The 243793-nt window shown below is 39.7% G+C and overlaps 11 protein-coding genes across 19 annotated transcripts; 3 read left to right on the top strand and 8 right to left on the bottom strand.

The window, feature by feature from the left end:
- Positions 1-18905: 18905 nt before the first annotated feature.
- On the bottom strand, positions 18906-74987 carry apaf1 (apoptotic peptidase activating factor 1). Of its 3 annotated transcripts, XM_051952762.1 has the most exons (27): positions 74817-74984; positions 73784-73965; positions 72437-72626; positions 71950-72147; positions 71459-71648; positions 69126-69238; positions 68898-69029; positions 67428-67666; positions 67114-67281; positions 66770-66901; positions 66241-66354; positions 65299-65483; positions 64488-64614; positions 63879-64004; positions 63155-63295; positions 62908-63033; positions 62333-62479; positions 60755-60883; positions 60454-60579; positions 58663-58782; positions 58367-58492; positions 53915-54040; positions 51678-51809; positions 51467-51592; positions 49547-49672; positions 47761-47907; positions 18906-20665 (listed from the first exon to the last, which is right to left on the bottom strand). In XM_051952762.1, the coding sequence occupies exons 2-27, from the start codon at positions 73925-73927 to the stop codon at positions 20519-20521; spliced, it is 3777 nt and encodes a 1258-aa protein (XP_051808722.1). In that variant the 5' UTR covers positions 73928-73965; positions 74817-74984; the 3' UTR covers positions 18906-20518. The 3 variants fall into 3 exon arrangements, with proteins under 3 accessions (XP_051808722.1, XP_051808733.1, XP_051808737.1); XM_051952773.1 differs by lacking the exon at positions 74817-74984 and having other exon boundaries at positions 72437-72702; positions 73784-73876; XM_051952777.1 differs by lacking the exons at positions 18906-20665; positions 47761-47907; positions 49547-49672; ... (8 more) ...; positions 62908-63033; positions 63155-63295 and having other exon boundaries at positions 63880-64004; positions 64488-64639; positions 74817-74987.
- Positions 74988-76042: 1055 nt separating this feature from the next.
- On the bottom strand, positions 76043-87846 carry tcp11l2 (t-complex 11, testis-specific-like 2). Its single transcript, XM_022190130.2, has 10 exons — positions 87599-87846; positions 84628-84808; positions 84312-84444; positions 81042-81162; positions 80569-80792; positions 80297-80433; positions 79746-79933; positions 77993-78174; positions 77699-77871; positions 76043-77528 (listed from the first exon to the last, which is right to left on the bottom strand). The coding sequence occupies exons 2-10, from the start codon at positions 84794-84796 to the stop codon at positions 77266-77268; spliced, it is 1590 nt and encodes a 529-aa protein (XP_022045822.1). The 5' UTR covers positions 84797-84808; positions 87599-87846; the 3' UTR covers positions 76043-77265.
- Positions 87847-89695: 1849 nt separating this feature from the next.
- On the top strand, positions 89696-96915 carry depdc4 (DEP domain containing 4). The gene is made up of 9 exons (XM_022190131.2): positions 89696-89791; positions 91751-92174; positions 92437-92588; positions 92704-92899; positions 93080-93330; positions 94096-94238; positions 94478-94603; positions 94891-94969; positions 95365-96915. Exons 1-9 carry the CDS (start codon positions 89713-89715, stop codon positions 95562-95564), a joined length of 1650 nt encoding a protein of 549 aa, XP_022045823.1. The 5' UTR covers positions 89696-89712; the 3' UTR covers positions 95565-96915.
- Positions 96916-98982: 2067 nt separating this feature from the next.
- scyl2 (SCY1 like pseudokinase 2) lies at positions 98983-110947 on the top strand. Of its 3 annotated transcripts, none has more exons than XM_022190133.2 (19): positions 98984-99137; positions 100773-100966; positions 101132-101289; positions 101686-101830; positions 102985-103134; positions 103263-103484; positions 103945-104061; positions 104192-104317; positions 104527-104703; positions 105028-105039; positions 105248-105370; positions 105766-105879; positions 106110-106242; positions 106333-106451; positions 106620-106720; positions 106978-107047; positions 107198-107275; positions 107366-107488; positions 108151-110947. In XM_022190133.2, the coding sequence occupies exons 2-19, from the start codon at positions 100790-100792 to the stop codon at positions 108781-108783; spliced, it is 2778 nt and encodes a 925-aa protein (XP_022045825.1). In that variant the 5' UTR covers positions 98984-99137; positions 100773-100789; the 3' UTR covers positions 108784-110947. The 3 variants fall into 3 exon arrangements, with proteins under 3 accessions (XP_022045826.1, XP_022045825.1, XP_022045824.1); XM_022190132.2 differs by having other exon boundaries at positions 100770-100966; XM_022190134.2 differs by lacking the exon at positions 105028-105039 and having other exon boundaries at positions 98983-99137; positions 100770-100966.
- Positions 110948-110958: 11 nt separating this feature from the next.
- Positions 110959-118245, bottom strand: si:ch211-244b2.3 (uncharacterized protein LOC557230 homolog). The gene is made up of 12 exons (XM_022190137.2): positions 118116-118245; positions 117979-118018; positions 117714-117843; positions 115986-116130; positions 115582-115702; positions 115404-115482; positions 115103-115214; positions 112724-112829; positions 112519-112600; positions 112116-112179; positions 111716-111830; positions 110959-111601 (listed from the first exon to the last, which is right to left on the bottom strand). Exons 1-12 carry the CDS (start codon positions 118119-118121, stop codon positions 111540-111542), a joined length of 1062 nt encoding a protein of 353 aa, XP_022045829.1. The 5' UTR covers positions 118122-118245; the 3' UTR covers positions 110959-111539.
- Positions 118246-118463: 218 nt separating this feature from the next.
- si:ch211-244b2.4 (uncharacterized protein LOC541512 homolog) lies at positions 118464-127933 on the bottom strand. Of its 2 annotated transcripts, none has more exons than XM_022190138.2 (10): positions 127818-127933; positions 126320-126411; positions 125961-126162; positions 123829-123973; positions 122967-123099; positions 122750-122870; positions 122551-122647; positions 120600-120702; positions 120387-120501; positions 118464-119629 (listed from the first exon to the last, which is right to left on the bottom strand). In XM_022190138.2, the coding sequence occupies exons 1-10, from the start codon at positions 127831-127833 to the stop codon at positions 119568-119570; spliced, it is 1086 nt and encodes a 361-aa protein (XP_022045830.2). In that variant the 5' UTR covers positions 127834-127933; the 3' UTR covers positions 118464-119567. The 2 variants fall into 2 exon arrangements, with proteins under 2 accessions (XP_022045830.2, XP_022045831.2); XM_022190139.2 differs by having other exon boundaries at positions 122750-122861.
- A 933-nt stretch (positions 127934-128866) lies between these two features.
- On the top strand, positions 128867-130999 carry si:dkeyp-38g8.5 (uncharacterized protein LOC568385 homolog). Of its 2 annotated transcripts, XM_022190140.2 has the most exons (4): positions 128879-129143; positions 129476-129569; positions 129815-129902; positions 129982-130999. In XM_022190140.2, the coding sequence occupies exons 1-4, from the start codon at positions 129062-129064 to the stop codon at positions 130726-130728; spliced, it is 1011 nt and encodes a 336-aa protein (XP_022045832.2). In that variant the 5' UTR covers positions 128879-129061; the 3' UTR covers positions 130729-130999. The 2 variants fall into 2 exon arrangements, with proteins under 2 accessions (XP_022045833.2, XP_022045832.2); XM_022190141.2 differs by lacking the exon at positions 129815-129902 and having other exon boundaries at positions 128867-129143.
- An 819-nt stretch (positions 131000-131818) lies between these two features.
- epyc (epiphycan) lies at positions 131819-148418 on the bottom strand. Of its 2 annotated transcripts, XM_051956060.1 has the most exons (8): positions 148178-148418; positions 145253-145445; positions 138857-139028; positions 134736-134867; positions 134353-134511; positions 134040-134242; positions 133293-133388; positions 131819-132126 (listed from the first exon to the last, which is right to left on the bottom strand). In XM_051956060.1, the coding sequence occupies exons 2-8, from the start codon at positions 145436-145438 to the stop codon at positions 131956-131958; spliced, it is 1119 nt and encodes a 372-aa protein (XP_051812020.1). In that variant the 5' UTR covers positions 145439-145445; positions 148178-148418; the 3' UTR covers positions 131819-131955. The 2 variants fall into 2 exon arrangements, with proteins under 2 accessions (XP_051812020.1, XP_051812024.1); XM_051956064.1 differs by lacking the exon at positions 134736-134867.
- A 3187-nt stretch (positions 148419-151605) lies between these two features.
- kera (keratocan) lies at positions 151606-153571 on the bottom strand. Its single transcript, XM_022190117.2, is given in 8 exon segments — positions 151606-152473; positions 152476-152595; positions 152695-152749; positions 152751-152791; positions 152794-152905; positions 152907-153392; positions 153394-153498; positions 153500-153571. Coding segments are annotated over 8 exon segments (1026 nt in total). The 5' UTR covers positions 153560-153571; the 3' UTR covers positions 151606-152426.
- A 12050-nt stretch (positions 153572-165621) lies between these two features.
- lum (lumican) lies at positions 165622-181552 on the bottom strand. 2 transcript variants are annotated; one of them, XM_051956442.1, is made up of 4 exons: positions 181503-181552; positions 170026-170104; positions 168076-168954; positions 165622-167142 (listed from the first exon to the last, which is right to left on the bottom strand). In XM_051956442.1, exons 3-4 carry the CDS (start codon positions 168947-168949, stop codon positions 166988-166990), a joined length of 1029 nt encoding a protein of 342 aa, XP_051812402.1. In that variant the 5' UTR covers positions 168950-168954; positions 170026-170104; positions 181503-181552; the 3' UTR covers positions 165622-166987. The 2 variants fall into 2 exon arrangements, with proteins under 2 accessions (XP_051812402.1, XP_022045811.1); XM_022190119.2 differs by lacking the exon at positions 181503-181552 and having other exon boundaries at positions 170026-170145.
- A 1144-nt stretch (positions 181553-182696) lies between these two features.
- dcn (decorin) lies at positions 182697-203782 on the bottom strand. Its single transcript, XM_022190142.2, has 8 exons — positions 203212-203782; positions 195136-195368; positions 190791-190903; positions 189493-189706; positions 188125-188238; positions 187617-187710; positions 186182-186320; positions 182697-184130 (listed from the first exon to the last, which is right to left on the bottom strand). The coding sequence occupies exons 2-8, from the start codon at positions 195347-195349 to the stop codon at positions 183930-183932; spliced, it is 1089 nt and encodes a 362-aa protein (XP_022045834.1). The 5' UTR covers positions 195350-195368; positions 203212-203782; the 3' UTR covers positions 182697-183929.
- Positions 203783-243793: the final 40011 nt, after the last annotated feature.

Genomic DNA, 243793 nt, shown 5'->3' with positions numbered 1-243793 from the left:
GGTTTTTAAGAGACTAATCGACAATTAAAATAACTTTCTCCACTAAAACTAATAAACATGAGGTCAAATAGAAGGAACAGTTTTAAATACTGCAGTCCCATGACTACGAGAATAAAATTTCTCAACAAAAACTAAATCTGCTGGTGGATTCCATTAAAGTCCTAATAAATGATCATAAAGTGTGATACTAAAGGTTTATGGGACTAAAAATCTCAAAGTAAAGATATCAAGTTGAACATCTAGATGGAAGCTGATAAAAGTTGATCTTCCTTCATTTCTCTGGAGGCAACTCCATGGAATTTAGGGATGCTGGTTAAAGGCCTGCTCTTCTAGTCGTCTTCCTTCTCGTCGCTGTAAAAAGTCACTCCAGCCTCACCGACTTCAACACCTCTGCATGACAAGTTCTTCTGCCTCCGACCTGGTAGAAACTCGGGAAACTCGGGAAACCCGTCGAGACTCGGATTTTCGAAAAACTCGTTGGGCGGGGGAAGGTGTGGTGGGCGGTGGGGGGAGGTGGGGGGGGGTAGAGGGGGGGAGGCCACCACCCACCTCCCTGCCTACTCTCCGCCCTGACTCCACCCTGACTCCGCCTTGGCTCCACCCATGTGGTCACTTGGAAAGTACGATGACAAAGGGACGACAAAATTATGTTTTTTTATCTGATCTGTAGCTCAGTGAGTTAAGGGTTTGCCTATGGAGCTGCAGGTTGCTGGTTCAAAACTAGACCCTTCTTAAAATTTTTGAAAAACTTAGACAAAGAGAAAGAAAGAAAAATGCCACTGGTGGGTCTTGAACCTAGCACCTTCCACTTGGTAGTCTCTCTTCTTACTCCCTGAGCTACTCACTCAGATACTAGGTCTTCTTTTTTGCACATTTATCATCTATTTTTTGCCATTTTCAAGTTTTTTTTTAAACTCAAGTCTCAACTCGACCGTTTTTCTCAGGAGGTTGGACTTCAGCCTTTGTGCTGGAGGGTTGAACCCTCAGTTCCAAGACTTTCCAAAGCCTCGAGATCTCAGGACCTTAGCTTTCACACAGTCTGAGGGCTGAAATTTTCTCAGTCCCACAGTAGATCTCTGTTAGATTTAACTTTCAGACAGTCCAAGGACTGATATCTTTGAAGTTCCTGAGTAAATGTCTGTTAGTTTGAACCTTTAGACAGTCTGAGGGCTGAAGTTTTAAAAGCTTCTCAGTACTCTGTTAGTTTGAACTTTCTGGTTAACAGAAGCCTTAAAACTTGTGACCATGAGTCTTGATTTCACATTTAGACCATCGATCTGAGTTCTTCTCAGACCTTCACCCGTGGGTTCTTTAGAAATCCTGAACAAACTTTGATTCTCTTCACTAAACAGTAAAGTTTGTGAAGATCAGAATGTAACAGTTTGATCGATGCCTTCAACTACTGGTAGACTTTATCTGGAAAGCAGTTTTCTGAAATGAGTTCTTAGTAAATCTGTCCACAATGATACCAAGAATATAGAAAGAGGAAATGTTTGAAGAAACAGCTTGATGTTTTCATTTCAGACTAGAAAACATGTTAAGACTTTTATCTGTTTTTGCTCTTTTTGAGTGCTTTATGACTCTCCTGTTTAATTTGATCTTCTAAAGTCTAACTGGTGTCTTTTCAAATGGTCTGTCTTTAGTTTGTTTCTTCTTAAATGTTTAGTTTTGCTCTTTTCTCACCTTTTATTCTTTTCTGATGTCTGATTTGATTTTGAAATGTTTTGTCTTTTTAATGTTTAATTGTTTTTTCAAATATTTTATCAGCTTGTTTAAAAAATTTCCTTTTCCTTTTTAATCTTCTTTTTAAATGCTTCATTGTATTTTCTGTTTAATTCCTATTTAAAGTTTAATTGTCTTTAAAATTTAATTTTCAAATTAAACATTTCATTTTTTATTAAATGTTTGTCTTTTTAAAGGTTTAATAATCTAATTGTTTTGTATTTTTTAAATGTTTAATATTCTTCTTGTTTAATTGTATTTTAAATGTTTATCAAAAAATTTCATCTTTAATGTTTAATATTTTTGTCTAGAAATGTTTAATTTCATAATTGTCTTGTATCTTCTGTTTAATTACCTAATTAAGTATTTTGCCTGTTTAATATAATTTAGTTGTATTTAATGTTTAATTTTCTTTTTAAAAGTTCTATAGTATTAAATGTTTTATGTCCTTTGATTTAATTGCTTTTTAATGTAGTTTATTTCTTTAATGTTTTTTTCTGTCAAGATTTTAACCCCAACCTTAAAAAAAAACAAACCCTTAACTCACGATGAAAATACTCCTGTTGTCACAATGAGTTAGTTATTCAGTTTATCAATTCAGCTTTATTTGTTTAGCTCCTTTCCCACAGATGACAAAACTAAACAAGCAAAGAGAAAACAAAGCTAAAACTATGATGAAAGCTCAACATATTTATTAAAAAAAAAAAAAAAAAAAAAAAAACAGGATTTAACATGGTAATAAAATATGTTGTGTCCAGGGGATAGAGGGAGTTTATTCAAGTCTTCTTGGACTCACACGGTAAGTCATTTAAAATATAAACTTGATATTCAGTCTCAGGAAATTGGAAACTGCAGAGTGACAGAAGAACCAATAATATCTTCCGTTTTCTCCTTTAATGAGTCAACTCTTCTGGTGCTTTCAGACCAAAGAACTACAGACTCTTCACAACCTGCTTAAACTCTTGGTACAGGACCTCACCACACGAAGGTTTCCTTCTCATTTCTACTCTGAAGCTCACCTTCTCCTGCTCAAACTGCAGACAAATGTTTCTGCTGCTCCAAAGTCTGGTCTCCAGAACTTCCTAAAAACTCTCAAAGTCTCTTCTGCTGCAGGTTGCTTTGTAGAACTGTTACAGAAAAACTCACTAAGCCACATGGAGGGCCTCAAGATAGTCGTCCAAATGAAACCGTACAAAAACCAAACTAGCACAACCCAAACGCTAAAGTCTCCTGCAGCCTACCAGAGAAGCTCTTTAAACAGAATCAGGACAGGAACTCTTACCCTCTGGACAACCAACGCTGGTTCACAAACAAGAACACAGAATGTGTCTGACCAAAAACCTCTAAAGACTCACTACAGCCAAGATAAAGACAACTCAGCTGCACCAAATCCACTAATCACTGCACACATTAGCACCATGTGCTAACTGTGGCTAAAGAACCACATTTACCAAGACAACTATCCAGTACAAAGCCCTAAAACACACCAAGAAACACATTAAAGAGGATTTTACTGCTGGAAGCTGCAAGCCAACACCTAAAAGAACAAACTAAAGCAACAGATCAAACCCAGTTTAGTGGCGAAGAGAAGCAGAGGAAATGTTTGACTGCAGCCATAAAGCAGGAAGACACTGACCTGCTCAGGTGTTCCTGATAACACCAAGCAGCCACCTGGACAGCCAATAGGAACACAGCTTACTGGAAGTCCACAGGGCTGGCTTAATGAAGTGAATTTAGTTTAAGGTTGAAGCAGAAAGTTAATGAAAGTTGAAAACTACCTTCTGATTCCTGAAATCTCTGAGTTTTCACACATAGAATGCCTGAACATGTCAAACTGGTTTCATAGTAGAACCATCATTGTAAAAACGTCAGAGTATGGTATATTGCTCAAAAAACATTACAGCCCGGCTGTTTAGGGTCGCCGAGGAGCGACACAAAAACAGAAAAAAAGCTGGTTTCCAGGAGGTTAGGAGGCTATTTATTTGAAAGAGTAAGTTTACAACAACACAACATGTGAGCAGAAGAATCACAAAGTCTGTCTTTAGCTCAGCTGAAAATATTAATTTTTGTCTTTTTTATTGACCAGACTTTTCAGGAAGTAGATGAAGAATAATTAAAGCTCTCATGAAGAAGTCCAACTTATTTTGGATCCTTGTGGAGAGTTTAATCTTAGAGTTTGTAAAGCTGTTGAGTTTTTAGAGTCACATGGATTGTTTTGACATTTAATAACTGAGTCCTGAAATAAAATTCCAGTTGTGGATGAAAGTTGGTGAAGATGGCTTTAAGCAGTACGATGTCATTACTGCTCTGGACGCCATGATGAATCAGATCTATGCGTGGCTGGAGAACCCGGTGAAGTTTGAGAAGTCTTATGGCTTTAATAACACCCTGGACACAGAGATCATCCCAAAGTCCGACCACAAAGAGGAGGAGGAGACTCACATCCTCATTGTGGAGGGCTTCCTGCTTTACACCTACAGGCCTTTGATGGACGTGCTAAACCAGCGTTACTTTACTTCCATCCTATATGAAGAATTAAAAAGAGGAGGTGCTCTAGGAAGTAGACGGTGCCATACCCCCCCAGCCTGTTCAATGTTTTATGAAACTTCAAAACTCTATCCACTAAATAAAAAGGTACTCAAATTTCACAGTAGTGAAACTCTTTTCCAGCAGGAAACATTACACAGAGGTGCCAGGCGGATAAATAAATTAGTGTTCATCGAGTAGTGAAACTACATAGCTCCCTCTAAAACCAAATGTGCTTTTAAATTTCTATCTAAATATGGATTAAACAAATCAGATACAAGGGTCTGATATCGGAGAGAGAGTTCATCATATTGAACTATTTCTCTAACACAAGATACAAAAGCAAAGAAAATCCCTACAATCTCCATTTGCTTTCAGCTTCTACTGTTTTGCTTGATTGCAGGTTCAGTCGAGGTGATCACTGAACCACTGATTACATAAACCAGTACAATCTATCTAGTTCCACAGCAGTCCAGAGTTATGCTGGCAAACCACAGTGAGCTGCTCCCAGCAGTCCCTTCTGTATATTAAGAGTCACTGACACATAAAGAGGTTCTATTAAAAGAGCATCTTTCTTGTACAAGCTTGCTGGAGTAGACAGCGAGGAGCTCCTCGGAACAGAGCAATTAAGTAAAATTAAGCCATCTGTTGTCATAAATGCTTAAATTTCATGTCAGGGATGTTAACGGGGTGAAAAACCATCAATGACTTTCATCCCGTCTCACTCCTCAAAGCAAAAGTCAGTATGAAGTCTGGCTATGTGTGTCTGTTTTTAGGGGTGCTACAAATGAGTGAACAAGAGTTTTTTTTATCGAAACACATGAAAGATAAGCAGATAAAGTGCACAGACGCAGCAGCTTCCTGAGGCGAGACAGACTGCAAGCCCACACAGCTCATCAGCCTGCTGCAGTCACTCTGCTCCAGATCTGTCTGCCTTCATTTGAGCTCATCAGCAGCAGCACTAATTGCTCGGGACAACCAATGTTTAATGCTAAATGGTGCGAGAGAGCTGGCTCAAGTAAATATGATAATGGATTCCTTACAAAACCATGTTTAACATGACTCAGTTTGTTTCTTGGTTAAACTCAACGGTAGCTGAGACATCCCTGATGACCAGGAGCCTGTACTTTTTGGTAAAGATTATATAAATATATATATATATATATATATATATATATATATATATATATATATATATATATATAAACAAAGTGACATATTGGGAGTTTTGGACAAACCGCATGTGTTCTAATGGTTTTTATTGACTGTTAGTTGAATTATCAGCTGAATGATGGTTTTATTTTCTTGTTTTAATTCAGAATTTTTATGCTGCTATGCAAGTAAGACTGATCAAAATGTGTCAAGTAAGAATTTAAATCAAAATTTGTACTTTTTGTCACTATATACTTACATAAAGACCTTATACAATTAAATTACTGTAGTTGGAATTATCACTATTTCTTTCTCATTGACCCTGTGTTAATGCTAGGGCTCTAAAATGAAGTGAACACTAGTCACCATTTAAACAATTGATTAAAATGGTGATCAACTGCTATTGACATTTAAAAAATTCGCTCATAGAAAGGTGTGCTCAAAGAAAGCTTAACTAAAAGAAAACAATGGATGGATGGATGGATGGATGGATGGATGGATGGATGGATGGATGGATACTTTATTAATATCAAGGGAAATTCATGGTTTCAACTCCTGAAAATCTACTGCAGCCAACATGTGAGGCATTTAGGGAACATCGGTAAATTGTAGTGTCTACCAGTGAGCAGAACTTCAGCATGAGACAAAATAAATATATTTTTAGATTAAAATCTTTTACAGATATCAAGTCTTGTTTCACTGAAAACCAATGCAACATATCGAGGTTGTATAAAAACAATTATTCATCAGCATGCATGGTGGACTAATAGATATGGCAATGCTGTACCAAAATAAAAGGTTGGAGTAAGGGGCAACCAAATCATCTGCTGGTGCCTCCAACCAAGAATGTTGGTAGCACCAGTGCTACCAGTGGAAAACTTATTCTGGAGCCCTAAATTAGGTACTAAAAACATTGTTTTGTCATCTGTACTTGGACTTGGGTACTGTATAAGCAGAAGTATTGGAAAACTCCAAAGACATGATATTGTTAAGAGTGATTTTAGACAAAATATGCTCCTGTTTAGTGATCTGGGCGCATATGTACTACAAATATATAATGTAAAAAGATCAGTCAATAAATATACTTGACAACACACGGGCATAAAAGTAGCCTCAACACTCCATATCATAAAAACATGTCTGTATATAGTGTTGTAAAGTGCAGAGAGACTCTACAGACCACAATATATGACACAAAATGAGGGTGAGGAAGAAAATGTGCATCACAACTAAACAACCCCAGACAGCAGCTCTCTCAAAGCTGTAACCCAGATAAACAAGACTCTGGTCTACAACACCACCAAGAGACAAAGCAGCTCCACTGAAAGTTTGCTGTGATAGAGTCAGTGTTTTGTATTCCAAAAGTCAAGTAAATACTAAACTTTCAGTGTGGTCTAAACTACAGCTCGCTGCTACAGCTATAAGAAATCCTCCTGAAGGTTGCCAGTGTGCCCACAGTCAGTGGAGTCACTCCAATAAGAGTCTCTTATGGCACCATGAACAGAAGCTTGGCTCGACTGATTTGTGCTTTCTAGATAATTAGAATTAAACGTCCCGTGACAGTAAGTGCACCATATGAGGTTTCACTCCAAAACAAAAACTCTACAATTTGTATAAACTTACTCTTTGTTAAATGATGGACTGCACTAAATGAGTCCTTTCTCCAAAGGCTAGAAACTTTTCTGTGAGTGCTACACAAGCAAGTGTAACTCTATCCCAGAGCATATGGGAGAACTAAACATATCTTTATTTATTCAGAGCTCGTTTAGGCCTCTTAACCCCAAGCAGTTTCTGGGTATTTTTTGTTCTTGTCACAGTTTGTTTACCGTGGGCTCATTTTTCACTGCAATATAAAGTCCTGCACCTCTATGGAAACAGCACAACCATGACTAGAAGTAAGACACAGTTATAATGTCATAAATCATCAAAGAAGGAAAAACAAAAGAGAGAAAAAAATAGAATCAACATGTGCAACATTTTTCACAGGAGTTCCCAATACAAATGGCTGCTCTACATACTATAGATATTTTACTATATCTAGTTATATTTACTTCTTATGTTTTTTTTACTATGCTTTCATACTTGTCCCTGATTTTTAGTCAAGCGGCTGTTAATCATAGCTGAGTCACTGATGGCTTCACAGTTTTGGAGCAAAGCATCATTAATGTTTGTTTTTTTTAATTGAATCTGGTTAAAGCAAACTGTTTATTTCTGTGACCTTTTAAATGAGACAAGCAAAGTGTTTTTGATTAAATATATCAGGATTTTAGATGACTAGTTTAGAGACCCTCAGGAAAGTGAAAATCTTAGAATTTGCTGTTTTTACAGTTTCTAGCTCTGATAAATTCTGTAGTTATGGTGATTTTTTAAAAAGATAACATACCTTTCAAACCTGTAGGTTTTGGGGTTCAGAGGGTTAAAGGACTGGTTAGTTGTCAATGTCACTTGTCATTAAACTTTTCTGTCAGCATCTTAATGTGTTTGTTTTGTATTTGTATACCCACATCCATGTATTTTACGAAAGAGGAGCATTTCTGTGCCAGTGATGTATGATTTTTACATATATTTTGTTTTTATGAATGTTTCTATTCGTTCTTTATGATGAAGAACTTGGTTTTCTTGTTGGTACCATCCACATTATCAATATTTATTCCCTTTCAATTTTCTTTCCATCCTGTCCAGGTTATTTGGTACCTGACAATATAGCGAAATTTAATTACTTACATAACATCTCTATTAACTTTCTCTTTTCATTATTTCAGTGCATGCTTATCAACTATGTCAATCACTGTTTCAATTTTTCTTAATTCTAAAACATTTGTTTGGGGAAATGAAAAACATTCTTTTGGCAAACTGGTACTTTCAGATCAACGTTCATTTATGTGCACTGTTCACTTAAATAATTAAACAAATACATGAAACAGATTAGAACTGTGGTGTTTTGTATTGCACAAATAGCATTCTGAAGCAAAAATGTTTGTCCTTGATTCGAGAATCTGCTTTTAAATGTAATGTGTTTTCACCAATCCAACAAAAGCTCTTTATGTAACTATGATGAAGAACTTAAGGAGCTCAGATTTTATATTGCATCTCCATTTTAAGTGCAGTTTAGTCCAGCTCTCACTCAGACACGCAGGGAGTAAAACACTAGGAAATGCATCTTGGGACCTTATAATCTGATCAGTGCACCATACGTATATCCCAAGTATAATGCTGGTAAGATAAAACAGACGGTCCCTCCACTCCGCCTTAAGAGGCTTTTAAAACTGCTGCTGAACTTTAGTCAGCTGCACTTTCCCTGTTGCTATAAGTCTTGTTCCAGGGCACGAAACCAGATTAAAAAATAAAGCCTGGTTTGGAGTAGTTTGTGTTTGCCTGTTTGTGTCTGTGTGTGCATATTTAGGGTTTATCTGCAGGGAGCAGCACCTTACTTTATCCAGAAAAACTGCTTCTGTGAACGTCTGAACGATCTCAGCATCGTAATTCTCGAATACATTTGAGCTGAACTACATGTGGTGACAGAGACTGATTGAGGAGGCAGCAGAGACAATAGGAGACGAATGAATTGTCAAGCAAGACAGTTTGATTGTCTGCTTCAAAAACATGTTTTATAATGTGTGATTGTAGGGTGGACAAGTGGCTAAGGAACATGTTGTGCAAGCAGACGCTTTCCATGAAAACAGACGGTTTGCGTACGAGGCGGGCCTATTAGTTACTGAAGCTCTATTCAATTGTATTTATTCCAATTTTATTTAACTCATCATATTCATGTGGACCAAAACTTTCAGGGATTGTTTGTGCCTGCTATTATTCAATGCATACCACATGATATGTCTTCCATAAGCCCAGTTTTGTAATTCAGTAGCCACACCTTGTAAACACATCATCGTTGCATGTTTCTTCGGGTAAGTGGAAGCTAAATGTCTGCACACATTCAACACTCACACGGCAAACTACTGGTTTTACTGGGAGTGAAAGCATCATTATTCAATTTGAAGCAAACATTTAATTTAGCTGAGCATGGTAGTCTCATTAGGGAGCCATGGCGATTGATATGAATGGAGAAAAAGTTTATGAGGCTGCATCAACAGCCAATTTCGAATATTAATTTTCCTACTATGAATTTGTCTCATGCCAGAAGCATTAGCCGGACACGGAGAAAGGAAAGCGACCTTTTTTGAGAGTCAGTAAGTACCACACTGCCAGTCAGACAGATCACCTCCAGAAAACAGTTAAACAGCCCCAAATGTTTCTGTTTAATCGCAGATGACATTGCATTTACACCCGTCTAATATTTTGCTATTTGCTAATACATTCATACTTAATTACACCAAACTGTAAATCCAAAAAGACAGTAAGTTCACTATCAATTTAAACAAGTAAAAACAAGACAATTCTCCTCGTCTCGAAGCTGCAACTAGTGTTGCATTTGCTTGGAAATTTAGTTTTCACAATTAATCAGTTATCAAAATATTTGCAGATTATAGTTTTCTCAATCAGCTACTATATTCATCAACTAATAGATTCAACTCTACAGTTAAATGGACCTGCAGAGGAGCACTGTGCTCTTCTAACAAGCTAAACGTGAAGTGTTAATATGAGTGTCAGAGTCATACTATTCTTGTACTGGCACCCAACATTGTAATTGGTGATATGAAAAAACAGATTTGCACATTATCAAAGACTAAACAACACAAACAAAATGTACGTCTTCTCCTCAGTATAATTCTTCGTGAAAAATACTGACATACACACGTGGACAAAATTGTTGGTACCCCTCAGTTAAAGAAGGAAAAACCCACAATTCTCACTGAAATCACTTGAAACTCACAAAAGTAACAATAAATAAAAATTTATTGAAAATTAAATAATCAAAATCAGCCATCACTTTTGAATTGTTGATTAACATAATTATTTAAAAAAACAAACTAATGAAATAGGGCTGGACAAAAATGATGGTACCCATAACTTAATATTTTGTTGCACAACCTTTTGAGGCAATCACTGCAATTAAACGATTTCTGTATTTGTCAATGAGCGTTCTGCAGCTGTCAACAGGTATTTTGGCCCACTCCTCATGAGCAAACAGCTCCAGTTGTCTCAGGTTTGATGGGTGTCTTCTCCAAATGGCATGTTTCAGCTCCTTCCACATGTGTTCAATGGGATTCAGATCTGGGCTCATAGAAGGCCACTTTAGAATAGTCCAACGCTTTTCTCTCAGCCATTCTTGGGTGTTTTTGGCTGTGTGTTTTGGATCGTTGTCCTGTTGGAAGACCCATGACCTGCGACTGAGACCAAGCTTTCTGACACTAGGCAGCACATTTCTCTCCAGAATGCCTTGATAGTCTTCAGATTTCATCGTACCTTGCACACTTTCAAGACACCCTGTGCCAGATGCAGCAAAGCAGCCCCAAAACATTACTGAGCCTCCTCCATGTTTCACCGTAGGGACAGTGTTCTTTTCTTCGTATGCTTGGTTTTTGAGTCTATGAACACAGAGTTGATGTGCCTTACCAAAAAACACCAGTTTGGTCTCATCTGTCCAAAGGACATTCTCCCAGAAGCTTTGTGGCTTGTCAACATGCATTTTTGCAAATTCCAGTCTGGCTTTTTTATGAGTTTTTTTCAGCAGTGGTGTCCTCCTTGGTCGTCTCCCATGAAGTCCACTTTGGCTCAAACAACGACGAATGGTGCGATCTGACACTGATGTACCTTGGCCTTGGAGTTCACCTTTAATTTCTTTGGAGGTTGCTCTGGGCTCTTTGGATACAATTCCAACGATCCGTCTCTTCAATTTGTCATCAATTTTCCTCTTGCGGCCACGTCCAGGGAGGTTGGCTACTGTCCCGTGGGTCTTGAACTTCTGAATAATATGAGCCACTGTTGTCACAGGAACTTCAAGCTGTTTAGAGATGGTCTTATAGCCTTTACCTTTAAGATGTTTGTCTATCATTTTTTTTCGGATGTCCTGGGACAGTTCTCTCCTTCGCTTTCTGTTGTCCATGTTCAGTGTGGTACACACCTTTTCACCAAACAGCTGGGTGACTACTTGTCTCCCTTTAAATAGGCAGACTGACTGATTATGAGTTTGGAAACACCTGTGATGTCAATTAAATGACACACCTGAGTTAATCATGTCACTCTGGTCAAATAGTTTTCAATCTTTTATAGAGGTACCATCATTTTTGTCCAGGCCTGTTTCATTAGTTTGTTTTTTTAAATAATTATGTTAATCAACAATTCAAAAGTAATGTCTGTTTTTGATTATTTAATTTTCACTAAATTTTTATTTATTGTTACTTTTGTGAGTTTCAAGTGATTTCAGTGAGAATTGTGGGTTTTTCCTTCTTTAACTGAGGGGTACCAACAATTTTGTCCACGTGTGTATGAGTAAAAATGCAACAAATTTTACAATTAGTCCACTCCTGAAAAGCATTTTAGGGACAAGCTCTGAATGCAACAGTAAATATTAATTTAATGCTACGATAGACATGATCTCGTGTATTCATTGATGTCTTCCTGCTGGCCGGTTGATGAAGAAGCAGACCATCTCCCTCTCCTCCTCCCTCTGCCCCTGTGGAGTGTCAGTGTGGGTGCTGCTGGTTTGGCTGGTGAGCAACAGGACGAGGTGAGGCACAGGTGACCACAGCATCTGCTCTTTCTGGGCTTTGTTCCATCTCAATCTCCACCACCCTCCTCAATCTCCAACTAGTTTCAACAGCAATAACTAAGGTCTGCATTTTGGCCGTTTCTCAGTCCACTTGGTGTGACGTAGCCACGAATGTGTTTCCCGAATTAGCCCAAACCATCTGGGCAGATGGGTGAGGGAAGGTGAAGCCGTTAAGGAGAAATGGGAAGTGGCCCAACGTGGAACGAGTTCTGGCCCGAAGCCCTTTGGCTCGATGAGAGAAGGCAATAAAGGTGGCGCGCAGCTGAGCCAACAGCTGACAGGAACAGGAACCAACGGCTGGCCAAGGTCAGCGAAAACAGAGCACACACACATACACACTCACATCCACATGGGGTGAGAGTGTAACGGCACACCACGGTCAAAAAACACAGGTGAGTGATACTGTGGTGACCCAGCACTCGACGTGTGTCGGAGATCTAATGGCCAGAGAGCAGAAGAACAACACTTGTGTGTCTGTGTATTGAGTCGTGTGTAAGAGCTGGCATCCGAGACAGTCTTGTAATCACTGTAGCTGCTATTGTTGGCAGCCATCACAAGGCCTGACACTAGTAAGGGTCTAAATACACACATAAACACACACAGACACAATAAATAAAGCCATAGTCAGAGTCCTTGGTTTGTTCAATGCTCCCTCTTCTGCCAAACTAAGCAACTCCTCTTTTAATATGACCCTGCTTTTTGCATGGTTTAAAATTAATTTAAAAAAGACAGATCTACAAAGACAGATATACTGGCTGATGCAACTTGTTCCAACAGCATTCATAAATGTTTCCTCCTTTTAATTTCTCACTGAATAGATGCAACTCAGTCAACATTCTTTAATTATCTTTTTGTGAGGGGGAAATTTTACTGTACTTTTAACATACTTTTTTATACACTGTGCATATACACCTTTGGACATCTGTATAAACATTGTACATATAAATAGACCTTTTTTGTAAGAATGACTTTTTGCATATGACTAGCATGACATTAACTCAGGTTCTTCTTTTTACGTACTGCCGTATTCTAATCTTCAAAAGCCTCAAGTAGCCACAACATCACTTTTACTGGGCTCCAACTTGAGATAAAGTGTTCCACACTGGGGCCAAACCAGCCAACAGGACCAATAAGGGGTTAAGAATAAAAACAATAATAGTGCTGCTTAAAATATGGCCTAAGAAAAGCTACTTTTACTAATTTTAAGTGCCAGATCATTCTTTTGAAAAAAGAATGGGTTAAATGTGCAAAAAAAACAGAAAAAGAAAAAAGTCAGCATCTTTATTCCTGTTTTCAGCCATTTACATTACATACTAGCATTTTAAGTTTAATATTTGGTGCCAACAGGTGCGGTGAAAAATTTTGTATGTACCTACATTATGTGTTGTTGCATTAAAAGTTAGACCCAAGAGTACGACCAATGTAAAAATGTACTGTTTTTGAGACCCGTTTGAAAGGCTCATATATATTAATTCTGAATTCTATTCAAAGATGGCCTGACACATTGTGTGACTGTGTGTTTCCATGGAAGCTGTTGACAAGGACAAATATGAAGAGAAAAGGCAGCTTAATACATTTATTTTAAAAAATTGAAATTTGTAGCCACATTATACCTAAATATTCATTTAAATTTCTATCACACACACACAGTCACAGATACACTCACACCCTGCGAACACAAGCTGACACTCAGACACGCTCACACCTCCCTCTCCTGAGTACATACATGTGTGACCGTATTTAGGCTCAACACGCCTCACTGTTTCAAAGTGAGTGTTGTGTGTTTGGCAGGCTACCCGAAAACCTGCATGCACAATTGCACGTTGCCACAAGCTTGAGAAATAACAAACAGTAAAAAATTAATGAGAGGAAAGGGGTAGAGCAAAGAGAACAGAAAGAGAATGAAAACAAAATGAAAGTCTTAGACAGCAGACGGAAAGCCGGGGGGGGAGCTTAGTTCTTTTGAAATAGAACCTTTTCAAATCTCTTGGGAGTCCACGTGTGAGTGCAGACCTCTCACTGGGAAAGCAGAAAGGTTTAAATATCAGCCTCGCATTAGCGTACACCCCTAAACAGATAATGCTGCTGAAGGAGATTAATTAGCTTTGTAGGCCTCTGAACTTTACATTTCAAATTACTTTTTAAAGGGGATGCCGCTCTCCGGAGCACAATTTACAATGTAAATATCCAAAATAAATTCCTGATTTTACCTCTTGGTATAACTCCCTTCATGCTTTTTTTCCTATCAATGCAATTCAACTCATCTGCAATCAACAAGGGTGCAGCATCTTCACTTCAAAATTAGTAAAACCAAAAAAACCTGAAACCAAAATAGGACACAGTGAGACACTTTTGGGAGATTGTGAATGTCATTCATGAGTGCAGCAGCAGAATATTTCTTAGCTCCTAAGACACTCAAGTCAGACGATATTCAAGAGCAGAAGTAAAAAACCTCACCTCTCATTCTACGCCTGGCCATGCCACAGTGAGTTAGCGCTTGCAGTGTGACAGACATCAGAGACTGCGCAAAGGAAAACCCTGGCCCTGCTGCAACTGTGAGGGGAAGGTGGTGTCAGTGGTGTGTAGACACTCAGACAGCCAGATAGCTGTAATTACTTCGGCAGCAGACAAAGATTAATTAAAGGCAGGAGAGAGTAGAATTAATGAGGTTAGCGCTCACCTCAACCAGACTCTAAAAACTTCACACCATTCCTGTGGAGACTGCAGGGCGTGTAAATGCACGTGGTAACAAAGACGCATGCAAAAGAAGATGAAACGAGCCACAGAATTTAATATTTCCACGTATGCAATGTCAGAGGCACTCAGAGGAACAGTAAGATTGTTTTAAATCACACAAAGCCTGACAAAAGCAGGTAGCTGAATCTAATCCCACCTTCAAGGGCTGAGAGTATCAGATACGTTTAATTTCAACTTGAAGGTGAAGGGATCACACCTGATTATCTGAAGTTGGGAAAGCAGTCCATACAGGTGTACCTTCAAACAAGATCAGATCAGGAACAATTTGAGATGCTCATTCTTTGCTCAGATTGGCTCATAGCTATGAGCATGCTTAAATCAGATAGCTAAGGTCTAAGAAAAATGTGTGTGGCTTTAACATGATTAAAGCTTCCTCTGACAGTATTTTCCTCAAGCTGCAAACATCTCGTCCAAAACCTATGACAGACACCACCTTATATTTGGGATTTCTTTTTTATCTTGTGCTGAAGGCAGCTTGAAATCCTGGAAATATCCATCTCACACCTCACTGAGCTTATACAACCTGATAAATGGGCCCGTGCAGCAGAAAACCTGGGAGAGTTTACATCATCCACTAAATAACAATATATAAATAGAAAGCACTGACAGACATCTGGCACCGTTGCAGTAGCATGTCATACGGCTGCTCCAAGTGTTGCACCATAACTGATTCAGGTCTCAAATCTGACAGGCAGCAGCACCCAGAATAACTGCAGACCCCGAGACAAATGCTTTCAAGTTTAATGTCAAAGTATAAGTAGGTGGTGTCGTCCTGTTTCGGCCAGATAACAAGGATTGTTGTTGTGCGTGTTGGAGCTCATTGTTGCTTTGAATTTATAGACAAGGACAGATTTACCACAAGTATTCAAAGCAGGTCCTCAGGAGGAAAAACAAGTGGTGATGTCATGACAGCAGTATTTTACCCAGGAAGAGATTATGGTAAAGGACAGCGGGGGTGCGTTTCAGACCCTAACTCATTTCTCGCAACTGTTGTATTTGACTGGCCTCTGATGTCAGCTTCAGCTTATCAGTCGGCGAGATGATTAGCTCCCACTTCCACCCACTTTTTCTTATTTCTTATAAGAAGGCACTCATTTGATGGAGGACCGTGAAAGTGTGCGTTATAACTGGGAAAGTCAAACCTTTAAATCACTCCACAAAATCTTAAATGTGGCCAAAAGTCAAATTTCTGAAACTATGTACAGGGGGTCTTTGACTTACATTGGAGTCCTGTTCCTACAGATTGATGCAAGTTTTTCCAACTTTATTACTGCCCAGAGGGAAATTTTGTTTTTCGCGTATCCCAGTTGGAGCAGGAAGGGTTAAGGGCCTTGCTCCAGGGTCTGACAGTGGCCACATGGGGGTTTGAACCTTCAGATCAGTAGTCCAGAACTTAACCATTGCGCCACCACTGCACAGTTTTTCGCTGTAAGTCGGAACGCCAAAGATAATGTAAATAAAGCCGTTACGTGCATCATGATATTGTTCAGTTCTTCATAAAAGACGTGAGTACCAATGACTTTAATTCATGTATGAGTCATTTTACAAGAAGATAAAAGAATATGCTGCACTGTTTTTCCAATTTGATCTAATAATGTCGACGTTCGACGGTGTTTCGACCTGTTCTGAGCGTGTTATTAAATCTAATTTCACTTCCGTGGTGTGCTGCCAATAAGGCAGAATTATCGATGTACTTTTACTTTGAAAAAGCCTTTATTTTGAAGTTGTCTGTTGACAGTTGTCACTTTCTGTCCATTATTTTGATGTTTAGCTTTATACACATGCATGCTTTTCTGGATGCACGGACTCTACTTTGCACACAGAGGCAATGTCATAAGTAATTAACTTCATCTTTGGATTTGCTGGTTAAGTTTATTTATTTACATGTATTTATGTTGGTATATTCTGTTTTTGTTGCAGTTTTCACTCTGTAATGTGTATCAAGAGCCACAGTAAAGAAGTCAAGTTTGCTACTACTCACAATTCGTTTTGCAAGTACGAGTGTAACCAGTTGGATAGGTGAAGCTTTTGCCATCACCATTTTCTTTGTCATCAGAAGAGTCTGGCTTACGCTTAGCAGCCATAATGAAGGGCAAAAAGTTAGCGAATGTAGCCCAATCCAATGTGGTGTTCAACTGGAGAATGTAAACAAAGTCATCTTATAGTGTTATTTGTGACTACTTGATATAAAATAATTTTCTAATATGCTTGAGTAAGTGTAACGACAATTAACTAAACAGCCTCTTTAATTTATTAATACAAATAGTACAACCTACAAAAAAAAAATCGACTAAGTGAGTCTAATTAGTGCCAATTTAAAGAGTTACCTAACAATTTGTATGGGTCCTGAACCCTCGAAAACACTCAAACTGTGACAACAAACCATTCAGTATAAGGTGGTAATTACAATCGGTCACGGTCACATCTCATGTTAGCCCTGTACACATCACAGAAATCTAATTAATTAGGCACTGATGAAGCACACTACAGCTCCATCATGACAGCTATAACACATAAATAAAATGAAGTTAACCTAAAGTCAACTGGTGGATGTGATGACAGGGAGGTGTTAGGATCATAAATCAGGTACATTGTCGCAGTAAATGTGAACATCTCATGTCATCATGCACCACAGACCAGACTGACCTCCAGTCTTAGTGTAAATGAGTGAGGTGATGTCGGTATACAGGCTATATATAAATACATATATGTGGATCATGAGCTACACCTGTTGTGTCTAATTTTAAGTGGGAAGTTTTATATTCTGCCACTATCACCAGCGCAGCAGCCAGGATATTTTCAATGCAGCAGGAACAGAAGAGGTTAGAAATTAATACTATATGCATTATATACTTCATAAGCACTGAACAGATGGGATAATTATTCATATCAACGTTGTTTAAAATATGCATATTGGAATTTTTCCCACACATCGATGCCCGCACAGATATAGACTAACACTACTACATTTATAGCCTTTATCAGGGACGTTGTGGCATAACAACAAGGAGCAGAAAACATCCACTTATGAAGCAATGTAGGCCTGAACAATTATTTTAAATAGCATCAAAAGCACGGTATACATAAATGCAACACCGAACTCAAAGGAGCTGCAATTTGTCACAACATAATGGTCGAAAAGAAATGCGTGAATGATCATTCCAACAACAATGCTTTTTGGCAGTGATATTTTTTGCATATCGTTGAGTTCTACAGTAACGTACGTAGTACAAAGTCTGGGTTTGTGAACCAACAAGCAGCTACTTTTAGCAAAAGTCATCCAGTATGCCAATAAACACCACATTTATCGGATCTGATTTTTGAAACAACTCACGCGATGAAATCAAAGTCAACAGATGAGTGGATGTAATAAAGAAAGACATATTAGCTACATTTCATACTGTTCTCCATCCTGTGTGTAAATCAGTATTATTCCAGCAGGGACGCTTAATATCACTTGTACTGTATGACAAATATATTCGGTATTATTAAACTAGATGTCAGCTGTCAATAACGACTGACTGATCCAGATTTTTAAAAACTGATGACAAGTCCACAGATAGTCAGATTTAGACAACAAAACAATACAAAACAGGGCAATGTGTTTATTATCTCACCAAAAGGAAGCAGCTATTTTTGTCAGCTGCTGCAAATAGCTCAGCATCTCAAACAAAACGACAAGGATGAAAGCAGAGTTTTACCTCGTAAGCACCTGTTTGTGATTTAGCGCTTCCTGCACTGCTGCTGTACGGATGAAACTCTCACAACTGTCACATTCTTCAACTAAAGTGCAAACAGATGATGAAAGCCTGATTTTGAAATCCTATTAAACAAGTTACTAAAGCATATGCTCATGCAAATAATTTGTCCTGACATGTATGGTTCCTCACGCATCATTCTGGGTGCGAAAATCTATTTTCAGGATGAGTGACACATCGACCCAGTCACTGTGGAGGAGGAGGGAGGACGTCTGACTGACAGATATAGAAACAGACGGCATCCTCATCGTCAAAAAGGGAATTAACACGTGAAATTGAAATTTGACAAATAACAATATAAGGACAGACACACAACAGCGTCACAGCGGATGTAGTTTAATCTATAAATTAGACACATTGCACCACACCATATAAAAGTATTAATACATCCTGAGCAGATATCAGCGTATCAACAGATAAAGTTTTCTAGAGGGAAAAAATCTGCTGATTGAATTTAGCTTTAAAGCACCAATCAGGAAGAACACAATGTGAAAATGACACCATTAGTATTATTTAGAAACAATGAAATGCACCCTTATTTTTATTTATTTATTGTATTCTTGTGCTTTGAACTCCTCCTGGACCTGGAATCTAAATTATCCTGACATGAATATGGCTGATAGTCACGTATTTAGGGATAAGTACTAAAAGGCGACCCACAGCATGTCATTCCACTGCTCTCTCCTCACCGTTATATCAAATAAAACGTCCAAAAATAAATCTTTAAAAGAAAAGAGAAGAACTTAAAGTAAGGATCCGTGTCTGAACATGAACAAAAGCTTCCTGAATGATTGTAATTCCTGCTTCAAAGTGCTCAGAACAGGAAAAGGCTCAGTAGTAAGACAACGCGCAGGTGTAAGTGTTCCTAAAAGTGGGATGTAGAGGTAAAAGGGACCAGCACAAAATTTAAAAAGGCAATTTATAGAGCACAAAAAGAGCTCTTTTTAACATTAGTAAGTGGAAACTGATTGTAAGTTGTATATCATATACTGTGGTTTTGTTTTTTTATAGAAAATATTTACCTTTTATCTAGACGTAAACGTAGAAATAGTTGAAGTACAAAGTCTCACAAGCTTTGAAAAAAATTTGAAACCAGTGTTACATCATTAAATATTCACCATGCTATACTTGTAGTTATCAAAGTGCACTGATAGTTCTGGTGGATTGCTGGTGGACTGAGAAGGCATCTACACAAGACATACGCTGGTACCCACAGTATTCCCATTCACATTAAGGCTAAGAAAAGGGCGCAAAACTGTTCATACTAAAGATGAAGATTAGCCAAAAAACCCCGCCCTCAAACACGAAGAAAAAACAGCTGAAAAACATCACGAGAACAGACGACTCTTAATGCACTTCATGACGTCAAACAGACCAGCAGACTTCTATCGATCACACATCACATGCAGTAATGTCGAACCCTTATGCAATAAGGATTCATATTTATATTCACATTTCAATTAATGCAACAATCTTTTGATATTCATCTACAAGTCAGTGATGACATTTATTGTTTTGGTAAATGTGTTGCTTCTTGATGCACCTCTCTTTGCTTTTGTAAGATATTAAACTCATTTTATGTACAAACTATTTGCAGCTACTGCCTGTGTGTGTAAAACAAAGAGATGGAAGCAGAAGCTTTCATGTTGGCTCTCAACAGCTGATCGCCGCTGAAGCGGTTTTCATTTAAAGAGTGAAATTTAACACCACATTATCTAAAATGTATGTGTGTAATGCTCTACTTTAACATTGTAATGCAGCATCTCTCAGTTTAACCTTTTGCGAGCGTCCTTAATGCAACCAAATACGTCCATTTCTGCATATATTTTGTAACACTGAAGTTTTTTGCAAGACATGGTAGCGTTTGGCTGGATAGTGGTGTTTTGTTTCCGTCTTCTGCTGATCTTTTGGAGCGGTCTTTGCACTGCCGTCATCACACCACCCTCTGGAGGATGTAGAGGATGCCGATATTGTCAATGGTAACAAAGGTGGAGAAGTCCGATGACACGTGGACCTTCTTCAAAGCGCTTCCTGTTGGATAAAAGGTCTGCAGGGCTTCTCCTTTTTCCACGTTCCACCACTGGATATAAGACAAGGAAAGAGAAATTGTTGGAATGGTTTACGTTTTGTCAGTGCTGTCAGACATCTTAGCAAGGGAAGAGTGAAGACAAAATAGTGTCCAAATTTAGTTGAGCTGTTCAGTAAAAGGACAGATACTGGCAAACACTTGAGGCACAGAATCAGTAGACCTGCCAAGCTGCATGTACTTTGCATAGCAGGTGCAGACTTTGATATCAAAGTATGCTGGAAGAATTTTATAAAATATGCAAAAAGATGGTGATGCCTTGTGAGTTTGGCCAACTGAGCAGAACACAAGTGTGCACTAAAAAAGCATTTAAACTACCAGGAAGCCAAAGAGGAGGAAAAGTTTAACCATTCAGTGCACTGGATTCATTCTCCTTGCCTTCACCTACTTACTTAAAAAACAATAAATTCGCTAGCACAGACATTTGAGAAGAGCACAATATCATTTCAAGAGACTGTAGCAAAGCGGCAGCAACACTCTGGCTGGCTGGTTCCTGAAGTGAGGATCATTCTTTGAAGGCAAAAGGAACTGAGGCAATTCTGAAAGCTGAGCTTGTGAACATGAGTCTCGCATTTACAAGCTAGCTTCATTTAAGTTTTCACAGTAAGCTAGGTTGTCAGTGTGTCACATATGACTTAACATGACTTTTCACAGTATTCAGATCTTTACTTACTGCAGTAAAACCCATAATGACAATGACAGGAACAAATCATGCAGAGATTTCTAGAGAGACACCATGGCTCCTCATGTTAAAGACATTTAGTGTGCATGTTTTACTGATACCGATCTTGTCATCAATCAAGGATAAATAATTTGATATTGAAATAAATGCATTTTCAGAACAGTCTATATGTATTTGCAAATGCAATTAATAAAATTGGATATAATGACATAAGGAATGGTAAAACCAGACGTACATTCAGTTACACGACGAGAATCAAAACTACATTAAATGCTCATGTTGGCATAAGATGCTATGAGGAAGAGATATATATTCAGTTAATTCATAGTTCTTGATGTAGAAATATGATGGTATACAGACACATACTGGCATAAAGTCGCTTTCTAAGACTTTCATCAAAGGTGGCAGGTTTGAAAAAGATGTTTCCCTATTAATGTGACAAAATCTCTTGCGAAAGGAAAAAAATCTATCACGTTTCCAGATCTTCAAGGAACAGCTTGACTTCCTTCATCTCAGTTGCACTTCCTGAAAAAATGCTTATCCCAGGTTTTATTTTGTGTCTAAGGTTCTTCAACTGCAATCACAACTCATCAATTCCCTTCGTTGGCGAAGATAAAAATCAAACATGTTTGAAGCTGCTGCTGCATCTGAACCATTTCACACAATGTTCCCTACACAACATGTACCACCATAACGTGCGTTTCTCTGGGAGGAAGAAGTAAATCATCGGGCTCCATCTGAATCTGACCCTGAGAGAAAGACAGAAAAAGTCGGACAGAGAGATTTATGGGGGCTGCCCAGGAGACCATGGTGAATTTAATAGTACTATATTAGCAGACTCAAACGCACACAGTCTCACTCAAACAAACCCCCAACAGCTTTCCTGAGTGATTCTGTTTAATCTCGGTTTAAAGTTGACATTTTCCATTGAAGCCCCATCTCTCTGGGATGAGTCATCAAAGGCACATCGAGTCAATCATTTATCGCTCGGCGTTAATGCGTGTTGCGCACATTCAGCTTTGACAAAATTTAGCATGGCAACAAGGCATCAAAACAAGAAAATGTAGCCCTTTCAGCTAGACGACACGAGTCAAATCAATAGGTTGAAGCCTGAGTGGTGCATCATGTTTTTGTTATGAGGCTTTAGCAGCTCTGAGTGAATGTGTGTGTATGAAGCAAAGAAAGCAGGCCAATTCCTCAGCCTCTCGACAGACAGGCGGACAGACAGACAGACTGCAGCAGAAGAGGTGGCGACAACAGATGTCTGGCTTATAGGACACACACACAGTCCATTAATCACACAAACCCTTCAGTAACTTTAAAGGGAGCTCAGTTGCATACTTCTCAATATGGAATCAAATCATAATGAACGTATAAAGGTTTTCCTTGTTTTTTTCCCCTTCTGCTGATTGCGCCATAGATATACTGCAGTGTGTGTGTGTGTGTGTGTGTGTGTGTGTGTGTGTGTGTGTGTGTGTGTGTGTGTGTGTGTGTGTGTGTGTGTGTGTGTGTGTGTGTGTGTGTGTGCGCACACTAAAAAAAAATAAAAATGGCCGACTACATTTGTGGTGCTGCAGGGGGTTGGCCATACTTCTGCTGATTGGACGCCCTCCACTGCAACCATTATGCACACAAACACACACATTTGCTTGCTTTCTTAAAATTCTGTGACAGGCTTCACTGGGGCTTTGTCATCCTCGACGCCACACATAATCCCCACTGAGAACTTGGTGTAAAGACAGCAGACAGAACCACATTGACAAGTATTAATATGGTACAAGAAGAGTCATCTCACAAATCTACAATATTTAGATTTATACTGACAGCATTTGATTTAAGTTGTTTAAATTTATCTGTTTAATTTGGTTTGCATTCGATGTTCTATGCAATGTAAGTATACATAATTGACTGGTTTACCCTGAAAATGTTATATATGATAGTGCCGAAGTAGTGGGGGAAGAAATATTCAAATCCTTTACTTAAAAAGGGAGTAAAGGTCTTGCATGAAAAAGGTAGTTACAGTATTCTTGTTAAAGTCCTGGTTTGGACCTTCTGACTGAGATATTAACATAAATGATGTGATTAGATTATTAATAGTGAAGCAGCAGCATGTTACAGCTGCTGCAGGTGGAGCTACTTTGAATAGCTTAATATTCAGTTTTATATGCAGGGACATAAATCTGTGGACTTGTCAGATGCTTAATGGGCGAGAAAAGAAAAAGCAGTGTTGGGATACACAAATCTGTCATCCGTTTTTGGAATTTTGCTGTAATCTTTGATTTTTGGTCAGATATGATGGAATAAAATGAGCATAAGCTGCCTAAATAAAGCTGTCAATTAAATGCAGTTGAGTAGAAAGTACAATTTTTCCCTTTGAAATGTAAAGGAGTAGAAGTATAAAGTACCATAAAATAAAAAAATATTCAAAATTGTGATCTAGAGTTTGGACCCATAGAGAAAAAAAAGAAGAAACTAATGGATTTCTGAAAAAAAAACTAGTTTTTGGTTTGCTGAGTGATGCGATTTTAAAGTGTGGTTACATATGCACAAGAAGATTAAAGATGGTTCCTATAATATAGCACAAACTGTTTTTACAGCTGTTGAGTAGTTTAGTGGTGTTAATTGTAGAATGCCATTAACTGCTTTTGTTGCTTTCTCTTCCTAAAAATAACTCACTATTATCATTCCATTTGCTTCTCTCACTCGAGGTAATCAGGTTTAAGGTTGCACTGATTCAGGTAATTGATAACTGACTGTTATCTCCTGGCAGCACGAAGCCCAGACACACAAGTACAACCGATCTGTCATGATGTGAGATGGTTTGTACAGGCGTTGAAACAGGCGTGTCTAATAAAAAACAGGTCATTCAGAATTATTTGAGGCCTTCTTTTCCTGGTCTGACACCGTTATAAAGGTCAGATCTGACAATAAATCTGTTTAAATGTTCTCTTTAAAAAACTAAGAATCAGAGGCCTTTGAACTCAGAGCTATTAATAATTCACTATGCAAAGAGAAATTATGGTTTCTCATCTCATACATATGTCCTTTTCTAACCCTTCACCTCGAACGTGCACAATTAAAATTTCTTACTATACATTAGAGCATGAGAACATATAGAGTACACAGACTTCTTTCCATAATAGCCATTAGAACAGATCCACTTCTTGTTTTGTAATGTTTATGTATGTATGCCATGATGAATCTCTGCGATGTTTACTAGAACATCAAAGCAATGCTGTGTAATTTGCTGCCTTCGAGGCTCAATGTGACCGCAGAGTGAACCTGACATTCACCCAAACTAATTTCATATTTCTACATGGTTCCTGCTGAGTCATACAGCTAAATATGATAAGTCATTGTTTCATATGATATTTAACATAATCCTCTTGGATCCACATGTTTGTTTGTTTTTATAACAGGCAAAGTTCATCCAAAGTTCAGTTTTGCATCTTATATTTTATTTTTCTAAGCTAAAGCAGCACTGAGCAGATACATGAATAGGAATGCATTCACTATCAGGGTCTCCAGCTATGATCAGACCCTTTTTTGGCTTGATAACAGCCATTTATGATACAAAACCAGTTAAACCTGACTTCATCTGAACTGGATAAGATGTGGTTCCAGCTGGTGATTATCAAACTAAATGATTTCATCCCTCACACATAATCACACGATGTGATGCAACTGATATGACTGAATGAGCTTTTTGTCTCAACTTTTCCAAACAAAAAAATCTCACGCATTACAACAGAATAAACATGGATTTAAGCAATCATCTACTGAGTTGAAACATATTTCATCTCCTTATCAATGTATTCATAAGACAGCCAGGTAAAGATGCGCCTGACTTTAAATTTAAAGTTTTTAAAATACATGGCCTTTGTTGGGTATTGCAGCACAGCTAAAGAATATAAAGTAATTCCATTAAGTACACAGTGTAATTTAATGCAGTATACAACAGAAGTGAGTAGGCTTCTTTGCAACATGAATGTCAAATGACTCAAAATTGCATCAGCTCTCATAAAACAAATACTTTAGAGAGACTATATTGAAATTAGAGGCCCCAAAGTAGAGCTCAATGCAACAAAAATTCGTACACCTGTGATCACCGACAAATAAATGATAAAACCTGTGCTTACTGAAACAACAGTGAGTACACCTGTGACTTCCAACTGACCGAACTGCATGAACATGGTTAGAAAACAAACTGTTACTTTATCAGTTTTTAACTTTTTGGGCTGTTTCTGTCACATGGAAAAGAATCGCTAGAAGAATTGAAAGATCTGATTGTGAGGTTTCACAAAGATGGAAAAGGATACATGCAAATCAACCCAAATTCTGTCGAAACACAGCTGCAGCAGTTATCAAGAAGAACACAAACACTACCAGTAATCAGAGCCACAGCGGTCATCGTCGTAAAATGACAGCATAGAGGGAACACTACATTTACAAACCAACTCAAAACAGATGGGCAGGTGCTTCAGACTTGGCACAGGGATTAAGAATGGAAGTTGAAGTTTCTGTGACAGCTCAGGTAGTTTAAAGGTTGCTGCATGTCAATCTCAAAGGGCAACATTCAAGAAACAACCCCTCGCTTTTAGCCTAGCCGCGACAGACCCATGCTCTGAAGACGCAAGGGTCTAGGCACGCTCGACAGGGAGGGAGGCGGGCTAAAAGGTTGTCTATCAAATCACTCTGCAGCAATTGGGTAGGTATACAACCAATCAACGCAACAAATAGGCTCCTAGATAGCCAGAAATCAGAGGATGCGGTAGTTCGGTGAAGCCTTATTGATACAGTCAATGGGTGAAGCTCAAGTATATTACAGACATGTTAACAGAAAGATTATTCAGAGTCGGTGGTAATGGAGCTCAACGACTGTTGTCGTTTTTGTTGTCGACCCTGGCAGAGAATTAAATTCGTTGCCGTGGGTTGTCTAGCGCGGCTAGGCTAGTTGTTTCCGGTTGTTTCTGTCAGAATCGTCGTGCCTCTGTTGTCACTTAGTTACGCCTGCCTTCTGACTCTACACTTCATGGTGATTCCTCCGGCCAGTTTTAGGAGAATCCAACCTCGAGCCTTATGGAGGGTAACTAGACCCACCCTGGCACAGAATTAAATTCGTTGATGTGGGTTGTCTAGCGCAGCTAGGCTACCTCGCTTTATCTTTGGCACAAAACTAGCCGATGAAATTTTGCCAGCGTAAGTAAGATGAATATTGGGAGTACATTTTTTGGTCAAATGAGTCCAAGATAAATTCGATCAACTCGGTGTCCAGCATGTCAAGACAACCACAGTGAATTCATAGTCCTGATAGTGAAGCACAGAAGTGGGATTACGATGATATGGGGGTTTGATATTCGTCCTCTTTGCATTTCAACAAAAAAAAAAAAAAGCCAAAGAATTATTTCAATCTCCAGGAGCATCCATATATGAAATGCTTGTGATTTTCCCTGTGAACTGTGTAATCAGCAGGATGAATCTCAATGTGCAAAGATGAACCAAGAGAAATAAAATGAGTAGATAATACACAGGTGGTTAAAGATGAGTAATAGACACTGCACCAGTAACGACACAAAGCGGGAAGGAAATTATTGCAATTTTTTTATCTCGTGCTTCACCAGTAACTTTTCAATATCATCTAATGATGACTACAGTCCAGTCTCAATTTTAAACACTAAATTAGGACATCAGAAATCAGGACAACAAAAGCTGCAACACGTAGCCATTTTGCACAGAGCATTTGTTATTTTCTTCCTGGCATGAAGACAAGGAGAGATGTGTGACATGATGGAAAAAACAGACAAGATAAAGGTGGGATCGATTTGACTGGTGGAGGGATAAAACACACGAGAGACTGGAAGAGAGAACGAGAGACTTTGTTAAAGTGTAATTGCGTCTGAATGGAGGGAAAGATGGCTGCCGGCTGCCAAAGCGTTGACAGCTCAAACAAAAGAAATAATACTCAGATGCCTGCTGCACACACACAAACACACACATTTATGTATATATGCAGAAATAAACAGCCAAACAGACGAGGGAGAGAATAAATGGAGTCACAGAACAACAACACTGAATCCCACAACAAACAATGGCAGCAGACGAATGATGAAACTTCACGACAAAACAGAAAATAAGAGGAGAAAAACAACTCTCCTCAGCTCGAACTAGTTATAGAAAAGGATTAACAGAGAGATGTAATGTAGGGAGAGAAGAATTAATGTTTAAAAGACTCCACTGGCTAGATGGTGGGATGGAGGGAAGTATGTGGACAGAAAGTGTGAAAATGATGTTAGCTTCAGAGTGAAGCTGGATTTACTACGAGGAGGGGAAAAAAGGCCAGAAAATCACTATGTTGAATCATTTACACAGAAGGATGATGACAAGACTAGACGGCTTACATATTTATGGCTTTCTATGAGGGGGAGGAAAGGGAGTTATTTTTTTATTCAGGAAAGAGAAAAGTTAGAAAAAGAGAGAAAAGCTGCACCTGGGGTAAATGACAGAAGGCATACAAACAGAGAAAGGTGCACTAAACAAACGAGCAAATGCAGATTAAGGAGGTAAAGATGCTGCAAACAGTGCAACCCGATACACATTTATCATGCCAAAAACTGCATAACAGTTTGTTCTCTCTTATGGGAATACACAGTGGTGTTTTGTGCATTTGTGTGTGACACAGAGTGGCCATATCCTCAGAGCAGATGGTTGATGTGCTGATACCAACGCCATAACTGTGGGACCATTGATTTATGGGAAAACTAGTGAAGCGCAAAGATGGTAAATGACTATACAGCATGTGAATATTTCTATGTTGCTGGGTGTGCGGACTGTGTGTATTAGTGTGACCATCTAGGATTTTATTTCAGGAGGCTGGGAATATTTTCTAATATCCAACACAGCATCCTGTCTTCCTTCTGTGCTGAGGCTGCTGAAATTAAAGACCTCCTCCAGTGAAAATCTAATATTATACCTTTTATGGGGTCTATATGGGTTTGTTCTATAATGTGGAAGACGTATCATGAGCGAAATAAGCAGTCAGTGCAATCACTGAGCATTTCTCCCTCAAAACTGCAGTGCAGATGACTTTTCTTAAAAAACAGATTCACACATCCAGGGTTTCACACATAACTAACCCAGGAAATCAGTCCAGTTTACTTGCAGGATCAGTTTCCATTTCTAACACATATGGCTGAATTGCTGCAATATTCCAACTTGTGACTGAGCAGCATGAAGTAATGTCACAGTATCTGAGTCAAGCCATAGGTGAGTTGGTGTGCTCTGGCTGCAGCGAGTGGGAGAGGAAATAAGATGCGGTAACGTCAGAGATTTGAACATTCTAGAGGAAGCAACCATGTAAAACTGCATATAAAACTTCTAAATATATAACAATAATACACAGAGGTGAGTTTTACAGGTATATTCAATGAACAGAGAGGGGGTTTAACCCCTTGATACCTATTGTTGCAAATTCACAACATACCAGTTTCATTCAGACTGCAGCCGAGATAGTGTATCCATTCCCCCAATGCCGGCTTGTGCATATTCAATACGTACCTGGCAACCTTTTGGAAGCACTGGCTTCTCGTAGGATTGGTCGAACTGGGACTTAATTATTATATATGTGTTATTATTATTATATATCTGTTCTATGTGTAATAGACAAATTAGTCTATACTTATTTTAGCATCAGCTGGAAAGGAAGAACACGCAAAAGTTTTTTAAAATTTAATTGTAAATAAATTCAGGTGTCAGGGATTAATGGAAATGTGACAGAAATGTATAACATGAATAGATCACTAGTTATTACACTTTAGATTTCTATTTCTGTTTCATGGAACAATACACATTTTACTTTTCACACTTGCATTTTTTTTTTTCTACTCATGTTATTACCTCCGCCAAGGAGGTTATGTGACACCCGGCATTTGTGTGTGTGTGTGTGTGTGTGTCTGTCTGTTAGCAAGATAACTCAAACACCTGGGAAGATTCAGATGAAATTTTAAGGGGATGTAGACTATGGTAAGAGGAAGAGCTGATTTAATTTTGGTGGCAATCTGGAAAGGATCCTGGAGTCTGGATCACTTTGAATTTTTTAGTATGTGGTCCAAAATATGACAAAAACATCATAGGTTAGTATGCCGTCCAACAAATTGGAGCAAGGAGTCCAGATAGCTCAACTGGTTAAGAAGGTGATTCGTAAACAGAACTGTGCCAGAGATGCAGGTTCAATTCCAGCTCATGATCCTTTACTGCATGGGTTTCCCGTTTTCCTCTCTATCCTTGGCAGAGGTCTGCACTCTCCGAGTGCTTTTCTAGTTATTTTTAGGGACATACTTTTCTACTTAAGTTTATCTATATACTGCTTAAATTTCTAAGATTTTAAACAAGCAGTTTTCCCTCAGGGGTCAAAGTATTTCTGATTGTGACAATGCATTATATGGATATGAATGAACGGAAGAAGCACACAGGGAGTAGTAAGTGGAAAGTGAATTTGACAATAATGCAAATGCAACGAAAATAAGAGTGCTCTAGAATTCATACAATGAAAGTAGGTTTTAAAAAAATTTATTCCATATTACTCTATGTAACAGCTAGTTTAACTTAGAGGTTTCTCTTATAGTCCATAGAGAGGAGTTATTACATTTCATTAGGTTGCTTTGCACTGCATGAACTCAGGAAAGGTGTGTAGTGATGCAAATGTTTGTAGGAACTGACACATAATTGGCAATTTCAGCTTTTGTGTTTTAGTTGCTGTGAAGTATCTAACATCTTCGACTGCAACGTCAATTCCTCGGGCGCCAACACAATGGCAAATGGTAATTACTGGACAAACTCTGGTTCTATGAGCATGGTTTGTTATTTTAGCCTATATGCTGAATTTTATGGTATTGACTGAGATATTTAAATGGTCCTTGGCGACCTCGAACTAGATCTTTTTTAGTTCCCCGATTCTTGTGTTCAGAACATGCACAAAGGTACGACCTCCCCTAAAATAAGTTCCTGCAGTAGAAACTTGCTAAATAATGCTGATCAGAGTAAACTGCTACCAAAAGCAGTGGCTGGAGAGTGTATGGACGTCATCCCTGAAATGTGATGACAGAAAGCCACAAGGGCCACTGATCCCTTATCTGTTAAGTCACACCACTCTGCATGTTCAGATAAGCTCCCTCTCAGTGTCACACTCACATGGGTCAAAGTCACATCTGGGGAAGCTGGGATAGCCGCTGTGTTAGTGTGAATAACCCCAATTCATCTCAGCTAACAACAGAGCAGCACCAGATCTGCTCCGACAGGCCCTCACCATTAGCTGCGGCGAGGCTAAATAGGTCTGCTTATTCAGGCTACCTGAGGGAAAGTCAACATCGCTTGCATAACACAAAAACCTGTCTGTGTGTTCTTGTGAGGGCCAAAGCGACGCTTATGTGTGAGCGAACGCACAGTCGGGTGTTTCAGATGGGTGGAGGGAAGCAATTCATCTTCTTCTTACATAAATAGCTCCAATGCACTCCTTAGGGAAAAGGTACAGTTTCTGAGCTTTATATTAAAAAAGAAAAAAAAACAAAAAAACAAGAACCTACAGACAGACCACAATGGGTGGAGGGAGATTACAGTGAGAGGGGATACCAGCTGGAGTAGATTCAGGTGATGCTGTAAGGCCACCTCCATTTCATAAAGTACCTGTGAAATCCCTGAGTGTGAGTGTGTTTATGACCAGGTCAAGAGTCTAGCAGAGAGGGACACAGTGTGACTCTGAGGGTGAATTATTCATCCAAGGTTTCATCTTCTGAAATATTGATGCTCCGACAATCCTCTACACATCTCTCCCTCCCACACTGCGCCTCTTTCTTCACTTTCTCTCACCTGCATTTCCACCATCAACTCTTTGTTCATCACAGATGGGATGAGCGGAAACAAGAAAATGGAAATGAATATGTATTTCAGAGAGCATGGAAACTGAAGAGAAACAAAGAGCCATTGTGTCCCTGTAATAGACAGATTCTCTTTCGAGCTTTAGTATGTTTTTTTTTCTACTCGCACACCTTTTTATTCCGTCTCAAAATAGAGCTGCATAAAAAGAACAATAGAGAGGGACACTGTAACTGGAAGAGAATAAAGAACATCAAAAGAGAGTGAGAGACAATAATTTAGTTGGTGGAGAAAAGACCAGCTTGGGAGTAAGAACAAAAAGCAATGAAAGTATAAAAATACATACTGAGGAACTGAGAGGGAAATAATAAGAGGGACGAGGATGCCAAGTTCAGAGGAAAAGCTATTTCACACTGTCAGCTTAGCCCAAACCAGGCAGACCTATAATAAATTTGGGGACATGAATATTTTCCAAAACTGGATGAAGATGAAGGAAAGCTGCCGCTACATCACCTTAATCATGTGATCAAGGAGCAGCTCCAGTCAAACGGAGCAACTTCATTTGCAGTTAAAATGCAATCAGTACTATCCCACCATGGAGCGAAAGCTTATGTTCATATTTCAAAATATCACTGGTGACACCCTCGCAGGAAAACAGGACAAAAAAAAGGCTCACTGGTGACAGAGCATTTATCTTATCAGGGTTATGGAAAAGGGATGCTCATTTTTATACATTATATAGGTGGTTACAGGCGTGCAGTTTACCTTAGATCAAAACGCAGACTGATGCTGCTTTCCCTTATGTAAAATCTACTTGAATGCACTGAAAGGCCTGAAGGTCGAGTTTTCCATCAGCCTGTAAAGGTTTGATTATTTTGTGATATACTTCCTTGTTGATAAAAATATGTAGTTGGAACAAGCAGGCAGTGAGTTAGCTTAGCATAAAAACTGGTAACCGAAGGAAACCGCTAGCACAGGCAACAAAATGGACCTACTAGCACCTGTAATGCTTACTCTACTTCGAGCTGTCAAAAGAACAATTCTGTCTCTGTTGGTCGCCTGACAGCTGATCTGGGTTTGTGGTTTGGAAAATGTGAAAAACATCTAGAAAATTTCAAAATTCTGAACATAACCTAATCCAATCAACATGTTTACAGCAATCTCTGTACTAGGATTAAACAATCTGCAGAAACTAAGAAATTTCCCCTGTGTTTTTAGATATTCTTTGTATTTTTTGCACAGGATGGCTTCGAATCAGGTGGTACTTTAGGTGCAGGTTGCGGACTAATCCCAACATTATTAGCACTGGACTCCAATTTGCTGCTAATGGCTGGCACCATTGTTAGCATGTGTATGTAAATTACTGAAAGCTAACTTAGCTAAGGCTACAAAGGTGGAAATAATTTACTATTTAAAGGTTACTAGATTAACTGAATAAGAATTGGAGGCAAATATATTTATTTTATTGATTGTTGTGTTTTTTTATCCATTTATGCTAATATCTGTATTTAACTTTAGTGCGATTTATTTCAGGGTTCTTGTTTCTTTTTAATTGTCTCTAAATTATTTTTTTGACTCCGAGTCACGTAGAAGAATTCCAATGTACCTGTACTGTGATGTACCTGTGCAAATGGCAATAACCTCTATTCTAAATATGGATTCTAAGCTGGACTGTATTTTTATTATGCCTTTATTACTTTGCGTTTATGAAAATTAGGCAGGTTTGCATACAAGAACAACCGTACATAACCAAAATACTATAATCGCAAATTTGTAAAACTTATATGCATTTAGCACAACACAGACTCATTTTTCTCTGACCATCTTCTGTCAGCAGTATGTAAATGACTGTACTTACTACAAATGCAACACAAATCAGAACAACTGAGAGCAACAATGAAAATGAGAAGGACAAAAAAAACCCCAGCAAGAATAAGAAAGAGTCAGTGAGTGAGTATCCCTGCCTTTTGCCAAGCACACTCCATCTAGCTCCATTTTTCCCCGTATCACTGATCTACCATCTTCACTGTGCTTCATTTCATCTTGGTCCGATTTGCACACACAAAGACTTTTCTTCTCCAGCCAGAGAGACAATTAACCTCGGCTTAATGAGCAACGCAGGGGAAACAACCTCCTCCCAGAGACAGATAAATATTTCACCAGCTTGTGTTTATACCCCTAGCTTGACAACAAGAGCATCGAAACCAGGCCATAATCATTCCAAGCATAACTCTTTCAAAGTTCTTCATTTTTGCTTTGTTTCAGCAGCGAGTCAGTGGTGTACTCTGGGTGTACTTTGACCGCATGGGGAGGAGCGTGTTAAAATATTCATTTTGATAATCTCCGGAATAGGGGAAAAAGGGAAAATGAGGAGAAACAGAGGGATGGTTTCTGAGAAAAAAGACAGATGCACTTTCAAAGGTTGTTTTGCATCTTTTGAGTGTATGTAGGTATTTTTAGAGACAGGTCTGCTTCTACATCGGAGCAGAACTGCAGGTTGCTTATTCTGAAACAGCGTGAAAGAAGAAAAGCGCTGAATGAAATCAGAACTGCGAATGCTGCCTGAAACAACATGGTGGCCTGTTACACCGGCTCATTTACATACATGTCCTCTCAGATGACAGCAGTCATCAAAATGTGTCATTTTTTATTGCTGGGCCGATTTTGAATGAGGTGGAGGGATCAAGGCAGGAGCCAAGGGGTGCAATCAACATGCAGTCGCAGCAAACAACATGGCTGTCTTTTTTTTTTTGCCACACACCTCACTTGATTTAATGTAGTCAAAAGTATTACAGAGATAACATAAGCCTCATGTACTCAAAGCACAATAGCAGAACAGACAAAAGCAAACAAGAAAGCCAGCTCCACCCTAAGTAATGCATTGCACCTATTAATAAAGTTGTGCTTCACTACATTAATTAGAGTTTGACCTAAACTATAGCTTTGGGAGTGATGCCAATACCAATTTTTACCAGATATTCATACGTCATTGTTTATTGACTTGCAAGTAATGTACTCCGCAAGTATCTCAGCAAAGTACTGCGAAGATACCACTTGACTCTGCACCTCTGTCTGCGCAGCTGTGATACATACTCCGCTACATGTGCTGCAGAGCACTGTAAACAATGAGGTCAGAGCTGGACAAATTGTGAGATATTTCTAAATTAACCGAAGCATTTTTTTGGCATTATATTCTGAACAAAAAGAGCAAAATTTTCTAATCAGACAACACAAATACCAATATATCTTTGACAGGTCAATGTCAGCAATTATATCAGTTGTCCAAAACATCAATTAGGCTCCCCTATTAACAGACTTAACAAAGCATCTGTGTTCAAGTGTTTGATGCACAATGCCAGACCGTTTCAAAAAACTCTCCCAGAGGCCTATTCCATCCTTTCATACAGCAGAAAAGCAGACTAACAAAGCAGATATGAATGGTTTCTTACAAGGCTAAATGTAAGTCAGTCCAAGAATTTATTCCTCTTTCTCAGATTAGAGTCACGTTGCCTCCAGGTCCCTGTTCTGGTTTCAAACGTCGTTGCATATGCAAGTAGTGGGTTTTTTTTCGTTTTAGCATTTTTGCCTTTTATTAGATTAGCAGTGAAGAGAGATGTGAAATATTTGGAAACAGTCAGGGAATGACCCACAGTACAGGTCCAGGACGGCCAGGATTGACTCAGGAACTCACTGATCACAGCATTTTGTGCCTAAAACACGAAGCAACCAGGTCACCCCATGTGTGAGTGCTTCAGATTGGAAGTGGTGAATGTGGGCAAAAATACATTGCATTGTCGAGCAAAGCGTCACAGAGATAGTTTGTGATAAAGTGCAAGGCCAAAGAACATGAAGAACATCAGGAACTCTCGTTTATTTCGTTACTGAGGAAAAAGACATATTTACTCCTTGATATTCTATTCGTCCCTCGGAGAAGTCATTGCATTCACTCTGTCCGTTTTTGCTCAGGCCCACGCTGCTTGCTTCTACACAACTGTTGCTTAATCTTTGACAGATGGGAAGGTCAGTGCAACCTTCCCTTCATTTCATTTCCTTTCCCTGCCCTCCTACCTCACTTCACTTCAAGTCTTGTTTAGAGCGATGACTGCTTATAACAGCTCACTGGCCACAGAGGTCTCGTTAGGAGGCGCCTAACGATGATGGCTCAGGCTAAGAAAGCAACAAGGAGACAAACTCAGACCTGACTGGTGAAAGCAATCCAAAGTATACTGAAAGGGCTTCACTCTGGCCTACTGGACCATTAAAAAAAAAAAAAAAAAAAAAAAACATCACATAGGGAACCAAAGTGCAGGAGTGTGACAATCGAAAAAACTCTTACTTTTCAGCGAAGGAATTAAGCTTTAAATGTAAGGTCACAGAAGTGGACAGACAGCGAAAATGCCAGCAAAAATAAAAAACAAATGAAGGCGTGAAACAGAGAGATAGCATTGGGGAAGAGCACAGGAAGAACAGGTCTTGTGGGAACTGAAGACAGAAAAATAGGGAATGAAAGCAGGAGGAGTCTAAGAAGGTGAGATAAGGTGGAATTGTGTTTCTCTCTTTCTCCTCCATCACAGGCTCGTCTGATAAGTGATGTCTGACAACAGTGGTGGCAGGGGAGAACTGTCATCTAAAACACTCCCATCCATCTGGGCATACACTGTTTGGAAGTGTGTGTACTAAAAAAGTCAGGGTGCGAACATGTGGGCGTGTTTGCATGACTATGTGCAAGAGAGAATGGAAGATAAATACAAAAGATAAAGAAAAGCAACTGTGTGTTGTTTTCGTACCGTTTTAGGAGCCGAACAATATCCACAAATCTAGCCTCAGCTGACTGTAATGTATACTGTATGTGTGGTGCAGAAACTGCATGACATCTCTGCGTCTCAATGTCAAGGCCAGGTCCCAACAAAAGCACATCTGCACTTCCTCACAAAATATTAGAAGCTTGGTGATGCAGCAGTTAATCGGAGTCTTACTGTAACTAGTAACTAATGGAGCTAATCAGCCAAAATGATCCAAGCAGTTATCTGAGCTCATTTGCTAATTGACATTTAGCATCAATATCATCCACTCGTACTGCATAAACAAGACAGACATAGCCACAACTACGTCACCCATTATTTTGTGGACTTTCACTCTTCCATTCCTACTCACCTGTACAATAGACAGTATTCCAATGGACATGTACAGTATTTGTTTTGCACCATGAACAGCATTCTCTGCTTTTTGCGCTGCATCATGCAAGCATCATTTGCACTACTGTATTTATAGCAATTATCTATATATTTTTTTGTACTACTGTCTATATATTCCTTTCTAGCTATAAATTTCTGGATGTATTGGGGTATATTTAATTTTATTACTACTATTTTTTCCCTCCCTGTTCCTCTTTCTATAGTTTATTTTTTTATTATTCTCTTCCATATTCCTAGGGTGACACCAACAGCCGAAACCAAATTTCTTGTATGTTCTGTACGTGCTTGGTCATTAAAGCTGATTCTGAAGTCCCATCTGGCATTTTGCCTGTCGCCATCTTGAATTTGTTTGCATTCAAATTGTGTACTACAGCTGCCCTAACAAATTGCAAACTACATACTATTTTGTCATAACATTGCACCTTCAAAATGTGACTTTAGCTCCTACATCCATCACAGTCTGTAGTGTAAAAAGTTGCTTACAAACTGTGCTTACAAACTGCAAAATGAGACTAGATGTTGGCATTTTTAGCAAACTGTATTTGAGGTACTAAGTTTTTGGACATATTAAATCTTTTTCTGGTACATTATATAGACTGGTTGTATGGGTAATCGATTGCACCCTGTATGTGACAAGCGAGAGGTGGATCTGATTGAGAATTCAAGGACACTACACATCAGTAGTGACCTGTCAATCACAAGGCAGCTATTCACTTAAACATACTTTGCTGTATTCTCCATTTTATTCTAAATGGGACCATAATTAAGAAAATAAACATCATGGTGTATTCAAAACGTTTTGAAATTGGCAAATGAGACTATGAATTCAATAGGAAAATGTGTACTGAGGTAATAAATCGAGTGAGAAGTCGGGCTTTTTTCTCAAAGACTTTTTTTGTTTTTGCAAACAGAGTCGCCGCCCCCTGCTGACTGTTAGAAAGAATGCAGGTTTATGTCCCTAAAACACTGGCATCACTTTTCAGACACAGAGGCTTTGTCTGTATTTTACATACAGTCTGGGTTGGATGCAGGTTTCACTATGGCAGAAAGAGGTGAAATAAAAGTAGACTGCAACACATGGAATAAGCTTGGATATCCCAATACCCTTCCTTCAGTTCTACAACTGTCTTAACTGTCTATCGTCTTAAACTGAAGCTTATGAAAGCAAATCCACTGATTGTAGCAATTTAAAATGAAATCATCTTGCTAAAAAATGGTGCGAATTGGCTTTTACACTAATCGACAGCTGATTGCAGTAACTTGCCAACAGATGTGCAAAAGCACCCACAAAGCAAGAGGTAAGAAGTGCTACAAACCATAATTTGTTGCATTTCCTTTTGTATGCACTTTGCAATCCATGTACATCCTCACAGAACTAGAGGTAACTTCAGGTAAATCCTATGCCTCATAAATAGAGATTCTGTGTGTTCTCTGATGTTGGGAAGTTGATCAGCTCGTCACAACTTGTCAAGTCGCAACTCTCTCAGGTGACAACACAAATAAATTAAACTGAAAAACCAGCAGAAAATCTGACACCGTATTTGTACTTTGGTGCTTTAAAATGAAGTAGCTCTCCCTGGGGGGGGTCACACAAAAGCAACAAATGCTGCTCTGAAAATGTGCCGTCTTGTTGATATCTCCACACCGGCAAATGTGTTTTGTTTGTCATAGAAGTTTTGGGAGAACAAAAAGTTCCATTTTAACAACTTTGCTGTAGACCACTTATTGCTGAAGGAGAAGATATACAGAAAGGTAGAATTGTAACATCAACAGATTAATATCAAACTCAGAGAACCTGTATCAGCATGTGGAAGGAGGACAGAAGTTTTTCTTGGCGGAAAAAATAAACTTTCATGGTAATTAGAAGAAAAGTAACAGCAGTAGAGGATTTCTGTCATTACAAAAGGAAGTGAAAGGATCTAAATTAAACATAGTAGAACAATGGAGTGATATAAATATTTAACTAGAACTAAGCTTCTCAAACTACACAAAATCTGGCAACAATACCAACAGGTCTAATTAGAATAAAGATCTGAGGGAAGATGGATGCTGAATTTCATCTCCACCGACACCAAATTCCACTAACCATATCAGTAGTCTTACTTAATAGTCTTCGTTTTTATAATTTCCCCTGGCTAGATGTTCCCACATGCTTAAAGGATTCCAATTTTTAATTTGCAGTAGCGCACTGATAATGAACTTTCGAAAAATGTAAAATATTCAGCGGTTGCATCGGGGAGTCTGAGCCAAGTGAAACGGCAGGATTAACAAAGCAGAACAGGTCTCACACACACACATTGCTGCTGATGAGATGGCTCCTCAGCTTGGCTTTTGACAGCTGGCTTAGTGAAATAGACAAAGCCCAGAGTACCCAGAGTTATTGACTAAGGCTGAACAGGACATCCATTCATGTCACTGCTCCTTCCAATCTAAGAAACTGTTCGCAACATAAATTTAGACCCAAATATGTGTGTCAGTTTTTACAGGGGGGGCTTCAGTGCTTTTGTTTTGTTTCTAACATGATGGTGTGAATTATTCTGGGCTGCTGGGTGTTGTGTGTGTTCGTGCAGCCAGGATGAGCCTTTTCACACCTGCCGCCTCCCCTCTTGGATCGTGGCACTGTGACGGATTGTCTCATTGCCGTTTGGAGAGTTGGTGCGTGTCCGTGTGTGTGTGTGTGTGTGTCCGTGTGTGTGTGTGTGTGTGTGTGTGTGTCAAGGCCAGGTGTGAGACAGGTACAGCGTTTCCTGGCACGACCCGGAGCAGAAAGAGAAAGCAGGAATGATGGGAGTCAGTGTTGGATGTAACAGCCTCTCTCAAAGGGTTAGACCACACCGCTACATCACCACCTGACGCACACACACCGAAACACACTCGCTTGTCGGCTCCCAGCCATTTATGTTTTACGACCAAATGCACCAAAACAACATATTTTTTGTTCTGGAAGGAGAAGCACTGGTGATAAGGAGCATGAGAAATGTCTAATTAAACACTCGACATTGGTACCTGCTCACAACAGGGGATTGGACAAGCGTGTACCCCCACAGAATGGCCTGCTGCTTTTAATTACACTCGCACCATTCACCTGCCCATACAGAGAGGGAGGGAGTGATGAAACAAAGCGGGAACAAGAAAAGGCAGCAACCGGGGGGGGGGGGGGGGGGGGGGCAGCTTGAGAGATGATTAAGGCAGGAGAATTGACAGAGACAAGGCTTAAAAACATCAGGACAAACAAGAAAACATCATTCTGCACAGGGAGCCAAAGAGACAAATAGAAAGAGGCAAACAATAAGAACTCCTAACGCTACAGGCCTCACGTTGCATCAGATCAACCCATCTTCTGAGCGAGAGCCATGGGAGACATCACCCGCTGTCACTACTCCAGTTTTTATCCGACCAATAACAACATCATTCTGTTTAGCGGCAACAGCAGCACACCGAGTCCCGCTGTAGAAGGGCTTCTGATGTTCAGAGCGGCGATCGCAAACGATCTGATAGCCGAAAACTCTCCGCTGAATCACATCCTGATAAGAAAATCATTCTCAAGCCTTTTCTGCTTTGCTTACTACAGCGGCTGTCCTCCAGGAACACTGTCGCAGCAATGAGGAGTGGTGCATACTAAAGATATACTACAGTTTTTTTTTTAGATTTGTGTAAAGATCTATTAGAAAACTGCATGAGCTCTTCTGTGGGGAAGTCGAACATGTTGATTAATTTGCATGAAAATCATTGTGAATAATGCTAAAGGTTTTGCTTTTTTGTCCAATATAATCCAAGTTACTCTTATATTGATGAGACTTACAGACACCAAGATGGCCTTGCTATAGTCTTCAAATTGTGTTTTTTCCTCTGGAGAAACAAAAGGATTTAGATGTGTTGTAAGGCAGCTTCTTTACAGGAGCTTAGAGCTACATAATACCATTTACATATGCTGGTTAGTAAATTTAGGGCTGGATCTCTCATTAGAAAAACATTAAAGGCCCTGACCTTATTTTTTTTTTCAATCGGCTTTTCACCATGATTAATAGAATCCTGCATGAGCACACTGACTTCTGTTTTTCTTTTCTTCTGTTGCTTTCCTCAACGGATTGAAGTAGGAAGGGCTCAGCTGGGGAAAAAAGTCAATACACTACTGTGCAATATCTAAATAGAGCTCCTAAGTGGGAGGCGCTATTTTATGCACCGCTGGCTAATGAAGTAAAAGTCCCATTCATTTTTTCAACACAGAAAATGTTAGGAGACTCATGGCCAGTTCTGCTGCTTGGATCAGCACAAAACTCTCCCAGACTGCAGCGACAACCTCCTATCATTCTGATCCACACCAGCAACCAACATCTTCACAACAAAGGCACCCAAGGGTCATAAATGCTGTAGTTTGATTACAAGTGGTGGCTGCACCATAATCATAAAGGATTGTTCCATTATCCAGCAGAAACCTGTGTTTCTGTGTTCAGTAACAAGCAGCCCCTCATTACAAAACTCTATATGATGACAGCTTGTGGGTTGCTTTTCTACTGTCAATCTAAACTAATCAGATTAAACCCACACAGTCCTGATGAGACAGAATAACCGACTTTTGAGTGTTGACATCTTGGTATATAACATGTTTTTTTAGTCATATAAACCAATCAGGCACAACATTAAAACTACCTGCCCAATACTTCATAAGTCCCTCATGCCATAAAATCAGCTCTGACCTGTGGCAGTACTTCTCCAGATATTTGATCAGATTAAGATCTGGGGTGTTTGGAGGCCGAGTCAATGGCTCGGGCTCTTTGCCGCGTTCCATTGGGGAGTCCTGTTGGTCTGCAACACTGACATCCAATGAATTCCTGGACCCAAGACTTACTAGTAGAACATTATACTTCAATGACATGATCAGTGTTTTTCACTTCACCTGTCAGTGGATTTAATATGGCTGATTGGTGTGAATATGTAAAGGCTATATGTGTTTAACCGTCTGGAACCCGAGCTCTTCCCGGGTACATTCTTTGGTTACAATTTAGTCATTGTGGGATAATTTTTTACTGCAATAAAAATCCTGCAACTCTATGGAAACAGAGCAAGCATGTTTAGAAGTAGAAAGAAGTCGAAAATGTCTTTCGTGCCGTAAAATAGACTATAACACTATAAATTCTAAAATATTTTTTAAAAACTAAAGTTGAATTTTAATTTTACAAAGATAGAAAAAAATCTGGAATTTACATGTACAACATTTTTTCCAGGTACCCACAAAATATGATTGTACCACATGCTATACTAAAGATATTTTTAATTTTCTTCCATACTTATCTCCTATCTGCTCTGTGTAAACACAACCTGCACTTCAGCCCAGTTCATTACATTTTTGTCATGTAACTGCTGTCACAATTAAGCCACAAATTGCTTAGTAGTTGTGCCTTGGAGCTTTTCTTTTTTTAGAGAAAGAGTACTAAAAACAGTCTATTTCTGGTAAATTTTCAATTCATAATTTGAAGCTTAGATTTAGTTAAGTTTTCAGTGAAACAGTGCATCACAAATGATTAATTCGACAGTGGGAAAGCAGAAAGTCTGACTATTCTTTCTGTTTTTACAGTTTCTGTCTCTCCAGGCTGGATAGCAGAATTATGCTACCCTCTCAGATTTAAGCTCTCAAGAGTTTTCCACCTCTATTTGCAACTGGTTAGGTATGGCTCAGTATATTAAAAAGTTTTTTCTGATGGAAACGCAGTGGTGTCATGCAGCTTTAGAGTACATCTGTGCATCCCTGCAGCAAGATGAAAAGTGAAGGTCAGCAAAGACAAGGCTTCCCAGGAGGTGTTAAATTACACCTTAAAAATTCACACAGAATAATTCTCCGAGCAAATGGCCCATCAAATTTCTGCCTACACTTTTAGGACCTTTAGTATTTTTGTCATGTTCTTTTTCAAGGGGAATGACAGAAAATGGAAAGAAAAGAATTCTTCTCATGCAGCATTGCAGCTTGGGTAATTTTAATGCAGTACTATGTTTCATCTTCATTTTCATTATAAGATACTTCTTTTTCCATTAGGTTTTCTAAATTTTCATTTCTACTTCCAAAAAATAAGTCTCACATCTCCCTCATAGTCCTCAGAAAAGCCATTATTTAGAGCTTTTATGGTATTCAAGCCAAACTTCCAAATCAATCAGTCCACATCTATGATCCAAATGCACATCTTACACAATCCCACTGATCCTCCATAATGAAATCTCTCCCTTACAGCAGCTGAGGACAAATACAAACCAAATACCCTTATGAAGACGCTGAGATGATTGCCAAACCTGTTCCCCCAAGACTGACAGGAAAATAATTACGACTGAAACAGAGTCGTCGTTCCATGAATAGTTTGTAGATTTCAGTGAATAACTTAGACCACACTGGTGTTCTTGCTTCATATTTATATGAAAATGCTCACCCTTTTCAGTGTCTTACCTACAACTCAAAAACACCGAAGAGCTGAGGCACGGCACAGGATTTTAAATATCGACTTATTTACAAACAAAAACTAAAGACATTTGCTGACGGCAGAGCAGGAGGGCATGAAGACACACACTGGAAATAATCATTAAAATAGATACAGATTATTAGTGTCCTCTCTTGCTCCGTGGTCTTTATTATCTGTCATAAGAGGTACACACTCAGCCATGGTAATTACTGTGACAGACAGGATGGCCTCTCATAGCTGCCCATCGACACGCAGGACGATTAATCAATCAAAGCTCGCGACTCAGGGGGGTTCACCCTCTAAGACAGCCAGAATAATCCATCACCTCTCCTCACATCCACGTGCTGATCCATCAAGTCAGCACGCTTTGCTGAAGAAGAGAGAGACAGCCTATGAAATGGAGTAATGGAGTGATCTGACTCCCAGAATAATAGACTGTCATCGTGATGTGACGCAACATGAAGCTTATGAGATCTACATTAGTGCTTTGAGTAGCGCAGCACTCCCTGTGAGGTTTACTACTAAATAAGAGGATTAGCTGAGTTTTTATTGGTTTCATTAACAGTTTTGTAACAGTTTGAAGCTCAAACCAGATACAAAACTTTAGCAGTCTCTATGTGGTTGTTGATTTAATCACAAATAATTAGATTGTTTTTTCCGTGAAAATGAAAGCTTCTTAAAATCACTGATATTCCTAGCTTGCTTCAGAATGTACCGATGTGCATTGTTCCTGCCTCCTCCTCTAGTCACTGCAGCTCAGCACACCAGCTCACCTACACCTCTGCTTAAACACTGAAACTACTCCATGCAACACAATGACAAGTTGTACTAACAGAGTATTTAGTCATTTATGTTCAAAATGGAAACCAATCCTAAAGAAGAATGATTAGGAAAGTCCCACTCTGCAATTTGACAATATTCATTCCTAAATTTAAAAGTTTTTAAATGTTTGAGGCTGTCCAAAGAAACACTACACTGCAGTTTCAAAGTGGAAATGCTCAGCTGTGGTGCTGACTGCCTATTTTGCCCTCAGTGTGTCTTTCGGCACATTACAAAAACACAGTATGGACATGCTAACAGGGTTTAAAAAAAAAAAAAAAAAAAAAAAACTTAATTTTTATCAAAAATGCTAGAATGAACAACAATGAAACAATAATACGGAAAATCTCCAAAGAAATAATTGAAATTAGCTACTATTTACTGTCTATAATGCATCACTAAACATATTGCATTACACTGGAAACTGACAAAACATGACATTAATTTGTTTGCGGGTAGAGCAAGGTGATAAAGTGAGGGCTATTTAGCTAAAAATGTATACCGACAAGATTTAAAGTTTACTTTATGTCAAATGTGTTTATTCAATTAAGATGTTAGCAGTTTTTGATATTCCCGATCTGCTGCAAGTGAACGATTAAAGGAAAATTTCTATTCTGCAGAAAATATGCCAATTGATTTTGTTGCCAGGAGTCAGAAGTGGTTCTTCCTACCATCAGGTCTGCACACTAATTATCCACAGTCAGTGAGCTGAGCTTCACATTTTTTCAACGTCCCTTTGTGTATACAGTAGCCCCATAAGGTACAGTCAATTCCAGCCATTTTCAGTACAAAAAAAAACGCTAATATTTTATTTGTAAATAAAAATATGACGAGAAATACAGGGAATATTGGACGCGCATCGCGAGGTGCATTTCCTCGAAAACGACCTATTCGTGGAGTATATAATGACTTCAAGACATGTTTTGGACAAAATATTTTACTGGCTTGTTTCGTCTGGATGTCCAAGGTTGGATTATGGCCGTTTTTTGGGGAATATTTTCATCTGTGTTTAATAATGACCCCACAAATGTGAGTCGCGCTGTGTGCGTTAAAGCCGTGTATAGAGAACGGATGGATGGATATTCGTTGTTTGTCAGACAAATGTGTTTATATTACCCGCTGTGGTAATCACATCTGAAAGTGGTTTATACCGGCGGATTCATGAGAATCTAAGCTTTCCATCGGTGTATAATGTTTCTATCATCGAGTTGTCAGTGTCGTTCTATTTCGAAAAATGCTTATGCAGATATCAAAACGGCCCGCCCGCGGGCCGCTGAACCACAACAGGTTAAACAAATGCAATATAAAATGTTACGAAGTAAAATCTAGAGGTTTTGATAGTAGAATTTTTAAACTTAAGCCCAAGTCTGAATCAGTGTTTTTGAAACATCATCCTTACAAGTCAGTTTCAAGATGGAAATATTGAAATATGGTGTTGAAAAAAATTGACTGACCATTTTTCTTTAAGCTAAAAAAACATTGACTTGATATATGTGGTGGCATAATCTATATAAATATTTGCTAACATGATTTATTATTGTTATCTTTTTGAAATGTCACCCAAACCTATGAACAGATAATCCAACAACAGGAACACAGCCAAAAGTCCCAGTGATCTACAGTCTCTGTAACTGGACTCTTCGATTCATATTAATTAGGAAGGCACTTAAATCAATACCTTAACGCATTCCCACATATGATGTCATGCTACTACATTTGGTTTCTTTCCAGCATTTAAAAGCCTACTGAGAGCATTTACTCTTTTACCAAACTGCATTGTGCACCATATGAATAATCTTCTGCTTCTTATTACAAAAAACATACAAAAAGAAATAGTGTTAAGTGAAAGAAGTAAATTTGGGCCCGTTATGTTTGAGCTCATTTCCAGACTTTCTAAGCTTGTCAAAAGGAATCAGCTGCAAATGAGATTATGATGTGTTTTTGCCATCTGTCTATAAAAAGCCTGAACAGCATCATCCACTGCTTTCAACAGAAACATCTCCGTCGACCCACACACGCAGGTATAAACACAAGTGCACATGCACACATTCACGCAGCGCCCCACACACAGTATCGGGAGTAATCTGAGATATAAAGCTTCATCGATCAGAATTGCTCTCCCTGGAGAATTACATCATTGCTCAACAAATGGCCAATCAGAGCCCGGCTGAGACTGCCCGCTCCGTGACCCCAGCTGCTGTAAAAGTAAAAGCAATGAGAAAAAGGGAAAGGCTATTCCAGTCACGTCACAAGGCATTGATATCTTTCTCCAAGGTATTGAGTGTTTTTATGTAAACCTGCAGCACTGCAACAGTCCTATAGTCACCGCAACAATAGCCCATCTATCTGTTGTCTTTACAGTGACACAAACACCTTTCAGCCAAGAATTCTCCTTCTCAAACACACACATAAAAAACGTGTATCTTTTTGAAAACCGCATGCAGGGACTTCTGCTGCATAACTTTGTGAAAACATCTTTATCCAATATGTGACTTTATATAAACTCGAGGTCATGAGTGGGCAGGAAGAGGCACACGACACATTTTGGTGCACAACAAATATGTTTTATAGACACTGCAAATCATTGAAGCAGTGCCTTATAATCACATTATATATTGATACACCAATCAGCACCAACATTAAAACCAACGACTGTTGATAATAATTAATCACACTGATGATCCCATTACAATGCAATGTTCTGCTTGGAAACCTTGGGTTTTGCTATTCATGTGGGATGTTACTTTGACACTCACCACCCACCTAAACATTGCTGCAGTCCAAGCACACGCCCCCATTGCGAAAGCACTCCCCCACATCAGCAGCCTGTATCAATGTGCCTGACCACAACACAAAACCTGCTCAGGGACAGCTCGAGAAACACGACCAAGAGCCAAAAAGTGTTGATCCAACCTCCAAATTCCTCAGATCCCAGTCTTATCAAGCACCTACAAAATGCACAAGACCAAGCCAGATCCATGGAGGGACTACTCCACAACCCACAGCACCCAAAGGATGCCAAAATCCCAGTGTCAGACACCACAGGAGACAGACGTCCCCATGCTCAACTGTGTCAAATGTTTTCTGAAAACATGAGGGAAATCTAGTATAAGGCAGTTGGTTGACATGTCTGTAGTGTTGCCTGCAAAGAATACTTACAGTCTACTTACACACTAAGATTAAATAAATTACTACCTGAACGTCATTATTTAATATTTGCGAGGCCGTTTTATCACTTAATAAAGGGACTTTGTGAATAGAAAACCTCTAAAAAAGTAAATATTTCAGGCCATCTTGGTAGCATCACGATCGACTACTATGAAACTGCAACATTCTTGGTTTCAATTTCCTCCCAAAAAAACCCTGAAAACAACAGTTATATAAAGGTGACTATTCAGCAACAACCATAAATTGCAGCTTCTCTGGTTCATGTCCAGCTGGAGACATTTGTTGGTTTTTATTGTCCATCTCTCGCTGCTCTTATTTCTTGTCATCTCTCCAACTGACTTTCTAATGAAGGCATTAAATGTCAAACAAAACACATTTTATAGGGTCGGTATCTTTGGATGGTTACACATTTTTTGCTCTTCAGACTCTGTGTTTCAGCCTATTCAATTGAAATAAAATAATAAAAAAAAAGCACTAAAAGACCAAGTCTCAGGTTTAATTTGAGAGGTCTTACATCAGTGCAGGATGAACTGCACAAGAAACAACCTTTTCAGCACGGAGTGGCCAAACTGCAGAGATTTGAAAGGGATCTGACAAAGCTGTGAAATGTTTCATGGGTAGCTGCGTCGTTTCAATATTAGTTTATGTAAAAATAAGAAAAAAGGAGCAGGTCATGACCTAAAATATACTTTATCTGTCATCTGTGGAACTGGTACATGGGTATTTATTGATGAATAAACTATCACACAAACAGGAGTGTATCCAGGTGTTTTCTGTGTCCTAAGATTCAGCAGGTACGACTATGAAGACGTCAAGTCAAGATTCAAAAACTAATATAAGTAACCAAAGAGTTTTTGAGGGTAAGGAGGTAGAAAACACTAAAGTCTAAATGTAAAACATGAGGTAGCATACCTTGATGTAGCCCCCGGTCGAGACCAGAAGAGAGTTGTCAGGAGAGAAGTGCAGATCTGTCACCCAGCCTCCGTGGAGCGAGTCCATGCCGTCCTTACTGTCCGGGCAACAAATCTTCAGTAAAGAGCCATCCTTAACGCTCCAGAGCTGTGGTGGACAGTTATAAATCACACAACAACTGATAAACACCAAAGATGCCTGGCTGAACAGGTGAAACCGTGATGGCCAAAACTGTGCAAGTAAATCAACTGTTATAAAAAATGTTCCCTTGTTGTTATGTAACAATAACAGGTAAACAGATGGTATGGAAAATAGCACATTATGAATTAAGTTCAGTGGTAATGATCTTATATTTTATGATGTACAGTTGTCTTGTCGATGCGAGCGTTTCTGAAGTATTGTGACTGCTGAGCTGTTGCTTCTACCTTTTGAAGACTATAACCTGCATAGTGTAATACTGGCCTTGAAGGTCTGGGGAGTGAAAGGTGTTCGGCATTCCTCGTCTTGATTATACGCCCCCTACTACTTAGACTTTAAGGTGTGCAAGAAATTTGTTCAAAGTGCAACATTAAAGTTTGATAACTTTGTGCATCCATTTTGCTCCACTCCTCGCTTCATCCTCAAAAGAAGACGCAGGTGACAAAGAAACGCAAACACTGTTTTCTATGAGATATAGCACTGATGGTGTGAAATGACCACAAAAAAAAACTACATATGACATACTGCATGTAATGGAATAATGGTTTGTGAACCTATCATCCTTGTGCAGCACATCATGTTTCTTGCAGCTGTTATGCAACTGTTCACATGCCATGTTCATTTGACAATGACACATCACATGTACGGCTATATTTAACACTTGGCATGCTTTTGTGCTGAATGACTCACATTTGTTTCCATAGAAACGGGTGAGATTTCACTGTAGTTTATGTAATTGGATCTGATGGATTCGGTCATTTCTGAATAATGGAGTTGTTCAGCTCAGAGGCCACCGGAGGGCATTAACCCTTCGTTGACCGACACTGAACCATTTGTCACTGCAGGCTGCATGGCACGTGTCCGTCTCTCGTCTCACACAGTCAAGCTTTACATTGAGAGTGTGTGTGTGTGTGTGTGTGTGTGTGTGTGTGTGTGTGTGTGTGTGTGTGTGTGTGTGTGTGTGTGTGTGTGTGTGTGTGTAAGCTGTGCTCGGCTTTCAAAGCCTTGGAGATCCAATTTGGCAGCCTGAGCCCTCTCCTTCACCTCCCACTGTCAGACATCTCCTCCTCTTCCTGCTCTCTTCATCCCAGCTTCTCATACACCTCCAGCTTCCACACCCCCTCCTGAGAAGGAGCCCTGCCTCCTTCCTTTCATCTCACCCCTCCTCAGTGCACTGCAGCAATCAGGATGTATTAGTAAGCACTTTATCTAAATGAGTGATGAGATGTAATTATGGGGGTGACTTCTGGAAGAAGTGCTAACTCCTGTAATTGTGTTTTTGTATGTTGTGCAGCAAATTAGACAGTTTAAGGCATTGTCACTGCTCCTCATACTAGTAACATGGAGCCGAGCCTTCTGCATATAGATACTCACACCAGCCTCGATGCTTTCATCTCCTCTTTACAACCCCCTTTTCTCATAAGTCTTCTTACTGTGCATCCTCTCCATGACAACATTTTGCATCTAGGCACTGTTTTATGGTTTATTTTCGACAGTAGAGACAGACTAACGAGTCTGAATTCCTGCTTTAGCAACTAAAACAAAATTTGCTAAGGTTAAGAAAAGGCTGAATGTTTTGAACACACACCCGAATCTCTCCGTTGTCATCTCCTGTTGCGAGGCGTTGGCTGTCCCACGAGAATCTGCAGCTTCGGACGCAGTCTTGGTGACCATTTAATGTGTAGGCACATTGCCAGGACTCACAGTGCCACAACTAAGAAAAAACAAGACATTAGAAAAACGAAAAGCAGAAACCAGTACATCCATTATGCAATACAATTATCCATTCTGACTAACAAAAATCTGCATGTGCATTGAACATTTACTTCATTTCCACAATGCAGTGAACTGAGATATTCAAGTAGAACCCTGAGGAAGCATCCGTTTTCTGCAACAGAGGGCAGCTAAATACGAGAGTCAGGTGGAAAAGGTGCATGACATCTACAGTGTGCTCTATCTCCATGCTGATTATAAGAGGTAAATGGAACAATAAGTTGCATTTCTGCTGCTCTTACCAGTAATCCCCTCCTGAGAGATCTTATGAGCTCAAATATTTGGGCCAAAAGCAGAGCTAATGTTGTTACAGCACTGTTATCTGTTAATGAGTGATCTCTCTCTCTACTGTCGTCTTCCTTTTTTTCCCCCACTTTTCCCTTCATCTCCGAGTCTCATCCATTGTTCTACTCTTTATACCCCCTCCTTCCTTTCTCTTCCCATCCTACTTTTCCACTCTTTGTCCCTTCCTTACCCCGGTCTCATCCTGTGTTTGCACAGAAAATAACACGGCTCATAATTAGACACTTTATTTGGCAGTCGACTAACGATGTCTGCACACAAAGTCCAATTCATCTGAAGGTCAGGAGAAAAGGAAAGAACAGACGAAAAAGGGGGACGGAGAGAGAAAGAGATGGAGGAAAAGGAATGAGCAGAATGGACCATCCACCCTCTTTTTGTGGTGATCCATAAAGACACTCGTGGCTAAGCCTTCCGGTTTGACCTCGAGATAGATGGAAACCAGGGACTTCAGTGTTTGTATGTTTTTTTGAGCTAGCAAAGCCTCTACTCGGTCTGGAGAGCAAGGACTATGTGACTGGCTGCTAACCAGCCCCACAACACACACACACACACCTCAATTATGATCTTTGCCAAATCCATAAAACACACATTCTCTCTCACTGCCGTTCACTGACAGAAGCCAGGTTGGCTGGCGACCCAGCGCCTGTTCTCTACAGTAAGTGTCGACTAAATCCAAATTCCCGTGTGAAACTTTGTGGCAGCGGCTCTTCATCAACTGCTTTAACAAATGCCAGACAGTGTGACTTTGAATTGTTTCTAATGCTAGACACCCAGGAACACTCGTTGTCTTCCATGACTGAATAACTGATGGAGAAGTACAAAACTACCACTGAACCCACAACTGTATTCACAAAAAATGAATGACAATGAAAAGAAGCCAGTGTCAGAGAGCAGTCTCAGTGCAGATCAGCTTATCGCACAGTTCACTTTTCCGTGGAGGAGAAGAAGTAAAATGCCATGATTTAGAAGCTGCTTGGAGAAAACTGCATCTACAGCCTACTGAGTGAGTCAAAGTCAGGCCAAAGTCAAGCGCAGTGGTGCTGGTAAACGGCAACCTGGCAAAAGCTGCATCCAGACAAGGAGGTGGGTCGCTTGCGGGCCAGTCAGCACGCCAGGCTGGTTGGCCAGAAGGGCTGCGGGCTGCAGTTAGACTGGACATGGATGTAGGAGGACAGACTGACCTGCAGCAAACTCACCAGGCCCAGGGCCATCTGCCGCACACTAATCTCTGAGGTCCCTTGTCTACCTACTGGAGAAACTTTCAGCCTCAGATATCACCCATAGCAACACATCCATGTGTATGTGCTGCAAGGAATCAGTTTAGAGGGAGCTTTGAGAGGAGAAACTGATGTGTAATAGGTCATGTTGTTACTGGAAACATAAACAGATGTGTCTCATCTCATGAGTATGTGTGCGAGTGTGAGTGTTGAACCTTAGCAGTCTTGTCAGCAGAGGTGGTGGCAAAGAAGCATCCGTCTGGTGAGACATGACAGCCCAAGATAGTTCCTCGATGAGCCTCGATGTCCTGCAGTTTTTCTCCGGTCTCTGTGTCCCACACCTTATAGTATGCATAAACAGACTTTACCATTTGATTTCATGCTGCTGGTACATGTGTCGTGGGCGTGCATGTGCATGACTTTCACCTTCACAGTACCATCGAAGGACCAGGACAGCAGTCTGGAGTCATTGGGTGAGTTGGAGAGGAGAGAGAAGCATCTGACTTGCTCCTTGTGACCCTGAAGTACTTTACACTCACCTGATTGCCACCTCCACACCTGCAAGGGGCAACAGAAAGCAATCTTTTAGCTTCTGGTGCTTATTACTTCACTGCAAAGCTGTTTGTTCGATTCCTTTGGAAACCTTCTCCTGCACACCTTTTCCAACACCTGTGTTTGACATTATTATAACACCCTAACAAAATAGCCAACACTCATAGTCGTGACTAGCAAGCTTTAAATTTACATCTTTTACTCTCTTTTTCTTCACACAACACTATCTCTTTACACATGTGAGTATGTGCAAATCCATGAATGCTTTCCAGGAAAGACTGCGCGACAACGTTCTGTTATCCCCACATCTAACTGACTATGTGCCGTTCTCAATATCTCTTACACTGACAAAGCAAAAGACCCCACATAAAGTCAGAGAGTTATCACTGGAAGTGGGACTGAGATACAGAAGTATGTGTGATGACAATTAATCATGAAAAGTTTTTGTAAGCTTGAAAAGTTTTTAAAAAAAATAGTCTACCGCGTAATTATTTTGGAGTTCAGTGGGGTTTTTTTTGTAAATACAACATTTATGAGCAAGCTTATGTGTAGTATAAGTAGTTTTGGTTTTACAGCAGTGATATGAAAGACAAATTGCAGTATTTATCACCCTGGATCTTATCGTCATAATGGGTGATTCTGTCTTTTTATTGCTTTTCCCCAAATCTCTACACCGGTGGGGGCAAATCCAAATTGGCAAAAGAATAAAATCAAAGTTTAGAAGTACTGCAACCTTTCCTTATGTGCCGATTGTAACAGGATGGGTTTTATTAGAAACAAAGACAAATGTTCTGAAAAGTACATGAAAAAACTGCCTTCTCACAGACCTGTTATTTTGCGCAACAATTTAGTAGACAAAACATTTACCAGAAAATGACGCAGTGTAGTCTCCTGTATACAAGGTTGTAGTATATGAAGAAGTTCCTGAGCGCAGTAATGTAACTATAAAACACACCTAATTGTACTGTAGATGACAGTGTTTCATGTATTTTGCCCCTTTTTGCTTTTCCATACTTTACACAGGTGTCCTGGATAGCACCAAAGGCATCTGTATAGTTAATGCTCTGGATTAGTGCATCTATCTACAAAGTGCGTGTATTATGTGCACAGGCAGGTAAATGAGCAAAAACAGGAGGGAAACTGAGCTCAAAGATGAGAGCAGAACAGACACAATCACCCAGATAATCCTATCAATCAAGACCCTGCGTGCAATGCTGCATCTTTTCCCCTGGATACAATCTGTCACCAGCCCGAAGGTTAGACTCCATCACCAACTAACATGAGTGTCATTAGATCTATTTACATTCACTCTGTGTCGGCACTAACACCCAAATACACACTCCCATATCCTAGCAAGCCCACGTCAAACAGCATGAATCTGAATAGTTTCTGAATAAGTGTCGGATGGTCTGAGAATAGGGATGGTCTGGGCAGCAGCCGCATGAATACGGAATAAGGTGCTGTGTTGTCGGTGAGGGAAAGAAGTGCTGCAGTGGACAGGTCTGTCGGAGAAAAGAAAAGATGAAGAAGAACGAGACGGAGGCGATGAGAGGAGGGAGAGGAAAGGGAAAATAAGCAATAGAGCATGAACGGTGGTGGTTGACAGAGCGTGACGGCCCGAAATACACACACATGCTGGCACACAAACATTGATAGTTGAGCGCGGTCAACACAAGAGCAGGAGGGAGATAAAGAGCTATCGAGAGTGGCATAGCCTGAGGCGAAGAGAGGCAAAAAGAAGCAGACAAAAGATGGGGATGAAGGATGGAGAGGTGAAGAGGCCGACAGAGAAGCTGGTGGAATGTAACAGGTAGGAGGAAGCAAAAACACCACAGAGACCTGAGACGCTGTGAGGATGAACGGTTCAGCACAGCAGGCATTTTTATTCAAGGTGAGGAATGGCGATGGAGGGGAAAGAGTAATCAATAGCAGCGAAGAAAAATGGGATGCAGGGTGGAGGAGGAGGTGAAAGAACGCGCCATCAATTAGGGAAGAAAAGAATGTGAGGGACACAGTGATGAATGGGAGGAGAAGGAACAGAAACACCAAGCAGAAGGAGAATACCTAAAGTATAAAGAGCGAAATGGATGGAGGAAAGGAGTCCGGCCTACCCGTATGGTGGTGTCCTCAGAGGACGTGATGAGCATTTGGCCGTTCTGGCTGAACTGACAATGCAGCACAGTCTTAGTGTGCCCCAATAAATTCGCCAGGAGCTTCCCAGAGGGCAGCTCCAACACCTGGAGGGAAGAAACAAAGCAGCATTAGCACCATAAATATTCCAGTAAACCGGCAGAACGATGGTTCAAGCACACCAAGGCAGCGCTTGGCAACAAGAAAGACATCTAGTGTACCAAGAAACCACATGAGATACACATACTGCATCTACAATGTACATACGAGTCTTAAGAGTTTAGAAAGATTCACTCAGTGAGGAAAAGTGTCCCGGAAAGTTTCCTCAAAAACTCCTGACACAAAGTCGCAGTTTGAGGGAGCACTTGAAGAAGGAGGGAAGTAAAGCGCCACTGCTGGCTTGATGGTGATAAGCACATCAAAAAGAAAGTAGAGATGGGGGGAAAGTGTGAGCTACGAGTGCAACCGCTCAGTCTGGTCAAGGCCACGGAGGGCTGCCGTAGGTCTGACAGTCCGGCAGATATTACTGGAGGAGTCAGAACAAAACCGCTTTGATGCTTAAAATATTCAGCTGCTAAAAAATGCCATTGTGGGTTCTCACTTGCTGCTTCTGCATTAAACCGTGTTTTAAGAAATTCTTGACAGAATATTCAATACTGTTTTTTGAGAGGTATAGGATTTGGTGAATGCACTCAAAAAATCAACTGGATGGAACGTTGTGGCCTGGAGACTTCCAGAAGTGTTTAACATGGTTTCATGGAGGTCTCCAGCAAAGTGAGGAAGTTTTTAGCCACAGTTCTTGGAATGGCGATGTCATTGGTGGTTCACCACTGTGGTCTCATGGAACTGCAATAAAATTTTGAACAGACATTCTGATTCCTCCAGACTTGCTGTCTTTTCCTCAATAAGGGTGAAATATGTGTTTTTAGTGAAATGTGTTGACAAATATAAAGGGGAATTTGGCTCCAAACTGTGTCACTCTTCTTCTTCTAATTAAAAACATCCCCAGATCTGGGGCAGCCTGATGGCCAAGTCATTAGATCACATACCACATGGGCACAAATGCCCTCAGCAACCGAGTCCCTGACCGGCCAGACCTTCGCTGCATGTCATGTTGCTGCTCTCTTTCCTCACATCTCATGTGTATCTCCACTGCAACTCTAGAATAAATTCTAAAGAGTCCACAAAGCACCCAGATTTAACCTTGCTCCAGTGACAACTTTACAATTTTGCAGTAAATCGTGAGTTACTTAAAGTGGTACATCCATAACTGACAGCAAAAACTGGAGAGCACAGATGAGCTTCAACACAGAGAACAAATGAAACTACAGAAGTAGAAAACACCATTATCTTCAGTCCAGCACAACACCTGTAGTTTTGGAAGTATAAAAGAAAGAGGCCGACGACACTTGGGATTTTACCAGGTGCTAAAATATTTATGTCTCCGAGGATAGGGTTGAAATGTCTGAGCAGAACAAGCCTCAGGGCACGCCCAACCATGTTTGTCAAGCTCCACGCATTGAGACGCAAGTTTCAAAGCCAGAGAGAGAACGCCTTGGCAGCTTTACACATCCGGCTCAAGCATTTCTGGGATGGTGCAGGAAGGAAAATGCCTTGAGGGTATTTGGTAAAAAAACAAAAACAAATATAAAACCAGGCAAATGTAAAGAGGAAAGATGAGGGACCACTTGTTTTTAATACCATCGCAAAGGGACTAAACAAGCCCCTGAATGGTTGCAGAACTCATATTAGGTCAAAGAAATGTGGATAAAAGTGGTGCAGGAATGAGATGGGCAATAATGAGGCTGGTCCTGCATGATGAGATGTAACTGAGTCACACAATAACAACAATGTGCCTATTCTATTATTAGTCTTTAAAAGGCCCTTTGAAAAAGTAAATAAACAGCCAAAATAACACACACACACGCAAACAGCAATTAGTGATTGTGGAACGCTCTGAAGCACAAACACTTTACACTTTCCCTGCCATACCTGCACGCTGCCTGTGCATAGAGCCACTGCCAGCACCAACCTCCTGTAGGAGGTCAGCAGACGCCGGATCCTGCAGCCAACCATCCTGAGTACATGACTAGCTGTCAGCCCTGATGCCTGACACAGAATGCACACAAACACACACACCAGCACTTTCTCTGCCATAAAGAAACACACAGTGACTTTCTGTTCTGTCCTGCACATCCTTTACAGAGTTGTCAACTTTTCACATTAGCATAACAAAGCCGGCATCTCAGGCTGACACCAACTGATGGGATATTAGTAATTTTCTGCCAGTACACTGGTTATAAATAAGTCAGGATGATGGAAGAAAAAAATGCACTGCAGTAGTCCGAGGCACATGGACTTTGTCACAGAGCTCCACCTGGTGTTAGTACAGGGGACCACAACTGCCAAGAAAAAAAAAACTGCCAAGGAGCATTCAAAGCACTAAAAATGTACCCACATCATATCTTAGATGTTTTTGAGAAGTGTCTTCATGGTGAGGTGCCAACTAGTTTATAACATATTGTTGGAAAGCTAGTAAACACTCCAACCCTGCCAATTAATAGATATCTGTAGATCAATATTGGTATGTTTAGCAGTCACCGGCCCCAAACATCCATTATTGTTCAGGCTCTATTTGCTTAAAAACAGCAAAAAAAAAAAAAAAAAAAAAAAAAATCTGACTTACTTGGGATTTTCTGAGTTCAAAGCTAAATTCTAGGGCAACTAATAGAAAAAGAAGTTTCGTTGCTACACAGGAAAATCTCAAATGCATTTATTTTTTATGTACATCTACTGGAGTTATCAGTCATTTTCCCAGTACTTCTTTTATCTTCTCTTCGTTTAAGAACTCTGATCTCTAATCTTCGGTTCTGCTTTAAGTGCTGGCTGCAATAATCCTTCCCTCTCATATCTCTGGGGTCAGTAGCAAAAAAGAGAAGGACACAGGGGTCCAGAGAAGAGCTGTAATTAAAATCATTAACTCTGTATCCATTAAGGCTGTAGGACCTTTTAATTAATTAGAGGTGCTCTCTGCTGGAGGACGCTGGCCTGGCCACAGCACTGATGTGTCTGGGGACTCTGCTTGAGTAAGTGTTTGTGTTTTATTATGGGACAGTAACTTTGAGGGGAGGGGGTGTCCTCTAACTTTGCAGTATATGCATAAAAAGCAATAGACACGTTAAGAAAACACACACGTGAGACAAAGCGGACTAGTATCTCATTCCCTGCCTAAAACAATTCATCACCAAGACAAAGAGATGGGGAGCAAGGAGAGCACAGAGCGACACAGAACAAAGGAGGACGAGAGATAAACTAAACAAAAGAGGGGGAAAAAAAAAAAAAAAAAAAGAAGTGTGTGACAGAGATGTGAAATACAGCAACAGAGCAGCAGTGTAGAGTGTTGAGAATACAAATCACAGGTAAAAAGGGAGACAAAACTGAAACTGGTGAAGGGAAAAGGAGATGAAAGAGGTGTTTGGAGCTGACCTGAAGTACAGCTGACAGAACAGATAAAGCAGGGTGACAGGGCTAATGTCAGATCTCATGACTCAACATGGGCTGAAAAACACCTCCTACAGCAGTGTGGAACAGATATTTACACAGTCGCACAACAAGCTCGTCTTTACTCACACAAACTAAAGTGAGAAGTTTCAGTAATAATTGCAGAAATACGCTTGTTTCTTTGCGTATTCACAGCTAAAACCATTCGAAGATGATTGGAAATTTCCAGAAAAGATGCCAAAGTTCAGAGGAAAAATGTGAATAAACAGCAGAAACAGTTCACCATTTTGGGAAATACCCTTACTCCAGTCTGCCCGTCAAACAAAGCTGGAGCCATGGGACAATTAGATTAGCTTAGCATGAAGACTGGCAGCAGTGAGAAAGTGCTAACCTGGCCCGGTCTAATGCCGACACTCCAGAAAAGAAGCAAAACTTATTGGATTTACATTTCTGTTCTTGCATGGATTAGTTAATGAGATATAACATGTTAGTTAGCAGCTTAAGTGGCACCGGTAGCGGATTAAAGCTAAGTAAATTTTACCCTCACAGTTTCATCTTTAAAAAAAACATATTAGAGAAGTAGAGCTCTTTTCATCCATTTCCCAAAATGTCAAGCTATTCTTTCAGGCAGATAACACACACTAATGGCAGACTGACTTGGATAATTCTCCCACTTACTAAAAAAAGTAATTATATGTAGCAGTGAAATGAATTAGGGCTGCAACTGAAGATTGCTTTCACTATAGATTATTATGCAGATAATGTGTGCTGAGACAAAAAATGTCTCATGACTTCCCAGAGCATCCCCCCCCCCCCCCCCTTTTTTATAGTAACTGAAATACTCTGTTCTTTTGATTTAGTCGCTGAAATGAAGTGTCCAACAGTTTACAGCTTTACAGTTCTGTCATACATTCAGACTGTGTGGTTTCTACCTGCACAGTGCCGTCCTCTTGGCCCAGGACCACAGCTGAGGGATGCCTGCACATACAGGTACACCTTATCCTGGATGACTTCTCCTCTGACTGGAACAGCACTGATCCCGTTCTGCCATCACGCACCTAACACACACACACGTTTTTATCACAACCTGACATGCACGTACAATAGCAACGTAACATGTCTGCACTTGAGCACACACACTCAAAGAAAAGCAAACACGTCAGCTTCATATTCCTGCTTCAAACAAGCAGCCCACATTGTTTTTGTATAAAATTTTCTTGCATCTCACCTGCAGTCTGTTGCAGTTGTCTGCAGCTGACACTACGATCTCTTCACCATTGAACAGAACGTCAGAATCTCTCTTCAGGCAGATTGCGGAGGACGTGTGAACCTTATTAGTCTCCCACAGCTGCAAAACAACAAGCGCAAGACATGTGAAGCCCGAGGAGGACATGAAACTTACAGAGAAAGAGCAAAGAAATGAATTTCACATATCTCATGTTGGTTCTCCTGAATGACTTCTAACAACAACTGTGAACAATTTGGCCCTGTTAGTAAGGAAGTCATTAATGTCTGTCTGTTAGTTCAAACCAAGGTTCATTTTAAAGTCTGACAACTCAAATACACACATTTAAGAATGCTGGTAACATCCTTATCTCTTCCAGGGTAGGTCCTTTTTTAATTGGACACGATTGACAAGACAGGTCAGTTTAACCAATCTTTTCTCCAGACTGTCCAAGCAGGAACCTTTAGGACTGAAAGGTGAAACACGCAGACGTACTTTAAACTGCAGCACCTCAGATGGCTACTTGAGGCTGCCTCCAAAAGTGAGTCAATCCCCAAAGACCCCATGTTGAATGTTCAACTTTACATTTCCATTTGCACAAGCAAAGAAATAATGTTTACAGCCTGGTACAAAAAAACTTTTTGGTTTCTATAGTCAAGTTTGCCGGTAAAGAAAACTGTAAATGCACTGAGTTTCCACATAGCTCACCCATTTAAACTCTGTTAACTCTTAAAGTTCTGCATATTTATGGGTGTGGTAGATTTGCGTGATGGGTAGGTGCCATCCCAGGAGAGAGAAGTTTGTGTGGCCCACCTCAGATACAATCACATACCAACTCTTCGCTCATTTTTGGGAGTTTACACACAATTCGTGTTGCTCAGTTAAGGCTGGTTTTTGTTGTTATAAAGTAAGCAGTGAGGTGAAGCCATCTTAACAGAGAAGTCTGTAATTTCAATTTTTAAAAAAGTGCTCACAGATTATTTTTTGGCCACAAAAATACTACTGCAAATTTGGGTAAATAAAGTGATCATAAGTAGTGTTAAACGCCCCGTTGCAGCTCAAGTTTGTCATTTAGACTAGGGGTCGATTAATCATCATTCTGGCCAATTTTCAGATCTGATATTCGACATTTGCATCACTTACTATTAATAATTAGTATCAAAACTGAACCTGCAAAAACGTATCTGTCTAATTTAAACTATTATGGCCAGTGTATTTATATCAACTTAAAATAAACTACATTTTACTGTTCTGGTAATAGCAACTGTAATAGCTGCAAACACCACCTTGAAAGCCTAACCTGAATGCTCTCTGAAATCTGCAGAGAGATTTTATATCATGTGGTTATCGCACTATTTACAGCACATATTGCTGTGTTTAGAGGAATGGAAAGTCTAGGCAAACAGTTCTAAACAATCTTGTTTATATTTCTTCAATAACAGAGAGAAAAGCCTCGAGCAAGTCAAGCCACTGCTGCATAAAACTCCCAATTTCTCAGCTTTTGTAAGTTGTAATTCTTCATTTATATTGTGCTCTAAATTATTAATACACATTGCTGTCATTCACACAACATGAAGATGATTTTTAAAGTGTAGCGACAGTGCAATCCCTGAGCATTCCTCATTAAGATAGCAATCCTAACAGCTGGCAGGAGGAAACAGACTGCAATTAGTGGATGTATGATGTTCAATGATTGCATGACTTTGGTTTTACTGTCGGAAGAGGTAATTAGAACAGTACTGACAGTATGTCCACAAGCTGGTGGTCTGATGTAGAGTCATCACACACACTCACCCTCACAGTCTGGTCATCAGAGCAGGAGAGCAGCTGCGACCCGTCGGGAGAAAACTGGACACGTTGAACCCAACTGAGGTGACCACTGCAGTCAGCCATCTTCTTATTGGCCTCAAGATCCCACAGCTGGAGGACACACACAGACACACACAAAGCATTTCGCCACAGTTCATAGACAAGATGAGCATGAAACGAGGGAGAAAGAGAGGAGGACAGCATGAAAAAGTTACAATTTTTCACATAAAAATTATTTCTATGCGTCTCTTTTCAGCATAATAAAACCTCATGTGCGTTTGTTTACCTCCACAGTATAGTTTGAAAACGCAATGGCCAGCAGGTTAGTGGTAGGACAGGCGTCACAATACTGCACCGTGCTTAGACGACTGGTCCTGATCTCCAACAACATGTCTGATGTCTCCACATCAAACACCTTTGAAACAGGAAAACAACAAATCAGTGTCTATTCTGCCTTCGTGTTTGGTCTGAACATATTTAAAATGCTCCCACGAATGCTGCAGTAACTTATGACAAATAATTTACATTTTACTTCATTTCAGTTCACTTATTCTTTAACACTATGAAAGCCCAAACACTCCAGCAGACTTCAAAGGCATATTATCTTCAAAAAAAAAAAAAAAAAACCTGAACCAAAAACTAGAAAAAAAACAAAATAAATCGCTGAATTTTAAACTTTCTGACAGTCCAACAATTAAGCATTCATGACGTGTAGATGTGCCAGAACAATATTACTACTCCAAAAAAAAATTTATTTTACTTGTCTCATTTTTAAAAAAAATGCCAAAAATCTATCATATTAATAACCATAGAGAAACATTTTGTAAAAAGCGAAACATTCTGTGCTCCTTGGTGTAAACAAGAAGCCATTAATTATTCAGTTGTGACGGACTATGTAACTTATAAAATAACAACTCTATAGTATGTAGAGTCTTGATAACACCTGTGGGAACATGAAAAATAGTGCACTAAAGAGTTTTGTCTACTTCTAGCCATGGTTTTAGTGTTTCCATGGAGACACAGGACTTTATACTGCAGTGAAAAATGAGAACACGGTGGGTAAAAATGTGACATGATCAAACAACCCACAAACTACTAGAGTTCAAAGGGTTAATACAGTAAATATAGACTACATATTAAAGCCTGACCAACCCCAGATATTCGAGACCTATAACAATATCAGGACAGAGATAAAAATCCTGCATCAATGTCCTTGCTGACATTTTTACAACAAGCAGCAAATGTGTAAATGTTCTCTGGTGGACAAATTATGAAATGGCAATGCTGTTCCTAAAAGACCTCAAACAAACCTTTGGGGGTGTACAATGAAAACATATCATCCTGTGCCTGTAAATTAAAATCTAAAGCAAATCTGTGACTTTACGGTTCTCCTTTCTCCTCTCCTTGAGGCCAAACAAACAAGCTCAGACATCTCTGCAGTGTTTGGGTTGTAGGCCAGAATACAGACGAATGAAGACATAGAGGACACAGACAGACTGATTACAGGACAAGACTGACTGATTTTGGAAAACCTCAAGAAAGGAGGGGCTGCACACATTTATAACCAGGACACACACTCTTTAGACTCCCAAGAAGACAAACAGACTCATTCCTGTCGCCTTCAGTGAAACAACACAAGAGCAACAAAGGCAGCGAGGACGAACCAAGTAAGCTGTTGGATTTTTATCTGAGACATGTGAGATCATGATCGACATTCAAGGCAAATCCGACCCAATCTATCAAACAATTAACCCACAAAATAACAGCACGGCATAAAAAAGAAAAACTAAGAGTGGCCACTAATTAAATATACACACTCGCTCACTTCTATCTAGAGGTTTTATTTTCAGTGCTAAATGCTCACCAAAACAGCATTTCTAACAGCGCATATGACACGCTTCCCATCTCCGGTCCAGGTGCTGCACTTGACGAGGACTTCTTCATCGTTCTCTGCAACCAAGTCCCTCACATTGATCGTCTTCCACTCGTTGGCGGACGACACCTGAAATAGCTGCACATATGCAGGAAGACACGAAAACATTCACAAGATGAAAGAATATGTTCTAAAAGTAGTGCAGTCTCAAAGCATCATATAAACCTGGGTATAATGTTATTTGTGGTGTATTTATGAATATATTTAGATTTGTTCTGGACAAATTAATCGTCATACCTAGAGCCTATTATTTTCATATGTAGAATAAAGATAGTCACAGAAGATGTTTGTTTACTTTCTTTACTTTTCTCTTTGTCAAATGACGCTCCAGCAATCAATTGATCCGTTGACTTTCTTAAAAGTCTGGAGTGGAAAACTTGCACTAATGTTACAAATAACAGTAAATATGTCAGAGTGAACCCAACCTATGTGAATCCTGTACAGCTTTTATGTGCATTGCCTTTGGAAAAGACAGCTTTACAAGTATTGAGTTTAATAGCAGTCACCTTTACGGTACCATCGTTGGAGGAAGTGGACAAATAACTGTCATCGGGGGAGAAACAGCAGTGGCTGACGGGCGCAAAGTGGCCGAACATGGTGTTCTGGGAGGAAGGCTTGTTGAGGTTCCACAACTACAGAAATAAAGACATACAGTGTGAGATAGAAAGTGAAAAATAAAGAGAATGAGTCAAAAAAGTAAGTAAATAAAAAGCACACGCTGGAAGGGTTTGTGGATGCAAAACATGCACATACCTTAACATTCATGTAGTCGTCGTTGGAGCAGGTGGCCAGCAGGAGGCGCTTTATTGTGTTGGTGAACTGACAGTGGTTGATCTGCTCCTCATGCTCCTCCTCAAAAACGCGCAGCAGCATGGCTCGCTCTGCGCTCCACACCTGAAAGACGCAAGACAAGAATTCTGATAAAATGACTGAAAAAAAATGCTGAACCCAAAGCTGTCTATGGCTTTGAAAGACATGTTGCCTTTCAAAAAATTAAAATAGAAACCACAAAAATTACACCATTTATCAGAATCGCCCTTAAAGAGATCCAAATTTAGGTGCAAAATTCAGATATTTCATCAAAATGACTTTATTGTCCATCTGTTAATTGAACTGCAGGCTGTGTTTACATATAGTGGTTAGGAAACAAATATGGCTGCTAAATAGTAAAGTATCTGTATTATGTAGAGTTAAGTTTGTATTTTTCACACTTTGGGGAAGTTGAGAAAATATTTTACATCAAAAAAAATTAAAGAAACTGAATTTTACTTTTAGAATTCTTCGCAATATATTCCATTATACTCGTGTCATACTGAAGATACTTCTAGTCATGGTTATGCTGTTTCAACAGAGGTGCAGGACTTTATAAAGCTGTGAAAAACGTGCCCAGAGGGTTAACACACGTCATGTTGTGCTATTTTACGTGATTGTTGTTGCTGCCATAAAGCTGCTGATAAAGGACCCGTGGACTGCTTACCTTGATTTTCTTGTCAGTGGAGCAGGTTGCTAGGAGATGGTCATCAGGGGAGAAGGCACAACAAAGCACTTCATCATCATGGGCCTGGATCTCTGTGAGCTTCTCACCTGAGGTGCTTCTAAAAACCTGAGCACACAGATACAATGACAGTAGGTAAAAGGGAATTCATAACTGCAGTAAAAGCACTAAGTTGCTCAGTGGAGCCACAGCTTTACCGTTCTTGCAGCTGTGCAACAAAAAGCAGCTTCAGATTTCAGGGATTTCTGAAAATCTACTGTTAAACTGGAGAGTTTTAGAATGAAGAACCTCTTAATGATTTTTTCTTTTGCTATTATTTCTGTTAAAAATCTTGCAGATTTAACACTGTTTGTGTAAAAATGTAAAAATTTGCAGATTATCCATAAAAAATAAATGATCACATAAGGTACCTGCACACTTCAGGCCTTATAATTGAAACAGGTACAGTCTACAGAACAGCAATGTTGTCCTTCTATTTATACAGACTTCTGAAGTGAATTATTTTTTAGATTTTCCACCAGTTTGTCTCCATGGAAACTGCTTGGCCTTCATGACTCTACACATAAAAACTTGCACTGACTGCATGGCTACCTTGAGGGTCTTGCTTGCTCCACAAGAGGCAATTTTGGTTCCATCATGAGAGAAGCAGGCAGAGTAGATAGAGCCCTGATGGGGGTGGATCACCAAACGGGACAGATTCTCTACACCGCTCTTTTTCCTGCACAAAAAATAACCACAAAAAACTGCCAAAACTGGGTCACACTGGGTCTAATGTTCATAAGGTGTCACCGTATACTACAACACAAAACCCAAGTGATCCTTAGACGTACAACAAGCTTAACCCTCGTGTCATCCTGCGGGTCAAATTGACCAGTTTTAAAGTTTGAAAATGAGGAAAAAATACATGTTTTCACAGTGAAACTTCTGATGTCCACATTTTTGGGAAATGTTTGAACAATTTTTGGTGGAAAAAAGGAAATGTTAAAAAAAAAAAGCGTTTAGGAACATTCACCAAAAATAAAAATCAACCAAAATCCAGAGGAATCAGCTGGATTTTGGTTGATTTTTTTGTGAATGTTCTTAAGATAATATTAGAAGACTTGCTGATATATATGTAATCATTTTAGACATTTCTACGATTTTTTTTGGAAGATTTTTACTCATTTTTTGAAAATATTCACAAGAATTTTCTTGACAAATTTTGGGAAACTTTTAAGGAATTATTGGAATTTTCTTAAAAGTTTTGCAAATTTTCAGAAATTTGAGGATTTTTTGCTGAATTTTTTTTTCAGACAGGAAACAATATTTTTTGGTGTCCGTAAATAAGGACAACAGGAGGGTTAAAACAACATGATTTTGACATTTTTTAAGAGTACTTTGCTAGAAATGCTTGATTTCGTACACGAGGTCAAAGTAGAGTTTCCCAGTGCGGGTTCGGTTCTGAGCTTGAAGCCGAGCTTGTCGATAAACCTCAGAGTTGTGTGGCTGAGACAGAGCGAGCTGCACAACATCAGGGAAAGGACGCTCCTCCAGCTGGTGGCCATTTTGAGACAGGAACTCCTGGAACTGACTTCGCACTTCACTGTTCTGAGAGGTCAGAAAACACAAACATTTCAGTCCACTGCATGCTGTAAATCACAAACAACAACCAGTTTCTCATTATTACAATGATCAAAGTTTAATCTTTAAATAATTTCATCTAAAAACATAATTTTGTGAAAATTATATTCATCCTATTTCTGCACCCATCAATTTTTCCAAGAAAGGATGAAAAAAACATTACCTGAAAATTACCGCTGACACATGAGACAAGATTAAATTGTTACTTTGGTGAAAAAATAATAAATTTCTACTGCCTCAGAAATTTCAGAGCCTTTTTATTTTGCACGTCCTCCTAAAACTGATGTGGGAGTCACGCATCACAGCTCCATGCTTCCCCGCTTGTGCCTAATAAACCATTTGCCACTTATCAAATCTGCGTTCTTGCAATGAAGAAAATTGGAAAGGGAGCAGGGGACAACCGAAACATGGAAGGACAATAAACTCGTCTTTGTAAATGAGATAATCAAAAACAACTTGGGGGAACATAATTGAGGTTCGCGCTTTATTTAATTCACAAAGTTTCACGGGTGGGGGGGGGCAAAAACAGAGGAAGACAGATGGACTTCTAGACTTGTATTTTCCCTCAGGATGGACTCATTCAAGAGCACAGTTCACATTTTAATGAAGCCGAATGAGCAGCATCTTCACCCTCTGTCATTTGTTCCATCTTGTGATGGTTGAAAATGAGTGAGAAACCCACATAGATTTGCTATTTTTCACAAAAAGCTTTACATCTGCTGACCTCCTTGTCCAGAATGGATCCATACTCCACATAGTCATTGATGAGGTGAGCTGGACCCATTATCTGGGATTTGGTGCTGACCCAGTCCAGAGAGAACATGAGGGAGTAGAGATCCTAGACAGAGACACCGGCAGATAAAGAGACACAGTCAGCAAAAGGGAAAAAGAGACTAAAGAAATAACACCCTGCCATCAATTCTCCTTCATGTACAGTGACTGTGCAATATGAATTAAATGAACTTCATCAATCAATAAGAACATTTTCCCCAGATCGATACATGTAATAAAATGGAAACTATGAACAATCGTGACTGTTGTAATCAAATGTTTTTCACTCGTTTATATCAGATCAGATTAACATTCCTAAAACAAAAACAAAAACCTTTCACAGCTAATTTTGTTTAAAATCGAGATTTAATCATAAATGACCGATTTTTGGAGAATAGTTGCAAAAGGATTTATGATTCTACTGAAAAGTCAGTAAGTGAAAACATTGAATTCGCTCGTTTCTCTGTAAGTCTGTGTTCTACCTGTGACAGGCCGGCTTTGGCCATGTGGTAGGTCAAAAATCTGATCCAGTAGAGACATTCTTCATCTCCGGAGGTAGGAGGACCATCTCTGTAGTGCTGCTGATACTGACGCACCACCTTACTGTGAAGGCTCTGAAACGCACACAAACATATTTTATAGATGCATTTTGTGGTAAAGCACTAGAAAAAAACATGGACAATTAATAAGTATTATGTTTTAATTATAGCTTTTTTGATTATGCTACAGCTGAAGAAAAACAAATGGAACAAATCAGCTAACATAGCCTTTTTAGCCTTCTTGCTTAATTGACTGAATTCTGAAAGTTCTTCTAAGGTTGACTGACTTCGAGCTGGGTTCGATTCTGCTCCACCAGGAAGTCTAGCTGGAGGTCATGAAGGTAGTACAGGTAGGGTTTATGGTGACTGTCCACAAAAAGCAGAGACTTGTCCACAAACTCCTGGAGAATGTCCTCCACCTCCTCTGGCTCCAGATCCCACAGAACAGATAGCACCTGGGAGAGGAAACAACTTCGACCATAAGAACCGATAACAATTCACCACATTCAACGACTGAACCACTAAAAGCAATAGAATGTATATGTTGAGGAATACAAGACAGGGATCATCCGATAGAAGCGTCTCAGATGTGTAGTCAAACCTTAGCAGGGATTTTGATGTCCTTCTCCAGCACGGTTAAGTCCTTGTAGAGTTCTCGATGTTCATCAGGTAGGACCTCAATACTAGCAGCCATCGCCTGATCCAGAGCATCGTAGTCGTAAGATGAGGACTTCCGAATACGCTTGAACTGTTTCTGCTGCAGCTGGCGGAGGTAGTAGCACCAACGGTTGGGTTTGTCTTTGAGCAAAGCCCCAATCAGAGACACCACCAGAGGGGAGCCTGGCATGGAGCAAAAAGAAGCAGAAATTTTGTGTACAATTTATAAGAAAAAGCATGATCATAAAACAATAAAATTTGAAACTGCATATAGCGCAAGACTATCAGACAGTTATTTTCATCCACCAATGAAAATAAGGCATGATAGATTTTTCAATAACTATTAAAAATCACCAAAATGACACCAATGAACAGAGCCACAAACTGTAAAAAAATATATATGTTCATATATATATATATATATATATATATATATAAATGAGGAAAAGCTTAGTTGGCATGCCAGGTGGATAAACCAAATTTGTTATAAACCAAGGCCTTTTATTGTGGGCAGTCTAAGGCACACCTGTGCACTAATCATGGTGTCCAATCAGCATCTTGATATGGCACACCTGTGAGGTGGGATGGATTATCTCAGCAAAGGAGAAGTGCTCACTGTCACAGATTTAGACAGATTTGTGAACAATATTTGAGAGAAATGGTGATATGGTGTATGTGGAAAAAGTTTCAGATCTTTGAGTTCATCTCATAAAAAATGGGAGCAAAAACAAAAGTGTTGCGTTTATATTTTTGTTGAGCGTATATAAAGAACCCTTGGACTACTGATTTTTCGCTGGTACTTATCTGTGACGTGCTAATCGGTCAGAAAACTTAATCAAACTTAAAATCTTTATTTTCCATCTGTCTTTTAAAAAAATTGTCAAGATTTAGCATTTGCAATTACCCAATTCTGTAAAAAATACATAACTAAAAAGAATAAAAAATGATCTACTCCTTGCTCCCATTATGAAGCCATTATTGACTCAGAAAAACAGTTGCATGACAAAAATTCTGGGACTCGTGGCTTAACTGGGCTGAACTGCAGGCTGTGTTTAGAACCAGTAATGAGATAAGTAAAGAAATTCAAGTGTCATTTTTTCATGATTTATGGCATTCTAACTATCTCATATTGCACAAAAGACATTTCTGAGTTATTTCTACTTCTAGTCATGCCCTGTTTCCATAGAAGTGCAGAACTTTAAACTGAGTTCACAGAGAGTAAAAATGCTAAAGGAGCAAAAAATTCCCAGAAACTGCTGAGTTCAAATGTTTATAATTACAAATTAAATAAAATATACAACTAAATCAAGGGGATGAGTGTTCAAATCACCAATTCTAGTAAATACAGACTGAATTTGGATCTTTGTTTGCATCACCAATCTTTTTGCATTACAGTACATGTCAGTTTACAGACCTTTACATTCTCTAACGATGCTGCGAGCCTCCTCAGGTAGTCCATGAGGCTTCATTTTAGTGTACAGAGCAAGAATCTCCAGCCCCTTGCTTTCATCCAGACCACTTTGCACTCCCACCTCATATTTAGCACCTACAACATAAAAGAAAAGATGCAGCGCAGACAATTTTAGCCACAACTGTATGCTTCAGTGTAAAGCAAAATAACCACAAAACGGTTCATTTATACCGCTAACAGAGTCAGTCAGGCTTCTGTTTCTGGTGGTTAGAAGAATCCGACAGTGGATATCGAACGCCTTCAGCACTGTGCTATCCCAGATGTCATCCAAAATCAGCAGAGACCTAAAAAAAAAGAAAAACAGAAAGAAAAAAATAAGGAAAAATATGTTTACCAATGGCCATTCCAGAACGTTGTACTTGTTCCTCTGCATGGATGCCTTAGTAGAATTTGAGCAGTGTTTAGGGTCGTTGTCTTGTTGAAGTATCTAGCCCCGGCGCAACTTCAACTTTCTCACTGATTCTTGAACATTGTTGGCAAGAATCTGGTGATACTGACTGGAATCCATGCGACCTTCAACTTTAACAAGATTGCCAGTACCTGCACTGGCCACACAGCCCCACAGCATGATGGAACCACCACCAAGTTTTACTGTGGGTAGCAAGTGTTGGTCTTGGAATGCTGTGTTCTTCTAGCCTAGCCACGCTAGACCCATGTTCTGAAGGCACAAGGGTCTAGGCACGCTCGACAGGGAGGGAGGCGGGCTAAAAGGTTGTCTATCAAATCACTCTGCAGCAATTGGGTAGATATACAACCAATCAGCGCAACGAATATGCTCCTAGAGCATCAGAAATCAGAGGATGCGGTAGTTCGGTGAAGCCTTATTTATACAGTCAATGGGTGAAGCTCAAGTATATTACAGACATGTTAACAGAAAGATTATTCAGAGTCGTGCTAATGTAGCTCAACGACTGTTGTCGTTTTTGTTGTCGACCCTGGCAGAGAATTAAATTTGTTGCCGTGGGTTGTCTAGCGCGGCTAGGCTAGTTGTTTCCGGTTGTTTCTGTCAGAATCGTCGCGCCTCTGTCGTCACTTAGTTACGCCCGCCTTCTGACTCTACACTTCATGGTGATTCGTCTGGCCAGTTTTAGGAGCATCCAACCTCGAGCCTTATGGAGGGTAACTAGACCCACCCCGGCAGAGAATTAAATTCGTTGCCGTGGGTTGTCTAGCGCGGCTAGGCTAGTGTTCTTCATCCGCCATGCATACCGCCCCTTGTTATGTCCAAATAACTCAATTTTAGTTTCATCAGTCCACAGCACCTTATTCCAAAATGAAGCTGGCTTGTCCAAATGTGCTTTAGCATACCTCAAGTGACTGTTTGTGGCATGTGTGCAGAAAAGGCTTCTTCCGCATCACTCTCACATACAGCATCCCCTTGTGCAAAGTGTGCTGAATAGTGGAACGATGCCCAGTGACACCATCTGCACCAAGATCATGCTGTAGGTCTTTGGAGCTGGTCTGTGGGTTGAGTTTGACCGTTCTCACCATCCTTCACCTCTGCTTATCTGACATTTTTCTCGGCCTGCCACTCCGGGCCTTAACTAGAACTGTACCTGTGGTCTTCCATTTCCTCACTATGTTCCTCACAGTGGAAACTGACAGCTGAAATCTCTGAGCTAGCTTTTTTTGTATCCTCCCCCTAAACCATGATGTTGAACAACCTTTGCTTTCAGGTCATTTGACTGTTGTTTTGAGGCTCCCATGTTGCCACTCTTCAGAGAACATGCAAAGAGGAACAACTTGCAATTGGCCACCTTAAACACCCTTTCTCATGATTGGCTCCACCTGTGTATGCAGGTCAAGGGTCAATGAGCTTACCAAACAAATTTTGTGTTCCAATAATTAGTGCTAAAGGTGTTCAAATCAATAAAACAACAAGGGTGCCCAAATTTATGCACCTGCCTACTTTTGTTTAAATAGTTATTGCACACTTTTTGTACATCCTGTAAACTTCATTTCACTCCTCATATATCACTGTGTTCGTCTGCTATATGATACATTTAACTGAAATTGCTGATCCGAAAAACCAATGACTTAAAAAAAGAAAATCTTGAAAACTATCATGGGTGCCCAAACTTTTGCATACCACTGTAAGTTTCCTGAAATTTTAAATCCCTTCTACTTATTTTTTACATCGATATTTGATTAAATTGTTTGTTGCCTAATATTTCATCTGTTTTGGTTAGTTATCCTTAACAATCTCATGATTTCTTTTTGTGTCTTCATTCATCTTGGCATTTAAAAAATAAGATTTATATGTTTGAGTGTATTTGTCTACATAAATAATATTACTGACCGTTCTCAGTAAAGCGATGAATTATATTTTTTAATATATTAATTACTTTAAATATAACAATGGAGCTATTTCATGCCAAAATCAACTATTTCCTTGAGTCTCAGTTTTGCAACTGCACTTGACAGCAGACTGTACAAGAACAAAATCTATCTATATATATATTAAAAAATGCACAAATCAGATCATGATCATCTCAAGCGGTGACCTGGGATATCTGCGCAGCATGAGGAAGCGCAGACGCTCCTTGGCTTCATCCAGAGAGTTGGGGGGCCTGGAGAGGGTCTGGGGATCCAGGCTCTGCTCCAGGCGAAAACACAATGACTGCATTTTCACCAGCAGGTCTGGTTTTTCCAGTTGACCAATGGCCAGCCAGTGGATACCTCCAGGAAAACACTCTGGAGACATAGCAAAGAACACGACTGAAGTCAGAGAAGTATTTGTTAGGTAATCAAGTTTGACGCTACACTCTCACACTTTAGTGTTAACACTTTGTCATTTCATGGCTCATTAATTCCAACGAAACACTATCTACCTAAATAATTCAGTCCATTAGTGATCTATGATACTTTGCAAGATACACAAAGTACATCAGTCCAAGTTTATTACAAGTATTCTTTTCGGAATTCTTTGATTCATTTATTTTAAAATCAGTGCTGATAATTAGTGCTTCGGTAGAGTCAGTCAAATGATATTCACCTTCGATGAGTCCGTGGTGTCGGACAGCCTCAGCAGCAAGGACAGATTTGCCCGAACCAGCCATGCCGAAGATAGTGACCCAGCCGGGGTCCTTTTGGAGTCTGTAAAGTTTCTCTCTGACCCGGTTCACCAGCTCTGGTCTGCTGACAAACACAACCGGCCTCTGTGGCACTCCGCCTTCACTAAGCACCGTCTGGACTGTTAGACAAACCAGAAGGGGCTTGACATAAACACTGCACAAACATATCAACTGTGAATTACTGCAGAATTTTGAACACGCGGAAGAAGACATCAAGGATTTTAATAACAAGAAGGAAATTGTGTTTGAAAGAATATCGATTGACCTTGTAACCAAAGCATCACCCACACAAAAAGCAGTGTCTTCACATTACTTTTTTTTTTCCCCTAACACTCATGGACTCCCACACACTGACAGCGCAGCCATCCAAACCTCCACTCTCTCCACCCACAGCTTCCCACATCCCACCATAAGATGTAGAGCTATCGGAGGAGCTCTTATGCGCATCACATAAGACGCTCGGTAGGTCTTCACGGAGCAGATCTGCCAAATCGTCATATGATTCCTTGACCAGGGAGTTGTAGAAAGAGATGTAGGCACGGTTGTCTTTCATCAACAAGAGCTCCAGCAGGGCTGCAGACTGATCCTTCCTGGTGGGCTGGAGAGAGAAATGTATGAGATGAGGTGAGGACTATGGTTTGGACATGCTGCTATTTTGAAAGTTCACATATGAGCTGATGAAACATTGCATGATGGCAGAGAAAGTTTGGAAAAAGTCCTAAATATCAAACCACAAATGCAGATATATTATTTCAAAGATTATGATATAAGTCTGCAATCTTACTTGAATCATGTAAACCAATGATATTCCAGATATGAAAGGAACATGTGTAGGTCTTGGCAGCATCTAGTGGTGAGGCCGCATGTTGCAGCCAACTGAATACCCCTTACCTTTCTTGCCCGCCCATGTACAATTACATATTTTGGACGCTAAAAACGTGAAAAATGTTTAAGGCCCTCTGTATGACAGTGTTTGGTTAGTGTGTTTTAAATATAAAGTAAATATAGAGGCTTAGTTCTAAGGCAAATAAAACACATCTGCTGTTATTTTTAGATGTTTCTACATAAATGAAAAAAGAATTATGAATATTAAATTCTATTTCTACCAACAGATCCCATCTAAATCATACACATTGCCTGGACCTTTAAACATATCATGGAGAGAGTCTGTGTTTTACAGTTAAGGATTCTGCAAGGCAATAAAACAAGCAATAAAACAGGCAGTTACACTCAAGAGTAAGAAATGCAAAGGTCACAACCACATTATTCTAGAAAATAGATTGAACATCCCTGGAATCTTGGAGCTAATTTAAAGAATTATGAAGGAATTTTAGCACACATATTGGTGATGCTGCTACTTCACTTTCTACAACAGCCAATAAGCCTTCTGTTCATGTCTCCCTAAGAAAGAAACCAGAGCAAAATGTGCTGCTGACAAATCTTTAAATTCCTCCAGTGAGATGCAAGTTAAAAAAAAAAAAAAAGCTATCTGTGAGGAGAAGTTGAAAAAAGGAAGTTGATCAACTTTATGCCATGCACATATAATAGAGGAAAACAAATACATGACATGAACAAGTAAACAAAGGTGGAGGCAGGGTTACTCGGTACATGTAAAAGATAACAGGAGGAAAGGAGGGCAAGGTGTCGCGAAACTCAAGAAAAAAGCTAAACTAGAAGTCTGCAGGAAGAATAAAAACTACATGACACAAGAATAATATAGGTTTCATTGTTCTCCCATCTTCTGCATAACCTCACCTTAGTCCTGATCTTCTCCTCCTCATCCACAGTCATCACACCATCACTGATCATGTGGTCCATCAGGTATGAGGGCTTGATGTCCTGCTCCAGTCTGTGGCGAAAGCGCAGCAGACAGCTCCGTGCCCCTTCCTCCAGCGCCATCTCTGCACAACTCACCAACCATGCAAGATCTTGATGTACTGCAATCGATGGAGAACATGAAAGGCTTCATATTGTGCCTCTTTTCAGCATATAATGACAAAAATGTGGACTTGATCTGCTGATGGAAGTGTAATTTGTTTGCATGTCACCTACTCTATTAATTGCAATGCCACTATAGACATCTCTACCATTTGCCGTTTTAGTGAAAAGGTTAAAATTACTCTCAAAATGCTTGAAATTTAATTTTTTTGATGAAAAAAATGAAAGAAATTTGTTTATAGTTAATCTGCAATCATTTTAACATTACCCTGTAAAAACAGCTGTTAAAGCACTTTACCTGAGGCTGTGAGAAATTCTAATGAGTAGCTGTAATGAGGATTTCCTCATTAATCCATAAAATAACACAGTAACAGTCAAATTACATTATGCTGAAAATAATTGGTAGTTTCAACATTAAATGGAAGACAGGTCAAAAATACACAAAAGGATGAGGACACATGTAGTAGACTTTAACTATGCCTCAGCAGTACAGAGAGCAAAAGGGGAACAGGTAGATCATAAAAGTGAAAATGGAACTTGCTGTTCACATAAGCATTACTAAGCACAAAGTTCAGATAGTTTATCATCGATTAATTTCTTCTGGTTTCCTCACAATGGTGTGAGCATGGTGACTTTCTGACAGCTCGGCAGTGCCTGTCAGTGAATGAATAAGTGTAAATACTGCATGTCTCGACTAGACTTTACTTTGCTCTGATATTATATGTAGGAAGTATCTTACTATCGCTAGTATGACAGACTTAACTCATTTCAATACTTGTCTAGACAAGTTCACTCACTTTGACTCGACAACAAAATCAAACAAAGAAAGTAGCCACCAGCGGGTACTTACGAGTGTCCTCTTTTGTTTAACGAGGCCGGTATTTGTTGAATTGTATCTGAACGTAAAATGAAGTCTCGTTTTGAGGATTCCAATGGCTAAAACACCTTTAAATCCTCTGTGTCAACGTTGTACTACACGCCCAATTTGAAAGAAGGGCTTCCTGGTTCACAACAAAAACAACAGCCCCGGCGTGAGTCAGCCAATCCCATGGTGAGATTTAAACCACGTGACGGATGAGATCACGCATGTAAAGAATGTGTAACTGGGCAAACTGATGCCGCATTCAGTCTTTATTTCTCTGTCGTAAATCTAACACTTATCTTATTTAAAACGCCATGTCTTTGTTTGTAATAGCCAAAGATTAATATCACCATAAGACTATTTAATCTAGCGTTTATTTGATGTGTACACCGATGTTTTTATACGCTATTGTAATTGATGAATAAGAGAAATGTGCTTCCCTCTTGTAATTTTGTCAAAATGTAATTAATTTAATCATTGCTTTGTAAATTAATGATACAGTCTCAACGCTTTCCATTGATCAAATATTACATCTTGGTAAGTTATTATGGATTAGTATGAATTTAGAAAAAGCATTTCAAAGTGTCCATTTATGCCTGTAGCTCAAAATTACTCAATTTCCTGACTGCACTTGAAGGCAACGATACTGCCTAGTGATAGAAGCGATGAGAGCATGTTGTTTATTGCACTGTACACTGACGCAGCGATAATGCAATTATGAGGAGCCATAAGTAGTTTACCTGTATAATGCTGTTAACAGATAAACTTGTTGTCAGACCTGGAAACAATAATAAATTCTGAATAGAAAATTAAATTGAGGCAGTCTGACAATCAACTTACAACTGAATCTCCATTAAGAGAAATACTGACTACCTGAATTAATATCAAATGCGTTTTATTAGTAAGGATGTAAAATCTCACGTTTCTTTGCAAGTGGATAATCATAATTTCCCTCCTGTCTTCGACAACTATTTCAAGATAGAGGTGATCCACGGAGATCATGTAAACCTTACATTTACTGAAAAGATAAAATCGAAGTTTTAGTTATAGGTTCAAGCTTGGCTTTTGATTTAAACTGTCAGCTGATAGCTTTATTTTGTTCATGTTTTAAAATGTTCTGTTGTCTCTTATGGAGCTTTACGTTCTAAAGTTACTGTTCTTTTAAAAAATCATATTCCTGTTGGATTTAGTTAAGAATTTATCACCCGTTCAGGTTTAGTTTTCTTTCTGAAGTTTTATTATATTAAGTGTGGTACAGAAGAAAAGAACAGCAACTTCTCAGCATTTTCATGGAGACTTTTGTAAAACTACACAACTGCTTTTCTTTGTGCATAAGCATAGGTCCGCTGGAAATTTTGGACACAAAAATCACTTTTGAGTTCAGCACCTTTCCCAACGTGTTCTGACAGCCGACATACTTAATAGGCAATACTGAAAAAAAACTACAGTACTTTAAAATGTAACAAGCATAGCAACAAAATCAATACAACTTATACTCCACTAGTAGATATTACGTCAAAGTACAGAAAACACATGTGACAAATATTCCAAAGAATTACTCAAGTAAAAACTAAAATGACCAAATCCCAACACAAAGACACTCATGCAGACAACTTTTTTAACAAGACAAAACCCAGGGTGGATGAAAAATAATACAGAAAATTAAATATTCTGACAGATTAAGAAAAAAAGGTAAGGGACAATCAAAGTACTAAGTCACTGAATTAAGGGCTCGCTCATGTTTTGCATTAATATCTGCATATGTGGCACTTGCTATTGATAATTTCCCTGTGACAAACTATAGATATACCTCAGTACTGAACAATGATAAGTAACTTTATTTAAGTAAAGAATCTGAAATGCTACTCTGTTAATTTCCTATATATAGAAGTTTCTTCCTTTTTGATTTATAAAGCTTGCTGTATGTGTTATACATACTAAAGTTTTGCCCCTTTTCTCTCTAAGAGTTTCACAACAGAGAATTACATGAAATGGGGTATCACTGTAAGGTTCAGAAAGAGATCATTTCTTTATATGTATCTACTGTTTTTTGTCTTCTCCCTTCCCATACCTTGTCCTTCTTTGTATTATAAAAACCTGTTTGACAAAGCTCAAACACATTTGAGTATACACAGAGCCCCCCTTACACTCTCACTCTCTCTCTCTCACATGGACGGCATGGCTCAGTGGGTAGAGTGGCTGTCTTGTAACTGGAAGGTTGCCGGTTCGATCCTTGGCCCGTCAAGCTCATGTTGAGGTGTCCCTGAGCAAGACACCTAACCCCTAATTGCTCCTGATGGGTTGTGGTTAGTGCCTTGCAGCTTCCGCCATCAGTGAATGGGTGAATGTGACATATCATGTAAAAGCGCTATATAAATACAACCATTTACACACACACACATCTTCTCAGGTTTAGACCTGTCTGATAGAAAAATATTTAATTGTGGGTGACAGAGTCCTGAGCTGTGTCCTGAGGAAAGCCTGCTGCAGGAGGGCTGTTGCTGAACAACAGCTTCCTGATGATGTCCGCATAGAAAGGTCCATAAACACTTTTGTTGTAGTTGACCAGGGAGACGAACTTCGTTCCCAGCAGTGCTAGTTCAGGCTTGATAGCGGTCAAGCCAGCTGGTACCTGTTCAAGTTTGAGCTGGGATTTGGGGTCACTGAGAAGGGCCATGACGTACAGCTGAACACGATCCTCTGCAGAGAAAAGCAGAGGTTAAGACAAGGTTAGAAAATTTCCAACAAGACAGATTTCGAACTTCATTTTCATCTTATTTTTTTATGTATTTAGCACACTGACACCAATACGTTTGTATCTGCCCGTTAAAGAATATGTCAAACAGCCAGTCTAGTTCAGGCAGTCTTACCAACAAGAGTGCGGATGGGATTGTCCTTCTGGGTGATGCTGCAGATCTGACCCGTGAGGGTGGCTTGAAGTGCTGGGGTGAGTGCGGGATAGTTCCTCTCTGTTAAAGACTTGTTGAGCTCACAGCAGATCTGTGCACTGATGCCCTCGAGTGACTCTTGTATGTTGAAATCCCTGTAGACAGAGGGAACATTGAGTTCAGTTCTGAACTTAGATGTCATGTGAGGAAGATGATCTGTAATCATCAGCTATGTCTGAAGAAATTTATGAGTTTATGAAATTAAAGAGAACTCACGGTCTGTGCATCCCGTCCAGCAACACACTGATCATCCTCTTCAGACGGTCAGACAGGGAGGGAAGGCCCTGGATAGGCCCTCCAACGGTGCTATAGACAATAAGCAGCACCTCGTTCACTGCCTGACACTGCTGAAGCTGCCAGTGAATCTCCAGCAGGCGGGTTTCATCTGTCGCCAAGGTCTAAAGGTGTGTGAGAAAGTGAAAAAAAGTCAAAGACACTCAGTATGATAAGTTTTTTGTCTGGACAGTGTCAACAGTTATAATGCCATAAATAATAACAAAGTCAAAATGAAAGCTGAATTTCTTTGATTATATATTTTAGAAAAAAATGAGGGAACCTGGTATACAGCATGGATAACATCAAGTGCCCACCACTGGAAAAATAATGTGACTCTACATACTAGATATTTTACTACTTACTGTTTTAATTTCTGCTTTCTCTGCTCTGTATAAGCACAGCCTGCAGTTCAGCCCAATGCAGCTGAAAAGCCCATGCACTTTTGTCATAAGACTGTAGGTCACAGATCAGTTAATAAGGGTGTCTCAGTTATAATAGGAAGCACACGTTTTTTTTTTTTCTATTTCAGACTGTGGTTAGCCTAACTGGACTTTTGGTGAATTTTTTAATAACACATTTAGAATAAAGTGATATTGATGAAATATCCTCATTTTAAGATTAGATTTGATTAAGTTTTTCAATGGAATGGCGCATCACAGATTAGTCGCTAAAGAACTGTTCGAAAAACTACCAGATTTTATAGTTTCTAGTTCTTTTTGTAATTCACTTTTTATTGCTTTTTGGAACATAAAAACAATAAAACAGTAGAACAAATACATTAATTGGACTTAAAAACTATTCCCTCATAATAACAAAATGAAATTCCACAATAAAAAGACAATAAATTAAATAAATAATAATAATCATAATAATAAAAAAGGGGACAGAAATAATAATAACAATAATGATATACAAAATACATATATACCTCAAGTCCAGGGTCTAAATTTTCCAAATCATCTGCTCTCACAGTCCCCATCCCATTTTATTTTACTTCACAACTAATTCCTTATTTCCTTAAAATAATTCATTATTCATTATTCCCTCCGCCAGGAGGTTATGTAATCACCGGAGTTTGTCCGTTTGTCTGTTTGTCTGTTAACAGCATAACTCAAAAAGTCATGGACGGATTTTCACCAAAATTTTACAGAATGTCCGGAAGAGCAAAAGTAACAATCGATTAGATTTTGGAAGGTGATCCGGATCACCGTCTGGATCCAGGATTTTTTTGAGTCCAGACAGAGTCCTTCAAAAAAATCTGCACTTATTGCCACCCACCTGCCTTCCCTGTCTGAGAGTTGATTGTGAATGGTGATATTTACATTTTTACGTAATAAAATACAGACCCCCCCCTTTGGCTAGAAGAGTATCCAAAGGGGGGTCCCTCTGCAGCTTTGTTGACTTTTCATTATCTAAATGAGTTTCCTGTAGGAAACAAACATCTACCTTCTTTTGTTTAAGATATAGGAGAAGTTTCTTCCTTTTAATAGCAAGATTGGCCCCCTTAACATTCCAGGACAGAAACTTAAGCACATCTACCATGTTAATGTAACTTCTCTACTAATAGTTTCTAGTTCTGATAAAAAGTGTAGTTTTGGCTTTTTTTTTTTCTTTTAAGATGACACACATTCCAAACCCACCAGTGGGTTTTGGGTTGAGAGGGTTAATTTCACAAACATGTACACTGCATTACCTCAGGCAGTGGGCCTTTAAAGAAGTCTCCTGTGAGGATACGGAGGAAGGCAACATTGATGACCTGAAAGGGCCCAGGCACCACTTGCTGTCTTTTTCCATCACCGTTCGCTTGCTCTTTGGGTACGGTGGCTGACTGCAGCTCTTCAAGGGAAGACTTGATCCAGGAGGTGGTGTGGTCCAAAGCACCTGAGGAAATTTCACAGTATCTTAGTTGTGTAGAATTTCAGTTTTTACTTTGAAAAAAAAATGCATTATTTTGCAGTACAGCCTGAGCAATATATCAGTCAGTTGATATTTACAGCCAATAGTGGTCTATCACAGATATATCAGTATATATGGACCATGATAGGAACATTTTACAGACAAAGAAAAAGCTTGGAAAAATTTTGAAATAGTGTTATCACATAGTTTGTTCTGGCTCCGTTGTTTACTACACACTGCACGACACATGAAGCAGAGTATGTGTTATTCCAGTACACTGTCACACAACACATTCCATTCTTGATGCAGCAGGTAGCAAACAAAGAAAATGTGTTCTTTCTCACTCACTGGGTGTTTTGTCCAGGATCCTCTGAAACGTTGCCCTCTCATACTCAACACTGTGTCTCTGCAGCACAGGCCGCAGTTGTTCAATTGTAATGTTGACAATGTCTGCCTTCATCAGGTCCAACACACGGAATATCTCCCTATTGTTCAGGAAAAAGCAAACTGTGGTGATTAACTTGCTTTTCAGAAAACAGAAGAATAAGAAAAGTCACAGTATCATGTATTCGCCACAGTGAAATGTTTTTTAATGCTTTGAACCACAGGTATAGAATTACCTGAAGAGTGCCACTATGTTAAGTGTGCTTTCTCGTAGCTTCTTGATTTCCTCGTCTCTCAGTGGTGCGCACATCTTGCCCATGGTGGTGATTATGTAAGAGGCAAGCCCCTGGATGTCTACAGCGTCGTTGTCAGCCTGCTGACGAATCAGGTCCATGTCCAGCACCTCCATGATCTGGGTCCGCATCCGATTGGCTCCCGGATTAAGGAATGACAGTAAGATCTGTCCAATGACAAAAAAAAATTATTTAGATTATTATTACTTCTTTATTTTAGAGTTTTTTACTTATACCTATCACAAATGAGGTCACAGAAAAAGAGAAATAGACGATTTAAGGAAGATTAAGACTAGCAAGGAACAAAAGATTATACAAGAATATGAAAAATGTTTATTTATCTTTTTCAGTCAGAATTATTAAAGTCATTTCTACAAATGCAGTGAAGCTGAAAACGTCAAATTGTGGAAGCTGACCTCTCTGATCTCCTCCAGTAATTTGATGGCTTGTCCATACTCAGGAGGGTCATCATTCAGCTCAGCCTCCAAGATGTCCCAGAAAGCCTTGTGGAGATTATCTCTAACCATCTTCCCTAAACTAAAAAAAAAAGAAAGAAAAAAAGGGTTGCCATTCATAAAAATATTCTATACGGACTTGTGACTTTGCTTTAACACTTCACCAAATATCAAAGGAAAAAACACAGTGCTGTTATCTTGGTAGAGATGGTTCTCATAGAACAAAAAAAGTCTCATTATTGGACAGAAAATCATTTTTGATTTGTTGCCAGCAACACTGTGTGATGATAAACTACATTGTACTTTGCTGTCTGTTGTACCTGCGGCTGTCCCTCTCCTCACTCTACAATAAATAAATGATTTTTCTCTCCCTTCCTGTGTACCCCTCATCATTCTTCAACCTTTATTGTTCAGTTCAGGTTGAGCTAATGTTTTTTGTTTTTGCTCTGAAATTTAATACATATTGAAATAAATACAGGTGATGTCTGTTCTTCTATATAATTTCTATAACACCATTGATCACAATTCTGATAGTAAGCCAATAAAGTATAAAAAATTATCTTGACAGGTGTAGGAATACTGCGAAGGCCCTGGAATTCCAGATGACAAACTCAGATGATCCAGAACTCTCTCTTTTGTGCTGAACAATGTATTTCTGTGTATGTTTCATCCACAGGAAGATGGAGTTCCTGCTGAACATTTAAATAACTGGAATAACTGTTTTTGTTTAAAGACAATAACTATCACTTTATGCTTAAATGCTTTGTTGAACAAACACCTTATTTCTACTCTAACCGAACCTTTTCTCTGACTCCTGGAATGTGCGCCCTGGTCCTGTCGCTGCCTTCCACCAGATCAGACAACAGCCATAAAAACTTTTATGACCCTGCTGCGGAAGAGCACATGAAGAACAGAGACTCTCTCTTTTACTGATACAAAGGAAACTGGTCAAAATTCATATTTTTGAGATTCATTTTGCCCTTACAGGTTTACCAAAGTTCTGACAGTGCTTCATCGTTAACCTATTCAAAATTCACACTTCTATACCTTACGGAAGCTGATTTATTAATTTGTGATGTTAATCTGATTTCTTATTTCTCCTTCTTCCTATTTAGGTTGAAAGGATGACAATTGTGTTTACTCATTTGCCAAATGTATGATTTGTTACCATATTTTCACTGTGACATATTTCTTTTATTGTCCTAAACATAAACATACAGTTATGAATCGAATAATTCACATAATTCTATACACATATGTTTCCCTTTCACACAACTGAATATGGTGAGATAGACAGAGCACGTTTTGCGCGTTTAATATCATATTTTTAATACATTCTGGATCATTCTTTCGTCTCTGCCCTTCTCTCCTCTTGGAACCAAGGGTGCTGTTGCTGGGCAGATTTCGCTTCCTCCGCCTATAGCCATGCCCCCTGAGCCTCTGACCTTTAGAAGCCTAAGCAGTCCACAGCTCATTCTCTTCCTGTCCCTACTCTCAAGAGGCTTCATGTCAGCCTCTTTCCTTATTTTCTTCTTAAAGCGCATTTTTTCCCCCTATCTCCTAAAGTTCTAAGTTCCAAAGTTTAATTATTTTATCCTTTTTGCTTTTGTAACTGAAGTAGACATATTTGCTCACGCTCAACGCTGAATTTATTCTTTTATTCGTGATTTTTGACAGAGAACCGATTAAGCACCAGCATTTATTTTTCTTAATTTAGCAGTTTTCATCAAACATCCGTTTTTCTTGGCTAAAGCCTGAGAACCATCATTTTTAAGCCAAGCAGCACTCAGCTGAGAACTCCGGAGACCTGCTGGATCAGGTCCATTTGCACAGAATCGATCAACCCGCGGCAGGACGTCCAAGCGTGGCCATAACGACGACACACCGCTCCGAACCTGCAAGTCCAGACCGTTGTGCTGCTTCTCTGAAGGCCCACAAGTCCCAGCCATATGACGGTTCACTTCAAAATCCAGCTGAGTTTGCTCTGATTCCATTCTATGGGTTGATTACTAATCACTTGATTAATTAATTCATTTAATCAGTTTATTCGTTTACAAACTATTAATTCTTAATCCAAATTACCGGTTACCTCGTCATAGCTCTGGCTAATTCTCACCATATTCCCAGCTTAATATGCTAATTTGAACACACATAGGATCTTGCCACACACTCCCACATCTCTCTCACACACACACACACACCACACGCACGCACATTCCACAGACACACGTAGATGCACGCACACACACACATCATATCTGCCTTGTATATAGTTCACTTGTCATTATTTTAATAGAATAGTCAATAAATACATTCATTTTAGACCAAAGTACAGTTTTGAGTGTTTCTTGTGTAAGAATGTGGTCCCTTTAACGAGGATTCAAACCTTTAAGATATGAGACTGATCAAAATTTTAATTAATAAATTCTAATTAATGAATGTCTAATTAATTAATTCCTCTAATGAGGTGGTGCCCTGATAAACGAGTGCAAAATCATAACGTAGTATCCCCTACACAGGTAAGTACCTTCTCCTCTCGTCCTCTTGGAAAGAAAACAACTTTTATTTTGAAAAGACTGAATAACCTTTCAAGATAATTTAACAAAGACTGAGATCATTTGGATCATTTAAACTTCCTGTTCCTTCTTGTCAGTGCTGTTTGTTGCGCTTGATAGAGGATGCCATGTTTTTTAAGCTACTTTTATTGAATTATTAAAATATTTCATCAGTTGTGTGATTCACAGTCAGTTTGGCCACAAACAGCAGTGTCTCTTTGGATCTCCTTTCTCACATACTTCTGAAAAGTCCCACAGCAGTGTCAGACTGTTTCTTTCTTCTTCTTTTTTTTTTAATTTTTTTATTGCCATTTGACAGTTAAGATAACATGACTTGCATGTATTCTTGGTCTTCTATTAAGTGTACAGATCTTTATAAATAGCATGAAGCTCCATATTTCCAAAAATCTCTCTCTGAGCAATAACATATTTCACATTTTAGGGAAAATGTCTGTGAACTTTGTTAATAAAAGAGTGTAAATTGTGGGAGTAAACAACTGGTATGAATATTGTAAAACATTTGTCATCAAAGCTTGTGTAATCAAACTAATTTGCAGTCATCTTAACATTTTTCTAAATGTTTGCATGACAAAAGCCTATTTAAGTCCACTAATAGTCTACAAAACATGATCCAGGTGTGAAGAAATGGACAGCAAAGATCTTCTTCAGGGCATACCTGTCTTGGGGTATGGTATTCAGCTCCATTCGGAAACTCTGGTTCACAACAATTTCATGGGAAAGACTCAAGTTGAACAAGTCTCTTCCAGCATCCATGACTTCGTCCAGAGTTAAAGTTTTAGGTGGGCTTGCTGTAAGGACCAGACATTGAACCAAGTTTGTAAACAGACAAACAAGAGCTTGTGCTGGATTATTAAAGTTGCATGATGGCATTCATGAGGGTGGTTACTCTCTAATGAGATTAAAGATAACACAGATGTGGACAAAAATGAAAACAGGAAGTAAGAGGATGTCTGGTGAGCGGTCAGACTTACAGGAGGGTGTGCAATGTTTACTGGAGCAGTCACTGGAGAAACTTTCACGTGAGCAGTCCAGGTCACTGGCCAACGTCATGCTGTCGCAGCGCTCCGACGAGGACTCCACATCACTGCCTTGGTCCTCCCCGCTGGATGTGGAGGTGGGTTGCTCATCATTTAGAGGCATTTTGGATTAGAGCTGCACATGAGAAGTTGATAGTAACGGTGTTGACAAGCCCTTTTAAACAGAAAGGATTTCCTAACACTTTGTCTAAGTATGGAGTCGATGTTAGTACTTCAGTAGAAGACAACTGTACTTCTCTTATAGGTTCTGGAAGACATTTCACTTGTTATCAAAGAAGCTTCTTGAGTACAACAGAAATCTGGGGAGTCCTAGATATATGTTGTCAACCTCAGAGTGCACGGTTAATGGTCTATTAAGACTATTACCGAAGACTCACATGCCTCGAGCTGTGAGGGGTTGTGAAACTGCGAGGTGAGGGATGACTCAAGATGTTAATGGCCGTAAAACTTTCCTGGGAGAGATCTCAAGACTGATAAGTTGTGTCATCGACTCCATTCCTCTGTTTAAAGATGGCTGTTCCAGTTTAACAAAGATGGATTCCTTCTTTCCTTTCTCAGAACTCTACCGTTGTCCGAAAACTTTAGCACGCATAAATAATTCCTAAAGGCTGACATTTATATTCAGAAATGACAAACACAGACACTGTTGCTAATTTTGAGGAATTCCTACCTAAACTGCTGTGGTGCTGTAAATATTTAAAAGACAATCAAAAACAAAATAAAAAAGTGAGAAAAGTTGTGCACATGTCAGAGTGCAAGAGAATATGGATTTCTCACCTTTGTAACAGTTGTTATTGCCATGGCAGTTAACAGAGGGTAACAAAAACACCAGTCACACTCTATAAAACAGCTGGCGGGCCAGTCACCATGGAAACAAAGATAGCTGCTTTGTTGCACAGAGTTTCAACATCTTATTAAACTCACTGATAGTGCATGAAGTAATTGACTGGAAAAACACTTGGTGGCTAAGAGTTTGTTTACTGCAACCAGGGTTAACAGCACAATTCAAAGTCTAAACACAAGCAGGACCAATTTCCACACAGGTTTAAACAACAGCCTGTATTGCTTGAGGATAAAAGCGACACTGTGTCTGTCTATCCGATCAAATGTGTCTCCAGGGCAACATGGGACAACAGAGGGCTTCTCAACCCTCAACACGATCCTATTACACCTGCATATATGTTGTCTGTCTTCCACACAAAAGCATTAGCACTACAAAGACAGGTACTGTTTGTGAAGTAGGAAAACTGTAAGCTAACACCAAGCTCAGTGAATTCGTATTCGTATGGACGGTGCACTTTTTTTTTTGTTTTTTAAATCAATACAAACACTAATTACGACATTAGGCTAAATAAAAAATGCTAAAGTGTATCTCACTGTAACACCTACAACTAAGCAGGCCTTACTGATATTATTTCAGACATACAGTACTGGCAGGATGACCCCTGGGTGTTCCTGTCCCCAGGCTCAGTTATCAGCTGCCAAAAATGAACACACACTCCCTGCCAGCTCTTACAGTGTAAAGATAGCTCAGGGTGGGAGGACGGTGGGTGGGAGGAGTGTGCTACTTATGTGTACCCCTGCTATGTCTGCAGCTCGTTCATGATATCATCCGCTAGACTTGACAGCTAGGTCAAAGCAACGCAGCAGGCCAATTTTCAGAGATTATCTGGAGGGATGAAAGCGCTGCAGTCCAGAAAACTGATTACGGATTAGGTGCACTCTGTCATCTGCTGCTTCATTATGAGAAAGCCTCTTTAGGCAGTCTGAATGTTAGGTGGATTAAAATATATTGTGCTGTTATGGCAGACCAATGATGCAAGACCAGGAAGAGAAAACATAAACAATCCAATTATTGTAATGTTTAGAGAACTGAAATAATTAAAAAAAACACTTGAAATACACTCTAGACCAGGGGTGTCAAGATCCGTTCCTGGAGGGCCACTATCCTGCATGTTTTAGATGTTTCCCTCTTCCAACACAGCTGATTCAAATGATCAGGCTCGTTATCAGGCTTCTGCTGACCTTGATGATAAGCTGATCATTTGAATCAGGTGTGTTGGAAGAGGGAAACATCTAAAACATGTAGGATAGTGGCCCTCCAGGAACTGAGTTTGACACCCCTGCTCTAGACTCTACAATAAGACGTTGGAATGTGACATCTGTTGCAATACCCTTAAACCTGCACATCTGTAGTGGCTGTCTGCCATAAAAACAAATATGCAAGCAAATAAAGGATAGGCACTCCTATGCAAACTACGTGTTATTACTCATTTAACTCCTGCAGAAACAAAGACAGCTCTCTGCGATCCAGATTTCACTGCAGTGTAATGTAAACAAAGCAGTGGATCAGGGAGGCTGGGCTACCAACACGGAGACCCTCGTTATTGGCTGCAGCTTCCTGTCTGTCAGCACCGCATGGAAAATCTTTGGTTACATCCCTGTGCACATGGATAAAAAATATCCACACACGCGTAAGAAGTGGGTACACGTGATCCCAGCTGCAGACCAAAACAAGAACCCCATGCACACTTATAGGAGTACATTTTATTTGCTCATGACAGAATCCTAAAGGAGTGCAGGAAGACAAAGCGCACTGTACCGAGTCCACATACTATTGACTGTACCAGCGAGTGTCAGCTCGATTGTTGTTTACGTTTTATTACTGTCTTTGTTCTTTGGCCAAATCTTCAAAATGTACAGCCAAATATGAATATAATTTCGGCTTCTTTATAATGACATACTTTTGACATTAGTGTTGACAGGAAAGCTGTCAGTTGAAACCGTCGACGTCTTGTTTTTAGTCCACACACAGCCTAAACGCGACATAAAAGTTAGCAACAGAGTCAGCCGAGCGACTCACGACCACAAACCGTCAACTGTGCTAAACAAAAGCGACTTTTACCTGATTCAAATCTCCGGAGACCGAGACTGTCACCAAAAATAGCTCAGCTCCGAAGCGAAAACTCGCCGTCGTCCTGTTGTGTTGTTCTCAGGCTACGGTTTAAAGGTCCTTCTTTCTTCTCCGCCTCCTTCTTCTTCTTCTTTATGGTTTTAATGGCGGCTGGCAAGCAGCTGTATGTACATTACTGCCACCTTCTCAAGTGGCGCACGGGACGGACGGTTCTTGTTTCCTTTGCTGAGATCAACCGGCTAAACCATTTCACACGTAGGGGTGTTCAACTGTCAAACGAAGATTATGATTCATGCACTGCAAACACTTCAGTGTGAATTTCAAAGTATATATTTATATTCATAAGTATATTACTTTATATTCGGTTGGACAAAAGGCAGTAATTCTATTCCTATCACCCAAGGTTAAAATGGTACGCTCCTCACTGCTTTATTTTTCACGTGGGTCGTGTTTGTTTACGGATGTGTCCTCACTGTAGTTCATGTACTGATTATCTGAGGACATTATAGGGACAAAATCTAGCCCACACAGCTACATTGTGGGGTCTCACCCTTAATTTGGCAGCAAAAATATCCAAATAAATCATCTTTAAGAGCCAAGTTTGTGTAGAGACACAAGGAATCTGACTTTCTTTCCACATTCTTGCCACACACGTTCCTTTAAACAAAGACAACAAGTTAAAGAAAGGAATAGGAAAGTTTAACTACTTTGTGAAAATATGAAAGGAAACTGTTTTTAAAAAAATATTTTTATTAATCTCTTTTACAGTGCTCTCATTGCTTTGATGATGTTTATTTTCCAAAGTTTTAATTGATGTTATGTAGTCAATTTAATTACTTAGTTTCTGTTACACAGTCTGTTAATAAAAGGGCTATCAAATCTACCATTCTTCTTATCATTTTTATTTTATTTTAGTAGTAGTAGTAGTAGTAGTAGTAAATTATGGTCTACAAAATTATATTTCACAATGCATATTATTATCATTAGTTTATCATTGTTATTTATCTTATTCAGTTGAAATATTTAATAGAATAAAATATTTGTAAAGTAAATATTTAGGGAGATATTACTTTATGAAAATTTGACAGTTTTACTGCAATTGATTTATTTCAGAATTCTAGTTTTGTTGTTGTTTTTATTCCTTTATTAGCTTTTATTCTTCTTTCACACTCGTAACCACTCATCTCTTATTTTATTTCACTCCATTGTGTTGTTGTGGGGTGCATTAGACTACAAAATTGTTTTTTAACATCCTATATATAGTTAATTGTTTGTAAAACAAATGGAAAAGCATTTGTAGATAAGCATGACTCGCATGTCTCTATATGTAGCCCTGTGATAGACTGACAACCTGTCTGGGTGTCTCCTGCCTCGGCCCGAGGGACAGGGATAGGCTTTTTTCAGTAATTACTTTAAATGAATGTAACACCATGCTCTAATAGGACTATTGCCTACTTGCTAGACTACTTTTCAGGAGATTCGAAATAAGTTTCATCAGAGGAATAGAAACACAAATGCTAGATTTTTAGATAGTGTCATGTTAACAGGTCAGAAGTGAAGCTGAATACAATTTTATTGCCTTGTTTTTTGCTGCAGAGTGATTTTATTAATTCAATGCTTAACTAATTCTCTTATTCCTATTATTTGTTAGGCCAGACCTCATGCCAAAATCTGTCAATCCCCTGCATTGAACATAAAAAGGCTATTGTGCTATCTCACTTCATAAGAGTGTGCTAAAATGCCATGGCAGTTATATTAATTCTATAAATGCATCATTGTAGTGTGGTCATATGAATATCATGAGAATATATCCAGATGGTTTATGTGTGACAGATGGGCACTGTGACATGTTTTCCTGTGGGAAATACAGTAAAGACAGAAAAACAACTGTATATTGTCTCTGTGTCATGCTATTTTAATTAAAGTTTTGTTCTCTGTAAACAATACAATTAACTTGTTCTTAATTTCTTTATAGTTTTAAGTGAGTTTTTTTTAAAACTAAAGATTGAAAACAGTATGTGTTTCGGACTGTAGGGGGCAGCACTGCAGCATCTGTTTGCTACATTTAGTAGAAGAAGAAGACGATGACGTCACACAGAGAGTTCATGATGGCGGTTGATTTGACTCCTCGGTTTCGACGGTTGAACAGCCAAACAAGAAGTTTTCGTGAAAATATACAGCACGGTACGACCGTAATATTAACTCTAAATAGGTTTCATTATCTTACTCTTTTATGTACATATGAATAATTATAGCAATAAGGCACTGCTACGTAATTAGATGCTAGCTTAGTATCACTGAAGTGACAGATTTCAATGTTAGCTACCACCATCTCGATCAAAATATGTCAGACTTTGAGAACGATGGACACAGAGGAACCTTGTTTTTGAGCTTCTGCTCTGTGGAGAAAGTGTTCAGATCTTTCACCTATGCACCACTATCTCTTTTTCAGCCCTTAATCCTATACTATGTACTGTATATGCATAAGTATATACATATACTTATGCGAGACAAGTTGAGAACTGCAGTAGCCTTCAAATGAAGCCCACAGTTTAGCGCATGTTATTAACACTGAGCTTGAGTGAAGACATCACTATCACGTTACACTCAGGCTGACTTGTGATGCATCCTACCTGCCGGAAAGGATAGTTAAGAAAGTATTCTAGCATTACAGTTAAACAGGGATTGGAGTTCTGTTTGTGACAAATACATATCGATGAAAACAATGAATATATCAAAACTACCTGACTATTTCTTAGTTGGTAAATCCTCATTTATCCCTTTAGGCCGTTTATATGCTAAATCTGAATGCAAGACACTGTTGCTCAAAGATTTTATCATCTCTGCGTCTTCTCAAATTCTCTCAAGTATTTATTTTTATTTATTTATTTTACAACATGTAGCAGTTTCGGGGAAGTCAGGCTGCTGTCATAATTTTGCTTGTATGCTCTCCTAAATCTTTTCTTTCTTTCTTCTTTTTAAACCAGAGCTGGCACTTGTTTGCTCTATTTGATGACATTAGGTTTTAACCATACAGACACTCTATAAATGCTGTAAAGCTGCCAGCATATATGTCAATATACTAATACAGCAATTAAACTTTCCTTAGTGTTTATTCAAATTTTTATTTTTTATTTTTTATTTTTTACTGCAGACTGCTTAGTAGCATTACAGTCAAATCAGAGTGAACACTGAGGTTTGCTGTCCTGCCTTTCCAATGATCTCCATTTCTTAGTAGCATGCTCTTAAAGTCAGAAGTAAACAATCAAAGCTTCAGTGGTTTGAATCATGCACGTAGTTTTTCTGACACTTAATCCTTTCATAGATTTTATGTCAGGACTGCAGTGACTATAGCTAAAGAGTGATGTGTTGTTAAGCTTCACAAGAGATGCAGAAATGCCGGCTCACATTACAACTGGTTAGCTTACAGCAGGGATGTCAAACTCATTCCACAAAGGGCCGGTGTGGCTGCAGGTTTTTGTTCCAACTAAGCAGCATCACACCAGACCTGACTCATTTAATCAACCGATCTCAGTCTCCAGACAGGTGATTGGTCAGACTGTGTGCTCTAGGCTACAGCATTTAGTTACAACATATCTACAGCACCCAGTCTGACCAATCACCTGTCTGGAGACTGAGATCGGTTGATTAAATGAGTCAGGTCTGGTGTGATGCTGCTTAGTTGGAACAAAAACCTGCAGCCACACCGGCCCTTTGTGGAATGAGTTTGACATCCGTGGTTTACAGTTTACAGTGAATGCTGTTAGCAGTTAATAAACTCCAGTTAAACTTGACACTGTCATATAGATACAATACAACAGTTACAGTTTTCACTTGTCCGCCTTAATTTTTCCAAACCTCAGGGAGTTTCTTGGGACAAGACTTTTTTTACACTTGTCATTGTCACAAATAGTTTGAAGTCTTATTTTCCACAATCTAGTATTTGTACTTCTTGTTCAGCCTTAATATTAGATCTAACATCCTGATTAATATTTTTTATGACAACATTTTTCAAGGTATGTGAACTGGCCTGTCCAACGAAGTTGAAAACAAACTGTACTTGAATGAAGCCCATCATATATTTCATCTCAGGCATTCAGCCAGATTTGACTCACTTTCTTCTACTCCTACATCTACAAATAGGTTTCTCAGGGCCTTTTGGTGCCACCCAGCTGTGGTACAACATCATCCAAGCCCTGCAGACTCAGGTGGAGGTGCGTCGCTGCAGGAGACACCTACGTGTTCATGCTGAATGTTTCACAGGCTCAGACGCTGTGGACACAGTTCTCAGTTATTTAATGCAGAATGTGGTGTTTTGCACAAGTGAAGTGTCTCGCCTCAAAGCTGCTCGACTCTGCCAGGCTCTGATGGAGGCGAAGGTGTTTGAGCCAGTGGGCACAAAGCTGTTTCGCAGAGACAAGGAAGTGGCCTTTGAGGACAGCAGCTGCAGCCTTTACCGTTTTCTGGAATATAAAGTCAGGTTGAATTCAGCCATGAGCGAGGGCAGTGGTGACACAGAAAACATACCACCAGAGGAACGAGAGATAAAGAGGAAGAAGAGCTCAAGGTTGGTTTGAACAAGAATCCCCTCTGGTATATGGGTGTTTAATTGACCAATTTTATTCCATGTTGTTTACATGCAACATGAAGCACTCATAGCAGACATGGGAGATGCATCAGTAGTCATAATGTTAGCAAGTTTTAATAAATGTTATTAAGTTTCCATTTAGTAAAAAGTTGTCCAACATTTGATTGTTACAGTATTGCACAATGTCTTTACACAAGCCAGTTTTAATTAATGACCAAAATGCATCCTGTTGTTTCTGGAGGCTGAATGAACTGAGGACCATCTCCAATCCTCTTGCTGTTGGACCATCAGACAAGAGGGTTGAGAGGCTGCTGAGAACCATCAACCTGCAACCATCTTTGTCTCCAGCTCGATACAAAACCCTCAGGACTTCCGGTTTTCTGTCCAAAGCTGGTAATGACCTAATCTGTCAGTATTTGCCAGTACAGCAGAGGGCATACACAAGGAAACAACAGTCCATGACAGTTTATGGTGGATGTTTTTCTTCTTTCTGCTCTTCCTTCCATAGTGGTGGAGGAGGTTTGGAAGCAGCAGACCCTCTTGCAGCTGCTGCAGATAGTGGAGTTGCCCATGTTGGACTGCATACTGACCTCTCCTGAAAGGGTTCAGTCTGGGGCCTGCAGACCTCCTCTGGTGAACCAGGACCTGGTTATCTCGAACACATGCCTGGAAAGAGAGCTGCCAGACACCCTCAACCTACCCCAGTCAGTGCTCTGATTAATACTTTTTTTGCAGCATATGTAGAAACTGGCCTTGTTAAAAGCATTGCTCGGATGTACGGAGTGAATTGCATAAGATAAATAAAATGTGTCTATTTGTATTTCACTACCTCTCAGTGACAGTAAAGTAATTAGTTCTTCTATTTCATGCCTATAATGTCTTAGATTGGATGGGTGGCTGTCAGCAGCAGCAGACTGCTTGGAGCTCTTTCCTGACCAGCTGATCGTGGTTGCAGGGGAACAGCTCAGCCAGCAAGACGGTAAACCCTCTTTAGAAGACAGCGATGCAGAGCAGATTGCAAGCCAGAAGAGACTGCTCTTTGATACGATTGCAAAATACTACAGTGGACAGGAAAGAACCCCACTTCTTTCAGGACGCTACCTAGATATACATACGGCAATTCTGGATTTACTGGGTAAGACTTTAAAAAACTAATATAGAGATTTAATAATCAGTCAGTCAGACTTTATTCACACTGCGTTTTTCTTACGAATTGAATTTGACAAAAATACCTTACAGAATTACAATAAAACCAATAAGTGCTCAAAACCAAGATTTGAGTCAGAGTTGATGCCTAATTTTTTTATTTGTTGACATGAATTTAATGCCAGCGCTTGCAGTTTGACATTACATTTCCCTTCCCAAGTTTCAGTATCAATGACCAAGACTTTTGTTTTGTCCTGATTTATCTGTAGACAATTCTCTGCCATCCATAGCTTGATGTCTAAAATAGTTAAATAAGGCATTGATTGGCCCAGGGTCACTAGGAGACACACTGTTTTAAAGTTGTGTGTAAAACAGTTTCCAGGTGGCAGCAATGTAAAGGTTAAAAAATGCAGGACCTAAATGTGAACCTTACAGAGCACCGTAGTTCTTTTATTAGGTTTTAGATGGGCATCTGTGCCTACAAATGTTTTTAATGGCCAGATAAGATCTGAACCAATTCAAACAGTACCAGAGACGTATGCAATCTTGAAAATTTAGGAGATACATTCGAGAACCCAGTGTGCCATACTTTATGAGAGAAAGTGTATGAAACTCAGCGGCATTAAGTCACTGTGTCTATGATCTGTATTTTAGTATATTTAGATTTGTTCTGGTCATGAAAGTCAGTACTTTTCCCTCTGTGAATATCCGACATATTTCATCTTTCTTTTGTCCATGTCTTGTTTATAACTAGATGAAGGGAAGGTGCAAGATGCCATCAGAGCCTCTCAGTTGTGTTTGAGGCTGCTGGAGACGAGTGTGAGGGATGAACTGCGCAGACTGCTGGCTTTCATGGCCACAGCAGCTCACTCCGATGCTTGTCGTCTGCAGAAACAGGTAGCCTGCTCCTCTCCTCCCATCCACACTGTCAGTCCCAGCTTACTGCAATCCCTTTCAGGATGATAAAGCAGAAACAGCGTTTCAAGGAAACACGTGAAAAAACATGGCTTTTTATATGCAGTTCTAGTGATTTATTTGGTTCTAGTGCAGCTTTATTTTATTGAATTATATTCAAGGTTGGGCTGGTAGTTAATATGATGGAATGCTCTCTTACTGACGTTTTGTTTTTCTTTCAGGCTGATAACAGGGCATTGATCTGCCGCACTTTTCAAAGAGCACTCGTTCAAAATCATGAACTGACTCGATTGCAGAGTGAAACTCTGACACTCTTTCTCATGGACAATCACACTGAGCTTTTTAAGGTACATTTTTGCTCTTTCTTGGCTTCACAATTGTGCATTTCTAAACAGACAATGTGTCCACATTATCTAGATTTGATAAGATACCAACTTAAAGATTTTATTTCTCTTTCTGATTGTCATCTTTTCAGCATATCACAAAAAAGTCCAATCATTTTATGTGGAATCTATGAAATTCTTTATTGTGTCAAGTTTCTTCAATCCAACACAGACAAATTGTACATTTACAGGCCACATTTTAGTAACGGGTTTCAATCTTTCCTTTTACTCTCTTTCTGCATTGATTATAGACTCCTACAACCCTTATTGAAGCTGTGAGGAGAACACTGAGAACGATGCAGCAGGGCAAAGACCCTGACTCCATTGCCAGTAAGTTAATTATCAGTAAATAATTCACAATTCAGCTAACATTGCATAGTACATGATTACAGGGTTTATCTCGGAATATACTCAGTTCTTTAAAAGCTTTTAAATTTACATGGAAACCTATTGAGCTGCTTCCTGGATTAACACACAATTTATGGATCATTTAGCTGCAACAGACGATCCAGTCTCTATGTTTAGAAAGTTTTAATCTGGGTCTGTATCCAGAGCTGCAACAAAACACACCTATACTGATTTATCTTAAAACAGAGACCCCAAATGTAAAATGTTTTGCCCACATGGAGGCACTGTTGCTCCACATTCACCCTAAATAAACCTCGCTCCCTGAACAGTAATGCTCCAGTGGAAACCTTTGAAATCCTCTCTCTGCTGTGTTGCAGCGTTCACCTTCTGCCAGCAGGTGACTCCACAGGAATATGAGGACCAGCGAGAGGCTACCACCCTGGACAGCCTCAAACAGCTTCTTCACAACATTTCCTCAAGCAAGAGCATGCCAATCAAGGAGAAGAGGAGGCTGCTGAAAGAGTTTGAGAAACATCACCCTGTGGTCTTCCTCCAGCATTTCTCCAGCACTTTCTGAAACATACAACTAACTGGTGCTGGTTTGACTTCATAGGTTTACTTTCACAAAGTCAGTGGGTACTTGCAGGATAAAAATGAGAAAGCTTCAATGAGTAGTATGAGTCTAATTAAATATCCTGTTCTGATAGTTGGACTTCTAATGCCTAGTATGCAGACAAAAAAAATATAAAAACAGGTTATGACACTAAATCAATATAAAACACGTTATGACACAAGGTTTTATTCAGAAGTCTGTGCCTAAGTCTGGATTTTAGAAAAAGTTACTACTGTTTTGCAGCCATGGATGCATTTTTTTTTAACTAATACACATTGCAATTTTAAGAAGTATTTGGAGCCTTTTTATTAAAGGCATTAAGTCAGCTGTAGATTTATAAAGTTTTGCACTAGTTTCAAAACTAATTGTGCTTTCTATGTCTCTGATCCCGGGTCACTTAAAATAGTTTTTATTCTACATTGTTGACAGCTTTTATGTTGCATAGATCAGTAATGTTTAAATAGGGACTTTTATTATTCCAACATTACAATCAGGTAATCATAACATATATAAAAAGGTTGTAAAAAGGGTTACTTGGATAAAATACTCAGAATTTTACGAATTTACCCTTTCGCTAGCTGTGCTCATGTAGCATTTGATGAACAGTGTACTAATTGATGTACTTCTTCTATGATGAAGTACAGTATTTGGATAAAGCTAATGTGTTATACTGAAAAGCTTTTTAATGAAGTTGATTTGGGCTTTAAAAATGGTGTTGTGCTTTTCAGAAGTAATCCAGTGCACTTTAATTTGGCATTAATATTTATAGGTGCTTCGAGAGCATGTTGTGTTTGTGGGAAAGCACTGGTAAATGTAACACTAACGCTGGAATAAGGTTAATACACTATGCATGAAAGGGTTTTTTTAATGAAGATTTTTATATGAAATGAAGGCAGAGAGGGCACAATAAGGTGTTAGGCTAACCATAGCTCAGGTAAATACTGTAGGCTTTAATTTAATGGGTTTTGAATGCAGTCAGTGCCAGCAACTCAATCATTTTTAACTGTAACTTTTTAGGGTTTTACTTGAAATGTAGACATGAGTTGAAAAGGTGTAAGTTAGGTGTGCTATGACGTGATATTATTTTAGAATACTAATTTAATCATAAGTGTGATGCCTCAGTTGAATGTTTTATTTTAAAATGTTACTTTTTGAAGCAATGGTCATGCAGAAGTAATTTACGGTCAAATCTCATTTTAGCCAGCATCCTTTTTTTTCTTTGAAAACACTGAAATCACGTTAGAACGCACTTTATGATGCTGAGATGTGCTTTACTTAATAATGCATCTAATAAAAATTGTTCCCTGAAACAAGTCTTTGCTGTTAATATTTTAGTGTGTATGTCCTAGTGGAGTCCACAGATCTAATGGTTCCTTGATGTCTTTATTTGAGATGGACTAGCATAAGACAGTGACAGAATTCTATTTGGCTCTTAAAAAAAGAGGCCTTGAATTTTTAGGCCCTATTTGTTGTCTATAAAGTGCCTTCATAAAATATTGACCCTCTCCTTGTAAGTTTTCCACTTTTAATGCTTTTCAGTGTTAAATCATAGTCAATTTAATCTGGCTTTTGCAACAAGAATTTATGCAAAGACTCTTTTGTGTCAAAGTGAAAACCGATAAAAAGAGTTTCATTGTAGTTTTATAGTCACCTGTATGTGGAAGGAACACTGCATGCAACACTGAAAATATTATTGAAATATATAGTTAAAGTTAAATCCATCACCAAGATATAAAAGGAATATGGCATATACCTAGAGTGCACTGTCCTCAAGAACTCAGTGACTGAAACAAAGACACTTGTGAGGGAGGCACCAAGACACATCTTCTGAAGGGGTCACACAAATGGGAGAAACTGTACAACTGTTTTCTGTTCTTCACCAGTCAAAACTTTACAGGAGAGTGGCAAAGATAAAGCCCCTGTTGAAGCTCATATTATTTCTATATTAAACTAGAGTTCACCAGAGGACATGCAGGACACTCTGAAGTCAACTGGAAGCAGCTCCTTTGGACCCAAGACCAAAACTGAGCCACCACGCTTGATGCAGTGTTTGCAGACCATTACAAACAAAACACCCCTACTGTGAAGCATGGCAGTGGCAGCATCATGATGTGGTGATGCTTCTCAGCAGGATGTTAAAGGCAGAGGGTGAAATAATTGCAGCAAAATATAAAGAAATCCTGGAGAACAACCTGATAGAGTCTGTAAGAGAACCTGAGAGAAGATTTGTTTTCCAACAGGACAGGGATTCTCAGCATGCAGCTAAAGCTAGATAGAGATGGTTTAAAGACAGTAAGGTGAATGTTCAGGTGCAGCTAAGTCAGAGCCCAGACATTAATCCAACTGAGAAATTTGTGGCTAGACTTGAAAAGGGCTGTTCATTCATGGGGCAGCAGGTTGTTGTGGTCTTTAGCAGTGTCACCTTGCAGCTAGAAGGTCCTGGGTTCAAATCTAGGCTCTCTGTGTGGCGTTTGCATGCTTTTCCTCTGACTGCATGGATTCTCTGGCTTCTTCCCACAGTTCAAAGGCATGCTGAGGTTTATTGGTGATTTTGAATTGTCTGTAGGTGTGAATGTGAGTGTGCTTGGTTGTTTGTCTCTGTGTGGCCCTGCTCCAGGAAGTACCATCCCTTCGCTCTAAGTCCAGCCCCCCATGACCCTACAGTGGATAAAGCTGATAAAGGATATAGATAATGGATGGATATTCAATTATGATCAGCTTGAGCAGCTTGAGCAAGGCTCATTGAGACCTATCCATCCAGACTCAGCCATTATTGTAGCCAAAGGTACATCTACTACTACTAAAAAGGGGGGCAACTACTTATGCAATCACTTATTTTATGTTTTATGATTTTAATTGACATTACTGTGTAGAAATCTGTTTTTATTTGACAATGAGAGGGTGTTATTTTGTTAATATTCTTCTCAAAAAAAGCCAAAATAACTGACTATTATTCAAGGGGAAAATTCCAAGGGAGGTGGATCATTTTTATGGGCAAGTCTCTGAATGGTCTGGACCCAAAATATATCATAGGTAAGATTGCTGAGTACAAGCCTGGAAGGTGTCTGAACTGTGCAGGGACTGGCAGTTAGTGGTGCCACAGTTCAGACCAGACACTGTAAAATGGCATTTATTTGTTCAATGTTTTGTTTGTTTTACCTTTGTGACACACTTTAAATAACCTTTGTGTTTTCAAAGGTGCTATAGAAATAAACTTGCTTTCTTATTTTTCTTGGGAAAAGAAAATCCAGATTGTTCGTGTAACCTGTATATGAAGACATATCATGATTATGTGTAATCACTGTAAAGTGAAATAGTTGGCTTTTTAAAGATCTCTGATGACGTTGATGCACCTGATCCCGTTAAAAAAAACAAAACCCGGAAGTAGGCTTTTCCTTTACTAGCGTGCTAAGCTAACTGATTTCGTATGCCACTGGAAGACATGGGGGCTGTGTTTCACAGCCATTACTGACAGCGACACAGCTGAGAATCCATTTACAAGAAGATATTAAACGGAGAGACAGTTTTCTCATTAAGGTACGTCATAAAAAGATTTGGAGGTGACAGTTTTGAACAGAAACAGTCGGTGTTTGACTGTAATGACACTAACGTCACTGTCTACTTGCGCATTGTTGGCTAGTTAGCCATGTAGATGAAAACCGTGTAAAACAGCCTTTTTACGGTAGCCAGTGGATTGCAACGATTGTGTCAGTTACATGGATAAATGGAGAGGGTTTATGGCCACCTTTTTACCTCTTAACGGTGGTGTTAGACCTGTGTGGTTCTGATGTATGCGTACAGGCTAAACCAGACGGTTGACTTGGCTAACATCAAGGTATTTCACAGTCAGACATGACAGTCAAGCTGAGCGACAAATTTAACACTTAATTCTTTTGTACCTAATGGCAATATATGGATTGCTATTCATGCCTGAACCGCTCGTCCGATCATACCAAAGTTAGGAACCTGTTATTAAAAAGCTCAGTAAGATCTGATGGTTAACATGCTAAAGACTGTGCTAGGCTAGGCACTGTCAGTGCAGGTGGTTTTTATTTGAGCTGAATTTTTAAGACCAACTCTCTCAGTGTTTGTCTAGCCATTAACCAGGAACTGATGTTGTCATAAACTACTCTCTGTGAAGTAAACTGAACGGGAGGTATCGTCTTTACATAGACGTCATTCTTTAGCATATAAATCGGTAAAACCTGTTGCCAGTAAAACAACCTCATGACAGGAGGAATATTTCATCATCTACTTTTTCCAGATACAAAGGAAATTTTGAGCTGTGACAGTGAAATGTGCCAAAATGTTGACTGTTCAAAGCACCCAGCAGACGGTCTTTGTCGGATCTCTTACACATTTTTAAATGAGACTTTGCTGTTTTGGATTTTGGCTCTTAAAGAGAATTTTAAGTTTACACAAGGAAAAGACTGAGATGAAATCACTGCCGCAAACAGATTTTATGCTTTTGTTAATAGAGTTTGACAGCAGAAAGTGGTGCTGCAGTGTCATAATATCAGCATTATTAGTTGGGGTTGGTTTTGGCAAGTTCCTGCAATGTTTGAGTCTGTTTGCTTTGACACATTTATTCTGATGCCTAACCTTTTTTTTGTACTGGATTCATGAATAATTATAAAAAGTCTGCAGCATGCATAGCAATGTACACAACTGTCGTTTGCCAGAAGCTTCAACCTAAACATCAAAAGACTTGAAGCCCACTCAAGACAGTTAAAACCCTCAAAAGACTGTTGACATAGAACTCATTTTGCTATGTGATTGTCAGACATGTTTTTTTGTCTGACTTATTGTTGCCTAACGTGCGTTTAAGACACTGAGGTATTTTGAAAGAGAGCACTAATGTGGCGTGGCTGAGTTTGCTCTGAGTCATTTTATATTTCTGGCGACAGCTTGGACTGTTATGGTGCTTATTCTCCTCAGCACACAGGCTGGTGGGCACTTTGATGTGCAAATTTTCAAGCAGGTGCATTAGAGTGCATGTCTAATTGACTGTTGGAGGCTTTTGCTTTGCTGGAAGTGTACAGCTGTCTCTTTCTCTGATTGTGAAAACTATTGTGTTTCTACATTTGACTGACTGTAGTCCGCCTCTGTCTTTTCCCTGAATTGCTAATCTGTTCTTGGTGGTAAGTAATCATCAATGTCTCACCTCAGCAGCCAGGTCGAGCCTGAACATGGAGTCCATGCTGAACAAACTGAAAAGCACTGTCACCAAGGTGACTGCAGATGTCACCAGTGCCGTCATGGGCAATCCGGTGACTCGGGAGTTTGAGGTTGGGCGACATATTGCAAGTGGAGGTCCCGGCTTGTGCTGGAGGATCTATAATGGCACCAAGAAGTCCACAAAACAGGTGCGTGTGTTAATATCCTACCAGACCTGATCTTGTCATACAAGTTTGGACTATATCTGAACGGAAAAATGATTTACACAGCTAAAGACTTTCTGCAATGCGAATAGCTCTGTGACTGAATACTGCTAATTTCAGCACCTTTGTTGTTTGTCTGTGACCCTCCAGGAAGTGGCAGTGTTTGTGTTTGATAAGAAGATGATTGACAAGTATCAGAAATTTGACAAAGACCAAATCATTGATTCGCTGAAGAAAGGAGTGCAGCAGCTGACCAGATTGCGTCACCCCCGTCTCCTGACTGTACAGCATCCTCTGGAAGAATCACGGTGATTAGCACATGTGCAGAGAAGCACACATGCATTTGCACAAAAGTGAAGTAGAAGTATCTACATCAAGAACAAACTGAATGACTTAGAGCTCAAAGAGAGGCTAGACATTTGAGGAAGGAAATTGCAAAGCAGATCTATTTGTCTGGCTGTGTGTGTATGTATGAGAACAGCAGCTTGGTTTGATCAAAAGAAGGGCATATTAATGTTGAGCCTGTCTTGTGCTTTCTTTCTTTCTTTGTGCCACAAACCTAGGGGAGCTGTAAATACAGAATAAATAGTCTATTTTTGCTTTTGTACATGTTGTTAATTGTCTTTGTGTTCAAGAATAGCTCTACATTTCAAAAAGCAGCTGTTTTAAATTTTACTGATCGTATTTCTTTATTTGGCCTTCAGAGACTGCTTAGCATTCTGCACAGAGCCGGTGTTTGCCAGTCTGTCCAATGTGCTGGGCCAGTGGGACAACCTGCCAAGCCCCGTGCCCAACGACATCAAGGAGTACAAACTCTATGATGTGGAGACCAAGTATGGCTTACTGCAGGTGAGCCTGCACACAGATGAGGTTTCAACTTGTAGGGCTGTAACTAAGGATTATTTCACATTATACCAAATAATTGCTTTCTTGATGGTTGTTTATTATTTAGTCTATAAAATATTAAGTTGTCTGTTGCATTTTTACAAATGCTCAGTTAAAGAAGCCCACCACAGTTTATCATAGCTTTACATTGTGATTGCTTCATGTTTAAAAGCTGCAATCAGGAGACTTTCGGCATTTCCTCTTTGCCTAAAATATCATTCATTTGTCAGAATTGTTGCTCAATAATCCCCCGTCACTCAATTAATCAATAAAATCTAGCTCAATGTGTCAGAAGCTTGAAGATACCTTAATGAAGTCTAGTTAACGAACCCTAGTTGTCACACAACATACATTTAAGATATAGTGAAGCTCAAAGCTAAAACTGATTATTCCATGTACACATTTTTGTCCTTGTATACTATCCAACTGTGTAAACATGATATGTAACAAACACAGCAAGCCCACTATTTGTGCATTGGCTAGTCCTGTCATTGCATAGATTGCCTTTCCTATCTGTGAAACAACAGTACTGCATGAGAACTAATGATTTTCATTTGGAGCCCTCTAAATTGTAGTAGTCCTGCAGGTTCTGGTGCAGTATAGTCTACTCCTAGGAATCTTGCATCCATTCAAATGCTGTTTCTTCTCACAGCCGGTTGAACCAGCTCAATTCCAATCCAAACTTTTCATGTTTCAGTATTAAGATGTTACCTGACAAACAATAATGCCAATTTTCCTCCTGCCAGGTTGCATTTTCTCTCTGTCTTCCTCCATTTTTGTCACTTCCATGCATATTGGTTTTAATTTCTCTTATCGTACCATTCCTGTAGAAGTTATTTAAAGGAGGAAATTTATGGCTGAGAGACTGATAACACGCCTGCAATGTTTAGCATAGGGTTGTTATTATTATATTGCTTATATTGCAGCAGTACAGAATCATGTTCAGCCTTTTATACACAAGCTGAGACATGCCCAATCGAAACTAATTTCAGGTCGTAACCGTCATATTGTGTGTCAACCCAGTGTATCTTGGTGCTTTGCTGTGAACTAAGTAACTGATTACCATGCCTCATGTATAGAACTCCGATCATAACATCTCCATCTTTCTGTCGCTTCAGATCTCCGAGGGCTTGTCCTTCCTTCACAGTGGGGTGAAAATGGTTCATGGAAACTTGTGTCCAGAGAACATCATCCTCAACAAGAGTGGAGCTTGGAAGATCATGGGCTTTGACTTCAGCATCTCCTCCAACAACCCCTCAGATGCGGAGGTATGCAGAGGGTTTTTGTTCCTTCTGTTGAGCCTGTCAAGCTTTAATCCAAGCTTACTGCTCAACCAAAATACCATCTGGCAGCATTTTAACATCTTTACATTCCCATGTTCTCTCTTCCTCTTTAGCCCAAGTACACATGTAAAGAGTGGGAGCCCAACCTCCCGCCACTCTGCCTCCCAAACCCTGAGTACTTGGCCCCTGAATACATACTGTCCGTCAGCTGTGACTCCGCCTCTGACATGTATTCTCTGGGCGTGGTCATGCACGCCGTCTTCAATGAGGGAAAGCCTGTTTTCCAAGTCAACAAGCACGACATTTTTAAAAGCTTCAGTAGGCAGCTGGACCAGGTGAGTGGAGGTGTGCCATCTGTGGAAGAGCATGACTGGATCGATCATAAATCTTTTAGAACCTGTTAGCAGTTGTGCTTCATATACACTTTAAAAGTGTCACTTCAGAAAAATGTTTGGGTTTTCATGACATTTTGATTTTGGGAGCATACTGCTACAGTACAGGACCATGAAACTTGAGAGAATTATTGTTGTGCCCCAGCTGCTTATTTTTTCCTTTCTTCATGACCATCTGTCTGACAACTTCTGTCAGATGTCTTTATTGTCTAGCTTTGATTTGAGTGGTAGAACAGAAACATGACTGCTATAATCCTGACAGGACTCCGGGATCGGCTGTGCCATGCAGTGGATCAGTAGAACTATCAAATGTGTGTGCAGTTTAGCTGTGTACTATTACCAGCAAACACTGATTTTACTCTCCTGTGGTTTATTCTTTTCTTTGAATTCTGTTCAATAATAGCTGAGCACCATGAGCCCAGCAGTGCTGAACAAGATCCCCGAGGACGTGCGGGAACACGTCAAAATGCTGCTCAGTGTCACTCCCAATGTCCGGCCTGACGCAGACCAGATGACGAAGGTTTGTGTTGTCATTATATGAAAAAAAAATCAGTCATCTCTCACTGCATGTTTTCTTAGAATGCGTTGATGTTGTTAATATCTGACTTTCCTTTAAGGACAGGTTTCATTTGTGTTGTTTTTCTTTTCAGATTCCATTTTTTGATGATGTAGGTGCAGTGACCCTACAGTACTTTGACTCCCTCTTCCAAAGGGACAACCTACAGAAATCCCAATTCTACAAAGGCCTCCCCAAAGTCCTGCCCAAATTACCAAAGGTAAAAGCTTGGTTAGGAACTGCAGTGTAATTTAGGTACAAAGGATCAGCCAGATTTGTTTATGGTGCATTTACACCAAATTTCATTTTAGTTTTTCCATAACTGAGAGCACACATTTACAGTGCCCTTAATGAACATGTCCTGAGTTGCAGTAGTATTACAGTTTCAAATTATATTTTTTCAACCCATTCTGTTTTCTTTTCTCGCAGAGAGTGGTGGTGTATCGAATCTTGCCTGCGTTGACATCTGAGTTTGTCAACCCAGACATGGTTCCCTTTGTGCTGCCCAATGTGCTGCTTATTGCCGAGGAGTGCACCAAGGATGAGTATGTGCGCCTCATCCTGCCTGACCTCACACCTGTTTTCAAGCAGCAGGAGCCCGTTCAGGTAGATAAACACAGAATCATACCTCAACACACACAGTAGGCGATTCTTCAACTGGTTGTTTACGAGACTGTACTATTGAAGTCTATACATGTTTTGTTCTTAGGATATATAGATTCAGGTAAAAAAAAAAAAAAATCATCTGACAAGAATTTTTGTCTCTAAAAACTTCTGCATGATTCCTCTGCCTTTAGGTGTTTGTGTGTTTTAATTTTGACACTGAGATTGAACAGTTAAATATCACCTAACTAAAGAGCATGCTGTTTTGGGCTGGGTATGTCACTTTATAAGACTTTTCTCTGTATGTTTCTTTCCACGCTTCTTCAGGCTAGTAACATGGTGAGTGGTCTCTTTGCTGTGAATATGCGCCATCCACATTAGCCAGTGTGTGTGTTGTGTTAGTCGCACTAAAAACTGCACTAAACCCACTGAAATCGCAAATCTCCGCTCACCTAAACTTACCACTGCACTCATCAGTTGAATATAAGCTAGTATTCTCTTGTTTTTGACTCTTTTTTTGTCCTAACTGTGTCTTTGTGTGCTGCAGATCCTGCTGATATTCCTGCAAAAGATGGACCTGCTGCTGACCAAAACACCAGCGGAGGACATCAAGAACAGTGTGCTGCCCATGGTCTACAGAGCTCTGGAGGCCCCTTCAGTACAGATCCAGGTACAGAGGAAATATTCTGGAAAAAAACTGAGCTACTCAGTCAGTTGTACGCCACTAAAGTGACTGACTCAAAGCCCTACTATATGCTTGTTCTGTGAAAAAGCAAGGTGATGTTTCAAAAACACTTTGAGGCCTTTTAGATATTTCTAGTCTTTTTATTGCTTCAGACACCCCAAGCCTGAAGTCCAAACACTGTGGGAATACTTGCCAGTTCTTGCTTCGTTGGTGTATATTTTTAGTATTCCACTTGGAAACCTTGGAGCCCTTGCTGTTTCACCTACTGCTGCTCTTAGTTCTCTTTTGTAGTGTTATCTTGAGAGCACAGTAAGAATGTGTGATATTCTTGGCATCATAAAAATGTCATATTTCATTGCATCTTATCTGTGGCTGAGCAGGAGCTGTGCCTGAACATCATCCCAACATTCGCCAACCTGATTGACTACCCATCCATGAAGAACTCCCTCATCCCTCGAATCAAATCAGCCTGCCTGCAGACCTCCTCACTTGCTGTGAGTCTTCATCTGTTATTTTCTGCTCCCAGCTTGTCGTTTTCAGGCTGTGTGCATCCACAAAAATGATATCTTTGAGATGTCTGCAGTGAGTATTTACTTTGTCATTGTCCTTCTGTGACACTTCTGACTTTCAACACTATTATCTACAAATTGAGTGCTTGAATCTATCTTTCAAAAAGTTCCCTCTGAAAGACTCTAATTTGCTGTCACTTGTGCCATTTTTTTAGGTGCGAGTGAACTCTCTGGTGTGTTTGGGGAAGATTTTGGAATATCTAGACAAGTGGTTTGTCATTGATGAGATCCTGCCCTTCCTGCAACAGATCCCCTCGAGAGAACCAGCAGTTCTTATGGGCATTTTGGGTAAACGGATCACATATGGCTGGCTCAATCATGACTTACTTTTTGGTTTACTTCATGAGTAGTTGCTTGACTTTATTCTCCTTACTTTAGGAATCTATAAGTGTACCTTCAGCCACAAGAAGCTGGGCATCCCCAAAGAGCACCTTGCTACCAAGAGCTTGCCCCATCTCGTCTCTCTTAGTATAGACAACAACCTCAATCTGAACCAGGTACTACACAGCCAAATACTTGCATATATTTAAATTTAATTTACCTGCAAATCTGTAAAAATAATTTTCTTAATTTAGTTCACAGCTAGCACATTTTGCAGCATATGCTTAAATCTAATTAAAGTCATTTCTGTTACTTTAATTGATTGATTGTGTTCCATGTTTCAGTTCAACTCTTTCATGATGGTTATCCGTGACATGCTGAGCCGCATGGAGGCCGAACACAAGACCAAGCTGGAGCAGCTGCATGTGATGCAAGAACAGCAGAGGTGTCTGTCTTCGTTTAGTTCACCCTTTACAATAGATTGCTTTTATTCACTTGGATTTTTCATCATATCGTCATAAATATTCATTGGAATTTTTAATATGAATTAGCTGTGATGTCAGAGGTAATTCCCATTGCAAATGGAAAATGAGTAATGAACAGTCGCTACTGTCCACCCGAGGATAGTAATGGTACGATCAACCAGCCTCGTCTGTGTTCAGATTCATTACAATTATTGATCACTGTTGTCTCTTTTAACAGGACTATAAACATATCAAATCCAGGGAGCCAATCAGAGGACATCAAAAGTCCACCTAGCTCTGGCAACCAGGTGAGAGGTTGATTCCATTACCCTTAGGATCTGAGAACACAAATATAGCTACTGTACAATAAATGCTTTCTTTATGCTTTTAAAGAGCCTAAAAAATGCTGTAAATGTTACCACTCTCAATATAGTGATTCCAGTTTTTTGTTTTTCCAGATTGACGATATCTTTGGCAGCTCAGGGGTTAATGGGAAAGAAAATGGAACTGCAGCATCGACCTCACAGCCTAATAGGGTATGCAAATACTGTCACACTTGATTTACACAAATTAAGTTAGCATGCAGTCCAGTTTGTATGTGATGTCTCTTATCTGCCCGACTGTAGATGTCTCTCACTCTGGAGGAGAAGCAGCGATTGGCTAAGGAGCAGGAGCAGGCAGCCAAACTGAGGAACCAGCAGCCTTTAGCACCACAGACGATCAAACCAGCCGCTACTACCAACGCACAGGTAAAGCCTAGAAATGTCTGTATGCACAAGCCCGCCTTCATGTGCTCCTTCAGGTCTGATGCAGCTGCCTCTCTCTCTGTCTGTAGTCTCTCTGTGGTCTCAGAAATGCCTCTCAGGCAGAGATTGCAAAGACTGAACAAGAAACACAAGCTGTTGCCACAAACCAGGAAAAGAGCTACTTTGACAGTGGCTAAGGCTATGCTAATGGCTAGCAGCTAGTTAGAAGGCAACCACAAATTAACTTGAAACAATAGCTAATAATGCTTTTGTGGCTTTAGTGACCAATACAAGTAATAGAACACAGAAAGATAAAAAAAAAAAAAAAAAACAGAACGGCAGACGTACTTGCAGGAATCAAACTGATCAATCTCAGGCTAACTCACCTAAACAGAGGAGAGCGTCTTATCTTGATCACTTGTATTTCTATTTTACATATTCAGTTATAGTCACCTTATTACTGAAGAAGCTCATAAATGACTAGTTCCCTGACATCACATGCTGTTAAAACATTACATTTAATGTATGTCGGTTCCAAATATCCGTCATTGGTCTTTCTTGATTGCCTATAATTAGCATTGGTATTGGCCCTGAATATCCAGTGTTGGTCAAGTAGTTTAAATACTCATGGTTTGTGATAATAAATGTCTTTTTCTATGTTACAGACTAAGGATCTGACAAGCAGCCTACTCAACAACATGACGTCTCTATCCAGCATGTCCTTGGCCAACACACCACGACCAGCCCCAGTCCAGGGCTCCACCATGCCAGCCTTCCCTTCCACCAGCCCCATGGTCGGCTCCATGGGCGCCCCGGTCTCTAACGGCTTCAACCCAACCATGGGCTTCCAGACAGGAGCCATGGGGATGGGCATGCGGCCAACAGGTCCAGGCCTCTATGGCGGAATGGCCACCACCACCAGCACCCCTAACTTTGGAGCCCTCGCGCAGAATCACGGGCTGACTGGGCAGTCGAATAAAGCTCCCGACATGTCAGCCTTGGACAGTCTTTTTACTCCCAACAAGCCCAAAGTCACCCTCAACCAAATGGGTCCCAATCCAACACCTGGGGCCAACACTCCATGGCTCAGTCAGTTTGGTGCACCTCAGAATGCTCAGACTCCAATGCAGGGAGTGCCAGTAGGTATGGGAGGAGTAGCCAGTGGTTTCGGGATGCAAGCAAACCCTTTCTTCAGCCCGCAGAACTTTTCTCAACCTGCTGCTGCCCCGAGCATGAACCCAAGTGGGATTAAACATAGTGCGTCTGTCAACAGTGATCTGAAAGACTTATTTGGCTAAACATAAATTGAAAAAAAGATGCCAGGTTGTTCTTTCATTGACCGTGGACAGAAGAGTCTTGAATTCTCACACAAGACGCCGACCGAATGTGAAGATTTTAAGTCCTTTCAAAGGTCTTGCTGTTTGTATTTTTAATCTGACCTGGTTTAAATTCTGACTATTACTCACATTCTGCTGGCAAATTAACCTGCACCTGAATTCCATTTCTACTTGACCAGAAGGACAAACGGTTGGGGTGGTAACTACTTCTTCTATGCTGTGGTCTTTAAATGCTGGGGGTTTCCTACTGTTTTGTACTTGACATTCTTGGGAGTCCAGATGTCATGGGTTGAGATGAATTCCAACTCAGTTTATTCAGGAAGGTTTTGTGTTCATATCATGAGTGACTGAGTGGATGCTGTGAATTTCACTTCCTGAACAAGTTGCATCACTTTAAAATGGCAAAATCGACAGAAAAAGTGGCTTCCATGCTTCACATCTGCTCAGTTTCAAGCTTCTGTACCTTTATTGCTTTTTGACACTATTTTAAGATTCGCAGCATGTCTAAAGTGATCAGAGGGTTGGCGCAGAAACAAATATCACAACCACCAAAATGTCTGAGTCCAGTGGGAGGTAGCTTGAAGTGAAGCTCTGACAAGCCTGCAGCCACTGAGCTGCATCCAGGAGGCTCCTCTGAAAAGGGGTGTAGAAAATTGACAGCCCAGCGGGGCAAACCGAGTAGCCTCTCTGCAGTCCGTCTCCATGGTAACCATTTCTCTGCAGCATTGCTAACCTCAATTTTGTGAACACAAATTGGGCTTTCAGCTTCATTTTACCCCTGTGGTCTCTTTTGATCATGTGGCAAAGCTTGTGTTTAATTTGGACATCCAAGCAAGCTTGCTAAAAAGGAAGGGGTTGGTTTCATCTTGTCAAAGTTTGTTGACCATTTCACCTCCTTTGCTAACAAAAGATTTAACAGTTTCCTTAAATGCAGTATGAATGACTTTATCTGTGTCAGATGATAGCGGAGTAGGATGTGTGGAGTAGCTACTACAGCAGTACCCTTTTAACAAGATGCTAGTGCTAAAGGCAAGGAGCATATGCACTGCTTTTGCTTTTGTGCCTTACAGGGGTACATGTGGAAAACTAGGCAGCACTAATCTGTTACTCAAGTATTAATATTTCCCCCCTTGATCAGCTGTCCGGCTTTAGTTTCTCCAATGACTTTGCTTTCTTGCATGCTACTGACCTCAACCACAAAAGATCTAAAGTTTGATTAGCATCTTTTCTTATGATTCCTAATTCTTCTAACGACCAATGACTTTTACTTCACACATCTTCCCTGATGAGACATTTAAGGGTCTCAAATCCACCATTTCAGTTTGTTCAATGAAGATTATTACTATATATTTCAGCACTTTTCAGCTGTCAGAGGACCTGTGCTGGTGATAGAATATGAAGTGTACATATATAGTTATTTAAAAGTGGATTGCTCTGTGAGGGCCTTTGCATTTTTATGTTCTTGTGATAATGGTTAAGAGGCCTTAGATGAGTCGTGTGCAATAATCCTTTTTGGTTGTTGAGGGTGCATTTTGATTGGCTTAAACAGCTTTCGATGTGTCCTTAACTAGAACTCTTTTCACCAACGATAACTTCACAGGTCTCAGATTTTCTACACAGTTCAACATTCATGTGTGCTCGTTCTTAATCTTACATTTACGAAAGATTATCGCACCATTTTAGGGTTATTAAATGCACCTTGGTCACACTGTTTCTGCTTAAGATGATTGTTGCTGAATCATGTCTTTCATTGTGTTGTTTTTTTGTATAAAAAAAAAATGCCGCCAACACAAGGTGTGCTTTCTGTCCAGACACATGGCGGTGTTACTCGTTAATTCATTTGGCTCATCTGGTTCTGTTCATTCCATATTTTTGACATAGAAGACTACAAACGTGTCCGTGAGTGGATGTTTTTCGTCTGTGAAGCGACATGTGGCAGTTTGGAGTGTGTGTCACATATAATGAACCCCAAAGCAGAAAACTAAAGCTTATTCTTCTACAAGATCATTTGTATACTACTGCTGTCATATGTGTGTAGTGTGGGCTTTGTTTTATGTGTCAAGGTGCTGGTCTCTGAGGTGGTTCAATGAAAATCTGTACATATAAAGGAAAGTACACAATCTAATATTCTCAAAGGGTGGTCATTTGTTTCATGGCCTTTAAACGCTGCTTTAGATTCTGGAGTGTGTGTTTGCAGAAAATGATAAAAGATTTCTGATTACAAGGAAGTATTGATGAGCCTTTTTAGATTCACATGGAGCATTTAATAGGTAGCATTACCCAAAACATCAAAGTCGGTGCAGGATAAAAGAGGCATCTTATTGAACGGTAAACAGTAAAAACATTTAAAAAGTGCACGGCAGATTTTTGGATTTCTATGCAACATTGGTAAACATACATTTTGTTTTAAGTTAAAAAATGAGTTTTTTTTTTTTTAAATTTACATTCTTAAAAGAAAATAAATTTGATCTAGTAGCAGCCAACCTATAACCAAACCCCAGCACTAAATCTAGCCATTTTAGAGAGAAAGTGAGATACTGCCTCATCAAAGATCTTTTTTTAAATTAAGGAAAATGGAGCATTGTAGATAAGCTGTGCTCATATAAAGAATATTTCCTGACAATGTTGTAACCCAACATTAGAGGTAACCTGAGGCGGGCAGTGGCATGCAACAACTCATATGATCAAGTTCATCCAGATCTCCAAATCTGCTTCAGTCACTGGTTGAATCGTCTCACAGATCTGGTGGTGGCAGTCGACAGGTTCGTCTGAGTCATGGCTGCAAACGACACAATCAGTCTGGAGTGAACATCCCATTGCAGCTGTGCAAATATCAATGAGAAGTGCAACACAGTGCGGAATACAGACTTGGAGGAAACTTCATGTAGCTCACCTGAGAAGTCCAGCTTGTAGCTGAAGTAATTGGTGGTAAATATCACAGTGCCTGAAGGGTTCTGTTGGTACTGGAGCTCGATGTCCTGACTGGAAATGCTGCACCCACTGGGTCCCTGCACAGAACAACAACATTCGCACACTTAAATAAAATGCTGGTAAATTCTGAGTAGCTCATAAAAAACAGCGTTTTCTTCATTTTCTTTTTAACAGTGCTAGGGATATTTCAGTTGGTCAATTATTCCAGCATTTATGTTAATAGCTAAAGTTTTTTTTTTAAGGGCCTTCATGGTCCTGACTTGTAGATTGTTGACTTTTAGTCTTCTTGCCATCTTATTTACTGATGTACAGATTTTTTTACAGCACTATTTGCCCAACAACAAAAGAAAGTTAAGTCTTACTTTGGAAAAATCCCTCCACATTCCACCGATATCTTGGAACTGCCATCGTGGTGACGTGCTCGAACTAAAGAACAGATGTTTTAAAGATGAAAACATCGATAGCAAATATATTTATATGAATTTAAACACAAATTCTGCAGATTTGCTGTGCATGAGACAGAGATAAAATATTAGATGGAACACTAGTTATAGGTTAGATTAGCAGCAACAAATCAATGTGTGAGAGTCAAGTGTAGCCTTTAAAAAAAATCCTCATGTTCCATCTAATTTAATTGATTGTGTTTCTACTAAATTTGCTCATTCATGGCTTTAAATTGAAGGTGATTAAATGTTCTTGTCATCTTGTGCAATTATCAGACAAGTTAAGGGATATCAGGCAACCAAACCAAATGTTTCTCCTGACCTGCTGCTCTGTTGGATCCCGTAGTTAACAGTCCTCCTCACTGTCCTTGAAGTCCCAAAAATGTTGTTGACTTGACACATTTCTATGATAAACCATCGTAGACAATGTTTCAGTGGGATTTTAAATAGCTGGCCTCAGCAAAAGAATTAACTGTTTGGTTTAACATAGAGCAGCTGGGCAGTTGTAAATTATGTGTGTGCCTTACTTGAAAAATCCAGCGTGTATGAAAAGCTGTTGACCTTGAAGTGGAGCTGACCCTGAGGGTTCACCTGGTACTGTCTCTCAATAGCAGCGCTGTCAAACGAACAGATCTACACGCAAACAAGCAAGAACAACTAAATCAGCTAGCAGAGGAATGTATGTTTCCTCTTAATTTGAGTTGCAAATGTATTGAAACAAGCCACCATCATGGAAGTTAAGGTGAAAGCTTCTGCTATTGGAACTAAGAAAATGATTTGATGTCCAAATGGCATGAAAAGAAAATTGGAATAGGACCTGAAGCAAAGGTTTGTGCATGATCAGTACTTGGTAACACCTAATTTGCAAGTATCACAGCTTGTAAATGCTTTTTGTAGTCAGATAAGGCGGTGTATTTTAGCCCAATCTCCCTCCAAAAGGCTTTAAGTTCTGTAAGATTGGGTTGTCAACTGTGGATTTTTAAGGTGTTTTCAGCGTCATTGTTCTTTTGAGGAGGCCATCTGTTTTCATCTTCAGCTAATTTACAGACAGTGCCATTTTTGCATTCAGAATGTGCTGGTAGTTAATTTATTCTTCTGTCTACTACTGAAACATTCCTGCATCTCCATCTGCAACACAAGCCGAAAGCATGATGGATTCACCCCAGTGCTGAACAGTTGGAGAGGTGTTCACTTCATGAAATTCTGCACAATTAAGAACTAAATTTGTCATGTTTTCTCTACGTCGTCATACACACGTGGACAAAATTGTTGGTACCCCTCAGTTAAAGAAGGAAAAACCCACAATTCTCACTGAAATCACTTGAAACTCACAAAAGTAACAATAAATAAAAATTTATTGAAAATTAAATAATCAAAATCAGCCATCACTTTTGAATTGTTGATTAACATAATTATTTAAAAAAACAAACTAATGAAATAGGGCTGGACAAAAATGATGGTACCTCTATAAAAGATTGAAAACTATTTGACCAGAGTGACATGATTAACTCAGGTGTGTCATTTAATTGACATCACAGGTGTTTCCAAACTCATAATCAGTCAACTGAGGGGTACCAACAATTTTGTCCACGTGTGTACTTCACAGATATTTATACTTGTACACGTTTATCCCTGTAACTTAAAGAAACCTCTCCATTCTTCACATTTCACAGATGTTTGTTCTGGCAATTTTTGTACCAGAACTTTCGGAGAGGTTTGTGTTGCTGACATGGTGTTGGGTGATAGAATAGCACTTGTACAAAGACTACAGTAGCTCCCACCTCTGGATTTATCATCCAATAGATTAGAAACCCCGTTCAAATAATTATCCAATGACAATTGCACACCAAGTTCAGATTAACTAGATCTGTTCTGGCTGTGAATTAGCTCCAGTTAATGTCCTCCCCTTTTGTCCCCTACATGTTTCCAAAAAGGCATCAGACTTGTTTAGATGTTCATTTGCAATCTTCTGATAGAAGCAATTTCAGATGAGGATGCAGGGAGTGTTTTCTTTTGATAATCCATGAAGGTCATGGTTGTGCAGGTGTCACTGAACAATGATTTAATCAGCATTTCTAGCAACAAAACCAGCTGTTCTCCAAAAAAACTTCTTGGCCTTTCAGGCCATAACTTGAATTCTGTTGTTCCTGTTCAGTGCCATTTCTTGATTACATTAGGAACTGAGGAAACAGCTACAAGCAAAACATTTGATTATCTTTGTAAAGCCTCTCCTGCCTTGGGGCATCAATTATTTCAATGTTGAGAGTGCTGGGCAGCTGCTTAGATGGCTGCTGATTACTGGGACAAGCTTTGAGAAGTCTGAATATTCGCCTTGAAGTTTACTTCACCTGGCCTTTCCCAATGATGATTGTAGACAAGCCACAGCCCTGACAAGCTAATTAAGGTGTGAGATTTTGGTAAAACAGATTAAATGTCTTTCGCATGGTGATACTTTCCTGTTTTCACTCTAAAAATTGCACAAAACAAAGACAATATGCAAAAATGTTACTTAAAATCTTAAATGATGAGGTTTCATCTTTAGTTTTGATTCTTTTTTTTTATAGTTCTTGTCATCTTCTACTCGCTTCACAGTCACAAGCTTTGGCATGGCTCCATAATGTCCATGAGGGAAATGAAAGTTGATGATGGTTTACATTGAATTCAATAGAAAGATAAATCATTGGGGTGTTTTCTATTTGACCACTAGATGCCACTGCTGACTCTTAATTATTTACCAGGTCAAACATACAATGAAAGTTAAAGATCCCTTTAAAGCACACAATAAGCACCTTAACATAGTAATGTTTCCAGCTGAAAAAGAAACTATGAGCATTTACTTTGAGGCACTTTTATTTCTAAATTCTCTGAAAAAAAACCTTCATGAAATTATCGGATGACCTACTTACATGTGCTTGGTATTCTGTCCACACCCCCTCATCTCCCGTGAACTCCCACTTGTAGCCTCCATCAGTGAGCTGGGAGGAGGAAGCTGTGGGCAGGACTGATGTGGAGGAAAGGCTGCAGACACATCAAACATGAACATGAAACGTAAATATGCAGGGGAAAAAAATTTCATCTGAGCGCAGTTCCATAAGGGTTCCTCTGTCAAACTGAGGTTTCACTTTGTTTTCTGGTGTTTCAGAAGACTAAAGGGCATTTGCTTAAAATGCAAACATTTGCCTGAGGGAAGAAAAAGAAAAGTCTTACCTCTCAGTGTTGGAAGTAAGTTTTGGACGTCTGCGTACATTCCTGCACAAGCCTGTGATGTGGTTTCTTTGGGTCATGGCTGCAAAGAAGAAAACTGACTAGATCAGGTTTAGTTTTATAGGGAAATACATCAAATCAACAAGTTCACACACACAATTTATATGTATATGGCACATACTGGAGAAGTCAAGTGAGTATCCTGTAGAGCCCACTGTGAATCTGAAGGTTCCCTGAGGGTTCAGACTGAACTGAAGTTCAATATCTCTGCTGCTGATTGATGAGGACAACATGGCGGAACCCTAAAGAAAGGAAGAGACGGGACATCAAGGAAGTAAAAACACTAAAAAATCAAACAAATGAACTCAAGGGATTGGGAGAAAAACTTTGCAATGTGGTACACTGAAAATAACCTCCCGCTCAGTAAAAGTAAGAAGGAAACTGGACTTGTTAAGCAACTCTAAGAAGGCTAAAATTCCCAAATTCTGGTTCACTTTTACAGGGAAGTAATAGAAAACATTCTAATTCGTTCTTTTTGTGAGTAGCATAAGGAGACTCCATCTGTAATTTCATTGGTTTCCTCACCTGGGCTCCATATTCACACCACAGCTGGTCGTCTCTGAAGTACCAGCCAACGTCCTCAGTCTGGCCCCGAGACAGGAAGCTCAGTCTTTGCACCTGCAGAGCTGCATTAGGAGTCTGTAACTTATCAAAGTCTATGAGCACCTGCCTGTGAAAAAGCATAAAGAAATCAGCTTGACAGACAATTCTTGAATGTGCCCCTTTATTGAAAGATTATTGGGGTAATAACTTTGTTTTGAACCTAGCCATCTAAGTCATTACTCAATGTGTTGTAAATATTCTTTATAGTATCATTATTTCAACATCCTCAGCAACAATAGACAATTTTATTTTCTTAATAAAACCGTTTCAAATGCCGTTCCACCCCGCAAAATATGGAATACAATAGTTAAAAACTATAGCTTTTCCTCTTCATACAGTGTACAACAGAGGTGAGAACACTCCTGTGCAAAATACAAATTGTATCACCTCTTATTAGTCGCATCACTTCTTATCAGTATTTACTCTTAAGAATAATCAGTAACAAATACATTAGAAAGATTATATTGAAAGCACGGGTCCCAAAGATGAAACTCAGTGCAACAGAAGTGAAGACACCTGTGATCACTGACACCAAACTGGTTACACCTGTGATTTTCTGTCTCTGTGATCTATGGGATGTGTCTGTGTGCATGTCTGCATCATGACTCCACATATGAAAGGATTGCCACATGTGTGAAAAATCTGATTGTGAGACTCAAAGATACTGAAAGATTGGTCAGCACCTAAAAACCAGTCAAAAACAGCAGTAATCAGGAGGTGTAGAACAAGTCATAATACCACTAATCAGAGCTGCAGGGGGTATTGCAATAAAGTGACACAGACAGTGCACTGCTTTCACAACCCAACTCAGAAAACAGATGAGAAAGTCTTGGCACATGGAGTAAACAGTGGATATCAGGGTTTCTGTGACAGTTCAGACAGTGTGAACCGCATCATACAATGTCAACCTTTATAGTCAGCATCCACAAAAAAAAAGCATTGGCTTTTGGCTCTAAACTGCAGGGATAAACTGCTATCATTTAGGAGGACATTCTTATGACAGATGAGACCAAGATGAATTTGTTTAGCTCAGATCTGATCCAGCATGTTTAGCGTAAACCTGGTCATGACTACCACAATATATAGTCCTGACAGAGAAGCATAGAGTAGGATGGTGCTGATACAAGGCTGCATGAATGTGAAGTGTTGGGGAGATGACACTGATAGATGCCACCATAAATGGCTGTGGATATGCCAAAATACTAGCTGGCAAGATAACTTTAGTCTGTAGAGGCTTAACAAAATATGAATATTCCAACATGATAACCATCCAGAATGATCTGGCCAAGAACATCGCCTGACTTGAATTTAATAGCACACCTTTTGCCAGTAGAAGAAAAAGGTAGAGAAACACAACCCCTGAGGAAAAAGCAGCTGGAAAAAACAGTCTCCAAAAATTATATATATATATATATATATGTATATATATATATATATATATATATATATGTAGTTAATCTAAGCTGTTAGTTTTTAATTTTCCATAAGAACAAAGACTACTTGTCAAATTGGATGCAGTGCAATTACTGAGAGGTGATACAATTTTGACTCAGGGTCATTTTTCATTCAAATATTTAAAGATTATACATTCACAGCTGTCAGACAAAGACAACTAAACTGTTAGTTCTTTCACACTGCAAACACACTGACCCGTGGCTTGTGTTGATGGTGATTCCTTTGGCTCCAGGTTGGCAGTAGTGAGTCTCGATCACATGATCGTTATCTATTGGCAGCCACTGACGGTCGACTAACAGCTGCCACTCATAATGCTTCCCACTGACTGTAAAATACATAAATATGAGATCTTCTGATGCATTCATATAGTCTTCAGCTTTTTTGGGTAGATTTACACTGTTTTCCTATTCAGTAATGCAGTTACTGTAGCAGCAGCTTCAAACTGGTATCCTGTACAGACCTGGAGTCTCCTGAAAACAGTCCACCTCCTCCAAATCTTCCTACAACCGACAAACACACAACCACAGATTAAGCAAAACATGAAACATTTAAAACACAGTCAATTTTCTGTAGCTCAGAGCGATTTGAGACACTTACCATCATGTGAGGATAATACACTGTAACAGGAACAAAAAAGGCAGATTAACCAAGGATAAAGAGAGATTATCAGCTGACTAAATAATGTATTAAAACACTATCACACCCAAGCTGTTTTTAGTTCACCTTAGCAGTTTCACTTTCAGTTCTGGGCTTACAACTGAAACATGGGCGTGTTCAGAGAAGAGCAGGAAGCCAGAGTACAGACCAACATATGCTCTATAAAGTGTTTAGAGCTTAGACAGGTTGAAACTCAGTGTCTGACTTGAAATCTAATTGAAAAATGAGACTGAAACTTGTGTGTTGTGTTTTGATATAGGCTGATAAAAGATCAACTTTCTGCAAACATGATTTTGTATTTCGATATCAAATCAAGTTTATTAAAGTCCCACATTTTAACAACCTAAGTTGACAAAAGTACTGCAGGTGTCACAATACAGAAAATAAAAATATACAGTGAAGTAAGGTAAAAACGGAATAAAACCCCAAAAAAACAAGACACATATAGAACAGAGCTTGTAAAATCAGATTATAAAACGCTTATAGAATATTAGGATTACAGAGAAACCAAAAGCCATTGAAGGCATTCTTGAGATTCTTAAAAATGGAGAAGGAAGTAGCCTGTTCTAAAGCTGTAGAGGTGCTACTATAAAGGTACAATCCCTTTTACCCACCAGTATGAAAGAAAAACAATTAGATTAACAGGATTTTCCAAACACTGATGTCCGATTGTCTCCACAAAAACAACACAACACACAGTGGATATATTTTTAATTTTCAATATATATATATATTTTATTCCCATGAAACAGTATTAAATACAGCAGGCCATGATTTCCAGCTCTGTGGAGGTGTTGCTGAAACATTGGATAAAAGCAGAATGCATCATTATCAAGCTGAACAAACCCTAAACCAAAATGTAACCATGAAGGCTTACAGTTTGCACATGTGAAGTATGTAAAAAATAAACCAGCCTTCAGTCAGAACTATCCTATTCTCAGTGTGCAGATACGCTGCTGCTTGACTGTAACATCAAACATCATGTCTTATAATTTCGGGAGTGTTTGCCTTGTAGTTCATGTGTTTTCTCACATTTTGCACCAAAAATAATTGCACCTCTCCTCTATGGCAGTGTGAAGAACATCATGTCAGGCAAATAAAGTAAAAACCACAGTGATTCCAGTTACTAGAAGGTACTGAAACAAAACCTTTGCAAAAACCGCCTTAGTACAGTACATCACCTGAGTATAAGATTGCCAGGCAGCATTTAAAGGCTTCAGTGAATTTTACCCTGAATTCCTCCCGAATATAAACACAACAGCACTTTTCCCTTAATGAGCAAATAAAGAATGCTCCAAACGGCCAAAATAATTACATCATAGATTAGAAATACTATTGCATGAAGTGAAGCATTGCGCAGTGCTCTTTAAGTGGGGAAATCCTCTTGAGTGCTCACACCAGCACACGTCTGATCCTCCGTGTACGCTGGGTCTTCAGGTTGGTCTGGATCATTGCTGCAGAAAATAATAAAGCCACATAAACAGCAAGAAAAGATCCATGTTAAATAGTGTTACATCTCACTACTAGATGAGCTCCTTCTTTTGTTGTGTGCTGTATTTTCTCTGTCATGCTTTAATTTACAAGTCCATATATTCCTCATTTTGTAGAGGCAAAAAAAAAAGACAATACACAAACAATTCATTCATTCATATTATTGGTGTTATCTTTGGAGCTGCTCAACATTCAGGATCTTCATTTTCTTTCATGCAAAGGACTGATTCTATTTTCCTATCTGTCCATCTATATGCTAAATATGAAACTAATAACAGCTGCTTGTGTCTTAGCTTAGCTTGTGAGAAGATAAATTAATATTTACTTAGAACTCGAAGTTCTTCATGAAAATGTGTCGACTATTCAATCAATCGTCAACTATTGTAACAATTAATTATTATGACTAATTGGAGAAGTCTATTTTTTATTATATTAGAAATTTTATAACATTTTCTATTGTTTTTGCTACATTGATGGACATTTTTCTGCATTTTTCAAAACATTTTTTCGATCAAACTACAAACTGATTCATTCAGAAAGTAACTGACAGATTACTCAACAATGAAAATAATCATTTGTTTTTGACTTTGACTACTAACTAAAAAAGTACCAACTCACACATTTCTCTCCAGACAACCTTCAACAAATAATTAGGACATTTTTTGACCAATGAATAAAACATTATCAACTTCACTTATCACAGGATTAACAAAACTCAACCTCCAAAGTCCAGCTTGTAGGAGTGTCCCTTCACTTTGAAGATCATGCTGTCTCGAGGGTTTTGCTGGTATTTTCTCTCCATGTCGTCGCTGGTTACCGTGCATTCATTGCCGTGCTGCAGAAACAAAATCATTCAGCTTATCTTTGCACTAAAAGGCAGAAATGAAAGACGTCTGGGACATAAATGTATCATCAGCTCCTCTGTTGACGTACTCTGTCTTTGAACTCGTGCCATCTTCCACTGTCTCCCTCAAACTGCCACACAGGTTTGGAGCCCACAGCCATATTCTGGAGGACTGAAGCTGCTTGAAAAACACTGTAATGACAGCATGACATTTTCATTTAAAGAGAGTTTGATGAGAAGATCAACATGACTCTCACGTCTGTGCAGTAATGCAGCTCGGCCTCAGAGCTGGTAAATGCTCAGACACGAGGAAACAACTCAAGCAGTTCCTCTTTTCAAATAAGACAACATCCACTAACCAGCACTCATGTTATATCTTATTTGCTGTATCGATCCAAAATCCAAAGCATAAAAATGACAAGTATCCTCTTTACCCTGGTTTTAGGGGGGTTGCAACCCAGATTCTCTCTTGGACAAGGATGCAGTTGCCAGGCAACTAGTTAAGGGAACCGATAAATTTTCACATTGAGAATTTGGACACAAATAAAATGGCACATTAGCACATTTTATTAGCCTAGCCGCGCTAGACAACCCACGGCAACGAATTTAATTCTCTGCCAGGGTAGGTCTAGTTACCCTCCATAAGGCTCGAGGCTGGATTCTCCTAAAACTGGCCGGACCAATCACCATGAAGTGTAGAGTCAGAAGGCGGGCGTAACTAAGTGACGACAGAGGCACGACAATTCTGACAGAAACAACCGGCGCACAATAAACAGTTATCTTTCGACTCGGCTTTGGCCACAGCCCTGAAAGATTTGAAGCTAAAATTCAACTTGAAAGATAAACAAAGGACGGCACTGAAGTGTTTCATTGAGAAGAAAGACGTATTTGCACTTATGCCGACGGGATATGGCAAATCCTTAATATACCAGTTGGCTCCGCTGGTTGGGAAGCTAATGGGACTTAGCCACAATCCGCCGGCGCTCTAGGAACTCCATCAGCCTATTCGTTGCGCTGATCGGTTGTATACCTACCCAATTGCTGCAGAGTGATTTGAAAGACAACCTTTTAGCCCGCCTCCCTCCCTGTCGAGCGGCCCCAGACCCTTGTGCCTTCAGAACATGGGTCTAGCACAGCTAGGCTAACATTTTATACTAAATAAGGAAGGATTTTTGAAATTGCACGTCTTCCCAATCTTGTTTCATTCAAAGCTAAACTAAGCTAAGATAATTAGCCGTTATCTTCAGCCGTTGAAGCCGTTAGCTTCATTTCCGTGATTTATTTTAGTAATCGAACAGGACAGTGATATCGATCTTCTAATCTATCTCCAAGCATGAAAAAGAATTAGGGTATTATTCAAAATTTCTAAATATTTCTTTTAACACTCTAAACTCCAGGCAATTTCTGGGCATATTTGTTCGTGTTGCATTCTTACTCTGGGCAAATTTGTCACAGCAATATAATCTAAAGTCCTGTGATCAATGGAAACAGAGCAACCATGACTAGAAGTAGCCAGAACTCAAATATGTGTTTTGCGCAGAACAGCAAAGTCATAATACTTAACATCTTTAAAAACAACAACAACAAAATTTTCTTTGAATATTAAATTTTAAACATTTTAAAAATCTGGAATCAGCATGTACAACACTGTGAAAACACAATCTGCAATTCAGACTAAAAATGTCTCACATTTTGTCACATGATTGTTGGTTGCAGCTGAGTCAATCACAGCTCACTGTTTGTGCAAAGAGTTGCAGATTTTTTTTTTTTTTTTTTTTCCAGAATCTGGTTAAAACAATTTATTTTGAACAATTTTTAAATGTAAAAGTTTTCTAGCACAACGATAGTAAGTCGGTCTGGGACTGTCTGAAAGTTGAAAATCCTGCAGTTCCTCCTGTTTTAGCAATTTCTGGCTGAAAAATTTGCCAATTTCTTAAAAGAGAGTTTTGAGATTCAGAGGGTTAAAATAGAAGATGATGGGAACCCTCATGACAACACTTTGAAATTTCTTCCTAAAAACTGAAGATACGTTCAACTCACCCTGCCGCTGCTTGTTGTTGTTGTTGTTGTTGTTGTTGTTGTCGGTATTCAGGTCGGCGTGTTACTTTCCTCTTCTTTTTGCCCACCTGTCGCATTTCTAACAACAGACAAAAAGGAACAAGGTGTAGAGAAGGCGCCAGAAATGGTGTACTTAGCTGTGAAAAACTGGAGTCGTATGTGATTTATGAGTAGATTTCACCTCTGAATCTAATTTCATAGGTTTGAGCACCAATGCTGAATGTAAAAGAGCTCGTCGGATTACTCTGGAACTTCTTCTCTATGTCAGAGCAGTTCACAGGACCGGGGTTTCCCTTTGAATCCTGGACAAAAATAAAATAAAATGAAAAAACACAAAAGACAAATAAATCAGAATGTAATCAGAATTTTGGTTAATCACAGATGCAGCTTGTATCTACCTTGGCTCCATACTTCATCCACTTCCGCCGTAAGGTGCAGTACCAGAGCCACACAGTGTTACCGTCATCCAAACGTCTCACTTTCAGCCTCTTCCCTTGCACCCTCATTCTTTTAAAATCCACACTCACTGCCCTGCAGACAGGCAAAGAGATACATCATGCACATCATCTAAACCCCACAACCAGCCGGCAGGTTAGAAAGATGTGTTAGCTTTTTTAAAAAATCACCAAAATTACATCCTTTTTTAAAGCCAGAAACTGCATGAACATAAAGAATCATCAGATTTTCAACTTACTTAAGTCAAATGTATCCCTTGTGATATGTGGCTCCATTTAAAAATGTGATCATTCTTTGAAGCAATTTAATTCGCTGTGTCTCAATTAACATTTCACAAAATATTTATTGTTTTTCGAACCAACTTGTGTAAAAAAACGAAAAACTTCTGCGCATCTCAGCACAGTCAAGAAGCCATGAGTGGCTCAGCTGCAACCAGCAGTCATGTGACAAAATTCAGGGACTTTTCAACTGAACTGCAGGCTGTGTTTACACAAAGCAGAGATGTATGTCTGGATGTAAATAAAAATATGAGTAGCATAATATCTACAGTATGTGTGGTTGTTTTTCACTTTTGGCCACACTTGTGGGCACTTGGACATGTGTCATACATGTTAAATCCAGGGTGAAAAATAATCACAGAAATGCACCTTTATAGTGTCGTGAAAAATTAGCTAGGAGCAAAAAACATTCGAAAGGTTAAAAATTCTCAAAAATACTTCAGATGTATTATTTTCTTTGCAACGGTAAATCATTATGAAAACTGTTAACTTACTGCACATTAATTAAACATATTGCTATTCTTACCCGTATGGTGTGTTGTAGATTTTGATGCTCTTGGTGTGGGGCAGCGAGTACTGAGCCTCCAGAACGTGATCATTATCAATATCCGTCCAGCCGCTTCCATCATTTAACTGCCACTGAAAGTATCGACCATCAGTGAGTTTTGGGCCTAATTTTAAAAAAGGAAAGGCCTTTAGATTTTAAGATTTAAATTGAGCAGGCTAACAAAACTCACAGAGATTGGTATCATGTCATCTCAAATCATTGGGTTTTGTTTTTTCTATATATACATGGTGGATCAAATAACTGTAAACAGAGATTACAGAGAATTATCATAAACGTATCACACAGCTAGCAAAGTTAAGTGTCATTCTTACCCTCCTGTCATCCTTCCATGTCAAATTGACCCGTTTTATAGTTTTAAAAATGTGAAAAAAAAATATTTTCACAGTGAAGACTTCCACATTTTCAAAATATTTTTAGGAAATTTTTGAACATTTTTTTTGGTGGAAAAAATATAAAAAAATGTTTAAGAACATTCAGAAAAAAATCAACAAAAAAATCCAGCGAATTTCGCTGTCAAATTTGGGAATTTTTATTTCAAAAAATAAAACTTTTGAGGGAAAATTTTCAGGAATTTTTTTCATGAAGATTTTGCAAATTTTTATAAATTTGGGGAAATTTTTTCTGAATTTTTGGACTTTTTTCAGACAAGGCAACAACATTTTTAGTAAGGACAACATGAGGGTTAACAGAGATAAAACTAGAGTGAATATCGTTAAAAAGTTGTTCCATGTTTTGCTAACCTGTCAAAAGCCAAACCTTTGTCTTAAAACAAAAACAAAATCAATGCTTACAACTACTCTCTTCTCACATTTGTCAGGTTTTACAGCTAATCTGTAGCCACTTCATCAATATGTTATTTCATTTTATAAAGCTGAAGTCTTGAACCTCCAAATATTGCTTCATTAACATAGTAAGAGGTGTTATTTCATGAGGTACAGTAACCTTAAACTATAAAAAAGTGCAACAATCTCACTTGTTGCACCCTAAAACAGAGAACTAATGTAAGATTTGTCACTCCTCTGACACCAAGTAGCGGCAGGCTCTTCCTTCTTTCTCCCTTCCTCTCTCTCTCTAAGTGGGCGTGGTGTGTGACATGAGGACAGGTGCTGCCAATCCGTAATCACCTGACGAGATCACGAGCAGGTGGGAGCGATCAGCTGCAACTACAATCTCCTCCACAAAAGCCAGATGCAGATTCACAGATTACTATCTGATGCAGGACCGTTGAATTCTTTGTTCTGTCGAGCTCCATGGGTGTTTTTCTTGTGCTAACAGCTATTCTTTGTCCCTTAGCTGGATTCCCACCTCCCTGAGTCCAGCCTTGGCCATTAGGATATTAGCTGTTAGTGTTCCTGTTTTGCCATTTGGCATATTATAGTTTCCTAGTTGCCCGAATATTAGTATCGCTTTGTCTTCTCCTGTTCTGTTGTTTTCAGCGTACTGAGAATTCTTTAGGTGTCTGAGTATTTAGTAGTATTTCTTTGTAAGCATTATTTCTAGTTCTGCCGTTTTGGCATTTGGTGATCCTTCAAGCCTTAGTATTGTTCGGTAAACTTTCCTGGCTTGGTAGTATTCAGTCTGGGTTAGTTTTCCTATTTTGTGTATTTCTTGACTAGAAACTTGTGTAATTTGTTCTGCTCCACCAGCCTCATAGGGGTCTCAGTAGCTTCCCATATGGTACTGCTCCTCAGATCCATAGTGATCTGTATGGTTGTTTTTTTTATTTTATTTATTTATTTTTCCTGTGTGTAATAAAATTGTATCACTTCATTTCTACCTGCTGTGTCTCAGTTGCCCTGTGCTTGAGTCTCAGTACTGTAACAAGATTAGCTTATATTGACAAAAATCCCCAAATTTGTCTTCAGCAGATTTTACATTCTCAAAAGAAAAGTTAACACAATCTCTATGATTAGATATTTAAATATATGATCTATGAAATGGAAGAACTTGCAGGAAAAGGAACGGATCAACAGAAAGATGTGCAATGTGTGTATGTAGAGAGCAGACAGGACTAACAGATTATAAATCTTAATGAAATATAACCATGAAATAAACAGCTCCTGATATATCCATTTTCCCCCCCTCCTTACTGCTGGATGTGGACTGATCCGAAGCCCGGCTGCTTGCACCAGAAGACCGTCTTCCTCCATTTTTATTGTGATTAAGTTTACAGCTGGACCCATAGTGACAGTTTCCATTCAGATAATATTTGCAGATGTGCAGGTAAGAGCAGCTGCTTCCATCTCTGCAGCCACCACCGTTGTAATACTTGCAGGGCTCCTTTGCATAAACCTTAAAATGACAATGTATGAGATTTTTCATCACTAGTGGGGTAAAAATAGACCTGTATGGCACCACTTTGGAAGATAAATGATGGTGGAAATGACAAAAATAACTCTGGGTGTAAGTCTTCTTACGGCTTTAAATGTGATTCGAGCCTCAAACAAACCTGACAGCCGGCTTCTAAATCAGAAAAATCCTCACTGTCTGACTCTTCACTGACATCAGATTCACTCTCAGAGTAGTCTTCCTCGTCAGACTCTGGACAAAACGCACACAAATAAACAAATACATATGATATGGCATGTTTACATGTTTAACTAGTTAGTAAAGATGACCAGTGTTTGATATATGAATCAATATATTTAGCCTAGAAGGGTGAGTGTACTTCATAAACATTCACATATTTACCAAAGGCTATATATTCAAAAGAATGTGTCCACAAACTTTTTACTACAACTGAAGAAATATTAATGCAACAGAATCCAGCGATAACACAATGTTGTACTGTATATCCAACTTTTTGGCACCAGTTTAGGCATCAAAACAATGTCCCTTTGCTCAAAGTGACATCCATAAACACACAGTTTTTCCAGTTTGTTCTGGAATTTTTCTGTCCGCATGCATGGAGCTCTGACTTCTACTCTAAAATACCAACTGTGAGCCAGACCTAATCATAATAATGCTCTTGAAGAATAAAAACTCGCAGCCAGAATTTCGTGAGAAAACTTCACACAAGATTTAAGGCTGTTATATACAGTATGTGCATATCTGTGCACAGCGTTCTGAAATCAACAATCACAGCTGTCCACATAATTGTGGCCATGTAATGTATTTGTATTTGTTTATTTGGTGACAAAGGAGTATGAGAACTTGTACCTGACGACATGAATCACCCTGATGCTTCATTAACACAACAAAAGAGCTAAATACTGAATGTGCTGTTGGGATTTTATGTCAGTAAATTAGCAATATTTCCTCATTACTTGTAGTAAACTTGTGAAGACCTACAGGCTGCTATCTGTTGTGTTACTTATTATAATATGTTGCAAATTATTTTCTGTAGTGACTTATATTCAGTAACAACTGTTATACTAACAGTTAACTGTCCATTTTCTATAGAACATTCTGCACAATACATTTAAAAACACAGTTAAAATGGTTTATATTCATGTTTATATGAGGATCTGTTGCCCCCTGCTGGCTGATTAAATCACACGTTGTGTGGTTAAAATCTAGGGGCTAAAACATCGTAAAAGCTAAATAAAATGCATTCTTTCACTCACACCACTTTGAATTAAAATAAAGCTATATTTTACAGTCCGGATTTTAGGTTGTGTGAGCTCTACAAGGTAATGCATATGAAACGAAACCGAAACTTTCGTTTTGCCACTTCAGATAAATCCATTTGTCCTACTCAGATTAAAATTCTGGATCATTTCTGTAGTTTTCTTCTGATTTCGTCAATAGGTTGGTTTGAGTTTAAAATCTAATATAACTCTGTAGGAGAAGTTATCGTGGATCAACTGTACATTACTGCTGACAACTGTCTAAGAAATTACAGCTTTTGCAGTAAACAAAGAATCAATAAATAAAAGACTGCTTGTTATTAACGTGTTACATAAACACTGATACATAAATGAGAATAATATTGAAAAGCTACTTACGACCGACGGACGCCATGGTTCAGCAACACTTTCGTTTTTACCATCCGACTTTTATTATTATAGAAACTAACCACACCCCACATCCACGCATGTTGTTGGCCTTTTATGAAAACAGACTTCCATCTTAGTCTGAAAATAAATAAATAAAAATACAGTGGGATAATGATAATGGTGACATTATGTCATTAAACATGGCTCCGTTCCAATAAAAATACAGCAGCCTTGAAAACAAACAGATAAATAAATAAATTTTAATAATAATAATATAACACCTTATTTTGTTTGCTTTTTGTCATTTTAGGGGGAAAAAGTGGCACTATTGAAAAAAATAAAATCAACTTTAGCACTTACTGACAAAAACTGATAATTATTACATATGTATATATATTTAAATAAGGGATGCTTTGTCAACATTTTCAGTATTTGAATGTCAGTTTTAACAGAAAGTATGAAAAAAACTTTCAATTGTGTGAAACGATAATTTCCATCTAAAAGTATGAACTGTCATAAAATAAAATAAAAAATTAAACACAGCACGAGCACCTTAAAATTGTACTGAATTTAAATAGGAGTAGAATTCTTGAATAAAGGCTCTGTGTCACTCAGATCTACTCTTGATTGTGTCTTTTTAAATATCCAATTTAATTATTAATGCATTACTATTAATTTAATTCAATTAAATTCATTTAATGGGGACAGTGAGCTGCTTCAGGTGGATGTGATCTGCTGTTTTAAAGCAGTAGAAGAAGAACGAGGGACCCCTCTGAAGGTGGACCTCCTTAGGTCTGAATCAGAGCTGCAGGATGGTCTGACTTTAGCTCGTTATCATTTCACTATATGAGGAAAAACACCCTGGTTTGTCTGTATTAATTTAAACTAACCACAAGTCTTACTGGGCTGTGTTAAGTTCGGCATACTGTCCTGCAAAATAATGTCCGGGGGAACTTGTTTTTGTGGAACCTGCGGAAAGAACGGAACTATTTCGATAAGTAGCGGGCAAATAAGTACAAACGTCACTAATAATCAAGAAAAAAATTGTAATCAAATAATGTGTGTTTTTTTCTTTTCACAAAAATGACGTTACAAGTGGGTCGGAAGTTTTTGTTTTTGTTTCCTGTGACGGAGGGGAATTTAAAACGGCAACACACATACCGGAAAAGGAGGTTACATCCGGAGACACTTTGAGTGCGGAAGTCTTTTCCCCTAAGGGCACTTCATGAAAAGACTGAAACGTAAGACGGAGAATGGAAAAAATGGAACACCAAGACCACGCGTACACCAATATCCCTCAAGGCAGACCCTCCTCTGTGGAATTCACTTATAAAAGTGGGTAAAGACGAAAGAAACCGTTTAAGGAGGCTAAACTGGAGTTAGCTTAGTCTCTCAACTAGTGCACTTCATACAAGTTTAACAAGCACGCTGCCTTCACTTAGACTTAAAAGTGAACGTCAGTTAGTGAACCAACATTTTTATTTTAAAGAAGTTTGCTGAGTAGATTGTACAGGTGTGAATTTTACATTGTATAATAAGCTCTAATAATAATGTTGTTAATGTGCACATTGGAGTCTGAACTGTGAATTTTTATTGCGTAGTTTTTCAGCAGGTGACATGCAGTAATGTCTAATTAGATTTCATTTATTTTTTGACTCTTTTTTTAGTGACTAACAAGGAAATTGAAGACTTAGTGAAGCTGAGGGTTTCCAATAAATACCTTTTCTCTGGAAAGAGAAATTCTTCCAAGTGGGCATGGAGGTATGTCAACGCCTTTCAGACGTGGAGGGGTTTAAAATATGTAACTCCAGGCACCACACACACTGTAACGTTCACTTTTTTTGCTGTGCTGGTATATGTCTGTTTTGATTGTTGTGCATATACTCAAATGACTTGATAGTATTTTGCTGTTTACTTTCACTTTGTCTTTGTCCTTTTTTCTGCTATTTACAACCTGGAAAATATCAAATCACTTTTATAAGCTACTGAGGTTATTATATTTTCAGAGCCATCCTGAAACATATGGGCTTGCAGCATAAGATGACACATTGTCAAGCATCTAAAAAGTGGGAAAACATGAAAAAGAGATACAAGGTATACTTTTTTCTACTTAGCTTAGTAAAACATTTAGAAGTGTTTCTTTCTTTACTTTTTGCCCACTCTGTTTCCTCAGGAGCTAAAGAGTCCTCCAGAAGGGGTGAAAGTGTTCCCTGAAACGTGGCCTTTTTTCTCCCTGATGGATGATGCTATGGAGGGTCGTCTGGAGGGCAACGCCCCCATCCTTAAGGCTTACTCCAGCGATAACAACAAAGGGGACTTCTTACCCATACCCAAGCCCAAAAAGAGGAAGGTATCCACCATGGAAGTATCCTCTGCTTCTGCTGCTGATGAGCCTGAGATAGAGGTTTCAGTAAATGGAAACGTGAAGTGGGAGCAAGTGGTAGTGCAGCAGGGAGACCTGGAGGTAGACCGTATCGTGCAGGTGGAGGCGGTGGAGGACAAGAAGATTTATAAGGACAGTGAACAACGGGTGAAGGAAAGGGAGACAGAGGTGATGGAAAGGGAGCGTCTGGTGCTGCAGAGAGAGAGAGCGGTGCTGGAGAGAGAGATTGCTGTTCTGGACCGAGACCGGGCCTTACTGGAGAGAGAGAGGGCAACGATAGAGAGAGAGCGAGCGACAATGGAGAGAGAGAAGGCAGTGATGGAGAGGGAGAGGGCAATGGTGGAGAAGGACAGAGATACTGTGTGCAGGGATCAGCTGGCTCTGCATCAAGAGAAAGCAAAACTGAAGAGAATATCTGCAGCAACAGAAAGTACCGAGGAGGTTGCAGAAGACAACAGTGAGGTTAAAGAGTCAGACACCACAGACAGGAAAGAACGATTCTTAGTATTGTTTGAAAAACTTGTTAAAAATTTGTAAAAAAAAAAAAAAAAAAAAAAAAGCAACTGCACTCAGCTATGCATTTTGTTGAACACTAAATTTAAAAAAAACATTTATTTTTGCTAAATTATTGAATGTCTTTTGCACAAACTGTCCCTAAAGAAACACTTCTCTGTTTGCATAAATACATTTTTGGACAGTTTTTACCTTGACTGTGTCTTCATATAATTGAAAATCCATGATACACTTCACCTACAAGTTAGCAATGAAACGTTGAGCCACTCCAAGTTTGGAGAGGTCTTCAAAACGACTTTATTCACTTGTGGTTATTCCATACAGAGCACACAATAGCAAGCTATTATTCTTAACCCCATCCACAAATATAGTCAACATACCCCCTCCCAAATCAAACAATAGTCTTTAGTTGATCCACTCTGACATTAGAGTCTTTGGTATAAGCTATTGTGCACTGTTAAACATCACTTTTTGATGTAGTATACCAAATATTGCAGTTCATGTAAAAAATCTTTTTTTAGAATATATATTTTATATTACAGTACAGACTTTACAACAAATGATTGTGTTTAAATGCGTCTTTTATTGCATTAGATACTCAATTTACCTTTCATTAAGCTCCAGCTTCAATAAGTTTATGCTAGTATACAATGCCAAAAGTGTTAGATTCATCATTAATCTTAATATTATTTTTTACAAAACAAACATATTTAAACAATATATTACTGGTTGTTTGTTTGCCAGTCATGACAAAACACTAAGCAGAAACATACATGCCATTCAATGGTTTTTAATGAATTGATTTCTCCACCTATTTACTTTAAATCAAGTTGCGGAACAGTTTGGCATCTGAGAAAGTTCTTGTGTGTGTGTTTGTGTGTATCTATGTATTGGAATGGATGAGACAGTGAAGATTGTGGGTGAGTGTGTGTTCCTGGTATAAAAATCTGAACAACAGGAAGAAGGTGCAGTGGAATAGTGTATATGTGCTTGATCACCGGAATCTGACTCATAATTAATGTGTTCTTGGGTGATTGTGAAACAAGTTTCCTCACAGTTTAACTGATCTGTATTATATTCAGCAGCATGTATGACAGTTTATTGGTAACACTCTATTGCAGCTGATGGATTTGATTCAGGAGTGAATGAGTTGTGTGTGTCTGTGTGTGTCGCCCATGTTTGTCAATATGTACAAATGTGTGTGCATGTGGTTGTACTTGTGTGCAAGAGTGTAGCTTCGGGTCTGTGTGGTTAAATGAGATCTCCGATGGGTATACGAGGCAGGCAGACGTAAGCCTGTGGGGTCCTGCTGAGGTTGATGGGGTTGCCGTCCAGACGGATGTCCTCCAGCGCATTCCTGATGTAGTTGAAGTCTTTCAGGTTGCAGAACGTGTCCTCATGCATCATCTGAATATTGTTACGCTGCAAGAGAAGAGGAAGGTTCATAATGAGGGGCAGAATATCTTGATTGGCTAAAGACAGTAGCATCACTGAGCTGCTGTTGTTCTGAGACTTGCTTCAATGAGTGTTCACTATATTTATGATCAAAATTTGATTTTATTAAGCTATAATTTAACTTACAACTTGCTGATCTCGAAAACTGTCCATTCACAAAGCCGTAACATAAAGAGATGTGGAAAAGGCAATAAAGAATCTGCATGCCTCCTCACTAGTTAGCAGCATGCGAAGTTACTTTTCCCCTTTTTAAACACAACTGTCATTTATTAAATCCAAGCAAAGTAGTGCAACTTCATGACCATAAATATCACACATATGCACAAACTGAAGATGCTGCCTAAAGACAGTTTCAGGAAAACATTTGACAAGATTTTAATTAATATAATGTGGCTTTTTTATTTGATTTTTTTGAAGTTGCTTTAGATAAATTTATATAGACAATAATATTGTAAGGTCTTAACCTTAAAATTTTAATCAGATGAATTTGTTTAAACAAATGATGCTGCGTCTTATCGTTAAGATTTAAAGTAGACAACTGAATTAGTATTTTTTAATATAATATTGTAGTTATAATCTGATTTAAGTTTCTCAGGTCACTTTCTATTCTACATAATTTAGTATGCTCTTAGCTATAATATTTTAATTGACAAGGGCAATTAATATATAATACTGTAGGGTTTAAATTGGTCAGATAAATTTATATTTTAAAAGTTGAGCATAGCATCAGTCTTATTTCTCACTTTTGTTCAAAATCAGTTTTATTAAATGTGCTGTAAAAATGATGGGGACTGGACTGACTGACTGCATTATTTATCTTTATTGGGTGGATAAAGTTTCTTGACATCATGCTCTTTCATCATAGCTCCGCTGAGTGCAACATTTCTCAGGTGAGTATAATCAGAGCAAAGAGTGACGATACCTGTGTGAGTGTTTAGGACTTGCGTTCCACATGGTCTTGTCAGTTTACCTTCTTTTCCTCTATACACCATGTTATGTTTTTGTTTATTATTTTTTTATATCTAATTTGAACCATAAGTCTGAACAATTCAAAGAGTGTGCATCCTGATTTGAGCGCTTCATTTTCAGTGTTGACCAGAGATATTAATTGATGAGACTACAGCAGGTAATACCTGTAGGTGTAGAGATCGCAGACTGTCTGGTAGAGGAACTGGGATGTAGTCGATGTGGTTGTCAGTGAGGTACAGGTACAGCAGGGCAGTCATATCCTGTGTGCAGCAAGAAAAGACAGAGGTCATTATTGGCCTCAAACTCCGAATGCAATAGTTTCAAAATCGAGGAGTAAGATTCAGCTTTTGTTGCATTCAGCTGCACTCCTGTCCTACTCCCAAAAACGGAATGTCCTCCTCTCTACAACAGTGTCTCCTGCATTTAGCTGAGATGATTAAAACACAGATACTGTTATGTCTTTAGTCACTCATGTAAATAAGTATGTAAGTTTGTAGAACAGGCTGCTAATTGTCCATTACAGTATCACACAGTTTTACAACTTTGTTATGGACAGAAGACCTGATTCATGGAGTTTTAAATTTGATTCAAACATTGATAACTGAAAAATGATAAAATCTAGTTACAGTAAGTTGACTATTATTATTAATAGTTATTATCTTTATGTTGTTATTGTTATTAACACAACGTAAAGATTTGTCATACAGATTCCTTATATTTTAAATCAAGATGGAAAGACATAAAAATGAACTTCCTAGTGGTCTATGGTCGACTGTTGCTTTTTCTGAATCACTTTACAAATATCTAACATTTCTGTGCTGCAATATGAGGCTGGGTAGTAACAAATATATACCATATGCCCTTACTAGATAGCATCTGACTTAAATTGTAAGGACGGAAGGTGCACGTACTTTGAATGCCTCTGAATGAATTCCCTTTGTGCCGATGTTGTTGTGGCTGGCATCAATGAGAGTCATGGTCTCTGGGAGAGCAGGCAGCTGTGAGACGTGATTTTCTCGAATCACCAGTTCCTCCAGGTTAGGCAGACCCAAAAATGCCTTTTCATCAATGGACTTTATCTCGTTGGCAGTTAAGTCGATCCTCTTCAGCTTGTCTAAAGAGATGAGAAAAATATGCACTGTGAGACACTGATGGGTATGGTTAAATGTTTGACATTCTCCTATATTTGGATCTGATATTTATACATTCAAACTGGAGACATACTCATGGAGGCAAAGTCGGACTTGTTGATCTTGGTGATTCTGTTGTAGCGGGCATAGAAGTGAGTGGTGTCTTTGGGTAGAGGTGGTACACTATCCAGCTTCAAGTCATCACAGTAGACCGAACCACCAAGGCAGGTACACAACAAGCAAGTGGGCATTCCTGGAACACATAGATATGAAGAAGAAGAAGCAGGAGAATGTAAGTAGGAGGGACTAAAATATGACACAATAACAGGCAGATTGCATGGTAGCTTGTGGGATATGCTTCAAAGCCCCTTAAAGACAAAGTCTAAAATCCACAGGCCAAAGTCAGTCCGGATTTCAGGATCTTGCAGACAAATTTGAAAGGGAACTGAGACTGTCTGAATTCAGTTCAGTACTGACCTCGTGTGTCAATCACAGGCTCATCAGGCTCATCTGGCTCTTCAGGCTCTGGCAATTCAGAGCTCACTGACCCTTCTACAGTGCCAGCACCCTCCTGAGGGGTTTTTGGTGTAGTCGGAAGCAGCCCCTCCTCTTGTTAGAGACAAGATTAGGTGTTAAAGAAACAGGTTAGATCAGCATGGACATGGGACAGGATGTCTGGCAATCAGCAGCCCACTGTTTGCCGCAGTAAGTTACAAGTTGTATTTTAGCAGTGTTAACCAAGTGTTTAAGGCATTTAACTGATAAATGCAAGTTAAATGAAAATGATTTTTAGATGTTAATAACATGAAATGTGATTTGCAGAGTGGTGACAAACAACGTGACTGTTAGTGAACAACAACACTTTTAAAAGAAGCCAGTTCAAATGGTACTCAGTTGCCTTTGTAATGGGATACTAGGCTTCATGACTACAGTGGATGCCTAAAAATTTATATGGCGGTAGTTTTTGCAGATTATACTTTTGTCATGGTTTGCCATCATTGGCAAAGTTCTACTAAGATCACAAGTGGACAGCTCAAAGTAGGTTTATGTAAATTCTCAGTCATTCAGGTCACAATAAGTGCTTCAGTGGAGTGCAACTGGACTTCTCTTACTGGTTTTTGAAAATGCTCTGAGTTCCACATATGCCACTCAAATTAACATTGATAATGGTCCATTAACTACCCAAAACTCACTTGTATTGTGAATGGTTGAGAAACTGCCAGATTTTACACTGATGGTTGTAAAACAACCCAAAATAATAATGGTGATCAAACTTTCTGGGGAGATTGCTCAAGACTGCATTTTAAGTGCACCATAAGTGCACTTAAAATCTCAAAACATCTGTCTTCCTTGTTTAGACTGTAATTGTGTGCGGTTTGACCAACCATTCACACCTTGGAATTTGAGTCTTCGACATAAACTGGCCTTTAGCCATGTGACTCGGGGGTGACAATACATATATATATATATATATATATATATATATATATATATTTGGGACTCCCCATTGACAGCTGTAGGTACAGATGTGAACGTACCCATTATGTACTGAAAATGCACGGAGATCCGATCAGACAGACCACAGTTATCTGGACAATTTGGGACACCTATAACACCACAGAGTAGTGCCAGACTATTTTTTTTGGAATTCTTCTACTATTTATTTTAATATCCTGCGCTAGAAATGCTTTGCTGCCTTCCACTGGCATTGCATTTGATCTTTGTAAATTAAAATGATGAAACATTTATGTCTATGTAAATATTGTTTGCATAATGTTTGCATGGGGGAAAGTGGGATCTGATCACAGGTGTGAACTGATATATTTAGAGCTGTCCACTTGTGACTGTGACCATATAAATAGATAGTGTCGGGGTGAACAGGGCCTACTTGTCCTGGCATTTCAGACTTAAACATTCCCACCTGCCCTATTTTCCTGCCATCTGATTGTTCCTGGATATCTCTACATCAGTATCCACTTCCCTGATTAGCCCTCTCAGTATTTGAAGCACAGGTTCACCATTCACCTGTAAAGACGGTGTTTGTGGTCTCTGCATTAGCTCTCAAGCACTCAGTAGTCTTTTTGTATTACTTGCCTGCTTTTAATCCTGCATTAATTCTCGACTTTTAGACATTTTTCTTGTTCCTCTGCTTTACCTGTTCAGTTAACCCCTTCCCACTTTACCTGCCTTGTTCTGTGCTTTTGGGAATTTCTTAAATTCTAAGCCCTCATCACTATTCCTTTTTTTACAGACAATGTGTTGATGTTGGAACCATTACCATAAGTCACTCTTTACCTTTACCTTACCTCTTTACCTTAGGGATTTCATCTTAAAACACAAAGGTCTAACAAGTGTATTTCCTTTCACAAAACAGCAAAAATGATTTTTTTTTAGCTATTTTAAACTGATGCTTTGTGCAGTGTTTACTTGCTCTTCCTCGCTGCATGTGTGTTCTGTTGCATGATGCAAACAAATGGGAACCCACTAATAACAAAGTAGTCCATTGCATTGGTAAAATTTAGAAACTTCAGGGTGCCTTTCAAACTGCTGCCCTCCAACCATAGACTGTATATATAGTGGACGTAGCATCTGGCTCCAGAATTGAAGCCAACCCGGAAGTGTCAAAAACTTGCAATATCACGCTGTCCGCTAGGGTTGGCTCCAAAAAGCTTTTTCTCCATAGACCCCAATTCATTTTTGGAAAAAATCAAATTTGATAGACTGATTTTCTACAACTCAGGATTTTTTTCCCGTTAGTTTTCATGGTCAAAATGAGAGATCAGGTGGCCGATCTTAAAATAAATCAATACTGAATTTTAAATAAATCGTTAAAGTTGGCGGAGCCAGGGGGGCGTGGCTATACTTGATTGACAGCAACAGAAGCCTCTGCGGTAAAACGTGGGCGGGATAAGAGAGTCCTCAGCCAATCCTGCCCCTAGTTGCTCTCTGGTCCAGTCTGTTTGATGACGCTTTTTACGTCACTGGCTCCAAAAAATCCAAAACGGCGACCAGGAAGTAGCAAAATCCGGGCTTCATTTTCTCGACATTGAAACCAACGGGTGACGTCACGGTTAGTTTACGCCTGCCTCCAACCCATTAAGCAGTGATGCAGTGGGTGAAGAAAAACACATTTCTTTTTAAAGCAATACGCAGAAATACAGGGAGAAGTGGACAAAACTGATAACACTGACCCTGGTAACATTCTCAGCACAGTGAGGTTTAGACTTTAGATTTTACCCCTCAGCATGTCTCACAAGTCTTGATTAGATACTGACCTTTAGTGCCAGGGACCAGAGTCACATCAGGAACCTCGGTGTCTCCAGAACCAGAGACACCAGAAGCCCCAGATTCTCCGGAGACCTCTGAATCTCCAGAGGCTCCAACATCCCCTGAGAACCCTGAAGCGCCTGAGTACTCCCCAGAAGCACCCGATGCCTCGTAGGGAATTGTGTCGGGAAAGAGGGGCAGCTCCTCCTCTTGTTAGTGCCAAGGGTTGGGGTTAGGCCACATGAGGTTAGGAAGTGAAGATGGACAATCAATCAACCAATCAATCAATCACACTCTCATTACAGATGAGACAGGATATTAGCATGACAATGATTATAAGTAAAACAAATACAATGACACTCAGTAGCACAAAGTTCAACATTTAACTACATTTAAAATGGAAGCAGTTAAATGGAATTTAACAAAAAATCACATAAAGAATGACAGGTTACTTCTACACATAACAAGAAAAGGTGTTGCCACAAGCTCTGTAAAGATACTAACCTCCAGACAACAATATTATCCCTGACTCCCCGGACTCAGAGTCCCCAGAGGCCCCAGAACTTCCAGAAGCTCCCGAGATCAAAAGATCTCCAGAGAACCCAGAACCAGACTGGTCCCCAGATCCTCCAGAGCTCAGTTCAATAGAAATCCCAGAGCCTCCAGAGGCAAAGTCACCAGAGGCTCCAGAAGCTGCAGATCCCATGGTATCTCCGGATCCCGAGAGATCCCCAGATATCCAAAGATCCCCAGATGACAAGAACTCTCCGGATCCTCCAGAGCTTTGGAGCTCCTCGTAGGCTCCGGAGATAAAGACAATGTCACCAGAACCCCCTGAGGCGCTGGAGACCAGTATGTCTCCTGACCCTCCAGACCCAGAAGCCCCAGAAGCCCCAGAAGCCCCAGAAGTGCCCGAGGTCCCAGACCCTACAGAGCCCCCAAAATCTCCGGAGACATGAAGACTACCAATGGGCGTCAGACGCAGCTCCACCTCTTGTTAGAGACAAGATTAGGTATTAATAAACAGACAAGTATCAGGAGTTCACAATCATGATTAGGTTAAAAAGCAGATGAAAAATGGACACAATAATCACATTTAACCAATAACTGCTAGTTAAATGGATGACATGCACAATGGAGAAGACGACTGTAGACGATGAAGATGAGTGAAGAGGACGGATGATTGTTTTTCTGCTGTTTTTGGTAATTTCAGAGAATGTTGCTTTCATAACTCGATCATTACAAGGACTCACTATAAATTGCTGAGCTTAAATCTGAAATAACTCTATGTTTTGGGGAATGCAGATCTGAATTTGTGTACTTTTTCAGACCTTTCTGTGTGTCTGGACCCATGAGAACCCCAGATCCCCCTGAACCCTGAGGGACAAGCTGGGGTTTTAGGGGCAACTCCTGTTCCTCCTCCTCCTCCTCCTCCTCCTCCTCCTCCTCCACTTCTTTCTCAGGGTAGGTGTAGTCAGGTGGGGCCAGTGTTCCAATCTCTATCTGAGAAAAAGACAGCAGCAGTGAGTCAGAAATAAGAAAAAAAAAGTACACTCAAAATCAGGCATCAGAAAGGTAACATTTAGTCTCACAACATTTTCTTTGTACATGAAATAGAGACTTGGTTCCATTTTTGCTCATCTTGACTGACAACTTTCCAAGAAAAAAAAAGCTAATTTTACCTCAGTTCCATTACACAAGCAACTTAGATAAAGCAATTAACTTAAAATTATGGCCAGTGAGATGGTAGTGGTGACAGATGTAGAACGTCATAATTATTAGCAAACGATGCATTGAAAATAATAATTTCAATCAAGACAATATTACAAAATTCAGTACTCCATCATAAAACTGAATATCATGGAGGTAGAGTATATACTAAAGTATCATTTCAAGGCTGTTTTTAGTAAATGATAAGCATTAGTGTAAGAATCTCTTATGCAGGAAAAGGGGCAATAATAGCATTTGGTACATGCGCACAACTTTAATAATGTATAGTATGATAAAATGTAAAACCTAAAAAACTGCAAAGATCAGTTTCACCTCTGGCATCTACGTGAACACCTATTAACAATGATAGCATTTCTTCTTATATATATATTAGATACTTAAAAGCACAGATAATTCTAACAACAACTGTCCAACAATAAGAAGAAGTGTATTGGTATATTAGTAGGTGTGTAGCAAAGAGGAATTGGCACTGATAAATGCATATAAATAGTCAGCGCATTTAATACACTTCTGTGAAAGGAAATTAAAATTGTGAGAATCCAAAGCTCTTGTGTTGTCAAAATCTATTGGCAGCTGTCATTCTAACAGAAATAATTAAGCATTTAACACAATCTGCTCCTCCAAGCAGAAGAAAACAGAACCACTGACTAACTACAGCTACACAATATGTGTGACTTCTTTACAAAATTTGAAGTCAATTTTCATTTTGTGGCAGAAAAGCTGTAAGATAACAACAGTCCTTGACAATTCAGTCTAGATGGGAGGTGAAAAATTCTGCCTTTTCACTGCTGATGTGTATAGAAATAATAGAAATCTGAAAACACTAATAGGCTCCAGCACCCCCTGCTACCCTAGTGAGGATAAAGCGGTGTATAGAGAATGGATGGATGGATGGATGAAAACACTGCCGACTGCTCTCATCTGCCTCTTTTACATGTGCTGGTAATATTCATCAAATAATTTTTTCATTTTTGAATAAGATGTATACACAGTGGCATGTTAGCTGCAACTGGTCTGTGTCATATACGTAAACCACAAGCAATTGGAGCCAGTCTAGTGTATTGTGTGACATCCTCACTTCAAATCTCTTCTCCTGCCTGGAATGGCCTTCTGTCACTCTTTACTGTCTGTCCTTAATTTCTAAAATGTTTTGGCAAAAAGAAAAAAGAGGCAAACTAAAGAGGACATAAAACAACACATTTTCATCTGTCATGTTGCATCATGGGCTGCACATTGGAGTAGTGGTTAGCACTTTTGCCTTGCAGCAAGAAGATCCCTGGTTCAAATCCCGGCCTGGGCCTGGGATCTTTCTGCATGGAGTTTGCATGTTCTCCCTGTGCATGCGTGGGTTTTCTCCGGGCACTCCGGCTTCATCCCACACTCCAAAAATATGCTGAGGTTAATTGATTATTCTAAATTGTTCGTAGGTGTGAATGTGAGTGTGATTGTTTGTCTGTATATGTAGCCCTGCGACAGACTGGTGACCTGTCCAGGGTGTCCCCTGCCTTCGCCCGAGTCAGTTGGGATAGGCTCCAGCACCCCACGCGACCCTAGTGAGGATAAAGCGGTGTATAGAGAATGGATGGATGTTGCATCATTAGAGAAGCAGCACAGGACTCTACAACATAATCTTCATATTTTCACCACTAGATGGCAGCAAACAGTGCAGATTGAGGTATATTGCAGGGACAGTAATGTGACCTTGACCCAGGTGTAAAGACCAAAGAGGACATTGATAAACTTTCTAGACTGTCACCAGCTATTAGCACTTTAAATAGAAGATGTGTGTAGTTCCATGACATCCGTTATGGCATCCATAATGGATGTAAAATAAAATTAACTTTTAACTGTTCATATTTTGTAGGGATTCCATTAATAACTCTGGTTTATAGGTGCTTGCTTATGAACAGAAAGAGGCTATTGCCAACTTCAACCACAGATATTACATTTTGTAATTCTTTTTTGGAAGAGGTTTTCAAATCCTTCCACTTCATGAAGAAGCAATCTGTATTTTCCACTTCAAAACACTCCATTGCGCCACATGCTCAAATTAGTTTTAGTGAGTTTAAAACCTCTTTAAAAGCTTAAAGACTGCAGAAGACAGATCCAATGCCAAAAAACATGCAGACGTGCTGGTTTCAAAATGATTTCATTAAAAAGACTAAGCACCTTTTGTTTGTTAAATAGACCAGCAGTTTCATCTGTTTTATGTTGGGAAATACACTAAAGTGCTGTTTGGTTCCTTCATTAAAAGCTCCAGGTATATCCATCAGGTATTGTAATTGTATTTATAATCATTTGCTGCAGTTCAGTCATTCTCCAGACGAGGGCAATGAACATCCACACACTGCCACAGGTAGTACCTGACACTCTGTCACGCCTGACAAACCAGACTCAGCCCTCCAAACAGGGAATGGTCCTTGTGGAACCAAGACACACATGGTAGCTGCACAGATCCATATCTCAGCCTTTCAACCCAAGTTATCAGATGTCAGTGAGCCAACTGACAGCAAAGTGAATATTTGTCCAGAGAGTGATGTCAAAGTCGATCGTTCAGCAACCAGAAATGCAAATGAATAAAAAGGCAGTGAAGAGATATTCACCACTGAATGTTGCATTTTAAAGCTCAGCTGAGACACAGTTTGGGATACAACAAGGTAGGCCTTTGAAAAGTCTTGCACAGAGTTAGCTCACTGCAGCTCTCCTCTTCATTTCCCCCTTTCTCCAAAGCAAACATATAGACCCGAGGGGAAAGAAGAGGCGAAAGGCTGGCAACCAAAAACACTGAAAGAAAATAACCCTGTGGAAGCAGCATGGGAATACAGAATGCACAGGAAGACATGCAGAATGTCAACATCAAGCCAAAACCAGATGTTATGTTGCTGCTATGGTGTATACTATATTGATCAGTGCATGCATTCAGCTCAGTGAGTCAACAAAGTTTTGGACTGAGGCTGAACCTTTTCAACAAAACCTCACTCTTGGTCACCAGCTTTGTCATTTGCAACTCACAAAATCAGTGTCGATCACTCCATTGACATCACCCAGAGTTCATCATCATATAGTAAACAGCATGCACAATGTCAAGTCTTGAGTCCTGTGAAGCCATGTGGCACTGTTAAAGTCAGATTTATGAGACTCTGCAGCCCAGAACAGAACTTTTGCATATGGGCTTGATTTCTTTCTTGCAGAGAGTTAGGTGAAAGTTGGATTATATTTTTTGTTGTCAGCTACACATTGGCTTCTGTATAAGTTAAACAGCATATAATATGCAAATCTGTTAATTTTGGAGATGCTGATCTAAGGATTTTGTTACATATTGGCCAGATCTAGTCTAACTGTTTCCTCATGTCTTTATGCTAAGCTAAGCTAACCATCTGGTGGGTGCAGCTCCATATTGAATGCACACTCATGGGAGAGGTATTGAACTTCTCATCTAATTGTCCTTTTCCAAAATATTGAGCAATTCCAGCATTGCAAGCCAGCTAGGAACAAAACCAAGGTCAAATTATTCTCAACATATTAACAAAGGGAGGATGATGATCTCATATTTCAAGATAAGGTTGGAATTTGGATATGCACAATGAGGAGCTACAGAAACGTCTTCAAATACATAGTGATACATTCCAGTGCAACAGCAGTGCAAACAACACTTACAAAATCCCCTTAGAAATTCCTCAACACCTCTGTGACAGTCCGAACAATTAGATTTAATTAAAAAAAAAAACTTTGCCCACAGCTATACGAAGAAAGGTAAAACTCAACTTGCTCCTAAAGGTGTTACTCAACCAAAGAGGAGCTGAGACAGACTGAACCTCTCGGGCAAACTAAAGAGCCTGAATGGATCCAAAGTTGGTGATTAAAGCGTTTGCAGAGAATTTGAGATGCAGCAGACTGAAGACAATTTGCTTGGATAGCAGCGTGGTTGAACCCTCACTTCTCTCAAAAGAGACAAGCCCAGAGGAGAAAGAGGAGAAATACCAAACGAGAGCTGGATGTGGAAAATCAAGACTCAGCATTCCAGAGGCATGGAGCTCATCATCGCTTCATTTCTCCTCTGAGATCTGATGTGTGTCTGTGTGTGTGTGTGTGTGTGTGTGTGTGTGTGTGTGTGTGTGTGTGTGTGTGTGGCGCGTGTGTGTGACATGTGTGTGCATGTGTGTGTGTAAAAAAACAGTCTGTTTAATTTTCACTCCTCTTAGGCAACCGCTCCATCTGAAGATCTGCCCCCTCATCTTTAGCTGTCTTATCAACAAAACCGAATGAAAGTTTCCTGCAAGACTTCTCAACATTGCAAGTTAAGAGTCAAAACTTAGTGTTTATTCACTGGAAGCAACAAGATGAGAACAATTCTAGTAACTCTAATTGTACTGTTTCTCCTCCTCCTGCTCCCACAGACTCCCACAAAACCCTATGCAATGTGCTGTGTCATATCCAGTCCTGTTAAACAGAGAGACATTATCAAAGCCATTCCCATGCAACACATGGCTCGGATCCCACGCTGAGCAGCTCCATGTGCAGGACTCAGCTGTAAAAGTTTGCACAAAAGAGCTCAGTCATGGTGATTAAAGCAAAAAAATAAAAAATAAAATAAAAAATGTAGTAGTACCTTTTTTTGGTGGAGGTACAATAATTCTGCTACATCTTGTCGGGTTTGCTAGATCTGCACTGGATTGTGAAATAGGCCTTAGATAACGGCAGCAGTGTGAGAGCAATCCACATCAGGTTTAACTTAAGTCGCTGGCTCGCTGAAAATCCTGTGTGGATGATTTGCCTCGTGCCATCTTGACATTGCCTTGGCCTAATTTCCGTGTTACAAAGAAGTATAAATGGGAACAAGAAATTTGGCTAAAGCTTGCCATCCCAGCGTGCCCTGCAGGCTTGCCACATCACACTCAACTCCATCTGATTTAAGGGGCACTGCTGGATCCATTTATACATAGTAGTAACCCTTTCTGCCACTGTTCTCTGCTTGACTTTTAAAAGCTGCTGTGCCAAACAGAACCAGAGTGGAACACAGTCCCAAAAGTCACAGCTATACTCATAACTGAAGCAGGTTATTGATTCTGGACAAGACACTGATTTAAACACTATAGTATAAATGGCACCATAGCACCTACCTAGCTTCTAAGATCATCAACATGCGCTGGTTAAAGCCTGAAGAGCGAATAGCAATGCTTACAAACAGGGTTTCCATCTGTGTTGCATGTACTTTTCCTCTTGCCATATATCTGTATTTTGGTCAAACTGAAAGTCAAAATCAAATCATGCAACTTTATTTGGTCTTGATCAATCAACACACTCAACAAAACAAACAAAAAAATGATCTAGACGTTCAGTTGCTGTTTTATTGGCGTGTGGAAGATTCTAGGGAATGTAATTTACAATACTGTCTGGCCAAGAGACAAAACCAAACAATTTTGGACACAATAGTGCTTAAAATCGGGAAGCAACATCCAAATAGCTCCTGTTATTATTAACGGGATCCCTGTCATGCTCAATGAACCTGCTGACCTCAGATCAGGATCAGCTAACTTTAATCTGAAACACTAGAAAATCAGTAATCGTAACAGTCCGCATGCTCTAAAATGCCAGTTGTATACATGGTGATGGGATATCAGTTATATGTTTTCACAAGATTTCCAGTACAGAAACACATATAAAGTCGTGTGCTTGATGAGCAGATGGCACAAAACTGACAATGTTAAACGTCTTGAGTCAGCCCATAGAGTTTTTTTTTTGACTGCTGTGGTTTAAAAAGAATGTGTTTACTTCTGACTGTGCAGTTTAAATGGCGAGATGTCATAACTTACTGCATGAAAAACAGTGAATCACCTACATGGTGTCTTTAAAGACCACTGAAATGGAGCGATCTTTCAAACTTTTAATTTACTCCAACTACCCATTACAGGTGACCAAACTACGTATTTGCAAGATTAAAGGTCAAGGTGTTTGCAGGGAGTTTGAAAGCTGTATGGACTGATAAAGTTTCTTACCTGAGGATCATCAATTGTCAACCCATCTTCATAGTCGTAGGTATCCTGATTCTCCAAATTGATATTGTCTAGATCCACTTCATACGTGTCATACGTGTCCAAGTCCACTTGTCGGGAAAATCTTGGGCTGGCAACTGCCGCTCTGAGGACGAAGAGTCCAAACACGAGCCGCACGAACATCCTCATAGTCCACCTTGATGATGACAGAGAGTTGAAAAGTCAAAAGGAGAACTTTACCTAAAAGATTTACAAGTTTAGATACTGTACAGCACATTGGAGTCAAATTAAACTAGCTTGATGTCAGTTGTCATCGGAAAAACTGACAATACAGAGAACTTGTGTCAAATTTTAGGAAATTATCCAAGGTATTTAACTTTAAACTGGTGTACTACTACAGTACAAGAGCATCTGTTGGCAGAAATGAGGGCCTGCTATGTAGTAAAATGTAGCTCTATACAGTGTGGGTGCACAACAGGACATGTCTTTATTATAGTGGCTCCATAATCTTCCATAATGTTGGCAGCATAACCAGTCTACAGTGCTGCAGGCCAAGGCTTGACTTTGTGTCCCATCAGTAAGGTCAGAGAATTCATTACTAAGGTGCAGACAGCTCATGGGATCAAAATATGAGGGCCTCTTGTGTCACTGTAGTCAGAGGTGATCTAGACAACAGCTATCTTGGCTCAAATCAGCACTCCACTGTGGTGTGTCAAAGGTCAAAAGTCAGAGATGATCTGATAATGAAGCATGTGAAATTTTTGTTTAGTTTTATTAAGGCTGCAAGAAATCTATGTTCATCTTGTAGGGTTTATGGATAGAAGTTTTAGATGTATTCAAAGGAGCAAATATTTCTGATTTGTTTATCTTTTAGTTGAAAACTGCTTAAGAGGCACTTTTATTCCTGTGTTTTTAGCACTCACTTTGATGATCTTTTTCACCTAAAAGACTTTGAAAGAAGCGTGCAGGAAAAATCTTGGCAACAAACCCACAATGAGGGCACAAACAAGAATGACTTTCTCTACTTTGAATCTAAAATTAGCATGTATGATTTTCACTGTGTGCTGATCTACTACGCGGTGCCCTGACCCAGATAGCTGCAGTTCATAATCTCATTCATTTCCTCAGCAGCACAGATCTACTAAGCTCAGCAAGGTTGATTAAGTTCATAAAAGGGAAGTGCTAATAAGATTAGCATATGTTAATTACTGCTTAATCAGCTGCCACTGCTGAAATTAGGCTTGGGGATTTTAGTCGTCTGACAGGGTAAAATTTCAAAGCACACTATTAGCAGGTGTAGCCACAATGCAGCAGGCCTGAGATGTCAAGCCAAAGAAATGGCAGAAGACTTTAAAGAGAGTCCTTCAGGCCAGGGCAGAGAAATGGAGAGCAAGGGAAGGGAGGAAGAAGAGTGCAGAGGAGAGAGAGAGAGAGAGAGACGTAGACAAGATGTTGGCTCTCAGGGTTAGATGGAGAGAGTGAGGAAAAGGCCGAACGGGAGAGAGAGGGGGAGTAAGAGAGAGACAGGTTTCTAAGCTAACTCGACCCCTCGCCCTTTACAGAGGGCCTTTATGAGGCCCGGTCACTGCCTGTCTCAACACTCAAACTCCAAATTCCACCGAGGTTTGTGGACAGGATGGCAGCAAGTTACGGCTGCAAGGAAAAGCTTCATTCAGCAGTGATGGTGCTCAAACACACACACACACACACACACACACACACACACACACACACACACACACACACACACACACACACACACACACACACACACACTCACACACTCACACAGACACACACACTTGGAAAGACGCAATCCTCACACAGATGCACACTCTGTCTCAACACACCTATCTTTCAGGGAGAGAAAATTGAGAAACTTCTACTGCTATTTTTGGGATGATGACAGATAGAAAACAAAGAAAAACAAAAACATCCCAGGATATTTAAGATATGAATCTAACATTGTTGATGCGAAAGGGACAGAAATATAATGCAAATCAGCCTCTTCATTGTCTCCAACATGAACTTAGTGCACTCTGTTGAGAAAACTGACTGGTTAGTGTCGCCGCTGAAATAGTAATGAGGCTATGAAATCCAGCATGGATAGACTGAAAGAAGGACTATGCTACAGACAGAGGTGCGCTTTTATACAGGCCATCACAGTGAACAGTGTGTGGAAGCTGTATGTGTGTTTGAGTGTCGCCTCCAGACTGCGTCTATGTTATGCTTGGCTTGGCATTGGGCATTCCTGATATCCAGTGATTCTACCTTTTCCCCTCAAAAGCCACAAGCAAACATGATGATGTCCCTTTGCTGCAGGTTGCAGAATGATCAGGTATTTTATGGACCACAAAATGGTTTAAAATGGGGTTGAAAAATCCATCAAAGCAGGTGGCTAGAACAATAATTTGTGCACGCAATTATGCTTTCAGAGAGAACATACGTGAAAACTGCTCAGTATATGTGATTCGAATGACATTTTCAGAAAATGGGAGCACATATTTGCAACAAAAATATCTGAAAAAGTTCAAGAATAGAAAAAACCCTAGACGTGAAACTCAATTTATTTTACTTTACTTTGGATCAAAAGAAGTTGTGAGATTGCAAAATAAGTCAGTGTCATCCCAAAAAACAGCTGTCTAACCCTCACATCGAATTGCATTTACAGAAGCTTACAAAATTACCAGCCAGTGCATCCCAATCAACAAAACACAGCAAAGACATCCACATTTCAGACACCTGCAAAACTCCCACAGCAAACTCAGGAGTGAAAATAAAGCAGCTGCACCAGCAACCAATTAGCACATTCAAACCCATCGCATGGCAGTGTTTTTGGAAGGGCTGATCGAGCTGCTGTGCCTGCCTAATCCCCGTCACCCAGAGAGCCGCTCAGTCAGCATGAAGATAGCACCAAGAAAAGCTTACCTCTGTCTCCTGCTTTTCCGAATGGTCCCTTCAGCCGTGATGGAGATGCTGAGGGCTCCGGGACTTGGCCAATGGTGAGAGGTCGCGCAGGGTGCCTTGAAGAGGGAGGGTGTGTGAGGTGTGTGAAAGGTGTGTGTGCGTGAATGTGACAAGTGTGTATGTGTGTATGTGTATGTGCAGGTCTGTGCGCTCTGGCGGACCCGAGTGCCCCTGTCGCTTATGTGTGAAGGTAGGCACTGAGACTGATTGGACCGGAGCAGATTGCTTTTGGTCACTCGGAGTGCACCCACCCCACACCGCACACCCGCATGCACAACCCTCTCCAAAACGACGCGCACACACTCGTCAGACACAAAGAGAAGCAGCGAGCAAAGGCCCCCCCAGTGGCAGAATACCTTTTTTATCCCTTACAGGAGTATCCTTTATTTTTCTAAGAGCATGGCTCAATCAGACTGAAATATTTGTCCGCCTTTTCCTGAGGTGAAACTCTGGCATGTGTTGCTTTCATGTATGAGGGGGATCCACGGGGCCCTTGTACACAATGGGACCTCTGTGAGGATCCCCTGTTAGCATGGTGCTGAGAGGAAGTCCCGGCTTGGAGGGAAGGCCTCTGCCCTCCCTTATGGTTGAAGCAGCTTTCTCTTTGCACCGTCACTTGCTCAAAGGTCTGCTACACAAACTACAGATCTGGGTTCAGTCGTGGGAGGAGCATGGCAGTCAATCTGGAAGGAACTTGATCTGATCTGGGTTCAGGCCCATAGACAGCCAATGCAAGTGGTTTTTCTTTCAGTCCTGTGCAGATGTGCTTTCATAAAGATGCTGCACATGGAGAGTCTGTTATTAGAGACCACTGATACGACAAAAAATCAGGACACACACTGAGGAGGCCACTCAGCCAAGATTTCGTCTCAACTGGCCCACTCTCACTCCCATGGTAACTCTAGATCTTCTAATGAGTGAGTGGATGTAGAGGGAACGCCAGAAATCAATCTGCACCTGCCATATAAGCTGGGATTTATATTCAGAGCTTTTCTTCTGCCAAGCATCCGAAAAAAAGCAAAGAACTGAATGAAATTTTGCCCAAAATATCATATCTTTGGACAATGATTGATGAATACAATACATAACATTGTGAAGTACCTGAAAAGTCCCCTATGGAGAAGTATTCATTACATTGAGAAGAAAATTCCACACCAGCAGGAACTTGCCGTTAACGGAATTCTCTAACTGACAGAGATAATCTCACCACACTCATGTATGACCCTTTTAGAATAAGGACTGCAATAGGTATTACTGTTTATGTATCTTTTACATTACATTACATACAGCCTAAAAAGCTGGTGTAGATGATGTTTGACCCTTCCAACCCCAAAACCCACTGGTGGGTTTGAAAGGAACATTACCATGCAAAAGTTTGGGGTCACTTAGAAATGTCCTTATTGTTGAAAGAAAAGCAGTTTTTTCGATGAAGATGAACATTAAATGAATAAGAAATACACTCTAGGCATTGTTAATATGGAAAATGACTATTCTAGCTGGACACAGCTGTTTTTTAATAGAATATCTACACATGGCTACAGAGGCCCATTTCCAGCAACCATCACTCCTGTGTTCTAATGCTACATTGTGTTAGCTAATTGATGATTAGAAAGCAATTGTGCAGTTATGTTAGCACGTTAATAAAAGTGTTAATTTTCATGGAAAATATGAAATTGTCTGGGCGACCCCAAACTTTTGAATGGTAATGTTTTTTTTGTTTTTTTTAAACTGCCAAAAATAAACCATTCAAGTAGCCACATTCTTTAAAAAAAATAGAGATTTTGCGTCCTCAGTGCAACTATGAAAACTGTAGTGACTGAGCAACAACTGACAGTTATGTGACAAAAATTCAGGCACTTTTGGACTAAACTGGGTTGAGCTGCAGGCCGTGTTTGCACATAGCAGACAGGAGGCAAGTATGGAAACAAGTTAAAAGTGTGAGTTGTAAAATATCGACAGCACCATTGCTATAGATATTTTACAAAGTTGCGCAAAGTGTGCAACTTCCATTTTGTCATTTTTTTTCAGGATTCATGGCATTGTAATAGTGTTTTACTGCACAAAATAGATTTCTGAATTCTCCACTTGTAGTCATGGTTGTGCTGTTTCCATAGAGGTGCAGGACTTTACATTGTAGTTAAAAATGAGCCCACAGTGAATAAAAATCTGACCGGAGCTAAAAGTACCGTAACTAGAGCCTTCTTACTACTACTACTAAGTACTGTTGCTTTGCTTATCTAATATTTTTCACTCACCTGTAACACAGCCTTTTACATAAGTGATATAGAAAGAAGTCCTACACAGTTAGTGTATTTCACACTGTTTTTAAAGAATACATTACAGCTTGTTTAGGTGATTGCACTTGATTAGATACTGTAGTTTTACAAGCACATGAGTAAAGAATTACTTAACCATTTTCTCAGTGTTTGGTGCAACATGATTTACATAAATCATGATTTATTAAGAATAACTTTACATACCAAAGCAGTGATGGATTTATGGACAGCCTGTCCTGGTGGTGAACTTACATAGTGAACTTCATATTATAAATTTGTGTCACAGCTACACAAATCATTTATTTGTAATTCTCTGTTATTTGGCTGATTGGTGAATAATGCAGCGTGGATGATGGCAAACTGTGTGTTTACTTTCAAATCAAGTCATTACAGAAAACTGGATGGAAATGTCTTTTTTAATACTTAATTTAAAATGTTACGGTGAATCAAAAAGGTAGGCTCCAAGTGATATAATTACTATATGCAGTACAACCTTTACATTTTTGTTACAGTCATGCAAAATGCTAGCCTAGCCGCGCTAGACCCAGCTCTGAAGACACAAGGGTCTAGGAACTCTCGACAGGGAGGGAGGCGGACTAAAAGGTTGTCTTTCAAATCACTCTGCAGCAGTTGGGTAGGTATACAACCAATCAGCGCTGACGTAGTTCCTAAAGTGCCAGAAATCAGAGGATGCTGTAGTTCGGTGAAGTCTTATTTATACAGTCAATGGGTGAAGCTCAAGTATGTTACAGACATGTTAACAGAAAGATTATTCAGAGTCGGTGCTAATGGAGCTCAACGATTTTTGTTATTTTTGTTGTCGACCCTGGCAGAGAATTAAATTCGTTGCCGTGGGTTGTCTAGTGCGGCTAGGCTAGTTGTTTCTGTCAGAATCGTCGCGCCTCTGTCGTCACTTAGTTACGCCCGCCTTCTGACTCTACACTTCATGGTGATTCGTCGGTCAGTTTTAGGAGCATCCAACCTCGAGGCTTACCGAAGGTAACTAGACCCACCCTGGCAGAGAATTAAATTCGTTGCTATGGGTTGTCTAGCGCGGCTAGGCTAGCAAAATGCTGGAGTTGTGAAGAAAAGTGACAACATTACACCAGGATATATGTTCATTCAGAGAAGTTTTATTCAAATTGAAGACCATTAAAATGAAATCTCTTGCTCAGTTCAGTCAGAAAAATATTAACCAGAATTACAAAGTGTGTTGGCATTTTTTAACAGTTCTTTCTTTTGTTTTTATACAAAACATTACGAAATGTTGGCTGTGAATATTCACAGGATTCCACAGATTTTCCCTAATATTAAATAAAAATAAATTACCTACAGTAAATATGCATATTTGTGGAACAGAATAGTTTTCTGAAGTAAGTAATTAAGACCACAAACCTAGAACACAAGATCATTCATTTGGCGTCAAGCCTTCAAATATAAAGTCAAATAGAAAATAGTCAAAGAAAAAAAATTCAATTGATATTTTGCCTACACATTCAGAAACTTTGCCTCCTGCTCAAAGTAGCATAATGACAGTGAGTCCTCAAAAGCTCTCCACAGGCCGTAATACATATTTTCCTTCTATTTGTATACTGTCATGCTAAATTGTAATACATTTTGGTTCAAAATTCTACATGCAGATGTTTACACCCACATAAGGCACAACTAGCAGTCAACAGATTGCAGCAATTAAAGCTTCTAACCCATCAGTTCCCACAACTTGTATTTTCTTTTGGATCTCACTCAAATGCCACCAACAAACACAATGATATTTTCCAAGACACAACAATAAAATAAGTTGATGCCAACTACAGTCAGATATTTCATGAACATGCAAACATGGATGTCTTCACAGGTCTCATTTAACAGATCAACATCTGAGTCAAGTTGTGGGAAATTAGAATTAGTCTACAATATGCTGTTAATTTTTCTGTTCAGATTACAATAGACCTAAGGAGACGGAAGCACAGGATGACATCTCTGGAATTGGCGGTTTGATCTCATTGCCATCCAGTCGGAGGTAACGCAACCGGGGAGCACTTTCGTTGACTGACTCGTCGGCATCATCAACAGAGACAGGACACACATTGGAGCCACTCACACCTGGAAATGGAAAAAGGAAAAATAATTACATTATAAGGAAGCCCTGTTCCAGGGAGGCACAAAAAATACATTCCTGCATCTACAGTTCGAATGACCTACTTTTGATCTTGTTGTGGTCAAGGTGAAGGTGTTCAAGGCCTGAGGGAATGAGGGGCCACCTCGTCCAGCTGGTTGTGGGACAACTGCAAGTCCAAATGCTTGAGACATTAAACACATTCTTGGGGACCCCACCGCTACCAAGCTTGTTGTGGTTGAGCCTCAGAAATGCCACTCTGGGCAAGCCTTTGAAGTAGCCAGCTGGGATCTTGTCCAATGTTGTTGCCATCAAGGAAAAGCTGGGTGGTGGTGGGCGGCAGGCCCAGAGGCATGCTGTTCAGCTGGTTCTTGGCTAGATTGATCTGCACCAGGTTGTTGAGTCCCTTCAGGCTCACTTCAGTCACAGCATCATCCATCAGCTTGTTCCCCTGGAGGTCCAGGAGGTTCAGCTTGTCCAGACCAATGAAGACACCGGCAGGGATCTTTGAGATTCGATTGCGAGAGAGACGTAGATGCTCCAGGCTGGCTGGCAGAGGAGATGGCACTGAAGACAAGAGATTGTCATCCATGTACAGGTGCACCAGATGAGTCATTGTGCTGAGGAGGCCTTCCTCCACTCCTTCGCTGGTGATTTTGTTGCGGTTGAGGTTGAGCCATCGCAGCTGGGTGGCATTCTGCAGGGAATCTGCTGACAGTGCCTCAATCAGATTGTTCTGCAGATATAGGTACCATGTGTGAGGAGGGATTTTTGGGATTTTTTGTCAGGCCTTTATTGTCACAGTAGACAGCACGGGGGAAGTTGGGGGGGCAGCGACACTCTTTAGGACAGGCTTGAATCTGGGCCATATATTCCTCATAAGGCATGTCCCTGGCTAAGAACAAGTCCAACCAGGCACAAGACGCAGAGAAGCTTCAGGAGAAGTCCCATTTCACTGCTCAACCTGCATTGAAAGGAAGAAAAAATGATAATATTATAGTCAAACCCAGCTGTGTATGTGCTACAATGATACATCAGCATTAAGACAGGATAGTTCAAAGAGATCGGACATCCTAAGAGGTTCAGGATGTTGAGAGGATCAGATAAAATGTAATGTTTGAAAACCCTTGCAAGCTTTGACGAATGAGATTCACATTGTAAATTATGAGCCACACAATTGTTTGCACATGAAAAACCTGAGTCTGATTTGCATTTGAGATTAACAACAGTCCTTGGTAATTGTTTCATGCTGTCACTTAAAATATTATGGATCACATGCACAACCATCAAATACAACGAATCAAGCTGACTAAGTGCAAACTAAATGCAAACTGTGGTCCCCAAATTAGCCACCATCAATGTGCGTCATATACTCTACCACTAATGTCATTATCACTCATTTCATTGGTTTGTAATCTTCCCGGGTCTCTGCTTTGCCTGCCAATGACAGTTAAGCTCAAAAGACAGGATGCAGAGCCAGGTCCAACTGTAATTGCATTAGTACAACTTAAAGCTTGAACTTGAAGACTTGGCATGCACACTGTTCATCCGGCTGTGGGTTGTGACCAACCCGGTCTCACGGGGATTCGTGAAACTGTTCACGTAAGTTTTAGTTTCGGTTTCGTGCGCACCAACACGATTTCGTCATGTTTTTCGTGCCGCTCACACAAAATGTTTTTCGCTGTGGTATCACATCTGAAAGTGGTTTAATCCGGCGGATTCATGACGATCTAAGCTGTCCATCGGCGTATACTGCTGTGTGATCGCGTTTGCGGCCGCCGGCCGCCGACATTCTTGAAATTCCTATGCAAATTGGTAAGTGTACCACCGGCTTATGGTTAGGTTATGGTTAGGTTATGGTTAGGATTATGGTTAGGGTTATGTTTAGGGACGATGTCATACAAAATATAGCGTTGGATTCGCCGCGGTTTTACATTAAAAATATAATATACACATTCTTTGAAATACGTTTCTGAAGTGGCACGAAAAGTCCGCCGTTTAAAATACATTGGTGTGCATTTCGTGGTGAGCGGCACGAAAACATGACGAAATCGTGTTGGTGCGCACGAAGCCGAAACAAAAATTTACGTGACAGTTTCACGAATCCTCGTGAGATCGGGCTGTTGTGACATATATAGCTAAGATCACCATGCATCTAAGACGATTCAATGATGCATGCAAATAGAACACACACAACAGCATGCACACATTTCAGTTGAACATTGACCATGTTCACAAGAGGAGAAGAGAGTTTGGCAGCTCAGGGAAAGGACAAATGGCATGGTCTTAACCACTGACAAAGTTATATTAGAAAGCCAGAGATGGATGCAAAAGGAACCATACAAAAGAAACTATGGCAACAAACACTATGAAAACAAAACAGAAAAGGGAATGAACAAAATCCAAAGTCAGCTCTGCCCATCTTCCATCCACCCATCTCTTAAGCCTCTACTTGATTCCTCTCAGCTGCCCATCTGGTGCTTGTTTAAATTCTTGATGCACTCCATGTTTGCTCGAACTCATTTCGGGTAGGACATGCTTTCCATAGATGGGTGCACTTCAAAGACAAAGCCAGATCACTCCTTTGCAGAGAGGTGCTCCTGGTTTCTCACTGTACAGAGGTCAAACCTGTGTGACCCAGCTTTGGAGCACAAGATGTGGCGCAAATGGTAGAAAGGTGTTTCATAAAGCTAAAACACTAAAGCTGCAAGACAGACAACTCCCAACCCTGCCATTCAGATGCATTGATGCCTTTGCCTTGCAGCCAGCCGTCTTACCTGCAGCTCTGTATGTTTCCTTTTGTGGTGTCCTTCTTCAGCAAGTTACCAAGTCTGGTCCCAAATGATGGGGACGTACTTCTTACTTTGCGGTATTTGTACCTTTGGCGTTTCATTCAACGCATGCCAGCTTGTCACTCAGGATGACACCAAAGCTTCTCTTGGCCAATCAGAATCTCCCAAGATCAGAGGTCAAATCCTAAGGAGGCGTATAGTGAGCTAAGCCTTTTCAGACTTGCGCCATGGCCCACTTATAAACAGGGTAAGTCAAGTCTGCCTGTTCTGTGTTTTCTGACTCCCACATGTACAACCCTTCCTTCCATGGGGACACGATCTCTTGTGAGCCTCATTCACAAATCCCTTTGAGTCAACCTTTGCCAACCTTTGTGCTAATTTTTGCGCCTGAGTCCAAAGTGCAATGAGGATTAATTAGTCTCCTACATGGAAATCAGAGTCTTACAATGTTTGTGCCCAGAGGGGATCCCGGATTAACACAAGGTAGACAAAAACAGCTCAGTATACCTACGATGCACAGATGATTGTCTCCAAATACATAAATACAATCACTACAGTTTAAAGTAGATCCAGCAAGAGAACTTCAGGCCTGTGTACCTAGACAGTAAGCACATGATCACCAAAAGATGACTATTTTAATGTGGGAATGTAGCTTGATCTGAGAAATCAGTTCACCATAGTTGAGCTTTTTTACTTCCAGTAGTATAAGGCAGGAAGCAGGTTAAATATGCATCTTTGAGTAGAACATTGACTTCAGTTTACTCCAAAACATTACTCAAAGCAGTCCTCATTGGAATTCTGTGCAGTTGTAGCTACAATTTTCTGTTTTCTGTTACATTTATGAGTTTGACTTCAACTTACATTATTAAGATTGAAGGAACGTTGTTCTATGTTGCTGCTAAAGCACAAAGGTGACGCACTGTACTTAAGTACAAAACATCGGCTGCAAACATGAGAGGTAATGGTGTTATAGGAGGGAGGACACTGTTTAAGCTGAGGGGATTTTATCTGCAGGTTGGCCATGCCAGTTGTTTAGGCATCAGCTAGGTAGTCTAAGGACTGGTGACCTTTCAGCATGCGAGCATGAGATTGGGCTAATTTCCGGTGATGACGGCAAAGACTAGAATCTAACAGGATAATCTCTGCTAACTTGTGAGGATAGGAGCAACATTTATCCATGATCAGCCGTGCAAGCCCATTAGAGCTCCTCCGGTGTTTGCCAACGTGCATTTGTGTGCCGTGATCATTCCTTTACACATGTTTGTAATCTTGTGCATTCAATTAAACACCCAGACTTTTGTCCCTTGGACTTTTAGAGGAATTATCTGTCAGACTACAATCTAGATGAATGGACACATGCTTTTTGTGTTTACTTGCTGTCACTTTGCTGTCCTAATAATCTTGGCTGCCCAGGTTAGCCTCACACAACTCCTCATATATTCCAACAAGCTGTAGTTATTTAAAGATAGTTCTAATCTTGCTGTTGAAGCAAATGGAATCCAATGATTTTTAAGCTAGTTAAACAACAACAACATCCCTAAATGTCTTAGCAGGATACAATTTCCAGCCCATCTTGCAGAACCTACAACTGCTTGGAACGTCAACACTGAAAATGTGCTTTCACTTGCCTTTCTTCTGCTATGACCGATCAGCAGCCTTATAAACTTTTTGTGGATGAAATCATGAACAGTCACATTGTCCATCTCATAAAATTTAGCATCAGGTAGAAACATCTGTCTTTTACAGACCAAAAAAAAAAAAGTGAGGATTACCAAAAACACTTCTGAATGTCAGGAAGATGTTTTTAATTTAAGATTACAAAGATGCTTAAAGAGTGTGCTAATTCACATCTCTTGATTTGACTAAATTGGCTGTGTTTGGCAAAACACACACACACACACACACACACACACACACACACACACACACACACACACACACACACACACACACACACACACACACACACACACACACACACACACACACACACACACACAAGATGTCCTTCCATTCTTATTCCAATTCAATGATGAGCAATAATGTGTGTAAGATTTGCAATAAATATCCAGTCTGCTGAAAATGGTGAGTCAGGCCTTCATAGATCTCTGCAAAATGGAATATATATTTACTGAAAACAAATATTGGGTACAATCTGCCTGACAGACTAAGAGAAACACATGCAGAGGAATATGTTAATGGCTAATTTCCTGCCAGGGGCTTGTACCTGAGCCAGCTATGTTAATTATACAACGGCTTTTTATTTGCAGTGTATGGCTTTGTGGAATTGTTTCCAATTGATGGCTTTGCTGAAACTCCACTTCATGACTTTGAAACATTTGGAAGAGTTAGCATGACTTGCTGCATCCAGAACCAAGAAAGTAACCATGTTTATGGGGTGATTATTATGTGGAAAAAACAGGTTTGGAAGTAAAAGTGACTTTCCAAGACGTGTGTTGTTTGGAACTTCACCACAAAAAAAAAAACACAGTTGCTTTTCTCTAAGTTTCTTCATTTCAAGGGGTGAAATGTTTGTGCAAATGATTGTAAATTGATTGCAAATGTGTCCATCTATCCTAATCCTCACCATAAAATGAAAAATAAGACATTTATAACTTTATTTGCAAGGCTATTTTAACCACTTAAATATACTACATTTAAGTTTTGAAACAATGGCAGGCAGATTGAAATCACATCAAAGGTAAAGATCATTCCAAAGCTATCTGAAGAATGCTCTGCATATTGGTCAAACATTTCACTCCTCCTCTCTCAGACTGAGATTTACTACAAATGAAAGACAAAATCATCTTACCTGCTTCTCCAGATGCTGTGAGTGGTCTGCATGTAACCAGGTGAGGTTTGCTTCTTGTGCCCCTCAGTGATTAGCTGTGATGATTGTCCACAGTCTCAGTGGCTTTGAAGTAGTCAGCCAAGCCCTGGTCACACTTATTGTTTTTGGTTTGATCCCCTTGGACACCGGCTGCAACGAGAGGATGGAGGATGTGTTGTTGGTGGAGGACGATTGTGTTTGAAGTTGGGATGTCCTCTCACAGTTTGTGTTGCCTGTTTTACTGCCAGCCCAGCGTTTTTTTATTCCGCCTCTTTTCATTTTGTCTCCTCTTTTTTGTTGTTGTTGTTGTTGAAGTCACCAGTGTGCCGCCGAGGGGTTAAACTGCTGTCACCCCACCCAGCTTAAACCATTTGGTCTGCCGTGGTGGGTTTCCTCTTCACCCATCAGTCCGGGGGATGGGAGCATGACCTGTTTATGGCTGTTTTGAGTTCACAGGCTTTTGGGTGTGTTTACTAGGCTATCAGTGTGACAACTGGAGAGGGGCTTAGAGGGGTTTTCACTCACACACTCACACCCATTTTTTTTACAGGAAATTCCCCCCTTTTAACAACCCTAGTCTTACTTTGTAGTTTTTTCTCATCATGCTTTTCAGTGAGAATATATACGCAGTGACGTTACTGTGGAGAATTCTTGCCAGGAAACAGTTTCACAAAACAAGGCTTTCTACTGTGGCAGAGCAGGAGACTCAGACCACAATTAAAGTTAACAACTTATGTGGATACAAGAGATAGGAAAACTGTATTTTAATTGACAGATAATAGAGTGTAAAAAGACAACCATTCAATTTGGATAGATCAAGCATTTTATGCACTTTTACTTGATGTAAACCAACATTTACTGAACTTCATCCAAACCCCAAATATGAAGACAAAACACTTAAACCAAAGGTATACCAAAGGTATTTAGATTTCTGCTGACTGCTTTTTAACCCCACTAGCTTTGTTTTTCCAGCAATGTCTGTTCTATAAGTGGATCAGGCACCCTACTTTGGTACAGACTCAAACAATATTGGATGGATTGCCATCACATTTGGTATAGATATTCGTGGTTTCAGGATGATGGACCCTTATGACTTTGGTGGTCTCATGATTTTAATCTAAAAAGATGGTAAAAGCTTCAAGTGAAAGAAGGAAAGAATATGTCTCCAAACTACAGCTACAAAGTGTGAGAAGTGTGGAAATCTGTAGTGGAAAGTTAGAAATCAGGCTGATGATGTATGGAGATAGAATATGAATAGAATCAGAAATAAAGACAACAGCTGGAGACGGTCTGGACTGAAGGATCTGATGTTTGGAGTTGGGCCGCCAGGCTGCAACAGCTGATTATACTTTCACTTACCGTCTCAAGCGGGAAGATGTGAGGCTTAAGGCTTTATGAAGGACTTTATTGTCTAGACACGGGCAGCAGGAGCTCTGCTCAGGATTTAAATAAGGGCGACACAGGAGGAAGAGGAGGAAATTGTCCTAGATTTGGACTCGGTACAAATAACTATATAAAAACATGTGAAATGTAAAAAAAGCTGCTAAGGCAAACATGTTACAGGTTGTAATGGTGGTGGCAGTGAACAGGCAGCTAATTCTTTTACATCCTAACTTGTATCAGGTTTTCTTGAGCAATAACAGTTAAAACAGGCTTTTAAATTATTCTGGTGTTGGATAGCAGAAGGAAGTGGTTGGTTTGCAGCTTCTAATGACAGACAGCCAATCACTGACTTTCATTTTCAAAAGTGGGTCAAATTTTCAGTAAAACTGAATTTTACAGCTGGATCTAATTACAAACACCTAGCAAGAATCAAATGGGACACCTGGATTCAATTTACATAATAACTATAAACGCCACGTATAATCAACTAACCTGCTGCCTTTAAATAGTGTCTGATCTAATAAGAAACTCTCGCCTAATGCTCTAAGAAGAAACGTGTGGTTCCAGCCATATTGGTAGCTATCAGCCAGGATTTAGTGCCGTTGTCACTAGTTAGTGTTCTGGCTTTGGCAGCTTAGCCTTTGATATTGATAACCTGAAAAGATGTGAGAGGAGATTGTCAAGTACATGCCCAAAGACAGTATCTATGAAAACACTCCTAATGTAATATTCATAATGTGAATGCGCCTATGTCCAAAAAAGTGATATTTCAGATAAATGTTAAAACGGGGTTTGGACTGTAAATATATTTATTATTTAGTTATTGTATATTCACAACTATTGGAAATAAAGAAATTAAGAAACAGATCTAAAGTATCTGAGTTGCATTATTTTAAATCATTATTTTATTTTAAAATCTCCTACAGCCAAGGTAAAACAAAACATGCCCTTGACACCAAAGCTAACCTCAGCATGCCAACACACTCAGAAATGACAGCTCTTTAATATTTAGCAGCTATCTTAGCCTATTTTAATCACCTGATGTAAGCATGTAGGATGCATATTTGATAATAAGCACAAGAGCCCAACACAAGAGCCCAAATGATTTATTGACTCAGTTATTAGGCTGATGACAGGTATATCGGTATCGGCATTCGGTATTGTCTGATGCAAAGTCTAATTTTTAAAGAACATAATGCAAGAAAAGGGGTGTGGGATATGTCGAAAATGGTGTCCATCCACAGTTTGTCTGTCAAACTTGCTCTAACTCCATTGTTTGTAATACTCTCAGCAGCACATGCAGCAGAGCAAGTATCAACAGCTGAGCAGATGGGGATACCGAGTAAAGCAACGTTTACATTCTAAGATTATGACAAGTTTGTGAAATACGTTGCTGGAATGTTAATAAACTATAACTCTTCTTTTCCCTTTTCAACATAACATAACCTGTACCTGATAGCTGTCATGCCACTAAGGCTTAAATGACAACAGTTCGCTAGGTTAGTGGGCTATAGTCTGTCAGAAAAAATCAGTAGAAGAGCAGATGGAAAGGTTAGCATCTTGCTAGTAATTCAGCAGCTCAGCTGTCCTGTGAAAGCTGTCATGTCACTGCTGCTTCGTCTAGTTGCTAGCAAATCATGTAACTACTTTCACAGCTGCCAGTTGGATGGAAATAAAGTTTTAAGTATCTAAACTGAGTATGCATTAGAACATTAATGGGAGTCTACTAATTCTAATGTTAAAGGCATTAGAGGAGATTTAATTTCCTATGACTTTTAATGTAGCATGCGCATGCGCTCATACAGCCTCTCCCTCACCCCCTCTAACATCCCCCCTCTTAACATTTACGAAGAAACGCCCCCCTCCAGAAACTTGCGTAGCACTCGTGAAGTTGTCTTTTACGGCTGGGTCCCCCTGGATCTTTAGCTGCCATTATGTAAAAAAGATGAGCAAAACAAGTCGCCAGCTAACTACGAAGCTATACCAAAGCAACACATACACAAAACACGTAAGTCCAAGGCGTACGTAATCTACGTACTAGGCCTGAACCGGAAGATTTTTGATTGACAGGAAAGGGAGCAAACCAAACGCCTCGGTCCGAGCGCTTTGATTGGCTGATGTTTTTCAGGTCCTGCCATGTCCACAGTTATTTTTATTTTTTTAAAAATTCTTTTAGAGACCATACATACAAGTCACTAAAGGTCAGTATATTCATTTTATGTGAATCAGACAAATTAAACAAAAAAAAAAAAAACATCCTCCATAATGCCTTTAAATGTGTAAACTGTTTAAGTTTGATACCTTCTCCAAAATGAACTGGTACTGCATTACAAAAGTTCAAATTGCAATGCCTGGTTTTTCACTGGATACATGGAAAGTTTTCACTGAACATTTCAAGCAGAGGCCTGTTTGTGATTTGACTCAGTAGCAGCAAACCATGAGTTCCTGTTTGTTACTGGTACAAATTAACAGAAAAAAGAAAAAAAACTATAGAAGTATGCAGAAATATGATACATAATTAGCTAAAAATGGTTCAGCATTAGTCCCAAAAAGCATGGTCAGACTCTAATTCGCACTAAATCAAAGTGCAATTAAACTGAAGCTATTAGTTAGTTATTTTGTATAACTGACTAGCATTTGATATTAAGATTTTCCTCAAGTGAACATCAATGACCATTAATTTATTTGCTATATTTGCATCATATTCCCTCTGATACTGGGTAAGGGCAAGGTGGAGATGAATGCCTCTCATAAATATCAAATTCAATCAAAACAATATGAAAACTGAGACGTCAAAGTCTTTTGGATTCTGGGAATCCTGAATGTCTGTACAAAATGTAGTGGTAGATATTCCACCGAATAAGCAAGAATGTTGACTTGTTGGTAGCCTTAAAAAAAAAAAACACAACAGCACTCTACAATCTTAATTCTTCACCCTCTGGGCATCATAGAGAACTGTGCCCCATTTGACGGCAATTTTCACTAAAACACAAACAGGAAAGGTCATGAGATCAACAAAGTGATCATGAGTTATCATCTGGGAACCATGGATGTCTGCAAAAAATATTCTAAGTAATCCACCCAGTAGTAAATTTCCTTGGTTAAATTCATATGTTGTGCATTTTGAGACGTCTACTGTGCTGTGGCTTCCAGAATTTTATGGACATTACTCTTTTGGAAAACACAAATGGATAATGAAAAGCAGACCTTTCAGGCTCTGACATTGTCTCGAGTGTTTTTGTGGTGATGTAGACACAGTTTGGTCCAGTGAATTGGCCACCACGAGTACATGGCACAACACTAGACGACAGCATGAGCAGCTTGTTTTGAGCTGCAGTTGAACCTGACAGTAAGAGGATTTCACAAACATTAAGTAATTAAATGATTGTTCCTAAAAATCCTAAAGTATGAATTTAAAACAAAATGCAGATGTAGTGTAGTGACAAAATCCAGGACAGTCGTATCCTCTCCACTCCGCTCACAAATCTCATACACTAACGAACAAAAAAAAGACGGAAGCCAAAACTGTTCCAATTCCAATTTCATATTAAGATTTATTTAGCATTCTGAAAAGGAAAGAGTTGGTTTTATGGTTTTCTTCCTCTGGCATGCCATTCAACATCCACTTTTTAGACTTCTTCAATTACTGCGCAACTAAAAACACCTCAGCCTCAAAACGGAGCTCCAACCCCTAACAGCAATCCCCAGAATACCTAAATCTCTTTATTTTTTTAAACCAGTGGAGGAAAAATAAAGCTAAGCTAGAATTTCAGAGTCTTACTAAGATCCAAATTAACTCAAATTTACCCTACTGGAAATTTGTGCAGCAGGAGTGGCACATCTGTTCTTAAGGAGGCTTTCATTGTTTGTTTTGAAGTTCTGCAGGGAATCTTTTTGAAATAGTCATGGACTATTTGTGGTCTCCATCTGAGACAATTAGAGGGGTGCATTTACACCGAAAATGCATTCTATCTTCACTATGGTATTAAGCAAATCCCTGCAACCCCTGCATACCTCCAGGAACAGCAGGTTCTGTTTGACCGTGCAGCTACATTGAAATATAGATGATAGTAGTGACTTGGGAGACACGAAGGGAAAACAAGGTATAGATCAAGACCACAATGCAGAGTGCTTTGACAACAGTTGGGTTATGAAAGTAACAACCTGAACAAGCTGTGGAGAATGAAGGAAGTGATCTTCCATCCATCTTTTGCATATATATATCTTGCCAGACAACATGGCCTCAGAGACTCAGACCACGGATGGAGAGGGTGGTGTCTTTCCTCTCAAACACCCACAAAACTCCTACAAAAAACACAGCATACTCCACAGACAAGCGATGATCTATGTCTTAACCCCACCCTGATGTAATGCTCAGGTAAAGTCGATAAAACAGCCAACATAGGGATGCCATTAACTATACGGAGCACTGTCTCCCAAAAGTGATACTTCTATAGAAATGAACTGCTGCTCAAGTACATTTTCAGGGACACATATTACTACTAGCCTTTTTGAGACGTATCGCAAATACATTTCTATTGAGCATATTTTTGCCTTTTATTGTATTGCTTGCCAGTTGCTAGTCCTTTTCAACCAACCCAGATTGGCCAGAACCCAAATCAAAGAGAGGAAGCTTCAAGTGTGTTTTGAAAGGTACATATTTTAACTCAAACTACAAAATTTTACCAAAAAAACATACATAAATCTAAAACATAACGCTCCCACATAGGGCCAAAGTCCTGTGTTCAACTTATATTTAACCTAGGTACAGTTTGTCGCTTTTTGTATGTAGAGAGAGGTTTGTAATGTACATAAAGCTTTTTAATTGCCCATTTATGGTAAATGACATACACTAACAGAATCAGACAGATTTTATAGTGGTAGCCAGGCTGAGACCATGACTCACATTGGTCTTGTAAAAAAATTCTGCCTCTTAACTATAGGCCAAATAGTCATTCTTTTCGTCACTCACTGTTATCATTTGCTTTTGCACTCAAGGCTGCAATTTGGGAGTACATGAAAACTCATGTACAGTATAATAAGTTGTTTTTTTTTTTTAAATGTAGCTCCAGTTGATTGAAAAGTTGCAAGAGTTATGCCTTTTTAAATCGCTGCTAAAGCTTATAAAATAATTACAGAGTAAGACACCAGATGTCGTCACTCCGTGTCCATCCAGCCTTTTGTTTCTTACTTGTTTGGGTGCAGGTTCTGGGTCAGTCTTCCATTGTTCTGCAGTTTTGTTTCCAGAGCTCTTCAAAGTAGGTTTCATGCCTAAAGGGTTCAGTGATAATAATGTGACATCTTTTTATTACCACAACATCAGTGTAAACATTTTCTGGTTATCAGAACCTTCTTGGTTTTATGGGATTGAACGGGGGGTGGTTGTGCTTTAAAAATGGATCTTTAAGGGAACAACAGCCATAGAGAAGTGGTGTGACAAAAAGGTTCCACCAGAAAAGTAGTAGTTATGTAACTCCAGACTTCAACATTGTTCATGTTTGGCAGCCAGTGTTAGTCGGTGGTGGCTGTGACCACCAAGGGCCACCTATTGGCTCTGCCCAGAATGATAGCACTGTTTTTAAAACAGATGTATCAAACCAAATTTAGAGACTTCGATTACTTCATTTATAGAATTGATCACTTAAGACTGTGTATTTTACAGGCTTTATAATTTGTAACTAAGGGTGCTAATCCACCAACTTAATGATTTCTTTTTGCATTCTGGTAACCCCACAGCTGTTTTGTCAGGAATAAAGGATAACTAACCACTAATAAACCAACTGCTACAAACCATATAAAGTATGCAGTGTTAAAATATGTTTGAACAATTATGTTTTTAAACAAAATGGCCCAGTTAAGAAATCTCTTAGGCCTCCTTTAGGTGAGGAAATTTGCTGACAGTGTTCCCATTTATCCTGTAAATCTGATTGCTGAAGTGAGATTTTATGCAGATATTATCAATATGTTTTCATAATCCCCAGGGAAAAAAATACAAGCTTAAAAAGGGATGTCCTACAAATATGTTGGAAACATAGTTTATTCAACTGTGGTTGGTTTTCTCACAGTAAATCCAAGAACAAAGTCAAAGGTTTCAAAAGAAGTCATGATGAAATGAAAACTACCCAAACAAAATGACATAGATACACCATTCAATCAACACGACAATGGTGCCAAGTTGATGTAATGCTGGTAAGAAGTATTTATCATTCATAGTAAACAACAGCGTAACAATGAAAGCACCTTAACTGCAAAAAGCTGTAGTTTATTATCAAAGAATGGCACCACTGGGCGCATGCAAGTCAAGAAAATGTTGTATACACATCAGCATTGTGCATGACAGCGGACAGCTGGGAAACAGGTAATATATAGAAACAATATGACTCATGATTTCTAGAAAACATCGTCCTATTAACTCAGACTGAACAGAAAAAGCAATTTCAAGCATAATAGCAATGTCTCTTGGGCTTAAAGTTATTGCTGTACAGAACTAGAAAGCCATTTCTGAGAAGAAAATAGGCGTTTCTAAGTTGGTGATAGTTTATTTAATCAAGGAAGTCAATCAGTGGAAAATCATGCATCAATTGAGTTTAAAGTATGCCGACAACTGCAGACATGAGTTCAAAACACTGGTATTTTCCATAAAAACCACTCTAATTTTTTCAATGTGTTGAAAATCTGACTGCTTTTCAACTTCTATTTTACATTTGAGGATAATTTCTTACAATACACACTGAAATCTGAGTACGCAGTCCTTACATGCTGGTCCTTTGCACAGCAATGCATTAATAATTGTACCCTGATAATATTATACATGCTAGACACTGGAACATACAAGACAGACAATAAAATGACACTACAACTGAATTAAGACATTGGAGAACTTTAGCTATTGCTTGCTCCTTTATGTCTGTATTCATTAGACTAAAATGGAAGTTTGGAATGTTTGAAGTGTGCGTCCTTATCAAAGCATATTAATGCATTTTATTCATCGAACTCTTGATTATTAAGTTTCTTTAAAGATTACACTTCATTTATACCTCCAAATTTTAAGAACCAAAAATTTAAAGCTTGTTTGCTTGAGGAATTCATTCATCTGATTGCATATTTTGCAAGATATGGTAGAAAAAGCTTGGCAAAACCGTTGGTAGTTTGTCATGCCTTCTTTTGCTTCTCAAATTTGCTCAGCTTTTTGTTTGCTCAAGCCATATTTAGCTGATCAACATCACGATCTTAGTTATTTTAGAAGTGCAAGGACATATCAGTACTATGAAAGGCATGGTATTACAACATTTAAATCCAGAAGGCTTTGGGTTGAGCTGTGTCATGATAGTACGGAGGTGGGTCATAGAGAGATCTTAGTACTGATGGAAATTCTTATTCAAACATGATGTCTGAAGCTTGGCGCAGGCAGTTGGAAGAGTCGGGGGGCATGCTGCTGTGTGTGATGTTGTTGGCATCCAGACGCAGATGCTTCAGGCGTGAATAGTTGAGGGGTCCCATGAACTTGCAGATACTTGTCAGGTCAAACTCTACAGATGATCAAGAAAACCGTTATGACAGTTGGCAGAAAACACTTCCAATCCTTCCAAACCCCTTGTGCTGTGGTTTAAAGGTACCCTGTGGAGTTTTTTGACCACTGGTTGTGCTAAAGAGCAATGTTTTATGAGTCGGTCATCATTTGGCATTCCTCACATTCATGCGGTGAAACATTATTCTGTTGAGAAAGAGTCTATAGTGATGTAGTGCAATGTGCCTGCACATTAAAGTCAGTCTAGTAGTTTCGACTGTTTCTTAGACTTATAAAAATGTACAAAAAGAGAAATTAGTAATTTTTCCAAACTGAACATGTGTAAAAATGTTTTTGAATCTTTTTCAATATAAAAGCTGTTCTTGTTGACACATCTTGAGGTAGTTACTTGGAAGTAATTACATACATTTATTTAATCGAATGTGATTTGAGTGAACCTTGTCCACCACATAAAACTACATTTGAACTTGACTAATGTGGAAGCCAACAGGCGAGGTAGGAGGTGTGGTTTTAGATTTCAGTTGTTTACATTTCCAAAGAATGTGGGGGGAAGCACAGTTTCCTTTATTTATCCTCATTCTCCTCCTACTGATCTAACAATGTGGATGGGATGTGGGGGTGGAAGCCAGCAGTCCTGTTTTCTCCATTCTGCTGTCCACCTTTTTAAGTCATCCCCACCTGCCAGTGCCCCAATCACATCTGGAGGATTTTTACTTCCTGATCCCGCTCTAAACTGAACTTTGCAGACATATTCATTTCATTTGGGAATGCTTCAGATCACTGAAAGCACAGGCAGTCTTACTTTAATGCCACTGAGAATTTAAGGAAACTCCAAAAGGCACCTTTAAGAAAGCAGTCAAATAAGACATAATAAACTGAATGAAGTTTGTGAGAGAGTATCTTAAAATGCAAATAAGTAAAGATTGCCACTCACTGTTGATCTCATTAGCCTGCAGGTAGAGTTGCTCCAACTGCTCGTTGATCTCAGGGATGGATTGCAGTTTGTTGAAGGACAGGTCCAGCTCCACCAGTGATGTCACGTTGAAGACTCCAGCAGGGATCCCGGCGTCCGCCAGCTTGTTGTGGGAAATTCTCAGGTACCGCAGTGAGGGTAGCTTGTTCAGATATCCTGCTCCGACACTCTCAATGTTGTTGTAATCGGCGTAGAGGATTTCCAGTGAATTGGGGACTCCAGCGGGCAGCTTCTTCAGCTTGTTGTGGCTCACATCCAGGGACAGCAGCTTCTTTGGGCCTTTGAAAGCCCCTGAGATGCCTTCAGAGGTCAGCTCATTGTGCTGAACGTTGATGGAGGTCAGATTCTCCTTGTCGCTCAAGAGCCCTGAGGGGAACTTGGACATCTTGTTGTGGGTCAGCTTCAGCTCATCGAGGGACTTTGATGGAGGGATGACTGGCTCTGTAAGGTTGTTAAAGCTGAAAAAGAGCTTCTCCAGGGCTGTGAGTTTGTCAATCGTGCCCTTTGCTATCTTAGCATTGGTGATCTGGTTGTTGTCAAGCACCAGCCAGCGCAGTTCAGAAGTTACATTATCAAACACTCCTGCCTTGATCTCTTCAATTTGGTTGTTCTGGAGGTACAGGTACTTGATCCCTGTTGGGACTATGGGCACAAACTTGAGCTTGCGGCTGTCACAATACATGGCACTGGGGAAATTGATGGGACACTCACATTCTTGATTACAATTGGGCCCTGATGGTCCCAGCATGGAAACAGGCTGGTAATCATAGTCATAGTACTGGCACAGGGCCAGGCTGACCAGTACAGCCAAGATCGGTACACGGAGAGGAAACATGGCTTCTGTGGAAAGGAAATGGGAGGCAGGAAGTAAGATTAAAAATGTTAGATTAGTCATGAGCAACAAAATCTCAATTTTGGTGGAAAAGGGCTCTTCAGTCATGGCTTATATTCAGTGAAATTAAGAATTTATTGATCAAAATGTGGACAAAATAGAGAAATCAAAGAAAATGTTAAAGCTACCCTCCAACACACACACACACACACACACACACACACACACACACACACACACACACACACACACACACACACACACACACACACACACACACACACACACACACACACACACACACACACACACACACACACACACACAATGGTCTACTGCCACACCCACTCCCCAGTATATGACATAACCAGCCAAGAGTTCATGCCAACCAACTGGAGACCACTGAGTACTATGTTCCTCGATTCACTTATTTGTGTAGGTGGTATCATTACAGCTGCAGCTTGAGCCAAACGGTTTGATAGATTTGAGGTTAAAACAGAAAGGACACAGTAACCTACTGCAAAAATGAATGCACGCATGAATATCTTTCAAGTTATGCTTGATGTGTGGCCCGTTAAATACATGATTTTCATCCTTTGCACTTTTATAAACAATCAGTAAAGCTGAATATAACTATAAATGTATCTAAAATCTGACCTAACAGCAATAGCAGTAGCAGCAGTAGTAGACTGTACAAAGTCAAGTCTGCAAGCAATGCAAAACCACAATGATTAATTCCAGACCCATGAAAAATGTAGACAGATACTGCATCCAAGAGCAAGAGATCATTTCCCAAAGTCTAAAGTCACAAAAAATCTTTGAAACAGTCATAAAAATGTACTGCAGATCCATATAAACATGTCAGATCAAGGATTATACACCAAAGTGAAAACCACCAAACTTCTACCATTTATCTTTTGTTCCATGCATAGGTAGTTTCTGCTTTCCGTGCTGCAGCACCACTCCATGCACAAAAGCCCAGCAGTAGGGACAGTTGGTAAGCCCATCCGGAAAGCAGAAATAAAGTAGGAATAATCAAACAGGAAATCGCAAATCCATGCCTCCAAACGCAAGCTTACCTGTGCTTCTCTCTCCTAGTGTGTGTGGGTTGGAGGGCCAGTAGGTAAGAACAGTGTGGTGTTCAAAAACTGGACGTCTCTGGAGAAAAACACAGAGAGAAAGAAGGAGAGAGGGGGAGGAGAGAGAGAGAGGGGTAGATGGAGAGACAGAGAAGGGAAAGGGGAGGGGAGGAGAGGAGAGGAGGGGGGAGGATGGGAGGCTTCTTCAGCAAACTGGAGTCAGAATATCATGTAAATTGAAGATGTCATCAGTTTGAATTTCTGTTGGAGCATCATCCGAAAACTGCTGCCAGCTAAACCAGAGCAGGTGCAACAGAGAGCACAAATATTGCCCCAAAGAAGTGTTAAACTAAAGAATTCTTTTTCTCATTATGTCCAATTATCACCTTTACAAGACAGCTGCTCCCTTTGCGTCCCTGTGATCGTCCTCCTCAAGAGTGTTTGCAAGCAAAACCTGGAACCTGAGGTTTGGGAGCCTGTGCGTGGAAAAATCTAAAGTGCAGGAGAAATTATGTGTGGAAAAATGTGAAAACAATCTCTGGCAGCCACTTAACCCAGACGCCAGTTATGAAGAAGAATAAATTCAGCTGCACCTCTCGAGCTTTGGAAAATCTGACCAAAAGGGCATACAACAGCCAGAGCCGACTTGCATAACACTTGACGCAAACATTTCTTCTCCTCTGTTTTCGACCAGAAAAAACACACAGGGAACAGTAGGTTAAAGCAGATCCAATTGGTTCCATATGTCTATGTTATAAATTATTTTACTTTTCATTCTTGTACCCCACATTTTTCTTGTCTACATTCTTCAAAGCCCTGCGATCGTTCTTAGTATTACATTCCTTTACACACAAACAGTGTTTTTAACCTTACTTGTTTGAATGGTGACGGGGGTGTTGGGGGAGAAAATAGCCAAATGTTTCTTCCATTTGTTGGTGGACGTCCATCACAATGTCAATACATACAATAGGCGTCTGGATTCAATTGGTCGCAGTCTGTTACTCTACTTTTCACATACCGTTCTTAGAGACCATCTTGGACTCAATTCTCATGCATTGAAAACGTCCATACCTTAAATTCAACATATCTGATTCCCTGAGAGATATAAGAAAAATACTGCATGTGGTTATTTTAGCCATTTACATTTTTGTATTACTTCCACACCAGAGAATCAATTTGCAAAATTTTGGCGTTCTACTTTTTCTTACTCATGCATCAACTTAACTGCATTCTGATATTTTACAACTGGGTTTTCAAGCATAATGACATCCAAAGGGTTTGGAAGAAGGTTCTTTTTACAGAAATCATGCTGTCTTGGGGCAATCGCATAGCTGAATGAATAGGGCAACTACTACATCTATGAAAGTACCACCAGTGACATATTTGCCAGATAGAACTTTACTCCATATCCTTTCCCTGATTTCTTCCTCCAAATGTCCTGTCTGCCTCTGCTCTATCTTTATAATACAGGCCAACAAATTATCTAACAGTCATACTGTTTTGTATCTTTACATAATCTAAGGCAGCGCTGTGGAGATTTTTTTTTTGGCTTCCCAGATTCATGTGGACCTACATAGAAGCATAACAAACCAGAAGGGGAATGAGTCAAGAAGTGAATTGTTAAGACCTATGTAATGTATCCCAAAGGATGCGAGCAAACTTCCAATGAAATCCAACAAAAGCAAAGAACTGTCCCTTTAATATAGGCCACTTACTTTTTAAACAAGGGCAAAGTGGTTGGAAACTCTATCAGGATAAAAACAAACTACTGTTTGTTATTCAAGTACACAAAGCATCTCAAAACTTACATAATGAGAAGGCAGGCAGTCATTTCTAACAATCAGTCGTCCAAGCACATTTGGATGTCTGATTTAAGGCCCACTCCCACTGCACGCCTCATTCGTCTCATACAATCACAAGCAATTTAAAAAGTACTGCAGCCAAAGAGATGGTTCCCATTGGCTCTGTGTAAGTCTTAATGTCAAACCATCAAAAGCTAGTATTAATCTGCTTTGGAAGCAACATTGAATTTCAATTAAAATGTAAAACGCTAATAAAAATTTGCAACTTGCTTAAGTGGTGTGACGTTGGCAACTCTGCACTGAAATCTATACTCACAATATGGCAGACCAACCACTGGATTTTACAGTGAGAAAGAAAGAGAGTTCCTTCCATTTACTGTTTCGTGTGTGTTGCAGCAAACTAATCTGTAAGGTTAGGAAAGATCATAGTGTGGTTTAGTACAGTCCACTATGCTTGTTTTTCTCCAAACCCAGAATGTGTCTTTCAATTTTGTTAGCTGAAAGCACAGCAAAAATGATTCATTTTACTATTACTTTGGTTTAACCCTTGATTTTAGGCTTGTTCTAAGCAGGCTCTTTCAGTTTCTGTAGCTTTTAATGCAGTTGAGCTGCTGCTGTCTCCGGCCCCTTCAGGAAGAAGACTATCTCTGTGTCTGTGATTGACAACACAGAGCAAAAAGCTGACTCCAAGGCAGCTGACACAGACTTGAATCAGTGAATGAGGACAGGACTTTTTATCACTTCTAGTGTTTATTTCACATAGAAAAAAAGCACAGTTATTGATTTTACCTCATGTGTAAGGTGAGGTTTGTCAGGCAACACAGCAATTATGAAATCATGATTTTTTTAGAGGTGTAGAGTGGCAACTTGCCTGCTAGCTAACAAGAAGTCTTAATGGGCAGCATTCCTCTGTCTATTCTATAATCATTCCATTGTCTCAAAAAAGAAACAGAAGAATCTGCAAATGAGAACAACTTCTTTAACAATTCAGCTACATTAAAAATACAGTATATGTGAGCACAGAGAGCAGGAGAGAAGTCAACAGAAATAAACACTATTAAAAGTAATGAGGCTATAGAATGTGAAAACATTCCCCCTATAGCTCAGTCTGCCACCGATTTGACACCATGACACCAACTTATCTCTCTCGAAGGCCTCGGAAAGTTGCTTATGTTCACTGGCTGTGTCTTAATTCTGTGTCTGGGCTCTCTGAAAGGTATGGCTGAAAAATGTGATTCCTTCGCCAGACCACAGCAATAGAATCAATCTGTCAGTCATTCATAGGTGGTCCAGATTCACCAGAACTAAGAATGGAGTTAATGTTTTCTAAAAATTTGTAGTGAATTTGGTCAAGCTCTGAGTTACTGTTTCATGCCACATTGATTTCGAGTGAGCACTCACATATCCACATTACCATATTTAATACAATGCCATAGGAAGATTTAGTGTGTCCCAATACACAGTATGTTGAAGACAGCATGGCAAGAATACCATGTCCCACTACATGCGGTTGCAAGCCAGCATGCTTTTCTGGCAATTCTGACCCACAATTTTCTGTGCAGTGATACATATGTCACAGTGTATCATGAGAGTATAGACAAGAGTGAGCTGTCAAGTGATGCAGACAGATGACAGGTCACGTTTGTGCAGACAGCGACAGCGATAGAAACCAGCACAACCTAGTAGCATGCATACTGCATGCAACAGTACTTCATTTGTAAGTGCAGCTACAGTACACAGAGAGTACATAAGTTGGTTATAAGTAGGACTGCATGCCATAAGTTAACAAGTGTAACAGCTCTCACACAGTCTTGAGAGTGATCTTGGCTGAGCTCACACTACAAGTGTTTTAAAATCCTAACAGATTTTGAAATCATGTTGCATCACACACATGATGAGAAGAAATTTTATTGATATTCTTGTACACACCACAAGATTTGAAAATATTGGCATCTCACACACTATAGGATATTATTGAGATTATCGTGCCAGAGGGAGCAGTCAGGCAGCCACTCACCAAAGCACATGATCTTATGGGAATACAGATGCAAACAAAATGGAGACTGTAGTGCGACAACATGCTGCAATGCTAATAATAATTGCAGTTGGTAAAACAAAAGTTAAAGGCTAAAGGATAATGGATGAGAAACTGTTTGGGGAGTTGTGGTCAACACAGCTGGAGGTAAGATTTTAACTATCACTTTAAATAACTGCAGCTAATGTGTGCCTTAAGGGATAGTATTTTTTAATTTGTTTGGCAACTGTTCGGCTGCTCCAGGCACCAGCATGATAATCTGAACCATCCCAGTTTAAAAATGCAAATATTAAACATGTTTAATTTTATCTGGGCAGTCCATGAAGGGCAGATGTGTCTTATTATTAAATAATCTGGGTTGAATATTGGTTCAGACCGACATCAGTTTTCTGATGGTCAGAGGAGGTGAAAACAGGGTAAATTAATTCAAAACTCCTGCTAATTGAGTCTGGCTTTCACCAACCTGAGAGGACAATTAGCTGACATGGGAGGCTCATCAGCTAATGCAGCTCACCTGGGCCTTCCAGACTATAAAAGCTGGTGCATGTGTTCACTCTGTTTGCTTCCATCCACCTGGCACCTTTAACACCTCCACAGCACACAAAACACATCCATTGCCTCTTTGCATTGCTGACTTCCACACAATGTTGCTATTATGTGTTGGTTTTATGAAACTCCATTATGCCAATGTCCTACTTGTTACTTTCATTGAGTCAAAGATCTCTTTAAGTCTTTTTAACCAACTGACTGGTGCACAGTGGATAATGGGATGCCAGTACCTGCAAAAAAAATGCAGTTCTGTTCAGTGCATATCCTCCAAATTCTGAAGAAAAGAAGCCTGAACTTTTAAAGAACCAACCCTTGAAATTAACCCTTAAACAGTAATGTACTACCTGCCCAGTGCATGATAATGGAGGACCAAGTTTAATGTGTGGCCAGTCTCATATTTGATCAGCCACACTTGTTGCCATATGGGCAAATACAGCTCAGGTGGTTCATTAATGTCCTTTTTGACAAATACACCCTCCTTTCTCTAGCTTGGAAGACTCAAGTCCTCATTGTCTGTTGTAGCTAATTCCACAATTGACCATTGTCGCTGAATATCATAGCAGGAAACCCACAGGTGGAACATTAATCATGTCCCTGTTCCTTTAAGTACAACAGGAAGCCTCACCAGTCAGCCATAATGTCCAGAGCTCAGGTCTAGTTCACCTGAATAAAACAGTTGTCTGTGCCTTTTTCTGCTTTTACACGTAAAAATATCTGCTGTGGAAGAGTTTTCCAACAATTTAAGGCAACTAATTGCAAATTTGTGCGCGTAAAGTTTTATTGAGAACACTTGCCACTTTACATGTTTAGCAGAAAGAGAGCAATGTCTGTTCATACTTTACTCTTTTGCTCTTGAGCTGCCAGACTTTACTAATACTCACCTGCCAGTTAAATACTTTGTTTGTTTGGACTCTGCCAGGCAGGTAATGGAAGATATGTTGTTTTTGTTGTTGTCATTGCTAAAAGCACTGTTTACTGCTGCTGGAACCACAGTTGATGGGAGCGATGACGCTGACTGAGACTGTAAAGTTGTGGCCCATAAAAGCAAGACAATGAAGTTTAAATTGCTTTATAGAGTGAAGGGCAACTGCTGAGATAAGTGTGAACTCTCTTTGGTTTCATCATTATGAGTGACTCCTTCCATGTCACGCATTTAACCCGTTGTTTTCAAACTACTGATTAGGACCACTTCAACTATAGAAGTCACTAATCTCTGTGCACAAATGCTAAGAAATTAACCTTTTCAACTTGCTGTTCTTGTACACGTCAAACTGACAAACCCCTCATACTATGTATAAAAACAGCTTTTCATTGGTCCAGACACGGTTGACATGCGCGCCACTTCATCAGCAATCTGCCCAAAATATTTAGTTCTCTGAGGTTGCTGTGTTTTTCCTCTGTTACTGGCAGTGTTTTGTGTGAACCCAGACTCAAGCTGTTCCAGACTGTTCTTCCAGGCTGGAAAACAGACATTTTGTCATTTTGCTTAGTCACTGAGCTTCTTCTTGAACATGTTGATGTCTGCCTTATGCGCTCATGTCCTTTCCATTAGACCAGATGGTAGACGTTGGGTTTCAAAGCTGTTTTCGTAATTCTTTGTTTATACTTCACTGTAACTTGCATAATGCTCAAGTCACAATGCCAAGTCATAAATAAAGCTTGAATATCAATTGATGCAGATTCTGCTTGGTGTTCAGTGAAGTTTTCCTACAGAGTGTTAAGAATCGCAAGAACTTCGATGCAACTTTTTTCCATTTATTAAATTTGGGTGACCAACTCAGATTGTGCAACACTATTTTACAAATAATTGTTTTTATTATTTTTTTAAATGTAAAAAGTAAATACAATGAAGCCAATTTACAACCTTCCAATTTGTGCATTTTTTTGCATGTACATAAATGGCAATTTTAAAGCTATATTAGGCAATATCTCTGGGGACCTCACTCAAAGAATGTGTTAAGTCAGAAATAGCCACTGGGAACCCCTTTTCCCTATTTTTTTTTTTTTTTTTTGAGGGGCTCTACGTTTACCTTTTTTGCCTCTTCTTATAGTGTGCCATTGTGCCCATTCCACAAGCATGTGAAGAAACAGCTACACTATTTTAATCCATCCAACTGTCTACGTTGGTGGTGTAAGCCCCCAGTTGTGACTCCATTCATTTCAAGTCTATTTTCTCTGCAGCACAGAATGGTCTGACTGCACCTTGTCATCATTTTGCTCTTGATTGCACTCCTTTAAACCAATCACAATCATCTTGGGCAGAGCAAAGCCAAGGATGCAGCAACGGAGTCCTCTCAAATTAGCATTGGACGATTCATTTTAGTGGAGGGCTGCACGGTGGCTTGGTGGTTAGCACTTTCGCCTTCCAGCTAGAAGATCCCGGGATCTTTCTGCATGGAGTTTGCATGTTCTCCCTGTGTGTGCATGGATAAGTTTATGATAATGCTGATGAAAATGTAATACCACTTAATGAGGGAATCTCTGGGTTTATCTGGGGTGGCTTTGGGTACTCTGGCTTCATCCCACAATCCAAAAACATGCTGAGGTCAATTGGTAACTAAATTGTTCGTCGATGTGAATGTATGCTTGTTTGTCTGTCTGTGTGGCCCTGTGATAGACTGCCAGCATGTCCAGGGTGTCCTCTGCCTTCGCCCAATGTCAGCTTAACACTAATGAAGATTAAGTTGTGTATAGATAATGGATGGATGAATTTTAGTGAAACTTTTGCACACAGGACGACTAGCAATGCCACTAAAATATTAAAGTCATGAATAAAGTAGCAGGTTTGGCCAGAAGTGTTTGCTGTTTCCTTTAATAAAAGGAATTTTGAAAAGAGTAGCATGCAGAAGGGGAGTAGAAACTTTCTATCACAGTCTACATATACATTTTCCAGCATTTAATACATAGCTATATATGGTGTATGTATATTATTACTGTATATTCTGTATGTTTATATGTCAAACATGGGCAGCCTACACCTAATTACTGCATTTATTTCCTAATCTGTGTATTTTATTAGAATGTTTGACATACATCTGTGAAGCTGTTCTTAATGCCACCCTGCCAGAGACGACTGAGACCACGGGCATTTGTTTTTTGCGTTGTCAAGCCTTCTGTTTCATTTTTGTGCAAACAATGGCTGCTTTCCAAATCGTATACTGTAAACGCATGCTACAGCTGCCCTCCCAAAGTACGTTCGGTTTCATACATACAATTAGGACGTACAACTTTGCCATCATAATGCGCCTTAAACTTTGACCGTCGCAGTCTGCAGTACAAAATCAGCTGTCATCTGTCTGTGTGCTCTCGGTGGCTTAAGCTTGTTTATACTTGTGCGGGACAACATGACACATGATGTAACTACGCAGAGGATTGTAGGTCAGAAAGGCCAGAAAAGCATGTTGGCTTGTATACTGCAAAATCCAGCTGGATGTAGTAGGGCCTCTGGGTATTTATGGCATGCTATATTTGACATGCTATGTATTGGGACATACTAAGTCTCTTTCTGGACTACTATGTTGTATGACTGTATGCATATTAGAATGCACCCAATATCTCTAAAGAATTTCTTCACATTCGTCACAAATGTTCACTTGGAGTCACAGATACTAATTAGGTCACAGGTACATTTTTGGCAATACGTCAAGAATTTCTATTGAATAAAATAATGAAGTGATGACCTTTTATGTACAAAAGGTCAAAGGTCAAGTCTGGAGAGGCATGGATTTAAACTGAAACTTGACAGGTTGGGGGAAGTTTACAAGCACGAGGTGGAAGCTGTAGTTTATATGAATGTGAGAGAGCACCAGGATTCCAGGAAAGAAATTAGTTTATTTCTTCAGACTGTTAATATATAAAATCCTCAGAAGAAGGAATAAATACATGGTTTTGTGTAAAATGCCCAAAGTGGGTGTCTTTGAGGGTAGTTGTCTTGACTGTTTTTGGGTTGTCACTGGATTTTGTCACTATTTTCCTCGTCCTCGTGTGAGAAGACAGTCATTTCTTTGAGTTAATTGTAATCATTCTGTAGCAAAAAAAAAACCTAAACAATCAGTTTACTGTGTAGTATTTTCCCCCTGCAGAGTTTAGAATAATGTTTAGCAACTATGTTTTGTTCTTTCCTGAACTTAAGAAAGTTCACACTTCTGCAGATGTTGCCCATGTTACTCTAGTACAATAATTACTGGAATCAGTGGTTAATCTTCATCCAATAACATTTATTCTCTTTTATTAAAAGTAAAAATGCACTGAAACAATTGTTCAACTATAACCAAACAGGATTATGCTGAACAAAATAACACTGTAAGAGTCTAAGCTTGCATTTTTGCTTGTCATTCCAGCTTAATGGAATGGCGAAGACGTTGCCTTTTTGCATTTGTCATGTAGCTTTAGCCTCAGTCTTTTAGCTTTTCTAGATTAGCTAGGAATGAGCTCATTTCTACCTGTGTTTAAAATCAACTGTGTACTGTTTCAAAAAGTCTTTCAAGTGGTAAATGTGCCACCTATATGCAAACTTGCAACAGCTATTAAGAAGAACTAGGTTTGGATTTACAGCCAATTCTTCCATAGAAGAACAAACCAGATCTCAATAAATTACATTTATATTTTCTTCAACAGCCTTTTTGAAAATTTATAATAACATATGCGCAAGATTTATGTAGAACTGTATCTCAGTAGAACATGCATTATGGACAGTGTCATGTTTGTCAAAATAAACCTTAATTTTTTCCTGCACGAGAGGGGTAAAACATTGCATTGGCATGATTTTAACTTTTGATTTACTGGTGAATAACGTCTGCCTCCATGCACGACTGATTTGCATGATGAGTTAATCAGAAGTATTCATCATAGATGAAACATAAAAGCTAAAAACTGGCACATGTAATGGTGCACTGCAAAATTTATCTTCACCGGCTGCGTCTTCCCTGTCAGCATACTTACGAACGCACAAATATCAGCACACGAGCAAAAAAACCCTAAGATAGTTCACTACCAAGACACACATGATCAGACAGAGCTACACAGATGGAGATCCAAGCAAGCATATTAGCAAACAGGATATTCTTGGACGTCTTGGCACAGACACACAGAAGCTTCTAATAAATTCTCAGACAGCACCCAGACACCACCTTCTGTTCCTACCATGTGGCCATGTGGTAAGTACTGTGCTTAAAACAGAGACTCATCCCTCCGCAGGCCAACTGATTCTCTCACCTTGTGTCTCATGGGCTCACATGTGCTGCAGGAGTGACCCCGGAATGAAATCAGACGATCGACACAGCAGCTTTCTGTGTTTAAATCCCCCACTTACATCACAGCAAGCACACGTTTTTTTTTCCTCTGTTAATGAAGGGTTTAAGTGCAAACTACACCAGTTAAAGCTCATTGTTTCTTTTATAAATAACTTCTCACACACTGTAATTACAGGTTTTAACACACGCTGAGGTGTTGATAGAAGGATTAAGTGCTTCAGTATCACACTGCAGGTAGTCAGACAAGTAGAAACCCTGGTGTTTATATGTAAGCTGCACTTGATTGATGTAGCTTGGATTTGCAGATTGAGAAGACTATCGGTGTAAATCTGCAGCACATCTGCTTTTCGGCGAGTCTCACCAACTCTTCTCCTTTGACATGGTGGAAGAGCTCAGGTTACTTCGGTTGCACAAGACACACACTCACACCTATAGACACATGTGGAAAACACACACTGAGCGAATGAGTGTGTGAGCAAATGTGATGCGAAATAAGCAGATGCACAAAACCCAACTATTTCTTCTCAGGCTTTACACGCATAGAGCAAAACCACCAGACACACATGCCTAAACACACACAAATACTGGCGACAGGCCAAAAGCAATAAGTCTAAGTGCTTATGGTTGTGAAGATAGACGTCTGTTTAGAAGATCAAGTTGCACCGTGCTTATGCATGTGTGTGCGATTTAGGGAGAGAGAGGAAAATAGAAAGTGCTGTACCACTAAGCCCCACATGGGGGCAACAGATTGAAGTGCATTCATGGTGCTGAACTGAACTCCCTCTGAGGTGCTGGGATGAGCGCCAGAGCTCAAACACTAATGCTTTTCAGTCTGTCCTTGTCAAAAGAAAATAGAAGTTCCAACTCGTATCAGTGGGAGAGAATTCTGAACTAGTCATAACTCGTAAATATTCCATATTTTTTCAAAATGTGTTTTTTCTTGTAGGCTCTTTTGTATTATTTGTAATTTGATTCCCCACATTTATCATTTCAACTAAAGGACGCAGTTTCTGCCGAGTCTAGAAAATGACAGCTTTCACCACTAAACTATCTGAACTGAATGTAAAAATAAGTCTGTATTACGTTAAGTAATGGAGTAGTGATACAAGACGTTAGGTTTCCATTTACCTCAGTAAATCAATTATATTTAGTCTGTACTAGCATATTTACACATTAATCAGTTTTACACACACACTGATCTATATATTATTCCCATTTCCCTCTGATTGTGTCGAATTTATCTTACATTTATCATGTCTGTTGTTGCAATTTAGAACTATTTGATTGGGCTAAATGTGTCTTTTAATGTCAGTGTTGGCTATAAATGGGAAAGAACTGTGTTAATGGCAAAAAAAGGTGATATCAAAAAAAAGTAGCTCACAAAGAGAAATCCATTATGGGGAGACTTGAAAATGTCTGCGTAAAGAAAATGTAACACAGCTTTTAACAAAACCCAAAATAGAGTCACTTCTGAGTTTTGGTTTGGTTTCTGGACTCGTTACCAAATCACATCGTGTAGAGTGGGATTAGCGTAAGTGAGATCTAGATTCTCATCATTGGATGTCTGATAACTTGCTTCAGCCAGGAGTCTCAACAACGACATATCTCATGGGAGCTCCATTTCTTTTTTTCTGTACCCCAAATATTCCCATTAAAGACTCTTAAATGGCAGAAAAACTATAAATCTCTGGTGGCTCACAGGCCAGAAATGGTCCTTGTGCAAATATTTTTTTTCTCACCTCAGTCCACAAAACCCATCAATATAAGCTGGAGGCTGCCGGTGCAGCTAGAAGCGAATTAATCTGCCACAAGTTAGATTTTTTTCATGTTTTCACTCACCTTGGAACTTGGATGTTGTACGATGGTTGTCGGTCAGCTGATTGCTCACATTGTCTATTATGTGAAGTGTGCATGCGCCTGTGTGATTTCCACAGGGAGCTCCGGTTTCCTCCCACAAACCAAAGACACGGTGGACTGGAGACTCTAAAACTGAATACGTTGTCTGTCTGTTTGTATATATAGATGCATATATGTACTGTGGATGTATACAGTGCATTTTGTGATGGGCCTGTAACCTGTCCAGAGTGTACCCTGAGTCTTGGCCAGTGCATGATGGGAATGCCTTCATCCCTCAGCATAACTGAATAAAGAAAATCAATTGAAAACAGAGCTTGGAACAAGTATGTCACCCACTGGTAAAATATCTTATTATTTTCTTCAGTGTAGTTTCTGAAATGTGGATCCGTAGCAAGACACTGACACTGATTTAATTTTGAAATGCTGTTTTAATTAAAGCCAAAAAAGTAGCTAAGGCCCACCTATTCCTTCAGGATGAATTTTTGCAGTGCCATGAAATTTAGTCGTCTCATGCTGAGCACAGCAGAGTGATAAATGGTCTCTGTGCTTTAATTTTTTGGATGCAGAAGAAGAGCCTAATCCACATTTGCTTTCTGACAATTTCAATGGTGTGTAGTAGCATCTGTAATATGACTGATAGTTGCCAGATGGCAAAAAACCTGCTTTGTTTAAAGAAAGCAAAAAACATGTGAGATAAAAGTGTAAATGATTAATGACTTTGAAAAGTGCCCAAAAGGTTGAAATACATTTAAAGACAGACTTCTTTTTTTTTTATATTGAAATATAATCATCATCTGGTTGGACCATATATGCAAGCTATCAAATAAATATCTATTTGTGTGTTTTTTAATTTGACAAATCCTCATTGTTTCAGTTAATATTAAAATACATTTTACTGAGCTAATTAAGGGAGTTTTATTGCACATTTCAAGTATTTGCCAAGGTTTTCTTCCCTCATTAAGATGTCTCCAGCACGTTGGTTTAATGTGAATTTTTGTTCCAAGTTTCTCACCTGTTTCTTAGTTCATTTTGTGCCTGTGCCTCCTCTTGACCTTGTTCACCAGAAACCTGCTGCCCACATTGCTGTAGTTAATGCACTGACATCCAGTGACCCATTTCTCCAGAATATCATCGATCATAATGCAAATTCTGGTCATTTCAACCATCAAAAACTGCTCCTTTTTCCATTAGTATTTTTATTTTGTTCAGGACACCTTAGCTGGAGCCCCTGCTCCGGGAAAAAGAGGAACACCTTTGTTGCTGATATATTAAGTCTGAGCTATGGTAAGTGCTTGTGCCTTTAAGCAATGAGAGTTTTTTTATACAGCATTTATATACAGCGTCTATACATACAACATTCACACCAACATGGGTGCTGTGGGCATGCCAGTCTACATACACCCTCCAATGGTTCTTGGAAAAAAATAAAGGGCAGATAAACAATGAGAGAAATACATACACGCAGTAACAAGAGAATCCAGAAAGCACCAGGTTCAAGTTGAAAGGAAAATAAAAATTAAGAGCATGCATATAAATCTTTGGGAATGGCTTCTGTTTAAAACATATATGGTTTATTCTACATTTTAGAAGCTATTTTCACCTTGTTTTATTTTTATGGAAAACACACACGAGGAGAAGAGAAGGGGGGATGGAATGTGATGAAGAAAAGTGTAAAAACAACACTGAAGTAAGCACGAGAAATCACAATGTGACAGAAGAAACTGTTGCTTTTATCTCTACTTGAATTGAATACAATACAAATAGAAACTCAGAGTTCTTTCAAAGAGTGTAGCTTGGTAATGTTACACTCTAAATGCTATTCCTAGTACACAGGCAATATCTAGTACATTCTAGTATACCAGTTGTTAAAGGTATTGTAAAACACGTTAACCCCTCGCTGCCTGCTCTACAGGCCAGCCTTCATTTAATTCATACAATGGCTAAAGTTGATCAAACTGGGATTTCTACCGTTTTCCACTGAGTGAGCTTTGAAATGTTTTTGGTTCGGGTTCGTCTCTGAATTTCAATTTGTCCATTGAATGATATGCATATTGATAGCATGTGTGTGAGAACATATTTAATAATAATAATGCTTTACTGGTCCCATGAATGATGTGCTGTGTGTGAGAGCATCACTATAGAGCGTTTTGCTGCAAGCTGCTGCACCGACCTTGAAGCTAAATATTGAAAATGATATGTGGTGTTTGAGGTCCATGTCCACTAGAGTTGTGAAAGGAGTGTGTGGGTTAATGACGTCGTCGTTGGTGGGGGAGGCAGTATTGGTGGATGGGTGGTTTGTGTGTGGGGGTCAGTGTTGTGGGGGGCTGCTGGTCGAAACACACACTCTTACAAAACTTTCACACGCTCATTTACAAACACACGCTTCCTCGCAGAGGCACTCGGGACGCTCTACTTCTTCCTGTAGTTGCCGAGCTGGATGGCGGAGCGGTCGAAGACGCAGCGGAAGGTGACTGGCTGAACTTCCCAGTAAGACACGGGGTTGCTGAACAGGCTGATGCCAGAGTACATGGCCTTCTTGGTGTTGAATCCGGGAGGACAGAAGTCCTCTGTTCCCACAGCAGCAATCTTGTTGGCATGGAGGTAGACCACCTAGAGAAGGGATTAAAATAATGACAACATTCAGTCACTGCATGGCAATAATTTAGCTTCTGCAAAATAAAGCGGATAAACATGATAATAATATGTCTCAAAATGAGTAATAGCTAGCTCGAGGATGTCAAACAGATTTATCTCTTCAGGTTGTTTAACTTAAAATAGAGTAAAAGACTTCCTACACGATCCTGACTTGACGCTGCCGGGGCTTTTAAATGTGCAGGAAAAACAATAGCACATGAACATAACATAAGCAATCATGCAGCTAACGCTGTATTTTGTGCACAGTGGCCTTCGTCATGGTGAACTGAGGAGGATGAGAAAGCTCCTAGAAATAAGAACAAAAAGAAAAGGAAGTGCCACGAACTCATTCTGGACAGACAATATACAGCAAATTACAGACAACAAAGCCACCAGATCCAAAAACTATACCAGACATGGAGAAAGGTCATGAGGAATTAAAGTCACTATATACAATGGAATATACAAATGAGAACAGGCAAGGAACAAAGAGAAGAAAGTATAAAAATATAGAAAGATCAAAAATCTTAACACCTCATTAAATCCTTGTCTGTACAAAACGACCAAAATAAAAACCCTTCAGAGCACCTGCTTTCAGTGAGAACAACACTGTAGTCAGTCGAGAAGATTTGATCTTTTACTACTGCAAATTTCAGGATACAGTTAAGCTTTTGCTCTTAGTTTCATATTATTTTGTTTTCATATCAAGTACTATTAACCCTTTGAGCCCCAAGCATTTTCTGCGTATTTTTGCTCCTGTCATATCTTTACTCACTGTTGGTTAACTTTTCATTGCAAGATAAAGTCACTCTATGGGAAAAGCAATTTGATTATTTATTTTTGTTAAAGCTTGCACAAAACGTTTCCAGATATTTTATTACTTAAATTTTTCATTTGTTTCCATCCTCAACCCCAATCTGATTTATGTAAGCACATCCTGCAGTTCAGCCGAGTTCAACCAAAGTGACTGTTGCTCACAGGTCACGCAGTAATGGTTTGTAATGGTGGAGCGTACAATTTTTTTGTGTGTGTGTATTTTTCAACAGAATCTGGTTTGAGTAAACAATTATTTTTTTGCTGAAGTTTTAATTGAGACATGTAGACCAAAGTTATTTTGATGGAATATTACAACTATAGGCTTATATTTGGTTATTTCTCCTCACAAAACCCAATGCCACACGATTTGAACACAAACTCTTGAAAAGTCTGGTGATTCTTTCTGTTTTGTTTTATTTAATTTAAAGAAAACACGCCTTTCAAACTAACCCACTGGTGGGTTTTGGGGTTCAGACGGTTAAAGTGTTGCTTCTTATATTCCAACATTCCTATATTCATATTTAAACTGTGAGTATTTTGATGCATCCAGTTTAGTGCAAATTGTGCGTAACAGCTTGTTAAGAGCTTCTTCTCTAAACTCTGGGTTGTTTCTTCCTATAATTTGGTTTCTTATGGCTGCTGATTGCAACGCCATTAAAACTTGGGTGTTCACAAAATGACAGCAAAAAGATGGATTACGGGTGTTGTTGTGGTTTATTAAGAGCTACGGAAAATTACCTCAAAATCAAAGGTTTTGTGGAGATGAGAATGAAACAGCATTTAGTCCCTCTTCGAAACTAAAGTTAATGGCCTGGAATCGGGTAGGTTTATTCTCCCCCTACAGCCAAAATCTGCATCCACTACATTATGATAGGCTACCAACATTCTCCTCAATAAACAAACTAAATGAATCCATGTGACTTTTGTTATGGAAGCCTTGGATGACTTGTAATCGGGCAGCATGAACCTAAACACAACTAATGCAAAAATGCAACAAGTAAACGTCTTCACTATGGTTTAGATCAGAGAAAATGAGCTTGTCTGTGATCACACCATGAGAAAATGGCAAGTGTCACTGTATTGTTCAAGGAGGGTTTATTTGCAGGAACTAAACGACTGCAAAAACAATGCTCCTATAATCGTGTTGTGAGTTCAAACCACGATCAGTAACACAGTAGTGCTGCTCCAAGTATAATGACAGCAGCATGTACCTGGATGTACTTGTGGTCGGGCAGGCCGGGAGGAACGCTGGTCAGAACGTTGTTGTCCATGTGCAGCTCCCTCAGGTGGGGTACGTTGGCCAGCGTGCCGTTTTCCACAGTGCTGATGGCATTGTAGCTCAGACCGAGCCTGCGAGGAAAACCAGCCAGGAGATGAGACATGTGTAGTGGAACATGAATCACATTGTGCAAAACAAATCTAGTGACATCAGCACTTGTCTTTTGCTGCCAATTTCATAAAATCATTGTTAGCTGATAAAAAAGAAAGTCATAATAAAGCAAGTTCCCACACCTGACACTTTCCCACACAGTTACTTAATTATGAGCAAATGGAAAGTAAACACCATCATATCCTCATCACCATTACTGTGGCTGCATCAAAGCCCTCTTTGTTCTGGTTGGCATTCTGTGTTTGGCACAATCTGAGCGGTGATCTTATAAACACTTTGTATTCAGATTTTTTTAAACTGGCTGTTTTGATCATCCAAGAACCATTGTTGAGGGTCTTAGGTGTCGTAACAGAGAAAACTGCATAAACAGCAATATCAGATTGACACGGTAAAAAATGCACAATTTTTAACCATTATTTTCAAAACAATTTAAATCCATGGGAAACATACCCTAAAACATGTCCACATCAGAAATCTATACTTCTGTGAAATGTAAATGTGTTCTCTTACAATATTTGACCTTAAAAATGACACAATTTTAATAGCTTTAAACCAGCTAAAAATCTCAAACTTACAGATATTGGACATTATTTTCTGTTTTTCCACCATTTTTTTGCACCCTTGCTGCCATTTCTTTCTTGTTTTTTCTGCTTCGCATTCTAAGTGAAACTAGCAGAAAAAACCCCATGAAAACCAGAGAAGAAAAATATTAGAGCACATAAAAATCTAACAAATAAAAAATAAATAGGAGAAACTGAAAAAATTGCTGTGTCGCATTAAAGTCAGTTGACATTATTCAGCAAATTTACTGATTTTGGGATTTTCTGCTTGAGATGTGTTAGTATGTTAAAGATGAGCATATATGTTTCATTGAAAAGTAAAAAAAAAAGGCAAACGTGATCAGGAGACGTGACTGAAGTGAATCTTGGCTGTTTGAGGTCTTAGTAAATGCTTCACTCACACTGTAACGCTAGGATGCAGGATGTTTTCAAATAAATGAAAGTCCATTACAAATCTTTGAACCAAAAGAGTTCGTACAATGCTGACTAAACCTGTCGACACCAGATAAATCTCTGTATTTCGGGGTATTTTGCATCTTAAAGCAGGAAAAGTTCGACTGCGATGGACATGTTATAATCCGGCATTGATGTTATCGTGTAATTACTCTCACTGCCAGATGGGGGAGACAAGGTAAAAAATAAATCGCAACTTGGATTAAAGTAAGTTTTAACAAAGGAAGTCCTAATCCTTCTTACTTGGCCAGGTTCTTCAGGCCTTTGAGGCTCTCACGTGTCAGTTTGGTGATCTTGTTTCCATCCAGGTGAAGCTCAGACAGAGAGCTAGGCAGACCTGCCAACACACAATTAAAAACAAAGTCAGACACAACTACCTTCTTGCCTATATGACAATTTAAAGTCACTTTTACACCTTTAGAAATCTTAAGTTACAGCTCAGCTATCAAAGAAGACCTATTTCTAAGTCAATCAGATCTAAAGGCTTCTCATTATATATATCATTTTACTAAATTCTTCAGACATATTCCCACTTTGAGGTCAGGTAGTTTTGAATTACTATGTGGCACAGTGTTTTGTTTTGTTTTTTCAATTTCACATTGAGTCCATTGTTTCACTGAAGACCAACAATAAATCATGCATTCTTTTGACAGAAGATGGTTGTTTCTGGCTGAGCTTTACTGGATAAAACTTAGATTAAGCCAAATCCTCTATTAGATGTTATTTGTGGAAGTAGACATGGGAGCTGTACCTTTGGGAATCTCCGTGATATTAGTGTCTGCGATGCGAATGTAGGAGACCCTTTTCAGGTCAGCAAAAGCATTTGCCTCGACTCCTGCGCCCTTCAGTGGGTTGGACCCGAGCTCTAAAAAGAAAGGAATGAAGAAACAAATGAGGCCACATAAACAGAGAAAAAGGGAGAAAGAGAGAGAACGGCGGAAATGGATCGCATCTATGAAGTTAATTCCTCTCCTGGTGTGTTATGGGAACAAAGAGCTGACTTATGAGTAAAGTCTTTGGCAAGAAAAGAACTTGTGCTTGCAAAGTAATGTTTCTCCACACCAGATTTCCTCTTCGTCACGGTGGGATCATAACTCTCATATTGTTGCATTTTAAGTGATTGATTCCACACTTGGTGCCTGAGTTGATCAATGGCAGAATGACACTTTGATTTGGGGAACAGGAAATTTTATGAGGTGGTGATGAGTCATCCAACTGAGAACTAAGCGATGCACAAACACTATGAGCTTCAATGGTTTACTGAAGACGATTAGGGACAGACTACTTATCAAGATAGTGGTTGATTTTTGAATTAAAATGAGCCCAACTAATAATTCCCATTAGAGTTCTTACTAAAATCAAACATTTTACAGTAAAGTCAGTTGCATTTTAACACCACTGAAGTGCATTTATACTGTATACTTGGGCAGAACAGTTAATCAATTTCAAATTAAAATTGCTATTTGAAACATTGCAATTGGCAATACATGAAGTGTGACTATCAAATAATTAGACAAATGCTGTAATTCCATTTTTATAAGCTGAGACTTGTAGTTATTCGTGATTGCTCAACTGATCAATGGTTTATTGAAGACTGTCAGACACAGACTGGTGCTTGTGGTTAGACTGGCATTAAACTCGGCCTCATGATTCAAGAGGAACATCTCGTATATTTTTTCCCAGACGTCTGATCCAGAGTTTAAGCTGCTGTCGGGTTTTACACATAAATGCCATCCTCCTTGTGTGATGCTTTCTATGGTATCTCATGTGGTTATGCTCCATTGCATGTTTAAAATCTAGTGAATATTGAACTGAAACTTGGCTAATCTGAAATCAAATCTCAAGATCTGTCAGAAAATGTTTCCCTAAATCGTTCAGCCCCAGTGCACAGGTATATTTCTGTATATTATGTGTGTATATGTAGCTCCATGACATTTGCCCTGAATTCTTCATTTTCCTGCACAAAACAAATCTAAAGCTTCTCCAACAGCAGATTGCATTCTCAAAAACAACCTCATCAATCAGTGGAAATGTAACACGTTTTGAACTCTGGTTTCACTTCAAACTGCTTGTGCTAGCCAAATAAATGACAAAGTCAGAAGTGCTTTCCATTCCTTACCCATGACGATGATGTGGGACATTCCCTGGAAGGAGGCCTTTTTGATCTTGGTGATCTCATTCTCATGGATGCGAAGCTCCTGCAGGCTCTTGGGCATGTTGGCCGGCATGTCCTTTAGCAAGTTCTTGGACAGGTAGAGGCGCTGCAGCTTGGTCAGAGGGCTGAGGGCCTTGGCGTGGATGGTGGTGATTTTGTTGTTTACGAGGATCAGAGCCTATGAGGAGAAAACAAGGGATATTAGATATGAGGGTTCATTATAAAGTGTTATTCTGGCTGCTTAGTGCAGTAGAGCTTCTCCACCATCTCCCTTAAACTCCAGTTTCGTGAAAAGTTGGAGGTATTTTAAGGTACCAGTATAATAATGTCTAAACCAGGGGCTGTTTTTCCAAATCAAGCTCATTCTTGTTCATATTCACGTCACTGTTTAACATTCTTATATTAAGGAATTTCAACTCTATGATAAACTTTACACCTCACTGGCTTTCATTTCTTCCACTTGGAAGCAGTCAACCTGAAACACACCATAAAAGTAAAACTAAGCTTTACTTTCCAGATGAGATTCTACAAAAACAAGGCATTTTAAGCCCAGCAGCTGTTTGATACTCCAATCTGGTGCCCCTGCTGTCAAGATGGAAGGCCAAGTTCAAGTCCACTATGAGTTATCCCTAATTCACTTTCAGAGGAATGTCACTCCTGCCGTTCAACTCTCTCTGGAAGCAGACATGAGGCAATGTGAGGTATGTGGACGGTTCCCCTTGAGAGGCCAGTTACATTTCTCTGGAAACAGTTCAGGCCGTCAGATGGAGGTATTTATTGCGAGCAAGAAAGCTACGAGAGTTCGGAGGTGTGAGGCTGTAAGGCTGTAAGGCCTTCGGGTGAATAGTTTCCATGCACCTGGTGTCTGGGGGAGTGGGACTGCTGGTTTTCAATGATTCTGAGTGGCAGAAATGACAGGAGAAGAGCATTGTGGATAGCTATATGGAGGAGGGTGGTGTGAAGTCTTAGCGAATGATTGGATTTTTCTCTGTGAGGACGCACATATATACTGTATATAAATATATTCATAGCCGGCTTCCTGGAACTGCTTTCTTCTTCTTATATCTGCACTGACAGCGTAAATAAAACCCCCAAAGGTGGTTTAATACAAGATGTTTCTCTATGGGCATCATCAGCGTCTTAATGTTGAAGGAGCTGCGGTTAGCACAATGGTTACATAAGACTACACATTACATAACATTAGGAATAACGTACAGACAGCAGACATGAAGCTCTATAGATGGAAGTGAAATGTCTCTTACATGGAGCCCTTTGAGGTTCTTGAAGTCGTTCTCCTTAATCTCACTGATCTTGTTGTTCTGCAAGTCCAACAGGGTGGTGTCATCAGGGATGTCTCCAGGAACTGCCTTCAGACCTGAAGATGAATTTTAGTGAGATACTAAATAACTGAATGTGTTGTATGTACATATATGATGGATTGGCATCATACAGAGTGATGTATGACGGAAAACTAAGTTGGAAGTGAGGTTAACCTCTCGGCACAGTTCTCGTGCTGAGAGGTTAACCACACTCTGACCTCAACAGGAAATGGATACACAATGGTTGTCTACTTGTCTCCATGAGGTGGTTGGATTGTTTAATAGTTTTCACAAGTTGCAGAGTTTTTAAACTGCACACTGAGCACCTTAAGTCCCATAAATCTGCATTACTTTATGTTGAAGTTTTTCTGCCAAAGTTGTGACTATTTTTTTGGATTCAACTTGAGTTTGACTTTTGTGCTTTTATTTGCTAAATTGAAATGGGCAGGGCTTATTTGGAAATAGTCATTTTATATAGTCATTTGCACCAATAAAAGTTAAGCAAAATCTGATAACACCAATTATACGCAGTGCTGATTAAGCAGATTAGAGTCTTAAACTCTTAGATATTAGAGTCTAGAGATGTTCTCTGTACTTCAACTTTTATTCATTTGGTTATGAATAGTTTATTTAATACTTAATGTACTAATAAAGTACTTCAAATTGGATTTTTTTTTGGCCTTTCAGCTCTTAAGATGTGGTGACTCTCCAAAGGGACCAAATAAATATCTGATGTGCTTGGAGGCACATGTGGTGGAAATGGACCTTAAAACAAATTTCCTTTGGAGTAAGTAAGCGGCTGCATACCTGGACGCTGAGGTCACGCTAAATCATTTGCTTGGACTTTAGCATGGCATGTCACGGACATTGTGGCACAGAAAAAAAAAGGCGTTTCTAGTGAAAGACTGTTTGGTTTAAGGGAACTTTTTTAAAGAAAAAGAAAAAAAAAAAGCAGCCGAGACAGCTGGGGGATTCACTTTGATGCTTCTGTGGCGACACAAAAAATACACCAAGATTCATAATGGGCGGTTTACATCTGAGAGGAAGAGGCGTAGAGTAAACTGTTTAACAAAGAAGCTTACACTCTGCGTTTCCAGGCCGCATACGTACGTCTGGACAGACTTTGTCTCAAAAACTGGTGACGACTTCTGTTCAGCTCACCCAAACATTACTTCCAGATAGGTCTGTTTTTCTGTCAGCTTTTCCAGCTCAGCAGTGAATGACCCACAAACCATCACAGCTGTTTGTGGTCACCGCCATCATTATGGCCCCACACTGTATACCTCTATTCCTGCACACACACACACACACACACACACACACACACACACACACACACACACACACACACACACACACACACACACACACACACACACACACACACATTCTTTTTATTGTTGTGCTCCAAAATTCAGACCACTTCTACTTTTCCTGTTGAAATATTCTTTTTGTTTTTAAATGTGTCTTGCAAGTACACCAAGATAAATAGCTGGAATACCCTTTTAAAAGCCTTTCTAGCCATTGTAAATTGTTGTAAATGAATCTTTTAGTTTTTGATTTGGCTTATGCCAATGGTTTTAGTTTCCTGTTAATTAATGTTAAATATTACTTTAAAAAATACAGTTTACTACCACTTTTCAATATGTGGTGCATCTTCACAACTATTTACAGTAAACTGTCTTGTGTCAAACAAGTCAAAAATGCTTCCTGTACCAGACAGTTCATATGTAAAATGGAAAAAAATGAACACCCGAGTTTCTTAAAGCAAAAGGAAAACCAACTCTCATGTTTCAGCCACAATTTCAACAATAAATCGACATTAACATGAACTGACAAGCAAATGTAAGTCATGTTAATGTCAGGTTTCAGTCAGCTTCTCGCTTTTCAGCTTACAGAACCACTTGGCAGGTAATGAACAACAGAAAGTGGACTTCCAAGTTGTCCCCTCGCTATTAATCACCCAGTTTTAAATGAAAGTGATGGGAGATATCAGCCGTGTGATTGCTTTGGACTGGATTGAACATATTTTCCAAGCATTAATGACAACACTTATGTAATTTCCTCTCATTGTCTGGCACTATGACTGGGCCAGACCAGTTCATCTGGCTGCATCGTCTAAGACCCAATTGGGATTGAGCGAGTTTGGGTGTTTTTGCTGGGTCTCTCAGAAGTGTGGGTGGATTTACACACTTTGTACAATCGCTTCTTTGAAAAGTTACAGTTGAAGCTGCGGATTGTGCCATGAGGTACATTTTGAGACTCGTAACAAAGAAGAAAAGGCTTTAGTCTAGTCAATCAATCAGCAAAACTAAAGTTTCCGTTTTTAAATCAGTGTTGAGCATACTCTCCTATCTTGTGTGTGTCCAAATGCACATATATGCTTATTCCAGTGTGTGTGTTTGCATGCAGGGTGGCTGGTCTGGGGAGCAGATGGAGGCTCAGGGCCCACGGTGCCTCTATAGGAGTGGAGAATCCAGACACAAAGCTACGTCTTTCAGGAAAGTTCTGCTGCTAACTGCCCTCAGCTGAAGCAATGATGTAATGGAACCGACTTTTACTGAACATCAGTCTCTCCAACTGTCTGTTGCTCTGACGTTTGAGCCACTGCCTGTCCATCTGCCTCCTCTGCTTCAAACCTCAATCTGAAACATCTTTTGTCGACTCCTGTTTTGATTTTACCCTCCCAGTGTTCCCCTTCAGTCTCCCTCTTGTTCATCCCTTTCCTCGAAGCTCATGCCTCTCCCTTCACAAACAAAATCAGCGCCAAAAAACTATTGAACCCAACTGCATAGCAAAGAGCTTTTATGTAATAAGGAAGAATAAATGAGGTCGGGGACTTTTCTGTGACAGTGTTTGTGAGACGACTCAGACTCTTGTATATGCCATACATCAGATTAGACAAACATAGTGGAATAGCTCCAAACATCGAGGATGACAATTGAATAAATTGTTATGACTGTGTTGAAGTAAAAAGCTGACTAAGTAATTGTAGCCTTCCTACTTGGGGGAAATAACCGTTGTAAGCTTGACATAGGGAACTACACTTGGATGACACTAGGATTTGTTCTGGATGTCCCTAAATCCAGATGAAGCTTTAATCTTACAAATAATACAGTTGTTACAGGAAGCAAAATGAGTCTCACAGCATCTGTGTGTATTTGACGTGTCAACACTGGTGTCTTGCTCTCTGGAGAGACTTCACAATAATAATGCAATACACCCTTTGAATGACCCTGTGGGTTTGGGTGGAGAGGGAAGAGTCGGTGGTTTTTGTTTTTGCCTTAAACAACAAGGATTGTCTCTCAGCACAATAAAAGTACAGTAAAAGTGCTGCAGCCACCCGTCTGACCTCAGCATCTGATCCATCAAAATGAGTTCAGTCATGTGGAATCCAGGCCAGAGCTCCAAATGGAGGACTAGAAGAGGAAAATGGATGTGGGCAAGAGGCTTGTGACAGTTTCTTAAAATTAATTTTTGATTCATTTTAGAAATTAGATCCTAGATGCAGCATCAATCCTTGGGTGTGATAAAGCAAACGCATGTTAAAGATGAATGATGTGGAATCATAGCAATGGAGTGTTGCTTGGAAAAGTATATTCTAGAGGTGAAATGAGACTAATAATTAATCTTGAGATTATATTTTCTTTTCCTCTCTGATTTTCTTACTTTTACATGACTGTAAATTGAAGATGCTTATGTTTTGAATTGGTGATTGGATATGAAGAGTTATTTAATGACACATCTTTGGACTCTTTAGGGAAATTTCTCTGTTATCTGAGACTCCACAAGTACAGATAATTAATCAAGCGGTCCAGCTCTATTATAGAAAAGGAAACAATAAAACTATGCTGGGAACATATTACAAAACATTTTTTTTGTGTGACTGTATATGTTTGGATGATTTACGACCAAAATACTGAAATATAAACTGTGGTTTTATGCATCACAGAGGACAGCACCACCTGTTCCTTTGTATGCTTTACACAATATAACTGATTTACAGTTGAATCCAATTCAAGCCACATTTCCCCTCCTTTGTTTCCAGTAATTACATGACTCATCAGTGCTGAATTGCAACACATGAAACCATTAATTATAGGTATTAATCAGATAAATGTCAAGAAAGAATGCCATGCATGTGTTTAGATAATATGCGGGACTGATCTCATCATTTAGATGGCGTCTATAGTGCACCTTAAATTTTCATTCAGAGAACAGAACTTTATGTTGGTTGAGTTTTGCATTTTGTACACAAGTATTTGAACTGGGAGGTGTGTTGTCCTACCGAGGTCAGAGCACTGGATCACACGCAGGTGGCACTGGCATCTGAAGGGGCACTTGGGTCCTTCAGGGATGGAAGCCCCACTGACGTCCTTGGTCACTTCAGGCAGACCTGATCCCGGATCATCCTCCATCATGAAGTCTAGGAAGCCAGACTGGCGGAAGGGCAGAGCCCAGCAGGCGGTGACCAGGAGCAGAGAGAGACAGGCCGACCTCATGGTGCTGCTAGCAGGGAGCCTGAGACGACATAGTGAAAAGGTTTGAAAATAGTCTTTTAGCTTTAAAACTACCATATGTTGGTGAACTGTCTGTGATACTCAGGGAAAAAGTAGAAAGAAGAAAACAGATTTTTAGTGTGAGACACAGTGACTGAAGTCCGGAGACGAAAAAGGCAAAGATTGAAGGCGGAGGTCAGGGAGGAGGTTGAACACCTCAGTGTGACAATTTAGTGAAGTTAGTCAAATAGGCCATTGAAGTGCTCTGTTTTAGGCAGAAGGTTAAAGGTGGGAGAGCAGAGGTTGCTGAGAGGAAAATGAGAAAACTAAACCGTGCCCAAAGGAACAATTGAAAAGTATTTAGATTTCTAAGGAATAGAGGGACAGAGAGTCCACAAAAATGGTGATACTTTGGTTTGAGAACTTTACTTCGGGCTGTGAAACATCTACTAGAACAGTGTCTCCTGCATTATGAGATGTACCCTAATTTGAGACAAAGGAACTCTTTGCACATCTGTTTTATGAGACAGGTGTGCAAGAGATTTCAAAAAGTTTCCAGAAGACTTCTGCACATTTTGTGACTTGTAAAAATACATTTATTTGCCTTATATAGACCTCATCAGGGAAAATAGTTGAACTTTTTGAATCAGATGTACCTGTACTGCAGTGGCCACATTCCAAATGTGTCATTTAAGCTTAAGATGATTTAAAATTTGTGACATTTAATGTTCGAAATCGCAAAAGTATATATACTGTTATATTTGAATACCTTTTCAGTGTCAATGTTTAGGTTGGTTTGGTCAAATTTACATTTGTACAACTACTGTTACCACTTGAGGTGGCAGAAACTGCATGTTTCAGACACTTGTCCGTTATTTCTTGTAAACTATTTCTGCTTTTTCTTCTTCACATTATACTCTAAACCACATTTTAACCAATTATCTTTCAAGTTTAGCGTTAAATTTCAACTATTAATCCATTATTTTTAGATAATTATTTTAACTATTTGACCCATTTATGGTTTTGTTTTGAGTTTTTTGGGGGTTTTACAATATAAGGTTACTTTCTGTGTCCTCAGATCAGTTAAGCCACTCTACAATGTGTCCTCAAACACTCTAGAAACTCCTCTCCTACTTGGGACTCATTGTATTATGAAATTCACTGTGAACATTTGTTGATGAATATTTCTCAATGTTTATACAATAATACAATGTGCCTATGAAATGTGCCTTTTACTCCAGAGAAATGCTGCATTGGTTGCTGCATAAGTAACATCTGCATTTGCTTTTACCGTAATTCACGGGGGATGTTTCGCAGGAAATTTCATGACTGCATCTGTATACCGCTGCACTATGTTTTCTTCTGTTCACATATAATGAATCACAGTGATCGTTTGCTTGCCAAGCACTTTATCATTAGTGTGCATGAAAAAAAAAAACACACAGAGGCATGTATCTACTGTGCAAGTGGAGTCACTGGGAGAATCCTATGTCCTTGCAGTTGTCTATTTCTAAACACAACCACAACCGAGTTGACACATACACACTTAAACTCACACAGGACATTCATACAAACTTTCTGACCTTTTATACAGCAACACACACAGTCTCTCCTTCACACACACACGCACGCATGCATGCATGCTGTGTCTCAAAGACCCAGCAATCTGCTTGTCATGTGTAAAGCCAAAAGTTGCTGCTTCCCTCATGGTGCCACAATAATTGAAGGGCTGATTTGAGCCACAGCTGCTAACAAATGATTTGGGTGCAGCTGGCCTGCAGCGGAGTTTGACCCTAACATCATGACCAGGATGATGAAACTTACCCAAAACCATCAGCTGGCTTGAGCTAAAAGAGAATCTGTACTGGTTTAAGTGGTCTGTGAGGATATGTTTGATGCTAATGCACTGTATCTTTGTACATTTTGTCATTTGAGGGCGCAATTTCCTGTTTATAAATGTAATAATGCAAAGTTGTTTGTGTAGCTGAATGTGTTTACCGACTATATAAGTGAGTGGGAATGCATTAGTAAAAATTTTTAAAGGTTTTGCGTTACTGTGAGAATGACGGAGAAAGTGAGAGAAAGAGATGTGCTGACATAGTGTGAATTCAGAGTAGGGTTGTGCCAGGTCATGGAGATCACGGCTCAGACCGACTCTCAACACGAGCAGTAATTATAGTCTTTGTCCACAAAACAGTCACCGCTTTGACACACTGTACAGCTTCAGTCCAGTGGTTACATTGCTTGCATACAGTATGACCAAGCTTGAAATCACTTCCATTCAGAGGGCAATTGCGTCTGACGGGGCATCTCTTCCCTTTAATGCTTCTTTTTCTGTTGCTCTGATGCGTTAAAAAAACCTGAAAAACACTTAAAATGCTGATTTTGTCAGTCGGCACTCAGAGCCTGGAATTGTATCCTACTGTGTTTAATGTCTAGATGCAGTTTTCCATGTACTTGGAGGCATGAAGTATGCACTGCAGTGGGAGGTGTTCAAACTCAAAGCTCCGGTCTGAACATACAGCAGATCCAGAGGACATGTTGTTCCCGACTCCGACAAGATGACTAATTTTGGCCGCGTTGGGCTCTCATATCTAAGCGAAGCTGAAAGCTCAATCCAACCAAAACCTTGTCAGCAGACTTGGCAACAGAGTTCTGTCGTCTTTTTAGATTTAAGGATGTCAGGCACTCCTGGGTCCAACAGTGCCTGTTTTATCCAACTTAGATGCCAGATCGGTTGGGCTTGTCTTGTTGCATGATACTTTGGTACTGAAGTCCTCACATCTGGCACATCTTGCAGCCTGTAACACTCTGAAGTATCTGCAAAGCCAGTCTACCAGCTCTGTTTAAAGGAAAACTAATGCACACACACACACAAAAAGCAACACTGATTACTGAACTTTATATCCCTGCTCTGACCTGTGGCCACAAGCACATAAACAGAAATGCACTAGGATGTTCATCGGTGCAGGATTTCAGATACCCCTTCACGTGTCCTGCCATCAATCTGTCAACCTTTGGCTTCCATTTAAAGCTGCCGAAATCTTTACGAACAGACAGGCAAGAAGAAGAAGAGAGCGACCTCAGACTAAGCCCTGTAAGCATTTAATGGCTGCAGCATTACTGGAAAGACAAGAGTTACAACTACTTTGTGAGTCATAATCGGGCTTGGGAGTTGTTGATGATGAGGATGAAACAATTTGAAATAAAACCAGGAAAAAGAACTATAAGCGACTTTTCGGGATTATTGTTTGGGACATTAACTAAGAATTTGTAACCGCAGCTGCAGAATGAACTTTGATGGGTATTAGATTTAGGGCTTAGACTTAGGGCTTTTTGGGTCAAGTGTGGAAATTTATGGCCTTTTATCCAGAGAATAGTGATGTAACAATGAGTATGAGGTCACCAATGCTCAATCAGCAAGCATGAAGGGTGCTCTAAAATATCAAACATACAATGAAAAACATTACAATCTAAGGCATTCTTCAGCTTTCCAAGTTGGGTTGAACCTGTGGACTCGATGCAAGAGACAACCTGCTGTGCCCCAGGCGTCTTGTCTTTCATTACCAGTCTGCTTCAAGGTGTCCACAGACCCTGCAGGATGGTCTGCTCCAAAGAGTCATCCCCCCTCTTTCGCCTCATGCACAAACACACACACACCTATAGAATCTACCCAACATGCAACACCAGCTCCTCCAACAATGCACTCGTATGTGTGCTCAACCCAGAGGGTGCTGTCAAAGCAGCAAGCTGGAACATGACTAGACGATGCAAACTCTGCATCTCACTGGTATCACCGTTCCTAATCCCCTCAAAGAAGACACCACTTTATGTCGGGAGATGAAAGCACTGTATCATTTTTACTTTCATCCAAGAGCCCTGGTGATCACACCAAGGTGGAAATCAAACCTCGATGTTACAGAAAGGCTTCAGTTTTGTGTCCTGGAGCCTGGAAAACATGATCTGATCTTTTATGCTATTTTCTCCCAACTGAAGCAGTGCATTTTTTCAATGTTTGTAACTGACTTGACTTATTTATGTATTACTTTTCCTAAAATTGTAATTAGAGTGAATTTAAACCATGCTGTTGATATTTGGCAATTGGGCACACCATCTGTTGACTGAAATAGATCCATGCTAGTTGCATGAATGTATTCTCAAAAAAATAAATGCATAAAACTATCCTTCCCAATGTTCTTTGCTTCCTGCTTCAGGCCAGTGTTGGTTCATTTAAGGAGCATGTCCAGTATGGTGTTGGTCCGGCTGTATGCCAGTTTACAAGATGAAAATAGGACAATCTTTATTCACAAGAAGTGAACTGACACTAATTGCTATAATGTAGCAGACAATCAGTTTCCGATTAATCGACTTTGAACCACACACTCTCACTGTAATAAACCTTTCAACAAGTGCATAACTGAGCAGACAAGACACGCAACAAAAGATGACATCATGGTGTAAGAGAAGGTCATCACAGCGATGAAGGGGAATCAGCCAGAGAGTGTTTCACAATGCACTGTAGGAAATTTGGTTTCATGGTGACTTTTTGAAATAAATTTGGATGATGATGTTGCAGTTGATCCTTACACTTTATTACACTGAGACAAATGATAATTTAATTACTTCCAAAGAGGTAGAGAGGCCTACAAATGTCTGTTGAATTACTGCCCAAGAAACCTGAGTAGCTATAGAAAGGATGTTTCAAAATGACTAAATCTGAGGCAGCTGCAAAAAACTTTAGTTCATTTTTTTCAAAAGATTCACCGTATCCCAGAAGAGGACAAACGGCACAATACCCATCTCTGCCTTCTTTTCTCATGTCTCTGAAGTTACCATCCCCATGTCCGACTGAGGGAAAAAAAAGGCGGAGGTTGACATTTCCTGTGGCGGCGGCATCCTTGTCAATTCTCCTGCCTCCCTCTTTTCTCTCATCTCTCTCCTCCATTCCTCCTTCCACTTCCCCCCCCTGGCCTGGGCCTAGCATTACTAATGATTCCCAGACAGGAAGCAGAGCTTGCATGAGGGAGTAAAGTAATTTTCCCTTCTTTGCTTTGTCACTTTCTCCTCTGTGCTGCTGCCTTTCATTGAAAGGAATTTCGAGCTTTGAAAACCAGTGAGGTACCAGTAGGAAGATTACCACGTCGACCTGCAGAGTGAAAGAACTTGAACATTAAGCACTGTGATGCCTTCATTTTTTGCAGTGATGACCCAAACAATATAACTGAGACACTAACCACCACCTTCTACTCTTCGTCCGCAACCACCCCCTCCCCAGTAACTCTCCACAGGCCTGCATCTGCCTCTGCAGAGCGTCTGTCGGCAATGAATCACTGGAAGGTATTTACAAGGCCACAGGACATTTAAAACACGTGTGGCCTTTTTTAAAACCCATCAGCAAATGTACGAGCTCCCCTCTCACATGGTTGCATAAACACATAAGCATAATTAATAACAATGCTGCAGTTAAAAAAAAAGAAAGTGGTTTTATGAACTCTTAATTTGGCAGCTCTCTGAGCAGTCAGAGGTCATTATTTAAGCACATTTCTAAAACATGTCAGGGGGATTTTTGGAATGAAAATACGTCAGGCCAAATCTGTCTTTGTCTTCCATCGGGATGTTTTTGGCTCCGAGAAATTCCCAAGATACTCCTTATGACCACTACAATCAATATAATTTCTTTATACAGCAAAAGTGAAAACTGTCAGACTCATAACTACGACTAAAAGATCATTTCAGGGTCTTTAAAGCATGCCTGTTGTTTGGAGTCACAGTATGAGAACGCCAGCGAGCGGTTAAACCGCATTTCAGCTGTTCCATGAGAAGAGCTGTCGGCCTGCCATCAACCTCAGTCCCATTATCAACAGTCTGCGCTGTACAGACGTGGACGAATTGTCCAACCTTCTCTCCCTTTCTTCTCTTTCCATCTCCTCCTCCCATTCTGAGCTCTTTTTCCCTCCTTCCCCAGCCTGTCTCTCATAGCTTATGGTATTTTCTCTCTCTGTCTGACCCCTTAAAACTTTGGCCTGAAAGACTGACATGTGGAACTTTTCTACAATTCCAGCGAGAGAAGTCGGGGGGGGGGCTTCATGGCTGATGTCCATTCAATTCCATTGTTCTTTTGCTCCTTTTGACCCAAAGTCCAGATGGAAAAAATGCAGCCCCTGAGTGCAAATCTGGGCCTCGTCTCCTCCAACCTTCCGTTCACTCATTTCTGGTTCAAATGTTCAACATCTGCTCTGCTCAGCTCAGCTCCGTAGTATGAACCACTTTTATCACAGAGTGTATTTTAGTACAGTGTGTATGCCTCTTTTAGCCTCTCGTCTATTCTAAGTGCCATTTTTCTTTCTATTTTGTTTGTCTCAGTTTTTCTCCTTGTTCAGTTTCACTCCACTCCATTCAGTGGCATTCAGAGCAGCTGAGTCTTATTAGTTTTTTTCCCTGCTGGCAAAAAGGATGTAATGAGTTAGCTGAGAGTTGTGTGGTGGCTTGCCGGGAAGTCTTCAGACCTCTTTGATAGAGGAAGCTGTACCATTACGGGATTAATGGCACTGTTTGTTGCCAGGTACAGCCTTTTTTTCATCTCCTCTTCAAAGCCTCTCACTTTAAGTTGCCCCTAGCAATTTGGGTGCTGTTCTGCTTCTGTGAAAACACAGCAGCAAATGCCTCAGTGGGCAGAGGACGTAGATTTTGAAAAGAAACAGTGCTGCTGAGAAGACAGATAAGAGATTGGGGTTAAAGTGGTCTGGTTGCACTCTCAAATGAGCTGCTGAAATGGAAAGTGTGAGAGTCACCAGAAACAACGTTTCCAATCAATGCCTTGAGAAGTAGTAATGGGCTGAATGAACACAAAGAAATCTTCATTGTTGTTTCAAACTTTTTCCCCCTCATTTGCTTGTTGATTGCACAAAGCCTCACAGGCAGAGAAAGGGGGGAAAAACAAGAGAGAAAAAGCATGAAACAAAGTTAAACAAAGAGAGAAATGGAAAAAATGAATGCATCAAGTCATAAACTTTTCCACTGACGTTAGCAAATGATGACAAAAAGAAGAAGCAACTAGCTTCAGTAGACAGAAATTTCCTCTCTCCCCACCCTCACTCCAGTCCTCATCTTTGTTTCAAACTTCTGATTCACTTGCTATGTGTAAAACTAACACCCTGAAAAAACAGAGCTCGAAGAATGTACTGACATATGGGTTACATCTAAACAGTCATCAAACAAGTGTCCAAACACTTCACTTGGTTAACTGCCACAGAAACCAGCGGATTTAAATTAAAAAAACACTTCAAGCTGAAATTCTAAACTATTGCAGAAATTGCTGAATACATTACATGGGCATCAGCGGCGGATACTTTGGAGATTACCGATAGGCTGAAAGAATACATTTTTGGCAGAGGAGTGAGGTACCAGCATCAACAGCGCTACCACACCCCCTTCCCTAGCCGCTGCTCTTTTCACTGAGCTGTATGCAGATTGGACTGGGAATGATTAAGGTTCTCTCATCACAAAGCCAAGAAGTACTGTGGGAACAAGACCTGGCAACATATCTGGAATATATACAGTCACACAAGGGCGGGTGAAAGAGGTAGAAGTAATAAAATACACTTAAATCATGCACACATGTAACAGTGAGTTATTTTCATGTTTAGAAAATAACATCATCAGCAAATAATGTGACTTTTGGATCATGAATAAGAGATTGTTTTTCCTACTTTTGCAGAAAAAGCATTCAATGAATCCAGCTACAATTCTCTCAAAGCTATTCTCTATTTCTTTAAAACTTTCAAACCCACCTAGTTATTCTAAACCCCCCCCCCCAATCAATACCCACACTTCTCTCCTCTCCTGGAATTAAAGGATAAACCTACCTGTTCTCAGCAGAAGCTCGGCAAAGAGAGTAGAAGTGGTTGAGATTAGCTTGACTCCCAAAAATCCAGACGAATGGGGGGGATGAGACTGTGAAGTGGCTGCGAGGGCCTATGGGGTAATTGGACTCGGAGCGCGTGCAGCCAAGATCAAGCAGGTGTGCTCTGTCACAACAAGGGGAGGAGAGAGAGAGAGGGTGAGAGAGGAAGGGAGTCACAGGAGAGAGAGGGGAGAGAGACAGAAGGAGGGAGGGGTCCAACCGCCGAGCTCCTCTCAGGACCGAAACAATTGGTGGAGAACTTCCCTCGTTCTCGCTGCTGCGTGCTCCAAAAACAGCTGGAAATGGAGAAGGGAGGAAGAAAAAAAACAGCAGGGAGAGAGAGAGAGAGAGAGAGCGAGAGAGAGAGAGACGGGGAGAATGAGCGAAGAAAGAAGGACGGAGAGGAAAGAGAAAGAGGAGTTTAAGGCAATAAGCAGTGATTCGGCTGGCAGCCACCCTCACTGTGACATCTGGTAATGATAGGTCCTGAGTGGAGCCGAGCTGAGAACGAAGCACACAAACTCTCCTTCTGCCTCTTTCACACTCATTCATCCTCATTCAGCCTCTATACTGTCTGCCCTGAGGAATAACAAAAGCACACACACACACACACACACACACACACACACACACACACACACACACACACACACACACACACACACACACACACACACACACACACGAGATGGATGTGTCCCCCCAGTATACTTGCTTCTCTTTCTTAACCCCATTCCCCACATCTCGTTTGGGTTTGTTTAGGCTGAACTTGAGTGTATTGGGGCTTTAATGGACAAAAACAGAGAAGGAGGAGGCACCGAGGGGGAAGTAGAAGGCTCCAGTTCTTAGTCTTATCTCTCCAAAAGCATGTTGATATTGGACAATAAGGCAAAAGTTTGAATAGCATTCAGATTTAAAAACAGACTTAAAAAAACAGACTTAAAAACAGCTTCTTTCTGAGAGCCATCACCACCCTGAACTCTTACATGTTCCATGTCCAACACCCAGGCAACAATATAATGTAAAATGTGCAATATACACCACTACCTCATTCACTCTGCTATTTATATTCACTGGTATTTATAATGCATATTTGTAAAGACTGTTTTTGCACTATTTCTTAAGATTTTCTTGCACTGGAAAGGAGAAGCTTTCCAATTTCGTTATACATTGTATAATGACAATAAAACACATTCTATTCTATTCTATTCTATTCTATTCTATTCTATTCTATTCTATTCTTTTTACATTCTAGATTACTGTTTTTTCTCTTATGTCATTGTTTTCAAATTTCCAGTTTTCTACCATATAAGAAGCTTTATCTCACTTAATGAGCGAAAATTCTCCTTAAAATAATCAAAACATGGCCAAAATAATTGGGATCCATCCTCCGGGAACCCTAAATATATCTACAAAACCCTGTGCAAATCTGACGAAACACCATCTCACAATGGGATGACACCAGCCGTGACGCCTGTGGCTAAGTGCTGACTCTGTCTGGCCATTACAGAAAGGTCACATGAAGTTTAATTTCAGCATTACTCAATGTCTCCGTCACCAGCCATGTGTTCAGCCGGCGAGTCCCTCAGCCGCTATCTGCCTCCTTGTAATTTACTCTGGCTCATAAACCCAGCTATTGTACTTTGAATGGAAACAACGAAACGCCAACAAAGACTTCACTTCGCTAATCTCTATTCTTGTATAAATCCAGACTTAGTTCTGCTTTAATACCTTTAATAAAGCCTCAAATTTCCACATTGCAAGAATTTGTGCCATAAACTTAAGCTGCTGACGATGCAAGTACAAATCATGCATTTACGTCACATCTTTATGAATTGTAGTTGAGCTTTTTGAAACAAAACAGAGAATTATGTATTAAATTAACAGTTGTACTTGCACAACATACAAATAGTCATACTATACCAGAGACATACAGTCCTAGCTGTTACTACAAAGTTCTTTTGAAGTAAGTGTATGTTATTAAGTGTTTTAAGCAGCAATGGGAGGAGCACCAGTGAACACCTGCAGCGTTTGAAGCTCTTGAATCCTTTCATATTGTTTACCTTGATTAAACTCACATCTCCACACTTCTCCTCTTGTGTCTTGACTGATGTCTTAGTTTTGGCCGTTGCCTGGATCAATGGGATAGTAGCTGGACAATGCAAAATGTATTCCTACATATCTAAACTACATTCTCAGTTACGTTTTGAGGTAAACATTTTCCAACATATACACAAATATCTCACATCCATATATCATTGCAATTTAATTTATATCATTCAGTCCCTCCAGGAATTCGCGATGTTGTGATTATGCGAATTCAGGTGAAATCAACCAATCTCCGCGAATTTTGCGCGGCCTTGCAATTTTTTCTGGATCGGTCAGAAATGACACAAGGACCAAGTGATTATACTTCGGCAGTGATACGGCTTAAAGTTTGGATCCACGGATTTGTTAAGGATTTCCCATTGAGGTAGCGGCACAGCATCTCATAGCGGCACGGTAACCATGGCAACAAGTGAACGCTACCTCAGCGGCCTGCTGACGATCACATGATTGTTATCCCACTACAAATCTACCACAGTGGACGTATCGGAAATGATACAAGGAACAACTGATTAAATTGTGGAGGTGTCTGAGTCCCATCAATTCCCGTCGTCGGCTACATATTTAGGCCACGTGATTCGGTATGTACACATACAGAGCACACACCTGTCTTGGTGGAGGACTGCACTCTCTCAGTGCTGTTCTTGTTAGTTGACGTGACAAGCCGTGAGCGTGTGTGTGTGAGAACACGTGTGTGCCAGGATGTGAAATTAACTTTTTAAGCCACTGACAGATATGTGATATGATGATATGTCCGAACATGATTCATTCAATAGTAAATTAGCATTTTGTGCAGCAAATCTACCAACCACGTCATGTTAAACCAGTATCTGGCTGCTGCTAATTCCCCACCATGGTGTGCCAGCTTTTGTGGAAATGGGTTGGAACACAAAATAATTAATTTCTGAATAAATATTGTCAATTACAGTGTTGAAACCTGTTCTACAAGCTGGAAAAAAATGCAGCTTTTTAGCAGTTGTCACTGTCTCCCGCAATTTCATCACAATAAATAAGCTTAAAACATTGCAACTTTTATCGCAATTTTTTAGAAAAGCTGCCGCGAATTCAGGCATTTTCGGCCGCAACAATCACAAAAAACGCCCATGAAATCCTGGAAGGACTGATCATTACTGTGACTCCTTTTCATGCAAACCAATCAGGTATACATATGAGACATAGTGGGACCTACCACCCTGGTAACCCAAAAAGTAATGGAGAAGCTTCAAATATGGAGTGATAAGGTCCTATTTTAACCAAAGCTAGCCAAGTAATTTTGGTGCCTAAACTTAACTAAGCTTCCAATTTGCAGTTAATGTTGTGAAAGAGTCAACCAAAGCATGATATTGTCCTAAACCTAACCAAGCAGCAAGAGAGAACTGAAAGTAAGCAAAGACTCTAAACAACATTTTATTGAAAGTAATGGTTACATGGAAAACAAGCCCCCATCTCTTGGGTGAAGATCCTGTTGCTGAGTTACATCGCCACCGTCTTGCAAAGTCTTTGTGGCTTGTTCATACTGAAAGTCTTTCCTGCTACATCCCAGTCTCACCTCTCCAGGAGAAAATACAAAACTGTACTCTTAAAGTAAACGTGCATGCACTTTACTTATATAACAACGTAATATTAAGGAGACAAGGCTACATGAAACAAAGTCTGTCTTCCATCAACTACTCTTTTCCTTTGTTTTGACTTTGTCTTTTACTCTTGCAGACTAAAGAAGGATCAGATAAGAGAAGAGCAGGTTCTGTCCTGTCCAGTGTTTCTGCTCTCAACTGTCTCTCCCTGCAGAAGGCAAAAGGCAGACCACACATGTGGTGGCCTCAAGTGTGTCGAAATGGTCTGTCATTTGCAAAGAGAAGTGTTGTTCTTCTTCTGGTTTTTGCACAAAAAAATGACTTTCTCTAAGATACATTTTATCACCTGGGATCCGTGCTGTAATCCTTGAGCTATTTGTTCTTAAATTGAGTTCACAAAAGGAAGGAACAAAATGAGCAGACGGCTAGTATGGAAAGAGGTCAGAGGTCAGGAGGATTACAGCATGATGTGAAGTACCGGATAAAGCCAGGTGTCCAATGTTGAGATCATACCTGGCACATTTTTCAATAATGGGAACAAGAGAGAAGAAAAACCCCCAACTGCATGCTACGATCTTTGGACAATGATGGAAAACAGGCCTCTTATATCAGTGAGGAGGCGGCATTTCCATGACACGTGGCTGTTCTGAAGATCTGACCTCTGACCTCTGACCTCCTGGTTGCAGGGTAGCCTCTGATTTGTCCTTCTATTTAAAGAGAAACAATAAAACTTGTAGCTAAACCTGACCTCAGGCAGGCATGTATTTATGAGGGATCAAAAGAGTGTCACACTGCAGACATATTAATTAAAGTTTTCCTGCTCTGGCTTTGTGTTGAGGTGTTACTGTCTCGGTGGAGACAAAACAAGAAGACAGAAGTTTGAAAAAGAAAGAGGACAGAAACAGGCAAACTTATAGATGTCACAAAAGAAAACAGAAAGTTATATAGGAGAAGAGACAAGGAAAGACATATTTTTAAAGCTTTATATGTGTGTATCGAGAAGAGAGATTGAAAGGTTGCAGGTGTTATTACCTGTCTTTACAAGAAAAGAGGTTTCACAGCGAGGTCAATGACTCTATATTGAGTTGTGACCTCAGTATTGTTTTGTTTTGCTAGAAATCACAGAGGATTTGGAGTGATTTGGATGCTGACAGTTGTGATTTTCTTTCCAGAAAAACATTACTAATCTTTTTGGATTGACTGTGAGAAGACACTGACTGGATGGCTTTGCTTCGAATCAGGGAGATTATTGCCAGAAATATAGTTTTATATGTCATTTTAAGACAATTTTGTACATGATTTTAGTAATATTTGTCTTGTACAATAAAAAATCTAAATATACAGTATGTTTGTAATTTGCAGGCGTGGCAAAAAAGGCATATTGAGACTTTTGTAGGCTTATTTGCTTGTGCCGACGTGTTCAGTGTTGCGTCTAACCTGCACCTCATTGATCTTTCACTCAGCACGCAAACACATACGCAATTTTCAGGCTAAAGCTGGAGGCTAAATACACGCTCTGTTTCACTTCTATATAGTCACTGTATTTCTCTATTATCTGGCTCTCTGCCCACCATTCATACAAATTATTCTCTATTAAAGAGAGAATGTTTTTTTTCTATCCTTTCTCTCTCTTAAATCTCACATTTTCCAAGCCAAGCTACACTACCAGAACAATCAAAACACGGCTTATTACCACTCTGACACACACTTGATCTTGATAACAAATGATTGGGCAGAAACAAAATCATTTTGGGACCATTAAAAGCAGTCACACACATCTGAAAGTGAAATGATGTATGAGAACGTTGACGACAAAACATTTATATTGATGTAAAACGGCTATTAAGGCTTATGTGTTTAAGTCCGGACAGGTTTCACAGATGGAAGCTAGACAATGGGTGTGGTTCAAGTAAGAGATGTAGCCTTGGGGGATGTCTACATGAACAACTTGTTTAAACACCTTCTTTTAGTATTAGAATGAGTATCATTTTACCGGCACAAGAGCAACCTGACAACACCTAAAAAGCAAAAAATTACCGGAAAAATGGTAAATGCACATCAAGCTTTTTGCTAGCACAGAATCTGTTGAAAACAGAGTTCACGGAGATATTCCTGTTGGAAAGGTTTTTGCAAGGAGTTGGACAGCCTCATTGCCTTCCTAAAAGGTACTTTGATAGTGGCTTCTGTGTGTTTTTCCAAGCTGCTCATGGACTGGATGGTAGCATTTAATTGACACTGTATACCACATGAATCTTTTAGACCAACTTCATAGTCTAAGTGAACCATGGTGTTCCTCAAGGTTAAATTTTAGGTCCTGCATTTTTTTAAACTATATACACTGCCACTTGAAAATATCATGAGAAAGCACAGCATCAGTATCCACAGCTACGCTGATGACAGACAGTTGTACATTGCTAGGTCTCTTGACGATTCAGGGAAAATCAATTGCATTGTTGACACAAAGTCATGGGTGGTAAACAAATTTATACAGTTCAATGCAGGAGTCACTGTGAATTCAAACCTCAGTTCTGAGCCTCACATTAGCCAGTACAGAGACATTATTACAAGTTTTTATTGCCTGCAGAATAGTCTGACTCACTAGATGTAGGCTGCAGGTATAAGCCTGCCATTGGCCACTCATTTCAGTTGGCATTCTCCTCGTTCCAATAAAACAATTCCACTCGTCACTATTTTCAGTGAATGCCAAAGCCACATTCTTTGCTTAGCTTCCCCAAGATAACTGTGATTAGTTTAAAGATATACGAACAAGCCAGTGCACTTTTTTGTCCCTATAACAGAACGATAGTAATTGTCTTTTGTAATGCTCTCCTATCTGGTTTCTCCAAGAAGACAATAGGTCTCAGCCACAACTACTTCAAAACTCAGCTGCACATGTGTTGACCAGAAGGAGAGCGCACATTACACCAATTCAACAGTCCCTGCACTGACTACCTGTCTGCTTTAAAATTGATTTCAAGATTCTTTTATTGGTTTATACAGACCTTAATGGTCTTAATCCTACCCATTCATGGGATTTGCTTTTATCCTATTAACCCTCAGGTTTTCAAGTGTCCTTTTATCTCTGGCCAAAGTCAGAATAAAAATTCCGATTGAGTCACTCTTTGATTATTACAGTCCATGTCTCTGGATCAGCCTTCCTGAAGTCCTAAAGTCCTGTTATAATTTCTTTTTAGAGGTTTCTTTTTGTTTAGCAAAGCACATTCTATTTGTATAAAAAGTGCAATGCACATAAAGTCTGATTGATCAATTGATTCCAATTAGAAACAATTTCTTTTTGCAGAATATTCTTTACCAGGACAGATGTGCGACCTGCACAGTCACCAACTCTGGGAAGAAAAATCTTAGTCATGTTCTCACATACCGGGAACGACCTGGCATGTCGTTTGTGGTCAGCTAGATGGCTAAACTCCACTTCACCATAATGAGCTAAAATTGTGTTTCATTTAGAGAGCCAGTGCAAAAGGAGCCTTGATGTGGCCTGATTTACAAGTTAAGGGGGATTCAGAATTGCCATAAAGCCAGATGGCACAGGACGGAATACTCTGTAGCAAGTTTGGTGAAAAACTACTAAAATTTTTCACTAAAAAATGCCACAAATCAGCATTTAGCATGCTGCTCTAGAATCCTTCCCAGTTCCAAATATCTAAAGTCAACAAAAAAAACAGCCTCCAGTATCTGTTTCCTACATTATAGGTTTATAGTTAATCTGCACATTGATAACATTCCTTCACAAAGACGGTTTTGTTTGTCTGTCATATGCTTGTCATTCTGGATGACAAACCAACGGAAGCCTTTAAAGTCGTGAGTGCAGGACTAAACACACAAATCCCATCCCAGATTCTCGAAGTAATTCACCAGCAGTGAGAGGCAGAGCAGAGGAGATCTGTCATTCCCATCTCTGAATGGAGTATCTCAGCTGTGATGGACAAAACACACACATACACACATACACACACACACACACATGCGTGCTCACACAAACACAAATGCAGAGCAGAGGCACCAATGATGGCAGTGACAGGCCGACAATTGGGTTCTAGGCCAGCCGTACTGTGGGAAATGACCTTATTTGGTCCAATCAAAGTGAGGCTGTGTGGTGATGCTCATTCATATGATAATTACTGTGGAGGAATCCCGTCAGTTTGCTTTGCTGTTTACACCCTTTCCGTTAAGTTACGCAGGGCCCCCCACACACACAAATACACAAAGCCTGGCCAGTCATTTGCAAATCTTTAATGGGTAGTTTTCATGTTTGAGGTGAGTTGAGAGCCAGTCTGATAGACAGTAACTCTGCCATTAGTGGCCAAGTCAAGTATTGTAGGCAATGTTATTCCCATTTGCTGCCATTAATCATCCAATACTTGACCCTAACAATCAGATTGTACAATAAAATGGATGCTAACAAGGCAGAATACAAAGTTAGTGGACAGATAGAAGAAGCTGCAAGATTTGCTGCCAAATCCGACACTTTGTTGCAGGCCACTTCAAGAAACTTACTTCAAATTAGTCCTTCTGAATGCAGGAGAAAAGGTGGATGACAGCATAGAAATCATCACCTATTGTCACAATATTGTGAAACCTCACAAAAGCCTTTTCAAGCAGATGACTGTAGCATTCATTATTCCACCTCGGCCCCACATGGTTCTTGGAGAAAAAAAAACCCAAAATGGCATACAGATGACGGAAACATGCTCAAGTAGTGTTTTGGTATAAACGTGGCCATTCAGGGTCGGCAGGACTTTTTGTCTCCATGGTGACAGACTCCTGCTCGGCAGAAAGAAGAGCGAAAGAGGGAACACTTCACAACCGGCCAAGTTTACATCGCACCCTGTAATAAAGGAGAGGGATATGGTGGAACAGGCAAACACAGCTGCCTGGCTGGTGAGAAGCGTACCATTAAAACATTGATTAATTGTAATTGCATGGTTTTAAAAAAGTGGGGATGGATCTGAGCTGCTATAGATCGAGAATTCACCAACCCCATCTGTAAGATAATGGAGAAAACAAGGACAAATATGAGTTAATGTACAGTCCTAAAGGAGTATTGACTGACCACAGTGGCTCTCACATAATAAAATCACTCATGTAGCTGCATTAAAAGTACCGTGCCAAACACAGAGGCCTGGCAGCTGAATAATATGGCATTAGAGAATTGATTTAATGTGATTGCATGGCTTTAAAATGAGGAAGTGGGATTAAGTGTATGAACAATAAGGGCAGTTTTTTGATGGGAAATGGAACATATGGAATGGAATGTATTACCAGAAACCTTGCAAACAGATCACTTTTAATTGTGCTGTGGATGTTTTGCTATTTAACTAAGATAATTGTCTGGTGTTCTCCGTTTGCTGTTGAGCTGTTTTAGACCCCGGTGCATTTAGATGGTTTAGATGGCTGTACCGTCTCAGTACGCTGCAAGGCTGGGCTGGAACTTCCATGTGTACATGTAATCTTATCAGCACAACCAGAAAGGAATGCATTCTTAGTATTTAACCGACTCACGTCTTGTTAATGTCATGTGAGCATGAATCGATTAGAAGATGAGTGATGTGAATGGAGCTGATTAATGATTAAATCCGTGTCTCATGCTATGATTGATGTTCTTTGATGTGGTGAAAAGTGGGTGTGGTGTTGGGCTGCTTTTTTTTGATTCCTTAAAAATCTCTGTTCATTTTCAGGGTTTTATAACAGACAGAATTCTGGTTTACTTCAAAACAAGGACATTTTGTAATATGAAACATTTTTACAGGCAGTTTGCAAAAGTGTGAATCTGAAAGTCTTGTTTTCTTTGTTTCGAAATCAGAATCAGAATCACTTTATTCATCCCCGAAGGGAAATTCAGTAATTCAATGGAAAGAAATTCCCTTGAAGCAAAACCTATCTAAGATCAGATTTCTCGTTTTCAATATGCTGTTTAGAATGTTGACATTCATTGAAAACTACAGTCCAAACTGAAATAAGAATAAATACAGTGCACGTATACCTGCACAGAATATGCTGTCAATGTCAAATGTCTCTGTGCGGAACAAAATGTGCAGTTCTACTCTTGTAAAAAAAAAAAGAAAAAAAAGCAATTTTAAATGCAACTTAAACAGCTAGTACAGCTAAAAAACTGAAACTATAATTTCACTGTGGCTTCAGCGGAATTTAAGCTTATTAGGAGAAAATACACCCATCCATTGTCAGGTGTTATATTGAAGAACACCACAAATTAACAATAAAAACATAACTTTCTGTTCCAACACTTTTCGGCTGCTGTTGCACAAAGAAGGAACGGATTTTATAACATTTTTACACCGCAAGAGGAGCGTATCAAGAACATGCAATTTAAAAAAGGCAATAAGATATTGTGAAAGCGGTGGTGGGCCGGTCAAACTGACCAGTTGTTTTTCTTATTTAATTGCATAATTAACTTTAATTTTTTCCAATGTGGTTTCAGTTAAATGTGATCTTAACCAAATGCTTGACTGAAGCTGCTTTTTTTTTCTTCCTGATTTGAGAAAAACTGCCAGCAACCTTTCTCATGTGAGGAACACATTAACGTTATTTTGTGCTGCCGTCAAATAATCCCCTCATCGTGAAGAAGCCTAATTGTCTCATTATTCATGTCCACAAATCTGCAATGGATGCAGAAGTCCGATCATCCATTTAGTTCAGTCTTGCCCCTTATGTTGCTGTAAGTACAAATGTTCACTGGGCATTTGAGAGACTTCATTAATCTCTCGCATGGGCCTGGATATGTTTGGTGGGCATTTTTCTTTCTTTCCATTTCGGTCTGTTTCTGATTTACTAGGCAGAGGTGAGCAGCCAAGCAGCTCTCTTGTCTGCCAACAAAGTGAGTGTGACCCTTCCAGAGCCATTTGGGTTTAAACAGATATGTTAGCTGCCAAGCCGTTCAGTGAAAGGAGCTTTCAGATCTACATATCTACATTTTCCCTCTCTCTTCAAATTAGATGTCATGGAAACAAAACAAAGTGTAGTTTTAACATTGCGGTCCATTTACAGTTGCTGATGAGCCTCCAAACTGTTCAGGCCAAAGACTGCACGCTAGTGTGTCTGTATGGCAGTTTTATTGGATGCATCATCATTAATATCACACATGAGTGGAAAATATGTAAGTATCCAAGTGTTGGAAAGGGTTATTGTATATTCATGAGGCACTACACAACTTAAGAGATTTTTATTACCAATTTATCACTGAGTTGTGCCTGAAGAACCAAAATGAAATCGTACAACTTAAGCAAATGCTTCATGGGTCAAGTGATATTTGTGAATGAGGTTTGGTGAAGTAGAATGAAGCTTTTACTGCCTTGTATGGTATCAAGTACTTAGATAGACATCAGTTTATGCTCCTCTAATATTACTCAGATATGTGACTTGCAACTCTGCTTTTAGTGTTGACTGAGCTTCTGAGTTCACAAACCATAAAAACATCCACGATCAAGGCTTTTTCATAATAAGTCTGTATGATCAAACTTGACACCAGCTCATTCTTAACAAGAATATTAAAAGGTGGTTTCAGTTTTCCCTGTTTTGAATTTGATGCTAGAGAAATATAGACCATTCTGCCCACATCTGTGTATCTCTGTGATGCAGTCAATTCCTCGTCCTACATAAAGCCTTTGTTTATGATACGTGCATGTTCCAACATTTATTTTTCCCATTGGCAGCACAGCGGACATCATCTTTAATGGTCTGAATCCAACGATCGTATGTCATTGGGAAAGTTGCATTTATCCATCTTGACAGAGCATCTGCAAAGGCAGCACCTCGTCAGCATTTCATGAGCGTAAAAGAAGCACCTAAACAGGACAGATTCTGACAGAAACATGAATGTCACAAACCAAACCAAATGATAATGTAGTTCGACTTGTTGAGGCAATTTATGTAAGGATACCAGAGATAGAAAAGGGATGTACAAAAAAAATTACAAATAATTTGGTTAAAGAAAAAAGTTGTGCATATAACAGAGGCAAATCAACAGCAGACAGAGGCCATAAGAAGGGGCACTTCAGGTGAATCTGTGAGATGGGGCAGCTGTCTTATGTGATATGCAGGATTCTGCCAATACAATAACTGAAACCTCAAAACAAAACCAGATATTTATGCCACTTTTTTTTAACATGCTTTTGTAAAACACTTGCCAGAAACCCTCCCCTCTCTGTTTTCCGTCTCTCTACCTGGCCAACCTGAAGCAGATGGGTTCCCCCCAATGGTCTGGGTTTTGTTCAAGGTTTCTTTTTCCAGTTTTTCCTTGCCAATGTCACCTTAGCTCTAGGGTTCAAACTCTGGGTTTTGTCAAACATCTCAAGACAATTTTGATTGGTAATGGTGATTTAGAAATACAATTGAACTTAATTGAATTCAAACATGTAGACCCCCCCACCCCCACCACCACCACCACCACCATTTTGATGTCCATCCAAGTCCATTTGAGTTTCCACTCTTTCTGTACCATCTGTTGAACTCGCCCTGCTAGTTTTTCAAGACCCGGTGAATCTGTCCTAACATTTCAGTTCTTGTTTAACAGCTATTATTTGATGAGTTCAGCAAACATTTGATGAAAGGAATGTTAATGCATTAAATGCATGAGTGGCATTTATTATGCAAAGCTTGGCTTGGGTCAAGGTTACATATTGAAAGAGAGAATGTCTGGGAAGAATCGGGCTTTTGGAGTTTGACTGATTTATGATATTTTTCCCAGGTGTGTTTTGGTAAATGGAATTTGCCCTCTGTGTCACAGGAGTTGGCAATGCAAATATGAATTAGCCTCCATTAACTTAAATATTGAAAAGCAAATGTTCTAATGTTGACTGCAAGAATTTGCACATTAAAATTCCACATGATTTGAAGATGCACATTGTCTCAAACATAACTAAGATGTCTTTTGTGTGTAATTGCAGTTTTTATTCATATAAACTCCAGGTTTACACCACTCTGAGTTGGAAAACCATGAGAATATGAGTGCTTTAGTGGAAAACACCGGCTGTAAAATGGGTGATGTCTTCACCAGGCAATTCAAGGCTCCTGGGTGTCATTCGGCCAGCTCAGAGCAGAAAGTGTCTGCCTGGGAAAGACATTACCATTCCAACTCTTCCATGGCATTGAGGATGGCAACTCAGCATGGCACAGAGGATATTCCCTAACAAGGACTGGTTTGTGTCTGCCACTGTGCTTGACTGAGTGAGTCACAGAGAGTGTTAATGGATGTAAAGAGTGCTAGTGTAGTGATGGCTTCAGGAAAAGAGAGACTCTTAAGTGGTGATGAAGTCACCAAGGATGTCTTTGCAAAATCTCCCCTCAGCTAATAACGCAGAATATGAAATTATAGAGAAATGGATTGAGCTAGTGTCCATTTGGACATTGGACGGAGGCGGTCGACTCCTTCGCAGCAAACGAACACAGCTGCCAAATAATGAGATAAACAGATGTTGACTCACACACAAATGGATGGTAGTATTAAGCAATATTTAATGGAACAGTCCAGTGGAGATAAGTCCTGTAAGGCCACAGCAGATGTTGATGTGAAGAGCTTGTCAGTTGTTTTCTTAATATGTCAAATATCTTCAGTATATTTCAACATAGTGCAAATACATTACATAAAATAGAGTACCTCCAAGGAGTGTGGGACATGGATTATAAACAAGCTGTCAGCAAGACAAGACCAAAATGTTCCTGAATGTGAACAAGTTTTACTTATTTGCAGGCAGTTTTTACTAACAGAGCAAGAGACAGATGGAGCAAAACTCTGTGCAAAATGGCAGTAAACAAAGAATTATAATGGAAATGGAAAATGACGCAGTGATTCCCTCAAGTCAACTTCCTAGGCACCTCATTCTCATAATTTCCCTGGCATATCCTCTAAAATGAAGATAATAGAAATGTTGTATTGCTGAAGTTAGTGTTTGTTTTTGAACATTTAAAGGAACAGTTCAACATTATTGGCTGCCAACAGATTGTGAGCCCCAGAAGGAAGCCTGGCTCTGTCCAAAGGTGACAAAATCCATCTTGATTTTAGACAAATAAACTCCTTCATGAGACAACTGCGTGGGAGAAGTTTCAAACAAACTCCCGCACACTGTCTGCTGTGAAATAAGATGCAGTGACAGCGTGAAACAAAAACCATCCACCAACACCTCTATTTAACATGTTATGAGTTGTTCCTTTAATGAGACATGCTGTTGTGTTACTTCCGAGAATCTTTAGTCATTGCTGTGGTTAACAGGCAATCAACTGAGTCACTGCACCTGGTCAGGAAATCTGTTGTTTCATGGTTTCAGTTCACTTATGCTAACTGGCTGCTGACTGTAGCTTCTTCTTTAGAATACAGACAAAAGAGCAGTGTCATTCTTCCCACATAGCTCATGTCAACAAAACAGTGAATTCCCAAAATCTTAAACTACTCCTTTAAAACCATTCCCCAACTGGTCTGCTTCCATTTATATTAGAGAATCATAGTAGGAATTAGTGAACCACAATTGCTTGTAGTTTTTCATATCTACATTTTAATAGGGTTTTGGACACCACATTAGTTTTCCACCCTGTTCTTGCTTCTCCGTCCTTTTTCTTTTGACGCATCTTAGAAATCAGGTCACAGAAAAAAAAAATCCATGTACATTTAAATTATGCAGTCAGGAGTTTCAGTTCATTTTAGCTTAACTTCGCTTTTCAGTAGGAACCTTGAACTTGAGTTTCTGTGTGTGAACCACGACTGAGTGTTCGTGTCTGCTTATTCTAAGCAGACCACTGCAGGCCATATTGATTTTATCACTGACTTGGCCAAGCGTTTGTTACATTTGGGTACATTTTTTGCAGATCCATGGGAAGAAATTCTCACCAAACATCTTGAACCGTTATCCCGCAACATGGGAACTGTCTTAATCTATTCATAGACCCTAATAATTGACTTTTTTCACTTGGAGCAAGGCACACTGATCAGAAATTAAATAATGAAATCAGCTGATATCATCAAATAAAAAAAAAAAACATTTTAGTGCTTTTTCTTGATCAGCAGATTAATTCTAAAATTTTTAAATTGTGTTTGACCAATTTTCTGCCCCTTGTTTAGACAAGAAAAACCTCTGATGTAGGATCTCAGGCCTGCAGTCCCCCATAAGTCATCACGGTGTCCACACCCTGCTTTGGCAGCAGCAGCATGCATCTGGGCTTCTGTTGAATAGAAGGTGAACCATCTTTCTTCAGTGTGAATTCAGGCCAGATGAGTTTGAAGCAACAACACGGGTCCTAATTAAACAGAAAGGAAGTGTTTTGTCTCCCTCCACCAGACAAAACACTTCCTCTGTATACGTCGGATGGCTGATTCCAGACAGACTGACAGTAAGACAGACAGATGGCACTGTGTGTACCCTGAGGTTTCCCCGTTCCATCCACATTTATCATTGTGTGTGCCAGAGGGGGAAGCAAGTCCAACTTCTCTTTTTAGCTTTTAAAGTTTATTTCATCGGAGTGTGTGGTAGGAACCTGCAGGTTGTTAAAAAACAGGATGTGACTGGAGGGGGGAGAATAAAAACCCATTCAGGAGACATTTGTCTTTCTGATGTGCCACTTCTGTGACTATTATTAATATTCCATTGTTACATATTTGCACCAGAACTGACTGAATGAAATGGTGTTTTTATGTTTTGGTTCAAGAGTGAGGAATCTCCCTTTCGTCTGTTTTTATGTGATATGGCGCAATCACTTTTCACTCCCACTTTCTGAGTGACGTCATAGCAGAACTATGGAGTCGGATCCTATCTCAGTTATTGCTGCTCATGCATCCACATTCATAAATTCCAAAAATCACATGGGGTAGAAGAGGAACTGCTTGGAACTGTTGATGTTCCATGTGATAGCATTTCAGGTGGTAGAAACAGTTTGTACAGCAGCACCAGGGAACACTTACTTACTTGTCATGTGCGGGACACATGTTAAGGTCAAAACAAAGATGGATATGTCTTGGATTTCTTTTTTTGTGCACAGGAGAAAGTGAAGCTGCTTTTAGATGTAAGGGAGTAGTCGGACAGGGCAGAACAAGAAGGGAAAAGGATTAGCGTTAGCTGGTGGAGCCAATTAGGTGTTGGCCGCATCTGTTCTCTCCCAGACTCTTGATGATTTATCGGCGGTTAATGGCAGGCCAGCGTTGCATGGAACGGATGAGATGTGGTCAAAGTTTTCTCCAGTGTTCTCATGAAGCTTTCCAAAGCGCCGCGAACACTCCAAGCCCATGTGTACTTCAGTGTTAAATGAAATTAAATATTGTTGGAGTGGCCGTTTCTAACCAACTGCCAATGTCTGGCAGTGAATCAGAGGGTTTCGATGCCAGCGACTGAGTCTAGTATTGCACGTATTGGAGCCTAGAATCTTGGATGCAGAACTTCTGCTCGACTGGTTGAATCTGGATATTTTAGCTCTTAATAGACCAGCAGGCCGAGGATCATTCAGTTGCTCTTGGATCAGTCTGAGTTTACTCTAGAGTCTGCCCCCATTCTTTCCACATACTTCACATTTTCACATCCAGGTTTGTGTGGCTTTGCAGTGTCTATCCTGTCTAAAGTCTACAACTGATGGGAAAGATGACCACACAAAAACAAAGGTGGAGTCCCAACCACTTTTCCACCTTAAAAACTCTCCGTATTAGTAACTTCTGGCAGCATTCACCTCCTGAATCAAAAAATGCAAGCCTTAGAGGGCCTCTGCCATGCAACAACACACAAGAAGATTCTGAACCAGATTTGACATAATTATGAGCAAAGGGTATTTTTAAACTTTTAAATGTTTTGATCTTGATTTACATTTGATCGTTTTTCAGTCAACCTCGGTCAGATGGCTGAGGTTATGAGAACCCTTGACCATAGAGTTTGAGGTTGGATGGCAGAGGAGCTGAGTCAGAGAACATCGTGTTTTGATTAATATTCAAGGATATTGGGAAGCATGCAAGAGGTAGTTAAACTAAAAAGACATTCAGATGCTGGGAGGAGATGAAGATTAAGAGAAGCATAAACACAAATACTCGTAGCTTGAAAGCACAAATGATTAGGACTCCCACAAACGCCATTATCCAATGACGCAGTTGGCAAAATTCTGCTGTTTTTTCATGAGGAACAGGAATTATGACAATACTAAAAGAGAGCTATGGTGATTTTTCAAATGCATGTAAGTACATTAATTGAAAAACTTGTTACCAAACTTGTGAAAACTGAGGAAATAAAATAACTGCAAAGATATCTACAGGGATATTTCAGCTTCGGCTTGAAGGAGGAAGTCTGTGGTTGATGAGGGCATGAGGTTTTTAACCCTCCTGTTTTCTCATTTACGGGCACAAAAAAATTGTTTCCTTGTTTGAAAAAAAATCAAAAAAGTCTGCAAAAAATTCCCCAAATTTCTGAAAATTTCCAAAACCTTCAGGAAAAATACCAAAAATTCCTTAAAAGTTTTATTTAATAAAATCCCCCAAATTTCGCAAGAAAAATCTAGTCAATATTTTTCAAAAAAATCTTAAAAATATCTAAAGTGATTACATTTATATCAGCAAAACCTCTACTCGCTGGATTTTGGTTGATTTTTTGTGAATGTTCTTAAGAAACATTTTTAACATTTTTTTTCCACCAAAAGAATGTTCAAAGATTTCCCAAAATTGTTGAAAATGTGGACATCAGAAGTTTCACTGTAAAAAAAATTTTTTTCTCCATTTTTTCAAACTTTAAAACGGGTCAGTTTTTACCTGCAGGGCTAAAGACATGCACTTTTTAAAGCAAATTTTGGTCAAACAAAATATGTTGCATTGTGGGAAATGTAGGATCCAGCGTTTTTTGGGGTGTGTCAATCTTTTTAATCAAAACAATTAAAAGCTAAGATATCTAAGCCTCTATCACTTCAGTGATGATCATTTACAAAGACAGCATCCCAATGAAATCAGCTCAACAGATTAAACAAGATCATTGCTTTTTCTGTGTGCTGATATTACAGTGAAACAGGCCCTCTCATCAGTTTTATAACAAAATCTTCAAATGCTTGGATCTAAACCACAGATTCGAAAAAATTCCATGATTCATCCAGGTCGCCCACTGGGCTGTTTTCCCGTAATCCATCTGCAACATTCCTTCTGTTCAGGCATTTTGTTGATCCTGGAAGAGAAAAAAATGGGCAGATGTTAAACTTGGCGATTGCATTTTCACACAAAACATGGATGAAATGTCTGATTTAAATAACACTCGGTGTCAGTGAACTGTTGTACAACTGAAAATGTTTGGCAGCAGATCGGTCACTATTTCACAACATTTGGCACAAACACTTGGAAAGTGCTTCGATAAATGGTTTTTGAGAAGTAACTGGAGTCTTGCAAGTTTTTGTGATGATTGTGTCATTATGCTCCGTAGATCACCCTAAATTAAAAAAAAACAACAAAAAGCATATTTAAGGCTTATTTACTACGGTACTTTTTCAGTATTGACATGAAATAACTGTAGGACAAGGGACAGTGAAATACACTCGGTCCCTAGTGAGGAAGCAAAATTCTTTCTTGAAATTTTAAGGATGATTTAAGGTAAAAACTTTAATATACATTTAAGCACATGCTCATCACACATATGTTTGCACTGTAATGAGAGCGAGACTGTGAAACAATCGAACTAGATTAAGTTGACTTGTGAGATTTGTTTAAATGTGGGACGTCACTCAGTTAAATATCACCAATTTGACGTGTGTTTTCTGTCTCCAAACTGTCTTTTTGCCAACTTTTCCCCTCTGATCAAGAGTTAAGTGCATTATGTTGTTGCCAAGTGTTGCTTCAGTCTTAGCTGATATGACCAGATTAATGGATCTGTAAAGAGCGAATCAATGTTGCCACGACTTCTGGTAAAATTGTGCAATCAGCTTTGGTGTCAAGTTTAATAACAGGAAATAAGAAGAAATATTTATGAATCATACAGTGATTTAGAATCAAAACATGTCCAAATATGTTTCTGTAGAAAAAAGGAGAAAGATTCTCAGAAATCAGATCACAGCAGAAAAAAAATCCACAAATATGTAAAATATGTCTATATGTATATACATGTGTGTATATATACACACACACACACACACACACACACACACACACACACACACACACACACACACACACACACACACACAGTCATTTTTAAAAAAAATAGATTTCTTCATTTTATTTGACCTCAACTTTGCATTTAAGTGGGAATCTTAAACCTCCAACTAGTGTGTTTCTATTTATTCTGGGTTTCCTTATCAGAGTCACAGTCGAAATTAGTGAACCACAATTGCTGGTAGCTTCAATAGAGTTTTGGATCCCATTTTGGTTTTCCACTCTCTTCTTGCTTCTCATTTTTTTTCCCTTGAGGTATCTCATAAATCATAGAAGAAAGAAATTCCAGGTGCATTTAAAATACAGTACGCAGTCAGGAGTTTCAGATCATTTTTACCTTTTCTTTGCCTTTCAGTAGAAACCTTGAACTTGAGTTTCTGTGTGTGAACCACGACTGAGTGTTCATGTCTACCTTTTCTAGATCACTGCAAGCCGTATTGATTTTATCACAGACTTGGCCAAGTGTTTGCTACATTTGGGTAAATTTTTAGCAGATTCACTGGAAATAAATCTCACCTAACATCTTGAACTATTATATTGCCTTGATCTACTCTGCTCTTGGAACATGAAATAATTACAGGGAACGAAGTGCAGTAGAGAATCAGCTGATATCATTAAAACTGCTATTTTTAGTGCTTGAAGCTCTTATTTAGCTGTTGTCTTACTGTTATTTTGTAATCACAAGCGATGCACTGTAGACCGTTTTCAGATAGCATAGGCCAAATCAGACTAAGGATGTCACTATATATACAGGAAGTACTGACAATAACTGTGAAATAACAATCTGGTTGACTTGCAAACAACGGAACAAGATACAATTGTACTTAAATGCATTTTATTTACCAAGAAAGAGACAAGACACACAATAAACTAATTACAGTCATTTTTAAAAACTTTTTTTTTCAACCTTGTGACCTCATAAATGCTTTTGGCCATAGTAATTATGTAGTGAAAGTCCTAAAAGCCCTAAATCCGACAAGAAGGTTAGCTATGCTTTTCAATGCTGGGACATGACATCCTTGTTTATTTAACTGAAACGTCATTAGCTATGAGTTGGATTGCCATGAGATTTTCCACAGACTCATGATCTCCTGAGGATAAATTCTACTTAACCTGTTGCGGTTCAGCCGTTTTGATATCTGCATAAGCATTTTTCAAAATAGAACGACACTGCCAACGCGATGATTCAAACACTACACACCCATGGAAAGCTTAGATTCTCATGAATCCGCCGGTATAAACCACTTTCAGATGTGATTACCACAGCAGGTAATATAAACACATTTCTCCAACAAACAACAAGGGCACAACTCACCTTTGGACGCTCTTTTACTGGTCAAAGATGAAAATAATCCACAAAAACCGGCCAGAATCCAAGCTTAGGCATCCAGACAAAACTACCACGTATAATATTTTGGCCAAAACATGTCTTGAAATAAGCAAATAATCCACAAATAGCTCGGCGCCGTGCGCGCACACGCAGCGCATGGTGGCGCTGCGCATTTCATATTCACTGTATTTATGTCCATATTTTTATTCAGCGTACACAAATCCATGCGGTCTTGCACTCAAAATGGCGACTGAAGTCTATGGCTGTGTCCTAAATGGCATACTAACGTACTACATACTACATACTCAATGAGTATATACTGTATACTACGTACTATAAGTATGATTAGAATGCCAACCGTTCACACTGTAGTATACTACTACATTTCCCATAATGCATTTCAAACCTCCGACGACAAAAACCGGAAGTATGGCTATCAAATATCTCGGCTGAATGCCGGCTTCAGGTCGATTTTACGCTAACAAACAGTCGCATAATTAATGTGGCAATTTCAAGCCGGCACTCCTCATGCAGTTATTAGCCAGATTATGCGAATCGTTTCAATTGTAGCTGCAGGCTACTGGAGGTAGCTGCTATTTGTTCTGTATGCAAAGCGAGCTGCTGCAACTAGCTGCTAGCGTTCAGTAGCACGTTGTGAGGCGTCTGACAAATTTAAAACGTTGGTCAGAAAACGCCTATTTCTCAAATCTGTGGGGTGATTAGGATGACTACTTAACCACATAAAATAAAATAAAAATCGCCCCGGTCCGGCCACATATCCCGTGGAGGCTTGCATTTCAGTGGATAGCTCGCAAAGCATTATGGGGCGGTTGAGTATGACTAGTGTGGTCACCGCGCATACTTAAAAATTTTCCGGATATAGTATACATCCGGGTATTTCTCGCATACTCAGTCTTTTCATACTAGCTAATGTGAACGCACTACATACTTATTTTGACGTCACACTTAGTATGAGTAGTACGTTAGTATGTGATTTCGGACACAGCCTTAGTATGAGTAGTACGTTAGTATGCCATTTCGGACACAGCCTATCCCTTTGGTTTACACCGCATTTCAACCAATCAAGTGACTCTGGCCTGCCTCCTAGGCCTAAACGGCCAACCGTAGCCGAGACTGACCGATCTGGACCTACCTCATTTCGTCAGTAAATTCTGAGCAAATCACGTCGGAGGAAACGTTTGACTGACAGGGCTGGTAGCCAATGAGCCTGCTGAATAGCAGGATATAAATAGAGCCTCTGCCAGCAGGGTTCTGTGACTTTTCACACCTCGGCTCTGGCTGCAGCAGCAGCCTCTCTGTCTGTCCCTCCCAGTCTCTGTGTCTGATCCACACTGGAGCTGCTCTGAAGTGCCTTTTTTGAGTTCTTTATGAGTTTTTGGAGTGAAAATAATGTGAAAACAGGCTGAAAAACGAACATATACCATTTTTGCCCAGGGTGTACAGAGGGTGTACAGAGGGTGTCCAAAATTGACAGCGCCTGGCCATAGCAGTACAAATACATGTGTGAAACACTAATTTCTTGTAGTATTGCTCTGAAATTTTGACCTGAACTATGTAAGACCCCAGGCTGTTGCCTTTTTGTGTTTTCAAGCTCTCACAGTGCTGCCACACTTATTTTCAGGTGTTTTATTAGGGAAAAAATTTAGGCGAGAATAAAATTCATCCTAATTCAGTGTGTTCCAACATAAAATACTCTGTGCCAGTAGCACCTAGAGTCATTCTGACTGCACTGGGTGAAAATTCAGGTTGTCAGCTTTCAAAGGAGCCCCCAACCATGCCTGTGCTCCAAACAGTTCAATAACAGCATTCAATTTACTTTCCGTACATCTTCAGCAGAAATTTCAGGCGAAAATTGACTGTACTTTCTTTTAAGTTTGGGGTTTTAGTGAAATATCATAAAATTTGGTGCACATAGGATGACTTGTGATACCTGACTTTTCATTTAGAACCTTTTTAAATACGGAAAATGCTTTCATGACCTGCAAAACTAGTATGATTTAGTGCCTGAGTGCAGCACCAGAAAGGCCCTAGCATGACTTCAGATGCTCAATCATGTCAGCATAAGCAATGACTTTTGAAAGAAGTGCTGCGGGGCCAAATCAGAAGTCACGAGTAGCACTGGGTGTAGTCACCTTGGGCTACATAAATGTATTCATACAGGGAGTGTTTGCATAATTTCCTTAATTCATATTTTGACTTTAATGTCTGTCATGAGGGATGAACTCATTATTGAGAACCAGCCAGCTAATTTTGCTGCCACATTAATATAATCAAATGATCCACTTTGGCGATGATGGACGTGATGGCAAATCCGTTGGTCTCAGTAAAGGTGGTGATGGAGAGAAATTGGCCGTGACAATCTTTTGGACAAACTCCAGGTGAAACAGCAGACTGTGGTTGCACACATGACTCTGCTGCACTTTGTATCATATCCGCTTGTGTTTAGACTTGCCTCCTTTTTCATCCAAGTCACCCGTGCCCTTGGTTCTCTCTCCCCCCAGCCTTCCTTAGCCTGCGTCACATCCCCTACTGCTTTCATTAAAGCTGTGTAATACCCGCTGTGATCAGAGAAAGAAATCACCTCTAATTTGCCATCTTGTTGCCGGTGCTACTAATTCACTTTATAGCTGTCAAATTACAGGCAAAAACAGGAAGTGGAGCCAACTCTCCTGTCAGATGTTTCACTTCGAGGTGGCACGATGATTTGTGGTGCTTGTGGTGATTTGTTGACAACTCTATGAAGCCCTTGTAATGTATTTGGGTCATGTAATGTGGTACTGGTGCTGGTTTGGTCCAGAAAAATGTGAACAAGTGGCCTTGGAGAGTTCTTAGCAGGACTTTCCCCTTACACCCCCTTTAATGACTCCACTGGCTTTGTCCGCCTCACTTTCTGCTCATTGACATTCAAAACAGACATCAGTAAAATTGGAGTGGGGAATGATTGGTTAGGTAATGTCTACTGCTTAGCATGGAAAACCTGCGTTTTAGTTGTCATTCTCAGCAGGCACGCACAAGTGAAAAATCTTTATTTATTTAAAGTGCCCACTTTTCACCTCTGGTCTGTCCTTTTAGCCCACTGTTTTTTAGCTTTCGTGAACAATGTTTTGTTCTAAGTGACCTGATTCGCTTCATGCAAACCTGTCTAGACTCTGATTAAGGGTGCAGCCATGGAAACAGCCAACACAGGAAGCTGGAGAAAACAGGGGAAGTGCTTCCTGAGGGTGACCTGGTTTATAGATTTTGTCTGAGGCAGATGGGTGGTTCAGGACAAAATAAGAGGGCTAAATAAGACCATCTAAATTCCAATGCTGGGTAGAAAGTGATCTGCTCGCTTAGCTGGCGCAGGTAGAGATATATTTACTAGATCTAAATACTTTTCCTAAATAGGAGTTACTAGAAGTTGGTTCATTAATGGAGCCTATAAAATGGATTACAGGCAAAAAGTGGAATGTCATTAGAGCCTGTCTGTGGTTCTGACTTGTTTTTATTCACTTTTGGTGGACACCTCAAGGCTTAAGGGGTTTTCAGTTTCACTGGCCTGCCAGACATTTTCTCAAATTTAGTCAGAAGGATTGACCTTTGACTCTTAGACCAAATGGTCAAATCAAAGCAGGAGAAGAAGAAGTAGTGTGTTTGAAGTGGACAGACATTTCAGATGGACTTTCAGTGGGATGGGATCAACATCTCAACTCCACTAGTGCATGACCTAAAAGTTTGACTTTCACTCCCACTTTAAGTGCTGCTTCTGAATCAAAGAGATGTCGTAAAACACATTTAAAACAGATTGTGAGCTCTTCCATGTATAAATCTTTCTTTAATCACTCTGAATTACGCCAGTGCAGCCTCAGTAGTTATATCGGCAATAAATATTATAAAAATGCACACAAAGACAATCATAAACAGGTAAAGAAGCAATTGGAGCTCAGTAAGAACTGCCTTGAAGTTGCAGATGGAAAAACAGCAGCTCTGATTCAGTTGTAGAGACATCAGAAAATTATCAGGGTGAGTTAAGTATGGAGCAGAATTTCAGAGAGGCTAGGTCGAGATATAAAATAGCAATTTTAGGGCCTCTGTAGGTGAATAAATAATCACTTGTTCTATAGAAGCAACCACAACTTGAAACCGAGGTCTAAAAATGTGATTTCAACCAATCATATGGGTGGCATTTAAATTTCAACATAAAGTATTCAGCTCTTAATTATTCCCAAAATTACAAAACTGTTATGCTCTTTCTATCTCTGGATCTCACAAAATTAAAAAGGAGATGTAAAGCTATACTTGTGGAAACTAATTTTTCCAGTAAGTAGCATAGTGATATCAAGCGATGTGCTGAACATTTTCAGTAATGTACTAAAAATCTTATCTTTCAACGCATTACAAGAAGAAAGACAAAAATCCCTGGTAACTGAACAAAATAACCAGTAGAATATATAGGACTGTGTCATCTGCATAAAGGATGTACAGCAGAGATCATTTATATAAAGAGCAGAGTGTTTGCCAATCTACAAAGTAGAAATAAATCATTATAAAACTAATAAAACAGCTAATATGCTAGCCTCGCCGCACTAGACAACCCACGGCAACAAATTTAATTCTCTGCCAGGGTGGGTCTAGTTACCTTCCTTAAACCTCAAGGTTGGATTCTCCTAAAACTGGCTAGTCAGAAAACTAGTCAGAAGGCGGGCGTAACTAAGTGACGACAGAGGTGCGACGATTGTGACAGAAACAACCGGAAACAACTAGCCTAGCCGCGCTAGACAACCCACAGCAACGAATTTAATTCTCTGCCAGGGTCGACAACAAAAACGACAACAGTCATTGAGCTCCGTTAGCACTGACTCTGAATAATCTTTCTGTTAACATGTCTGTAATATACTTGAGCTTCACCCATTGACTGTATAAATAAGGCTTCACCGAACTACCGCATCCTCTGATTTCCAGCGCTCTAGGAACTATGTAAGCCTATTTGTTGCGCTGATTGGTTGTATACCTACCCAATTGCTGCAGAGTGATTTGAAAGACAACCTTTTAGCCCGCCTCCCTGCCTGTCGAGAGTTCCTAGATCCTTGTGTCTTCAGAGCATGGGTCTAGCGCAGCTAGGCTATTAATATGGTGCTTTGGGGCTTTGATTGACTCTGAAAGCAGACATTGGCCTTTAGTAGATTAACATAAAAAAAGCAGAATAACTTGGAAATTGGACACATTACAGATTGCTGCAGTCTGCACCTTTCTGCTAAGAGGTCATATGGAGCAATTTATAAGTACTGGTGGTACATCAAAGCAATAATGAAAAGATGAAGCATCCGTAAGATATGCTCAGTAATAACTGGGACAGACAGAAGAGAGAAAAAGATCAAAGTTCACTCTGAGCAGAGAACAGAGACCCCTGGCCGGCTCCATGCACATCCAGTAATTACTATTTGCAGGACTCCTTGTGCAAACACTCTCAAACAAATGGCCAGTAGGAGGAAAATCTTTTGAGAGCTAAACAGATATTGACTTAATAGTAAACAACCATCAGATTTAATAGTAGGAGGCTGAGAATTGGCAGCTTTATTTTATGTAAATTGAGCTGCCATCCAGGATTCAGGTCGGAGATGGAACGAGCGAACAAGTCCAAGCAGCTTTCCTGACTTGGCTTGCCTGAATGTTGGGCATTTATTTCCAGAAAATTAATTCCACACCATTATATTTACTTCTTATAGCTTCGCAAATAATCCAGAGTGAAGTTTTTCCATCACTGGAAGTGAAGTTTGAAGCCTGTCAGGTAACTCTGGCTGACGTTTACAAGCACTTTAAATATGAAAATGAATGAGGACAACAGTAAGAAATATTTTCAAGAGTAACAACTCAACCAAACTACTGGATATCTTTATGTGGCTGATTCAAGTGTTTTTAGGATTGTTGCTAGAATCTACACATGCTTTGCTTTAAAGCAAAATGTGCTGTCTTTCTCCAGAAGATAAACATTCATAGGCCCCCTTGTGGAGCCCCTGGATAACATATGTGCACAGTGTGTTCATCTGTGTGTCAGCAAGGTCCAGGCTGCCCTCATTCAATGTCTGTGAATAAATTTGTCCACACAGGACTGTAAAATGTGATCATACACAGCGGTCCATTTTGCATATATCCTTGTGCGTGGCCTAGCGCAGAGTCTGGGAACTGTTCGCTCCTGCATGTGTGTTGTCTGTGCAGGTCCAGGCCAGCAGCATATGATGGGCTGTATGCGTGTCTAGAGGTCCCTCTGGCTCCCATGGTTTCTCTCTCTATCCCCTCCTCCCTCACATTCTCCCCTCCCTCTTTGCCCCGTCTCATCCCCGTCTCTCGGCTAACTCAAGCGCCACCTCCCTTCCACTCTGGAGATAGCACTCTGCAGCCATTTTAACCCTTCACAAGGGCTCTTAAATCCTCGTGAGATTAAGCTTGAGATTCAGGAGCTGGGTCAAGGCGGTCAATCCTGTCCTCGGAGTCTGGGCTTAAAGTAAGAGTTAAGATGAGATTTTGCTTTGATTTAGGGTTAAGTTGATGCAGACAGTGGAGTTGTGAGCTTGGCTTGGGCTCGGGGGGATGAAAGCAGTCAATGGGAGGTTTTCATGGTGCTGTGCAGTAAAACAAACAGTGTGTGTGCAAGAGGAAAAAAGAGACACATGAAAAGAGACGAGCATCTTTATGCACAGAAAAAATGCATTTGTATGCATGCCTTCCTTCAGCTGCATTCGATTACTGTATGTGAAGAAGGCTAGCCACTAATTATACGCTGTCAATCCCAACCATCGCTGACACATATCCACTGCTTCTCTTCATTTATATGTATTCTGTAGCATTCTTCCTGTAGCTCATAAAACTGAACACAAAGCATTTGCATTTATGAGCTACTGATGCTAGCTAGCAAATGACCAAAGATGCAAATCATTTGATATTTTCCAGCTTCTGATGCATCATAGTAAGGAGGCCTGTAAGTTTTACAAATAAAAGACGGGGGAAAGACAGCTCAGTCCGTCTGTCTGTTCTGTCTGGCTGGAGCACATGCAGGGTGTGGTTTAATATCCTGTTCCCTCTGTTCTTCTTTTTTGTCTTCCTATTCTCTCCCTCCACGGTCTGGTTCCTGCAGGAGCTTAATGAATATGGTCAAAAAAAAGGATCACAAAAGGAGTTTCTGAGGGAATCTTGCACATTAAATCACAAAGCATGCATTATTTTTGAAAGCTCTGAAAAGAGAGGCACTTTTTCTTGAGGCACAACCACAAGCATATTGCATAGTGCCAGAAAGTGCCACTTGATGCACATTAAAGGGTTCTGCTTCCACTGAGAAGAGTGACGCTTGATTAATGGCGTTGCAGTTTTGCATCAAGCATAATATGATCATCCTGCCCTATGATATAACTCATGTTTGATTGGGAAAGAATCAGAGGGCTTTTCTCAGGAGAGGATGACAAATACTACTACTAATCCAGCACACCTCCTGTAGGGATAAGCATAAATATCACACAGCATCCAGCACAGGATACAGAGGTACACAAATAAATTCAACCATCTGCCAAACTGCTTAAATGAGCACGTGGGTTCAGAATCTGTCAAGGGAGCAGTTCAGCGAGATCATTCCGACTCCCACGCAGGAACACCAGACGTCTGTGAAAACAAGTGTGCTCGCAGGTACTGTGCACACATAGGTGTTGATGCACAATCTGATCTTAAGGTGTTAAAGATGCATGAGGGAAACAAAAAGAAGGGAGGAGTGTTTGCAGTGGGTGCAGGTAGACGTGGTGTTGGGGTCAGGGTCCTGCTGGACCGTAGGGAGGTGCTGGTGAGCTGCCTGCCCCAGCCAGAGCGCTTCCCTTCTGGACACGCGCTGAGCCAAGTGGAGCCTGGATCCATCCCTCCTCTCTCCTTCACTCTCTCCTCTCCTTCCCCCCCCCCCTTCCTCCTCCCTCTCTTGCCCCCTCCTCCTGCTCCTCTCTCCCAGGCCCTGTGGGTGCAGTGCCACGTTGCTGAGTGAACTTATTAGAGCAAGGGAAAGAGGGGAAAAAGAGAGAGAGAAATGCTAAGCACCTCCACGTGGGCTAATGCCTTTTCTCCATTTTTGCTTTTCTCTCTTGTAGGAAAAATTCCTCTCTTTATTTACATCACACATGTATGTATTTTCCAGGCGTGCAGCCACGTCGTGTCACCTCACATTATTGTAAGAGACATTCATCAACAGCTTTGCTTCTCTGTGAAAGTTGTTCTTGTGACTCATGTCTGTGCATGTGTGTGTTTGAGTGTGTGGTTTCCAGCCTGGTGTGAGCCTTAAATATACCATTTACCCACAAGATGAAGCATATGCATTTAAACTGCCACAGGTTTTTATTTGGCAACTGGAAATGAGCCAAATTCTAAAGTTTTTCTGTATCTCATTTCATACAACTTTAAACAGAGGCTGCTCTTATCAGAACTATTTTCCTATACATTATTGCCATCTAGTGGCTGTTTTATGAAGAACACATTCACATTTTGTCACCAAGTCTTTCATATTAGTATTTTTAGTCTTCATTCCATAGGAGCTGCCACACATATATACCGTTCGAACAAATAAACACCCAAGTTTGTCTCGTCATGATCAATTAAATCCTCTGACACGTCTCATTTTCGTGTTTATTGTGAAAAAAAATCCTCTTCATCCAAATTGTCTTTTATGCCTTCAAACCCATTTCTATCTTGTAGATCGACTTTATAAACACTTATTAAAATGTATAATATTGTTTGTTCCACACCATTTCCATTCATCATTCCCATCATTTGACAACACACAGGTTTTGACAACTTAATTATGTTGTTGTGTTCCTCAGAAGAGTTGACGCGGCACAAACATGGCACGAAAGCAACCACATTGATTTGTTTATGGAAAAATGGCGAAAAAAACTCAACAGTGGAACATTTGGGACCAGTTTCCCTTTATCAACAAGCAGAAGTGACTTTGGAACTTCAAATTGTCGCATTTCGTTGCTGAGAAAGAATTCTTTTAAAGCATTCTGTATAGATTTCTGTGAAATGAATGATTTCAGGAATAAATGTCCCCTTGGCTTTTTTTAAAAAAAATCTCTGTGCCATAGAACTGCAAACAGCTGAATCTGTTTTTCTTGATTGTTTGCAGTATTTAACTGAGCCAGACAAATACGAAATGACATGTTTGAATGGACTTCTCTTTGACCCTGAAGAAGTGAAATTAACAAACACCTTTTTATTTTTGAGGTAGAAAGAAGTAAAGTGATTCATTCTGTAAACCTAAATTCTGAATCAAATTGTGGTTGTCAGGGGGAAAATCATTTCAACACCACATGGACTGAAGGTCAGGTGATTCCAGTCATTCAGCTCACTTGGTGATCATCGTGAACGTAGAAGTGCAGCCCGTAGAAAAGCCTGAGCTCAACATTTATATTCTGTAAACCAGCAAACACAAAAAACATGCATGCTAAAAATTGCATACATGGTTTCATGTTTCATATTTCACCTAAAAAGTCCATAAAAGCTTCTCTGTCACTGTAGAATTTGAACACAAATGCCCGGTTAACGTATATTTTCAGTGCAGTTTCATGTTCTTATTAAATCACACATTTAGAAACACTCTTGTCTGTGAATTGTATTCATGCAGTGCTACTGTACTTCACCAGTGATGTGTTTAGCGTAAAATCCTTTTAGGAAAAAACAACCTGGATGTTTCTTTATTCTCCCGTACACACTATATGTATGTATGACTGCACTTCGTTGTATTCTTCCATAAGCATTCTATAAAACTAACTGATGCAAGATATTTTTCATTTTCATTGTTTTTACTCTGCTATGTTCTGTTTCCCATTCGTTCGAACGAAAACACATGAGCCTGATCTACAATCAATGAGGCCTGTTTCTATCTCCATGCTGATTGCTAGTTGACTTAAATCACCTGTCCTCCAGGTGGCTCGGCTTTTCTCCTGGCAGTATTTAGAGGAGCTTTTATTCACGAAACACAAAAATAAGAATGTCCACTGTAGAAACCTTTCCCGCAACAGCCATCTTGTCAGCCCTGATTTTAAGAGTTTTTTTCCAGGCAAAAGCTTGCAAACATAGCCATTTCATCATCTTACAAAGGTGATAAAAGAACTTTTAGACAACAGTAGAGCTTGTCTATGTATATGGAGCTGCACTGAATCAGCCACTGGTCTTTAACTTTCGGCTGATTTCTAGCTAGCAGGGAATTATTCATTCCACTGTAGTATGAAAATAAATTTGGAGCCATTTTAGAAAAAATGCTTGAAATACATAGTCTCAAGCATATTTATCAAAAACATGTCTCTGAGCATTTTATTGCTTTTTTTTTCTTTCGCCAATTTATTTTTTAGTTATTGCTTTGAAAAGCAGCCACTAGCTGGGGTGTTTTGGAAACTCTTTCTCTGACCCCTAAAGCCATCTAAACATCTCGATCTGGTGGGGGGAAAAAACATTTTCTGCCAAATTAAGCAAAAGCTTTTCTGGCAACTGAATACTCCAGGATAAATAAACATACAGAGAAATATTATACACAAATGTATGATTGTGTATCATGCAAGCTTCTGTAGAGTGTTTTAATTTACTGTGATGAATGGAAACCAAATGTTGGATGGAAATACTTCTAAATTGTTGTGATCTGCTCTGGTCAGAAGAAAACTTCCAAAAATATTCATAAAAAGTTTGCACAATCACATAATTTTGGTTCCATACAGCTTTATTAGGTTGTTCCTGCTGCATGTAAACTATTGTTCTCCAAACCTAATTTCATGCTGGGAAAAAACAGTCTGTGTCGTTAAAATTGCCAGAGAATGAGAACTGGGTGGGTAACACACAATGAATTGCATTTCACACACAATAAATATTGTTATTCAGTTTCACCGTGGGTTCCTGGCAACAGCAGAGGCATTGACCACATGGTGAAGGAGTCAGTACTATCAAAAGGGAATGTTTGCTTGTGTGTACAACAAGTCCGAGCAGCAGTTTTGATCTTGTCGCTTGAAGGTTCAGTGGCTCAGTAGAAATGCACCACCTGGAAGCCCCTTAAACATGTAAAGGCCTGTGCGTCCAACTTCCCCAAATCAATCAAATTGTGCTCCAGCTGCACTTGCACGAGCCCGCTGAGACTCTTATTACCCCAGCAAAAGGCATCACGAGGCACTGATTGAATCTTGTTGTGTGTTAGTGTTACCGAGTGCAAACCCTGAGGCAGCTGTCTAGGCACCTGGCGTAAGGTGTTGTGGCTCATGTCTAACTGGTGCAGGACCAGCAGTGTCCGGAACGCACATGTTGCCACTTTGAAGATCTTATTCCTTGCCAATCCCAGGTGCTCCAAGTTTTTCAAGCTGCTGAAAGTTGCTTTCTTTATGGAAGATATCAAGTTGCCCTGCAGATTTAGGGTTTTGAGGGATGGAGGAAGGTGTCTTGGTACTTGTTTTAGCCTGTTCCCTTCTAAGTTGAGGCTTTCCAGATGTGTTGCATTGAGGAGGGAATCCCTGAGAAGTCCAGTGTTTGTCAGTCTGTTTGCACTCAGATCCAACACCAACAGTCCTGATTTCCCATTGAAGGCTCCTCCACGGAACTGCTCAATGAGGTTCCCCTTAAGATAGAGCTCCTTGATGGACAGAGGTAACCCCAGAGGCACTGAGGTTAACTGGTTGTGATCCAGGTTGAGAGTACGCAGGTTGCACAGAGGAGAGAGCACTGCATTAGGAAGAGGATCAGATCCATTCCCCAGGCTGTTGTAGCTGAGACTCAGTACCAGGAGACTGGGGCACCGAGCCCAGGCAGCCTCCGACATCACCCTCACGCGGTTGTTGTCCAGACGAAGCTCCTCAAGAGAAACAGGAAGGTTGTTTGGCACACTTTTGAGGAGATTCTTGTCCAAGTAGAGGCGCTTCAGAGCCGGGACGCCCTCAAAAGCTCCTTCTATGGCACCGTCTGTGAGTTGGTTGTTGCTCAACACAAGGAACTCCATAGAGGTGTAGTTGTTGAACAAGTCCAGCTGGATACCGTTGATGTGGTTGTTCATAAGGAGGATGTAGCGGGCGTTATAGGGAATACCATAAGGAACTGTATTCACACCTTTGTCTGAGCACTGGACCACTCTGAAAAATAATACATGAGATCATTGATACACTGTACATCATGAACTCTCAACCACCCTGAAATCAATACTTCTGATCTTGTACCCTTCAGTCTTAATGTCATCACACTGAGACTGAAGCCATCATTGTCATTCAGTTCCTTAAGGTGTGTACAAGGAAGTAATGTCACAATAAGTGAATCAGAATATCAAAATCTATGACGTGTTTGCTTCTTTGTGAGTCACCACCAACAATCTTCTCTGTGTCAGTTTGCAAAGACATTTAAGATGGAAGCATTACTTCAACTTTAGATGAGTGGACTGACAGAAGTAGTGTCTTCTGGTAAAGGTGAAGCTACACCACTAACAGTCAGTTTGCTCAGCTTGTTCCATACAAGGAAATGAAATGTAATATGTTAGCAGATGGATTTTCTTTATACAGTGCTAAGCTAACCAGCTGGTGGCAGAAACTTGATATTTACCAAAAAAAATATCAGAATATACACTCTGGATCTTCGCATCTGACTCGCTGGCAGGAAAGTCAGTAAGGGGGATTGTTGAACCAAGCCTGTTTGTCCTGCTTTTTTTTAATTTTTTTTTTATTTTAAATAGTTCATGATATAAAGGATCAGAATACAATAAAAATGCATGAAAATGGCTCTTGGAGGTTACTAGATGTGTGCAGTTCAAAACCCCAAAATATTACATTTAAAAGTATGGAACAAAAACTAGAAAGCAAAAAATTTGCAGCAGAACTAAATATATTACCTTACTAAACATTTCAGTGTAAGAAAATATTTCAAAATAATGTAGCAAGTGTGTATGTGTGAAATGCTTAAGAGTACGATTTTCAATGTCCCCAATCCCCATTCGAGGTAATGACTGTCTTACCTTCCATAGCAGGCACACTCAGGTGGACAGTAGTTATTCATGAAGTAAGGAGAGGGTGTTGTTGGCTGGATCTCTTTCTTCTTTGGGGTGTTATTGTCTTTCTTTCTTTTCTTTTGCTTGGACTTTTTAATTGTCCTATTTTTGCCATTTTTGTTGCTTTTTTTTGGCCTCACTGAAGGTGTTCTGGTGGTTGTGAGCCATGGTTTGGCTGAAGCTTTGGCCAGTTGAGGGGGGGATGCTTTATTTTGCTTCCCTCTAAAATTGGTGTCATTTTCCATGACAGTTCTGGGTCTGAATGTGGGTTGTGTTGTGTTTGGCTTCGATTTTGGTGATGGATTCGGCTGTTTGGTTATTATATCTCTGCCTATAAAATTTGCTTCTTTGGGTTCTGGCGTTGCTTCTTGCACCGCAGAGATAAATTCTTCTTCTTTCGCTCCATCGACAGCGTTTATTTCCCTTGTGTGCTCTTCTGTGTGTGTCTGTAGCTCCTTCCATGCTGGATTCAGTGATACATTTCTGACCATTACTGCTTCTAAAATTGCCTTCTGTTCCACTTCCTGTGGCTTGGAAATGTGTCCAGGACTCACTGTTAAGTCTGAGATGTGACTGATTGGTGTAGAAATGGGAATATTGACAGAAAGTGGGAGAAAACTGGCTGTGGTGTAAAAGGTGGATGGGTGAGAGGAGTCTGAGGGAGCTTGTGTGGATGTAAGACGAGGCGGAGGAGGAGCATTGTGATGACGAAGAGGAGGATTTTGAGACTCAGTGATACTCTGAGTTGCAGCAGGATTCTCTGATTCCTTCCCCACTTGAGCAGAGGATGTACTTAAAGGAGGTGTGAGATTGTAAACTACTGCGCCATCTTCCTTTTCTCCTTCCACCAATTCTTTATTATTAACATGTTTTATGACCTCTCCCCTTTCTGCTCTTCCCCCTTTTTCCTCTTCTACCATTTCCTGCTTTGCTGCTATCTTCTCATCCTCACGAGTGTCTCCTCTCGTGTCATGAAGACTAATCCCTGCAACTAACCTGCTTTCTTGCTCCTCTTCCAGTATTTCTTGGATTCGATCACTTTTCTTGTATTTCACATCTGTGTCGTCATACTCTGCTTCCTGATTTTTCACAGGTTTTACTATTTCCCAGTTTTCTGTGCCATCTGTCAGCATTGTCTTTACGATCCTGCTCTTGCCGTTTGTCTCTGTTTTGGAGTTTGGAACCAAATTCAGCCCATTTTCTCTCATCCCTACTACAAACTCTGTATCTGCATCTCCATATTCCACTGTATCCGGGACAAAGTCTTCTTTTGTGTCTTCTTGAAAAATAATACTTGTAGGAAATGTCTCAGGAGTCACACTTTCCTCATTTTCTTTCATTTGTGTTTGATTTCTGTCCAGGATTTCCTCTTCAGTTTTCTGCTTTTCTGTGTGTGTCCGTGAAGTCAGACCATCTTCAGTGTTGTCATTCCTCACTGGGTTTGTCTCTAGAGAAATTCCTTCACTCCTCTGTTCGTCGTCTGCTTTCATTATCTCAGTGGATTCCACAGCGATGTTTTCTTCTACTTTCTCTCTCACTTCTGCTGATCCAGACACATCTGCCGGCTGCTTGCTTCTCAGGTCAGACTGGTCATCCGTGTGCAGCTCGGCTACCTGTGCAAAAGTTAGTCCTGTTGTACAACGCAGATAGAAAGTTCATTTATTTAGAATGTACACATCAGTCACAAAGTGTTACAAAAGCTGGCATTAAATTTTAATCATCATTAAAGTGAAAGTTCTCTCTCAGGAATATTTTGCTTAATGCTAAAAGTGCTTAGTTCATACTTACCGGGATGCAGGACATATGAAAATCCTGAAACTGTGAAGAACATAAGCAGGAGTGTGAGCACTTCCATTTTATCTGTTGCAAGACAAAAAGAAGCAACAGCAGAAAGGATTTTTATATTTTTTTAAATTAATTTGATCTAATTTTAATTATTTAAACCCTGATGATTTGGTTGGGATAATAAAAACATACCAAACATTGTTCTGATGCTATGATTTTCAGAAGAAGTATAAAAGTGTTGTGAACTTAGATGATGTGCATTTCAGGAATCAGCAGATGGATTACTCCTGTTGTGAGCTATAAAACGTGTTTTCAGTAAACACAATATATTTGTGGTGCTGACTGTTTTTTAGCCATGCCAACATCGCTGTTCATTTACTCTTTTTAAATAAGAAGCCTATCAGGAAGATGAATCTCTCTGTGGTTCACATGTAACATCACTTTGGATAACATAATGTTCATTTCTTTGATTGCAAATAACTTTCTGGTAAATAAACAAACAGAGCATGAAATATTTCCTTATTTGCAGCCACAATGTCTGCATCACACTGTCATTTCTGTGTTTTGTCATTTTCAAATGTGCTGGCTCACTTTGTATCAAGGCAAAGACTCGAATACTTTCCTACATATTCTAAATACGTCCAAAAGAAATGGATAAGTTGCTAGTGCACAACATGGAACAGAAATAGGTCTGTGGAACTCCAAATACTGAGGGAAGACATGCATGCCAATAAAAAGTAATGCTTTAAAGACGGACTTAAAGATGAGAAGCTTCACAGTTGATTTAGAAGAACTGCTTACCTGTCATGAGTGTTGCCTCCTAATGTGTCTGAGCTGCATTTATCAGTGTTGTCCAGTTGACCCTGTGCCTGCCTCTGTATGGAAGAAAGGCTGCAGAACTGAGCAGTCCGTCAGAAATAGTGTGACCTTTGAACCACACACTCCGGCCCCAGCAGGCATAGTTGACTCTAATCATCCGTTTCAGTGACCTTTTCTGCATGGAGATTTTTCACACACAAGCTCTGGGTAAGGCAAAGGTAATGACTCCTGAAATACCTTTATCTGGAAGAGAATTCTCACACATACCCTCGATGTCAGAGGAATCTGAAGGATCAATAGTGGGAAACAGGGGCAACTTTAGGAAGAGGGGTCAGAGGTGATGGCTGGCTTTTACAGTGGCTGCTGTTTGCTGGGCTGAGGGGAGGCATTAGCATCCCAGTGGTTGTATGAGGGTGACAAGGAGCTCCTGGAAACCGCTTGGCCTTTGACTTGTATGCTAATAATCTGCTGTATTTAAGGAAGTCTGAGACCTGCGTATGCTAATGTGTGGCCTTACAGAAAAAAACTTTGTTATGGTGAAGACCTGGTTTTATTTTCCTTTTCCTGCTTCAAGTTACATTCTGGAATGAGCCGTTTCTAACTCAGGACTTAAAAAATGCTGATAAAGGACCGAGGGGAAAATCACATTTTGGCTGGGCTAGTTATTAAAGCCAAATGGAAGGAAAATCACTTTCAAAGGAACTTGAACGATTGAATTTTGACCAACTAGGTCACAAATTTCATGAAGAATGAGGCCTTCTGCAGTGACTTTTATAGATGATGATAAAAATGTGAGGTTTTGGTAATGATTCTTTTGCTTGGTAAGAAAATAACGATGCAAATTCATGACTCATCCCCCAACATCACTGGGCAGATAATAAATTCAATGGTAAAGACAAAAATGAAATGAGATATGCAGTATGAGGTCTCATAAGCTACAACTGGCGATTCATTTCTTTGTAAGTTAATGACAGATAAGCTCTTCCATTAACTGTAGTCTATTAAATATACTGAAAATGCCCTCTGAGCCGCAGATTATGCAGACTATTACTTATTTTGATTCATGTAAAAGGAACCTTGTACAGCTGAAAAATAAATATCACCATTTTATGCAGCAGACTAGCTTTTAGATTCAAGCTAATTTGCACATGTCGTCCCAGATCAGAACAATGACAAAAAAACACACAGTAACAGACAAAGTAGTAATAAGATACAAATTTGTACAGAAAAAAAAACAAGCAAGACATGTAACACAATCGCACATCACCAATTTATGCCTGTTGGATAAACACAACTCAGGAAGACCACAGGATAGAATCAAAAGGCAGTGAGTGCAGGATTGAGGAGCTTCAAGAGGATTTTTAAGCTGGTTTTGAAAGTGCTGATGGAACTGGAGCTCCTCACATCATCAATTATTGATTTGTGACTGTTACAGAGAAAACTGACTGCTCAAACGCAGTTCAGTGAAACGGTCTAGCAATCAGACAGAAGATAATGTTGAAAAACTGAGAAAATGCATTAAAAGTTCCACAGTATAACAGGGTCAAGCCATTTACAAATTCCTAAGCAATGCTCACATTTAAATTCAGATAATCTGGAATTTAATCCACAATAAGCAAAGTTCAGTCGTTTTTTTTCCCCGGTACACTGTTCAAGAAAATTATTTCAAAAATAGTATTTTCTTGTGGCACTGGACTTCCAGAAAAGCCTTGAAATTACATGTTTAATATTTTTAAACAATATTATTCTAAAAACTGTAATTGTACAGATTAGAGTATCAGTGCTTATTTTTAAACCCCAGTGAAAACACATTCAACACTCTTCTTGTGAAAACTTCCTCAATACAAAATATCTCGCCTAACCAACAATATTAGAAATATATTTGCAGAATTAGACTCAAATTGAACAGTTTCATCTGCTTATGTAAAAAGTAAATGTTTGCGAAATCAAAAAAAATCATTCTAAATTTGAAAGCGTAAGTGAAAATTCAATGGTTGTTCACAGGTTTTTAATGTTACTTTACATTAAACATACAGTACTGTGCAACGGTTTTAGGCAGGCATGGGGAAAAACTGCTGTAAACTAAGACTGCTTTCAAAAATAGAAATAATAATTGTATATTTTCAGCACTATACAAAATGCAAAGTGAGCAAACAAAAGAAAAATCAATCAATATTCAGTGTTACTCCCCTTTGATTTCAAATGAGCATCAATTCTTACAGGTACATTTGCAAAAAGTCAGGGATTTGTAGGATTATAGTCTCGTGTGTGATCAACCATTAAACCAAACAGGTGCTAATGAATTTCACATAGGTTGAACCACAGTCATTAACTGAAACAGAAACAGCTGTGCAGAAGGCTTAAAACTGGGTGAGGAACAGCCAAACTCTGCTACCAAGGCGGGGTTTCACATCATGGGTCATACACATGGCCAGAGTAAGCACAGCAAAATGACAGGGGGTAGTTATACTGCATTAGCAAGATCTCCCCCAAACAAAGATTTCAAAGCAGACTGGGGTTCCAAGAAATGAAGTTCATGCTCTTTTGAGGATGCACAAAGAAATGGGCAACATTGAGGATCGTAGATGCAGCAGTCAGCCAAGCAAACCTAGTGCAGCAGATAAAAAGCACATTAAGCTTATTTCCCTTCGGAATCTGAAAATATCCAGCAGTGTTATCAGCACAGAACTGACAGAAACCAGTGGGACCATCAATATACTGCAAAGATAAGTCTGACCAGAAGTGGTCTGCATGGAAGAGTTGCAGCCTAAAAGCCATACCTCCAACATAGAAACAAGACTAAGTGACTGAACTATTCACAAAAACATAAAATGGCAGCAGGTGCTCTGGATTGATGAGTCAAAATTTTAAATATTTGACAGTAGTAGAAGGCAGTTTGTTCACCGAAAGACTGGAGACCGGTATAGTAATGAGTGTCTGCAGGCAATAGTGAAACCTGGTGGAGGTTCTTTGCAAACTTGGAGCAACATTTCTGCAAATGGAGTTGGAGATTTAGTCAGGATTAGTGGTGTCCACAATGCTGAGAAATCCAGGCAATCAGGGAGGTGTATGATTGGCCCCAAATTGATTCTGCAGCACGACAGCGACCCCAAAACAAACAGCCAGTGCCATTGAGAACAACTGGGAGCATAAAGAAGTCCAAGAAGTCCTGGAAGTGACCGTAAAGCCAACATCACAATCTATCTGTGATTACATGAAGAGACAGAAGGATGTGAGGAAGCCTACATCCACAGAACATCGGTGGTTAGTTCTCCAAGATGTTTGGAACAACCTACCAGCTGAGTTCCTTCAAAAACTGTGTGCACATTTACCAAGAAAAATTGATGTTGTTTTGAAGGCAAAGGCAGGTCACATGAGCTATTGATTTGATTCAGATTTCACTTTTGTTCATTCACTGCATCTTGTTTAATGATGAAAATAAACTATTAACATTTACATTTTAAAACATTCTTAGTTTACAGCATTTTTCCCCCAAACCTGCTTAAAGCCTTTGCACAGCACTGCATATTAATATGTTTTATAAATATTTTTGTGGCTATTATAAATTACTTCATGTACATTCCATATGATTTTGAAAAAGCGAGAAAACAAAAAAAAAACATTTCTATAAGATTACGAATTTTTTACAGCTTAGTGATGAAAGTGCATTAGCATTTTGTTGAGCTATTCTATGGTTTGTTCATGCAAAGACTCAAGGGGTCTTACGACTGTTTCAGTGATGTCTTCAAATGTCAACGTTGTGCATCAGTCCAAAGTCATCACATTTACAACAACTGACAGAGAACAACTAATGCAAACAGTTGAAAAGAGGAAACTAAAACTTGTGCTAATAAAAATGGTTGAAATTGTTATATTTGCAGATTCAATGTCAGCTGACTTAACAAATCATTTTAGCTTAAGAGGGGGTCAGATGTCTTTTTGACTCGGTATTCGTGTCCGCTTTCTCTTCAGCTTGGACTCACTGGATTTATTATCAATCTTTGAACATCCTTTTCCATTGGCGTACAGATTAGCAACAGAAATGAAAATGCACTGCAGATATGGAACAGATGGTTTCCTTCCCTCGCAGCAGCACAATTTATATGCATTTATTTATGTCTGTTCCAGAAAAATGCAGAAGATTTCCCAGCTGTTTATATGGTTTTTGATGCAGCATGTCAGTTTGCACTCAAGACTGATCAGTCTTTGCAGATTGTACCATTATGACGATGAACATATGTGTTATCTTCACACAAACACAGATATACAAAATATTTAGCAATTCTCGTCAAGAGTAAAGGACCAAACTCTGTGGCAATGCTGGAGAAATTCTTTACATCTTATCATTTTGGTGAAATATTTATTTATTGTGCTGTAAAAGTAGGCTGTCCAGACTGGGACTGGACTCCAACAGGCAGGTTTTATGAATTTTCTGGATGACGTTGCAGAACTGAACTTAGAAACTCTTAAAAACTGGAACATAAGCTGATGTAAACAAACATTATACCTAGAACCAGACACACACATAAACACATCTTCAAAATGCTGACCCCTAGTGCACGAAGTCTGAACTGTGAAAATGGAATAATGTGACAGAAACAGAGCCGCAGTTCCTCTAAAGACCACACAGAGGCAGCATGTGCTCACAGATAACTGCCTGAAATTTCCCTGAGAGACTCTCATATTGCATAACATTGCATGGCACAGCAGATGGCTTTTAATGCTTTGTGTGCTCAAATCAATTCTCAGTTCTCAATGGAAGATGAACAGAAAGAG

The sequence above is a fragment of the Acanthochromis polyacanthus genome, chromosome 1, assembly GCF_021347895.1.
Source record: "Acanthochromis polyacanthus isolate Apoly-LR-REF ecotype Palm Island chromosome 1, KAUST_Apoly_ChrSc, whole genome shotgun sequence".
Classification (NCBI taxonomy): Eukaryota; Metazoa; Chordata; class Actinopteri; family Pomacentridae; genus Acanthochromis; species Acanthochromis polyacanthus.
The sequence above is the reverse complement of the archived record's forward strand: the minus strand, read 5'-3'. Positions and strand labels throughout refer to the sequence as shown.

Excerpts from the sequence above, each read along its gene's own strand:
- apaf1 (XM_051952762.1), bottom strand. The coding sequence starts at position 73,927 with ATGGCGCTGGAGGAAGGGGCACGGAGCTGTCTGCTGCGCTTTCGCCAC. Across the intron at positions 66,355-66,769 it reads CCAAAGCCGGCCTGTCACAG|GATCTCTACTCCCTCATGTT; the intron begins GTAGAACACAGA and ends GTCTCTGTCTAG. Across the intron at positions 64,005-64,487 it reads GAGCAAGCAAGACCCTCAAG|GTTTTTAGAAGCACCTCAGG; the intron begins GTAGCCATGCAG and ends CTGTGTGCTCAG.
- tcp11l2 (XM_022190130.2), bottom strand. The coding sequence starts at position 84,796 with ATGCCTCTAAATGATGAGCAACCCACCTCCACATCCAGCGGGGAGGAC. Across the intron at positions 84,445-84,627 it reads TAAACATTGCACACCCTCCT|CAAGCCCACCTAAAACTTTA; the intron begins GTAAGTCTGACC and ends TGGTCCTTACAG. Across the intron at positions 79,934-80,296 it reads GATCCTGGACAAAACACCCA|GTGCTTTGGACCACACCACC; the intron begins GTGAGTGAGAAA and ends AAATTTCCTCAG.
- depdc4 (XM_022190131.2), top strand. The coding sequence starts at position 89,713 with ATGATGGCGGTTGATTTGACTCCTCGGTTTCGACGGTTGAACAGCCAA. Across the intron at positions 89,792-91,750 it reads TCGTGAAAATATACAGCACG|GTTTCTCAGGGCCTTTTGGT; the intron begins GTACGACCGTAA and ends ATCTACAAATAG. Across the intron at positions 94,970-95,364 it reads AGACCCTGACTCCATTGCCA|CGTTCACCTTCTGCCAGCAG; the intron begins GTAAGTTAATTA and ends GCTGTGTTGCAG.
- scyl2 (XM_022190133.2), top strand. The coding sequence starts at position 100,790 with ATGGAGTCCATGCTGAACAAACTGAAAAGCACTGTCACCAAGGTGACT. Across the intron at positions 106,721-106,977 it reads GTGATGCAAGAACAGCAGAG|GACTATAAACATATCAAATC; the intron begins GTGTCTGTCTTC and ends CTCTTTTAACAG. Across the intron at positions 107,048-107,197 it reads CACCTAGCTCTGGCAACCAG|ATTGACGATATCTTTGGCAG; the intron begins GTGAGAGGTTGA and ends TTGTTTTTCCAG.
- si:ch211-244b2.3 (XM_022190137.2), bottom strand. Across the intron at positions 116,131-117,713 it reads ACCATCAACACAAGCCACGG|GCAGGTGCTCATAGACTTTG; the intron begins GTCAGTGTGTTT and ends GCTTTTTCACAG. Across the intron at positions 112,830-115,102 it reads GGACAGAATACCAAGCACAT|ATCTGTTCGTTTGACAGCGC; the intron begins GTAAGTAGGTCA and ends GTTTGCGTGTAG.
- si:ch211-244b2.4 (XM_022190138.2), bottom strand. Across the intron at positions 123,974-125,960 it reads GGATCAGTCCACATCCAGCA|GCCCAAAACTCACTGATGGT; the intron begins GTAAGGAGGGGG and ends TTTTAAAATTAG. Across the intron at positions 119,630-120,386 it reads CTACAAGCTGGACTTTGGAG|CAATGATCCAGACCAACCTG; the intron begins GTTGAGTTTTGT and ends TATTTTCTGCAG.
- si:dkeyp-38g8.5 (XM_022190140.2), top strand. The coding sequence starts at position 129,062 with ATGGAAAAAATGGAACACCAAGACCACGCGTACACCAATATCCCTCAA. Across the intron at positions 129,144-129,475 it reads TGTGGAATTCACTTATAAAA|TGACTAACAAGGAAATTGAA; the intron begins GTGGGTAAAGAC and ends CTCTTTTTTTAG. Across the intron at positions 129,570-129,814 it reads TCTTCCAAGTGGGCATGGAG|AGCCATCCTGAAACATATGG; the intron begins GTATGTCAACGC and ends TTATATTTTCAG.
- epyc (XM_051956060.1), bottom strand. The coding sequence starts at position 145,438 with ATGAGGATGTTCGTGCGGCTCGTGTTTGGACTCTTCGTCCTCAGAGCG. Across the intron at positions 134,512-134,735 it reads GCCTGTGATTGACACACGAG|GAATGCCCACTTGCTTGTTG; the intron begins GTCAGTACTGAA and ends TATGTGTTCCAG. Across the intron at positions 132,127-133,292 it reads TGCGATCTCTACACCTACAG|CGTAACAATATTCAGATGAT; the intron begins GTATTACCTGCT and ends CTTCTCTTGCAG.
- lum (XM_051956442.1), bottom strand. The coding sequence starts at position 168,949 with ATGTTTCCTCTCCGTGTACCGATCTTGGCTGTACTGGTCAGCCTGGCC. Across the intron at positions 167,143-168,075 it reads GCAGGCTAATGAGATCAACA|AGTTTGACCTGACAAGTATC; the intron begins GTGAGTGGCAAT and ends GATCATCTGTAG.
- dcn (XM_022190142.2), bottom strand. The coding sequence starts at position 195,349 with ATGAGGTCGGCCTGTCTCTCTCTGCTCCTGGTCACCGCCTGCTGGGCT. Across the intron at positions 189,707-190,790 it reads AGAACCTCAAAGGGCTCCAT|GCTCTGATCCTCGTAAACAA; the intron begins GTAAGAGACATT and ends TTCTCCTCATAG. Across the intron at positions 186,321-187,616 it reads GGCCTGAAGAACCTGGCCAA|GCTCGGTCTGAGCTACAATG; the intron begins GTAAGAAGGATT and ends TTTTCCTCGCAG.